The sequence below is a fragment of the Osmerus mordax genome, chromosome 21 (assembly GCF_038355195.1).
Source record: "Osmerus mordax isolate fOsmMor3 chromosome 21, fOsmMor3.pri, whole genome shotgun sequence".
NCBI lineage: Eukaryota > Metazoa > Chordata > Actinopteri > Osmeriformes > Osmeridae > Osmerus > Osmerus mordax.
Window position 1 is genome coordinate 4,376,419 of NC_090070.1, and position 217,436 is coordinate 4,593,854.

The following is a 217,436-nucleotide window of genomic DNA, read 5'->3' on the forward strand; positions in this document are numbered from 1 at the left end:
CAATGCCAAACATTGTAAATGCATTGAAAACGCTATTCAAGACCTGAAAAGCACTCTAAAGCAATAAAGAAATGAAAGTCTCAAAAGCAGAACCTAATGACTAAATCTTGTCAGTCATATGGATTAGGTGATTTACAGTTGATTTGAGTCAGCAGGGCCTGTTTTAGGCTGAAATCTGAGTCAATGTCATGTAATGTGAACTAGTACAATGCCAAACATTGTAAATGCATTGAAAACGCTATTCAGGAGCGAGAAAACACTTTAAAGCAATAAAAGAATGAGTCTCGAAACTCGGAATCTAATGGCTCATTGAGTCAATGTGGCCTGTTTTAGGCTGAAATCTGAGTCAAAGTCATGTAATGTGAACGAGTACAATGCCAAACATTGTAAATGCATTGAAAACGCTATTCAGGAGCTGAAAAGCACTTTAAGGCAATAAAAGAATGAAAGTCTCGAAACTCGGAATATAATGGCTCCTTGAGTCAGTGTGGCCTTTTTTAGGCTGAAATCTAAGTCAAAGTCATGTAATGTGAACAAGTACAATGCCAAACATTGTAAATGCATTGAAAACGCTATTCAGGAGCCGAAAAGCACTTTAAAGCAATAAAAGAATGAAAGTCTCAAAACTCGGAATCTAATTGCTAAATCTTGTCAGTCGTATGGATTAGATGATTTACAGTTGATTTGAGTCAGCAGGGCCTGTTCTAGGCTGAAATCTGAGTCAATGTCATGTAATGTGAACTAGTACAATGCCAAACATTGTAAATGCATTGAAAACGCTATTCAGGAGCTGAAAAGCACTTTAAGGCAATAAAAGAATGAAAGTCTCGAAACTCGGAATCTAATGGCTCCTTGAGTCAGTGTGGCCTTTTTTAGGCTGAAATCTAAGTCAAAGTCATGTAATGTGAACAAGTACAATGCCAAACATTGTAAATGCATTGAAAACGCTATTCAGGAGCCGAAAAGCACTTTAAAGCAATAAAAGAATGAAAGCCTCAAAACTCGGAATCTAATTGCTAAATCTTGTCAGTCGTATGGATTAGCTGATTTACAGTTGATTTGAGTCAGTGTGGCCTGTTTTAGGCAGAAATCTAAGTCAAAGTCATGTAATGTGAACAAGTACAATGCCAAACATTGTAAATGCATTACAAACAATATTCAAGAGCTGAAAAGCACTTTAAAAAGCAATAAAATAATGAAAGTCTCGAAACTCGGAATCTAATGGCTCATTGAGTCAGAGTGACCTGTTTTAGAATGAAATCTAAGTCAAATGTAATGTGAACTAGTACAATGCCAAACATTGTAAATGCATTGAAAACGCTATTCAGGAGCGAAAAAACACTTTAAAGCAATAAAAGAATGAGTCTCAAAACTCGGAATCTAATGGCTCATTGAGTCAATGTGGCCTGTTTTAGGATAAAATCTGAGTCAAAGTCATGTAATGTGAACGAGTACAATGCCAAACATTGTAAATGCATTGAAAACGCTATTCAAGACCTGAAAAGCACTTTAAAGCAATAAAGAAATGAAAGTCACAAAAGCAGAACCTAATGACTAAATCTTGTCAGTCATATGGATTAGGTGATTTACAGTTGATTTCAGTCAGCAGGGCCTGTTTTAGGCTGAAATCTGAGTCAAAGTCATGTAACGTGAACAAGTACAATGCCAAACATTGTAATGCATTGCAAACGCTATTCAGGAGCTGAAAAGCACTTTAAAGCAAAAAAAGAATGAAGGTCTCAAAAGTCAGAATCTAATGGCTCATTGAGGCAGTGTGACCTGTTTTAGAATGAAATCTAAGTCAAATGTAATGTCAACTAGTACAATGCCAAACATTGTAAATGCATTGAACACGCTATTCAGGAGCGAAAAAACACTTTAAAGCAATAAAAGAATGAGTCTCGAAACTCGGAATCTAATGGCTCATTGAGTCAATGTGGCCTGTTTTAGGCTGAAATCTGAGTCAAAGTCATGTAATGTGAACGAGTACAATGCCAAACATTGTAAATGCATTGAAAACGCTATTCAGGAGCTGAAAAGCACTTTAAGGCAATAAAAGAATGATAGTCTCGAAACTCGGAATCTAATGGCTCCTTGAGTCAGTGTGGCCTTTTTTAGGCTGAAATCTAAGTCAAAGTCATGTAATGTGAACAAGTACAATGCCAAACATTGTAAATGCATTGAAAACGCTATTCAGGAGCCGAAAAGCACTTTAAAGCAATAAAAGAATGAAAGTCTCAAAACTCGGAATCTAAATGCTAAATCTTGTCAGTCGTATGGATTAGATGATTTACAGTTGATTTGAGTCAGTGTGGCCTGTTTTAGGCTGAAATTTAAGTCAAAGTCATGTAACGTGAACAAGTACAATGCCAAACATTGTAATACATTGCAAACGCTATTCAGGAGCTGAAAAGCACTTTAAAGCAAAAAAAGAATGAAGGTCTCAAAAGTCAGAATCTAATGGCTCATTGAGGCAGTGTGGCCTGTTTTAGGATGAAATCGAAGTCAAAGTCATGTAATGTGAACTAGTACAATGCCAAACATTGTAAATGCATTGAAAACGCTATTCAGGAGCCGAAAAGCACTTTAAAGCAATAAAAGAATGAAAGCCTCAAAACTCGGAATCTAATTGCTAAATCTTGTCAGTTGTATGGATTAGATGATTTACAGTTGATTTGAGTCAGTGTGGCCTGTTTTAGGCTGAAATTTAAGTCAAAGTCATGTAACTTGAACAAGTACAATGCCAAACATTGTAATACATTGCAAACGCTATTCAGGAGCTGAAAAGCACTTTAAAGCAAAAAAAGAATGAAGGTCTCAAAAGTCAGAATCTAATGGCTCATTGAGGCAGTGTGGCCTGTTTTAGGATAAAATCGAAGTCAAAGTCATGTAATGTGATCTGGTACAATGCCAAACATTGTATATGCATTGAAAACGCTATTCAGGAGCTGAAAAAGCACTTTAAAGCAATAAAAGAATGAAAGTCTCGAAATTCGGAATCTAATGGCTCATTGAGTCAATGTGGCCTTTTTTAGGATGAAATGTAAGTCAAAGTCATGTAATCTGAACTGGTACAATGCCAAACATTGTAAATGCATTGCAAACAATATTCAAGAGCTGAAAAGCACTTTAAAAAGCAATAAAATAATGAAAGTCTCGAAACTCGGAATCTAATGGCTCATTGAGTCAGAGTGACCTGTTTTAGAATGAAATCTAAGTCAAATGTAATGTGAACTAGTACAATGCCAAACATTGTAAATGCATTGAAAACGCTATTCAGGAGCGAAAAAACACTTTAAAGCAATAAAAGAATGAGTCTCAAAACTCGGAATCTAATGGCTCATTGAGTCAATGTGGCCTGTTTTAGGATAAAATCTGAGTCAAAGTCATGTAATGTGAACGAGTACAATGCCAAACATTGTAAATGCATTGAAAACGCTATTCAAGACCTGAAAAGCACTTTAAAGCAATAAAGAAATGAAAGTCTCAAAAGCAGAACCTAATGACTAAATCTTGTCAGTCATATGGATTAGGAGATTTACAGTTGATTTCAGTCAGCAGGGCCTGTTTTAGGCTGAAATCTGAGTCAAAGTCATGTAACGTGAACAAGTACAATGCCAAACATTGTAATGCATTGCAAACGCTATTCAGGAGCTGAAAAGCACTTTAAAGCAAAAAAAGAATGAAGGTCTCAAAAGTCAGAATCTAATGGCTCATTGAGGCAGTGTGACCTGTTTTAGAATGAAATCTAAGTCAAATGTAATGTCAACTAGTACAATGCCAAACATTGTAAATGCATTGAACACGCTATTCAGGAGCGAAAAAACACTTTAAAGCAATAAAAGAATGAGTCTCGAAACTCGGAATCTAATGGCTCATTGAGTCAATGTGGCCTGTTTTAGGCTGAAATCTGAGTCAAAGTCATGTAATGTGAACGAGTACAATGCCAAACATTGTAAATGCATTGAAAACGCTATTCAGGAGCTGAAAAGCACTTTAAGGCAATAAAAGAATGATAGTCTCGAAACTCGGAATCTAATGGCTCCTTGAGTCAGTGTGGCCTTTTTTAGGCTGAAATCTAAGTCAAAGTCATGTAATGTGAACAAGTACAATGCCAAACATTGTAAATGCATTGAAAACGCTATTCAGGAGCCGAAAAGCACTTTAAAGCAATAAAAGAATGAAAGTCTCAAAACTCGGAATCTAAATGCTAAATCTTGTCAGTCGTATGGATTAGATGATTTACAGTTGATTTGAGTCAGTGTGGCCTGTTTTAGGCTGAAATTTAAGTCAAAGTCATGTAACGTGAACAAGTACAATGCCAAACATTGTAATACATTGCAAACGCTATTCAGGAGCTGAAAAGCACTTTAAAGCAAAAAAAGAATGAAGGTCTCAAAAGTCAGAATCTAATGGCTCATTGAGGCAGTGTGGCCTGTTTTAGGATGAAATCGAAGTCAAAGTCATGTAATGTGAACTAGTACAATGCCAAACATTGTAAATGCATTGAAAACGCTATTCAGGAGCCGAAAAGCACTTTAAAGCAATAAAAGAATGAAAGCCTCAAAACTCGGAATCTAATTGCTAAATCTTGTCAGTTGTATGGATTAGATGATTTACAGTTGATTTGAGTCAGTGTGGCCTGTTTTAGGCTGAAATTTAAGTCAAAGTCATGTAACTTGAACAAGTACAATGCCAAACATTGTAATACATTGCAAACGCTATTCAGGAGCTGAAAAGCACTTTAAAGCAAAAAAAGAATGAAGGTCTCAAAAGTCAGAATCTAATGGCTCATTGAGGCAGTGTGGCCTGTTTTAGGATGAAATCGAAGTCAAAGTCATGTAATGTGATCTGGTACAATGCCAAACATTGTATATGCATTGAAAACGCTATTCAGGAGCTGAAAAAGCACTTTAAAGCAATAAAAGAATGAAAGTCTCGAAATTCGGAATCTAATGGCTCATTGAGTCAATGTGGCCTTTTTTAGGATGAAATGTAAGTCAAAGTCATGTAATCTGAACTGGTACAATGCCAAACATTGTAAATGCATTGCAAACGCTATTCAGGAGTTGAAAAGCACTTTAAAGCAATAAAATATCGATTTTCTCAAAACTCAGAATCTAATGGCTCATTGAGTCAGTGTGGCCTGTTTTAGGATGAAATCTAAGTCAAAGTCATGTAATGTGAACTGGTACAATGCCAAACATTTTAAATGCATTACAAACAATATTCAAGAGCTGAAAAGCACTTTAAAGCAATAAAATAATGAAGGTCTCGAAACTCGGAATGTAATGGCTCATTGAGTCAGTGTGACCTGTTTTAGAATGAAATCTAAGTCAAATGTAATGTGAACTAGTACAATGCCAAACATTGTAAATGCATTGAAAACGCTATTCAGGAGCCGAAAAGCACATTAAAGCAATAAAAGAATGAAAGTTTCAAAACTCGGAATCTAATTGCTAAATCTTGTCAGTCGTATGGATTAGATGATTTACAGTTGATTTGAGTCAGTGTGGCCTGTTTTAGGCTGAAATTTAAGTCAAAGTCATGTAACGTGAACAAGTACAATGCCAAACATTGTAAATGCATTGAAAACGCTATTCAGGAGCGAAAAAACACTTTAAAGCAATAAAAGAATGAGTCTCGAAACTCGGAATCTAATTGCTAAATCTTGTCAGTCGTATGGATTAGATGATTTACAGTTGATTTGAGTCAGTGTGGCCTGTTTTAGGCTGAAATTTAAGTCAAAGTCATGTAACGTGAACAAGTACAATGCCAAACATTGTAATACATTGCAAACGCTATTCAGGAGCTGAAAAGCACTTTAAAGCAAAAAAAGAATGAAGGTCTCAAAAGTCAGAATCTAATGGCTCATTGAGGCAGTGTGGCCTGTTTTAGGATGAAATCGAAGTCAAAGTTATGTAATGTGAACTAGTACAATGCCAAACGTTGTAAATGCATTGAAAACGCTATTCAAGACCTGAAAAGCACTTTAAAGCAATAAAGAAATGAAAGTCTCAAAAGCAGAACCTAATGACTAAATCTTGTCAGTCATATGGATTAGGTGATTTACAGTTGATTTGAGTCAGCAGGGCCTGTTTTAGGCTGAAATCTGAGTCAATGTCATGTAATGTGAACTAGTACAATGCCAAACATTGTAAATGCATTGAAAACGCTATTCAGGAGCGAGAAAACACTTTAAAGCAATAAAAGAATGAGTCTCGAAACTCGGAATCTAATGGCTCCTTGAGTCAGTGTGGCCTTTTTTAGGCTGAAATCTAAGTCAAAGTCATGTAATGTGAACTAGTACAATGCCAAACATTGTAAATGCATTGAAAACGCTATTCAAGACCTGAAAAGCACTTTAAAGCAATAAAGAAATGAAAGTCTCAAAAGCAGAACCTAATGACTAAATCTTGTCAGTCATATGGATTAGGTGATTTACAGTTGATTTGAGTCAGCAGGGCCTGTTTTAGGCTGAAATCTGAGTCAATGTCATGTAATGTGAACTAGTAAAATGCCAAACATTGTAAATGCATTGAAAACGCTATTCAGGAGCGAGAAAACACTTTAAAGCAATAAAAGAATGAGTCTTGAAACTCGGAATCTAATGGCTCATTGAGTCAATGTGGCCTGTTTTAGGCTGAAATCTGAGTCAAAGTCATGTAATGTGAACGAGTACAATGCCAAACATTGTAAATGCATTGAAAACGCTATTCAGGAGCTGAAAAGTACTTTAAGGCAATAAAAGAATGAAAGTCTCGAAACTCGGAATCTAATGGCTCATTGAGGCAGTGTGGCCTGTTTTAGGATGAAGTCTAAGTCAAAGTCATGTAATGTGAACTGGTACAATGCCAAACATTGTAAATGCATTACAAACAATATTCAAGAGCTGAAAAGCACTAAGCAATAAAGAGATGAAAGTCTCAAAAAACAAAACTTAATGACTAAATCTTGTCAGTCGTATGGAGTAGATGATCTAAAGTTGATTTGAGTCAGCGTGGCCTGTTTTAGGCTGAAATTTAAGTCAAAGTCATGTAATGTGAACAAGTACAATGCCAAACATTGTAAATGTATTGAAAACGCTATTCATGAGCTGAAAAGCACTTTAAAGCAATAAAAGAATGAAAGTCTCAAAACTTGAAATCTAATGGCTAAATCTTGTCAGTCATAGAGTACATGATTTACAGTTGATTTGAGTCAGTGTGGCCTGTTTTAGGCTGAAATTTAAGTCAAAGTCATGTAATGTGAACTAGTACAATGCCAAACATTGTAAATGCATTGAAAACGCTATTCAAGACCTGAAAAGCACTTTAAAGCAATTAAAGAATGAAAGTCTCAAAACTCGGAATCTAATGGCTAAATCTTGTCGTCGTATGGATTAGATGATTTACAGTTGATTTGAGTCAGTGTGGCCTGTTTTAGGCTGACATTTAAGTCAAAGTCATGTAGTGTGAACATGTACAATGCCAAACATTCTAAATGCATTGAAAACGCTATTCAGGAGCTGAAAAGCATTTTAAAGCAATAAAAGAATGGAAGTCTCGAAACTCGGAATCTAATGGCTCATTGAGTCAGTGTGGCCTGTTGTAGGCTAAAATCTAAGTCAAAGTCATGTAATGTGAACTGGTACAATGCCAAACATTGTAAATGCATTACAAACAGTATTCAAGAGCTGAAAAGCACTTTTAAGCAATAAAGAGATGAAAGTCTCAAAAACAGAACTTGACTAAAACTTGTCAGTAGTATGGACTCGATGATTTACAGTTGATTTGAGTCAGTGTGACCTGTTTTAGGCTGAAATCTAAGTCAAAGTCATGTAATGTTAACATGTACAATGCCAAACATTGTAAATGCATTGAAAACGCTAATCAGGAGCTGAAAAGCACTTTAAAGCCATAAAGAAATAAAAGTCTCAAAAACAGAACTTAATGACTAAATCTTGTCAGTCATATGGATTAGGTGATTTACAGTTGATTTGAGTCAGCGGGGCCTGTTGTAGGCTGAAATTCAAGTCAAAGTCATGTAATGTGAACAAGTACAATGCCAAACATTGTAAATGCATTGAAAACGCTATTCAGGAGCTGAAAAGCATTTTAAAGCAATAAAAGAATGAAAGTCTCAAAACTCAGAATCTAATGGCTCATTGAGTCAGTGTGGCCTGTTTTAGGCTGAAATTTAAGTCAAAGTCATGTAATGTGAACAAGTACAATGCCAAACATTGTAAATGTATTGAAAACGCTATTCATGAGCTGAAAAGCACTTTAAAGCAATAAAAGAATGAAAGTCTCAAAACTTTAAATCTAATGGCTAAATCTTGTCAGTCATAGAGTACATGATTTACAGTTGATTTGAGTCAGTGTGGCCTGTTTTAGGCTGAAATTTAAGTCAAAGTCATGTAATGTGAACTAGTACAATGCCAAACATTGTAAATGCATTGAAAACGCTATTCAAGACCTGAAAAGCACTTTAAAGCAATTAAAGAATGAAAGTCTCAAAACTCGGAATCTAATGGCTAAATCTTGTCGTCGTATGGATTAGATGATTTACAGTTGATTTGAGTCAGTGTGGCCTGTTTTAGGCTGACATTTAAGTCAAAGTCATGTAGTGTGAACATGTACAATGCCAAACATTCTAAATGCATTGAAAACGCTATTCAGGAGCTGAAAAGCATTTTAAAGCAATAAAAGAATGGAAGTCTCGAAACTCGGAATCTAATGGCTCATTGAGTCAGTGTGGCCTGTTGTAGGCTAAAATCTAAGTCAAAGTCATGTAATGTGAACTGGTACAATGCCAAACATTGTAAATGCATTACAAACAGTATTCAAGAGCTGAAAAGCACTTTTAAGCAATAAAGAGATGAAAGTCTCAAAAACAGAACTTGACTAAAACTTGTCAGTAGTATGGACTCGATGATTTACAGTTGATTTGAGTCAGTGTGACCTGTTTTAGGCTGAAATCTAAGTCAAAGTCATGTAATGTTAACATGTACAATGCCAAACATTGTAAATGCATTGAAAACGCTAATCAGGAGCTGAAAAGCACTTTAAAGCCATAAAGAAATAAAAGTCTCAAAAACAGAACTTAATGACTAAATCTTGTCAGTCATATGGATTAGGTGATTTACAGTTGATTTGAGTCAGCGGGGCCTGTTGTAGGCTGAAATTCAAGTCAAAGTCATGTAATGTGAACAAGTACAATGCCAAACATTGTAAATGCATTGAAAACGCTATTCAGGAGCTGAAAAGCATTTTAAAGCAATAAAAGAATGAAAGTCTCAAAACTCAGAATCTAATGGCTCATTGAGTCAGTGTGGCCTGTTTGAGGATGAAATCTAAGTCAAAGTCATGTAATGTGAACAAGTACAATGCCAAACATTGTAATACATTTCAAACGCTATTCAGGAGCTGAAAAGCACTTTAAAGCAATAAAAGAATGAAGGTCTCAAAACTCAGAATCTAATTGCTCATTGAGGCAGTGTGGCCTGTTTTAGGATGAAATCGAAGTCAAAGTCATGTAATGTGAACTAGTACAATGCCAATGCATTGAAAACGCTATTCAGGAGCTGAAAAGCACTTTAAAGCAATAAAGAAATGAAAGTCTCAAAAACAGAACCTAATGACTAAATCTTGTCATTAGTATGGACTCGATGATTTACAGTTCATTTGAAAAGCACTTTAAAGCAATAAAAGAATGAAAGTCTCAAAACTCGGAATCTAATGGCTCATTGAGTCAATGTGGCCTGATTTAGGATGAAATCTGAGTCAAAGTCATGTAATGTGAACTGGTACAATGCCAAACATTGTAAATGCATTGAAAACGCTATTCAAGATCTGAAAAGCACTTTAAAGCAATAAAAGAATGAAAGTCTCAAAACTCGGAATCTAATGGCTAAATCTTGTCAGTCATATGGATTAGGTTATTTACAGTTGATTTGAGTCAGCGTGGCCTGTTTTAGGATGAAATCTAAGTCAAAGTCATATAATGTGAACTAGTACAATGCCAAACATTGTAAATGCATTGCAAACGCTATTCAGGAGTTGAAAAGCACTTTAAAGCAATAAAAGAATGAAAGACTCAAAACTCGGAATCTAATGGCTAAATCTTGTCAGTCATATAGAGTACATGATTTACAGTTGATTTGAGTCAGTGTGGCCTGTTTTAGGCTGAAATTTAAGTCAAAGTCATGTAACGTGAACAAGTACAATGACAAACATTGTAATACATTGCAAACGCTATTCAGGAGCTGAAAAGCACTTTAAAGCAATAAAAGAATGAGAGTCTCAAAACTCGGAATCTAATGGCTCATTGAGTCAATCGGGCCTGTTTTAGGCTGAAATCTGAGTCAATGTCATGTAATGTGAACTAGTACAATGCCAAACATTGTAAATGCATTGAAAACGCTATTCAAGACCTGAAAAGCACTTTAAAGCAATAAAAGAATGAAAGTCTCAAAACTCAGAATCTAATGGCTAAATCTTGTCGTCGTATGGATTAGGTGATTTACAGTTGATTTGAGTCAGCGTGGCCTGTTTTAGGCTGACATTTAAGTCAAAGTCATGTAGTGTGAACATGTACAATGCCAAACATTCTAAATGCATTGAAAACGCTATTCAGGAGCTGAAAAGCATTTTAAAGCAATAAAAGAATGGAAGTCTCGAAACTCGGAATCTAATGGCTCATTGAGTCAGTGTGGCCTGTTGTAGGCTAAAATCTAAGTCAAAGTCATGTAATGTGAACTGGTACAATGCCAAACATTGTAAATGCATTACAAACAGTATTCAAGAGCTGAAAAGCACTTTTAAGCAATAAAGAGATGAAAGTCTCAAAAACAGAACTTGACTAAAACTTGTCAGTAGTATGGACTCGATGATTTACAGTTGATTTGAGTCAGTGTGACCTGTTTTAGGCTGAAATCTAAGTCAAAGTCATGTAATGTTAACATGTACAATGCCAAACATTGTAAATGCATTGAAAACGCTAATCAGGAGCTGAAAAGCATTTTAAAGCAATAAAAGAATAGAAGTCTCGAAACTCGGAATCTAATGGCTCATTGAGTCAGTGTTGCCTGTTTTAGGCTAAAATCTAAGTCAAAGTCATGTAATATGAACTGTTACAATGCCAAACATTGTAAATGCATTACAAACAATATTCAAGAGCTGAAAAGCACTTTTAAGCAATAAAGAGATGAAAGTCTCAAAAACAGAACTTGACTAAAACTTGTTTTAGGCTGAAATTTAAGTCAAAGTCATGTAATGTGAACAAGTACAATGCCAAACATTGTAAATGCATTGAAAACGCTATTCAGGAGCTGAAAAACATTTTAAAGCAATAAAAGAATGAAAGTCTTAAAACTCGGAATCTAATGGCTCATTGAGGCAGTGTGGCCTGTTTTAGGATGAAATCGAAGTCAAAGTCATGTAATGTGAACTAGTACAATGCCAAACATTGTAAATGCATTGAATACGCTATTCAGGAGCTGAAAAGCACTTTAAAGCAATAAAGAAATGAAAGTCTCAAAAGCAGAACCTAATGACTAAATCTTGTCAGTCATATGGATTAGGTGATTTACAGTTGATTTGAGTCAGCCGGGCCTGTTTTAGGCTGAAATTTAAGTCAAAGTCATGTACTGTGAACAAGTACAATGCCAAACATTGTAAATGCATTGAAAACGCTATTCAGGAGCTGAAAAGCACTTTAAAGCAATAAAAGAATGAAAGTCTCAAAAACAGAACCTAATGACTAAATCTTGTCAGTCGTATGGATTAACTGATTTACAGTTGATTTGAGTCAGCGGGGCCTGTTTTAGGCTGAAAACAAGTACAATGCCAAACATTTGTATATGCAATGAAAATGCTATTCTGTAGCTGAAAAGCACTTTAAAGCAGTAAAAGAATGGACGTCTCAAAACTCAGGATCTAATGGCTCATTGGGTCAGTGTGGCCTGTTTTAGGCTGAAATCTAAGTCAAAGTCGTGTAATGTGAACTGGTACAATGCCAAACATTGTAAATGCATTACAAACAATATTCAAGAGCTGAAAAGCACTTTTAAGCAATAGAGAGATGAAAGTCTCAAAAACAGAACCTAATGACTAAATCTTGTCAGTAGTATGGACTCGATGATTTACGGTTGATTTGGGTCAGCGTGGCCTGTTTTAGGCTGAAATCTAAGTCAAAGTCATGTAATGTGAACTGGTACAATGCCAAACATTGTAAATGCATTGCAAACGCTATTCAGGAGCTGAAAAGCACTTTAAAGCAATAAAAGAATGAAAGTCAGGACCAACACTGATTTGATCATGGAAAACATTCATTACACAATTGATCTGTTGCTCTTGTATTTTCCTTTCTGCATACATTTGACATGATCTGCGTTTTACATCTGCTTGAAAAAGTTTGTCTGCATGGTATTTGCTCTTGGAATAGTCACGCACGGACTTCTGAAACTCAGGATTGGTCGCATATTTTACCTTAGAGTATTCCTTCACAGTTTTCTGAAAAAGTTTGTTAGTTTCATATTTTTCTTTGCTTGTTTCTCTTTTATAACTCCTGTAGTTTTCATCAAAATTATATTTAAACCTTTCAGTCTCAACCTTCATTTGCTTGTAGGTCTTGTCAGTATGATATTTTGTAGTGGCAGCTTCCTTCTTAATTTTTCAAATTGTCATATCCGTCTTGTACTGTTCTCTCTGTTTATCAGCTTTGGACATTTTATAGTTCTTTGTGCTCTCATTGACCTTAAATCTTTTCCGTAAATGCATTGAGGTGTTCTGTTGTTTCTCGACATCACATATTTCTGCACAAACACTAACATTACCTCTACCCTTCACACATGTGACAACTTCATAATGGCATTCATTGCAGTGGTTCAAGTAAATTGCATTGGAACTTTGAACAAATGTTGCAATGTCACCAGGGATATAATAACTGGGATATGCATTCCATCTGTCAACATTAAAAGTCATGATGGTTGTCTGTAAAAGGTCAACTGCAGCAAAGATTTCCATTTCTGTAGCCCAAGACCCTGAGTAATACATACGTGATGTTGACCAGTATTGCTCTATTGATAGGTGTTCATCTCTCAAGTACATGTCAAACCTTGTACTGTTTTGCTTTAGGTGTTCAACTACAGAACGTCGCATTTTCAAATGCTTATTTTCATTACCACATACAGCGTATGCCAATGATCTGAAAAAGCAGTTGCCATCTGCTTGAATAGTTTTGGTCTGACAGGGACATCCCATGGGCCCAAAGTCAATAGTTTCATTGAATATCTCTGTGTTGTCATTGGGTGCATTCAAGTGTTTACACAATGCAATCTTATCTGTTGTTGTAAGAGGTTTAAAACATAAACCTGTATTTTTACTGTCAACAATTATTACATCTATTGTCCCTTCTTGTGTTCCAGTAGATGCATTTTTCTGGTTCTCATTGCACCACATTCTGGCTTCTCCAAAACACACTGAAGTTTGACTTTTTTGCTGTAACTTTGGTACATTTATCACTGCTTTACCTTTATCACCATGGGATTGTTGTTTACCTTGGAACAGTCCATTACACTCATCATCACTTAACCTCCGTCAATGCTGACAATGCTTCATCAAGAGACATGGAAACATCTTGCAATGCCTGATCATACATGTCAATTCCAACATAACCGCTGTAGGATTCCCCATATCTTATTGAAAAGTTTTTGTTACAGAACGTTTGCGTTGTGGGCAATTCAGCAACAGCAATGTAACCTCGACCAGTTGGATCATTGATCTTTCCAAGGCATCTCATGTTGGTATACAGCTGATCTCCATGCAACAGTACACCATCCAGATCATGTGCTGTCCATGTCAACACATTCTTTAACTCACTCATCATTATTGCAGTTAAACTATTCAGTGCGCATTGCCTGTTTCTGTTGTAACCAAAGCGCCTGTCACCTTAATGAAAGGAGCCTCTTATGAAATTTATCTGAGGAAAGTCAACAGAGTCTGTTACATAGACAGATTTATTAAGATCATTGTCAAAGGTTTTGCCAACAGAATTGCCAGAGTTCAGACCAGAGTTCATGCCAGAGTTAAATCCAAGTTTAAATCCAAGTTTTAATCCAGAGTCCATCTTTTTTTTCAGAGGAGAAACAACCTCGTCAGTCATGTCAATTAACACCTTTTGTTTAAGGGGATGTTTAACCCCATCACAGGGAGCCTTTTTATGGCGAGGAGGCATAACCTCAGGGTCTGTCAAGTCAAGAGAGGTTTTACCAGTCTTACCACAGTGCTCAGCCATCTTCTTCTTGGCTGCCTGGGATCTTCTGCTGGGTCGTGGCATCTGCAACACACAAAGAAAGAGCATCAGTACTGTTAAGTCTAACATACCACTAAACTACTATTAAACTATTTCATATATGCATACAGGATATTTATGTACAGGGATGCAAACAGGTAAGGGGTAAAAAAAAAGGTGAGAACATTGCATGGATTCTGGATGGGGCATGCTCTGCCAGGAGAACATTTTGATTGGCTTTACATGCTCATATCTAGTTACTTCTAACAACCCTACATAAAAGGATTCAATAGATGTGGGAGCTGAATACATCAACATGACAAAAACTAAAAGATGAGATGGAATTGTAAGTTGGAAATCATCTTAAAGTAGCTTCTTTATTAACAATGGAAACTAAAGATCACACTTAGCAAGACATTATACGGAGACTGATAACTGCTAACGTATCCACCCTTTTAAAAAATAACACTTTTAGACTAACCTTGTGTCTAGTTAGTTAAGTTCCCCAGCTAGCCTGACGTTGCAACATAAAAAGTAACTGTATACCCGAACTGCCTCCTGTATAGGCTACCAAATTGCAAAGTCCTTTTTCATATGGAAAAATATATGAATACCTTATGTAAATTATGGCTGTCTTGTGCGTAGTCACTTTACCGTAATACATTTTAGATTTTAGCTATTAGCCTAGCCTACCGTGCTCAACAGTTAACTAGTAGCCTAACTAAACTAGCTAGTTAACTTTCATATGGCCTAACATTGATCGTCTTAAATATGCACATTTCACCGTCAGTTGATTTATCATATCATCAATTTTTCTACAGATAAATAACTAATTATATAGCCATGTTGATTCTATTTTGTTGATAACAATGCGTGACCTATCAAAATCTGAAGGTTTTAGGATTGAATGCAAAATGATGTACGCTAGGTGTGCACCTACTGCAACTTCCTAAAGACATTGACTAAAGACAACAAATATCCTCTACAAACCCCAACACATTCTGAACGCAGAGCAAATATTTTGCAAGCCATTTAGTTCGCTAGCTTACACTTTTAGAGTGACTGACTTAACTACCCAAGCCAACAGCTACCTCCAACACACAAATCTAAATTAACACTACCTCAGCAATCCATCCATCCATCATCTTCCGCTTGTCCGGGGGTCGGGTCGCGGGGGCAGCAACCTAAGCAGGGAGGCCCAGACTTTCCTCTCCCCGGCCACTTCCACCACCTCGGGGGGGACCCCGAGGTGTTCCCAGGCCAGCCGAGAGACATAGTCCCTCCAGCATGTCCTGGGTCTTCCCCGGGGCCTCTTCCCAGTGGGACGTGCCCAGAACACCTCACCAGGGAGGCGTCCAGGAGGCATCCTTATCAGATGCCCGAGCCACCTCAACTGGCCCCTCTCGACGCGGAGGAGCAGCGGTTCTACTCTGAGCCCCTCCCGGATGACCAAGCTTCTCACCCTATCTCTAAGAGAGAGCCCGGACACCCTGCGGAGAAAACTCATTTCGGCCGCTTGCTGCTCTGCTTTGCTGCTCATTTACAACTGAAAATACGAGTGAAGTGTAGAATGAAATAGATGTCTTCTCATTTCCCCTGCAAGAGGCAGCCTCATAGTTGAATCAAAAAGAATAAATTTGGCAGACCGGTGTAGAAATGTACCTAATCTCTATGACTTAAACATCCTTTTAAGTTTTTCCCTTCTCGTGATATTTTCAGGCATTTAGCCTACTCATATTGCATTAATTCATTAACCCCTTCAGACCTGAATTTTTTCTGCTGGGCAAAAAAAATTGTTCCTAGTTGCTTCTTACTCCTTTATAGCATAGAAATAAAGGGGAAAAAAAACTTCTTTGAAAACTCATGTTTTTATTGGTATTTTTTCATGTCCATTACAATGGACGCCAGGACTAAATGAGCGTAAAACGCCATGAAAACTTAGTTTTACATAGGCCATGTTTTTAACATATGAATCATGTAACAGTGGAACCTGCAAACACAATTAAGTTGATTATTATCTTATTATCTTATCTTATTGTTATACTTTTAATATTGTAAGCTAATAACAGATCACACAACTATTAAACAAATGGAAAATAACAAAAATACATCTCGCGGATTTTCCCATATATTCTCTCATTTGCGATGAGCAGCCTTAAAGCAGTTTCGGTGTGGCACAAAGCAAAGGTGGATGTTGCATTTGTCACAGAATACACGTGTTTTTCCTGTGCAGTATGGCCTCTTGCACCTGGTGGCCTCTGTCTTCTCATCATAATTTGGCATGTGGTCAACCATATCATACTGCACTTCAGGTAGAGGTCTTGCATCTTGAACTCGTGGTCTGTGGGCATGTGGTTGTGGCTCTGGAGACATACTGGGCCTTCCACGTTTTGCTGCCACTGGTTTATGGACACTCACCAGACACCGGGCCACATTCATCTTGAAATGGAGGAGATCCAGGGTGTCTTTTGTCTGGAGATTGGCCCTCTTGGCATCCAGCCTGTACTCCAGCCAACTGTTGACCACAGCCAGATCAAAAGCGTGTGTGATCATTCTCAGGGTCCACTTTCTTGACCGAATTTCTGTGCGGTACAGACTGACAAGTTGATCAAGCAGGTCAACACCGCCCATCGCTTCATTGTACAACTTGACCACCTCTGGACGGGACACCTTCAAAAATCTTTTCTGCTTTTTATCCCACCGCTGCACCTCATCCATCCTGCCAACACCAACAAAGTTGGAGGCCATGACAACTGATCTGCTGTCAAACCATTTGACCAGTGCGACCTTACCATCACGGCTTACAGCTGCATCGCAGCTTCCTCGTGGCATTTTTGTCATCACTTTGTCGGACTGTAGAGGAGGGTTGGCAAAGCGACAGATCCTTGCTGTAATCTGTTCATGGACATCTTCCTCTCTGTTCACAGTAATCTCTTCCTGATCCTCTCTCACTACACTTTCTTCTATCTGAACCTCAGCTTCCACCTCAAGTTCTTCAAGCATGCATGGAACCTCTTCACTGTCACTTTTCTCTCTCCCTCGTCCTATCCAATAACAAAACAATTCGATTTATAACTATTTTTCCATAGTCTCACTCATATTTTATGCAATTTACATATTATATAAGGCATACAACTTTGTACTATACTCTCAACATCTACACTTACCCTCTATCTCATTCCTGCTCTTATCTTCCTCATTTCCTGAATCCAAGCAGTCAAGATCAGATAACTCTCCATTTACAAGGTGATCTAGGAAGTCTGCGACTTTATACTCTAAAAGCACATGTGTGATAAAATGGGTTATATACCTAATATAAATATATATATATACAATATAAATCAATTGTGAAGTCATAGTTTAGCTATGAAATGCTTATAGCTATTTTTTTCTTTGCATGTAGACACTGACTAAATGTGTGCTGGCTAATATCTCTTGACTCCCGATGTCCATTGGGATGGACATTAAACTTTTAAAAAATCCTGTAACTTAATTAAATGGAATATTGTCAAAATAACTTGAAATATTAACACTTGAAATGGTTAAAATTATGCTGAGAGAAAATGTATTAGGCTAGCATGAACATTAATTAACATTTTTAATGAAATATAGGCACTTACTCCTCCCTCTCTCGAGCTTCAGAGCCATGCTTGTCTTGTCTGATGTCTGAAGCGCTCTCAGATCAAGTCAAAGGTCATTGCACCATTGTGATTGGATAATAAGGAACCAATGAATGATAAGCATCATTCAAATAATGAAATCACAGACTTTCTATTGGTTTAGACCCAGAAATATGCAATGTCCATTCCAATGGACGCCAGGTCTGAAGGGGTTAATAAGGAACCCCCTTTGAAGATGATTCTATGACGTTACCCGGCAGTAGAAGATGGAATCGCGATTCAAACAGTATCATCTGCTAACTGAAAATATGCCCCCCAAAAAGTAAATGAGCTTGACATTTATTTAATGGAAAATCTCTCATTCATAAAAAGCTCACTGGTAGCGATCAGTCAGTAACAACGCAAACTGCGATATAGCCCTGTGTGGAGAAGCTGCCCCGGTAAATTGTACCACTAGACTACTGCTGTGTTGGTCTTGGTAGCGATTGCGTTGGTTGAATTCGATGTAACGTTCCGTCGTACGGTTTAGGCTGAAATTAATTATTTTCATGAACAGATTGACAAAGTTTAGGCTGTGGCAATGAAGTTCAGGTTAGTAGTCAGATAGTTTCACCTATTGAAAGACTTTTGATTTAAGTAAGGGGAGTGCCGAACATGTTCTGTCGCCGTTTGACTTCCTAAACAGCTGTGTAGTTATGTTTTTGTAGTGTGTCTCGCGTAGGCTACAAGCGTTGCAGTGAGCAACACTGGTTTGAAACCACAGGTAATGATAATTTCACCAACAAATCGTTTACTTGTAATGTAATGTCATAATAAATCCTACAACGAAAATTTATTTGTGAGGAATGTTTATTTTAACGATGAAAACAGATGCATCATAGATAGGGTTGCCACCTCCAATGTGGTCAAATAAGGGACACCTTGGCAGTGGCCAATGTCGGGGGGAAATATTTAAGCGGGGATTGTCCCCCAGGAGATTTTGGGTGTTAAATGCTTAATTTCCTGCATTCTGGTGATTGTTTTCTTAACCAAATTGTGGTTTTTATGCATCAACTTAAATTCCTCTGCCACTCTAAACATAAAATGAATGCAGAGATGCATCTATTATATTTAAGATGCCCTAAATGGAAAATGTTGTTTTCTTACATTTATGTGCCTTAAAATGTTTGATCTTGACTACATTTACATTTAGCAGACACTCTTATCCAGAGCGACTTACAGTAAGTACAGGGACATTCTCCCCGAGTAAGTAGGGTGAAGTGCTTTGCCTAAGGACACAACGTCAATTTGCACGGTCTGGAATCGAACCAACGACCTTCTGATTAATAGCCCAACGCCCTAACCGCTCAGCCATCTGACCCCCAGTTTAGTTATGACTAAACATCACTAAACTGGCATCTGTGCAGTTTGAAGAGTTTTCTTTCACAATCCTATACTGAATCCTATACTGGAAGTCTACTCTTGAACAAAATATGAATCACAGTAAAGTATTTTTTTGATTTTTTTGTGGGGGCTTTAAGGATTAAAACATCAGATCCTGGACATGTGCAATATGTTTGGTCTGTCAAAATTAACTATTTAGTTTGGAAGAAGCAAGAAACCATTTATAAACTCAGAAATAGCAAATGACCTGGTAGACCACCAAAGACCACTATGATGGATATTTAATTTATTAGTGAAATTAAATTAACAATACAATTAGTTGTGAAGATAAATGCATTAAGTTCAGAATATTTGTTGCTGTCAAGCCGATCAGAACAACTGTTAAAAGAGCAGGGCTCCTTTAAGAGATCAAATCAAATCAAATTTATTTGTATAGCCCTTTTTACACGCAAGCATGTCACAGAGATCGAGGCAGTTATTAGAATACCAAGTCATTACAATCATCATCAACCGTGCTACACGTGGGACTTCTTATTTTGGTTTACCGTATTCAAATGTGTCCGTTTAGTTAAATGTTTGCATGCATCCAATCAGTAAGTTAAATGTTATGTATTAAGTGTTCTTAGTAGCTATATGCCACATTGAGTTTTAAAAATACTGTGTTGCATACTGTTTGGAATTAATGGTTAGCTAGTTATCTAATTCATCATACTGGGTTTGTAACTGCACTGGACGTTTACAGGTTGCGTTAAATATGGCTTGATATAATAATGCCAAGTTGTAATCGTGCAAGTATGTTTCGTTTTTTGTACAGAAACACAAGAATTTTGTACATTACATATCCGTATATAAGTATTGTAGCGTGCGGGGGAAACAGACAGAACTCAGGACAAAAGAGGCAGGTATCACATTGTCAGTTTGATAGCTCAAGAGCCCAGATATATTTCCTCGTGCGGACACGACAGCTACCCCGGGGTTGAGATGTCCGCCAAAACAAATAACCAGGTTGGTGAGACCCGTTCAGAACCAAACCCAACTGTCTGCCTACTCTTAAGGTTCAAAAGCCCGCATAGTTTAACCCTCCCCTCCCTTTCCTATCCCTTGGTCCCGCCCCTTTCAATCTTTCCACCTATTCCCAAACCAGGCTAGACATCTCCCCCAATTAACCAATAACACTCGAACTTGTGTAAATCATTCCCGTTCTACCCCCAGCATTACTGTATCATTATGTTGGTGTAAATACTAGTTCTAACCATAACCTACCCTATCCCCCACCCTCTCTACCTTTTTTTCCACGTGTACTTGTTGTTGCTCCTTGCTGCCTGAAGCAATGCCTTGTCCTTTAAAACCACTGTGTGGAATTCGTTGCAGGACAGGTCGAAGTTCACTGAGACGAGTAGCTCACACTTCATGAGATCCACCGAGCACCGGTTCCGTGCGTCACTCCACTTGCTGTTCATCTTGGAGAATATTCTCTCCACAAACCCTGTGGAGGCTGGTATGCTCAGAACATATGAGACTATGTTGAGCATATTTGGGAGATCAGCTGCCTGAAATCCAGCCATCCATTTGCCTACCAAACATTTATTGTTCCATTGATCCCCCTCAAGGAACTTTTCCACAACGATGTTCAGTGTGGTGCACTCATCATAGAGGTCGTCCATGTTCACTCTGGCCATGAGGTGAAGCTTCTCACAGATCTTCTCCAGGTCATTGAAGGTGAGCTTGCCATGGAGAGAGAGGGGTAGAAGACAGTGAAGCCAATTGCTGTCAGAGAAGTCAAACCATTTCTCGATGTAGCTGAGGGCAGTGTTGATGAATGCAGTGAACTCCTCCCTTGCCTTGCCTGCATCAACTGGAGAGAGACGTTGCAGCTTTGTTTTTGTGAGGTAACTGTAGAACTGGTCATCCCGCCTCTGCCTTAGTTTGGCATTGAATTAATGCATGATTGGATACAGCTTTACACATGTAGTGGCACTGGTCTCAAGCTTCTTGACAACCTCTTCAAAGAGAGAGAGAATGTTGTTGCAGAAGAGGAGATATACCTCCACAACATCGCCATCATTCTCCTGTACTCCGGACTCAGTGGTGAGCTTCAACAAAGTCCTGATTTGTTTGGGGCACTCATCTCCAAGGCTTATGAAGAAGGACTTCAATGCCGACCAGCTTTGCAGGAGTCGTGAGATGGCAGGGTTGAGGGACAGCCATCTGGTAGTGACATGCCGCAGGACTTCTCTGAACTCAAGGTCACAGAACTCACAAAACTCCTTTAAAGCCTCTCTTCTTTTTGCAGATATGGAGAAGAAGCTGTAAACTTTAAGAACCACATTTTCTACATCTACACTTAGGTTGTCAAGAGCATGCTTGAGCGTATTGTGGACAATGTGTGCATGGCAGTTACCCTGAAGTAAGTGGTTATTTTGTTGTTTCAACATTGTATAGACAGAGTTGTGGACCCCAAAGTTCACATTTGCGTTGTATGCGCTGAAAGCAGAAACTTGCTCTATTTTCAAGCCAACAGCTTCCAACGAGTCCAGCAGACACCCCACAATCCCCACTGCTGATTCATCTGGATTTTCGACAAAGTCGATCATCTTATTCACCACACCACATTCTGGTGTGAAGAATTGGACTGCCACTGGGAACATCTTTCTGTTGCCTTTGTTGGAGGCATCTGTCTGGATGGAGAAAGGTAGAGGTGTTTCATCCTTCTTCAACATCCTGACTACGTCTTCCACTGCCTTTGATGCCAGCACATCCTTTACTAATGACTCTGCCTTGGTTCTCCCACAGGAGATTTTTTTGGCAACCTTTGAGTCTGGCAAAATCTTTGAGGTGAGCTTCTGTGCACAATCGCTACTATTGTAGCTCAGGTTGTGCTTTACAGTGTGGTAAACCTGAGTCAGCTGTGCAGCTGTTACCTGGGAGGAAGGAAGTATGAAAGAAACAATTAAATATAAAATATATATTTTTTAATAATTGTTTGTACTTATATATGATCATATTTAGGCACAGACTGGAAATTAGGCCATCCTATACCTTAAAATCCTCAAAGTTGACAGTATTAAAAAGTGAATGTACAAGAAAATGTATGCTCATAATATTCAGAGATGTATGGCTATTGCTGTCACAATATAGGCTTTATTCTAAGACTTAAGTATACAGCCAGTTTTAATAAATAGCTAATAATAACTATTTGTGACTCCTCTCTCTGTCTGCTAGAATTAGAATTGTGGGTAGAGGTGAGGAGGGTGTTACTGTGATCTGGCTCTGTGTGTCCCATACACTTTAAGAGAGTGCTGGTCACAGACATCTGGGAGGCCCTTCTCCACACAACATGTTTTTAGTTGTTATGTTGCCGTACTTTCTTCAGTTGTGATTTAATAAAAAAAAATTGTCAAGTGTTGACTCACCATCCTTCAAATATGAACAACTTTAGGTCGAGCCAGGTGCCCTCTGCTAGCTAGGCCAGTATACTAAAGTAATCTTGTCATTTGTATGCTAGCTTTACAAATTAAATAGAATTTAACTAATGTTATTACATGATGACTAACTAATGTATCTAATAACAGTACACACATTTGCCCACAACTTACCGTATCTATCTCTGGGGAAGTCTGAGGTATCATAAATTGAGCGATTCCACTCTGCATCCTCTGTCCTTGCGCTGCCCTGACATGATAGTCCCCTTCTGAGTGCTGTTTCAGGTCTGACAGGCCACCATGGGCGACAGAAAATATCCTGTGGCAAACTTTATAGTTTTGCTGGTTTAAAATTTAGCAAAAATCAGGAAAAATTATTTTAGGAAAAAGCTAGTAGTATGAGCCAGGTTTGAGAATCGAACAAAAATTATTGGGGGAGATAGTTTTGTAAATGTTGACTGAAGTTAATAGAATAAAAACGACCGGAAGAGCCGGAAGTCTAACAAGAAATGCAATACCACCTACATCCACCGGGGCCGTTGCTTCAAGCCGAGGGGCGAGGGGTGGGGGCTTGATATCAAGACTAGATGGCCGAGTCTAGAACGTCCGCACATGGCGGCCATCTTGCTACAGTCAACTCGCTCACCCATAACATTGTGTTGATGTTACATGTACTTTTTAAATGATCATAACTTGCTCAATTTTCAACCGATTTTGAAACGGTTTGGTTTGTTATCAACGTCAGAGATATCGTTATGCCACTGCATACTAACGAATAATTATGTTATAAAAAAATAAATAGAATAGAAGTGAGTGCATTTACATAACATCACATTTACATAACAAGAGCGACTTACAGTAAGTACAGGGACATTCCCCCGAGGCAAGTAGGGTGAAGTGCCTTGCCCAAGGACACAACGTCCTTTGGCACGTCAGGGAATCAAACTGGCAACCTTCAGATTACTAGCCCGATTCCCTAACCGCTCAGTCACCTGACTCCACCTGAGCAGTAAGTTATTTCCTAACTGCTTTTAGATCAAATGAATAGAAATTGGCGAAAAAGGTTTGTGGGTAGTAATAGCCACTTTCGATACTTTAGAGGCAAAAGCAATTAGGAAATAACACTTAATACTTATGAAATAAAATAGCTTTACAAAATGTCAAGACCCTGGTATTGACCTTCCGAGCAGTGAACGGGACTGCACCCGTCTACATCAAGTCTCTCCTGCAGCCTTACACCCCCACCCGCCACCTACGGTCTTCTTCAGACAACCGCCTGGTGGTCCCACCGCTCAAGACCGCCCGGTCCCAACACAAGCTCTTCTCCTGTCTGGCCCCCCAGTGGTGGAATCAACTCCCCACCTCCATCAGAGACACTGACTGTCTCTCCACCTTCAAGAAAAGGCTCAAGACGCACTTGTTCCGGGAGTACAACGGTACTTAGGAACGGTTCGCTTGACCCGATGTTAGTTTCCTCAAGGATCACAATGACTCTTGCTTAGAGACTTGTTGCTCTTGTGGTTAGTGGTAACTGATTTAAATTTTTGGTTCTCGCTGTGATATATTGTTTTATTACTGTTGCTTGGTTTTTCCCACAGGTACACTTGCACTTATAGCTGTTCATGTTGTTTGGTTGTGACTTGTTTAACTACATGCTCTTATGGTTCTTCCCTTTGGCACTTACTTTGGTTGTTCACAATGTGTGCTTCATGTTTTGGCTACTCGCGATGTTTTTTGGCTATCTTGTTGTTATGATCAGTGACCTATGCACTTTGTAAAGCTCTCTCTTGGAAGTCGCTTTGGATAAAAGCGTCTGCTAAATGAATAAATGTAAATGTAAATGTAAATGTAAAATGTTATCATTGTATTAATGTATTCCTATTATTTTGTGTTCTTAACCAAATAACTGTCTTTAATGCTCTTATCCAGAGCGACTTACAGTAAGTACAGGGACATTCCCCAGAGGCAAGTAGGGTGAAGTGCCTAAATCCAGTGTTCAACTTGGGTCAGCGTTGATAAATGTCAGTTTAAGGAGAGGTAGCCACAGGGCTGATACAATCTGCCAAAATGAAATGTCCAACAGACACCAAGTTTATTATCCCACATTTTGAACTCAGTCATACATTTGTCCTCTTTGGTTCTACAGATCATGATAATTCTCTTACTGGCATTATATTTTATATCATGTTCCACTCCAGAACATACAGTAAGTGGCTGTTGGAGACAAGAATGACATGGACTGAAGACCACAAGATCATCTGCATACATAGTATGGTTCACAGGAATACTACCAATCATGCACCCAGTTTTACAGACTTTCAATTGCTTGGACAGACCTTTTGTATATATGGATTCAAAAGAACTGGGGACAATATTCCCCTTGCCTGGCACCATTACCAACCTCAAATGGGGCTGAGACTTATTTTTCTTGTACTTTTGACAAAATGCTGGCTAGAACTACAGGCCTGTAGTTATCTAGGCTGCCAACTTAACCAGCTTTGTCCTCACTAACTGGTACTAACAGAACAGACATAATTGAATCTGATAACAATCAGACAGCCATACAGCCAGTAAAACATTACTCATAACCTTAACATATCTCAATGATCATAACATTCAGATCTTAACCGTACTTGTTTAGCTGTAAGAATGTGTTGCCTCTCAAGTGGATGTTAAAATGCAAGAAAAAATCTACCAACCACAATGAGTGGCATGCTTACATTTTGTTGTAGTGTTGTTTACCAGTAATGCAAGATGTGATTTCAAACTGCAATAGACAGCCAGAACTTCCTAAAGTAAGGTGTATTTTAGAAATAATAGCCCAACTCTATGGTCTCCATTTATTTTATAATTATCTCCTTACTTTGTTGTTGTTACATTGTAATTATTAAAGTACAAACCCCATAAGCACTGGTCATCCTTCACCATGTTCAAGTGGGAGATTATGGACCAACTCATTGGACAGCTTTCTCCACAACCACATTCACATTTATGATGATGACATTTCCAATTTGATCTCTAGGTGGTGCCATAATCACAGTCATGAGGATTCCGGTCACTTCCACAGAGATACTGTGCGTCCAGTTTGCCAAGTCCTCCACACACTTACATTATAATCCACATTATCCACATTGACATACATACATAGCAACTAAACAGTATAGGCCATTGACAAAATAATACATTTAAAAATGTTATCTGGATTATCCTGTCATAAACAAATAGCCATTTATTAAATCAGTTCTTTAGTCTCAGAGCTGACTGAAGAGAGCTTACAAACAGTTACAAGCTTGGCCACTGATTAATAAAAAATAAAAAATAAATCATAACATGTCACCTTAAGATGCCAGAACAGATTCAATGCACAGTTTCTACAGGTTTCTGGAACTCTCCTGGAGGAATGAAATGTAATTCATCCAAAAGATATTCCCTCATTTGGTGTTTTGATGATAGTGGAAAGCGCTGTCTAACACATAGGTCCAAAATCTCCCATAGGTGTTCAATTGAGTTTAGATCTTTTGGCTGCAAATGCATGTGATTAAAAACTCATCAAACCTTTCTGGCACTGTCATTTTAGAAGACACCACTCCCATCGGGATTGAACTGTTTTATGACAGGATAAAGATACTCCCCCTCTGATCAACTTTATACTGGATTTGCATCAATTTATGATTGCATTGACTTTTCTAAGGGGACAAGGATGACTCAGATGATCATGTCACTTTTGTCTGACATCTCTGTACACCAGCACCTACAGTGTTTTGCACTTCTGAATTCTCGAATGTACATTCATCTTTGCAATAAGGGGTTTATTCACAACAACCTAACCGTAATATTCCTCTCCGTGCATTTGTTGATGGACTGTTCTTGCTCACACAGTCACATCCTGCACTGACACTCTCAGTCACCTGGTAAAGAGTTACTTTTCTGTTTATGCTCGCACAGATCTGCAAACATCACGGTCATCTAATGTGCACCTTTAACCACAATTGACCACAATTTTTCAGTCACTTCCTCAGATATTTTCCCAGTTACCATCTTGATCTAAAATTGAGGTCAACTGGGCATGCTCAACATTTTGTTACACGCAATAGAACATTATATTGAATTGAACTGTACCAGGAAGCATCTGTATTTGTTATGTTTTTCCACTCATTTCTTCAGGGTTTTCCTTTCATCTGTCACCCATCTGTATTTACACACCAAAAGGAGAGAGCCTTACTGCAAAAGTGTTTAGGAGTAGACTGTTACAGGCTGTTCCACAACCCAGTTTTATATTTATCACATGTTCAATCATGTAAATTGCATATTAAACTGTATAATGCACACTGTACAGTCAAGTATTACTAACCCATCAAACTACTCATGTAATTTAAATGTAACAAGGACCGGGTAAAGACAAATATAATCAACTATTCCTTCCTGGAAACTGTTGTCTTCTCAAGAAACAAGGTTTGTTTATGCCAAATGTGCAAAATCAATAGCGATGTTATTGAATAAAGACTTGAAAAGATCATTTTCATTTTACTGATGATTTGTTCAGGCAGGTAGTTTGTTTTGACTGTTTTCCAATCAGGCTGACCCTCATTGTTACTGTCAATCAAAGCAACTGAATCTCACCCTTGCGTGACTGAGTGCTGGGGGGGTTTGAGAACATACATCCCAAGAGGCCTCTGTCATCGCCATGCCTGAGGTATCATGCTGGGTCTTGGAGCCCCTGACCCAGTGTGTATTTGTGTGTGTGACAATTATGAGATGACAATATGTTATACAATGTCTTACACAGTACAGGCCCTTGTTTGGTCCAATATGACCTCATTAATCTTCTTTCACATGAAAACTTGCATGGCAAATGATCAGGAACATATGGAAAGACAGACAACTGGAATTGACTTACGATAATTTTTTCTCATGTACAGATGTAAGTTGATTGAACAAAAATGAAAAATAATGTTCTTGAGAGAAAAAAGCACATGGTCAATCAAAATGATCAATATCAACAGAAAGCATTGTGGATAATACTATAGTAGATAGAAAGAGAGAGCGAAGGCTAAAAAGACAGCAGAACATTCATCACTTAATCAGGGCCAGACAAAGTAATTTCTCTAATTACTGCGGTACTAAGAAAACACAAGGAAATAAGAGGGAATTGGCCGTCACCCGCCGATTACCCAGCGAGGGGGTTGTGTGTAATTTGGGGAGGATGGGGATGAGGTGTGTGTCTAAGTTGTGCGGGATCCATCACTGGCCCTGATAATACACCCATGTACCAACCCACCCACACATACGCACATGCATGTGTGGGTGGGTTGGTACATGGGTGTATTATCAGGGTATATTATCAGGTATTATCAACATGCATGTATGCATCCACACACATAGATGCACACACACATGTATGCACACACACATAGATGCGCACACACCTACCCCACCCCTAAACAACAACCCTGTGTTTCAACCGGCTTGACAGCAGATGGTGCAGCCCATGCCCGACACCCTCCTCTCCTCTCTTTTGTGCTCCTCACCATGCCACGCTCAGGGGTCCGACAACAAATCATCCCTCCCTTCATCCCTCCCTCCTTTGGTTCTCCTCTCCCTTGCTCTCTCCCGACAGCCATTGTGAAAAGAGGGAGACGCACAGGGACTCCTAAGAGGGGGGTGCAGTCAGGTGTTCTAATGTGCTTGTCACGGAGACCCTGCCGAAATCCGTTTAATCACCCCGGCGGTGTGTTGTTGCCACCATGCATCCTCCCACTTTCTATTCTACTGACACACATTCAACTTTGTCCACCAACAGTAACCTTGGTTAGTTAAAATAGATCTATGCATACTGATTTGTGAATGCACTTTTCGTCATTTCACATTATACTGTACATCAGTATTGTCCAAATATATTTTCAATTAGTGAACATTTATATAAATCTCAGATCCCAGATTTCCAGTAGGAAACTTCTTGATAAATTTACATTTACATTTAGTCATTTAGCAGACGCTCTTATCCAGAGCGACTTACAGTAAGTACAGGGACATTCCCCCGAGGCAAGTAGGGTGAAGTGCCTTGCCCAAGGACACAACGTCAGTTTGCATGACCGGGAATCGAACTGGCAACCTTCGGATTACTAGCCCGATTCCCTCACCGCTCAGCCACCTGACTCCCATAAATGTAAGTATATAAAATATATTTGTCATAATGAACAAACTAACCTAATACTGCATGTTTACCATACGGCATCTTTCCTAACAGAACCTTTTTCACAATACTTTTTTGTGCAAACACTCAAGGCTCTTAATCAGTGATCTTCAACCCTGGTCCTCAGGGCCCACTGTCCTGTATGTTTTAGACGTTTCTCTGCTCCAACACACCTGATTCAATCAAATGGTCGCTATCAAGCTTTGCAGAAGCCTTATTATGATCAATCATTTGAATCAGGTGCGTTGAAGCAGGGAAACATACAGGACAGTAGGCTCTGTGGACCAGGGTTGAAGACCACTGTTCTAAATAGAGGATGCAAATTCTGCATCTAGTTACCAGTGTTATGTAACAGCTAGGGGAGCTGGAGTGTCCCTGCAGTCATTTCCATATGACCCCGGGCTGGATCCCTCGAGACCGGAACACGTGCCCTCCTGCTGGATGACCTCGAGGGTCCTGCGGACCAGGGGCAGAAAGCACCGTCGTCGTTGGGGAAGGAGGGCGCGAAGGGGGTCAGTTGGAAAAGTGTAATTACATTAACATGTTATTAGCATACAGGAACTGGCCATTTACCTACTATTGAGCAAGCAAAACCTGCTATAAGTCATTTCATACCAGCCATATAAGGCCTGCAAAGGGAAAGCCTCTGCAATGGAAAGGTGTTCAGAACACAAAAGCCTTTAAATTTATTAGAAGTGTTTTGTACAACGTCCAGTTGTGAGTAGAGAAGAGATGGCAAGGATTTCAAAATATTTGACTCAAATATTTATCCGTTGTCTTATGACTAGCCTAGTGCATGTTCTTTTGTTACAGTGTTTCTTTTTGATATGCTAACCATTGCCCTTGCCTTAGCTCTACCCTTACCATTAACCGACTAACTGTTTGTAGCCCTAAGTAGCTCCAACCCATGATACTATGTAAGAGTTAATGCTTTGTTTTAGTACATCAACTACTTTTTTGAAATATTTATTGATATGCATTGATATACCAATTGGAATGATGAGTTCATTAAATGTGTTTTGGGGAACACCCCTCTCCCCCTCCCCACACACACACAAACACACACTGTCAGCAGTTCTTCCCCCCCTATATATAATAGTCAGCGTTTTTTATTTAATTTTTTATTAACATGATCTGTAAATTGGCTCTTGACACACTAAAGGTGGGACAACTTTGTAGCATCTTAAATACATTTTTGGGATTTCTTAAACATTTCCTTTTATAGCAAAAAAAAAGAAAAGAAAAAAAGGGCAAAAATCCATTCTCGTCTGGTAACGTGCATCCAGTAACGGGGGGAGAGGTGAATGAAAACATGAACACTCAGACAATAGGTGAAAAGAAAGAGAGATATAGAGAAAGGGTGGAAACAAGGTAGGTATCATGTATTCTTCAAGTGATTATGTTGTATCATTCTTCTCCAACTCCCCCATTTTTCACAGAACACTTAGTTGTGTACAGTTGGGTGTACAAGGACACACAAACACACACACAAACAAACATTACTGAGGAATATTTGTTACGTTTGTAGATTACTTTGTAGACTAGGAGAACTAGTGGATAACCATACTGGTCACTGTCCCTCCATTTTCCTCCAAATTACCTCTCAGAGTTGAAGTCGAATGAACTGTTAATGTGTAAACTAAACCTTTAGATGGCTGAGATCATAATATCTGTCCCAGGATCAGTACATTGGGACAGCTTAAGCTGCAAAGAATAGGGGGAAGATTGAGGCAGCCTCCCTCAGGCACTGGACACACTCCGTTGGAGGAGACAGCTGGGGGAGGAGCTAAGGGATCCTCCCACCTCTCTCCCACACCCACTGCCAAGCTGTTGGAGAGGAGCATCAACAGGACGGGGGCTTGAAGCACTCCTTTTTTCTCCTTCCCCTGTCTCGCTATCTTGTCCTTTCAATCCCTCCCTCTATGTATCTCTCAACTATCCCCCTGTCTTTCCCTGTCATCCTTCGAATTTGTGTCGTCGTGGACCACTGGAGAAAGTCACCTGTTCTGGTTTTGGTCACATCATCCCACTGTGCTACATGGAAGAGGTACCCCCTATTTCTTTCCTCCTCCATTCCCCTCTCTGTAGTTATTCTCTGGTGTAGTTAGAATTAAACTTCCTGTGCCTGACGTTTGTATGCAATTTGTAATTAAACTTGGTGAAAACAGGTGAGATTACACAATGTGGCAAAAAACATAGGCCTACTCAAGATCCCAAAAGCTAGTGAAGGCATGAATACAATGGTGATGTTTATATCCTGTTCTGTATCAATATGTTTATTTTCATAGATATTTAATCAAATCTTTGATTAAAATGTTTTCACATTTTAACTACAACATACTGGCATTTTCTTTTGCCTAGTTAGTCCTCCAGTTAGTCAAACTAGCTGAAAACAAACACAAGAAAACACAATTGGAGTCAATGGAAGTTTTTGAATCACCTACAGAATACAGCTACAGTTTACAGACTATTTAAGTCCACTATCAACTTTAAATCTGTCTGTCTTATACTATTGCAGTGATGCATCGGCTGTCAAAATGGTGTGAATATCCACTGGAGCTACCTTTTCTGCCATCATGGTAATTAATAAACATTTAGAAGTAGAAGAAGTAGCTTAAAAGACAATAATGGGGTATTTAATTGTCACTCAAAGGACATTGACACTATAGAGCAACACTGTGTAGTAAATATACAATATGAAAAAAATTGCAAAAATATGTCCAACTAATTATATCAGTGGATGAAAGCAATGTTGTTGTTCTGATGTGAGATTATAAATACAATGTGATGCAGTATATGCATGAAATATCTCACGTATAATTAGTATTTTACATGTCAAGCAGTGTGTGTCTGATCTAAATATTTTATTTGTAGTGTTTAGTGGTTAACTGATGCACATTATTTTATTGATTGTTTTATTGAGCTTTTGTGGCCACCATTCTGAAATGTTTGCTGGGTCTTACAAAATACCTCAAATTATTGACAAAAACTGATTTATTAAGGAAGACAACGATAAGACAAAGGGTTGAAGGGCTAAACTCAAAAGTCAAAATTCTAAATACATGGTAAAATGCTAAATAAACCATGGACGAGAAACATGGCCAACAGTGCACAATATAGGTGCCAAGATGGACACCCTCTCTGTTAAGAAAATAACCCTTTACATTGCTGTTGGTTTGTTTGCATCTCAATATGAAATAAATGGTTTTGCTATTTTGTAGGAAACATAATTAAACCATACATTTTTGATAAACAACTTAGAACAATTTGTGGTTGGAAATTGTGCTGTGCAAAGCAGTAGAGGTATTAAAGTAATACCTCAATGAGCTTTGTAAAACTGAAAATGCGAAGTGCACAAATGCAGATAGCTCTTGCTATTGTATCGGGGAATGATGGCTAAAAGACATCGTAGCGCTGGCCGCCATGGCCTCCCTGTAACATAGGTTCCCTCTGTTGCTCACCAGCAGACTGGCAAACTGACACCTGGCCATTGAGATGGTGGATTACACTGTGCAATGTTGGGAGCTTGATGTCGTACTTGTCACAACGTTGCCATAACTCCACACAGATCACAAGATTCCACGGTGAAGGCAAACAGTGGGTTTATGTCCAATACCTGTAATGTTCATGTCGGAAACAATGGCAAAAGTTTGGTTTTGTTACAATTTATGGACTTGCAGTCTAGCAAAGTTATTTTAGTTTAATTCGGTCTTATCTTGCCATGAAGACAGAGAGCCCAAACATTGCTTCATTGTTTTGATGTTCTCAGTTGGGCATGGTAGTGGATGGTCCATATGGAGCCCCATAACCTGAAGTGTGAACATATTCTTCTGTTTTACACCATGTGTTATAGTAACAAAACCAAATAGTTGCCCATGCTAGTGAGAGGGATTGGCCTTAGTGTACATCCTTGCTGTACCCCACATGACTGGCACTGCCTTTCAAAGCCATGCACAAGCTATGGACCATGATAGTACAGTCATTCAGTACTATAACTATGAACCTAAATCTATTAGTATTGGAGCTTAACATTGTTTTGAAAACATTGCAGTTGTTTCTCCACCCGTGTTTGCTTAAAATTTGTGTTTGTGTGTGGGCATGAGAGAAAAATACTATGTTTAAGTGTAGGTGGATGCGTGTGTGTTGAGGACAGAATTTGCGTTTCACTTTCACCAAACTTGTTAAACAATGTGGCACACTTCCCCACTCAATTAAAGGGGAGCACAAACCGTAGACAAATTGTATCTTCAAGCCTCCCATTCTTTTCAGTTGCTAACATTGAACGGTTAATAGTATCATGAATAGTGTGTGTGTTTGTGTGTGTGTGTGTGTGTGTGTGTGTCTGTGTGTGTGTGTGGTCAACAGAAGGCTTCTAAGGCCAGGCCTGTGGTCATCTTTCAGTTTTACTCCCTTTTATGCCAAAGGTCACAAAGGGTCACAGAAAGCCAGAGGCTAATTAGTTTAAGCCAGGAGAGGGCAGGATCACTCAAAATGGTATTGAAGAAAGGATTCCTCGATCAATCACTCCTCATCATGCTAAGCAATTTTGGTACCCCCTATTAAAATGAATGTGAGGGGAGCATGTTACCATTACTGATAGTACATCATAAAAGAGTTCACCATTGTGAAATATAGTCTCACTTGAAAGTATCACTATATATAAAAAAAAAAACATTACAGAAATACCTTTTTAATAACATACCCCCAAATAATGCTACACCTTATAGAATTATCGTACTTTTTAACATCACACTTTGTAAGAACCTGTGGCACTGAATGTAATCGTGTGATAGAAATTCTTGACTACTAGAATTATGTCTCTGAAAGTTCCTTTGATTTCACCATGAAAACTATTTAATTATAAATGCAGAAATATCTGTGTGTCTGTCCAATATCTGTCCATGTGTCTGTCTGTCTGTCTGGCTTGATTATCTTGAGATCTCGGCACTGTATGAGTGAGTGAAATTCGGCAGGTGTATTGCTCAGAACCCAAGGACCTGCAGAGTTGAGTGTGAAGTTGTTTGGATGAGTCGTTCCAGAGAAATACACATACACACATTGGTTGCCATGTTGGGCTGCACTAAGCAATGTATTACTTCCCACGGCCCGATACACTCCGAGACCCACCCTGTTGGCCAGATTGCAAAAGAATTTCTAAGAAACAGACAGTAAATTTGAAGGTACCCAATACCTAGTCTATTTTCTCCAATGTGACATAATAGTGCAAAAAGGGAGTGCAGCAGACAATGATGGACATGATTTATGTAATCAAGCAGTGAAAACTGAAAAACATAATCATAAAACTCAAAACTGCACTACATTTACTTTTAGCAGACACTCTTATCCAGAGCGACTTACAGTAAGTACAGGGACATTCCCCCAAGGCAAGTAGGGTGAAGTGCCTTGCCCAAGGACACAACGTCAATTTGCATGGCCAGGAATCGAACCGGCAACCTTCCGATTAATAGCCCGATTCCCTAAACGCTCGGCCATCTGACTGTCAACATTTATCGTTCCTAAACAGAACTTCTGAAAATGCAGTGGCCAAACTATGATGAAGTATGGTGTATTGCAGTCGTGTTGTGTAATATAGGGCCCCTGGGAAGTTGTCAGGTGCCCATGTGGGGACTACAAGTCGGTGGGGTTGTCTATGTGAGCTCAGCGCATGATATACCCAAAACAAACATTCAGACTTCAAAAGTGTGAGCTGTGGGAAGGTCACCGGCTGTAGTGGTGTCAACGATAAGATGATCCCACCCTTACCAAGTAAAACAACAGCAGTTAATCAGTGACCAACCTAGTGCCTACTAGGTATATGTATATGTATATACATATATATATGTACCATGTATGTTTCAGTTACAGCACCTACCTCATTTGACATTATCAGGGATGTTGTATACAATTTTTTCACAGTCTTACACAAATTCGTTATTTGACTCCACTCTTTGGTATTGTAATGTTCATTTGGGGGGAATTTGAAAGAGTTTCGGTAGGATAGGTGAGAGTTCTGCTAGCAAAGAGAAGGGTGTGTGATCCAAAATGTTGGCCTACAGCAGAACATTGATATATGCATCGTGCTGCCTGCTTTGGTCAAGCACCAAACATACACATGGGGTTTGGCAGAGTGCAACGTAAACGTGTTGTGAGTGAGCTGCGGTTCCATTCGCCTGAACTGGCTATTGGTCGTATGGACCTTTTACCCCTTAGCACCAACACACCACATTCTTCCAAACCCAGTCATGGGAAAAGAGCAAATGAACGCACACACACACACGCGCACACACACATGCACACACACCTTTTTCTCGTCAGTTATACTGTTCAACCAGACTGAAACCAATAATAAAATGTTTTATGTGTGTTGATCAATTGCTGTGTGCACACTACCTGTGTGTACATGCGCGCGCATGTGTGTCTGTGTATGATGTTGTGCACATGTGTGCTGCTGTCTGTGCGCATGTCTGATAGATCAATACTGGATTGGATTGGAAAGACATTGGAAGAGGTAGGCCTGGTCTGTTGGTAGTGGTCAGATGCAGAGTTGTGTAGGGTGGGGTTGGTGATTGGGATGGGATGGAACACATGCTCTGTGCGTATACTTCGGGGCAGAGCTTCTGGACACATATAGCATTTGCTTAAGGGCCAGAACAAGCCTGTTGAAGTTAGCCGTATGGAGGCATTAGGGACGTGTGTTTTGTAGAAACAAAGGAAAGGTAAGGAAACTGTGTGTTTAAGAATATTTTGTAGGTGATTTTATATTGGTTTGACGTGGACTTGCATAATGTGAACTAACTCTTAAACCTACAGACTCACGAATGTAGTGTAACGATTTATTTTGGTTGGGGCCAAATACAGATTAGATTTGCTCTTGTGTTCCCATGGAGTTCAGTGTGATGAAATGAGACCTAATGCAGCTTTATCTCTCGTTAACAGTCATTATTTGTGTTTGAGAAGCTATTGACAGGAAAGCTACATGTCTGTACTATACATGGATACTACTGGATTTAATATTTACTTTGCAACAAGAACATGTAATGGTTAATTTGCAGAATTCATATAAATCATGTTTATGAGATCTCCAACACTCTTCTGACTGTTTTGGAGCATGAGCCTCACAAACAAACTCAATTTGTGCTTTTGACAATATTATTAAGTTATGATTCTAAACTTAGAACATCCATTTCCATTGATAAAAAAAGTTAATGAATACATGTGGCATGATGAGGGGTGAAAAAGACAATGTGTCTTACTGTTGAACTGGTGAGCACAATGAGAGAAAAAGAGCGATTAGTCTTAGTAGGCCTCCATGTCATGTCTTAGGGCTTTTGGAGTGCACAGTACCAGAATCAAATCATATTGTCATTTTTTTCTGTCTTCTATAACAAGACAATGGACCACCAGAGGGGGGCCAAGTTCAGTATCCATTGCCAGTCTTACTCGCTCTAATTGAAGCATTGTCTTTCCACGTCTTCCCTTGTTACCAGCCAGAAAAGACTCGGAACCTCAGAGCTGGAACAAATTAAAAATGTCATCTTTGTTCATGTAGACCGTAATTGTTTGTGGACTTGGAGTCCTGAGGTCTTGGGATTTGGCCTTGTAGCTCGTTCGGAGGTTATGGGGTGTTCAGCAGGGGTGTGTATTAGGCCCCCCCTTCAAACACCTCTCCGGTCCAGTTCAGTTCCTCACCCTGCTGATGGCCCCAACCAAACAATACAATCATCACTCCAGGAGGGACGTCTCAGCCTCCATCTCCTCATAATTCGCATGGAAGGGCCATTGTACAGTAGTCCTTTGAGAGTGACCAACCGACACGGTTCATCTTACTTCTATGGGAAAAAGACAAGGTGGCAAAAAAAGAAAAAGAAAATTGCAGCAGCACAAAACCCTGCAAGGGCACAATTCCTTTGCTTGAGAAACAATCACATGCCCTTTCCAATTATAGAAAGTGCCATTAATGTTGAACATTGGAGGTTTTCAGTGTTCGTTGTTCTCACACCATGCGGTGGATTTGATATGTTTTTTGATTTAATGATGGTATATTTAATTTTATAGTGCACTTTTTGGATGCTCAGGACAACGTTTGTTAATGATTAATTGTTTTTGGGGCAAGAAATCTCTGAATGCACTGCGGTAGCTGTCACAGGGAAACACATTTACATTTACATTTTACATTTAGTCATTTAGCAGACGCTCTTATCCAGAGCGACTTACAGTAAGTACATTCCCCCGAGGCAAGTAGGGTGAAGTGCCTTGCCCAAGGACACAACGTCAGTTGGCATGACCGGGAATCGAACTGGCAACCTTCGGATTACTAGTCCGACTCCCTCACCGCTCAGCCACCTGACTCCCTAAACATGACAAAATATTTATGAACACAGCTTTGAGCTTTAGTTTTTATCCATTCTTCAGTAAAACTTCAAGGCTTTCATTTTTTTTGTTTTCTTTAAACCATTTGCGTTAAAAATATTGAACATAATTGAACAGAGGGGTATATTCTTCAACTGAAAACATTAGCCATTGATTTTTTTAATTTGTCACGTTCCTTGTTTTGGAAAGTCAACGTCACTCATGCAGGACAAGCTATGCATATGCTTTATGTTATAATGTTTACTGTTTCGGCTAAAGCATGTGGGGGCAAGTGCAGTTAATGCAAGCTCCATCGTTTTGACAGATGGTCTTCAGCGTGTGGGTCCTGCTATTCTCTGTGGGGCTCATAGCTTACCATGCAAGGTCTGTCAAAAAGACTCAGTCGATTGAGTGAATAAGCAATGCTCTATTACTAGACCGAATTCTTAATAGTCACTCAAATTTTAGTCAGCACGTGAATTTGATATCAGTTCAGTTCACACAGATAGCATTTTGTTGCATGAAGTCAAGATTTCTTTGATCAGTTTGCCTGAGTCGGTTGTCTTACCTTTGTATAAAAGGTGTAATTGTTATTAAAAAAAACTAAAAAACTGACAACAAAATGGACAAAAGAACAACAATATAGGTTAGATTTCAATGTTTACATTTATTTTATTTTTTTTAGATCTGCTTCATCTAATTGAGACACATACAACATAGATGTTTGTGGCACCTTTCCTATACGATCAAGCTGAATGTTTCTGCACATATTTCTCATACTTTTATTCATACTTCTATACATGTACTGTTGTTCATAATTCTGAAAATAGTAAATGTGTTGTATGACAACTGAAATTCTTGTTTTTTGTTTGTTTTTTACTTCCTTATAAGCTTTGCCACAATGCTTACAATCTGTTGTGTTGGTCTGTTCGGTCTGCCAAACACATCCTCTAAAAGTGTGTCTCCCTCTCCTTCCCTCCCCCTCTTCCCCTTTTCCTTGTACCCTCTTATTTTGTCACAGGGGTCTGGAGGTGTCAAAAGGCCAGGGCCATGACTTCTATAAGGTGACGTGATTCAACGACCACTAACGCTCGGACAATAGGACAGGGACCCCCAATCACCATGGTAACGAGTGGACCTTCTGGATGAGGGGTGAGGGGGTGAAATAGGGGAGGGTATCTCTCTAAAAAAACAAGGGGGCACGCGCCAGCTGCTACCGAGGGGTAGATGCTTTTTTTTTTTACCAGCTGGAGGCAGATTTAGCTGACCTTCTCTACAGCCTTGTTATTCGTAGTTTAGGGGTTGAGCGGATTAGAGCTAGTTTTTGTTTATGGAACACTTCTATTGCTGTGCGTGTGTTTGTGCTAGGGAGGGGCAATGTAATGTAATGTTTATACACACACTACGCATGAGGGTCTGTGGATGGCACTGTTGTAGTACTTGTCAACTCATTCAGCTGTCAGGATTCTCTCAATCCTACTAGGTTTGAGGGAGAGGGAGAGAGAGAGAGAGAGAGAGAGAGAGAGAGAGAGAGAGAGAGAGAGAGCAAATTGTTAGAGCAAGTTATAGAGGATGGTTGTCAACAAACTTCACCTTCTCAGAATTGTGTTGGTGCAACCCTGTACAATGTTTTCTGTAATTGATGCAGCCACTCTTGAAGTCTATGATCCAATATAATTGAAATTGTAATGATTGCTTAAGTTTGGTAAACTTTAAGTAGATGAGTAAGTGATGAGGCTAAATGTTAATGAGCCAGCTAGCATGGAATAAAGAAGAGTTTTATGTGTGCTTTATTTTAGACTGTAGACAAACATAAGATCAATCTTACTTCTGTGTTAGTAAGGCGCCTCAACCAGGGTCCTCAGGCTCTAGAGATAGACTGGGTAATCTCTGCAGGCAACTGTGATGTCATAGACTCTCTCACAATAACCTGCAGAGATTCTGCAATCTGTCTTCTCATACGCCTTTTGATCGCACACAAAATACAATTACAGTTAAACCGTTTGTATACATACTTCCTACCTTAGGAATGGTTCAAAATGACATCGGTGTCTAGAAGAGAGGCCTTTTTAGCCCGTATGTTATGCACAGAGGGGTAAATATCTAGTAGTGTTAATAACAAGTAACATATTTCTCCAACCAAGCAAAACTATCCTCAGAAGCATGCTGGTGTCTTGAAAATTGTAATTTGGCAGAAGAGGTGTGCATTTGCCACAGGCATTTCTCAAGACCCCCCCACCCATACCCACCCCAATATGCAAGTATCATAATGTAAGAATGTTTATCTTGGACAATGCCCATCAGTGTATGGCTATGCTTAGGCCTAATCTCAGCTGGCAACTGTGAGCATCTTATTGCTCTCTCTCACGGTGGCAACTGGGGTTATGCTAAACACAGCAGTATTCATCGTCTGCACCAATCTGTATAAAGCTGATGGCAGGATAGTGGGGAGACGGCAAGTATGTTTAAAAGTCAGCGATGATGTTATGTGTATGCTTACATACTTTTACAATACTGAGCTGTGTATCAGGAAACAAAACCCCTGTACTGTTGCTCAACTGAAAATGATTTTCTTTTTATTGTGTGTTGTTTTGTTTGTTGTTAGGTTATCCTTTTATCAGTCAGGTCATTTAGTTTGAATTCTATCTGTGCAAAAATATGCATTATGTGGACAGTATTGTATTCACTAGTATTTTTGAAGCCAATATGAAGACCAGTTTCCAGGATTAAATGCAGACACTTTCTGATGTTGATGATACTGCATCAGGAACTGATTGGATAATGTCGAGGGGCCATCAGTTCTTGATGCATTGCCTTCAGCATTGAAAGACACAGCACAAAATGTATGACAATTCTATAAAGAAATATTTTAATCCTTGAAATGTAAGTACAGTCTTGCAATTTACTTTTTACATTAGACTTCTGAATTTGAAGAGGAGAAAGCTGCAGGAGTAAGACTGCAAGACTAATATGTAGCTTGATATTTTATTGAATATCAGTACGCTTTCTTCACACATGGGGTATATTGCCTGTTAGTTAAACTGTCAATTAGTTATCTAAACATTTTCAGTGTCTGTGATGCCTGTGTTGTTTGTGGCTAATAAAATATTTTAAAAATCTTCTCCATGCTGGCTCTGCTCTGGGTTTAAAGATCTGTGAGACTGGCGCCATCGGTTGGACATTGTGTGAAACAGCGACGTGTAAAGACGGAGACGGAGAGAGAGAAAAAATAGGCAAATACGTTTTCAATCTGCAATCCATCGTCAAACCAGAGGTGTCAAAAGTATTAACATTCATTACTCAAGTAGAAGTATAGATACTATGGTTTACAAATACTTCTGTAGAAGTTGAAGTATCAATTCAAGCTTTTTACTCAAGTAAAAGTATAAAATCAGATGAGAATGGGCAAATTAGAGGCATCTTACTGCAACGGGGCTACAGCCATTGCGATACATCCATTGTAAACATTAGCGCATGGTGCCGCCCCTCCGCTCCTCATTAGCATTTAAATCTACAGACACCAAAACAGCGCGTTCTGAGGAAAGCTCCTTGTGGGACTGCTAGTAGTGGCTGTAATTCTGCACCAAGGCTGAATTTCGGGAATGAGACTTCTGATAGAGTATTAGGGGACCACTAAGGCCTATATAAAAGCATCCAAAAACAGCATGTCATGTCACCTTTAAATCTCAAATGTCTATTTCTTTTTCATTTTAATTAAAGGTGACATGACATGAAAACTTCCCTTTAGGAGGTTATTTAACATTAATATGAGTTCCCCTAGCCTGCCTTTGGTCCCCCAGTGGCTAGAATTTTCGATAGGTGTAAACCAAGCCCTGGGTGTTCTTCTCCGCCTTTGAGAAAATGAAGGCTCAATTGCTCTGTTTGAAAATCTCCTCTTTGTGACATCACAAGGAGGAAGGTTACCTCCCCTCTCTCTGCTTTGCCCGCCCAGAGAATCTGGCCCGCCCATAAGAAACTGAGGTACTACCGTGCAAGTGTTTTTTATCCTCGAGAGACATCATGGCTTGCAAACTAACGAAGCATTACATTTGCTCAGTTTGGATGTACAAAGGAAAACAAAAATCTTTTTACAGTTCCTTCATCCGAGCCTCTGAAGACCCAGTGTCTTAATTTTATTTTCTCTGGAAATGCGCCTACACAACTTCTGTTGTAGGCGCATTTGTTTTGTATGTCTGCGCCAAACACTTCAGCCATGACTGTTTCCTCAACTTGAGCTAATACAAAACTGGCCTTGCTGAAATTAAATTCTGGATCAGTATTAACTCTCCTTAGTCCAGCTACTAACCTCGGACAAGTAAGTTAACTAACGCTATATCAGTTTGTAGCTTTACTGTATTTGGTTACCTAGCTTTCTACCCTTAGAATGTGGCTGTAACATTAGCTCTGCAGCTAACAGCTGAGTTACTGTCGCTAATGGAAAGGTAGATAGCATCAAGTATGTGTGTGAATACACATGCTGTAACGTGAGTGTTGTACACTTCTTTGTTATTTGGATAACCGTTCTGCTGTTGGTGTTATGGCGCGCGCGATATCCGCCTTTCCCCTCATTGAAATGACTGAGTGTGTACCTCTGCAAACCAGGGTTATCAGATGAGAATGGGCAAATTCGAGGCATCTTACAGCAACGGGGCTACAGCCATTGCAATACATCCATTGTAAACATTAGCGCATGGTGCCCGCCCCTCCGCTCCTCATTAGCATTTAAAGCTACAGACACCAAAACAGCGCGTTCTGAGGAAAGCTCCTTGTGGGACTGCTAGTAGTGGCTGTAATTCTGCACCAAGGCTGAATTTCGGGAAAGAGACTTCTGATACAGTATTAGGGGACCACTAAGGCCTATATAAAAGCATCCAAAAAAAGCATGTCATCCTTTAAGTGAAAGATTGAGCACTCTTGAAGAAGAAAATTAAAATGCAAATAGGATGATTGATTACTAATTTCATTTATGAGTCAAATAATGCATACACATTCTTAAAATTAAAAAGCATTTCTGCAAATGCATTTAAATTTGAATTTTGGTCACGATTTGCTTCCATAAATACGACCAGGAGGTCGAAGCTCTGCATCAGACTCACTGTCACAATGCTAGTAGCTTGGCTAGCAACAAATGTACTGCTGCTTGCGCCCTGATCCAAGAACACGTAAGAGCAACCTGGGTTGCTGTCACCGGCAGGTTAATGCTCGATTGTAGGCCTACTGGTAGAAACCAATGGTGTCTCTCTGGACGGGGGATTAAACTCTTTTCAAACACTTGTCCATGTTCGTGCAGCTCCCGCTTCCCTACACAGGTCATCAGCAAGTGAGATTCTGACGAGGGAGCTAACCGGTGTGACTGTTGACTATACGTCACTACCTGTAGCTATTTTTCGCAGTGTAATTATTTTGCTGAATATTGGTATACATGAGTATTTTTGGCAATGCGACTTGGCTATTCAGACTATTTAACATTTCATGTCTATTTATAGCTCAGTTTGAAAATGTATATATATATTTTTTTGACTTTGAAAACGCAAATCAAATGTTCTCCCCGCGTAACCCCTGAACCACTTTGCGTACCCCTGGGAGTACGCGTACCCCAGTTTGGGAACCGATGGTCTAATACATTTCTTTAACGTAGGGCCTTGTCTGTCTGGCAAGCTTTATGTTGTGGTGCCACATGTCGGATAACCAGTAGAGGGGGTCAACACGTTTTATTCTGTGCAACTGTTGAAATTAGTGTTTGTACTTGACATTGCAAAAATCCCTCGGATGTTGAAGTGCTTAGAGCACCACCTCTATCCTTTTTTTCAACGATAGACATTTATGCAGAAGTCACACTATCAAAGATAGTGGATAGCTTTACGTTACTGTAGCTGTTGTCAGGTTACTCCTGAGGATAAACAATTTGCAAGACACTGGCAGCATTTCCGAGGTAAGACTTAATTACGATATTCATTGCGCACAGTGGGCTTCAAACTATAGTGAAAAGCAATAGATTTGATGGATATGCTATTTCCTAGATTTATAGCGCAGCATAAATTCAGTAGGTTAATAAATTGGTAACCTCTCAGCTATTAGGCTAGCCTACTTGATATTGGCGTCATCATTTGCAGACAGTGACAACCTACAAGTGATAAGGATGTGTTATCATTTAACCATTTGTAAAGTAACTTTAACGAGCAACCAAGATGGAATGTGCATGCGCTGTCAGAGAAAATATATTTCTCTGGGATAATTCTGTGTGGCTAAGGGGGGTCAAATCGTGCCAATGAAAATATGGCCTTATGTCATAGACGTTTGTACATGCAAACCTTTTCTCTCCCGATAGCCTAATTATATCCGTCTAAATATGACGTTGCACACCGGATGGAGCTTAATTGAAGTTGTTTTATTGTTCACGAGTCAGCCCAAAATTTACCTATATGATGTGTTAAAGTGTTGTAAAGCTCAATGGACTTCCATGGTCCAACAAATGGTTAAGGTATGTTCATCCTTCCTTGGACTCCATTCTATTCACCTCATATTTGTCCGTTTGTCTTTATCTGAAGGAATAACAAAATGCTGTGGATGTATTTGTGCTTGAGTGTTGTCATCAACATTGCTGTGTCCCAGGAGGTTGAAGAACCTGTCACATACACGGCAAGTGGCTGTCACAACATCTACCATGCACTGGCTTACAATGCCTCTAAATTGAATGAATGAATGAGGATTGAGTGAGTTGTTAAATAATTACTGAAGAAATTGATTGATGAATAAGTAAATGGAGAAGTAAGTGTGATTGATGGGTGGATGTATGGATGAATGGATAGATGAATGGAGAGACTACTAGATGAACAAAAAGGGTATATTATTTTTCTCTAAAGGATAACTGTTTTGCCATCAGAATTAGACAAAAACACTCAAATAAAAGACACCATTCTTTCTTTGACATGACAAACAATAAAAAAAGCAAACAGACTTTACAACTGCTATTCTGAGTTCCAAATGATAACAATTTACACTAATTACAGTATAAAGTATTTGCGAGTGGCAATACTTATACGAAGAGTTTCCACCAATCCAGGATGCACTTATCGGTAGTCGGCAGTTGTAACTTGATGTTGTTGTCGTAGCTGATGATGAGTTATGGAGGTTAATCATATGAGACTGGAGCCTCGAGCCCATGCTGAGGCCGGGCCGGAGCTTGTCTCTCTGGTCTAGCCTCATGAGTCAGATGGTCGGCAAACAGGCGTGCAGACATTCCTCCCTGGATGGCGACAGACTAAACACATTGTTTTGGGGGGATAAGTGAAAACACAGGTGTTCTCCAGGTTGTTAATGGCTTGTCTGTCTGATTTCCTGTTATCCACCAGTCGGGAAACAGAGCCACAGAGCAGAATAACAAATGTGGTGTAAATCACCCACTCAGTAAACTAACATTTTCACAATTCAGTAGGCCAAAGTTATGTTTGGGGACCATTTTTCCTTTTGTTTTACTTCATGATTATAATGACCTGAAGTTGAGGTTTGTGTCTTTATGGTCCTATAGTGACTGCCATGCTTAATCAGTTTCGTACTTAAGGGTCATAGCTGTTTAATTTGTCAATCAGTGAATCAATATAGTGTTCTGCCATTCTGTCACCATAAGAAATGAGTATAATAAATGCCAGATACCTAACAATCTTTTTCTGGCATTAGTGCACCGATGGCTATGAGTTTGATGTTGACCGACAAGAATGCAAAGGTAAGGCCATCCGTTTTTTTATACCTCCAGTGAACATTCTCCTTCCGGCTCACATGGTAGCGTTTTACCATTGCCTTTGCGGAAGACACTGATGACAGACTCTTAACTCTCAGACATCAACGAGTGCGTGACAGTGCCTGACGCCTGCAAAGGTGGCATGAGATGCATCAACCACTTTGGTGGGTACTTCTGCCTGCCCCAGAATGCCCAGATCATCGTCAGCAATGGAGAGGATGAACCTGCGGCTGCGATGGATGATGTGCGCGACCTGCCGTCGCCTCCTGTGGAGGCTCCAGCCTTACCAATTAAGAGGGTCATACCGATTGGTAGCGGAAGCCGAGGGGGCACTGGATACAGTGTTGGAGCCGGCGCTGCTCTCTCTCCACCAGTGCAATGTGCTATGGGCTTCATGGCTGATGAGACCAATTACTGCAGAGGTAAGACTGTGCTGTGAACTATACAATGTAGGCCTATACATTGAATGTGTGAGTGTCGATGTGTGGGATTGTGTTTCTTGCGTGTGACCGAGTTTGTAAAAGTGTGCGTCTGCTCTGCTCTCTTGGTCAAGTTGCAACACGCCGAATCTTGGCAAGGGAGGCAAACAATTGCAGTTACATAAACCATTCAGTTGACATGGGGTGACAGCCAAGCTCAGCTGAGGGACAGAAAAACATGGTAGCCAACAACACATTCCAAAACCATGCTTTTTCCCTTCCCTTCATTATTGTATCACCTATAAGAAGGGCTATCCTATACTTGGGTGTTGTGTTTGGCAACAACAGATAGGCCTAGACTTGCGATACAACACTTAATTCCTTTAAATGTGTCTTTTATAATTTATGAACTGCTCAAACTGGATTGTATGCAAAGTAAGTGTGAGTACACCCAGTAAAGTGCTACAGTCAAACTATGATGGTATAGTAGTATTTAAATCTGTACATGATTACAAACAACGTAGGTTCATGGGAATAGAGCATTCCTCCTGGTGTTGTCTATATCATAACCTAAGAGAGATTCAGAGTTTTTATTCTATAGCACATTCACATAGATACAAGACAGACAGTACTATGCTTAACAAGCATATCAAGAATTAGTTTGTACAGACAGAGCTGAAAACAAGTACAGATGTACAGTGTGCATGTCCTAGTCTGCTACAATAGTTTCTGGTGACATAATAAGCAGAACAAAGTAAACAGGGATGTCTCAAGAGATAAACACCAATTATTAATTTTAGTGGTGTTCAGTGCACAACGTTATTGAGAGGTAACAGACGTTTCGCATAGTAGCCACTTCTTTCTTGAAGAGTCTTGCAAAAAATACTTAATTCAAACCAGTCATTATTTTATATGATATCACATCAGTTGGCAAGCACATCTTGAAAGTATTGGAAATGATTCATCTAACAATGTACTCCTTCCAGCAAGATACCTTAAATAAACCATGCTTTATTTGATTCTTTATTGTGCGTTTACCTTCAACAGCATAGTAATGCCAAAGAAAACTAATGTTGAGCATTACTGATCAAATTAGACTTAACAAAGTTAAAAATATCTCAATTGTTAATAAATGGTACTTTTAAGTTGAAAGTGACTGTTATATTACTTGATGGGTTGTTAGCTAGGTTGTCGAGTCAGTTAAGTGTTAGAACAAGAAAATGTATAAGAATGTGTAACCAATATAGTTAAAACAGATTACTGTATGCTTTTTAACCCCTTCATGTAGCATTTTTCAAACCCCAAGTACTTAGAATACACTCTAAATTTATAGGTTCAGTTTCCAAGACATGGATTAATCCGAGTCCTAAAGTAAGAGATAGAAAGTAAGAGAAACATCTAGGCTTAATCCATGTCTGGGAAACTGGGCCATAGTCTTTAGTAGTTAGGTCTCTGATTTGATCTCAGACTTCAAAGGCTAAGATCTATGTTTACTGTCTTTATTCTTCTTGGTGCTTACTCAGGACAAAGGCAGGCTGGTTTTTCACAAAACTTGTGAAACAGGTCATTTCTCACATCTCCATGTTTACAAATTTGAATGGGGGTCTCACAGTTGTTGTCTTGTGGTTAACCATTCTGACACCAAAGTGGCATAAAATGTTCTTGGTCAGACCACTGTCTCATGAAGGCACCGCTTCATAGGGGAGCTTTTCATCTTTTGTTAGAAACATTTGGGGGCTTTTGGGAGTATGTTCATAGTGTTAGACAGTACAGAGCACAGTTACGATTTTCACTCATTGTGCCTTGTACAGAATAGTATAGGTTTCACTGACAGATTCTGACAGTTCCTAATAGCAACAATTTTCTTAAAATTCTTTGAAGGAAACGTGATGTTGCTTGCCTGACTGCTTGCCTGACACACATTATGCAAGTACTCTTTTTGGATTGTTCAATGGTTTCCATGACATCACACAAATCCAATGCACCCACAGTAATTAAGTAAAAAAAAATCCCCCTTGTGTGATTTTATTTCCCAGGAGGTAACAGAGATGTACTACACCAGTCTTAAACATATGAATTGTATATAAGGAAAATAGTACACTATTATATACAATATACGTATAAGCAGACACAATATATATGAAGGTATTGTGTCTGCTTTGTAGCTGGGATCATAGAAGTGTGCATATTGTGCCTATTGGTTCACCTCTGTCGACATGTATAACAGCAATCTAAAGTGATCTCCTGGAAAAAGCGGAATGGGAAGCCATCGTCATATTTTCCCTCTTGTATGGATAAGTGGATGTCAGCTTTGACCATTAGCTAGTGCTGTACTATTCCTCGCTGCCACCAGCCAAAAGCAGGGTCACCTGGGCTTTGTTAACTGGGAATGATGTGTATCACCGTGTGTGTGTGTATTGTGTGTGTCTCTGTGTATGTAAGAAGTGTGTGTGTGTGTGGGGGGGAATATGTTTACACAGCCTCCAGTATGACATCATTTTCACATCGTGGTTATAGCCCCTGCGTCACAAATGGGTTACATCAGGCAGACCGCTGCTGAGCTCAACTTCTTGCTGCTTTTTTCTGAGCCAAGCTTTGGATGGATTCAGTGTTCTCTCTCTCACACGTGTAACACATCCGAGTCACTGTATACAAAACTGAAAGTGCCACTATTTTTAGCACTTTGTATACAGTATGTTAACCAACCTGGCTACGACTGTAGACCACCCAGGAGAAGGTGCTGCTAAGGAACACTGTCAGTGTTCTGTTCAGTAAATTTGTCTCTGTTGGACCAGAAATATCAAAAAGTGTAGATAAGAATATTATATTCATATTACATTTAGTCATTTAGCAGACGTGAGTGAAATTCGGCAGGTATATTGCTCAGAACCCAAGGATGTGCATAGTTGAGTGTGAAGTTGTTTGGATTAGTCGTTCAAGAGAAATACACATACACACATTGGTTGCCATGTTGGGCTGCACTAAGCAATGGATTACTTCACGCGGCCCGATACACTCCGAGACCCACCCTGTTGGCCAGATCACAAAATCATTTCTAAGAAACAGACAGTGAATTTGAAGGTACCCAATACCTAGTCTATTTTCTCCAATGTGACATAATAGTGCAAAAGGGGAGTGCAGCAGACAATGATGGACATGATTTATGTAATCAAGCACTTTCAGAGAAAAACATAAAACTCACTGCCATTTACATTTAGCTTATCCAGAGCGACTTACAGTAAGTACAGGGACATTCCCCCCGAGGGAAGTAGGGTGAAGTGCCTTGCCCAAGGACACAACACAACAGAACCGGCAACCTTCTGATCACTAGCCCGATTCCCTAACAGCTCAGCCACCTGACTCCCTGATTTTGGTGGTCTGGAGTGTGAAGTCTATTTTGGTGCAACCTATCACAAACATTTTTTACATAAAACTGTTATATATTCTAGATATTAATGTAGAATATTTCTCTTTACATTTCAAGATTGTAATCAAACTATAGTGCAAAATACTATTCCGTTTCAAAGCATTGTAATCCCAAAGACTTTGCGAGTCTTTGCATCCAGCTAATTTGGTTGCTCCCAATGCTTTGCAGATGTCAACGAGTGTGAGGATAGCAATCCATGCCAGCACCAGTGCTACAATATCATGGGCTCCTTTATCTGCCAATGTGAACAAGGCTATGAGTTAGTGTCAGACCAAGTATCATGCCAAGGTAATGAGTGTGGTGTAACTTTACATGTAGAAAATGTTATTATCTGGTTAGAGCATGGGGTCTATCTTAAAGTATAGATGCAGTAGAAATTCGTCACTTGGTACTTTGTTAAACAAATTGGACTTAAATATGTATGATGTGTATATCTCATACAGGCCTTTAAGTTAATTCCCTAAATGTTTGTCTGTGAATAGATATCGATGAGTGTGCTTTCTCCAGCTACATGTGCCAGTGGCAGTGTGTAAACCAGCCTGGAGGGTATGTCTGTGCCTGTCCTGAGGGATACCAACTCCAAGGCACCCGAGTATGCCAAGGTACTGGGCCTGTTGCAACAAGCACAATACCTAAATCTCAACCAAGCCCAACCAACCAATCTTGCAACACCAGCAGTGAATCTCAATGACTCAATGATTTTAATATAAACACCAAACTTTTGGGATTAAGGATGTGAAATTGTTGACATGTTCTCTTCATGGGCAGACATAAATGAGTGTGATACAGGACACAACTGCAGAGAAGATGAGATGTGCTGGAACTACTTTGGAGGCTTCCGGTGCTACCCTAGAAACCCCTGCCATGAACCTTACGTGCAGACAGGAGAAGGGTAAGAATAAAAGAAAAACGTTTTGCAAGACTGCTGTGCTGAAACACTTTTTTTGAGATTGTTTTCAGGTTGAATGTAATAGTCAATTATGGTCTTTCAACATATTAGGATTACGTGAGTAGTGAATAGTTGCACCTACCCCAATTACCCTTTGCAGCCACTCCTATTTGTTTACAAAGAACAATGGATTTTTATGCAAGATCCTGCAGTTGAAGTGTGAGTTGTAGATGAACAATTTCAAAGTTCAAATTCTGTGCAATTCTACACAACTAATGGAAATGTTTATGTAAATTGTATGGTTAGGGTAACAAGTATGGTTAAGGTTAGTAGTACAACTTTAAGGCCCATTGATCAATTAGCTCTATCACCTTTTTGTGCATCCAGGGAAACAAATGTACCCACCATTCTAGATTAGCATTAGCTTGCTCCGGTATGTTTCCAATCTTCACCTGCAAAAAGACAATCCAACCTACCACTACCACATCCACTATGTGGTCAAAAACTATAATGGCTCTATGTATGCAGTCGTTGCAGCTGCCAGTCACCATCCATCTGCCGGGGACTTCCACCATCCATTGTGTACAAATACATGAGCATCACCTCAGAACGCTCCGTACCAGCAGACATCTTCCAGATCCAGGCCACCAGCGTCTACCCCAACATGCACAATACCTTCAGGATCAAGTCTGGCAACGAGGGAGGAGAATTCTTCCTCAGGGTGAGATAATACCACTTACATTTACATTTAGTCATTTAGCAGACACTCTTATCCAGAGCGACTTACAGTAAGTACAGGGACATTCTCCCCAAGGCAAGTAGGGTGAAGTGCCTTGCCCAAGGACACAACGTCATTTGCACAGCCGGGAATCGAACTGGCAACCTTCAGATTACTAGCCCGCTTCCCTAACCGCTCAGCCACCTGACTCCCTTAAATCAAATTATTCAAGTGGTCATGTAGCACATTTCCACAGCTGCAGAACCAAGTGTTACACTTTATTTGTCCATATGCATAACGCATTATACAGCATTTTACATGTACTCTTAATTAATTACAATATTAATAGTTAGGGGCAGGGCTGGACTGGCCATCTGGCATAGCGGGCATTACCCCAGTGGGCCGACGCATTTTTGTGCCGAATCGCCGATATAATTTAAAGGCTTTTTAATTTTATTTTTGGTCGGGCCCATAAAGAACTGACAGCGGCCCATTGGTAAAAAATATTTTGGTCGGGCCGGCCCATAGAGAACTGACGGCGGCCCATTGGTTAATTTTCTTTATTGGCACTGGCCTGATCCAATCAAATCCAGGAATCCCCTTCCCCTGATTCATATTCATATTCGTTCAATGCCTTTGAAAATTCAAAACATTATGTCACTGATTTGCTTCCATACAAATGGCAGCGCGCCCTCTGTTGACATCCTGAATATGTGACTGTCAAGCTCGTGGGAGCAACTTCGGGGTCACAACACAAAAATCTACGCAAAATTGAGAAAGATTTCCACACAATTCCCGATTACCATGTTTAAGCACATCAAAGAAAATCAGATAACGGGTCGTTTTTTTGTTTTCCGTTTTCTATTATCAAAACGGAAAATGGAAAATGGGTCAGGGTTGTTTTCCGTTTTTTGTTTTCCTATTTCTAAATGGTAGTCGGGAAACAGCTCGTTTCCCGATTTTGGTTTTCTTATTCCGTCCAGGTCCGTGTACTTTGCGGCCAATGGATTTTCGTTTTGAAATAAGAAAACCAAAATCGGGAAACAAGCTGTTGCACGGTTTAGGCACAGCCTAACAGCCTAAACCGTGCAACGGAACGTAAATCCCAATAGAAGCAACGCAATCGAGACCAAAACGAACATTTTGACACCGCCGTTTTCTATGTAGTCCAAATATTGACTGATCCTTAGGGATGGGAAAATAATAATAATAAGATATATGTGAGAGAACAATGGTTGTGCTCGCCGAAGGCGTGAGCACAGCCAATAAAATGCTATGTTACTGTACTTGCACTGGCCAGCTTGCAAATACTGAGGATAGCCTACTGTACCGAAGTTAAGTTAGCTAATGTCGTTAGCGATGCTAGCTAACGTTAGTTTGCTAGCTGTATATAACATTTCACTGAGTCTTGCAGCTGTTTGATTGACTGAAATTATTATGAAATGTTATGTTCTACTAGCCATTTGCCTGCTTTTGCAATTCACAGTATTTCCAAGCCCTGATAGTGTAACTGAGAAGACGCAGTAATTCCTATTTCAAGTAATAAGCCCCAGTTCAAGGGTTGAGCATTAAATTAGCTGCACGGTCTGTAGAGATATTTGGACGAAGCTGAATACAGTACATAACAGAAAGTGTTTCATTCTGCAGAAATTGTGTAAATGTTTAATGTAACAAATACATTTTTTATAACACCTCAATTGTTATCATTTGTATAATATTACAGCTCATTGTCGTTGGTCAAAGGCACAATCTTTACCCGGACGTGACTTTTGTGCATGGAAAAGTGAAACGTAAATGTAGGGCTACTTGTCCAAAGGACAAGTGCCTCAAAAATGTAATGTCAGGCCGTGAATGATCACTATCACTAGATATAAAGAAAACATTGACTTTCACTCGGTGCTATTCTGACAGTAAAAAAAAGTTGTATATGTGCACTGCTGTTCGTAAACTAGCTCATTCTCCTCGGACCATCCATTTAATTGGCTTTGACGGCCATCAGGTCTCGGCAATTCCTCATTTGCCCTCTCATGTCTACTTGGTGGATTTACATTACATTTATGCATTTAGCAGACGCTTTTATCCAAAGTGACTTCCAAGAGAGAGCTTTACAAAAGAACATAGGTCACTCATAACAACGAGATAGCCCCAAACATTGCGAGCAGCCAAAACATGAAGCATACATTGTGGAAAACCAAATAAGTGCCAAAGGGAAGAACCATAAGAGCATGCAGTTAAACAAGTTACAATTGAACAACATGAAACTCCCCACAAGAGTGCAAGAGTGTACCTGTAGAAAAAACAAGTCTCTCAATACGAGTCTGAGGGTAAGGCTGGACCAGAGACTTGATGTAGTCAGGTGCAGTCCGGTTCACCGCTCGGAAGGTTAGTACCAGAGTCTTGAATCTGATACGGGCCTTGATGGGAAGCCAGTGGAGGGAGATGAGGAGCGGGGTAACATGGGAGCGTCTGGGCAGTTTGAAGACCAGACGGGCCGCCGCGTTCTGAATCCTCTGGAGAGGGCGGGTTGCGCATGCTGGGAGACCGGCGAGCAGCGAGTTGCAGTAGTCCAACTTTGAGAGGACAAGTGCTTGGACTAGCAGCTGGGTGGAATGCTCAGACAGGTATCTCCTGATCCTGATGGTTCGAAATTATACGGCTGCGGGCCATCATACACATTAGTGGTTTTTGCCACCTCTTCTTCATCCCAGTCAGTCGCCATAGTTCTAGTACTAGGCTGAGGCTTCTCTCCTCCACGACTCCCCAACGTGACGTCATCACCGATTTGCGCTAATATGCTAATGCTAACACCAAAAACGACAAAAGCTGGTCTTTAACACCATTTGGAGACACCATTTGGAGATATTTTAAATGATATACATATCTTGAGTGCTTCATGTACCCATTAATCAACAGTTGTGTTTAACCTGCCATATGGCCTTTAAGAAGTTGAATAAAAATTCAAAGAACAATACTTGGAATGCTGAAGCAGCATTCCAATAAATATATATGAGAGAACAAAGGTTGTGCCCTTGCCGAAGGCAAGCACACCCAATATATAATAATGCCACGAATCTCTGTGTGTGTGTCTGTCTGTGTAACTGAGCATTATGAATTGGTATACAAGATCATGAGTCTTCATGAGGCTTTACAAGTGTCTACAAGTCTCTAAAACTATGCTTCTACTGTATTATTACTGTATTGTAATGCCTTACGAGTACATATATAATGCTGCATAATGCATTATGCATATGTCCTTTAAATAAAGTGTTACCGACTGGGTAAGTTTCAGACAAACATTTCAAAGTGGAAAATAAAGGAACGATTAAATTTTTTAAACAATCATTGAAAAGATGTATTTAGTGGAGCATTTAGTCATTGTACACAAGGAAAGATGCATCCTGAGACTACTAGTATGTCCCTGTATTTGTCTGTACAGTTGCTTTATAACTAACATACTACTTCTCTTACCCTCAACACTCCAGCGCTCCAACAACGTCAGTGCCATGCTAGTGATGACAAAGCCACTGACTGGTCCAAGGGAGCACGTTGTAGATCTGGAGATGGTCACCCAGAACAACGTCCTTAACTACCGCTCCAGTTCTCTATTGCGGCTTACCATCATCGTTGGACCCTATGCTTTCTAAGACATTTTTTGTATTCATTAAGTAGCCTACTGATATCATATCAGCTTACTCTACTGATCAAGATCAAAATAGAAAGGGCTGAATCTCAATAAATTCACCTTATCATTACTAAATGATTAGAGCACAGCTAAATAATTGTAAAGCAATGTTTTGTATTGCTTTTTCTTAGCTTTCTAAAGATATCAATTTTGATAAACCTTTTGATTTACTATTAATTGGCGAATTATCTGTTTGTATTTTCTAACACAACACTTACAGTGTAACCAAACACAGAAACATTTTTCCAGATTTGATTTGTTGGAAAATTCTGGGTCTTTTTGCCCCTTGTGGTTAAAAACGTTTGAAGAATTGTGTGAGGTATGACTACTTTTTGGAGGTACTCTGACGTATCACAGGGTCTGGCTACCATAAGATGTTCTAGCGGGTAACACTTCTAAGATAACGCAAAATACAGGTGACTGTGCAGCAATAATGTGGGAGTTTGAGAATAATACAACCACTAGGGTGGTTTAGTTAGTCTGCTAAGTGCTTTTTGTAGATTTACCAATTATTATATGCATCCTAAAATTTGAATGAATTTTTCAACATTTATTAGAACTGTAGGATTGTAGATGTGTGTTCAGTGTTGTAGATTTAGGCATCTCTAAAAACAATGAAGTGTCAAGTTTTGGCAATATTGTGCTTGGTTCCACAACCCCCCCCCCCCCCACACACACACACACACACACACACACACACATAAATGGTTACCTCTGAGCCAAGAGTGATGATGTGGGTAAATTACAGGTTTAGCCAATCCAATTCTAATCTCCTTTTGGACAAAGGTCTGTAATTAGATTTTGGATGGGTAAATGCTGGGCTGAGACGTGTTAGATGTGTAAGTGCTGGAGCCGTAGTTGAGTCTCTGCAGGCCTAAAGCTCTGGCTTGTATCTAATATAGATATCATACATGTCTGTTCATACTTCCTAACTTCTTGACCCTTGAGGTAACCTATGTGAGCATGTTTTCATTTGAACTGTCCTATGTGTAAATTTGCTTTGATGGATTATCTGAGTTGAAATCGGGTGATATTTGTACTTGAAAATGTGTGTCTTTGGGAATGAACGATTAGATTAGCTTGAAGTGAAAACCAACACACGTGTACAGAAAATACTAGAGTAAGGATTTGATTTAGCACATCACTGACTAACAATAACATTACTAAAATACACTTTATGCTTTCTTTGTTGCTACACACATACATCAATACAGAATAACACAACAAAAATTTTCTTTAAATAGTCCAGTTGGATTTGTTTTCTTGTTTTTGGTTTTTATTTTGAGAATTGTGAAATGCTTCAGATGTTAAGTTTCAAAGTAATAAGAAAATTGAATGTTTTTGAATCCATTCGAGTGTTGCTCAGCAACCTCTGTCCAATGGGAATAAAGCAATCATTCCTCAGACTCAAAATGGTTTTGTTTTCAGGAAATCCTTGGCAGTGCTGTGTGCGAATGTATGCAGGGGAGCTGTTGCTTAACATATTTCTGTGTGCCAGTAAATTACTTCCCTGACTTTCCAGTCAGTGCAACTAACTTTCTTTGGCCATCAATCTGATCTACATTATGCTTGCTAATTGAAAGTAAATTAAACCAAATTGGTGAACAGATGATGCATCATCAGACCATACAGTGCAACCTAAGTACCTTATTCAAGTACTTGCAATACCTTATTGAAATTGGCAATGTCACAATAAAGTAGTAATGATCTATTCTTTTAGCAGGATGTCCAGGAGTAAGCAAGTTTAGGAGTAACTGTGAGCATGTTACATACTCTGAAGGGATTCAAGGTACACACATTAAAATGACAATAGAATAACATGTATCTGGCCAGGCTTTAATGTTAAGTTGAATGTCTTACTTCTGTTCTGAAAAACAAATCAAACAAATGTTATGTCTATCTGTGTAAAAACAGCCCATTCACATATGTGCCTGATGTTTCTTTCAGGCTTTAACCAAATAAAATACATGCATATAGAAAATATGTTGGCCCTGTATACACACATACATCAATACAGAATAACACAACAAAAATTTTCTTTAAATAGTCCAGTTGGATTTGTGGATACTGTGCAACACACAGTATGTAAGAATAAAGTTGACATTTAAAGAAAAAAGATACATTACACTTCCTTGTTTGCTAACATCTTGCATTTCCTATCTGTCCCTACTATACAAAGACAGCAACTCTCTGTCTATTAACATATGTAACAGACGTGGCCGCGCCCCCATCGGAAGAATACTTGGCCGACGTTCGCCCGCACCTGAGATCGAACCCGTCACCTCCAACACCCAAGCGCGACCACTACCAGCTATGCCAACAAAAAAGTTGCAATTTGTTGGTGCGGGTGGCCTCTATACATACCTGAGGAGGGAGTTTGCAATGTAATGTTACAAATGTATAAATGTACATTACATTAGGTTTGTAAAATGAAAAATCAAAATATAAGATAAGATTAAAAAAACTTCACCATAAGATAAACCTGTAAAATAGAGTAAGACTACACCTTGGTTGTTCAAACAGAAACTTAACTTAATAAACAAATAATAAAACTGATCATTATAACAACTTTCAGTTAATTAAACAGGGACAGAAAATGTGTGCAGGAAAGGGAACATGTTGAAATGAGCCTTTCTCTTTTAATATATCGACAGGTTTGTCAAACAGGCTGGGTGTCACACTGCCCCCACTTCTCATATGCTAAAATCTTTTGGCGTTACTGGACAGAGTCTCTGCTTGATGGGTCTCACACTTCATTGTGTAACTTACTGTTGCATTGCTAGTCATATGTTGATAAGTAAGGGTCAAAATGTGGTCTGATTGGTTTATCTTGTGTATAAAAGGAATTGTGAAGCATTGTTCTGTGGATTCTTCATCTCAACTCTAGCTTGTCTTACTCCTTCTCCCTCACCTCTTGCTTTCTCTCTTTGATTTACAATAATCATGGTAGAGTAGATAAGATTTAAAGCGTTCATTTTGTAACAAGTTTGCCTTGTAATTGATTGAATTCATTTGCAATGTTATTAAATATATATTTAATTTTAACCTTACTTTGACCATTCTTGCTCTGATTTAACCCATAGTCAAATAACTGCAATTTCCATTGGTATTGGCATAATTTGGTTAATGTTAATAAACTGTTCAGTTTCCTATCTTCCTTAAAACATAGGGCAATTAGTTTTGTGTCAGAGCCAGGACTCGAACTCGGATCTCCCGTGTGAGGGTCCGACTCACAATTCTTGAGCCCCTGGAGGATGGTGAACCCAAGAGTGAGAAGCACGCAGAACTGGGGATGCTGAATGTTTTTAATCAATTGGAGCAAAAGTCCATAATATAGCAAAAAGTAGGATTCCAAACAAAACCAGTCCCAAAAGGACGTTCCACGAAAATGTTGCATTGCTAGTCATATTCACAACAAAAAAACACAATGATTCTAGGAACTTACATAGGCAATCGGCATCAGAACACCTAAACATCATGCAAGGCAGCTATGAGACAGAGTACTTTAAATACACCTAGCAGAATGAGGCCCAGGTGAACCCAATACCGTAATTACGGCTGAGCAAGCCGGGAATGAGGACCTCATTCCACAAGATACTGACGTGATCCCTGCACACAACGGGAATCCAGTATGCGGTGGACTGTGTACCAACGAGGCGAGGAGGAAGGGGAGGTTTGCCTGCTGGAGAAAAAGGGAAGACAAAACAGGTTTTAAAAGGGAGACATGAAACGTAGGATTTATCTTGAGACCTGGGTAGGTATAAACGGTAAGCAACAGGGTTGACTTTCCTTGCCACTTTGAAAGGCCCAATAAACCGCTGCGTGAGTTTGCAGGACTCCACTCGTAAGGGAAGGTTCTTTGTGGAGAGCCAAACTCTCTGTCCGGGACGCAGGATGGGGGCAGGTCTGCGTCTACGGTTAGCCTGTCATTGGTACTGCTGAGAGACTCTAAGCAGTTTGTGTCGAGCCCTCTTCCAAGTCAGACAACAGCGTCAGATGAACTGCTGAGCGAAGGGAACTCCAACCTCCACTTCTTGGTCAGGGAACAGCGTAGGAGCATACTCAAACTGGCATTCGAAGGGGGACATGCACGTAGCCGATGAGCAGAGAGTGTGGTGGGCATACTCTGCCCACATAATAAAGGATGACCAGGTGATGGATTATTGGCAGCCATGCACCTCAGAGTGGTTTCTAGGTCCTGGTTTAACCTCTCCATTTGGCCATTGGACTCAGGATGGTATCCGGAAGACAGGCTCACAGTCGTCCCCAGAAGTTGACAGAATGCTCGCCAGAATCAAGAGGAAAACTGAGGGCCCCGATCAGAAACAACGTCCTGTGGGATGCCAAAAACTCGAAAAACATGGGTGATGATCAACTCCGCGGTCTCTTTAGCCGTGGGCGATTTGGGCAAGAGAACGAATCTGCCAGCCTTAGAAAATCTGTCAACGATGACCAGAATGGTGGTGTTACCTTGGGATGGCGGGAGTCCAGTAATGAAGTCCATGGAGAGGTGCCAAAACCAGCTCTGGAGGAGTTCAAGGGTGCGAGCGGTGCCTGGATGGCAGGTCAGACGAGAGGAGTGACCCCATTGGAGAACTCTGGAGCGAACGGTTGGCTGGCCCCCCTCCTGGGTCTGGTTCTCGGGTCTGGGCTTGTCTCACTGTATTTTCAAGTTCCCATCTTACGGGGGCCACGATCTTTGAGCTCGGGATTATGGATGTGATGGGATCTTCTCGGTTACTGCTTGCGTGTACTCGGGACAGAGCATCCGGTCTAAGGTTTTTGGAGCCAGGGCGATGGGATAAGATAAACTGAAACCGGTTGAAGAATAGAGACCAGGGTGCCTGACGGGGATTGAGCCGCTTGGTCTGCTGGATGTACTCCAGATTTTGATGGTCGGTGAGCACTTGAAATGGGTGTTCAGCCCCCTCAAGCCAATGTCTCCATTCTTCGAGCGCCAGTTTAACAGCCAGTAACTCACGGTCTACTACATGGTAATTCTTCTCTGTTGGTGTAAGACGGTGTGAAAGGAAGGCACATGGATGAAGTTTGTTGTCCTTCGCCCTCTGGGAAAACACTGCTCCAACACCCACATCTGAAGCATCCACCTCCACCACGAAGTGTCTGTCTGGGTTGGGGAGAGCAAGAATGGGGGCTGTAGTAAAGCGGAGTTTGAGTTAATTGAAGGCTGACTCCGCTTCGGGACTCCAGCAAAAGCCCGCCTTATCCCCTTTAGTGAGAACTGATAGGGGAGCCACCACAGAGCTGAAGTTCAAAACTAACTTGTGGTAAAAGTTGGCGAAGCCAAGAAATCTCTGCACCTCCTTCAGACGCGGGAGTGGGCCAATCCGTGACGGCTTGGACCTTCTGGGGATCCATTTGAATATGGCCGGGCTTAATGCTGAATCCTAGGATCTGTACTTGGGTCGCATGGAATGTACACATCTCGGATTTGACAAAAAGGTGGTTATCGAGAAGGCGTCCAAAAACCTTCTTTACATGCTCAATGTGTTCACTGAGGGATCTTGAGAAAATTAGAATATTGTCCAGATAGACGAATACAAACTGATTGAGCATGTCTCGAAGGACGTCATTTATCAGAGCCTGGAAAACTGCAGGAGCATTGGTGAGGCCGAAGGGCATAACTAGGTACTCATAGTGCCCGGTAAGAGTGTTAAATGCGGTCTTCCACTCGTCACCTTGTCTAATTCGCACAAGATGGTAGGCACTGCGCAAGTCGAGTTTGGTGAAGATGGAGGCTCCCTGCAGTATCTCAAAGGCTGAGGCCATAAGCGGCAATGGGTAACGGTTCCGGATAGTGATTTTGTTGAGGCCTCTGTAGTCTATGCAGGGTCGAAGGCCCCCATCCTTCTTGCCCACAAAGAAAAAAAGAGCCCCAGCAGGAGAAGTGGGCTTCCGAATGATCCCTGCTGCGAGAGCCCCCTCATTGTAACTGTCCATAGCTGCACGCTCAGGAGTAGAAAAGGAGAATATATGGCCTCTGGGGGCACAGGTACCCGGGAACAGTTCGATGACGCAGTCATAAGGGCCATGCGGGGGTAAAGAGGTGGCTCTCTTTTTACTGAAGACTGCCTCGAGTTGATGGTACTGACTGGGGACTTGAGATAGGTCTAGGGGATCCTGAGACTCGAGAATAGGGTCAGGGGGCCTCTGTCCCAAACAGGGGACACGACAAGCAGGACTCCAACTGAGGACAGCGCCAGTGGACCAGTCAATGTGAGGGTTATGGTGAAAAAGCCAGGGATGGCCGAGGATCACAGGGAGCTCTGGAGATTGTATCAGGTGGAAACACAACTCCTCCTGGTGTTGGTGAATAGAGAGGTGAAGGGGAGAGGTAAGGAGGGTTACCTTCCCGGGACCCATGGGTCTTCCATCCAGTGCAGTAACTGTCAGAAGGGTAGCGAGTGAGCTGTTTCAGCAACAGCTTCATAGCAAATCCTGCTTTAGCTACATTGTCCCAGGTTTTCAAAACCGTCCTTGGTGAAATGGTGCGCGCAAATGTGTCGAGGGTCGAACTGCACAGGGATCTTCTACGCTACGGTATAGACAAACATCAGCCATGCCCGTCAAGTCAATGTTAGTCGACTCTAGCTCATCTGATTTTTATTAACGCTGATTTGCAAGTAATGCAAGAACAGCTAGATAGCGAAAACACCTAAACTGTAGGCATGTAAACTAGTTTAGCTTGCTAACGGAAGAGCATAGGTAGAATGTGTGATGATTTAGCCTAGTTTATTGGCAATGGGGCTAACGTTGTTTCATGTTCCTGACTGTTTCAAATAATATTCAAATAAAAATAAATAACAAGTGTTGTTATGTAAATCTACAATTCACGATGCATGTTTGTCCAGATATTTGTCAGGTTATTTTTCAGCAAGATGTCTAGAGCTAGCTAACTGAAGCTGAGTTGAATCACGATATAGTTTGGTTTACTATAAACTGTAACGTTCTACCCACCTAAGTCAATCCAGTTTGCTTCGACAACAGAAGTGGAAACAACTAACGTTATCATTTCAAATGATATCTAGTCAATCTGTTAAAAACAGTGTTGTGTAGACACAATAGATTTATTTGCGCGTTTTTATTTCAAGTCTCCACCTTCGGTGTTTCAGTGAGTGCAGTTGGCCGTGTTGCGTTTTTGCTCCCCAGCTTCACTCGTTGAAAACCAACCAATCAGCGCGCAGCTCATCTAAATATTAATGAGCATACCATAAAAAGAGAAAAGCTAGTGTTTTTTCCCGGGAAAATTTCAGAGGATCTATCAAGGGGCATAGAACAGCACCCGGGCCATTTTCAACCCAACCAATACATACCCTATTCGGAGACCTTAAGGAACAGTGTGAAATACCACAAAGACCCACTCAATCACCCCTTTAAATACACCTAGCAGAACGAGGCCCAGGTGAATCCAATAACGTAATTACGGCTGAGCAAGGAGGGCATGAGGACATCTAGTGGCCAAAACACAAAAAAAACAAGCAATACACTGACAGTTTTGGTTGTTTGGCCAATATTAAACCCCCTACAATGTCATCTGGAATTGTATCTGTATTTCTTTTAACTTCTGGAATACAGTCTATAAATTTACTAAAATTCAAGTAGTCAATCATTTTGGCCACTACATTGCAGTTATGCACTGTAAACTGTCTAGATGTCTACTCATTACAAATTATCATCTATTTTGCCATACTCTTGTAAACTCTATGCTAATTTAATGTAGGCCTAAATGGCATCACCAAATACCATGCCAAAAACACACAAGGATAAACAGCTATCCTTGGCCTGAGTGACAGTCTGACCTTTGAGTAGGCCTATGTTGAAACAGTACAATATGAAGTTGTAGCGTACAATACCTTCCTGTTCGACACACCGGGAACTTTTTTCAGGAACTGTAAGAGAATGTCTTTTTTGTGTTAGATATTTGGTGGAGTTAACACACAGCCAACATTGGAACTGTAGGGCTATGCGTTTAAAGTTAACTTTTAGAGGAGGAACAGAGAATAACATGCACAGTAGTTATCAAATACAAGGAGGAAACTACTGTGGAAATTATGTTGACTTATGGTGACATCTTGTGGCTATTTGTTTTACTGCCCGTGACTGAACACAAGGGTATAATTTCTAATATAATTTATATACAAATTAAAACAAATGATCTTCAAACTCCACAATGCAGATTTGTATTCTAATATATACTCTACTGATTGCATGTTTTCCCTCCATTTAATTGACCTTTAAAAAGCACGAGTCCCAAATATAAAATCGATAGGGTCCAAACTCAATGTTTACAAATACGGCATGCCATTTTTTCTTGACTTTTACTGTTTAATTCTTAGTGCATGAAAGTAACCATCTGATTGAAAATAGCGTCTTCTCTTGCACGTTGCTTGTAGTTAGACTGCTTTGTGGAGTGTCAGTCTTAGTGATAAACAAAAGACTAATTTGAGAAACATGTATTATTCGTAATTTTCAATTGGGATTTAACGGAGTGTGAATTGTACAATATAGTCAAATGTTTAAGAAGTTTTCAACCGAGTTGGGAGGGCAAGTTTGACGGCGCGGCGTAGGGCTTGGAGCAATGACTCACCAAATAAGGAGCGCCATTTCCATAAAAGGAAATGTGTGTCTTTATATGGAGGAAAGTAGTTCCAATGCATGCGCGAACGAACATAGACCTTTTTGGAATTAAGGCGCATTTATATTTATGATAATCAGTCATTGTACTATACAATAAACGATCTACTTAAAACCATAACGCATGCATAGAAGAAGCCCTATCCTATGGTATGTTGGAACAACAAACATTTTTGTGGGGAGCTATATGTTGTAGCGGAGTGACATCAAAGGGTGTCATTCGTCATTTCCTTATGTGGAAAGAAGTGTAGTTTGTAAAATAGGGGGGTTGGACTTGATTGATTAGCAGGCAAAAACACAACCTTACAACTTTGTACAGTAACTGTAATTGATATTTTATAAACAGGCGTTCGGTCATACTGATTGCCCATGGACTTTCATTTGATCTCTCTCCGTATAGCTTCGTGTTTCCATTCTGATGTCACACTGATAGCGCGCGACAGAGAGCAAGATAGGCTTTACTTGTTGCTAAAGTAATCGCTGTATGTCACTCTGTTTCTCAGCTATTTAGCTAGCTTGGTAACGTTAGTCAGCTAGCTACCTTTCTCCAGATTGCAAGGTTCCTGCGCATGTAAGTGTCGCCGTTTATTTACGTATCGACCATTGGGACGATTGATCACTGCGTGCGCGGAGGTTTGAAGGCCTGGAGACAGGTTTGGAATGTTGGGGGGAAACGGGGCAGGAATGGGCACAAGAGCAGGAGGCGCGCAACGAGGCAATGGGACTGGATTGAATACCTCCGGAACAAATACTGGAATCAATTTACCCGAAGGTGGTAGATTCGAAGACAGAGAATACCCAAGCGAAGTGGTTTTCAGTGGTTCTGACCAGGAGTCCGATTCGGGGGATGACGAGGACACTATGGGTTCAGCCGGGGACAGAAGAGGGGTGAAGCGGGAGAGGGCTGAGATGGAGGTCGGCTCATCACCAGCAACGTCGATGGGCTTGCCTGGAGGTTATAGTGGAGTCGCCGGAGGTGCAACAGGGGCAAAGCCAGGCAAGAAGACCCGCGGGCGTGTCAAGATAAAGATGGAATTCATAGACAACAAACTTCGGAGGTACACAACTTTTAGCAAAAGGAAGACTGGTATTATGAAGAAGGTGAGTTAAAGAGTGGTTTACACCACACAGCCCTTGGTTTATCTATGCGCCACGTCCAACTATTCAACATTCAATGACACCATTCAATTAAGGATACCAACACACCTGCCATTGCTTGACAACCGTAGGCACCACCCCATTCGGTTACACCATAACAATACATGCACCGTATCATGCACTGTGTCCAGATTGTAGGCTACCCGTTTTATTAACATAGGAGTATTAAGTATTTTTCAAACGGCCTACATCATTCTAAGAATGAGCTTCCTGCCACACCATCTGCAATACGTGCAATTAAAATACTAATAAGAAACAAAACAAATCAGGTTTTCTAAGGAAAGCCAAACCACTTGAATGTAAAACTGAAGTACATTTTGATGCTGCACTTGTGGCTATAATGTAGGGCCCCATAAAAGAACAGTGAAATGTTTGATAATGCAAATGTATGCAGCCAAAACCACTTGTCAAAAAAGGCAGCCCTACAAAGTCTGGTAAAATGCTATTTGCATTTGGTTGAGTCATTATGTATATAACCTCTTTCATGATAACCCTGTCAGAAAATTGGATACAGGCCTGCGGTTTAGAGGGAGTTCAGTCTGAGATAAAGAAACTATCCAGGTTCAAAAGTGTGGATGGATGCTTTATAACCTTGAGTCGAAACTGACTTCTTATAAGACATTACTAAAGCTCTACCACTGGTCTCATGGAACACCACTTACCTTCTATTCGAGGCAAGGATTGCTTTTATTGTGTGACTTACAGAAGTAAATACATTTCCAGAATGGTTCATACTGGGTCTGTATCAATATCAGTAAGGGAGAGGAGGACTCCTTTTTGGGTAGGAAACCCCCATAAAAAGAGGGAGAGGGAGTGGGCCCCCAAGAAGCCTGGTGCTAGTTTATGACGTGATGGTATTACTGTTCCTTCTACACCGCCAACGTACACCCCCTCCAGCAGAACAGACATGGTGTGTTGGGTGCCTAGGCAACCACAAGGTTCCTTCCTTGTTTTTTTTAAGTATGCCACTATAATAAACCCTAGGTTGGCTACTGTCATAGTAAACATTTGGATCAAATGTCTGCCGTTCTGACACTTACTCAGCCTAATTCAAGACTTTCCAAACCAGTTTCATTGGAATGAATGAGAGGACAGGTCCTTGACACGCACATATTACTATAATAATTCTAGATAAAACAATACCATATATACACAGATATACAGAATACCACATATATACAGAATGTGAGTACAAACATTGTGTCTCCAGGATACATTACTTTGGTAACTGTCTGTTACCATAGTAACACACTAGTTGCTCTTTAGGGCTTGTGAGCTACAGCAACAACTATAAACGAAAATGCATCCATAGGGTTTTATAGATAGGTCATATTCTGTGCTCCTCCTGCAACACAAAATAGGTGTATGTGTTCTAGTGACCACACATCCACCCCAAAGAGGGAATATTATTTTCTCTCTTTAATCTTCTTGTTCATATCATTACCTTCCTTTTTTTAGGACATTCCAGATTTACAATCACTGTTGTCGAATGAAATGACTACATTGAGAAAATAATTGGCCAATGGCTTCTAGCTAAACCGGTCCCCTCCCTCTGACTCTAACCATAATGCCCCTTGGTGGAACGTGCTCATTCCAGCAATGTTGGCGAACACTGCTGTGCTTGGTGGTGAGTTACTCTGGGAAACAACAGCTTGTGCTCATCAAGATCCTGTTAAAAGCTTTCAAAGAATTGCTGCCTATGGATGGGAGCTCTGCCCACTTTCGCTGTAATCAACCCATAAGCCTTTGTAGAAGAGAAGTTCGAATCAGGATCCAGCTCCCTCTCTTCTCCCCCCACACTCAATTTACTTACATCGACAGAAGTCATATTCTTTGCTTACAAGTTGGTCTTTTGAGGAGTAATCTAGCACCCATTGAGCTCCAACCATAAGAAAACACGGGTAGCTTGAGGAAGCATGCGTGAATGATTTTGAAGCGTGTTAACACGGTTTACAAATTGCACTCGACCCGGAGTGAAAACACTAGGGATGCACCTTGTGTATAAAAAAAGAAAGAAGCAAAACCCCACCATGTCTCCTCCCCTGCTGTAGGCGTATGAGCTCTCCACGTTGACGGGCACCCAGGTGCTCCTCCTGGTGGCCAGTGAGACGGGCCACGTGTACACCTTCGCCACGCGCAAGCTGCAGCCCATGATCACCAGTGAGACGGGCAAGGCCCTTATTCAGACCTGCCTCAATTCACCTGACTCGCCGCCGCGCTCTGACCCGTCCACCGACCAGCGCATGAGTGCCACGGGGTTCGAGGAGACCGACCTCACCTACCAGGTGTCGGAGGCCGACGGCTGCACAGAAGTTGCCAAGGTGAGTTGGCCGATGTCGGAGGATGCTTTAGAGGGCCTGGTAGGCCCATCTTCCAAGCAATGCTTAGTTGGTCAACGTTTCATGTAGCAATGCATTGTGGATACTGTGTGCTCAGTAGCTCTGTCCCCTCATGTTGTATTGGGAAAAGGCTTTAGCAATGACGGTAGTGTGTGATGTCTCAAAAGGCAACACTACTGCCAAATACCGGTCCTACACCCTACCACAGGCAACCAAAGTTTCTCAATTTGCTTTGTTGTTTTTCGTGTATGGTAAGGTCCATAGTATGGCCTCAGACACATGCACATTTTTACACAAACACATCGGGAAAGGTTTGACGTACATTGATAAAAATAAGATTTGAGTCTCTGCCCATATATGGTATGGTTTCCTCCAGTGGCTCTCTTGGCAGAGGACTGGTTGCATTCCATATAAGCGGCAGCTGTGTTCTAGAGACCCTTATTTTCACTGAAACATGCCTCACATTTATGAGCAGGGTGTACAGTGATGTCAGCCTAAATCTTTGTTTCTGGGCAATTCGTCTTGGTGGTGCAAAGGAATTATGAGATGTCAGTGACTCCATTTCTTATCTCTCCCCTATTGTTGTGCTAGAGAGATATTCCCAATGAGGAGATATGGCTTGGGCCCCCACTGCGAACGCAGGATGGTTCTCGTCAAGTCACGTCTTTGGTTGCGGGCAGAAACACTGCAGCTGGTCACCCAAGAACAAGGGCAGGCCGAGACATTGTAAATCAGAGCACTGCAGCCAGACAAACACTCCCCAGTCACTGTCAAAACAAGAGAAGTCTGGAAGAGGTAGACTACCCTTCATTTAGAAAGTCAGACATTAAACAGTGTTGGGACGTAGGACCCACAGTACCAGAACGCAATCCTCGTAACCCCGTTTCCCATTGTTTGCTCTTTGAGATAAGCATTTAGATTGGTTGGACCATTATGGGATTCCCTGACAGGATGTGAGCTGTAGGGCCTCTTAGGCGTGTGTTTGTGTTTCTGCTCCTCCCCTGCCTCTGAACGCAACTCATCCACAGCAAATGTTTATCGAGGGAGGTAAAAAAAAAAAAACTTTCAAAGGGGTTACATATTCTTTATAGGAGCTCTTTTTCAGGCATTGGAAAGCTTTTTGGACTATTTTTGCCATTCTCACCAACTGTAGTTTGAAGAATAAGTTGTTTATCAGTCATCTTCATACATTGTACCAGGCCAAATTCATTTAATCATTTGGCATAAACCCAATTAGGTCCAAGTCATCTTGTGCAACCACAAATTCAACTAAAGGCAGTGTTTCCTCTATGTTGATTTTGCTGTGGCGGCCATGCGGTTCACACCGCGAGCGGGTGAACTGTGCCACTGCACGCCACTGAACGTCCTTGAGAACTGTAAGTTGTATAACTTATGTTGTCAGTTAGTCTATAGTTCTTGCAAATTTAAATTAAGTTAACTGGTGATTTTCATTGTTTGTATTCTGCACGTGGCTGTTGATTCGATTGCGATTGCTCAACGCCCTTGCTCACGTTTGTATTTTAGTTGCATTATTATGCTGAAGTGGTAACACTGCATTAAGATAATGTAATTAATAGTGGGTTTATTGTAGGGCTGGGCGATATGGCCTAAAATGTTTATCACGGTATAATTCGTAAGCACTGACGGTATCGGTATATATCACGATATATTAGTTATTCTTAAAATGTCATGACAATGCAATCCGCACTGCAGCGGCTAATCTACCGCACTCGGACGGATTTGCATTGGGTAACTCCGGTGTGTCACATGAGTTTTCCAAATTTTGCTGTGTTTAATTGCCACGGAAGAGCGACTTCTCAGTAGCCTACGCGTTCAACAGTAGCCTGCACGTTCAACAGTAGCCTACGAGTTCAACAGTAGCCTACGTTTATGGGATCGCAAGAAAACTCTGTTAAATATTTGTAGTGAGTTAGCTCTACCTATAAACAATTATTACTTGGCTGAATACTCAATTATGTTGGCTTACAATAAACATTTCACAGTTCTAACCAACTTGGCATTGGATTTGTCAAACGCATTCTGGTAAATTCATTTTCGCGCACATGCACAGCTTTCAGGTGGTGAAAAAGATTGCTAGTGTTTCCACCTTTGGCTAGCACAATTCGACGACACAACTTACAGAGTAGTGTTTGTTATGCTATTAAAATGCGGGAGACTCCCGGACCTTCCGGGAGACTTGGGATGTCTGCCTTAACGCTTGCTTACACTTGCCAACAAAAGCAGTTTACTCATATGAATGTTTGCTTCCTCGGAGTTGCGCTAGCTTGTTTGTTGACTTTCATTGGCTGGGACAAGGCGTGCAACGCATGCTGCATGTTTTTTGTTGTTGTAAAAGATACAAATTTGAACTAGCCCACTAGGCAGTTAGGGTTGGTATAAAACTTATATTTTATACCAAACAGAAACACTTGATATTTAATACTTTTATTAATATATATATTATTGCACAATGCAATACCGGTACGCGTTCATACCGGTATACCGCCCACCCCTAGTTTATTGTTATTATTTGCTACAGAATGCTTAGCCTATATGTCAAGATCAAATTCAGCAGACTACCTTGTGGCCTACCTTAATCGATAGGTTAGGCTACAGACCATTTACAATAAGTTGTTACATCAGTTATTAATTGGCAGCATTTTGTTGTTCGGTCAGACCTGCCCGCACTGCAAAAAAAAGGAAAAGAAACACTGAAAGGTCAACCTATACTAACAGTATAACAACATCAGCGTTATGATAAGCTAGAGTATACATTTGTCAACTTTCTCTGGGGTCTTATTGCCACCTACTCATAGACAAGGTGTAAAAATGCAGACTGTATGTGGCATGTGAGGGGTTAAAGCTCCTCTCCCTCCTCCCTTTCCTTCAGCTGTCTCAGTAAGACCCATTCTGCGCCACCTGGACCACATAGCTTTTCTCGTCACTCTCCACTCACTGAATAGCTCAGCTTAAACTACACTTCAAACCCTTACATTATACACACACAATACTTGTCAGTATTTTTATGGGGATAACATGGCATGATTTAAGCGTAAAATGAAACATTAGATTCTCCCAGAATTACAACTATGCATTGTTTCAAGCTTTGACCACTTTCCCTAGTCGCTGACTCAAGCAAATCCTAGACGTGTCATCTTTGTGGAGCAAGATGTGAGTTTTAAACCTTACAGGCATTTGCCTGGAAGCCTAATAATATATCAAGGGCATGTTGCGGACATCTGCCTCTTTACAATGTAGCTTGTGTGTGGCCACAAATACAGACTATTGTGGTTATTTACAGACATGTACAGTGTAGTAATTGGCTATAATTGACAATGACTGTCATAGAATCTCAAACTATACTATATACTTGTGTGCCTTGTCCTACTGTGCTGTTTGTGCTGAACCAAACTTTGCTGGTGGATGTTGGTCTTGTTCCCATCTCTGTGGGAGAGTCTGGGCACAACTGTCTGGGTCCTGTTCTTGCACCAACACAATATTTATCAAAGAGTTCTAGAAACTTCGGCTTCAAATGCACTGGCAACTCATAGCTCACTGCCCCTGACAAGGGTTGGGTATCATTTACATTTGATCGAATCTGATTCTGATTCTGGTTTTTAAATCTGGTTCTTATTGAATCTTGGTTCCGATTCCCGTAATGTTTTTGGAGAGAAAAAAAAAGAATATAATGTTAGCTAGCTTTGATTCTGATGTGCAAATAGACAGGAGAATATCCATTGATATTTCTTTGAAAAACTAAACATGTCACCCTTTCTGTATTTATTCAACATATGTAGGCCTGTTATCTTATCCTTTAGGCTACTACTATACGAATACAAAAAGCATCCAAAGTTGATATCAAATTATGAGATGGAAATAAATACAAGGGGGAATAGGGGTATAGTAACCTCCAATTTCTGGGAAAATTGTTACGTTTACTTGCGAGACGCTCCATCTGTGTGTAGTGTCCGACCGTGCAGCTATCAACTACCAAATTAATGTGAACGCTGCTGATACAGCTCTGCAGCTTGCTAGCTAACATATTATCGGAACACACTCAGCTAGCTATCTCCTACATTCATCAAGACTCAATAGATTTCAGACATCCTAGAACGTCAAAGCTGGAGTTGCCAGAAGATTGTTTGTGCCTATGGCGACTGCTACGCTCTAATCCTCAACATCCATCCATTCATTTCTATTGGCCATATTTCACCACAAAATATCTCGGCGGCCCCACTCGTTTCATTTTCATTTCAGTTAGGAAGTGAGGAAATTAAGGGTGCTCCGATCGCTCCGTCGCTGATCATTATCTGCCAATAATCATTTTAAATACTCAGATCGGTACTCACTATAAAGGCCGATCAAAAGAGACGATTTTTATTTATTTAAGTTTTTTCTTGCTGTGCACTTTCTTGCCCATGGTCCTTTATCTCCTACCTAAATGCAAAGAAAAATGTGAAACAATATTTTGGCTATGGCCTTTTATGTTGCAGACTTTATAGTCTAAAGTTTATTTATTTATAAAGACTGTTTATTCTGTTTTTGTAATTTATTATTCGGCAGGATAGTTACATTTGTTTATATATATTTACATTTACATTTAGTCATTTAGCAGACGCTCTTATCCAGAGCGACTTACAGTAAGTACAGGGACAAGTAGGGTGAAGTGCCTTTCCCAAGGACACAACGTCATTTTGCACATTTTCGCGGTTATCAATAACCCAGCATAGGCTGCTATGGTTTATGTTGCGTCTCTAAAAAGCGGCTCTAAGAAAGAGAGTGGAATATGTTAAACATGTTTCCTGGTGCGCGAGGTAGATAGGTTCCGGCTCCTCCTGGAGATGCCCTCGTCCTCCTGGGGGACTTCAATGCTCATGTGGGCAATGACAGTGAGACCTGGAGGGGTGTGATTGGGAGGAACGGCCCCCCCGATCTGAACCCGAGCGGTGTTTTGTTGTTGGACTTCTGTGCTAGACACGGCTTGTCCATAACAAGCACCATGTTCAAGCATAAGGGTGTCCATATGTGCACTTGGCACCAGGACACCCGAGGTCTCAGTTCGATGATAGACTTTGTAGTCGTGTCGTCGGATCTGAGGCCGAATGTCTTGGACACTCGGGTGAGGAGAGGGGTGGAGCTGTCAACCGATCACCACCTGGTGGTGAGTTGGCTACGATGGTGGGGGAAGACGCCGGTCAGGCCTGGCAGGCCCAAACGTAATGCGAGGGTCTGCTGGGAACGGCTGGCAGAATCCCCTGTCAGAAGGAGCTTCAACTCCCATCTCAGGGAGAGCTTCGATCATGTCTCGGGGGGGGGGGCGGGGACATTGAGTCCGAATGGGCCATGTTCCGGGCCTCCATTGTTGAGGCGGCTGACCGGAGCTGCGGATGCAAGGTGGTCGGTGCACGTCGCGGCGGTAACTCTCGGACCCGGTGGTGAACGCCGGAGGTGAGGGATGCCGTCAAGCTGAAGAAGGAGGACTATCGGACTTTATTGGCTGGTAGGACTCCAGAGGCAGCTGATGTGTACCGGCAGGCCAAGCGGAATGCGGCTGCGCTGCTGACCTCGATGGGGGACGTCCTGGATCGGTGGAAGGAATACTTTTGAAGACCTCCTTAATTCCACCAACACGCTTTCCGACGTGGAGGCAGAGTCTGGGGACATTGGGTGGGGCCCTTCTATCTCTGGGGCTGAGGTCGCCGAGATGGTTGAAAAGCTCCACGGGGGCAGGTCCCCTGGGGTGGATGAGGTCCGCCCGGAGTTCCTTAAGGCTCTGGATGTTGTAGGGCTATCTTGGTTGACACGACTCTGCAACATCCAGGGCTCAACATTAACATTTTTTGGCACTGGCCCCACCTGGCAAGTGGGTTTGAAACAACTCCAAAAGTTGTAGTTTATCATTGTTACAACAAAACCAAAGACTTCTAAGTTGTGTTATTCTGTTAACATTTTTAACCATTTATTAATCACATCCTGGATATAAAAAGAACAAAAATGAAATCACATTTCAAGTGATAAAAAATAAAAAGGTAATAGTCAGCCAAACAATTGACTTTTAACCTCAAACATGACGTGCTCTCTTCCCTGCTGACAGCCATCTCTGCACAGCTGTCAGGCTGAAACTGAAACCTCTGGTCCCTCAATGCTAATATATAAAAGATTCCATAGCATTTCTTCAGTATTATACTAAGTACCCAAGTCGACACCATTCTTCTGCTGCAGTTCAATAGCCTGGGGGAACGGCTGGCCTGTCTTAATTACGTGATATGCCGTTGTTATAAGTCGTGCAATAACATGATGGGCATCTACATTTAAATTCCTGACCAGCATGGTCAACGGCCTGGAAGATGACTAAATGTAATGTAATGTAAATGTAAGATGGATTGTCAACCATCCGCTTAGCTGTCATGCTGTCTGCTAGCATGGCTGGTCAGGGATTGAAGATCCACTTTTGTCTGCTTTAGACGGGAACATACGACAGACGACACAGTTCATCTTCGTTCCATAAAAAAAGTTGCTTCCGTTTGAATTCGTAGCTCTACTTTGCTGCCATCTTCACTTTATTGTCTCGCGCCAGTTGTTAAAAAATTTATCGAGATTAAAGAATTACAATTTGACAACCACTCGTCACTCACTACTCAACTCTTGATTTGCCAACTGTGTGCCCCACAAGCTGAAGTTATTTATGCATTTAGCAAAACATATAAAGGATGTTAACTTTTACAATGCAAATTTAGTTTTCAATCAATAATTTGAAGTGGCCCGATCGGGCCAGTGAGTTGCTTGTTTAACTGTCCCGACGTTACTTTTTACTGGCCCCGGGCCATCGTTATTGTCGAGCCCTGAACATCGCGTGGACATCAGGGACAGTGCCTCTGGACTGGCAGACCGGGGTGGTGGTTCCCCTCTTTAAAAAGGGGGACCGGAGGGTGTGCTCCAACTTTAGGGGGATCACACTCCTCAGCCTCCCTGGGAAAGTCTATTCAGGGGTTCTGGAGAGGAGGGACCGTCGGATTGTCGAACCTCGGATTCAGGAGGAGCAATGTGGTTTTCGTCCGGGCCGTGGAACTGTGGACCAGCTCTACACCCTCGGCAGGGTCCTGGAGGGTGCATGGGAGTTCGCTCAACCGGTCTACACATGTTTTGTGGATTTGGAAAAGGCGTTTGACCGTGTCCCTCGGGGGCTCATGTGGGAGGTGCTCCGGGAGTACGGGGTACCGGATTTCCTGATCGGGGCTGTCCAGTCCCTGTACGACCGGTGCCAGAGTTTGGTCCGCATTGCCAGCAGTAAGTCGAACTTGTTCCCGTTGAGGGTTGGACTCCGCCAGGGCTGCCCTTTGTCACCGATTCTGTTCATAACTTATATGGACAGAATTTTAAGGCACAGCCAGGGCGTTGAGGGGTTCCGGTTTGGTGACCTCAGGATCGGGTCGCTGCTTTTTGCCGATGATGTGGTCTTGATGGCTTCATCGGGCCGTGACCTTCAGCTCTCACTGGAGCGGTTCGCAACCGAATGTGAAGCGGCTGGGATGGGAATCAGCACCTCCAAATCTGAGGCCATGGTTATCGACCGGAAAAGGGTGGAGTGCAATCTCGGGGTCGGGGAGGAGATCTTGACCCAAGCGGAGGAGTTCCAGTATCTCGGGGTCTTGTTCACGAGTGAGGGAAGAAAGGAGCACGAGATCGACAGGCGGATCGGTGCGGTGTACGCAGTGATGCGGGCTCTGCATCGGACCGTCGTGGTGAAGGAGCTGAGTCGAAAGGCGAAGCTCTCTATTTACCAGACGATCTACGTTCCTACCCTCACCTATGGTCACGAACTGTGGGTAGTGACCGAAAGAACGAGATCACGAATACAAGCGGACAAAATTAGTTTTCTCCGCAGGGTGTCCAGGCTCAGCCTTAGTGATAGGGTGAGAAGCTCGGTCATCCGGGAGGGGCTCAGAGTAGAACCGCTGCTCCTACGCGTCGAGAGGGGCCAGTTGAGGTGGCTCAGGCATCTGATAAGGATGCCTCCTGGGCGCCTCCCTGGTGAGGTGTTCTGGGAACGTCCCACTGGGAAGAGGCCCCGGGGAAGACCCAGGACACGATGGAGGGACTATGTCTCTCGGCTGGCCTGGGAACGCCTCAGGGTCCTCCAGGAAGAGCTGGTGGAAGTGGCCGGGGAGAGGGAAGTCTGGGCCTCCCTGCTTAGGTTGCTGCCCCCGCGACCCGACCCCCGGAAAAGCGGCAGATGATGGATGGATGGATGTTTCCTGCCACTAAATAAACAGTTGTTATTTCAAATATTTTATCATATCTTCATTGTTATACTTAATATACATTGTTGGTTAAGAATAGTTAAATTGACTTTTTTATATATATTTTACATATACTTTGTGTACTTTTTGTGTACTTTTTTATATACATTTTCTTTTATATTTAAATAGTTTTATTCTTAGATTGTTTAGTTCTTAGGAATAGTTAAACTTCTGTACCTTTACTTAATTTAAGATTCGTATATGTTTAGTGTTTGCACCTCCCTGCCACAGTAAGTTCCGTGTTTGTATAGCATACATGGCGAATAAACCGTATTCTGATTCTGATAATGCTACATGATAAATATAAGGCTTCAAATAGACCCCCGATACTGCTTCTAGTGATCGGCCCCAAAAATCCTGATCGGAGCACCCCTAATCGAAATGCGCGCGTCTTATCGAATCTAAGGTTCTTGGAAATTCAGAATGGGTTTTATTCGCCATGAAAGTTTGCACAGACAAGGAATTTGGAACTGGTTCTAAAATGGAACCAGTTGTCGATACCAAACCCTACCCGTGACATTAAAGAATACAAGCCATTGAGGTTAGGATTTCTTGGTCATGTTGGACTACAAGATGTTGAGTCTACACAGTTAGATGACATTGTGCTCTCACACACACATTCATGAACACTGATACCAGAGAATGTCTAATATAGGGAGAACTCTCAGTGACAGTTCTCAGTGACTCTGTGACTGTCACTGTCCTTTCTGTTGTTGTTTCTGTGTTTACGGTAAGCTCTGGTCACTTCCTTTTTTCTCTCGAGGCATCGACAACACAGCTGACAGGTTAGGCTCTCCCTGTCAATACACATGCTCGAAAGAGTTTTGGCTTGCTAATGTTGTTGCTAATGTTACTAATGCTCTAACATTTGTATTCCGCTTCAGATGCCATCAAGTGGGATCTCTGGTCGTAGTCAGTCCTTCACTAACCAATCAGCATTCATTAGCAGAATGCTAGCATGTTATGGGCAACAACAACTCACCCTGTAAGAAATCGAAAGGACATAAGTACTCGTTCATTCAACTTTCGACCTATAATTCATGTTGAACATGCAAAAACTACAATCAAATCGCAGATTTCTCAACAACAATCAGGCGAAAGAGACAAATTTAGCCGTTTAGCTCCATAGTCTCCCATTCAACATGCACTCGCTCGTGATCACCCCCAGTGGAACTCTGGTGGAACTGCAACCAAATTTGGTACAATGGGGCTTAATAGGGAGTGGACAGGCTCTCCTTAAACAGCCTCTGCTGATACCACACAAACCCAACCATTGTAGATTCCTCCACAGACATTGTAGCGCTCGAAATAGGCATGACCTTTAACCTTGTCGAGCACCTGTTTTACTGCAAGAACAGCTGAGATTCCAGGAGCTTTGTGGTGCTGTTTTTTTTGCAACCTCCCACCCAGTCATTCCCAACTCTCCTCTGGGACTAGCAATTTAGATCTTTTTCGCCGTTGCTCATTTAGCATTGTGATAATCAATTGTTGGAGATGAGTCTTGGTCGTGTTAGGGTTTAGGCCGAATCCCAATACTATATGTCTTAGCCCTACCCCTTACCCCTAGCCCTTAGTTTTGCGCGTTCCCGTGAGAGTAAGTGGTGTCCCAATACTCTTTTTGATCGAGGGGTAGGGCTAACACGAAGGGGTATACACCCCTTAAAACCAAGTAAGCTCGGGGGCTAGGGAAACCTAGGGGTATGTGAATACTGCGCTACCTGCAACAATGGCGGACATATCCAGAGAGTCCCATATATGTAATATTTTCGTCTTACATAATTGATTAAGAAATTATGACATCCTAAAACAGAGTATTGGGATTAGGCCTTAGTCAGTGTCCTTTGCTAAGTTTGAGAGAATTTGTTTGCCTCAGGTAAGCCGTGCTTGTGTTGAAGTCAAGCATGCCAGCACTGTGATTTTGTTTTTTGGCAAACTCATCAAGCCATGTGATTGTTTTATTTTGTTTTATGCCAACTAAAGAGGTGATCTATATTGTTTCAGTTGGTCTCTTCCAATGGAATTATGGCCCATTATTATGAATAATCATGGAAGGGAAAAAAAGAATACAAATTCCTGCGCCGGTTTAAGCAACACATGTTTTTACAACTTTCATAATGGAAATGCATCTTGACTGATGGCCAAATCCTGTCAAATTGTCCTTCTCCTCCTCCCATTCCCAGGACATGAAGCCAACCTTCACTGTGGCCAACCTGCCTAGTGGCATCAACGCGCAGCCCCTGCCCGTCTCCTCCTCTGCCCCCTCCTCCTCCTCCAGTGCCGTGGCCATGCACCTGCAGAACAGCAATCCCGCCACCTGCTGGCAGGTCTCAGCCGGCATCAACACCCACAGCACCAGCACCAACGGCACGGTGCTCAAGGGCTCGGCCGCGCCCGCAGGCGTCATGTTGCCCGGAGGTTTTACCCTCATGTCCGGTGAGTGAACCATTTCTCTCTGGGGGGGGGGGTCTCATATCTCGTTTCTGCGCAGGGCTCCGGACTGTGTCCGAAATGACATAATCTGCATCCAATATGCCGTGGTCTGTCTAAACATCCATGTAAAACTAGGGTATGTTAATTATGTATGCAGCTGTGCGTGTGAGGTCGATTTAATACCATGCTGTACCAAAACAAAAATGTGCAGCCAAATCCGGTGCTGGTGCGACCAAATGCAAGAAACCAAGAACATTGGTAGCACCAGTGCTACTAGTGGAAAAGAGTCTGGAGCCCTGCTGTGCCTCTTATACGTTCACCAGAAAAATATTCTAACTTTGCATTGTTTTGTTCATCGATTTGTCAAAAGGATTTCTCAAGTTGGTTTGGGTGAGATTTTCTTTGCTGCAGGGAGAAGTGGATTGACGTCTGTGTTAACTACATGCCGTTTTCTTGGCCCAGACTGTGTTTTGCAGCTTTTTATGACAGTGATGTTCAGATGTTTTGTCTATGTGGCTGTGCCTGTGTAGTTGTGTTTGTGTCGCTGCTGTGGTGGCTGTCTTGTTGGATCTTGTGTGGCTGTTGCTGTGTCTGTTGTGTTGTGGCTGTTGCTGTGCTGTGCTTGTTGTTGTGGCTGTTTAATAGTGTGCCTGTGCCTTGTTGTGTCCATGCTGTTGCACATTCTACAGTGTTTCTTCGTTGTTGGTGGTGTCTGTGGCCATATGTTCCTTTGGCCTTTTGTTTTCTGCTGGGTTTCCAGTTACTTCGCCTTTACTATGAGTGAAGGCTTCAGTGTTTGCCGTTTGATTCCAAGCCACGCTTGCCTTTCATCTCAGAATTCTTCTCCCTTTTATCTCTGTCTCTGCCTTATTCTGGTTTTTTCTCTCTCTCTTCCTTTCTTTCCTAAACACCTGTGTGTAAAGCTGTGTGTGGCTAACTTCACTGCGCGCCCCCTTGCCCCACCCCCCTCCAGGCGCTCAGCTTCCCCCCGGCACGCACACCATCCCCCTCAGTCAGCTGCAGGCCCTCCAGGGGCCCCTGGGGCCGGCCGGCATCGCTACCACGCACGCTCAGCAGGGCCAGCAGGCAACACTCCTCCGCCTCCCCGCAACCGTCTCGCTCACAGGTCAGGGGCTTTACTGTCTAATGGGGGGTGGGGGGGGTGGTGATACCTGCCTCTGTCTTCATCCTGGTCCCTGTTGCATGCAGACGTTCACACACCCCTGTCCCTCCCCACCCCTGCATCTCAGGCTTCCGTCTGGTTGTCATTTTTATAGACTTGGTCATATTTAGCAGGCGCAAAGGAAAAACGAAAGAAAAAAACTGGAATCTAGTTCCAAACAGGAGGCTGGTTCATCACAGCCCAATTTTTTTAATTTGGTATTAGTTGTTCACAGGTCAAAAACATTTTACTCAGGGTTTTAAGGGTGACAAAGACAATGCCATGAAACCAGTGAACCTTTTTGTCCAAGGAAGAAAGGAATGAAGAAAACCATGAGAGAGGAATGGAATGGACATTACATTTACATTTAGTCATTTAGCAGACGCTCTTATCCAGAGCGACTTACAGTAAGTACAGGGACATTCCCCCGAGGCAAGTAGGGTGAAGTGCCTTGCCCAAGGACACAACGTCAGTTGGCATGACCGGGAATCGAACTGGCAACCTTCGGATTACTAGCCCAATTCCCTCACCGCTCAGCCACCTGACTCCCATGGGAGGCCTTGTGCACTAGGAAGGGTATTTCAGGAAAGAGGGTTGGGGGAGTGTGTATAGCAGGTCTGTGTGTATGTATGTTGCTCGTATCTGGTATTACCCCAAGCTAGCAGCTGCTATCACAGGGGAAAGGAGCACTTGGTTCACATGCAGTCCAGCACCCCAAGGTATTTTAGAGCATGAGTAAAAAGTATCTCTCGGTTTCTCTATGTTTGTCAGTGCCCACCTTCATGAACTCATTTTTCCTGTGCTGTAGAGAATATAGACTAAAAACATTGCATGTTACATAGTACTAATTTATCAATTGTATATTCTTCATTCAGACCCAATGGTAGTCTTAACAGGTGGTCGTGTTCATGCCCACCTATGGGCATATGGCTTCATTACGCAGCATTAACAGTGTTAGTATGCAAGAGTGACAGCCAGACTCAGTAAATGCCTTGTATATTATTTGTAAATAATGCCTTGTATATCTTTTCTGCATGTCACCAGTACAGTTTATAATGTTTCTCAGAAACGTCTTTTAAACCTACTCTCAGACTAAAATAACTTGAGATATATTTTGAAAGAAACTACAATCCAAGGCTTAACTTAAACATGTGATCTGGGTGTGTTCATTTGTAATGCTGACCTTGCTGCTGAAGTAAACTGTGTGTGTGTACTCACATGCATGTGTGTGTGTGTATGTATATGTGTGTGTGTGTGTGTGTGTGTGCGTGTATGCATAAACGTGTGTTTGTGCATTAGGAGGAGGGATGCCCCAGCAGCTCCAGGCCATCCATGTACACCCCAGCAGCCAGCAGAGCTCCCTCAGCCACAGCAGCTCTGAGCTCTGTCACACTACTGGCAGCTCCACAGGTAACCCCCTGGAGGACGAGGATAGCACTGCCCATGGCTCTAGTGTCATTATACTTATCAACAGGTCCTGCACCAGCTACTAGTACAGACATACACCTTGTGTACAGACCTGACTGTTGATATCTCTCTGAACTGCTCTAGTCTACAGAATCTAATAGCCACACAGAATTTAATGTGCATGTTCTTTGGTAGTGAGAGCGAGTCAAAACTACTTTTTGGTGATAGTTTAAATTGATTTTAGCCAGCACTATGAAACTAATTTAACATTCCCCAAGGTGCAAGCTCTGCTTCCCAAAAACCACTGTAATTTATTGGCATGCTGTGCTATATTTGTTTCCTCACTCCCTGACGATCCTACTCTGCCCCCACTGTGGTTTGCAACTTTCTTTAATTTTGTCAACAGGGCTTTAGCGTCGATGGTCATAGGGCAACAGTCATCAGAGCAGCAGCACCATCTGCAGGACAAATATAAAACAGCGATGAGAGATCTGCTTTAAAGCTGTGGTCTCTGACAAATGAAAAAGTTGAATTGCTGTCTTGGTTGTCCACGTTTGTAAACGGGTCCTTCAGCTGCAGGCTGAATCAAACATATTTCCCTCCTCCTCCAGTGAGCCTGCCCACCACCATTGTCACATCATCTGTGCCCTCTTCCGTGGCGGGTCACATGATGTACCCCGGTGCCCACACGGTCATGTACGCCACGCCCACCCCCTCCCTCTCCGATGGAGGCCTGACCGTGCTCAACACCTTCTCTCAGGCCTCCCACGCACAATCCCATGACGCCGGTGAGCCAGCCACAGAGCTACAGCAACAGCTGATCGATGAAGGGTGTACAACGAGCGATTTAGGCCATTTGGGTGTATTCTGTAAATTTTATTCAATCTCATACTTGTAATTGTTTGTTGTCTTATATATTTATTCCTGTATTTGATCAAATCCTGGATTTATGGGTCCCAATGAAGGATTATTTTGATAGTACTTTCAGGAGAGGTTACAAATAGCATAATTTAGAAAACGTTCTTTTGTGGAATTCACAAGGAATCTAAAGAAGAAATGCAATACTGAAAACATTCAGTTAATGATCATTAACAAAAAAGTTTGTTTGCTGAGGGAAGTTATCTTCATAAACTTTGACAGAAAACACATTGCATTAGACTGAAGACATTGACTTCCTGTGTCAGGGGATTGAGGTTCGGGTTGTTAAATGTTTTTCAATGAAAATGACACCTTTTGTTGGTTTGCAGGTGCTGTTCCACAGGTGTTCCTCACAATGCCACCAGGGGCAGTGCAGCTACACCCGGTGAGACTGCCCGCTCAGCTTGGCCTCTACCACAACAACACGTAACCCTTGAATTAACATAAATCACTTGGACTTTTCACTTGGAATTACTGTTTGAAGCAGGAATGTTACCTTACATGACACACTAGCTCAGTCAATTTGTTTAATTCCTATCTTCTAAATCCCTAAGTTCCTAAATTTGTGAACTTGCTTACTTAAAATAAAAAAAAGAGTGTGTCAGATTGGTTGGAGGGTTGTTTGTGATAGGTGGTGAGTAGGACTAACCCGTGTCTTTTTATCCATGTTAGATGGTGATTGGCCAGCAGTCGAGCAGCAGCACTAGCAACCTAACAGAGCTTCAAGTGGTCAATTTGGACGCCCACACAAAGGACGATTGACCTGTCCACATATCAATAGACTGCTTTTTACACACACTCACACCAGGGGATCACTGACGCTTTGCCAACCCTATTTATTACTGCCTTTTCACAACAACTATATTGGTTTTATAACAAACACAAAGATGCACACACACTCACATATTTACCATGATGTTGAATTAGGATTGACATTAAGGTACAGTCATTTTCCTTTGTATAGATGTAACATACGTTTTGTGGTGATTTTTCTTTGCAGTCGATTAATTATGTGAGACACGCATACACTGCTGGTGCTGCTGTCACATTTTATTCAAGGATGTGTGTGAGAGTGCATGATAGCTTTTTTTGTACAGGTAAACTGATTGCTTAATTCATTCTAGTTTGCACATGAATGTATTTCTTTTTTTAAGCCCATTGTCTGTTTGGTTTTTTGGTATTATTGCAAATGAATGGTAATTTAATAATGCCAATTACTGAATTCTATGGGTAAATATTTTCTGTTTTACTTTTTATTTTATTTTGATGCTTTGGTGCCAAATGGCTTTGAGACTTCTGTTAAGGGAAACCCATTACCTGAATCTGCGTGTTCTGTCCTGGACTAAAAACCACCATAGATCCAGTCATCTATATATCTGATTAACTGATCTACATGATAGATAGGCCAATAAATGCATACTGTAACATGTATTGAAAGCCTGATTAATGAAAGTTCATAAATATGTCTATAATATAGATGACCAAGACCTACTGTCTACTGTATGTATTTGTACCTGTGGAATTGATTGGAGCTGGCTTCACAAGAGTGAACTAACACTGTCCCAACCATCAAAACTAGGGAAGGGGGTGGGGGTTAGGATGGTAACGTAAAGCAAGGCTTGTTTGCGATGTTATGCGCCCATGACATGCACGACAGGGTACCCAGTCTATTACTTGGGTACTGCCTTCTAGTAGGATAGAAATACTTAACTGAAAGTTGTAAAAGGGTCACCAAATGCACTTGTACAATACATCACTTTGCAATACCCTTTTGATGTTTTTTCCCCCCTGATGAAGTATTACTTTGGGTTCTGCATTTAAGTAAAAGAAATATTGATATGTGTATTGTCTTACCACAATTAGTTAAAAAATATTTCAGGAGAGGATGAATCAGGAGATTCATTAGCATAATTAATAAAACGTTATTTAAGTGGAATTCACAAGGATTCTATGTAGAATAAATGGAATACTGACAACATTCAGTTCAGGATCATTTACAGAAAAGTGTGTTGGGGAAGTTTTAATGACAGACACCATCAATATCCATATCTCACTTTGCTGGACTGCTTGGAACACAGGCATATATACACATGCACATCTCCATGTTTTCAACCACTTTTAAAGCATATAATGAGTTGGGTTGTTTTAAGAGTTTGGAAATCATATTTTATATATCTTATCACTATAACTGTACATAATTTAAATGTGTAATAAATGTACTTTTAGAGAAACAACTTTTCGTTGCGTTTTTAATTAATATTGGGAGGTATAACTTTTGATATGTTTAGAGAATTTAATTTGCATCGACATTTGTAATAAAATGCAGGAAATCGTAGCGTGGAGGTGAAGCCGAGGGAGCTATGCTTCCACCCATAGACATACATATGTCTATGCTTCCACCACCCTCTTTTCAACACGTCATACGTTGGTCCCTTGCTTTCGACGTCACGAGAGCGACACATGCGGCGGTCTTTTTTCGACATCGCATCTCAGAACGTGAACTGGTGAAGTTGTGGTTTGTGGTGGTATTTTGGAAATAAAGTCACTAAAGTCATGGCTGTAGCCCCAGTACCCGGTAGAAAACGACTTCTAAAGGAGGAAGACATGACCAAGATCGAGTTTGAGACCAGCGAGGAGGTCGATGTTACTCCTACATTCGACACAATGGGCCTACGAGAGGACCTTCTCCGGGGGATATACGCTTACGGTTAGTTCGGGGATTTGTCTTGGGTAGAGCAGGCCCGGAGCTTGTAGAATGCCCTGACTATTTAGTTAAATTCAAATCACAGTGATCGTAGCGAAATATTTGGATTATGAATGGTAGCCAATGACCTCGTTCTGCGTTTACAGCAAAAGTCAGCTAGCCTATCAATGTAGCTAACAAGCTCTCTCGCTACATTGTTTTCAAGCTATAAGTATAGCACTAAGCTAAGTAACTGATAGCTAACGTTACTTATATCATTGGCTATAGGCTAGCTAATATTGACCAGACAGGAAACTAACTAGCACGCTAGCTTTTCACTTTAAATAATTTACTTCAATAACTCCTAGGTATTTTTGTTAATTGAAAGTACAACTAGCCAGTTAGCTTTTTAGACACCCAAGTCTGTGGAGGAGGGAAACATTTAGCGATGACTTATCTATATCCTGCTCAAATGAACAAGCAGCACTTGGCTTATTTTAGAAAACACGCATCCATGAAATGAGTGAATAACTATTCCATTATTATTGTTTTTTTTTTTTTAGGTTTTGAGAAACCATCAGCCATTCAACAGAGAGCAATCAAACAGATCATCAAAGGCAGAGATGTCATTGCACAGTAAGGCCTGGCCCAACTACACAACACAACCACATTCATTTATACAGTACTTTGACTGGAAACCATACTGATCAAAATTTGTTTCACACTTGGTCTTGCTAAGGTCTCAGTCCGGTACTGGAAAGACGGCTACCTTTTGTGTTTCCGTGCTGCAGTGTCTCGATATTCAGGTATGTTTGTTGTAATTATTGTAATGAATAAAAAAACGCCCACCTTTTCTCATAAATACGGAACCAATCACAATATGCTAAAATATATATATTTTTAATGTTCTACAGGTGCGTGAAACTCAAGCTTTGATCCTGGCTCCTACCAGAGAATTGGCTGGACAGATACAAAAGGTATGTGGATGTCCTGCTATCTTATCACGAATGTCATCCTGTGCAATGGATTACATCTTCAATAGGACTCCATTTCAACTCTGCAACTTGATGACTCTTTCACCAGGTCCTCCTTGCGCTGGGTGACTACATGAACGTTCAGTGTCATGCCTGCATCGGAGGGACTAACGTGGGTGAAGACATCCGCAAGCTGGACTATGGCCAGCACGTTGTATCTGGGACGCCCGGGAGAGTGTTTGGTGAGTCCAGACTGGCGGTTCCAGTAACTAGACAGCACCACTAACTAGGAGCGGGTTGCACAAAACATGTTTTTTCCTTAATTATGACACTTAAGGGTACATTTCTCCTTAACTAAGGGATTTACTTAAGGGTGTTGCACAGAATCCCTTAAATGGTTTCCTTAGCTAAGTGAAATGTTAAGGGATTTACTACATTGAACGTGATTTTACAGCAGTAAAATTTGACCGTTTCCATGGAGACTGCGTTTGTTCAGTTGTATCGCTAGTGCATCACCTTACAAAAGCTAGAGCTAGCTCTAGCTAGACTTACGGAAATAAAATTGGAAGAAAAGGCAAGAAAACCAAATTGGTCAGAGGAGGAAAATATTGTGCTTCTACAGGAATACAACACATACTAAAAAGTCAATTTGATCCACAAATAACTGCAAACAAAAAACAACGAATGTAGAACGAAATTGCAACAAAAATAAACTCAAGAAGTTTGGTGAAGCGGTCAATTCAAGAAATAGAATACAAATATGATAATTTGACTTATGTCCAAAAAAGAGAGAACCAATTACAGGAGGGAGTCAAATAAAACTGGTGATATCAACTTTACTTGTAGGTCTTGTTGCTACACAGTAACGTTTAAGTGAGAGTTACTTCTAAAGGCCGATTTATACTTCTCCGTTTTTACGGAGACGGACACAGGGAACGCCCTCTCCGACGAGGAATTCCCTCTCCGTGCCCTCTCCGAGCCCCTCGGAGAGCTCTACGTGCACCTCCTGATTTTCCTGACTATCCGTCTGTCCGTCCGTCATTTTACGGATACCCCTTGGCTGTGATTGGTCCGTATTAAGAACCGCTTGCGTCAGGGGCGGGGGCGGGGTTGCCGTGATAAACAGGACGAACAGAATCCTTTGACCACCATTGCTGTAAAGTTTTTACAATTCATATTTCAGCTAAACAGTACATGTAAATCAGCATCTGAATTAAAATGTGACGAGAAATGGGCAGTGTAGTTGCTGAAAATGTGCGTATTTTATTGATGAAACGGCTAATTTGTAAATTTGCTCCGACTTTTCGATAACCTAGCTAGCATCGCAGTGCAGCGCCACCTATTCTTCTGGCAGTGAAGTGTTTTCAGCACCCACAGCCTTCAGAGTACTATAAATTCAACCAATCCGTCCGAGTCCGTCCGTCTGTCTGTAACGGAGTCGGAGAAGTATAATTCGGCCTTAACTGTGTAAATCAAAATGAGATCAACAGTTACTCTGCATTCACCGGCCTGAGTCTAGCTACTTACAGCGGTAGCCGACGCATAAATAGCCTTAATTTATCTCCATAAACTCTGCAATGTTGCGGTAAAGAATAAGTCAGAGGTACCTTTAATTTTCTTCCTTACTTTGTTTGCTAAGGGCTTTCGTGCAACGTTTTAAGGGAATCCTTAAGTAGCCTATAAGACAAAGATAAGGAGAAAATCTTAAATACTTAAAGATGACATGCTGTTTTTGGATGCTTTTATATAGACCTTAGTGGTCCCCTAATACTGTATCAGAAGTCTCTTTCCCGATATTCAGCCTTGGTGCAGAATTACAGCCACTACTAGCAGTCCCACAAGGAGCTTTCCTCAGAACGCGCTGTTTTGGTATCTGTAGCTTTAAATGCTAATGAGGAGCGGAGGGGCGGCACCATGCGCTAATGTTTACAATGGATGTATCGCAATGGCTGTAGCCCCGTTGCTGTAAGATGCCTCAAATTTGCCCATTCTCATCTGATAACCCTGGTTTGCAGAGGTCCACACTCAGTCATTTCAATGAGGGGAAAGGCGGATATCGCGCGCCATAACTCCAACAGCAGAACGGTTATCCAAATAACAAAGAAGTGTACAACTCTCACGTTACAGCATGTGTATTCACACACATACTTGATGCTATCTACCTTTCCATTAGCGATGTTACAGCCACATTCTAAGGTTAGCAAGTTAGGTAACCATATACAGTAAAGCTACAAAATGATATAGCGTTAGTTAACTTACTTGTCCGAGGTTAGTAGCTGGACAAAGGAGAGTTAGTACTGATCCAGAATTTAATTTCAGCAAGGCCAGTTTTGTATTAGCTCAAGTTGAGGAAACAGTCGTGGCTGAAGTGTTTGGCGCAGACATACAAAACAAATGCGCCTACAACAGAAGTTGTGTAGGCGCATTTCCAGAGAAAATAAAATTAAGATACTGGGTCTTCAGAGGCTCGGATGAAGGAACTGTAAAAAGATTTTTGTTTTCCTTTGTACATCCAAACTGAGCAAATGTTATGCTTTGTTCATTTGCAAGCCATGTCTCTCAAGGATAAAAACACTTGAACGGTCGTAGCTCAGTTTCTTATGGGCGGGCCAGATTATCTGGGCGGGCAAAGCAGAGAGAGGAGGTAACCTTCCTCCTTGTGATGAAAGAGATTTTCAAACAGAGCAATTGAGCTTTCATTTTCTGAAAGGCGGAGAAGAACACCCAGGGCTTGGTTTACACCGATCGAAAATTCTAGCCACTGGGGGACCAAAGGCAGGCTAGGGGAACTCGTATTAATGTTAAATAACCTCCTAAAGTGAAGTTTTTATGTCATGTCACCTTTAAGGGAACATTTAAGGAAAAAACTTAAGGTGTTTTGTGCAACCGGCCCCAGGTCTTTTGCTACCTCTATATCAACATAGAAAAGCAAAAAGATGGAACGGCTACTCAAGACAAATATATTCATTTTATTTTGTAGTATCATTGCAGACAAGACCAATGCTTGTGTTTATTTAACATCACTGTTTATTCAGAAAATGCATATAGTTTTTTCTTTAGGGAAGATATTACAAAGATGTAAGTCGCCAGCAAACTTCTTGTCAGTGAGACTCAGTGTTAACTGTTTCCTGTCCCCTTCAGACATGATACGCAGGAGAAGCCTGAGGACACGTGCCATAAAGATGCTGGTTCTGGATGAGGCTGATGAAATGCTCAACAAAGGTACAAGGCAGAAGCTCTCCATTCTCTCCAGGCATTGACAATCCTCATATCCTGAAACTTGAATGACAATGTATCAGCATTTCAAAACTAGCATTGCGAGACATTTGACCTTTCACCAACCCGTCCCAGGTTTCAAAGAACAGATCTACGACGTGTATCGTTACCTGCCCCCTGCCACCCAGGTGTGCCTCATCAGTGCCACGCTTCCCCATGAGATTCTGGAGATGACCAACAAGTTCATGACCGACCCCATCCGCATCCTGGTCAAACGGTGGGTAATGCCGACCGCTGTCGTTCACCCACCAGCTCTCCTTCCTGTCAGGGCATTGGCTTTGAACAACCAATGCCACCAAGACACTACATGACTTTCAATACTTGGAATTCTTAATTAACAAGTTTTGTTTTGTTTAGAGGTACACCCACACCAAATAATTTGTCTTGCTTGTGCAGGGCTCAAAATAAACTTTTTTACTTGGTAGCACTGGTGCTCCCCACTTTTAAAAGGTAGGAGCATCCGCAAAATTTTAGGATCTGCATTGAAGTTAAGAACATAAAGATCAAGTTTAATTGGTTATGTAAAGTTGGATAAACTACTGTGCACTAGGCTAATTGGCGAACGTTTGGTAAAAGAATTAAAACGGGTCGCACCATAACGATTATTTGCACTCGCGCAAATGCTCCAGAGCATCTTTTACGGTTGAACAGATACGTTTCTGGAGAATATGCGACCAAAATGGTCGCTATTTTAATCCTGTTATGGGTGGTTTATTAAGTGCGGTGTTCATTACTTGGTCCTGAAGACTGAACTCTTTTATGGTGTGTGACCCATAGTGATGAGTTGACACTGGAGGGCATCAAGCAGTTCTTTGTGGCCGTGGAGAGAGAGGAGTGGAAGTTTGACACCCTGTGTGACCTCTACGACACCCTCACCATCACTCAGGCTGTCATCTTCTGCAACACCAAGAGGAAGGTCTGAAAAACTCATTTGTCATATTTCAATTCATATATCACTAATGACTATATCACTCATGTAAGACCAATCCTCTGTGAGCACAGTAGTTGGTTCTATTGACACAAATATGGTAATTTGTGTCAATAGTCAATCATTCTAATCTACAGCGTGCCAGTGTTGGCAAAAATAACGTACATTTCTATTTTTTCTCGTGTTGTGTCAAATTGGATGAGCTTGATCTGAATGGATTTGTTGTCCACTCTTCATACGGTAGGTTGATTGGCTCACAGAGAAGATGAGGGAGGCCAACTTCACTGTGTCCTCCATGCATGGAGACATGCCCCAGAAGGAGAGAGAATCCATCATGAAGGAGTTCAGATCTGGGGCAAGGTAACGCACAGCATTGAAAATACACTGCATTTACTGCTAGAGACCCCCTCTGAACCAAACTCTTTGTGAGGATAAAAAATGTCTTGTACACAGGCTTGTTTACAGCCTAGAAGACAACCCAGGTCGAGGCAAGTTTTCTAACGTGTTGCTCTCCTTGTGTGTAGCCGAGTGCTGATCTCCACAGACGTGTGGGCCCGAGGTCTGGACGTTCCCCAGGTGTCTCTCATCATCAACTACGACCTGCCCAACAACAGAGAGTTGTACATCCACAGGTAGGTTCGGCACTCCCTCTCTCAACATTCTTGGAACAGTCATTGAGTGAGTCTCCAAGACAGACAAGTCAGGGCTATTTTTTTCTTCAATATTTAATAAATTAAGCAATTTATTACAAATGTTTTCCAATTCCAGGATTGGCCGATCAGGTCGCTACGGCCGTAAAGGTGTGGCCATCAACTTTGTGAAGAATGATGACATCCGTATCCTCCGTGATATTGAGCAGTATTACTCAACACAGATCGATGAAATGCCAATGAATGGTAAATCAGCAGATTTCTACTTTTTTTCTTAAAACAGTAGCTGTTTTATAAAGTAATGAGCATTCCCCCAAATTCATGTATGGACAATGGTCCATACATGAATTTGGGGGAATGCTCATTGTATACAAAACACAATGTTAATGGTAAAATTTGTACTTGTCTTTCAGTGGCTGATTTGATCTAAGGCGACAACAAACCCATCTACAGCTTTGATTTTGCTTGGACCCCATTTATTTACTGTTTGAATTCCTGTCTCCTGCGTCTTTTTTTAAAAATTAATAGTAATTTTGGAACTTTGAAGTCTCATTGTTATGACTTGTATTTTTGGGGAAATACTTACTGTACTATCAGTTTTGTAAATAAAGAATCTTTGTTGCCATTTCGATTGTTACTTTCCCTATAACATTTTTACGCACTGCAAATCAGTTTTTAATATGCTGCATATAGTCATAAAGTATCAGAAGTCTGATGCCTTTTCATGGTGTCCAAGGTGAAATGAACAGTTAGTTAAAAATATAGCTGCAAGCAGCAATAACGGTGGCCAAGCAGGTAGAATTTAGACATCTTCAGAACAGGGTTCCGAGTAAATGCAGCAAGTTCGGTGTGAATCCACTAAAGATTTGCAGAGATACGACCCAACTTCCTGTTTGCCGGCTTTGCCGCAGATTTTGATTGGCTGTACCGATCAAACTGTTTCGAAAATCTAAAATAATTTTGATAGTTTGTGTGAGGATTGCCATGACTATATACAGCTAGACTACAGGTAGTTAGAGACTGTGTTGTACCTTGCTTCCTTTGCAGTGGCTTACAGTCTCGCTAAACAGAAAACCAGTGACATGGCAGGCTCATTGGCTTTGGCTGGATTTGAACCTCTTATGTTGCCCTTGCCAGGACACCAATTTATCCTAGTGAGCTATTGTCAGTGCTGGAAATTACTGTGTTCAGTTACTGTGTAAAAATATAAGCAGTTTTTGAACTGGCAAGCGGTTGTCAGATTTGGCCCAAATTTAAACAGCTGCAATTCAGTCCTATTTTGACGTCAAGGTGATTGTGGTCTGAAGATAATCTTTACCAAATTTGCTGAATATTGGATATATTTTGTTGGAGGAATAGGGAAAAAACATTTTATAAAACGTAAAATGACGGTTGCATCAATTCTGCTGGTATAACAAGTTAACATGTCAGACACGGGATCACCCCTAGAGGTTAGATGACACAACCTTTTGTGGACCTCTTTGGAACAGGGTACCAAGTTTGATCGGCGATGTTTTGATCTTTGACATTTTTGCTTATTGCAGCGCCACCTAGAGGTGAAATGGCATGATCTATTTTGGACCTCTTTAGAACAGGGTCCCTAGTCCCTATACCAAATTTTGGTGTTAATGCAGTAAAGATGTGCTGAGATATGACCTCACTTCCCTTTTTCCGTATCAGTTGCTGAATTTGGCTGTAACTAACAATCGGTTGGTAAAACTGACAATCCATGGGATAACTTGTGTGAGGCTTGGAGTAACAAAAAAAAATTGTAGGAGTAGTAGCAAAAAAAGTTTTTACTTAAAATTCAAGATGGTGAGGAATCTATATAACTGGGTATGACGTCATGAAGTGCGTTGAACTCGTAATCCAGGGAATCCAACAATACCTCATTTAAGAAAATGAGGCATATGATTCAAAAGTAACGTGTGTAAACACACCTTCAACTTTGATCCATTGGTGGCGCTAGAGGGTTCAAATGGGAGACATGAAACTTGGTGAAATTGATGAGGGGACTGGCCCCAAAGAGTGTGCCAAATTTCACAACTTCTGACCAGGGGCTGCCATAGACTCCCATGGCGGAAGAAGTATAATAATGTATAAGAAGAAGAAGAAAAGGTAAAACACTTAAGGTGGCTTTGCTGCTTGGCCACCAATGACATGACTAACAATTTGGTAACTAACCTCGGAACTGGGGCTATTTTTACAGGTCAACTAAACATGACTTTTGGATTAGGCCATTCCAAGACTGACTGGCATAAATAGGGGTATTTTCTTATTGGTGTGCTTGCTCTCAGTAAGGCACACTACTGTTATCTTTCATATTATAGACACCCTAACTCGTCCATGAAATGTGTCTTGTTCCCGTTGTGGCAGGTTCTGTTGTATGGTTTCGGAAATATTTAAGTTTTTATGGTGGAAAGTGCTGCTAGCAAACTAATACATTCACATCACAAACCGGTGCATGCTACCAATAAAGCCTACAGTAAAAGTCAGTACAGTAGCCTTCATTTAGAATTCAAATGTATCTTTAAAACATCCCACTTTGTTTTATTAGTGGCCCAAGCTATAATGGCCAACTTCTCTGCTGTCTCCTGGGAGATAGTGTAGTGGTAGTCATGAAAGTAATCATATTAGGGCCCTGGTAGCTGTAAGTTGAGGCCTCACTCAACTTACATGGCATCTTCTATCTTCATTGATCTGTTCCAAATAAATAAAAAATATTCTGCAAACTTACAATGTATCTTTTCAAAAAGCACTTTAAAGATGTATTTTCAGCATCTTCATGTTTTATTTGAGAGTATGACAGAAAGCATGAAGGGGAGGTTCTTACATGCAGGGGCCCCCCACACAGATTCAAGCCCAGCTGAGCCAGGCTTTTAGCCAAGGCCACGATTTTGTGGCCTTAGACTACATGGTGCACACGCTTATCTGGTGGGCAACTCGGGCCCCCTCCATTTAGAATTAAAATGTTTAATTTTAACGTTTACATTTTGTGTTGGGGCCTGGTGTGTCTGTATCATGTTATCTGAAGCCTTACCACGGCGTTCAAATCCATGTCCATCTTCACTGATCTGTCCTAAATAAATCTGAAATGATCAGCTACATATTTCTATTTTTATCACACTTTAAAGATGTCTACATCTTCATGGTTTGACAATGTGTTCAGGGTTTTCCTATCAAGTTCGGCTATGTATTTATATCACGTTCGTTACATAATTCTTGAAGAAAAAAAAGGGATCAAAAGCATCTTTCCAACCATTTTGAGCCATGTAGGTAGCAAAATGATCGTTAAATAAAAAGCCTCAAATGTATATTGCATACTCAGTTGTCAGTTGTTTAGTAGCACGAAAATGTAAGTGTACCAAATGTTTGAACAATATGGACATTTGTATGTATGTTTTGTACATTCCCTTTATGCAATATGTGGTAGTCAGTATGTATGTTTGCGTGTACCCCTCTTGCAATACGGAGATAGACAAGTACACAACATATTGCAAGAGGGGTACACATACATATATGTATTTGATATAACTTGAAATAGGTTTCGAGGTGATGTAGTTGAATAAACTTCCCTAGTTGCAGCAGCCACAAGCACTTACTTTTCCCAGAAATTGAACCCTCTAATTTGGAGACAAAACACTTCCGGTATTGTTGGAGATTGTTTTAATCTTGTATTGAAAAATAAATTAACGAAAATAACTTTAAAATGAAACAAAAGACTAAATAAGATTATAAACATTCTTTGCCAGCAGGAGTGGAATTGCAGTGCTCAATGTAGATTACAAATATATATAAAAATGATTTTATTGACATGTACACATCACAAAAGCATTCCTTTACATACAGTAAACTGCACAGTGGCCTACCACAAAACCATTGTTCTTCCAGCTACAAAAAAGGTATAGAAAATTTATTTATATATGTATATTTAATACACATGCCCCATGATGAGTTTTAGAAAACTAAACTGTACAAAACAGCACACATTGGCGGTAATGGTCTGGATGGAATAAAAAAACAAACAAAAAAACAAGATAGTTCTAAGTTCTAAAATTTAAGGGCAATATACACAATGATTCACCTTAAAAGCAGCTGGTTGTGACACATATGCCAAATTCTGAAATGGACCCCCGAGAATCGACATTACCCAATCAGACCCACGTCTGTTTGAGGTCAAGAACGGCAAGTTGCTAAACTATCCTAACCAATAAGAGGGCAAAATTGATGCCATTGCTGAAGCCAGTTCAGAGGTCTCCGATCTACAGGGTAAAGGGTCGATTTCGAACTCAGCAATATTGTGGATGGGGATGCGGTTTAAAGAGTAGTGTTTACTTCTGTGGGTAGGTCTATGTAGTGGTGGAAAATATCAAGAGAACAAAGCGTATAATGCGGCATCTTTAAAAACGCCAACTGATTCTAACATTGATTTCCATTCACTTGAGAAATAGAAGCAAAAAAGCTGGTCAGAGAAAAACATTTGACAGCAAATGGTTATATTTAAATAGTTATATAGAAAAAAGTGGCCTAACCCAGACAAAACACACAAACTACAGCAAAACCGTTCTGAGGACACCTTTCCATAGTCTAACGGGACACACACGCACACGTACCCAATCAGCAGTCCGATCAGGGAGGAAGTAGTTGGGGTCTGCTCACAATGCCTTCCCATCATTGGGCACCACTGTTTAAGAGTGGGCCAAGGGATAAGACCAATTAGACAACATGGGGTAAAGCTGTAAACTTTGGTACTACGAGCGCCACACCATGGCGACTCAGTTAAGTCTTTAACTTTGTGTGATGCGACACCTGCTCGCCCAGGCAATTTCAAGGAGTTGAACACAGTCAGTCTAAGCGATCAGTATGACGACAGACGCACCACCTGTGATTTTTGTGGTTTTAAGTACAACAATATTGACCTCCCCTCCCTCTATTATACAACCCTAAATCCCACCCAAACCATCCCCAGAAAATGGAATGACTATTAAAAAAAAAGATTAAAAAAAACAAAGTGCCAACCTGTATTCTACATTTGCTGTGAACCAAGTGTACAATTATATATATATTTTTTAATCTAGACCAGCATGGCATGGGAACCATGATCTACGGGGGGGAGAGAAATATTTATAATATATTATTATAGTCCTAAAAATTGTAATCTGAAATTGAGCAGAAGGACAGTAGGCGCAGCTAGTTTTTCTTCTTGACATTGTTGTTGGAGGCCAGTCTCGTTCTCTGGGCTGGTATCAAGGCGCCCAGTGTGACTCGACTTCTTGCCACCTCAAAGAGTTTGGAAAACACCTGGAAGGAGGGAGGGGAAGGGGGGTGGCGGCGTTATGTTAGGAGGGAGATTTAAACACTTGTTTACACACACAAAAATGAATAGCCGAGCTACAAGTCATCCTGTGTTTTCCAGATGGCTGGCTCACCTTTCGGGGAGTCCTCTACGCAAGCACAAAAGGGAGAGAGAGAGCGAGAGAGAGAGAGAGAGAGAGAGAGAGAGAGAGAGAGAGAGAGAGAGTGTGGTATAAATTAGAGGTGGAAAAGAGAGGAAATATCACACAGAAGTTGAAAGGGGTTTGGAGTAAATGGGTAAACCTCTATGATCTGAAGAGCAGGTTGGTGAATCACTTATGGTCACAGAGAGGAGGAAACAAATCAAGTGAACTGAAACAAGGTGTGAATGCGAGCAAGTGCTTTGAACAAGAGTCTTCGTAGACTGGGTGAGATGCAGGAGCAGATAATCACCAGTAAAAAAGAAAAGGGCACGCAACATCCCCATTGTGAGAGGAAAGGAAGATAAACCCATCATCTTATTTGGTGACATCAAATGAAAAGCAGATTCTCAAATAGACATGGAAGTGGACACATGCAGATGTCCTTCTCCGAACACACGCCGCATTCCAAACTGACCAGACCCACCTGCTCCCACAAGGTCTCGGCCACCTGGTCGATGACGCTGCCCACCTCGCGGAACTCCCCTGAGTACTTGGCATAGGCCCAGACGCAAAGCGCCGCCAGAGCCATGCCCATCACCAGGTTGCACAGGGTCGCAACCGAGCTGATGCCCACAAAGCCGGTGATGAGTGATGCCACGTACATGGCAAACATGACGGCGAACAGCGTGGCGGGCGTGCGTGCCGCGTAGAAGATGTTCTTGCCGTCGTTGTGCTTGGTGAAGTTGGCATAGGCCTCGTCGAGCATGCCCTCCAGCTGCTCCTGGTAGCGTCGGCAGAACTCCTCGCCACCCATCTTCTTCACCGAACGGAAGTGCCGCACCGACGCCTGCCTAAGGTCGTCGTGGCGACGCTCCAGCTCAGCCGGAGACATGTAAGGCTCGTCTCCGCCGCACACCTGCCGGAGGGTGGAGGTAGGGTTAGTTTTGGGTTCGTGGGGGATACTAGTGTACGCTCAAACACTTAATTACAAAGTCATCTTATAAGCACTTGGACCCTACTCCTTATACATTTGTAAAGGTTTCAAGGGACTGATGGTTCTACTGTCTCCCAAAGCAGTTAAATAACATTGTCAGTCCGAAAACACTTGGCTGAATCTCTTCAGGGAGTTTTGGATGCAGCTGCATTGTCACCTTTATGCTTACCAGAGAACAGTCCAAATTGACATATTCCAGCAACACAGTAGGTACTAAAAACACATTTAAAATCGTCTTTGGTCTAAAGACTATTCTTGATAAAGCTGATGATAAAACTGATGAACCAGTGATTCCAAACACTTGCTGTTTATTGTGACAGTGTATGTTTTTACAGCAAGCAAGTGTATGTTTTTACAGCAAGCAAGTCCACTAATCAGTCAATCTTAGTCCCATACGTAGACTTGTGGTATAATGTTACAGCACTAGGGGGAGCCATTTCTATATGATCCCTCCTATAAGATTGTCAGAGTACAACTTCAAGGTTTGAGGGGTTACACAAGGCTGTCACACTGCCACTTTCACATTCTCCTTGTCAGTTTCACCACCGAATGACCATGAACACAAAATGATTAATTACTTTCTAAATGAACACTGAACAATTGAATCTCTCTAATCGTGGTGAATACATTTTAGGCCAAAAAGTGTTAAATACTTCTTTGCCTGCTTACAAATCCTAAGATAAATAAAAATAAATAAATATCATGGTTTAAAAAATAAAAATATAACAGCAGAAGTAAATTGTACAATTACCTGTTCCATGCCTTTGTTGTAGATGTCCTTTGCTCCAGCTACAGCTGCTAGGTTGTTGGCTTCAGCTGTTGCCTAGTTACGGCAAGAAAATAAAAGCCTTTTCACCCATACATATATATATCTATGTTTTCACCAGGTTGAATAAGTCACAAAGGGTTCTCAGAACAGGATTTAAATTAATGTAATAATACGCCAAATCCTGTTTCATGTTTTAAAACCGAAATGGTAATGGTTGTTTGATTACATATTTCTTGTTCATTACCTGCAACATTGATTTTGGATGAGGCAGCTCCTCACCTTGGTATATTTTCATGTATGCCTAATCCAGAGAAACAATCCAATAGTTAATCGTAAATTTAAAAACAAGCCGTTCAAAAACTGAAAAAAAAAATATATATAGCTGCAAGCAGCAATGAGGTGGCCAAGCAGGTAAAATGAACGAAAAACATTTTAGACATCCTCAGAACAGGGTTCTGAGTAAATGCAGCTTTGAATCCATCAAAGATTTGCTGATACGACCCAACTTCCTGTTTGCCGGCTTTGCCGAAGATTTTGATTGGCTGTACCGGATCAAACCGTTTCGAAAATGTAAAATAATTTTGATAGTTTGAGTGAGGATTGCCATGACTATATACAGCTTGACTACAGGTAGCTAGAGACTGCGTTGTACCTGGCTTCCTTTGCAGTGGCTTACAGTCTCGCTAAACAGAAAACCAGTCACATGGCAGGCTGGTTGGCTGGATTCAAACCTCTTAACGTTGCCCTTGTGAGGACACCAATTTATCCTAGTGAGCTATTGTCAGTGCTGGAAATTACTGTGTTCAGTTACTGTGTAAAAATATAAGCAGTTTTTCAACTGGCAAGCGGTTGTCAGATTTGGCCCAAGTTTAAACAGCTGTAATTCAGTCCTATTTTGACATGTCAAGGTGATTGTGGTCTGAAGATAATCTGTGCCAAATTTGGTGAAATTCTTGATTTTGTTGGAGGAATAGGGTAAAATGGCGGCCGCATCAATTCATCTGGTATCACAAGTTAACATGCGTCAGGGAATCGCCCCATAGCGGTCAGATGACACAACCTTTTGTGGACTCTCTTTGGAAGAGGGTCCTGAGCACCTTTACCAAGTTTGATGTCAATTCAGCAAATATTTCCTGAGATATGATCTCACTTCCTGTTTTGGCGGCTTCATCGCCAACTTTGATCAGCTTTACCGGAAAAACTGTTTTGAAAATCAAAAACCATGTGGAAACGTTTGTGATAATTGGTGCAAATTTTTGCTTATTGCAGCGCCACCTAGAGGTGAAATGGCATGACCTATTGGACCTCTTTAAAACAAGGTCCCTAGTCCTTATATCAAATTTGGTGTCAATGCAGTAAAGAGGTGCTGAGATATGACCTCACTTTTATGGTGGCTTGGTTGACGACTGATTGGCTGTTCCAGTCAAAAGGTTTAGAAAATCAAAAAAACATGTGATGTCTTTGGTGAGGAAAATCATCTGTGCCAAATTTGGTGAAGATTGGAAGATTGAAAAAACGCTTTTCCTTAACATTCAAAATGGCGGAGAATCTATATAACTGGCTATGACTTCATAGCCTGCGTTGGACTCGTCTTGATCCAGGGAATACGACGATACCTCATTTTCGAAAATGAGGCATGTAAAAGTAACGTGTGTAAACACACCTTCAAATTTGACCCATTGGTGGCGCTAGAGGGTTTGAAATGGAGACATGAAACTTGGTGAAATTGATGAGGGGACTGGACTGCACTGCTGTTCGTAGACTAGCTCCAGAGATCGTTGCTGCGTTGCTAAATGATAGCAACTCACCAGGACACTTCAACTCTCCACTCCTTCTCCTCGGACCATCCATTTAATTGGCTTTGACGGCCATCAGGTCTCGGCAATTCCTCATTTGCCCTCATGTCTACTTGGTTCGAAATTATACGGCTGCGGCAGGGCTGGAGTGGGGCCACTTTTCAGCCCGGGAGTTTCAGGCCCAAGACCGGCCCACTTTTTTTTGTATACCAAACAGGGCCGGATGCAGCCTGCTTTGACTGGGGGTGCAGTGAACTTTTCTGGGGGGGTATCATGATTACAGAAAGGGATCGTATTTTTTTATATTGATACCAATTTTGAGCCTGCTTAATAATCCGAGTGTTAATCAGCCAGACGTTGTAAACATTCGGGGCTTAGCCCAAACCAACAATGTATTCTGGGTTTGATCTGATGCTAGAAAAGGAATTCCACACTTTTGGCCATCATTTGAGCGCAAAATAGTTTTTGAGCTTTATTTAAAATAAACATAGCCGTTTTTCAATTGGTAAAACCTTGTCTAGTGATGCCATCACGCCGGCCCTGCTCCCATCCATCCTCCATGACCAGTGGCGGCTGGGACTTTGCAGAGGCCTCCCCGCAAAGTCGGCACTCGAGGCCCCTCCCCTAAATCCACTCAAAATGTATCTCCATCTATTATCTTATACAACTGCCAATAGACTGATTGCTGAATATATGCTAATATGCTAGGTAGACAGCAATGTGAGACACTACCTGCTGCTGCGGTAGTGTTTCGTCTGTGGAGATGCTGATGATAGCTTCCTCTCTGGCTGGTCTAAATAAGTGTGTAATCTTTGGGTATTTTGCATTTTTGTTCAGACAACAGTTTATTGCTGCGCCTTTGAGCACCGCTTGCATATTTTCTTTTACTTAGGCTGAGGCTTCTCTCCTCCACGACTCCCCAACATGACGTCATCATCGTCGATTTGCGCTAATATGCTAATGCTAACACCAAAAACGATAATACTGTACCCATTAATCAACAGTATTGTTTAACCTGCCATATGGCCTTTAAGGGCATTAACTTAGTTAAATAAGCATTGTTTGGAGTTCTATTGTTGTGTTTGTTCTGTTTTGATATGTGTAATGCTATGGTCTATAATTTAGATAAAGTAGATAGTGTTCACCCTGATTGGGAATGTTGTCTAGTTAGATGGCTATCCAAGCTGTCCGTTGCGGCAGTGTGTCTGGGCAAGTAATCAATCGTGAGCATTGGTCCGCTCAACGTTAGCCGGCGCAACTGTAATGTTGTTTGCTTTCAAAGTGCGGTTTATATTCCAGTGCGGCTTATACTCCGATTTACAAACACAAAGTGTTCATTCTGGGGGGGTGCTGCTTGTACACGATGCGGCTTATTTTCAGAAAAATACGGTATTAAAAAGGCAGAGTAATCATGTTGCAAAATCCAATATTATAAATCAAACAGTTGACGACTTACCTTAAAATACTGTACAAGGTCTCGGCAAGTGACTTTCGATCCTCCAATTTCTTTCTCCACCAAGTGATCCGGCGACAACAGAGTTGGCACAAGATTCACAAGTTCCGTCTTGAATTCACCGTCGATATCTATGAAAGGTTTAAAAAACATGTAACAAAAAATTAAAATCACCCGTTGATGTTCAACTTGCAATGGACCTGATCCTACCCCTTAGTCTGCCATCAAAGTGGGGGTTGGTGGCCACCTTCAGACCAGGGTGGGGCAGCAGGAAGCAGCTGATGTTGGAGAAGCAGGAGTGGATGTGCTTCCTCACATTCTGCAGCTCTTCGTGCTGGTTCTGTTTGACCTAGACACACGAGACAAGAACAAAAAGTACCCCCCCACACACACACCATAAAAGTTAGGTCCATGTAAATAAAAAAATAAAAAGTGGAGACTTGGATGCAGGATAACATCAAATGACAATTAAATTAAACACCACAACAAAAAGTATTATCAACTGGCATCAGGGGCTAGTTAGGTTGCCAATTGGCTCAATGAGTCAAGATTTCCTTTTCTACCAGACCCTTAGCACATGCCCGTGTCACATGTCACGGGACAATGACAACTCTTATTCCAAAGTCATTGTGAAGTGACTTAAGCCCTTCTAAAATGTCTTGCTTCAGCCCCTAATGTGAGTGTAACAGGTGTCGCTCGCCAGTAGAGCCTCCCCATCTCCTTTTCTGGGGTGTGAACCATAGACTTATATAATAGTAGACACAGCTACTTTTGTCTTCCAAGATGGCATCCTCATTCATTGCTATGAAAAGTGCTCAGTGGCACAGTGAGGCAAGCGAGAGCGCGAAATGGACCGCGCCATCTTTCCAGTTCCGGCTATTCCGGTCTAGCGTAGAACACTGGCTCGCCTTTTTCCTAGCTCTGAGACTCGTGCACGCTTGCAACTAGCTGTACACGTCATACTTTGCGACAACCAGTCACGAGCATAGGAGTCAGGTGGCTGAGTGGTTAGGGAATCGCAGTGGCAGAATGGGGTACAAGTCCGATAAGAATCAGAGACATGATGCAAACTTTACGGAAATGTATGCTGTCACTGTATAGTATTCCTTTCACTTAGTTTTTAGAAATAGGCTATAGGGCTAAATATAGGGATATTCTTGATTGGAACTCACCACATATGTATTTATTTTTCTTTGTGATTTGAGTGTAGTAGTAGTCATCTTTATTGTCATTCGCTTTCACTTTACAGTAAAAAAAGAACAAAAATGTGTTTTCAATATATTCAAAATATATCATTTCCTATTGTGGTTATCAGTTAAAGTATTAATATCTTGTCTTTGCTCCAGATAGACATGTCAACAATCTGTACTCACGCCTTAACATAGGATGACCAGACATCCTCTTTTACCCGGACATGTCCTCTTTTCGAGACCTAAAAAAAGCATCCGGCAGGGATTCCAAAATTGTCTGGGATTTTGCCTCGTCGGATATTTGTGTTTCTCTGGGTCTTTCACAAACTATTTCGCCCTTACAAGTTTTGGAAAGGGTATCTCCACGTTCCACCGTCTTGCGCGAGCTCTGACTGTAGAGAGAACTGTCATTTTGATCAGATAGTGCGGCATGCAATACACGACCAGCACCCCTGCTCGTTCCCTGTTCGTGCCCTGTTCGTATCCGCGAGCACATTTGCAGGCAACTTTTATTGACGTAAGCATATAGTGCTAGTTTACCCATTTCGGATTGATTTCAAACTTGCAAAAATCAGGAAAAAAAATTATATGAAAAAGCTAGTAGTATGAGCCAGGTTTGAGAATCGAACAAAAATTGGGGGAGACAGTTGTAAATGTGGACTGGAGTTAATAAAAACGTCCGGACGAGCTGGGTGCCTAACCGGAAATGCAATACCACCTACATCCACTGGGGCCATTGCTTCAAGCCGAGGAACTCGACTCACAAATGCAACGATCAGCTCCCATAAACACTGGTTTAACCAGCTATGCCAACGAAAAGCTAGCTTGGGTGGGAGGTATTTATACTGAGAAGTGAGTTTCCCAACACTAAAATGTTACTTTAGCAAAAATAAATAAACTGGTGGAAAAATACATACTTGCAACCTCTTCTCCAAGAACGTCTTCCCTCCTTCTAAGCCATAGGGATGCTCGTAGGGGTAGCTCCAGTCTCTTATAAGAAACATGAGAGTCTGATGGGAGGAAGGACATCATTGTGATTAATGACATTTGGGTCCCAGATAAAGATCTGTAAATCAAAGTAATGCTATTTAACTGAGTGAATATGACCAAGGATACTCATTCTTACTGAAGGATTAGGTAGCACAAAAAAATACCTGAAATGGCTTCTCATAAATTTCTTCCATGGCAAGTCTTCCATACTCGGTGAAGAGCTGGGGAGAGACAGTCACCTTGTCAGCATGGGTTGAAGACATATTATCCACGGAATTAAGGCAAACTACTACTTTGCGGTACTTGGCTTAATCATTTTGTATTCATTTTGGCTTCAAAGTTGCTGATACTTCTGAAGGTCAGGCAGTGCATTATGCATATAACGATGCCCTGGAGGGATCAAAACGACAAACAAAAGTTTAGGTCAATTGAACTGCCAGTTAATTGAATGTTTTTGTCTTTTTTTTATGGAATTTTAATGCCTTTCTAATTGGTTTTGCAACAACAGAAAATTATTAATAACACCATATTTTAAGATTAGATAGAATCCCTGAGGAGAGAGGGCATTGTTACCACAAACAAAATCCTCTTATGAATAAATACATACAATACAACTAAAGGGGTATCCCTATCAAACTTGAACAGCAATCAGCGCTCGAAATGAACTTTATTTTTATATTACAGATAATTTTATTTTTTTAAACACCACCACCATTGGGGCTTTTCACATCTTGCCACTAGGGTATGAAATGTGGTGTTCTGGCTCTCCATTGTTCTTTTCATATTGTCTTTTAAGCGCTTAACATTTTTCGCGCTAGTTTGCTCTCTGTCACATGAAAACGGAACGCAGTGACAAGAAGTGATTGATGGCTAATAATAACCAATCTAAAATCTGCATTAAAAGTTAGGAATGTAAAGATTAATTGGTTATGTAATGTTGGATAAAACGGTGGACCGGTCACTGGATCAGCTCACAGCAGGCACATACTGCGCAGCAGGCTAATTAGCGAGCATTTTAAGAAGTTAAAAAAGGCTGCACCTAGTGCTGTCAAACGATTAAAATATTTAATCGCGATTAATCCCATAGTTTAATGGCATAGTTAACTTGCGATTAATCGCACGTTTTTATCTATTCTAAATGTCCCTTGATTTATTTTTGTCCAATTATTTCTCCTTTGAATACTCTTATCAACATGGAAAAGTGGATCAGATTGACAAGGCCAAAGTGATCTGCGATTGCTTGGTGCAAAAAAAACATTTGCACCAAGCAATCACAGATCACTTTGGCCTTGTCAATGGAACTATTTGGCAACTTTTTCAAAGTAAGCTTTCCATTCAGAATCTTATTGGCATCCCTTTTGCCGTCTCGCGCTCGACATCTACTCAGAACGTAACGTTAGCCTAGTACTCTTTAGCCGGCTCGCAAGCCCAAACAAGTGTGTGCGGCGTGCCTGTTTTGTTTCCGGTCTAGCTAGATCCGGTGTGGTGTTGTAGTTGTAGTTTTTCTAACGTCAGTAGTTGTTGCAACAGCATGTGAAAAAAAACGACAACGTTTGCTAGGCCAAAAAGAACGTTAATCGTGCGAGAAAAAAAAATTGACGCCGTTAAAATGGGTTTGCGTTAACGCCGTTAATAACGCGTTAAAATGACAGCACTAGTTGCACCATTACGATTTTTTGCCTTAGCACAAATGCTCCCAAATATATTTACGGTATAATAATGCCAAAGATATGGATTTCTGTATCAATATAGTGGACACTCAACAATGTACACTGACAACTGTGCAAACATGTCTACAATATGCCTGTGCAAAAATTATGAATAGGCAGCTATAAGTACTTAGCATTTAAACAATGACAACGTCAAGTCACAATAACATTTTGGATAAAGCGGATTATCAGATTACCAAGTGTGGTGGTGTTGGTGGTTCCCTTGAACCAGGATACATATGCATGAATAGTACCTTTCCAGTGAGGTCACTGGTCCAGTGTTGGGAATTGGTCCAAAGTCCAAAACTCACAGACAATGCAATACTGAAGATAAATCTGACACTAACCTGAAGATGTTGGAGGTCATCTTCTTGAACGTTCTGAGACAAGTTGTAAACCTGCAACACAACATCATGAATTAACCCAAATTACAACACAATACAAGATTAAAGCGCATCCGTAGAATGTTGTTGTTTGTACCTGCACAGAGCTGGTCATGGTGCTCAGAGCAAACAGCGTAGCACAATCTTTGATGGTTGACTGGCTATCAAAAGCCCCTTGTGTATCTATTAAGAGAACAGCGACCTGTGGAAAGCAAGCACGTCAACACTGCAACCACATCACCTGTCAGGGCACACCATCAATAATACATCACTGACCGTATGCATCATCTGCTATATCATCAATGGTATTGCTCTCCTTCATGTGCAAAGAGATTCCTTGGTACAAGGTAGAAGCACCCAGAGGAACCCAGCCCAGGTCTTACCTCACTCCCATCAGGCTTCTCCACCACAAACACTTCGCTCCAGGCCAGGATGCCTGTGGTCTCCCTCTCACAGCCCCCCCTCCACGTGAAGCCCGTTAGAGGGTCCTCGTGGCCTCCGATCCAAGAGTGGCTCGACTGAAACAGGGAGAAGAATGCTGCTGATGCGAAGGGTGGGTCATAAACAAAGTACGTGTGCAAAGAAATTAATTAATTAATTAATACATAAAACACTCAGAAGGTCTGTTCTGATATCTGCAATTGATTTAGCTAGTGTTGCTGTTGTTGCTAAATTCAATAAATTCAAGGGGGCGGAGATTCAGCTCCTTCAGGCGACATGTCCCCCCAGTCTCAAGCAGAGAAGGGGGGACATGTTTGGGGGGGGGTAGTTAACAACACATTCTTCTGTGGTGTGATGAACTTAAAACTCATTTTCAATTCCACTTTACAGGATCTTTAAGGTGACGTAAACCGAGTTTGGGGGGTTTCCAAGTTCTCATGTAGTATGGGTGCCATCTTGCTCTTATATGCTAAAGTGCTGTGTTGCCCACAAGGAAGTTTTTACACTATGCTAAACAAGTTCTAAAGCAGTCAAAATACACAAGTGTATTCCACACAAATTTTCTGTGGAGATTTGCCAACAGCCCTTTCATGTACACACTTGTTTCCAACACCGCACCTTGATCACTTAATAGGCATTGTTCCTGTGTCCTGCATAGTCCGCACTACTTTGAGGGTTTTGAATCCCGCTCAGGCCAAGGAAGTCAAGTTCCATCCTCAAATGCTGCTCAGTGCGTACATGTATTCTGGAATCAAGTCCCACACCCATGTATGTCACAAAGCATAAAAGCGTCTGCTGAATGAATACATTATCAATTAATACCTACATACTCATAACCTAGCTGCGAACAAGCGTCCAAGAAACACACAAGTCCCATGAAGATCCACTTCTACGTTGCGAGTCCCGACTCAATCCCCCCAACCCAGGCCCTCGTGTTGGCTAGCATACTTCAGGGGCATTTTGGATGGTTATCCCAAGATAACGCCACTGAGACCTCTCTAGGGGAGACACAAAAGCACCCTTTATGAGGGGGAATAAAAGGCAGTGTGTTCTTGCGAAGGCGGGTCGCAGCCCAAACATTGTGACCAAAGCAAAATCCGCATTAAAAGCAAAGCTCTAATGGATTACAGTCATAGCACAGAAAAGTAATAAAGCAGTTGGCAGTAGAGATGTTTTGTAAAAACAGGTTGGCAGAGGGAAACTCATTAGTTCCTGGTAAAGAAAAGGCATTGGTTAACTTTAAGTGATGCAGGTCTATTAGTTTTACTTTAGGTGAATGGGAAACACAAAAAAAAACCTTCACAGATAATATATTTGGAGAAGAATTCCATAAAACCTGTAAGTAAGTGCACACGGACAATTTGGCTTTGAGGATCTATTCGAACACGACAATCATTATCCCATTATCTCAAAGCATTACATTTACATTTAATCATTTAGCAGACACTCTTATCCAGAGCGACTTACAGTAAGTACAGGGACATTCCCCTGAGGCAAGTAGGGCGAAGTGCCTTGCCCAAGGACACGTCAGTTGGTATGACCGGGAATCGAACTGGCAACCTTCGGATTACTAGCCCGATTCCCTCACCGCTCAGCCAACTGACTCCCGCATTAATTCACATTAGAACTGCTTTAATAAATTGACTAGATCTTCCCAAACTGTATAGAAATCACTGAGAAAATCAAGTTCACCCTAGCCTACGTGTGATGCAAGTGCAATTCCCAAGGTTGCTCCTAGACACCAAAGCATGTTCTTCGCATGTTCACTCATGGGTATTCTAGAAATTGCATAACAGATTATTAAATGCATCATGGGCGGCATCATGCATTGTTGGCTCCCATTTCCAACTCTAAAACTCTAGAATTGTACTGATCACTTCTGCATTTCTAAATCCTACCTGGTTGTGTTGGACTCTCAAAATAGAACACTGACTGTGAACATGTTTTTAACAACAAGTAGATTTAATAAATTGATCTGGCTTTCTTGTATGGATATGAACCCACATTTGCCTCTGGTTTTCTAAGGGAGTCATCTGGTTGTACACGAAGGCTGCCACCCTCCTCCCCTCCCCAAGAATGGCTTCAGTGCGTCTGTGGGTGTGAAGGGTAAGGGAGTAAGCAGGTGTGGTTGCTCACCTTGCTCTGGCTGTACATATAGCGCAGCATGAAGTCCAACAGGAAAGACTTGCCCTTGCGGAAGGCTCCGGCCACTGACACCACCACCACGTTGAGGTCTCGGACGTGCTCCTGCAGCAGGATGCGCTCCAGGGCCACTTCGTCCAGCTCAAAATCGTGGTCATCCTCGTGAGCCACGACAATCTGGACCGGCCTGGCCACAACCGTGTCCTCTCCCTCCAGAAGCAACCCTTCCTCCTCTGCATCCTCTTCCTCCCTCCGAGGTATAATCTTGGAGCCAACATTTTCAATCCTGGGCCCACCTAGCAGATGGAAGGAGAGAAAGGTGTTGGAATGGACAAATAGCCCCTAGAGACGATGGGAAAAGACCACCATGCCTGTTGGCCAATCACCTAACCAGAAGACGTTTACCAGGATTAGCGGATTATTACACCATGTTCAGAGAAAGTCAAATCAAATTTCATTTTGTTTGTGTGGCCTTTTTTACAAGGGCTTCACAAGAAAGTGTATACCACATGGACTGAGGCCTAAATGCAGCAGCCTGGGTTTGAATCCAACCCAGGCTTTCCAGGGTTGTTTTTTTGCCTTTCCTGTCTACATTGAACTGAACTCTCTAATAAAAGCACAAACACATTTTATATATGAAAAACATTTGAAAATAAAATATTTATTTGAAGAAACCTACTAGTAGGAACAATTCTGTAAGCAGTTCCCTCTTCCAGAGACAGTTAATGACACAGAGGTGCAGACCAGAGTCTTGATATATGTGAGCTGCGTGGACCATTGAAGTCACAATATGAGTTGTCAAAAGTTCCCCATGGCCCATATAACAGAACAACCACCAACTGGGAATGATCGTCATCTTATGATTCACATTTTATGATTGTGATATCAGTTTTTAGATTACACTACAGTGAATAGGCTGATCTCTAGGCCACTACGATACAGGAGAAACTGCTTGCTTGGTGCAAACAAATGTCTCAGTTTCCTGTTAAAATGTGGTCAGAACAAAGCTGACAAGTTTGCTGCTTCTGAGTCGGCAAAAGCAACGCTAATGTTGGTTTGAGTGGGTAGAGATGCAATGTGGAAGATGAAAAAATAAATAAAAACTCGCCTTGGCTTAATCTCTCTCACACGCAGACACAAGTCACACAGAGTTGCATGGCACAACATCAAAATCCCTCCCTATCCAAATTCCTTCATAATACAGTCTGCAGGCTTCAGTTCAATGTCCTGCCAAGGACAGCTTGCTCAGGGTTTTTCCTGGGTCAAAATGGGTCTTCGGTGCTCCCAAAAAAAACAAAACAGGTATGTCATTTTGAGAAGTTGACCCACCAGCAGAACTCTGCACACCTCAGTCTCCTCCACCTGTAACAACATCACCTGCTCTCAGGAGGCGGAGACAGAGGGGTCGTGACCTCTACTGAATGTATCTGGGGGGTCCATCATCTGTAACCACAGCAACCAGGTCAGCTGGGCAGAAGATACCAAGGAGATTAAAGGGCTTTGCACTATTTACCCTACAGGTAATCCTAGCAACCGTACAAGCACACTGTCTTTCTCTTTCTTTCACATACACTTTCCCTCTGCTTGCATTGACGGATAATTGAAGCATCAAAGTATTCAGTAGGTCTTACCTCAAATAATGTTGTTATGTTTGCAGACCCGCCACAAAACCATATTATTGCTGCCACAGAAAGCACAACTGCTGTGTTGATACTGATTGTGTGTGCTGCCATAGGTGTGTGTGTGTGTGCAAATATAAGAAAAGTAAGTAAATGACATACCACTTTTTTTTATAATACATCTTCGTTTTTTTTTACCATTTCATAAATAATTGAGGCTATGCTTGAGGAAATCATTTTGCTGCCACTAGATTAAAATAGATTGACAATGGAAAATAGAACAATACTATTAAACATATTCACGGACATGCACTGCACGAGTGATTAATTGCGATGACGGCTCCAATAGAAGTTATAGCGAGCACATAGAACTTTATTTTCTAATCAATGTATTTATTCCCACGTGTTTTGCAATTTCCTTTAATTTTTCTTTGTGCCTACACTATATATATTATCATTCCAGGTTAAGAATACCAATGGAGGCTGCGTTGGAAATCTTTAATCAAACTTTTGTCAGCATTTTGAGTAGAAAGGTTCAGCTGTAGCCTACTTGATACTATTGAGAACATATTCGCTGACATGCATTGCACGCGTGACAAACACAGCTTTATTTTTTAATTGCACTTTTTTTGCCTTAGGCGCTCGGGATTTGTCATAGGCGCTCGGGAAAACGGCTTAGGCGCACGCACAAATTTCGTCTTCGCAGGACAAACCTTGCTTGCTGGGATGACCATAATGAGGGGTGCACAGCCACCCTCATCACATTACAGCTGATGATGACACTGCAGTTACCATCAGACCGCAGGAACCCAAATAGGCATCCCTTAGTTTCCTGAGGGACTAATACTACTGCGAGACTTGGACCCGTTTGATCAAATCAAAGCTTGACAGACATGGAGCAACTGTTCACCTAGCCCACCACTCCAAATGGAGGACAGGCTAGACTGTTGAACCATTTGCAAAAAAGGGCTACATGCTTGGATTTTCTGAGGCAAAACACCAGCTGCAGGATCTAAGCAGTGTTGTAAGGCCTTGTAAGGGCTTAATCGTACCACAGCTATCAAAGGTCTTGGCTTGGTCTTGGTACAACTCCGAGACTCCCCTATAAATAGCCAACCTTGACAGCGCCAAAGTCCGCTGAGACCTCGTCCCAGTCACACCCAGACACCTCGTCCCAACACTGGCCTGGACACAGGAGCCTGAAAACAAGTGCGCAAAGACGCTTATTGTCAGACTCTTACTTTCCGGCCTTAAAACCTTGCTTGAAATGTCCTCCATACACACCAGACATTCAGGGTCAGAATGGACTGAAGACACCGGACAGATGAAGGTCATGGCTTAGTTAGAACATTCTCTCTCACCTCAAAAGCCCTGCAGGTTTATGATCTGGTAGAATGATGAGCTTTTTATGACTGTGGGCATATTCCTATCAGAAGCTAAGAGAAAAATGCCCTAAAAAATTCCCATAGTAGCCTACATCAGTTCTGACAGAGGCACCTAAGAATTTGCAGTGGATGCCAATGTTGCCTGCAACTGATTAATAAGACAACAGGACACACACAGAATAGGAGCTCTCTGGAGTGAGGCCCACTTGCTGCATTATTTAGAATGCCTTGCTTGTCCGTGAAAAGCAAGCGTTATCCCGCTAAACACAGGAGGGCAGTCCAAAACAACTGAACGGTTTGCGCGTGTATGTTCCCTGACGAAAGTCATATTCCTATTCCTACCTATGAAGGGGAGTCAGGTGGCTGAGCGGTTAGGGAAGCGGGCTAGTAATCAGAAGGTTGCCAGTTCGATTCCCGGCCATGCCAAATGACGTTGTGTCCTTGGGCAAGGAACTTCACCCTACTTGCCTCGGGGGGTATGTCCCTGTACTTACTGCAAGTCGCTCTGGATAAGAGCGTCTGCTAAATGACTAAATGTAAATGTAATGTAAACCACCCAACCTCCCCTTTCTCTGAAGAGTCATTGCAACAGCTGTCCAACTCAGGTCTAAGCCAACTAGGTCATAAAGCACTATGTAGAAAGCTAGCAAAGCAGGAAGTACTTGCAGAACATTTCTATCATACTGATGAAATGTTATGGAAGCTTTTATATATTAGCATTGAGGGACCAGAGGTTTCACAGTTTCAGCCTGACAGAGTTGTGCAGAGATGGCAGTCAGCAAGGAAGAGAGCACGTCATGTTTGAGGTTAAAAGTCAATTGTTTTGCTGACTATTACCTTTTAATTTTTTATCACTAGAAATGTGATTTCATTTTTGTTCTTTTTATATCCAGGTTGTGTTTAATACATGTTTAAACATGTTAACAGAATAACATAACTTATAAGTCTTTGGTTTTGTTGTAACAATGATAAATTACAACTTTTGGAGGGGGGGGGGCAACATTTTTTACGTTGAGCCCTAAAAGATTGGGCAAAGAATTTCATTATCGATTCGTTGTGTCACACGATTATTACGCCACTCAATAAGTCGCGGAGATGTTTGAGTATAAAAGAAAAAAAGTTTAGTTGAGCGCAGAGCAGAGCGGAGGTAGAGGAAAGATGATCGGAGAGACGTTGTTGAGTAACGTTGTTCTGAAACACATGGCGGAGGCAGAGAAATCTACAGTGGCCCTGAGTGCAAATCACACCCACTAACATCAGGGCATCCCCAAAATGAAAACACTCCCCCCAAATAGGATGACTAGCTCAACTCCCCCCAATACAAAGACACGCTCCCCCAAATAGGAAACAACATTACATTAACTCAAAAACACATTACATTAACTCAAAAACACATTACACTTTGTCGCTGAATGGATGCAGTAACAAGAGATGAGAAATTGATCGACAGAAGTACAAAATGCAATAGCCTGACAGACTTACGTGAAGGGAAAAACCTGGGGATACAGCTAGGGCTGGAACACACTTTAGTGCTGCAAAAACAGCAACAGCAGTGGCACAATACTTCCCTGGCTGAAATAGATATCCATTCAGATGCCATTAATACTGTGGCAAGATGAGGCAGAGGACATGACCATCTTGATTTCGCAAGAACTGGAAGATAAGTACTGTTGCATGCAGTACAGAATTGGGACACGCATTTGTCACAAGATTTCACCATGAACTTTAACCCCCTTGCTCATACAGTTGTCAACAGTTAGTAGCTCAAAATCTTCATATTCTTGAGAGAAAAAAAATAGTACAACACTTTTCGTTTGAGATACCAAAAAAACGAAAAACAAAACGTGGAGCTGACCAAATACAAGCATACTGTCAGAGGGCTACCACAGCTCTGCTGTTGTTACTTTGTCATGTCTGTAGGCCAGTTCATGTGATCCATGTTCCAATATGCTGAGGGTGTGGGTCAGTATAGCCAGAAAAGCATGCTGGCTTGCAAACAGCCAAATGCATTAGGACATCCTTAAATCTTTGGCATACTGCATTTGCCATTCTAAATATCTATCTGGCGTTGTGTTGTCACAAAAACCGGTAGTCCGATATCAAGTCGGTACTCAAATAAATAAAAAAAATGGTACGATACCAGAATTTCTTAGGTACCGGGTTGCAGTCAGACAATCACAGTGTTGCCCAAAAAATATCTCCAGAAGTTGCTAGTGGCTCTCTGAAAAGTCACTACACACAGCTAGATTTGTCATCTCCATTGAAAAGCAAAACGTCGCTAAATCTAGCGTCAAAGTCTTAAATTGGCAACACTAGACAAGCAGCTAACGCTGCAGGGGTCAGTTAATGCTAAAAGTTGGCGACAAGAAAAGTAGACAGCCACGTATGGAAATACTTTAGGTGTGATGCAGATGACAATCGTCAATCACCAGAAACCAATTAGCAAACATCACTGTTCATGTCCTTTATGGTTTGCAGCATACTACAAATGCGATACCTAACCAGAATTCTTTTTAATAGCCAAGTATATTTACATATACAGGAAATTATCTTGGTGATTGGTGCATAGGACATAAAACACATAACATAACAACAAAATAGCAAAAACAAGAATAAAAGACAAATGATTTACAAGATAGAATATTAAATAATTAATTTGGGCATGTGCAGGGCTAAGATGCAGTGAATTGGAAATGGCAAACCCAGAGTCAGTGTGATGCAGGGGGCTTGTTTGTGAGCACCACTGCCGTGGGGAAAAAACTGTTCAGGTGGCGCAAGGTTTTGGTCTTTATAGCCCGGAACCTTCTGCCAGATGGGAGTCTCTGAAATAGGCGGTGACCGGGATGGGAAGGATCAGTGATGATCTTGCATGCTCTCTTGCTGGTCCTGGAGTGGAACAGGTCTAGGAGAGACGGCAGGTCGCAGCCGATGACCTTCTCGGCTGACCGAATGATCCGCTGCAGTCTGCCTTTGTCCTTTACAGTAGAGGCAGCGAACCAAATGGTAATTGATGAGGTGAGGATTGACTCAATGATGGCTGTGTAGAACTCGACCATCCCTTTCTGCGGCATGTTGAATTTTTTTAGCTCCCGAAGGAAGAACATCCTTTGCTGGGCCTTCTTGATTGTGGAGGTGATGTTCTCCGCCCACCTTGGGTCCTGTGCCATAATTGTTCCCAGGAATCTGAAAGACTCCACAGTGTTAACTGGGGAGTCACACATGATGAGGGGGATGGTCGGGGCTGGGCTCCTCCTAAAGTCTGCTACCATCTCTACTGTTTTACAGGCGTTCAGCTCCAGGTGATTCTGGCTGCAACAGAAAGCCAGGCTGTCAACTTACTTTCTGTAGGCTGCCTCGAGTTTGACAGAGGGGTGGCTGGAGGTGCAGTTGTTGGTGTAGAGGGAGAAGAGTAAAGGAGAGAGCACACAGCCTTGTGGGGCTCCAGTGCTGATGGTCCGGGGCTCCAAGACAAGCTTGCCCAGCCTCACACGCTGCTTCCTCTCTGACAGGAAGTCAGTGATCCACCTCAGGTGGGCTCAGGCACGCTCAGCTGTGTTAGCTTGTCTTGGAGAGCTGGGGCGATGGTGTTGAATGCGGAGCTGAAATCCACAAACAGGATCCTGGCGTAGGTGCCGGGGGAATCAAGGTGCTGGAGGATGACGTGGAATCCCATGTTAATTGCGTCATCAACATGGGACTCCACTTCATCCTCCAGCACCTTGATTCCCCCGGCAGACCTGTTGGCTCTGTAGGCAAACTGCAGTGGGTCGAGGAGGTGGTTGGTGATGGCCTTGAGGTGGGTCAGCACGAGGCGCTCAAAGGTTTTCATCACTACAGAGGTCAGGGCGACTGGTCTATAATCATTAAGGCCTGTGATCCTCTGCTTTTTGTGAACGGGGATGATGGTGGAGGTTTTAAAGCAGGCAGGGACCACGCATTCAGCCAGTGAAGTGTTAAAGATGTCCGTGAACACTGGAGACAGCTGGTCCGCACAGTACCTTACTGTGGAGGGAGAGACAGCATCTGGACCAGCTGCTTTGCGGGGGTTCTGTTTTTTTAAGAGCTTGTTGACATCCCTCTCCTGAATGGAGAGAGGTGTGATGGGGGGGAAGAAGCTCTTAAAAAAAAAAAAAAAAAAATGGGGCAGACAAAAGAGGAGGGCAAAACAAGGATAACATTTTTACAGAGGCAAAACAATTTTTTGGGGAGTTTGAGATATTTACTGCTTGTAGCACAACCAACATTTTAAAATTCCCATGAAGCATGTTGAATCCACTCTTTCAAACTCAAACTCGCTCTGCACGACTACTGACTACTTGGTACTGTGACAACAGTACTCTGGCATACTAAATAGTATGGTAGTCTGGGTATTGGATGCACAAATTTGGCTCCAAATTGTCGTCAGGGGAAGCAGAAACATGCATCTAGCTTGGCTGAGTACTCTAACCAAGTTCGAGAGCAACTGGTTGAATGCCCGAAGACCTTGGCTGAAAATGCACATGAGGTACGTTTGCAGAACCGGCTGCATTGGAGTGCTGTCATTCAAACAATGCTCGCCTTCACCCACAGTTAAACTTGGAACTTTGCGTTAAACACTGATGTGTAAATACACTGCTTTCTAGAGGCGGGATGTCATCACTTTGCTGTAACAATCGAAAATGCATTGAGAGAGATGTAGTTTATGGTCAATGCATGCTGTAAAGCAGCGTAAATTTATTTCAACACCATTTAAAAATCCCATGAGATGCTGTTTTTGGATGCTTTGATATAGGCCTTAGTGGTCCCGTAATACTGTATTTGAAGTCTCTTTCCCGAAATTCAGCCTTGGTGCAGAATCCATAATTAAATATTTTCCCCGACATTGTAAACACATTTCCGATTAGATGTCCCATGTTTTGATGGTACTAGCAGAGACCATATTAGACATTCTCTGGTACTAGCCTATTGTTTATTTCTAATCGATTTCAATGGTCTCTAAACGGGCTTTGGTCGGTCGTCTCCCCGACGTGACGTCATGCAATGCATTGTGGGGGAAAGAAGAATCATTGCAAAAAGTAGTTACTTTTTGGTATTATATTCCGTTTTGTGACACCGAACAACATCAAATACAATGGATAAGTTTAAATGTTTATTACCAACAAGCAAATAGCGCAAATTCGTTGGACAAATAAACCTGCGATATGGCCTTTAAGGAGAGCCTTGCCACTCCCCATTAAGCCCCATTGTACCAAATTTGGCTTCAGTTCCACCAGAGTTCCACTGGGGGTGGAATCGCGAGCGAGTGCATGTTGAATGGGAGTCTATGGAGCTAAACGGCTTTGTCTCTTTAGCCTGATTGTCGTTGAGAAATCTACGATTAGCTTGTAGTTTTTGCATGTTCAACATGGATTATAGGTCGAAAGTTGAATGAACGAGTACTTATGTCCTTTTGATTTCTTACAGAGTGAGTCGTTGTTGCCCATAACACGCTAGCACTCTGCTAATGAATGCTGATTGGTTAGAGAAGGACTGATACGACCGGAGCTCCCGCTTGATGGCAGCAGAAGCGGAATCAGAATGTCAGAGCATTAGCAACAACATTAGCAAGCCAAAACTCTTTCTAGCATGTGTATTGACAGGGAGAGCCTAAGCCGTCAGCTGTGTTGTCGATGCCTTGAGAGAAAAAAGGAAGTGACCAGAGCCAGGGTTTTTCCTGCATAGAGAAAATGTTGGCGCGCGCCAAAGCCGTTTTCCAGAGCGCCAATGACAAATCCCGAGCGCCAAAGGCAAAAAAAAGAGAAAAAATAAAATAAAACCTGTGTTCATCACGCGTGCAATGCATGTCAGCGAATATGTTCTCAATAGTATGTTTCAAGTAGGCTACAGCCGAACCCTCGTTCTGTTTTGATCAATAGTAATCGAGTTGATAAGCGTGTCTTCTTGTCTGATCAATACGCAACTTTGAGGTGCGCGAATGGACAGAGCAGCCAGTAAACTGTCGTTCCGCTGCGAGGGCCAGTCTGACGTGCACGAATACACCTGTACAAATGCAAATGAAATTTCCACTCAAAATGCTGACAAAAGTTTGATTTACGATTTCCAACGCAGCCTCCATTGGTATTCTTAACCTGGAATGATAATATATAGTGCAGTGTTTCCTCTATGGCTACATTTCTGCCGCCACGGTATCAGAAATAAGGCTGTACAACATTTTAGGCAGTCTGAGAGCAGTGATTGTTAGAGTGCTTGTCGGAGAATTGCACGGACACGTGCTTCACACCGCAGTTGAGATTGCGTGTTAAGCCTGTTATTGTATAAGTCTATAGTTCTTGCAAATTTAAATCAAGTTAACTGGTGATTTTCGTTGTTTGTATTCTTCCCCTGCTAGCTAATTTGTCTGTTGATTCGATAGCGATTGCTGCCCATGCTCAGGTTTGTATTTTAGGTGCAGTATTATGCTGAAGTAGTTTTAATTAATAAAAAGTGGGTTTATTGGGAGGTGCAAAACACCTGGGAATAAATACATTGATTAGAAAAAATAAGAAAAAAGAATACATATATATGTATATTTTTTTTACACGCACGCGCACACACACGACACGCACACACGCGCGGTTCTCCAAAAAATATATACATATGTATATTTTTTGGGGAGAACCGAAGACCCATTTTGACCCAGGAAAAACCCTGCAGAGCTTGCCGTAAATAGCTCTGGTCGTATGATGTGTATGACGTCAATTACATTTTCAAAGGCTTTTTAGAACAGAAAGGCGACAATAAAATAATCTAACAGCCAGCATTGTGTATTTCTTTTGCCTCCCCTTTCGAATTTAGAATTAAAATTACTACACAAAAAATTATATCCTGAGAAAAGTGGATTTTGAGGGGTATAGCTCCATAGACCTCCATTCATTCTACACTCGCTCGTTAGCGGCCTAACATGGAGCTGCAACCAGTTCAGAACCCGGAAGTTTCCCGAGAGTGGCAGTTCTCCCTATATTAGACATTCTCTGATGAAGGCCTTAATCTATGGTTTGCAAGCCATGATGTCTCGAGGAAAAACCAATGTCGCGCTCGCACGGTCGTAGCTCGTTTTTCTATTGGTGGGCCAAATTCTCTGTGCAGGAAAAGCAGAGAAATGGGAGGTAACCTTCAAAACCTGGGAGGGATTTTCAAAACCGAGCGTCTGAGCTCTCATTTTCTAAAAGGCGGAGAAGAATACCCAGGACTTGGTTTACACCTATTGAAATTTCTAGCCACTGGGGGACCAAAGGTAGCCTGGTCCTAACCAGACCCTCGTACATTTGATTTGTACAGAAGGTCTGGGATTGCTCCATTGACAAGCGTTAACTTCCTTGAAGGCGGGTACTCTGTTAAAGTTAAAAACTATTGGATCTGCTCAGAGCCACTCTGATCTGCCATAACCAATCGCTAGCGTTCGCCTTAGCCAACTCCTTCACCAATACTGTAACAGAGCTAGCTGCCGTAGCTGGAAAATCAAACTTTTCCAGAACCCCGTGTGGAGGAGGGCCACAACATCATGGCCACCAACAAAACTCAACAAGGATTGTTCTTGCTCCGGCTTTAACTTATGGATATTCGGCAGCGTTGCCACAACATACCGAATAGCTTTGATCGCATCTTTCTCCACCGCCATTACTGAACTACAACTCAAACTAATGCACGACATCAACGTCATTGTTCTCAGCCACTCCCTCTGTTCGCTGATTGGACCTACAAATTTTTTTTTCTTCTGAAAACCGACTAATACACCGAAATCCCAGACCTAGTACAGAAGCAAAATCCAAATTGAGCGGAAGTACGTAGGAGGGCAGAGCCAGGCTAGACCAAAGGCAGGCTAGGGGAACTCATTAATGTTAAATAACCTCCTAAAGTGAAGTTTTCATGTCATGGGACCTTTAAGCTCCCGCAGGCCACATAAAATGATGTGGCGGGCCTTGAGTTTGACACGTGCTTGTAGAATCCTAGGTGTGTGTTACAGTGACATACCTAGCACACCTGGAACACTAGTGTGCTGGATTTACTGATTGGCACTCGACCAATGACCCTGCCATTACATTTAGTCATTTAGGAGACGCTCTTATCCAGAGCGACTTACAGTAAGTACAGGGACATTCCCCCGAGGCAAGTAGGGTGAAGTGCCTTGCCCAAGGACACGTCATTTTACACGGCTGGGAATCGAACCAGCGACCTTCTGATTACTAGCACGATTCTCTAACCGCTCAGCCACCTGACTCCCCAGTTGACAGTACAACTCAATCCTGTTGACAGTCGACAGTACAAGCTTAAAAGCCTCCAGCATTCGCATTAGCTGAGAGGGTTAAAGTGCAAGAATGCTTAGGCCTGTTATACCGGAGGATAAGGAGATTGGTTAATTTGCCGTTTCCAGCCAATAGAGGCTAGAAAGAGGCCAAAGGTCATCATGCAAACATGTTAATGTACCATTTAACTCCGTCTCTGTTTAATCTCACAAAACTGGCCTGGATCGGTCTCCCCAGACCTTGAAAAAAAACAAATGAGGAAAACAGGGAATGACTTCCCCAAGCCATTTGAAACTAAAACAATCCAATTAAGATGTCCAAAGATGTAACTGAGGGTCAATGTTCAAAACATTCCCCACATGATACCGAGTAAAGGAATACTGGGCTCGGTTACACAGCTGTTGGAAGTAAGCAACAACAACAGGGGTGAGGGGGTTAGTGAACATTTGCATTGATTGACTTGATTGACAGCTGACTATGTCAAGAACATTTATTTGAATTTTTGCATTTATGACAAACTATTCCAAGTGAGAAACGCCAAAGGCAGATAAATGCCAACAGTCAAATAACCAAACGTGTTTAGTGATAATATTGTTGATAATAATTCATTTAGGATCCCACAACGGTAGCTAGCGCCAAGTTGTCGCTGAGCAGCGGTGCAGAGGGTTAAGTCATGATGATTGAAGACGTGAGAATTTCAAGAATGCAAAGCATTCTACAATATTGTTGATTAGCTCTAACCGGCACAATGACTAGCTAGCTAGCTGGCAATCCGTCTAAGGCGTTGTGCAAGTTTGAATGTCGACTGGGCTAGCTTTCTGGCTATCCTTCAGCTATGTTGCTACCCAAATCGATTCCTTCATTATCCATGCTCATGAACATTAGCTAAACATAAGAACATTTGTGCTAAGAACATTAAGCTAGCTCAAGCTAAAATTGGCACCAAAAGGACTATCGAACCTGGATGTATTGTTAACTAGCAGCATATGATAATCAGTTATCTAGCTAGCCTAGATGGTTGGGAAGAGAGATTGCAAGCCAATCTGCCTACAATAGCTAGGCTAGCTAGACAGAGACAGAATGGCATTCATCGTTGACCGCTACTTGATAAACGAGCAGGCAGATGCCTTTATTCTAGGTATCATTAACATACAGTAGCTAGGTGATACATCCCCAAAAATTGTTAGTAGCGTTCCTTGTACCAAATGTGAAATATTAGCTAGCTACGTTGCTACAGTATCACTAAACAGGCGGAGTTATCCATCAAACATTCAGAAGAAAAGAATAAGAAAGCATGACGTTAGCTTCCTAGCTTAGTGTGTACAGAAATATTATTTAAATGGTTAGACTACTGCCACCCATAACGTTGGCTTGTGTCTGGTGAGTAACGTTTTAGTGGATTGACATAGTTATCTAGTGATGCCAGAGAGGATATAAATATTAGAGGAAACTCTTCCACACAATCAACATAGTATCACACCCAGTGTGCTAACATATATCATATTTTGACCCTCACTGATGCGAGTCCGAGGGATGAGGCGGGCAGGATAGTCTGCACTTGCATTTCGGTAGCCTGGCTGTACGCTATTGCTCAGCCATTAGTATATAACACATGTTTCTAGCGTCTCCCATCCCATATAACAACCACATTTTGACAACATCATCGTTACTGACCCTCAATAATAAATAATGGGTTACCTTCGTCGAAGATGCTGTTTTTGCAATTTTGCTGAGAGTGATTCCGATGCTTCAACCTGCTCTCCTCCGCCATCTTCTTGACCCGTTCAAAATAATAAAATTCAGCTGACGTCAAAAACCCAGATTCCCGACTTGCCTCTTTATCAAGTTCAAACGACCGTGGGTTTCTGCCGGGTCCTAAATTTGGTTTGCGGATTCAGGGATTACTGAATCGTTCCAAACAATAGGTCTAAAGCATGTTTTGAAAATAATGTTTCCTCAAATTAGGCCAAACACATGTGCTCATAAAAGTCTAACTTGGTCATACATATATAGAATTAGAAGAAATTAGAAGCCTTGTACATTATTAAATACATTTATTTAATATTAAGCTGTATAGGTTATTTGGGAATACTTTCAGTTTGGTTTGCTAGGGTTAGGGTCCTAACGCAATCCTAAATATTGCTTGGCCTGGTGTTAAGGGTTTGATTTCCTCAGTTACTTACAAAGTCCTGTACACCAACAGATAACTTAAACATAAATACATACTCTCAATTCTTAATTTGTGAAGCATAGATGTGGGAACCCCGTCAAGCAAACGTTCATTTGTCACAGCAATTTATGAACCATGAAGGGAACATTTAATATTGACCAGAGAACAGAGGGGTCACTGTCATTTGGAATATCCAGAGAACAGTGAACTGACACAGTAAGTTTGATGTTTTAACCTACCGTACAAATACTTTATCCGTTGTATTCCAATTTCAGCTGGGGATTCTTTTTTTTTTCATTCGCCTTTCAACAACAAAAAATTATTCTCACAAAGTGGTATTTGCCTTCTGTAATGGGCTAATGGGGACACCACAGCTCACCAGAGTTTGTCCAGTGGAATGATCCCACATCCAGCATCCCACCAATAAATAAACAGCATTAAGTCTTATCAATAAACACATTACTCTATCCATGGAGCACATGGCCATTATATATTTCACATGACATGTTTTAGATACCTTTAGCGCCCTCTGGTTGACCTTTGCAGATGTCAGTTCCCAGGCTGGGAAAAAACACATAACACCCTGCTTAGAGAGAATCGGGGTGTTTTCACAGCCCTTTCTGTGCGGAGAATACATAATGGCTGCCGTTTGAACTGGTGCTGACTCAGCTCTCGTGTTTTCCCGCCCTGGCCTGGGGGTTCGGGATGGCCTGCACCGTGTGTGCTATACATGACATGGGCAAGTGTGAGTTTTAGTCAAAGTGAGAAATGTCGCAAAGACATGCCCACCAAATAGACTCTTTCACACACACACAAAAAACACAGACACAAACAAGGCTCCATCAGTGAGGCATTAGACAGCATTAAGAGTTGAACTGAAAGTATACTCACAGGACAGCACAACTACACCTGAGGGATCCTTTGAAAAGGGCAGCACTGGAAATTGGCCATACGTCAACAACAACAAATTGTAAGCTTCATGGAACAATCCATGAATAGAGTTAGACGTTCAAATTGTCCAAGGGGGAGGAGTGCAGTATCGCTTATGAGAATATATATTTATGATGTTGATATTTTAATTCCATTGGTATGTTTTTCGGTGAAAATCATTGTTTGAGTATAAAAATGGGGGGAAATTACGTGGCTCCACTTTCTTGGGTTAGCTACACTTAATGACCTGAAGGCAGGGTGAGTCTTTGATCGGAGTTCATTAAGCAATATGTCCAACCTCGGTGGGGAACTGTTTAGAAAAACCCCGAGTGTAGCTAAAACAAGAAAGTGGAACCACGTAATTTCACCCCAATATTTATTTCAAAATTTGGGGTCCCTTTTCTCAGCTAATTTATCCAGGGCTCTCAAGTCTTTCTTGATGCTTTCTCACACTGTCTATGGAATGCCGTTTGATTCCAAATGAAATAAATAAATAGATAGGTAAATAAATAGATAAATACATAAATAAATAGATATGGCTATGAAATAAACCCTGAAATTAAGAAAGAGATGGCAATAAATATATAAATATAGTATCATATATTAATATATTAATATTAATTAATTATATTAATTATATAGCTGAATCCATTTATCTACATCAATAAATACATTTACTTATTTCAAATGACTTTTTTGTAAATACAACATTTATTTATTTAATGGGACTTTTATTTCCTAACACCACATATATTTCCGAACACCACATTCATTTCTGTGCTGTATTTATTTCCAATCCTACATGCAAGCGATCGACATCAAAGCAGCTGCAAAAGAGCTAAGGCAGATCGGGACACCTAGATTCGAGAGATGATGGAAGACATAAGTAGTGTTAGAGATGGCATGCTGGTCTTAGCAGATCAAATTGATCAGCATGGCTTGTCAGGGGATATCATTTTGGCACACATTGAAGATTTTATAGAGGTACTTGGGCGGATAAACTGCTCTATGTCTCATAGACATTGATAACAAAGTCTTAAATAAATAAATAAAATAATTGTCGTCTTTACAAAAACGTCATTTTGAAATAAGTAAATGTATTTATTTATTGATGTAGGTAAATGGATTCAGCTAAATTATATGATGCTATATTTCTATATTTATTGCCATCTTTTTTTAATTTCAGGGTTTATTTCATAGCCATATTTATTTATGTATTTATCTACCTATCTCTTCATTTATTTAATTTGTAATCAAACGGCATTCCATATCTCTCACGCAACAATTTGCATTTCTCACGCTGAGAAGTTATTTCTCACGCTGAGAAGTTATTTCTCACGCTGAGAAGTAAGGGATAACTTTTCCCGCTATAATTAATGGAGGAGGCGCAGTCATTCGGAGGTAAGTTTTCTAAGGTTTTAGTACCCAAACGTTCACAGATATGTAGTATTACGCCAAACTTTTGATAAAACTTGAGAGCCCTGTTCATACATAATGTATCTTGCTCTAGCGTCAAAATCATTGTTTTAAAGGGGTTTTGTATAATGTCAGATTAGTCTAATGCCCTACCCATGAGTAACACCGTGCTTAAAACAAGATAATCCTAGTGAACACAGTAGTATGATGGACCAGGGGTTCAGTGTTTCAACACATTTCCTACAGGTAAACTATTTCCACGGTCCACTTACTACTGTGTTTGCATAAAAACTAATCTTGAAAGTTCCATGTATAAGACCTTCTGAAACCTTCTTGGAATATAATAGGGCTATTTGATACAAATAAAAATGAAATAAATCCCCCCCAAAAATCCCCAATAAAACATATACCGGGAAACCAAAAGCATACTATTTTAACCTCCTGGAGTTGAAGTAATAAATGACCTAATTACAAAACGAGGGTGGAGATATGCTAGGATGGCTCAAGTAGGTCAGACGAGTGTATTTTGGCAACCGTCATCCATGCTACACACTATCAGCAGTATACAGCAGATGATGGGTTGTCAAAATACAATTATCCAAAGTGACATGGGGTTGCCGTTTTAAAATATCAGAGAAATGTACACATGTGAATCCAATCTTCTTTCAGATGCAGGGTCTTTGAGGAGGCACTCACTTGGGATGTGTGACTCTTCCGCTGCGAAGGGATCTCAACAGCAACAACGGAATGTAAACACCAATGACAAGTCATGTCACAAACATTGTCTGGCTCGTGGCCCACATGTAAATCAACCTGTAGGAGTTTCACCTCCCATGACCCTGGCTGTTGCTAACGATAGGCTTACTTTGGAATCTCTGTTGGAAGGGGTTAGTTCCAGGGAGATAAGGCATAATGTAAATAATTACAAACTATAAATAAATATGTCATAAAGGTTTTTGCCAGCATTTCTAATTTTAGGAATTGTAATGTGAAGCATCTGTGATGATGGTGAATAGATATAAGTGGTAAAAAAATATGGGTCAACTAAGTTCATGGTGTCACAGAAATCAAAAAATGTTGAGCCCCCTGGTCAAGGCAGTGTAGAAATATGGGAATGGAGGGTAAAAGTCTGTCTAGAAACAGAGAAACATAGCATTGTTTTTGTGGATATTTGTCTTCAATATGTATAAAACCTGAATCAAGACTAGTTGAGTTAAGTCACAAGAATACAGATAATTAAAATAATAGCAAATAAAATATTATGTCAAATGTCATTCATTGAAGGCATTTTTTGAGTATATTTCAATTGTGCAGTACTGTACAATAATGTTGCTTGGTAGATTTGAACAAATGCTTCACATCAACTTCCAAATCAATCGGAACAACAAATAACACAATGTAAAGTTGTCCATCACAGAACTTGGCCTTGGTAGGAACCAGGAACCTCTAGATCTACTCTGGATCTCAAGTATCAGCAGGAAGCTCTGTGTCTGACAGCAGCCACATGGGTATGGGTTTTCTTTTAGAGTCAAGGAAGTGTGGAAAATTGTAATAGCAAGTAATAGCAAATTGTGCTATTTGGCTGCTACTTAGTTTTTTCAGTACAGGCATTTCAATATCCTTGAATACCCTTGCATTCTTAGTTTGGTCAGATAATAGTAACTCTATGATAACCATGCAGGATATACCTGTCCCAAGATGTTTTGTAGTAACTTTCTTAGGTGAGAAAGCAAGATCAAGCTAGATCCATCCTCCACATTTTAGAGCATACCAACATGCCTTTCAGGCTGGCTGTTGCCCCAGTGACTGGCCCACTTACGTGATGACAAGATCGTTCACAATGTATGGACAAAAGCATGTGCCATTTAAACAATTCATGGTCACCAACAGACAAAATATCATCGACAGAAAGCTAGACTGATCTTGGAAAGAGACAGAATGAGAACCTGCAAATTATGGTTACCAAGCTAAACCTTACTTACCAAGTTAAACCATACCAGACAGTATGGGACAAAGACTCATGTTGGTTAATAGAGCTAAAGAGTTAAAGAGCATGCATATTCTAACTGACTGACAAAAAGATGTGGGTCTGTTGCTTGGCCCCCTGTGCTTCACTGAACCGAGCCACCATGCTGAGGGAGTTCCGTCTTCCAATGACACAGCTGTGTTTACCCCCACAGACTCCTCAACCAGACCGTCAAGACCAGAGAGGCGTGAGTCGGAGGCCTGGATCATCAAAGTGACGTTGCTCCAAGTGGTGGAGAGCAGCAGATATACGCATGGTTGACATTTATATACCCTATCCTTTAAGCCATAAATGGAGAATTTTTTTCAACCAAAAGCACTGAAGATGTCTGCTCTTCAAAAAATTTGTCTATTCGTTGTGCTATAAACCATCTCCAACAACTGTGTATTACATACTAATACATAGCTGTATATATATTATTTTCTTGCTGTATATATATTAATGTAGATAGATTAGATAGATGGTCTATTGACTGTCAAATGTTTTAATGACTGAACATGCTCACAGTGGACTTTCAGATGTGGTTTGGTCATGTGCCTAGTACAAACATAGGAACACGGACAAGTGGGAACACACAACACACAACCCTCGTAAGAAAATGGCTTGTAACGGAGGTCAGTGTGAGACTTAGCACGCACACTCTTGTTTGATAAGAGTACACTTCTGTTGACATGGTACACTTCTGCTGACAGAGCAAATCTCTGTTGAAAACCTTCTATGTTCTATTCAGTCCTGAACAGTTTCATACTGGCCTGTGGATGAGACTTAAGTGGCACAGCTCACCGTAGACACAAATAGAGATTACGGATGCACTAGGTGAGGCCTTAAATGTTCTGCTCGTTCACAGTGCGTGTTTCAACTGCAAATGAGCTTTTGAATTCTGTTTAAGTGCACCTTAAAAAGTCAAGTTGCTATACATATATATACACAATATACTGTGATCTAAAACACAGGTTTGTCTTTAACAAGCACTGAGTAATCTCTTCTATTGCAGAGTTAGGCACACGCATCTTCATAATGTACCAGTGTTTTCCGAAGTGATATTTCCACCACTTGAAAATACATTTGGCCTGTTTTGGATTTAGCTGACCAAGCTAAAATTAGCAAATGTGGAGGCTGTTTTGTAGATAGTGGCACACCACCACCAGAGGAAAACTATCCAGAAAAAACGCTGGTCGCTCATCACAAGATTCAACTTTGAGAATGCTCTGAAAGTTGCACCACTGGCCACCAGCCATTGACATCATCTTAGGAATGAAAAATGAAATGTAGGTAAGTCACTTTGTCTTTTATCAGTGGAGTAGGGCACAAAAAAGATAGAGGTCTTTATTCGGTTCTTGTCAGGTCAACACAACAAAACAAAAACAACATCAGATCCACTGTAGCGTCCAACGGCGCCGCCTTATGGGGCTTTTTTTGTTCTCTTTTCAGTCTTTCCTCTTGAACACAACCATCAGTTCAACCACTACTCAGAGTAGTCCATGTAAACAAGTTGGGAAAAAACACAAAAAACTATAATCCATTGACATTGTTCAGATGTAGGAACCAAAAAATGATCTTACATCTTTTTTTTTGTTTGCCTTGGCATTCTTGGTTTAACGAAATTCTGTCCTGACTTGCTTCCTATCCCCTTTTATGGTGTCCCCCTCTTTTTTTGATTCTACTTTCCACGTGTTTCTGGCAAACAGCAGGATAGCACGGTGGCCGTTTAGGATGTGTGGCCTCAAAGATGTGAAGAGGTGGAGAAGCAGAGCTTGAGGGTGTATGGATTTGAGCCATCTGAGGGTGATCAAGGTTACATGAAAAGGAAATGGAGCAAAAGAGATGATGAAACCAGTGAGATACAGTGTAAACACCACAGCTTGAACAAATTACATTTCCATGAAACTCAAATGAAAATCCTTTTCCCTCAAGGAATAGCCTACCTATGCACTCAAATGAAATGGAAAAATAGCAATAGAAAAAAGCTATGAGTCAATATTTCAGTCTGGTCTTATCTTTTTTTAATGCTGTATTTGAAGACATTTGTTATTTCACACAGCCTACTTAGCCTATACCCAAATAGGAATAGGCATAAGTAAGGTGTTTGTGCTAATAAAATATATATTTCCCCCCTGAAAATCACAACTTCTACCACCAAGGAGCTTGGTACAAACGTAATATAGAAGGCATTATTATTTGAGAAAACAAACTCGAAACAAAAAACCCTAATTTCCACCCCTCTCAGCAAACAAATACACTGAAAACACACAATAGTTTGTTAGAAAGACTTTTAAAGGCTTTGTCTTTTTGTGCTAAAGAAACACTTTCTCTTTGTAGAAATAGTCGTTTTACAGTAGGGGAATTTTAAAGCAGTGCTGTGTTGAATTTCAATGTTTCTTTCATGGTTACGGCTTTTGTTCACCATCCAAACTTGTTAGGTTAGTCTGATGACATGAATTCTCTACACTTTACACTTTATTTCAACTATCCATCTAATATTATTACTTATCAACACCACAAACAATTTCTTTCTTCAGCAGAGGATTTAAAAATAACTTTATGCAAAGGTAATATAGTGGCATTATTAAAGTGTGAATTTCTGTAGAATGTCCTGCTTTTATACCCTCTTCAGTGACAAAAAGACACAAAAAAACAGACAGAGACAGCAAAATAAGTTAAATTATTAATAAACAATGTGTTTATTCACAGACAATTCTACTTACTTGGTATTCTGATCTGGTGGTGGTTTAGGACTGTTAGAACTTCCACTGCATGCGTCTTGTTGTCAAATTCTAATAATCCTGAGATGGTTTTGGAGCTGGCTGCAAGGAAAGACCAAATCTGTCACACGTTTCTTGAACATAAGGATTTTTTTCACAACAGGACCTCAAAATGTACCAATGACACATTATTACAGGCACAAGCACAATAATACTTTGATTCAATAACATTTGACATAAATAAGATTAAAGTTTGCTCTTACGTTTTGCGTCGAACGCTTTGAATTTGATGAATGCTGGTACATCATGTTCTGTACATAACTGGGGGAGGGGGAGGGATACATACATTGTTTAATCAGTATTGCAGATATATAACAATGGTACTAGATGGCAACATTTATTATAAATGTCAAACAAAAGGGGCAGTGTGGCTTTCTGAATTGGGTTTGTAGAACACGCATACACACCATTCCCCATAATGCCAACTATATTTTTAGTCAACCCTCAACTTATGAAACTGGTTTGGAGAACCACAGAGCCACACCTCAACAGCTCTGGTTCCAAACTCACACACACTCACACAGCCGCCTCACCCTCTGCAGCTGGTCCTGTGTGACGCAGGGTGGGACATTGTAGAAGTGTAGCACGGCAGCAGGGGGCTGGATGATGTTCTTGGACGCCTGGCCGGCACTGCTGAAGCGGTTGTTGCGCGTCATGGCGAAGTCCTTGTAGCTACTGCTGCCATCCTCCAGCTCAAACACCTGGCTGGGGATGACCGCATGCTGCTTGGACACACTGGGGGGAGAGAGGGAGGGATGGAGGGAGAGAAGGAAGGAAGGATGTCAGGGTTGTGACCCTTTGTTGGCCACCAGAGGCCCTCGCTGTGTTTTATTGGTTTTGGTTCTGTTAATCTGTTCTCCTTAGGACATATAGATTTCACCTGTGCCTTGTTTGTTGTTTGTGCTTTTTCAGTGGCACTTGGTTTTTTAGTTCTGTGCTTAGTTTTTCTCACATGCCACAGTGTACATTAGAGTTCCTCGGTTATGCTTTTGCATTCTGCTTTTTGTATATTTTCTACTGCCAATACTTGTCCACACTTGGTTTCCTGACAAAGGAAGGATGGAAGGAAGGAAGGAAGGAGGGATTAAGGAAGGAACGAAGGAAGGAAGGGGGGAGGGATGGGGGGAGAGTGAGAGAGAGCAAAGGAAGGAAGGAAGGAAGGAAGGAAGGAAAGGAAAGAAGGAAGGAAAAAAAGAAAGAAAGAAAGAAAGAAAGAGGGAGAGAAGAAGGACGTAAGGAAGGAAGGGAAAATAACACGGTGGTGGGGATGGATGAATGAGCAGGCTGAGAGTGATAGAAAGGAGATACAAAAAGAGGGAAGGGTGTAGGTATACTTAGGTAGCCTCATTAAACAAATTGTCTCGCGAGGGGAAGATAGAAAGAGAGAAAAAGAGAGACAGAGAGAGTGAAAGAGAGAGGGAGAAAGATGCCCTGTGTAATAGTGAGAGTGTGTGTTCACACTGAGACACTGAGCTAACACCCCTCGGGGCAGGAGATTTAAGAAATGTCCTTCTGGCTTTTTCATTCACACCAAAATAAGACATGGATTACAGCATGGCCCTGAAGATCATGTGTGTATAAAATACTCAAGGACAAAGTTTGGGAGGGGGCATGTGTTATATGTGTGTGTATTCACATGTCTGTGGGATTGTGGGATTGAATGTGTGTACAAGTATTTTAGTGTATTTGCAAGTCTGCGTGTGTGTATGCCTATGCAAGCCTATCACAGCCATAATGAAATGCTGTTTGAAATCCTTGAGGCAGGGTTTTTTCAGTTGTGAACGTACCCCGACTCAACCAAATGCGCGGCTGAAACCAATGAATTATTCTGATGGATGAAGCTTTCTATTTCCAAAGGACAGCGCACTCATCGAGCCTTTGAAAAGCCCAGTCTGGGGAGGCCAGTGGGATTTTACGGTCTTGTTGTCTCATCTGTATTTCTAGCTTCAAAAATCCCTCTCTGTGTAGGGAGGAGTGTGCGTATTTGTGTGTATGTTTGCGTGTGTGTATTTACGTTTGTGTGTGTGTATTTACGTTTGCGTGTGTGTCTATGGAGGCATGTGTATGTATGTTTGCATGTGTGTGTACGTCTGTTTCTTATATACTAGTGTAATAATTGGACCAATACGCTGTTCCTATTGGTCCAGAAGACGTCCTTAAAATTTAATAAATCCGTTTATATACCTCCTGAAAGTTTGCAGAGGTAAATAAACGTTTTTACGGACCTAGCAACAAGCGGTTGCCTTGGAGATGTAGCCATTGACCTTAACAACGTGGCATCTGCTCGGCAACAAAGTAGCCTAAATTGCAAAAAAAATAATAATAATATGGTTTTTGCACAGGTCCGCAAACACCCCGCAATCGCTTCCCGTTTTAAAGAAGTATCTGAAGCAGACAGAAGAGGAATTGATGTTGTTGATATTTTGCCTTGGAGATGTAGTGACGTCACCAGTGCAAGTGCAGCTGATTGCTCTGACAACATGGCGTCTGCTCCAGATTCGACGTGTTTGATTTGTGATCTTCCCACGTATTGTTGTAGTATATAAGAAACCAAATGTTTACTCCTCGACAGGTCAGCAAACGCTTTGTCGTCCTCACAAATCTCGGTTTACAAATGTGTTTGCAGACCTGTCGAGGAGTAAACATTTGCTGTTTGCGTGTGTGTGAAGGCCTGTCTTTGTGAAGGTCTGTGTGTGTGTGTATGGAAGCATGGGGAGCACACGTAAAGTTGCACGGCTCCACTCACCAGACGTTCAGCCTCTTGGTAAACACCTTGATGCTGTTGAGGTGTGTGATGGCTCGGTCCACCGCATACTCATCTCCCATCTCCACCAGCGCCGTGCCGGGCACGCTCTTCATGAACTTAACCTGTGGAGAAGCGTAACCCCCCCAACCAAGGCATCAGTTCAAATCTGTCAAAAAGGAAACACTTCTACTGTGCTTAGGGCCTCGCTCACAGTGGCGTCCCCCGAAATCTTTCATAGGGGTAGGCAGGAGGGCGCCACTGAAAATCTTGGGGTGGCACCAGAGGCGTTGTTAGACATAAAACTCTACTGGGGCACAGGCCCCTATTCATATCCCTTTTTTTTCTTTCAAGCTTGCTGCGCACAATGCACTACTAGGCTACAGAAACTCCCCTTGCTTAACCCACTATACAACAGTTCAGGGACGCAAGTTTGATATCCCTATTTACTGGGGCATGTGCCCCAGTAAATAGGGTCTAACGACGCCCTTGGGTGGCACACCAAAATAAAAAGCCATATCTGAATTTCAGAAATTCTATTATGCTGTTGAGAGTTAAGGAATTGCTTACGGATATACTTTGGTTTCTTATTTTACAATTAATGGTACAAATTATCTGATGTGCATAGACTGATACCGGTACAGTTAATATTTTGAGTAGTAAAATAAAAAATTGAAAATTCCAGACAATATGTGACTTTGGAAAAGGGGGGGGGGGGCAGTGGAGGGTCCAGCGATTGTATCAGGGTGGCCGTGGCCCCCCCCCCCTTGGTGGTGCCACTGCATCCTCAATCAAAGCTTTATAACTATGTCACTTTGGATAAAAGCATCTGCTAAATGAAGAAAATGTAAAATGTAACCCCCATATCTTTATTTAAATAAGGATATAAATAAAGACTTCACATCTCTAGTTTTGTTCTCTGACATGTTCAAACAGCTCCAACAACCGTTCATCCAAAAACAACACAATCAAATTTTGATTTCAATTGGGCGTTTGTAAACAAAGCTTACTGTGATAGATTTTGAAATTCAACGTAATAGTCTCAAAGGTTATTTAATTAATTCCTTGCCACTGACCTTTTCAATGTTCCCATACAAGCAGAAGAGGTTGAAGATGCGCGTGCAGTTCATCTTGGCTGCATGCAGGCCGCTCACCATGGCGACGGAGCTGGAGGCGTGGCTCATGTAAGACGAGGTCTGGGGCAGCGGGTAGGCCACCACTTCGGGCATGTCGTGGGAGCTCCTCTTGTACCTGTTGTTGCTTGGCAAGGGCAGTAGGGGGCAGTGTGATCCTGGGTCAAGACGAGGAGAGCAAGGCAGAGCGTGAGCTAGGGACTTATATACATACATATATATATATATACAGAGAAACACATGAGAAAGAGAGACAGAGTCAGGGAAACAGAGAGAAGAGACAGGGAGAGAGAGAGGGACAGAGAAAGACAGGGACACAGAGAAAGAGAAAGACAGGGAGAGAAAGGCAGGGAGACAGAAAGACAGCAAGGAAAGACTGTAAGACTGAGGGAGACAGCAGAAGAAATAGCGGGGGAGGATTTGACAAAGCAGGGATGTGATGAGAGGGCGGGCGTGAAAAGGTGGAGGAGACTAATAGTGAGAGACACAGAAAGGCAAGTCAAGAGATTGTGGAAAAGAGAAATGGAATGAAAGGGAGGCAAACACAGGTAGGATGCAGATGACAATGCCAACAACTCAAACAAACCCTCAGAAAAAGAGAAACACATTTCCACATGTGTAGGCCAATGTCAAATCACAGGGCTGTTTTCCCTTTCAGTTCTTTTTTTTTGCTATCGCACAACTCTTCACATGCAGGTTTTGCTCATTTTAACAAGACCAGGCGGTGAGCATTACATTGTGCCCTCTCCTCCCCTTGCTACTATCTAATCCACTCGATTTATTCCCCACTGTCTCCCTCCAGACTGTAACCCTCCCACTCTCGCTCCTTCTGTTTTATCCTCTGTCCAACCTCTTCCTCCAGATGCAAGTGTCTCTGGGTGATGGAGTTTAATTACAGCGCTACGCCACCGCCCAGCTGCAAAACGGCATTCATGGCCCGGGGGGTGGGGGTGGGGGGCTGGAGAGGGAGGGAGAGGGATGATGCGTGTGTGTGAGAAAAATTGTGAAAAGGGCAGGCGACAGAAAAGAAAGGCCAGAGAGAAACTGAGACAGAGTGAGAGAACAGGGAATAGGTAGAGAAAAGCGGAGAGATAGAAGCGGACAGAGATGAGAGAAAGACAGAGGGCAAGGTAGAAAGATAGAGAAAAATCTACAACAAAAAAAGAGGAGGTGGTGGGTAGGATGTTAGGGGGCGGGGGGACATAAAAAAGAGGAAAAGATACACTGACCATAGCCGTTGTCATTGTAGGAGGAAGGGTGTTCCCCTAGTATGGCCTGTCGCTGCCTCCCTTTTCCTCGCTCTGCAACACAAAGTACCCAGCACAGCACAATCAGGCAAATGAGAGCTGACTGCTGCTGGTGCCATTGGCACAACTACCTCCATCCATCCATAAACACACGCACACACAACGGCTGCACAATTTTTTTTATTAGCACACACTTGGTGACGTCAGAAAAACTAACACACACACACCCACCTACACACATATGCACACACACAAGAATCATAAAACATACGAGAGACACACAACCCCATTCCAAACAATATTTTCAAGCTATTGATGACACTAATGACATTCAGTTCAAGACTGGGATTTGACTTTGTGCCCCACAAATCACTACAAAAACGCAAATGACTCCCTCAGTTGAGTTGAGTGATTTAGGAGCAAACAGCAAAGGTTTCAAGAAGGCCATGTGAGACTGTTAAAATGTCACGGTTGCAGTTCAATGGCCTGGGGAAGAAACCTTGACCAGACGAGGGGGGTGAGGGGGATTGGAAAAAGGTATATTAATCACTACTTTCAATGTACAGTAATCCGCTTAGGGTGACCGAGAAAAAAGACAATTAACAATGAAAACAAATACATGCTATCCAACTATGATGTAGTCATCCAGAGTGAAGTGATTGCTTTTATGTCAGGCTCCCTAATGTTGCTCTATAGACTATGGTTTCAGAAATGTGGAGGCCACGTTTTGTACACTGTAAAATCTCTTACCACATTGGCATTGCTTATCATCAAATAAACATAATCTAAAATGAAGGAGTTTATCAATATTTTAAAAAGGGGTGGGTGGTGTTGGAGGTGGATTGAAGCACAGTAGGCTATTCATAATGTTCCATTTTGCTGCTTTTCTATCATATTCTAAACTGCAGTAAGATACAAAAGGAAAATTATGCCGTTAGGTCATTCAACATTGGGCTTGAAATAGGGATTTTAGATATGGAACAAGCCTCCTTGTGAATTGTGTGTGTGTGTGTGTATAATGTGTCCATGCGTGCGTCTGTGTGTGTGGCATTAAGCCCGCGAGCACAACGCCTCAAACCGTCGGCGCTACATCATTTCGAAGTCGTCTGACGGAAAGGAACAATGCGGAGAACAAGTGCACCGGTACGCCGACACAAACTGAAGATACACCGTTGAGTTAAAAGAACTCTCCCCCTTTCGCTGGCTACGACAGCGCACGGGGGAGGGAGCTCATGCAGAGCCATGCTAATTGCTACAAAACGAGCAGTTAGGCAGGCTGGAACCGGTGGGCCTTAGTGGGTTGCCATATTTGTACAAAAAAATATATATTGGTGGAGGGAGGAGAGGGGAAGGGATTAAACGCAATGTAACCTTGAAGCTCGAACAGAGCCAGCAGGTTGTGTCTTCATTTTACCTGACAGAGTGGCGGAGGAAGAGAGGAAGGAAGAAAAGGGAGTGCGCGAGAGAAAAGAGGACATGTAAGAGAGATAAAAGATAGAGGGCAAGAGAGAGAATTATGGAGAGAAAGTTGAGAGAGAAAATATAGAACAATAACATGCTTTAACCTGAGCTTTAACAAGCTAACGTCACAACGTCACCCAGGGTTGGGTAGGTTACTTTTTAAATGTAATCCGTTACAGTTACTAGTTACCCATCCACAATTGTAATCAGTAACTTTTGGATTACCCAGACTCAGTAATGTAATCTGATTACTTTCCATTACTTTTAGTAAGTAAGTAAGTAAGACTTTATTTATATAGCACATTTCATACAAGAATTGTAGCTCAAGGTGCTTCACATAAAATCAATAAAAACAATAAGTGATAAACAATTCAAACAAACATAAAAATCCCAATAAGATCTCTGTTCAAGAGAGAAAACAACTTTAAAAGTAGGAAAACCCTTTTGAGATAAAATTACTTAAATGCTTCGGTAAAAAGGTAGGTTTTAAGCTGTCTTTTAAAAATGTCTTAAAAGTGTTTGCTTCCCTAATATTTATGGGTAATTTGTTCCATAGTTTTGGGGCGTAATTGACAAAGGCCAAATCACCAATCTTCTTATGACTGCTTCTGGTGACCTCTAATAGGCCTGCATTTGATGATCGCAGTGTTCTAGCTGGTGTGTAGTTTATAAAGGAGTTAGCAATGTAGCTAGGTCCTTGTCCGTGTAGAGCTTTGTATGTGAGGAAAAGGACCTTAAAGTCAATTCTGAAGGTAACAGGGAGCCAGTGTAAAGTAGCTAGGACAGGACTAATGTGTTCTCTCCTTTTAGTTTTGGTTAATAATCTAGCTGCAGAATTTTGAATGAGCTGTAGTCTTTCAGTGGTTTTCTTGGGAAGACCAGTGAAAAGTGCGTTACAGTAGTCCAGCCGGCTGGATATAAAAGCATGAATTAACTTCTCTGCATCATTTTGGTTTATGAATGGTCGTACCTTTGCTATATTCCTCAGGTGAAAGAAAGCTGTTTTGGTCACTTTATTAACGTGAGAGTTGAAATTCAAATCTGAGTCCAGGATTACACCGAGACTCGTCATCTCTGGTTTAAGACAGGGGGTTAAGCCTCCAATATTCTTAATAAGCATCTCTCTTTTGGATTTGGGGCCACATAGTAGGACTTCGGTTTTGTCTTCATTTAATTTAAGAAAGTTATCATTCATCCATTTGTTTATTGCCAACAGGCAGTTGGTAATGGAATTGATGGCCGTTGCATCGTTGGGTTCAGTGGATATATATAGTTGGGTGTCATCCGCATAGCTATGGAAATCTATGTTATGTTCTCTGATTATGTCGCCGAGTGGTAACATATAAAGAGAAAAAAGTAATGGACCTAAGCAGCTTCCTTGAGCAACCCCGTAGCAGTTCTCATGTTTCTTGGACCTATGGCCACCTAAACTAACATAAAATTTCCTTCCTGTGATATATGATTTCAGCCAGTTCAATACACTATCCATGAACCCAATAAGCTTTTCCAGTCTATTGATTAGGATGTCGTGATCAATTGTATCAAATGCTGCACTGAGATCTAACAGGATAAGGATAGAGACTTTATTTGCATCAGAGTTTAGTCTGAGGTTGCTAATTATTTTGGTGAGAGCAGTTTCAGTACTGTGATATTTCCTGAAACCTGACTGCGAGACTTCCAGGATTTTATTTTCTTCAAGAAAAGAATTTAATTGGACTAAAACTATCTTTTCCAGTACTTTACTAATAAATGGAAGGTTTGATATTGGTCTGTAATTTGCAAGTAGACTGTTATCCAATTTGGGTTTCTTTAATAGGGGCTTTACAACAGCTGTTTTGAAGGCATCTGGGAAGACGCCAGTTCTAAGGGATGTGTTTATAATCTCTAGCACCGGACCTGAGACACTATCAAACACTCGCTTAAAGAATGTTGTGGGTATAGGATCAATATCTGAGGTTGTGGAGTTAGATTCGCTGACAATTTTGGAAAGTTCACTAAGTGTGATACAGGTAAATGTGCTCATGGTTATGTTGCAGAATCTACTGATGTCAGTTTCGACCCCACTATTAATAATACTCGCTCTGATCAAAGTTATTTTGTTCTTGAAGAACAAAGCAAGCTCTTCACATTTAACTGCTGAGGATGGAGGTGGGGCAGGGACAGTGTTTAGCAGCTGGTCAATGGTGGAGAAAAGAACTCTGGAATTTCTGGCATTTTCTGTAATAATGTTGGAGAAATATTCTCTCCTTGCTAGACGGATGGTTTTGTTATAGGTGGCTAGTGTATCTTTGTAGATATTGTAGTGGATAGTGATCTTTGTTTTCCTCCATTTTCTCTCTGCTGCACGGCATTTTCTTTTCGTTTCACTAACATTTTTATTTCTCAGCCATGGGGAGGTTCTGCTTGTGCACTTCTTTTTGGTTTTCAGTGGTGCAACAGAGTCTAACACAGATAATAGTGCATCATTGAGGTTCTCTACCATTTCATTCAGAGAGCAATCATGGTTTGTCGGCTCATATAGAGCAAATTGTTCAGAAAATGTCATCATAGCTGTATCGTCTAAATATCTTCTATGGACTAAGAATTCTTTTTTGTTTTTTGTTAGGATAATTTCCACATAAAAAAGTATATAATGATGGTCTGAGAGGGGTAGATCAGTTATTGAAATATTATTGATATTTAGTCCAGTTGTTATCACTAGATCTAGTGTGTTTCCGTGCCGGTGTGTTGGGTCTGTTATGTGTTGAGTTAGATTGAAACTGTCAAGGAGATTTAAGAGCTCAATAGTTCTTGGGTCTGCTTTTTTATTTACTTGGATATTTAAGTCTCCGTTTAAAACTACTTTGTCATATCTAGTGACACATAGTGATAATAGTTCAGAGAATTCTTGTATGAATATTGGTGAGTGCTTGGGTGGCCGATATATAATAACAAAAAGTATTGATTCGGTTTTGAGCTCTATAGCAAGATATTCATATGATGTGAATTCACCTAGCTCAGTGATTTTGAACAACAGTTTAGAGGAGAAAATAGCTGCGACTCCTCCACCTTTTTTTGATGTCCTTGAAACTTGGTGAAAGCTGTAATCAGGCGGACACGCTTCTATCAAAGTTGCTGTTGCTGTGTCATTGTTTAGCCAGGTTTCTGTTAGACAGATGCAGTCTAAGTTGTTTTCTTTGACCAGATCATTAACTAGGAATGTTTTGTTATTTAGTGATCTAACATTTAGAAGGGCCAGTTTCATCTGTGGGGTATTAACAGATAAAACAGGGGTAGATAAATCTGTTGGAAGAATATGGATAGTTCTGTGACTTCTAACACTAGTTTCAGGTTTGTAACCATGCATTTTACCATGCCATTTTCTGTTTGTGATGATGACCGGTATGTCCAATGAAATAGCATGGTGGCTGTCCTAGCGTAGCTTTTCTTTGGGAAAGTCTTTGTCAGTGAGCTGTTCCATCACAAGGGAATTCATCCGGGGGGTGCAGATCTGTGCAGGGCCCATGTCCTTGCAGGAGGCTGTTTGAATGTTCTGTTCTATTCCATGGGAGGTTGTTTGGGATGCGTCAGTCAGCTTAGACACAACAGGGATAGGGAGAGAAGCTTGATTTGTGGTCAGGAGCACGTGATTGATGTTTGCTGTTAGTAGTCGAGATCCTCTACGGTTTGGGTGGAGTCCGTCAGCTTGAAAACGGTCTGCACAGTTCCAGAACACATTGAAGTTATCGATAAATCTCAGTTTGTGTGTCAGACAGACAGATGCCAACCATGTGTTGAAAGATAGTAGTCGACTGAAGGCTTCTTTTCCTCTGCGAAAGCATGCAATCGATATCTGTTAAGTGTGTTTAGTAGCTGGGTGAAATGTTTTTTAAGTATCTCAGTGCCAGTTTTCTTGTGTAGGATATCAAACGAGCCAGTGTGGATGATAATCTTAGGGTTGTTTGGTTTATTGTTGAGGATTGTTTGTACCTCTGAGGACAGTTCCTCGACAGATGTGTTGCTAAGACAAATATTTTCTGTCTTTGCCAGTTTAACATGTGCTGTCATGGCATCTCCAATCAAGATAGTGGCCATATGTGGTGTTGTGTTTGCATTTCTAATGTTTGCCTTATCAGTAGCTGCGGGGCCAGTTCTTATCTTATTTGGGTTAGCAATGATAGGACCTTGTGCTAGACCAAGGTTAGACACTGCGTTAGTGCTAGCAGTAGATTCTATAGTGCTAGCAGTGTTAGCTCCTCTAAGTGTTGATGGGCTGTGGGTAGTCTTAGCATACCTTGCATCTTGATAATCCTGTGATATTGTTGTCTGATTAGGCTTGATAGGGGGTCGAACAGCGCCCCGAGTGGTCCGAGAGGGGCTTGGAGTGAAATGGGGGACTCCCGGTCGCAGCAGACGATGATGTGTTGGATTTGCATGTGTGTAGTGGTGTCATGGTGTGTCGGCGATCTGGGCCCTTCATGTTTGTTAGCTGCGTGGCTAGCACTCCTGTGCCTCTTCGCCTTGGATTCCACACACAAGGCAGAGAAAGTTCCCAGTGGTTCGAAACTGTTACTGAGTGTGACAGGAGGAGAGGTGATGCGGGAAGAGTTTCTGCCTCGCTTTTTTTGCTGTTTATCCTTGGTGACAGTCCCATCTCTGATGAAGGTAGAAGCGGCGCTAGGCCTCTTTGGTTTAGCGCCGAGAGAAGGCCATGACTCATCCGGTCCAACGGCCGGTGGAGAGAAAGCTGGTTCCAAGGGTGGCTCATTGGCAGGTAGCTTAGCCTCCGGGCTAGGTAGCATGGAATCTATGAAGTCTTCAGTCTCTCTGATATCTAAGAGGGTTCTGACTCTTAGCTCCAGTTCGACTATCCTCTGAGTAAGTTGTTTGCCGTAATTACAAGCCATAGTTCTACAAGGAACAAGCTTTAGTTTGCTTGCCTGTGGTCAGTCTTGGAGGGCAGCCCAAAATACTTCTGTTCTCCTTGGGCTTCAGTCCTCTCCTTTTGAATTACTTTCAAAACCTAGTTTATAACCAGTTTAAGTTTGTTTACATAACCTGGAATAAGCTGTTAAAAAGCTGAATAAACTGTTGAAGCAGGACATACTGTAGCACTCCAAAATAAATAGAAAGGTCACCCCAATTTATGTCAATAAGGGCATGATGGCCAGTGGTAGTGTACCAAAAGAAAAAAAGGATATAGAGGGTCCAATAATGGCAGTTGACATGTTTCCAACATGATAGGCACTAAAAACACCTTCTCAGCGCGTTCGAAAATGTTGAGGTGACGTCACTGTAAGAATTTCTGGTCACTTAGGGAGGTTGACTTAGGAATTACCGAATGTGCTGAGGTGTTTTTAGTGGCTGGCGTGACGGAAACATGACCAGCACGACAATTTTGAGCAGTTTAGGAGTCTGAGGCCTGTTCCATAAAGGCCGCTAAAAAAGCTGGACTTAAAGTCCCAAACCAGACTTGAATTAGTTTAATTAGTCAAAATAAAATGATAGGCTATAGCCACAAGATTCTTGTTGTGGCTTTCTACACTTGCCGTCTTGCACACAAACACGGTGCTCAATAAGTCTCAAACTAAGACTTCAATATCTATGTTCTGTAGAGCACTTATCCGCCCAAGTACCTCTACAAAATCTACAATGTGTGCCAAAATAATATCTCCTGACAAGCCATGCTGATCAATTTGATCTATAAGGCCAGCATGCGATCTCTGACACGACTAATGTCTTCCATCATCTACCGAATCTAGGTGTCCCTATCTGCCTTCGATCTTCTGCAGCTGCGTTGGTCTGAAGATAACCACGCCCCTCTAGTTTGCATGTGAGACTGGAAATAAATACAGCACAGAAATAAATGTGGTGCTCGGAAATATGTGGCATTAGGAAATAAAAGTCCCGTGAAATAAATACATTTTTCAAAAACTTCATTTTGAAATAAATAAATGTATTTATTTATTGATGTAGGTAAATGGATTCAGCTATATAATTACAGTATATGATGCTATATTTATATATTTATTGCCATCTTTTTAAATTTCAGGGTTTATTTCATAGCCATATTTATTTATGTATGTATTTATCTATTTATTTACCTATTTAATTTAGACTAACTCGGTGTTCCATAGTATCCACGGTGTTGCAGCAAAATAAATCTTTTGTCACCCGTCACCAAGTCAGGGGGCGGGTTAAAGCCTCTGATTGGTGGTTCAACTTGAATCGACTGCTTTTGACTAATTCATTCATAGGCAGCACCTATGAATGAAATATTGCATGCTACAGTGTCGAAATGTTGGCGGTAGCTGAAGAGAAGGAGGCAACTTCCAATTCACTTTTTTTACATCACTTTTTTTACATGTTGAGAGCTTCGCTGAAATTATAGCAATGATATTGGCCCTGACTGACACAGACATTAATGAAAATGTGTTCACGATCCTCGGCGAGATGGTACAGCAACACTCAGTGTTGTATCAACACTGTGTAATTCTTTTTGCATTTGGCCTGCTACATTGGTCTTCTTCAACAACTGTCAATAAAGAAAACCCCACATACAACGGTCAAGCCACTTTGCAGATCTTCCACCTGGATTTGAGCAATCCTCAATGCCGTCAAAGTCAAACAGACCTTCATATCCAGTGCGAGGTGGAAAGCAATCGATTGGAAAGCAGCCCTGGCTTGCGGGTGATAAGACTCTGTTTACCCTCCATTTGTGGGGGGAGAGAATGGGAATTTGGGCTGCCTTGTCAATCACACTGTTTGAACACTGTTTAATCAAGGTGAAGCCTCATGCGGTTTTATGCTTGGTTAAGACCCCCACACTCCCCATTCATATGAATATCATTATAGCCACATAGTTTATTTATTTATTTCTGTGATTAAAGCGCCTCGGACTGCTTCGAAAAGCTCCTGTTGTCCATTCAAAATGGTCGAACTGCAAACCATTCGGAAAACCGTTGCAATGCAGCCACCTGGAGGAAAATTGGTATTGGATCTTGGGTCTTTCAACATAGTCTTTTCACAGCACTTAAAAGGTAGCCTTGATATCAGGAGATCAAAAGGACCAATTGTAAGGATGCGATTGGATGTGTGCATGTTCGTTCATTGGTGCACTCAGAGGGACTTCCTTAGACATGTCTAAAGGAATTCATGTTTTTTTAACAGTTTGTCTGACTGAATAAAAAAAAAATATATATAATAGTTTTCACATGACGGTGCTGTATGTCTAGTATAGTATTGAGGTCCAAAGACCAGGAGAACTGAGTGCTGAAAAAACAAAGTTACTGACATCAAAATCAGCTTGCACATGGACAAAGTATTTTAAAGGTGACATGACATGAAAACTTCACTTTAGGAGGTTATTTAACATTAATATAAGTTCCTCTAGCCTGCCTTTGGTCCCCCAGTGGCTAGAATTTTCGATAGGTGTAAACCAAGCCCCGGGTGTTCTTCTCCGCCTTTGAGAAAATGAAGGCTCAAATGCTCTGTTTGAAAATCTCCTCTTTGTGACGTCACAAGGAGGAAGGTTACCTCTGCTTTGCCCGCCCAGAGAATCTGACCCGCCCATAAGAAACTGAGCTACGACCGTGCAAGTATTTTTATCCTCGAGAGACATCATGGCTTGCAAACGAACGAAACATTACATTTGCTCAGTTTGGGTGTACAAAGGAAAACAAAAATCTTTTTACAGTTCCTTCATCCGAGCCTCTGAAGACCCAGTATCTTAATTTTATTTTCTCAGGAAATGAGCCTGCACAACTTCTGTTGTAGGCGCATTTGTTTTGTATGTCTGCGCCAAACACTTCAGCCACGACTGTTTCTTCAATTTGAGCTAATACAAAACTGGCCTTGCTGAAATTAAATTCTGGATCAGTACTAACTCTCCTTCGTCCAGCTACTAACCTCGGACAAGTAAGTTAACTAACGCTATATCATTTTGTAGCTTTACTGTATATGGTTACCTAGCTTGCTACCCTTAGAATGTAGCTGTAACATCGCTAATGGAAAGGTAGATAGCATCAAGTATGTGTGTGAATACACATGCTGTAACGTGAGTGTTGTACACTTCTTTGTTATTTGGATAACCGTTCTGCTGTTGGTGTTATGGCGCGCACGATATCCGCCTTTCCCCTCATTGAAATGAGTGTGTACCTCTGCAAACCAGGGTTATCAGATGAGAATGGGCAAATACGAGGCATCTTACAGCAACGGGGCTACAGCCATTGCGATACATCCATTAGGTGCGTTCGACATGACCTGACTTCATGCAGCGCTGCAGCCGGCTGCAGGCGGCTGACTTGAAACAGTGAATTCTGGTTAGACTTTTTGTCCGACTTGAGACGGCGCCGAGGCTAGGTCACTGTGGCGTAGCCATCAAAGTACCGTGAGATCGATTCGAGAACTGCCGGCTGTGTAGCCGAGCGCATTTTATCAAGAGCAACTGCACGGGTTCAAATGACGACACAGCTATTTCATGATTGGACAGACTCACACACGACAACTTTGTTTTGTAATTATTCTGACACCTTCAGTTTCGCCAACGCTCAAATCCAGACCAAACAGTTTAATTGAATTAAAAATGTGTTGAAGAAAGGGTTTTAGTCCGCCTCTTCACTAACGGAAAGACTAAGTTTAATTATAAATAAAGTAAGCAAACAGCGCTTGATCGGCCATGACTGACGTCAACGCAGCAAACCACGAGAAGCTGGAATGTCCGACTTTACAGAGCCGTTTTCAACTCCTCCCTGACTGCAAGCGGCTACTCTCGCCGGTCGTTTCATGCAGCTGCAGTCCATGTCGAACGCACCTATTGTAAACATTAGCGCATGGTGCCGCCCCTCCGCTTCTCATTAGCATTTAAAGCTACAGACACCAAAACAGCGCGTTCTGAGGAAAGCTCCTTGTGGGACTGCTAGTAGTGGCTGTAATTCTGCACCAAGGCTAAATTTCGGGAAAGAGACTTCTGATACAGTATTAGGGGACCACTAAGGCCTATATAAAAGCATCCAAAAACAGCATGTCATGTCACCTTTAAATGAAGACTAAAACGCTAAGGCATTGTCTGAAGAGGAAGGTTAAGGTCAGGTTGAATTTGTATATGTTAGGCTACTCGAGAGCCCTTCTTAAGAAACAATTGTCCTTCACACCGTTGCTGGTGAAGTTCCCTCAATATATAGTGAATGACAGACAATGTAAAGAGAATGTTCAGAGACAATTGTCGAATTACAGCGTTGTCAAGCACAGGAAGTGGTAAACTAAATAGAAGGTAATGTGTGAGTATGAATAGAAACCACAAAATACACTGTCTATATATATATCCACTCTCCGCCAATTAATGTACAGTAATATAATTTTTAATGAATGACACCCCAAGTGTTTATTTGTAACGTTTCATTTAAAGAGCAAAAAAAAAAAAAAGGAAAGATGGAAAGGTAGATGTGAATTGAACTTAACAGACAGTCTGCTAAATTGTGATTCATTGCAGCTCTTTAAGCAACGTGTAAAACCACGGTGGCGTAACTCATTACTTGTCACAGCCCATTTCAACTGATAATGTAGAAGTGTGAAGGTTGGAGGAGTTTAGAAATGGTTTTGACTGTGATTCAACAATGACAACCAAACCAGGGTATGAGGGGGTCGGCTGGGTTTTTCTTTCCATACTAGTTCCTGATAATAAATAAAATAAAATAAAACTTAGGCTAGGATTTGAAAATATATTCAAAATAGCACATTATGTAGAAATACACACTAAAATGTACTCATATTGAGTTGAATTTCTGAAAATGAGCGTTTTGTATATGGCTTTATCCACACACTATTCTTATGACACTCCCTGAGAGGGTTATCTCATTAACAATTTTGATGGAATCCTTGCATTCTGACACTGGTAAGAGAGGGAGAAGTCCTACCTCGTCTGACAAGAAAGGGTTTGGTGTAGTCCCAGCTATCGTTGTCGTTACGTATGACGTTGAGTCGCGTGGGCTGCGTGGGGAGGAGAGAGAGCAGAGCAACAGTGCATGTGTGTTAGGGGTCCACAGGGAAGGAACCTGGTGGAGTGTGTGTGTGTGTGTGTGTGTGTAAGAGCACGTCTTGTGTGTGTGTGTATGAGCAGCGTGTGTATGGGTGTGTATGTTTACCCGAGCGTATTCAATCTTGAGGGTGCAGCAGCCGGCGTATATGTCGGCTCCGTTGAGAGCAGCTTTGGCCTTCTGGGCATTTTGAACCGTTTCAAACGTTGCGACACCATTAAGGAAGAGCAAGCGGGGGATTCTCAATGGAATTCAAATACGCTGAACAAAGTAGGGCAAGCATGTTGTCACAATGACAAAGTAAATATCAAGGGAGAAATAGGACAGCGCAGGGCACCACAAAGGCACACAACTATAACCTGTTTACAGTGACTGAGCTGATTAGCTTGTGGCTACGCAAAATAATCGCAGGGAGATTAAAATGCTATGCAAATAAGGTAATACAATACAACTATGACATCTATGAAGCATAAGAATTACAAAATTGCATCTCTAGTAGACTAAATGAAGTAATAGTCTAACGAATACTACTTAAAGTGCCCTATTCATTTCATGGTAGGGAGCTGGAATACAACCCCAATTCCAGAAAAATTGGGACATAAAAAACTGAATACAATGATTTACAAATCTTATAAACCCATTATGTTATTCACAATAGAACACATAAAACATGTCAAATGTTTAAACTGATGAAATGTACAATAAAAAAAAAAGGTCATTTTGAAATTAATGGCAGCAACGTGTCTCAAAAAAGTTGGGAGAAGGCCATGTTCACCACTGTGTAGCATCCCCTCTTCTTTTAACAACAGTCTGTATCTGTCTGGGAACTAAGGAAACCAGTTGCTGTAGTTGTGGGACAGGACTGTTGTCCCTTTTGTGTCTGATACAGGATTCTTGCTGCTCAACAATCCTGTGTCTTCTTTGTCATATTTTTCGTTTCATGATCCACCAAATGGTTTTAACTGGTGAAAGGTCTGGACTGCAGGCAGGCCAGTTCAGCACCCGGACTCTTCTATTACGAAGTCATGCAATTGTAACAGATGCAGGATGTGGTTTAACATTGTCTTCCTAAAATATGCAAGGCCTTCCCTGAAAAAGATGATGCCTGGATGCAAGCAAATGCAATGTTGCTCTAAAACCTGTATATTCCTTTCAGCATTGATGTTGCCTTTCAAGATGTGTAAGCTGACCACTAGGCACTAATGCACCCCCATACAATCAGAAAAGCAGGTTTTTGAACAGAGTTCCGATAACAAGCCGGTTGGTCCCTCTCCTCTTTAGTCTGGAGTACGCAGCGTCCAAGGTTTCCAAAAATAATTTTAAATTTCAATTTGTCTGACCACAGAACAGTTTTCCCACTTTGGCAGTCCATTTTAAATTAGCTTTAGCCCAGAGAAAATGGCAGTGTTTCTGGATCATGTTCACATGTGGCTTCTTCTTTGCATGATAGAGCTTTAACCTGCATTTGAGGATGGCACAGCAAACTGTGTTCACAGACAATGAGTTCTGGAGGGTGTTTCTGAGCACATGCAATGATTTCCATTACAGAATCATGCCTGTTTTTTATGCAGTGCCGTCTGAGTGCCTGAAGATCACAGCCATGCAGAATTTATTTTCCCCCTTGTCCCTTACACACTGAGATTTCTCCAGATTCTCTGAATAATTGTATTATATTATGTACTGTAAATGATGATATATTCAAAGTCTTCACAATTTTACGATGGGGAACATTATTCTGAAATGGTTCCATAATATGTAGATGCAGGTTTTCGCAGATTGGTGAACCTCTGCTCATTGTTACTTCTGAGAGACTCTGCCTCTCTAAGTTTTTTTTATACCCAATCATGTTACTGACCTGTTGCAATTAATCTAGTTAGTTGCAAAATGTTCCTCCAGCTGTTTTTTTTGTAACACATACTTTTTCCAGCCTTTTATTGCCCTGTCCCAACTGTTTTGAGACGTGTTGCTGCCATCAAATTCAAATTCCTTATTTTTTCCTTAAAATTGTACATTTCATCAGTTTAAACATTTGACATGTTTTTATATTTTTTACTGTGAATAACGTAATGGGTTTATGAGATTTGTAAATCATTGTACTCTGTTTTTTATTTTACACTTTTTGGAATTGGGGTTGTAGATTCCTGAAGCTATTGTAGGCTTACACACAAACAAATGTTGTGAGTGAGCTCATATTTACAAACAATAAAGAAGTTCAATAATTAATCATTGCTGTCATTTTGTTGTCATTATGATATATTTAGATTGCATGCAACTAGCTCATTCTGCTCCATTGTAGACTATCTTGGTAAAATGATTTAGTACAGCCACAAGCAGGTTTTCCTCCTTAATATTTTGCCCCTAAATAGTTTGTTTTCTTTCTTCAAGATGTTATTGGCATTTTACTGCTAATTAGATAGGGACAGTTAGAGATTGACAGGAGAGGCAGGGATAGAGAGTCGACAGGAAATGGCCCAGGCCGGTATCGAATCCAGGACCCTGCAGTAATGTCTCAGTCCATGTGGTACGCGCTGTATTGGGTGAGTCATCCTATATTCTGCAGTATGTTACTGTATGCTCATCCTATGTCAGAATGAATCTAGAATTGCATGTTGTCCTAATGATACAGTATGCCAAGAGAGAGAGAAAAAAAGAGAGAAAGTTAATTGGTAAAAAATTATGGAGAAGCTAATCCTGGTTGCTTTGAAGCTTTAAGATTTACACTGTGTATAAGGTCAGATAAATAATGAACCCGATAAGCACTATACCTGAAAGTGTTTTGTGGACATTGTCTTGCATACATGAGAACCAGGAGTAGATGAAACCACCATTGTTCTCATAATTGGCCATATTTACAGATGTATGCAGCACGGTCTCCCTTGGTAACCTAGATTGCCATGGTGAACACATCCGAAGGGCACAAACTATGGGATTCAAGCATCCTTTTATTTCGTTTACCCCCCCTCCTCGCATCTTATTGGACGATTCTGGCACTTGGGGGTTGAAATCGTCCCATTAGTGAGATGAACAGTGTGTGTTTGGGGGTGTACAACCGTAGTGTTGATAATTAGCTGCCTCTGGGCTGAAGTGAAACATCTAAAAAGATCCAGTCAATAAAGACTGCTCTAACTCTCTTTGCTAAACGTCTATAAAACATGAAAAAATGATCCATCGTCGAACATTATTTTAATGTCGGAAGACTGTGGAACGCAAAGACTTTACATGAGATCGCACACTATATGGTGTGCTCACTAACTTGCCTTGTCTGAACTAGAACACGGTATCTACAGTACTATGTGTACATTAGTTGCTACAGCTAATCTGATCAAATGCATATTTTCAACTCAGGTACATCCCAACATTACAGAACTATTAAGAGTCACATATACACTTCTTACAATGAGTCAGACACAGGGTGAACTGTTTAGCTGTTCAAACACACAACCGAGAATTGTCATTGGGTTTAGTGTGTACTAAATCATCTGTAAGTGTGACACAGTGTTCAGATTCAGGTACCGTAAAGGACTGAGCACCTCCTCCAGGGGCCGGGAGAGATGAGCGAGTTGGCACTGGCGTTGTCAGGTGTGTTTACCCCTTCAAGAGCGTCCTCCGAATCATCGGCCCATTTTGTCAGTGTCACGCGCCCGCCCCCCGAAAGTGTGTGTGTTGCCGAGGCACATCCATATTTGATGAGGGAGCTCTGAGAATGAGAGGGCCGGAGTGTGTTGCTACTCCTGATCCAGCTCTCTTGAGGGCCGGGTCGAGTGGGAGTGAGGAACTCTAACCCATCTCCTCTCAACAGCCTTGTACTGCCTGAGAGAGAATGTGTTATTATTGTGAGTATGTGTGTGTGTGCGTGTGGACTGACACCCTGCCCCTCGAACTCACCGGTGACAAATACCACATGCTGACATATTTAGGCTGTACTCATACACAAGAATATACACAAAGACAGACATCTCCTCGTTCACACACATACTTTCATACAAAGACGAGCAGACCAACACAAAGAAGCACAGACACTTAAAATTATGTGCCTGTATACCTTTGACGCACACACAAACAAACAAACACATACACACATCAGAACACCCCCACAAACACACACTTCCCCTCCCTGATGCAACCCAGCTTGACTCCAGTAAAGGATATTCCACCATGGCCTGGATTCCGTTGCGTTTGAAAATGACGATGCGTAGCACGTTGCCTATGGGATTGCAGACTGTGTACAGAACGTCCTGGAAGACACACACACACACACAAACATGCACACAAAGTGAGTGACAGCTGTACAAGCACAATGAAAAGTATGCCATGCTTAAAGGACAACAACATCAGAGAGGATTTTGTCGCAAAAACAAGCATGACGGAATGATAAGTTGCACAAAAAACTTAAAAGTGCATTTTTAAATTTTGCAACAAGAGGGCTCGCTCCAATTGAAATACGCTTAAAAACCCATTCTTCTGTGAACATTGCTCATTTGAGGAAAGGTTGCTTCACATTCATCATGAGAACCACTGAGCGTAACACTCCATGAAATAATCAGCTGCTATATTTTCTCCTCTACACATTTCCCTACTTTGTAAGTACTCCGAATGCAAACCAGGAAGACAAATTCAACTTACAGTAGTGATTGGGTAGAGTGGGTTCTGAATTGACAGGAGCAGGACTTTGTTGCCACTGTTGGGGTCGTCTGAGTTGGTAGGCCTGGTGATTCTCTTGCTGGTGGAGTAGTTGAAAAAGGCCTGCTGGCCAGCAATGTAGACAGCCTCGTTAGCACCACACGCTACGCACTTGTCAGCACTTTCCATACCCTCAAACTCAACCAGGGCCTGGCGTTTGAAGGGCATCATCATCACATAGCTGCCGGAAAGAAAGGTGGAAATCAAGACAGCGAAAGCCAATAAAGAGTGAACACAAAGAGTGGACTGGCTGGCCTACTGTGCCATTGTAATATCAAAGCTCCAAACTGTGTTTGATTTCAAAGCAACAGAAATCCCACCCAATTTCTTCATGCCAGTATCCTTATACTGCAAAATGGCAATGGACAAACTGTCTGAAGATGCATATCTATCATGCTCTGACTTTCTGGCTCCAGAATCTCCACCCAGCACACATCAAACCTTAGTCAGACATATTTCATCACTGTTCAGTAACTGATTGTAACTGAAAATATCTAGTATTTTTGATGCAGGCCTACAGTACATCTTCATTTTTATGTTTCGGTACAGTTTAACACTATATGCACATGACCACATACGCATAGAATAATAAAATCTCCTTTGACCTTGATATTTAGTATGCAGAGTTGGGCGTGCTCTATGTACAGTTTCCATGCCTCCATATCAGTTACATTGAATTTCAGCCCTGCAACTGAAGCATTGGATAAATTATACTAAACAAGCCTGCGTCAAATTGTATACTACAATATCTATTCACTGTGGAATTACAGCCTTCATTTTGCAACATACATTTGGAAGAGCAGAAAAAAAAAATCTGTATTCAGATTCAATCTGCGGCTTTCAACACAGCAAACAGAGAGCATTCACACACAGCGAGCAACTATCTGCACACTGAATACCCCAGCCGGTATCTCACAGTGGCCCATTTCCAATTTCAGATCCCTGATTCCCTCATTGAATTGCCTAATGTTTTTCTTATAGACTGAAAGCAGGGGTGGTAAATTAAAAGTGTTTGCTTGTATGAGAATTAGTTTCACCCAACCGAACTCCAAACCCCATCGATTTAGGGGGAAAGATTAGAGAAAGCAGAATGCAATATAATATTTCTGTACTCTAGTCTCTGGCAAGATGCCTGCGCTTCATCAACTGTATTTGTTTAACAGTGAAGTACAGCGTACCATCTAATTGCTGGAAAGTAATTAGATGGTACAAGACTTTATTTGAACATACAATCTGATGTCTACAATGCCTGGTGTTGGCATAAACAATAGACTTGAAAATCTCTTATACTTTGTTCAAATGTAGTTTGTAAAACATTCAATAACTCTGTAACTCATTGCCCAGTGCAATCCTTTCTGTATGGTTAACAAAATAGTATGCATTTCATTAACTCTCTCACTTACTCACTGGTAACACTCTCCTAATCTGCTTGAGTTGAACTGACAGCTCACGTACAGTGTGTCAAACTATGTCACCCCCCAGCGCACTCAAAAGGACCTTCATCGATATTGCACCAGGCCTAAAAATACACTCGCCTGATCTCCATTTCTGACTACAGCAACGGGAAACGACTGGTATTTAAGCACCACACTGTCAAGTCCCCCTGCAATCAAACTGCCATTCTATCCTCAAAGCCGTGACCTCTGAGTTATGGAAATATCAGGTGACGTTGGACAAACGAGGGAGGGAGATGTCGTTGGATATTTGTGCGCATATTGTTTTTGCACATTCCATTTGTATTCTCTAACATAGGCCTATTCAATAAATGAAGAATACGTTTAAAGGTGCTAAAGGCAGGGTGTGTAATGTTGTTGAGAAGCACTTTTTGTCATATTTGCTGAAATAAACTACAAATCCTGATAGCAACCAAAATATCAAAAGGTTTGACAGTGAAATTTAATAAATCTGATATCTGTGGGCGTCACAGGACTGTAATAAACACAACCAATCATTTAATTTGGACTGAACAAAGTGAATGGACGGCATGCAATGATTGAGTGGGCTACTTGTCTGTCTACCTACCTCCCAGCAGTAGACAGGCAGCACATTCATGTGTTTTGGAGGAGCGGCTTTTAAAGGGGGGGGGGGTATATCCTTTCAAACTTAAGCCAAAAGTACGGTTTAAATGGTAAAATAGTTAAGTTTGCAAAATGTACATACCCTACCTTGACCAGTTTACCCTTTGGTAAATGGGTAGTGTGATGTTAAAAGCAATACATTTAGTGAGCGGACATGGGCTGAAAATAAAATGCATCGCTTTAAGTGAAGTTCCTCTCTACATGACATACAGGCTACTGATTTAAAAGCCCTTAATGGTCGTTGATGGCCAAGGGTTTTTTTTCAATAAGTATTTGGGACATTTATAGCACTGACATGGATTCCCAACATTCTCAGAAGATAAATAAACATTCGCTGATGGGAGACAAAAATACTCCAGAAATATTTGTAATTCTAGTAGACCAAACACTCGTATCCCATTTTATAGTCCAAACATTGATCAAACCCATAAAAGGGTGATGAGACTGCGTAGAATAAAATGTCTTATCAGTACATTGAGTTTTTGGTTACAGTTTGTATCTGGTTTACTAAAGCAGAAATTAGAAAATAAGGGTTAGGGTAAGTGAATGTAAAGTCATGGAGTAGTTCTCATATTCTATCTTTAATGTTCAAATGTGTATACCTCATGTGAGTATGTTGGTATAAACAGTGCGAAAATTCCATAAGACACACACAATATAGACCCTTCAAAAACACTCAAACATACAGATATACAAAGATTCACAGCAGAGGCTTTTTCTATGTTTGATTTTTGACTCTGAATATCAAAAAAAGAGGCAAAACATTGTTACCAGATGTTGCCGAATTTCTCCAGAGCCTCCACCAGGTCCGCCTCCACAACAGACTCACAGAGGCCCCGGACGTGGACCACTGAAGAGGGGGCAATCCTGTGGGCATCCTCCCCATTGTCCTAGAGGACAGAGGGCATTTAAGTCATTGCAGTCATAGGACAAACGCAAATAATAAATACATAAAAATTAACAGACCGTGCACTGTGCCCGTGATGCAGTCGGTGATTAACATGTCAGTGAAACAACTACACAACACAACTACGGCTTCCTTGAACTATAGATAGTGCATTGTGCCCGTGATGGCACACACACACACAGATTCCTAGAATTAAAGATAGGGCACAGTGTCCGCGATGATGTCAGTGTGACACATAGATTTCTGAAATTATAGATAGATAGTGCAGTGCCTGTGATGCCGTTGGTGATGACAGTCCTTCTCAGTGGTTTTGGTACCTATATTTCTCAGATCACAATTTAAATGCTCTGTCATCTCTCAAGTACTTGTTCAACCTCCACATCTATTCTAGTCAAATTGCCAATGCTGTGGTAGTCTACATTCATGCAAATGATTTTGTAACCTTCATTTGTCTGCTGTTTCGTACTTTATAAATCGCTTATGTTATGTTGATCACACTGTACTATATTGGTTCTCTGTTAAATTGTCTTACCACCACAAACATTTACACATTTAGTTCATAACACAAGTCATTACATGCACAATGTTTGAGCCAGTTGTGCAGGCAGTTTTGACATCAGTAAACACATTAATCAACGTAACAAAATTCACAGATCTACACTGAAAGTATATCCACTTTATCTTGTCGTTCTTTTAGCTAGCCAGCCCCTTTGAAAGCAGCTGAATATCGGTTGTAAAAGTGAATTTGCTTCTAAATAACGAAACAGAATTATGAAATAGATTATATGCTAAATAGAATGAGAAAAAAGCACACACAGATTCCTGGCATTATTAGAGAGATATGTCATAGTGGACAAAATCATCAAACTTATTTTGAGATGCAAGCCACACATAAATGCCAGGGGTTTGAGCATTGGTAGTCTGTTGATAAGCCAAAAGTTAAACTACTACATTTAGTGGTTTGGTGCCTTTGTAACAATGTTTTTGCAACCTAAAATCAATATAATTGTAAGTGACGTACTGCTAAGAGAGCAGATTGCAAAATCGTAGCTCTTCGCACCACATCGCAGTGACTTCACACTGCTGTCACAGTTTTGTCAAGGTGAAAAAAGGATGCTAATAGTTAAAAGCCATAAGGGACGCTGATAGAAAAGGAGGAAAAAGGAAGCACTAAATAATAAGTGTAAATAATAAGTGTGTGAGAGTTTTCAAGTAGCAGCACATTTACAAGCCCTTGTTGACCAGTTTTCAACACTTATATCAGCAAAAAAAACTTATATTGTGCTTTGCTTGGTATCATTGTTCCCATATCAAGTGCGGCATATATTTCAGTGCGGGTTATAATCCGATTTACAAACACAAAGCTCCCATTCTGGTGGAGTGCGGGTTATAGAAAATGTGACTTGTTTTTCAAAAATACGGTAAATGTTGTAAATGGGAACTTCAATTGAAATTATATTGCAAAAAAGTATTGCAAATAGTGATTACATGTACATTTGCACAACCAGTGCACAACCAATTCAAATAAATAAAGCAATGTCAGAAGATTTGATGAATTCATCTTTCCACATTTTCAGTAAAAATATTTCCTCAATATGTTTGCTTGAGGAGGGTAGACTACACGCATTGTTAATTTGGCTATTCTCAAAGACTGACCCCCCTACATTTAGGATTTATTTGTCCTCCCCAGGGGAGTAGTTAAAGTAAATTGTATACTTAATATAAGCTATATAATGATATAAACCATTTATTTAAAAACAGAATTTGAGGTGGGATATTCCATCATAAATTGTTATTTTTATTTTAACCCTTGTGCTGCCTTCGTGTCACATGACCCAAAGGTTCATAACGAACCATTGTTGTGTTTACCCAATTTTACCCAATACAAAAACAAATAAAAATAATTTTCTTTTAACCTTCGCAATGTGGGGGGTCTGAGACAGCCCAACGGTTAAAATAAAATGCTTCACTTTGTTTTTGTATGCGGTAAAGTTGTCGCAATACGACGGTGGGTCACAATGACTGATGGGTCTGATGGGTCAGAATGACCCGAAGAGAACACAAGGGTTAGGCTCTTCAAGAACAAAACAAAGGTGCGTTACTATGTTGACTTGAGTTCCAATCAAGCCTTCAGTTCCTTTAACTCATACTTGGTGTTCGACTGCCTCATTCCCTCAAAGCCTGGCTAGGGACTTTCAGCAAGCAATTACTTTTTTTACTTTTTTTCAGCAGCGTTGCTTGAGGCCCCCGTACCCCCCTGATCAGTCCATTACAAGAGCTGTCTGTAGTGACTAAACCTTTCTTCTGTCTTTCCCCTATCAATCCTTTCTGCCTCCCCCCCTTCTCCTCCCTCTCTGGTCAGAAAACAATGCCAGTCTACATTGCTCCACTTCTGACACAGAGACAAATTGAATCCCTGCTGACAGGAACTGTGCTTGAAACGAGATGGTTTTTTTTTCCTTTCGTTTTTTACAATCAACCGCATTCTTTCTCTTGCCCCCCCCATCCCCCCATCCCCCCACCCCCCATTCTGTGAAGAAATAATATTTATGGAATTACGGATTGAAATAAAGTGTTGTACTAAATAAAAACAATTTTGGGAGAAGAGCTTTTGTTAGACAAATTTAATTCAGTGTTGAACATATTTATGAAGTGAGACCTTTTCAATCAAATATCTTCCTCAGGAAGAGGGAGAGCGAAAACAGAAAAAAACATCATAATGTTGCTTGCCAGAATGACAGGAAGTGAAACATGTATCTATGGTGTAAATCTCTGACAGGCACAGAAGCAGAAAGCACAACATGAATAAAGAAAGAACTTGGGTGCTTCTTTGTAGGGATAAAATTACCAGGGTTTCAGAGGCACTCCTTGAATCCCAAAGTTGCTTTCCACTAAATATCTGAGCTGTCTCCATTTGATGCCTGGCCTAGAACAATGTCTAACATTCTCTGACCACACAGAACTTTCATATCCTTGGCTTTCCATTCTCTACATCTATAATTCTAACTTGCCATTTTCTTTCCACTTCCTCTCACTGGACTGTCGTTTTCCTTTGTTATAATTCTCTAACACTCTCTAACGCTCCATCCTTTTCATTTGTCTCACTTTCTCTTATGTATCTCTCTTTTTATCCCTTCTTAAATATGTCAACTGCAATTTGAAGAAATATCTACTCTTCCAGGACATGGTGTTCCTATGTGGGGCATTGTGTGGGAGTCCCTTCTTCAAAGCGTTATTAAGGCCAGGTCTCAGCCTTAAAAACGGCACCAGTCAACTCCACCCTTGACAGCAATGCACCAAAGCCAGCTTGAGGGAAATAGCGGCCATCAGCCCTCACAAAGCGAATTTTTGCCATTGAAACTTTAACGGTGCGTTCACACTGGAGCGACGCGAATCGCTTGCCATCGCTTGCCTTCCCAAAGTGCACCACACTCAAGGGCGTGTCAGACAGATTAATGCAGAGTTGTAGCTCTCTAAAGTCACTGTTGTAGTTCATATAACGTCATGGCAAAGTGTGCAGACTTGGGTTTACGTACTCGCAATATCGATCAAAATACAACTTGTAGCCCATAAAAAAAAACAAAAATGTGCAATAGACATACACGTTGACATGTGTAAAAACATTTAATTATATTACTCAAAGTCTCTGCTAATCTGGTGATACGACTAGGGAGTCCCAGCCGGGCTAGCTAGCTCGTTACCACAGAACGAAGTTACGTAATGTGACGAGACTGAATTTGAAAGTACAAAAAAACACCAGGAGCACCGACAACGTTGGCAACCCTTGCGCCAGGCCTCATTCTTTTTATTAATGTCTCTGTACAAATACAGAGACGTATCGTACAGGACTGGATATGCAGCCACACAGGAGATTAGTTTCTCCTCCATATTGAAACTGAAAGCTAGAAATGTTTACCATGGTTGCTACGTTACGAGAAACAAGAAAACACTCAGATTGGCCATCGCTAGCGAAAATCGCTCCTCATTTGCATAAAGTTGAGAGAGTTGAGAAAGTGTCAACTTGCAGTGCCCCACCTGTTGTCAACAGAAAGAACTGCAACTAAATTATGTTATTTTTTATTTCTCGAAGATTCCGTATAATTTCTTATCTACGAATATAGCATCTTGCTAAATTGCATATCATTCATTCGTGTTAGGATTTTATTTCATGTTCATTGGTCCCTGCCTTGCTGCTTCAGACTGCGTTCTGCCGATTCGAGTTCGCAGTAGTGATGGGAAGTTCGGATCATTTTACTGATTTGGTTCTTTGAATCTCATTCAGTAAAATGAAAGAATCTTTTTTCGAGTCGTTCGTTCATTTCAACGGGGGGGGGGGGGGTCATTTATTATCACACTAGCATTTAATTATCACGGCAAACAATTACACTGCACTAAACAGTAAATGTAAAGTGAAAATCACAAAACCAGTCAGTATGATGACTTGAGCGAATATCATTCACGTCTTACTAAAACAGCGGCCACACGAAAGGGAATGAGGAAACTGTTTCCTCTACTAAAAAATACAATGCGCTCACGTGAAAAAAAGGATCCAAAGACTCGTAGAAAGACCGAGTCGGGAAATGAACGAATCGTTTGTTTCCTCTAGCTACCAGTACAGAGCCTATGCAGGTCACGTGAAAAATGATCCAAAGACTCGTAGAAAAACCGAGTCGGGAAATGAACAAATCGTTTGTTTCCTCTAGCTACCAGTAGAGCCTATGCAGGTCACGTGAAAAGTGATCCAAAGACTCGTACCCGAAGACCGAGTCGGGAAATGAACAAATCATTTCTGTTTACTTGGACGAGCCTATGCAACAGTCCCGATGCGAGGCCACGAGAAAATGAACGAATCACTCTTTGAGAGGACTCGTTACTCACAAGTCCTTGTAAGGATTCGTTCAAAATCAACGAATCGTTCACGAACGACACATCACTAGTTCGCAGTAGTAGGCTAATCGTGAAGGTGGGGCTCTGGTGGGGCTAGCTCCTCTCTCACAATGCAATGTACATTGGATGTGAGAAAGTATTAATACGCATGCTCAGAATGTAATGTAATGTGGATCACACAAATGTAATGCCAAGTGGGGCTGAGAGCCGGTAGCCCCATAGATATCTATATCTATGGGTAGCCCCACTACAGCATCATTTTGTATTTCAGACATGATTGGCTGTCTGTCTGGCACCAACATTAGTCGACAAGAAGAGCGAGGAGGGTAGATTGCCTTAGCTAGCTTGTTAGCTTCACAAACGCCAGATAACTTGAGAAAATGAATAAAGTAGATTTCATACTTGAGCACCGGTTATATACACTTATATATACCGTATTAACCCTTAATTTGGAGGAGAAAGGTAAAGCGACTTGGTGGTGCCCATCAGCCACGATATTCTCACCGCTCAAACTGCTGATAAAAGTAACCGCAGGTTTAACGTGAGGTGGTTTTTGAAGAAAAAGTGGCTAACAGTTAGCATACAAAAGAAGGCACCTTTCTCTTCAAGTGAGCTCTCAGCCTTGGTGAGTGAAAGCATATTCTCATCAAAATCATCCTGCCTTTGTGGTGCTGGTCCGTGCTTTGGACATATTTTTGACGAGTGTCAGTGTGTCCATGCTTATATATTAAGGTTGTTGTCATAGAATGGATCTGTATCCCTAAAAAGTAGTATGGCCCTGTAGGCACATTGGTTCTGAGCTTGGTTGCATTTATAATTTAGGTTTGTAAATATGACAGTGGTAATTTTACATGTGTGTGAGAGAGAAGGAGAGCAATTACACAAGAAGGTCTCTCTCCAGTTTGTGTACTACTACACCTGGTAGAAGCAAGCCACTCTGTCGTTAAGTGTTTTGTGGAGCCACGCTGTTTGTTGATGTGTTAAATAAACACATCAGTAGCAAGAGGGAGTTTTGTAGCTTTACTGGTATGTATCCTATATTTTGAAATGGTTTTTGCCCCACCAATTTTTTACGTATAAAAACGCCACTGGTAATGAAGGCAGAAAGGGAGCATGTGTCTCATACCCTGGTTTGATGACCCCTCCCCATTAATCCAGCCCATGATCCAGTGTGGTGGAGACTATAAAAAACATCTGAATTCTCTGACTGGAGTTGCACACACACACACACACACAGGAAATCCTACTACAAGGCCCTAGAGCAAGTCAAGCTGAGTTTAGTGAGGGTTTGGAACTTCTATGTGCAGTTCCCATGTGTGAGTGTGAGAATGTGTGCACCCTCTCTCTCTCTGCGTCCTCTAGCCCCAGTACCAGATGACACCCAACCATTGATCTAAATGCAACCACTGTTTGATGCTTTGCAACAGTCGCCTTGGGTATTTGCAGGTACTGTTTGATCTGAAACCTAGCTACATCAAAGACGTCACACCCAGCCACCGAAATGGCCAGGAAAGAAACCTTCCTCCTCCTGCTACAGCAACTGTTTGAACTGCTACTGTTTGACTAGCAAAGCTTTACCTTTAGCAAATGTACAATGGTGCACAGACAGCCCCGTGAGGTCTCTTAGGTCGCTTCCAGATTGTTTTAGACTGAGGAAAGCTGTAGTTTCAAATGTGTTGTTTGTGGGAAGTTCTGAGGACACAGTACGAGGTCCTGTTCCATGATGAGGGGAATTGAGAGTTGTGCCTCAACAGACAGCTTTCTCATACCCTTGCTCAATTTGAATTGAGCTTTTTTTTGCGTCAACTGTTTACATTATTTCAGATTTTTTGACTTGTACTTGAACACCATGAATGTTAGGTTGAATAGATTCACTTTTCAGTTTCTAAACTGCATCACGTTATAGCCACCGTAGCACAGGCCAAGCTCTATTCCCTACAGGTTTAAAGTAGAACATCAAGTTGACAGGGTAATGTTAGTTTTGAACCACAACCCTACTTAGTTTCTTAAAAAAAAAAATTTAAATGAAAATAACACACACAAACACCTCAAACAGGAGCAAGGAACTACGAGCACTTGCAGTTTTGCTCGACACAGAGCACAACCTTATTTCCGGCAGCTGAGCTGAAGGCTTTGCGAGGCCGCACCAAGTCACATTACATTACAATTACACAAGCCTCTGCAATAAGACAGAGGTTTGTTGCTTGGAGCTGGCGGATGGAAAATGGCTGGTGGGGAAGAACAGATTAAAAAGGATTTGCTGCCAGGTATTATTGGGTGTGCTCAAGCCTTCGGCGAGAGCACAACCTTTGTTCTCTCACATATATATTATTATTATTATTATTATTTTTATTTCTTTTTGCCCCCCTAAAACTCAGTAAATACTTGGCCTACATAGACAACGTAGGTGTCAAAAGTTTCGTCTTGGTAGCGATTGAGTTGCTTCTATTGGAATTTACGTTCCGTTGCATGGTTTAAGCTTAAATTAGGTTTTTGTGGCGAAAAGTGAAGCTAACGGTGGCTAATTTGCTAGCCACAGTCACTGACGTTACTAACGTCACTGCGTCACTAACGTCACGAAAACACGCGTGACTACCTTTGCCAGAACATTCGTTTAGCATCTGTTAACTTGGGGGATAGCTAGGCTAACTATAGCTTTACTGCAAGGCAGCTGCAGAAACGCCACAAGAAAAGAGGCCAGGGTGATAACTATTTACTCATTTTACTTTGTGATATGACACACAATTGTGATGTGTAATGTACAATATAAGCTGATATTATTAAGGAAGTACATCTACTTTCGGAAACAGTAGTCCACTATTTCACTGACATATTAGCATCATGACATTAGCCTGTTTTGCCCGGGCAACACATACTACAGTGGTCTATGATGTATCTGTTTTCAATCGTTAAAATAAACATTCCTCACATATACATTTTCGTTGTAGGATTTATTCTGACATTAGTAAACGATTTGTTGGTGAAATTACCATTACCTGTGGTTTCAAACCAGTGTAGCTCACTGCAACGCTGTAGCCTACTGTACCCGAGACACTAGTGTGAGTAGCTAACAACAACTCCTCAGCTGTTTAAGTCAAACGGCAACAGAACATGTTCGGCACTCCCCTTACTCAAAAGTCTTTCAGTAGGGAAACTATCTGACTACTAACCTGAACTTCATTGCCACAGCCTAAACTTTGTCAATCTGTTCATGAAAATAATTAATTTCAGCCTAAACCGTACAACGGAACGTTTAATCGAATTCAACCAACGCAATCGCTATCAAGACGAACACAGCAGTAGTCTAGTACTGTACTGTAGTAGTAGAATTTACCGGGGCAGCTTCTCCACACAGGGCTATATCGCATTTTGAGTTGTTACTGACAATGATCGCTACCAGTGAGCTTTTTATGAATGAGCTATTTTCCACTAAATAAATGTCAAGCTTATTTACGTTTTTGGGGGCATATTTTCAGTTAGCAGATGGTACTGTTTGAATCGCGATTCTATCTTCTGCCGGTAAAGTCGTAGAATAATCTTCAAAGGGGGTTCTTTATTAATGAATGAATGCAATATGAGTAGGCTAAATGCCTGAAAATATCACGAGAAGGGACAACTTAAAAGGACGTTTAAGTCATAGAGATTAGGTCCATTTGTACACCGTTCTGCCAAATGTATTCGTTTTGATTCAGCCTGTCAGCTGCCTCTTGCAGGGGAAATGAGAAGACATCATATTTCATTCTACACTTCACTCGTATTTTGAGTTGTAAATGAGCAGCAAAAAAAAGATGCTTTTAAATCTATGTAATCTTTATAAATAATAAGTAGGCCCGATGCATTTTTATATAAAATATACAGACCCCTGTGCAACCGACGCAAGCAAGCACACCCTACAATTTCCCCAGAAATTGTATCCTCTCTAGTTTCCATGTAAAACAGTTCTTTTAATCAGATGTATTTGTGCTGGGCTGAAGCAAAAGTTTACATCGAAAATAATTATACAAAATAGATAGCTGACAAGGTACTACACAATATCTTTAACAACCATGCAAAACCTCTCACATCACACAGCACACCAACTCCTCTGCCCTTGTTGGGTGTGCTCAAGCCTTCGGCGAGAGCACAACCTTTGTTCTCTCACATATATATTATTTTTATTTCTTTTTGCCCCCCTAAAACTCAGTCAATATTTGGCCTACATAGACAACGTAGGTGTCAAAAGTTTCGTCTTGGTAGCGATTGAGTTGCTTCTATTGGAATTTACGTTCCGTTGCATGGTTTAAGCTTAAATTAAGTTTTTGTGGCGAAAAGTGAAGCTAACGGTGGCTAATTTGCTAGCCACAGTCACTGACGTTACTAACGTCACTGCGTCACTAACGTCACGAAAACACACGTGACTACCTTTGCCAGAACATTCGTTTAGCATCTGTTAACTTGGGGGATAGCTAGGCTAACTATAGCTTTACTGCAAGGCAGCTGCAGAAACGCCACAAGAAAAGAGGCCAGGGTGATAACTATTTACTCATTTTACTTTGTGATATGACACACAATTGTGATGTGTAATGTACAATATAAGCTGATATTATTAAGGAAGTACATCTACTTTCGGAAACAGTAGTCTACTATTTCACTGAAGTATTAGCATTATGACATTAGCCTGTGTTGCCCGGGCAACACATACTACAGTGGTCTATAATGTAGCGTTATCTGTTTTCAATCGTTAAAATAAACATTCCTCACATATACATTTTCGTTGTAGGATTTATTCTGACATTAGAAAACGATTTGTTGGTGAAATTACCATTACCTGTGGTTTCAAACCAGTGTAGCTCACTGCAACGCTGTAGCTTACGCGAGACACACTACTGTACAAAAACATCTACACTAAACAGCTGTTTAGGAAGTCAAACGGCGACAGAACATGTTCGGTACTCCCCTTACTTAAATCAAAAGTCTATCTAACTACTAACCTGAACTTCATTGCCACAGCCTAAACGTTGTCAATCTGTTCATGAAAATAATTAATTTCAGCTTAAACCGTACAACGGAACGTTAAATCCAATTCAACCAACGCAATCGCTACCAAGACGAACACAGCAGTAGTCTAGTACTGTACCGTAGTAGTACAATTTACCGGGGCAGCTTCTCCACACAGGGCTATATCGCATTTTGCGTTGTTACTGACAATGATCGCTACCACTGAGCTTTTTATGAATGAGCGATTTTCCACTAAATAAATATCAAGCTTATTTACGTTTTGGGGGGCATATTTTCAGTTAGCAGATGGTACTGTTTGAATCGCGATTCCATCTTCTACTGCCGGGTAACGTCGTAGAATAATCTTCAAAGGGGGTTCTTTATTAATGAATGAATGCAATGAGTAGGCTAAATGCCTGAAAATATCATGAGAAGGGAAAAACTTAAAATGACGTTTAAGTCATAGAGATTAGGTAAATTTTTACACCGGTCTGCCCAATTTATTCGTTTTGTTTCAACAATGAGGCTGCCTCTTGCAGGGGAAATGAGAAGACATCTATTTCATTCTACACTTCACTCGTATTTTCAGTTGTAAATGAGCAGCAAAAAAAAAATGCTTTTAAATCTATGTCATCTTTATAAATAATAAGTATGCATTTTTATATAAAATATACAGAAATATCAGTTGTAAAAATGTCATTCAAAAACGGACCCCTGTGCAACCGACGCAAGCAAGCACACCCTACAATTTCCCCAGAAATTGTACCCTCTCTAGTTTTATTACAGAGAGCTCTGACCTACAGGCATTTATCAGGAACTGACATCACCCACTTTAAGATGTTGCAAAGAACCCCCCCAAAAGCCACCACCTCACACGGCATCGCCCCATATGACCACATATACACTTACTGTATATGTTCAATAGGATTTTCCTACTAAAAGATTGATTTAGTCAATCCCAGTCAATCTACCCTTCCCCCCCCCCCCCCCCCCCCCAAAACTGTGCACTTTCATTACAGGTGCAGGCATTTGGAGGGGGGGGGGGGAGTTAAATTTAGACTCCTGCTGACACTCAAGGAGCAGCTTAGGTCAAGTACTGCTCTTGTCTGAGACGGCACTCTGTTAAGTGTGGTGACAGCAGGTCACAGACAGAGGTTGACAGAATGTATGAGCGTGCAGAAAAGAGACAGAGACGGAGTGGTTGTGAGTGTGTAATCATATGTGGATCGGTAAACAAAATGTCAAGTGGCTGTCTGGACCATCAGGCCTGTCACCGGTGGTGCCCTACATTGGTTGGCCGACACGATAGCGCGTACAAATCAGCAAAACAAATTGAGCGAAATGCATTGCACGCCGATCGCCTCGAGCTCATCTCTGACTGTGCTCGTCACATCTCCCTGCCTGCGGACACATGGCCTCGAGCTGTCCGCTGATGGACACCATGTTCTGCTAAGTCACCAGGCGGACCAGCAGCCTCACTTCCTCGTTTAAGTGAATGTGTCGCCGTCCCCCGCAAGGCTGTCATATTTTCAAGTCAAGGTTTGCTATCTTGCAAAGCCAGGTCGCGGGTATCGTCGTGAAGTTGGGAGAAAGCGTAAGAAGAGTTTTACAGTGGGTCAACTCCCCCCCCCCTCTCCCCCCACTGATACCAAAGAGAGTTGATGCATTGATCACAGTGGTAGCTTTCCCTGCGTGAAGTAAGAGAGGTTGGGGGGGGCGTCAGCGTTGGCAACAGGGGAGGGAAAAGCATGTTTCCGCTGAGCACGGAACATTCCCCTCTCTTTTCAGGGTCGAGCCCCTGGGGTTGTCTCCACCCCCATCAGTTAGAAAAGAGAGGATGTGACAAGGAGCCCCGACAGCGAGGCTTACACTCGGGTCGGGAGACAAGGGCGCTCAAGGACAGTGCACTCCGCGGGCTACCCTTATTTTTTGGTGAGTCTCCATGGTGACTGAACCTTAGCTTTTTGGGGGGGTGGCTGAGTGTGGGGTTATGGGGGCTGACAGGCAGGAACATGTCCCTTTCCTTCCTGCTATATTCAACGAAGAGGGTGTAATGAGGGTTCTTTTCACATACGCATTCATTCGACATCCCATCATCTGACGGCTTGTTGCAAAGATGCGTTTGTCTCCCTGAAGTAGTGCAAAGTGTCATTAAGGCGTTCCTCTTTCATTTTTGCCCACTTCTCCAGGTGCTCTCATTAAACCTGGTCTTTCCTGTTAAAACATTTCCAAGATCAAACGTTGGCATAATTGATCTTGTCCACAGGCCAAGCTCTGGCAAATAAGTACATTTCACTCAATCTTTGCTAATAGCTCATTCTCTAGTTCTCTTTGTAACACCCAACATTGCAGCATTCAGACAGACACCGGGGCCAGTTGCAGACTTCCCTTAAGATGAAGACATAGGCCAAAGCATATTTGCCACAAGGATCACACTTTTTGAGTTGAGTGAACACAAAATCATTATGCGTTACAGATTAAGCAGCCATGCAATATTACAGTTACTGGAAGAAATCAAAGATTACATCAAATCTCCGACTCAGCGTTCACATTCCATTCCAGCAGTTGTTAAACTCCTCGCTACATTACAAATATTGGCATCAGGATCATTTCAAACAGTCATCGCTGTTTTGACTTTGGTGGCTGATCCATGATAGAAAGGGAGAAGGAGGCCCATTCAATTGCGCGTTTAAATGCTCATAATGTACGGTATAGTGGGTGGAGAAAGGCGCTGATTACCCGATGACCTGCAGGTTTTGTAAATATGACTTAAACTGAAGTATCATAGCGTGCGCAATCTGAGGCCCTGAGAGTAATGACAAGAACATGAAGTTTTAGGGGATCCCATTCATAGTGCTGTCATGTCAAAACTAGATGCCGCCACTCTCTCTTGCCACAACATCTTTCCTATATTCCGTCCTATTGGCGAGATATTAGAAGCTACGATCTGGACCTGAGTCCAACAATCTGATGTTGTTCTCATACCTATTTGTTCCCAGAAATATGGAGTGGTGTATACAAGCATCCTGCACACTAATGGCCAGTAAATAGGACACAGATACCACAAATCTATAATCAAGAAGCATTTACAACTAAGAATCTCAGACTTGGAATAATCAGTCAGAGATTCACCCCTTATCGTGTGTCACTGACATTGAAACAATAAGCTCCCGACCAGGAAGAAAAAAGAAGGGAGTGTTCCCTGTATAAGCATGCAAGCAGCAAATTAAACACTTACATCACTGTTTTTTCTGCTGCCACTCGCGGTACGCTAACCCTAACCCTAAACTTGTAAGTTTATCACTGTTTACTCCTTTCCGTCTTGAACAATCCTGCTAAATTTTTTATAGTGTTTCCTTGCCTCATGTCGTGCAACAAACCCACTCACCCTTCCCTCCTCTCACTGATATCTACCCTGTGTCACATTTGTTCAGCCGCGGTGCTCAGATGAGGCTGCAAAAGAAAGCAAGGTCTCTAGTATCTTGCTCATATCGCTCTGGTACTGTATCCCTTTTCTGCATTGTTGCCACGTTTTGCTTCTCCACAAACAAGGTGGCCCTGTTCTGTATTATGGGATTATATCATTATTGACTTCTTCAATAAATAGAATGTTGCAAAAACATTCAATGAAACGAGTGAATGAAACAAGTAAAATGATAATGCTGTGGGTTCTTAAGCGTTTGTCTGCATTTGATGGTCTTTTGCAGTGGGCAAGAGGTGGTTACTGTATACTGTATATTTAAAGGTAATTCAGTTGTAGACAGATTAAACAGTCAAATAAGACTTCCCAAAGGTAAATTATCCTTTATAGACACTTTAAATTAGGCATGATTGTGTGTGGATTAGGGATGGGCATTCGATTAAATTGTCTTAATCGATCGTCGGGAGAATTAACGATCGATTATCGATTAATCATTAATATTTTTATATTAAAATTCACTATTTATAGGCTATATTAAAATGCAGTGAATACTGCGTGTTTCCTCATTGAGATCTTTATTACAACATGAACAACTCTTTCTGTACTCCTAAGCAGCGGAGCCGACAGCTAGAAGCCGGTGTTCAAACACAACTGACCTCGTTTTTTTGTTTTTTTTTTACTCACTTCGCGGCCTAATCCACATAGGGACAAGCCGGGGGCGGAAGGTCGCGCGGCATTGACTATCGCCATTAGCTATATGTTAGCTATATGTAACGTTAGCTAGCTAGTAGCAACGTTAGCTAGCAACATACATTTTAGTCACAAAATAACCATTGGCACTGCAACTAACATACACACAAAACATTTCAAATGCTTCTTACTTACATTTCCGCTGTCAAAACATTGTCTGCTGAAAGTCTCTTCTTTGCCCAGGAAAAATTCCTTTGACTTGCCCGGATGCTGAGAATGTCTCGTTTGGAGATGTCTGTCCAATTTGTTTCTTTTTAAGCTCTCTTTACTGAGCACCTCCCCACATAAAACACACTGAGGTCTCTCCTCTGCATTTCGAATGGCTTTGGTGAAGCCAACGTTTATAAACTCTTCTTTTCAGGTCCTTATAGAACCACAGAAGTCACTCTCAATGTTACCTCAGCCCAGACTCGTAAACGTTGACCAGGATCGTGAGAAGAAAGGGGGAGGGGTAAACCGCCTCGCACGCAGCATGTGCTGACTAGACTAGTGTAGCAAAAAGAACGCTCATCTTCTATTTTAATTTAGAAAATTATTTCACATATCATGGAATTGTTATGCATTTTTTCTTTGTCATTTGGCGACCCAATACAAAAGTGTATGCAACCCATTTTGGGTCGCGACCCTAACTTTGGGAAACCGCCTATAACACAATGAAGTCGCTCGTTAATTTTCCGGTCGCGGCATTAACATTCAAATGAAAAGTAACATTTTCAGTAGCCGAACCCGTTTCATATAGACCTAGACTCTAGTCTCATCCCGGTCTCATTTACCTGACGTGATTCGCTTACGTGCCATAGCAAAATGGCTGAGGGTGGCCCTGAGAAAGTCCTTAATAACTCTCCAAGCGTTTTAAACGGTGATATATGGAAGCATTTTGGATTTTACCAACAGGCTGGGAAGCACGAGCTAGATAAGTAGCATGCCATATGCAAAGCCTGTCACACCAAGATAAAAAATGTTGGGAACACTACCAATTTAAGAAATCACATCGGCCGCTTCCATCCTGACTTGCTAGCAACAACGGAAAATGTGTACCCTGGGACAGAGACTCTGAGGATTAATGAGGCTCTGTGTTCAATACCACCCAACTCCGAGCGAGGAAAGAGAATAACCCAGTCTATGGGAGTATTCATAGCAAAACGTTTACAACCTTATTCCATCGTGGAAAATGAGGGATTTCAGTATCTGGTGAGGATGCTTGAGCCGCGGTACAAGATCCCATCACGTACCACCTTTTCGGAACAAGTGGTGCCTGGTATTTACAACGACACCAAAGCCCAGATGATCGCTTACATGAGCAAGGCAACACGAATTGCCATAACATGTCATTCTTGGACTTCGGTGGCAACCGAATCATTCGTTACCGTGACAGCACATTATATAAATGAGGACTGACAGATGGTGTCCTATGTACTGCAGACAAGAGCCCTCTACGAATCCCACACAGCGCATCTGGCGGAGCTGTTGTCCAAAGTTTAGCAAGAATGGCAGATTACGGACAAAGATGTAGTGCTCGTGTCAGACAATGCTTCAAACATGGTGGTCGCAGCACAAGTTGGGAACTTTCCGCAAGTAAGATGATACCCTCAATCTCGCATCCCAGCCGGCTCTCTAAGTGACCTCGCTCGCCAGGCTTCTGGGGAGAATCCGACGTATCACAACATTCTTCCATCACAGCTCTTACAGCGAGCCACAACAGGGCCGGATCCAGGGGGGGGCCCCAAGCTCCTTCTGACTTCAGCCAAAATGGTTACATGTTGAAGCTATGAAAAAGTCTGTTAATGCTTTCAGTAATATGCTTTTTTTTCAACCAATCTTTTTAAAAGATTCCCCAGTGATTGTCTGGTTGATAATGGGCAACGTAGGTTAGAGCTCCGCATCCACGTTTACCGATAAAAGTGAAATCAACCTCGAATCTCTTGCCAGTCACTCACTTGTTCTCGAAGTTATTGTATATCGGTCTTTTGACGAATAGTAAAGTGTAGCATTGGTGTTTAATGTTAGACCCTGGAATTTCATACTTTCTGTTTCAATTGTAATCTTTATTTGTTTTCATAGAAGATACACAGGTTAAAGACATTAACAGTAGTCTTTTAGCTTCGTTAGCCATCGATTGTTCTTTGCGTGCGTGTTTGTACCTACAAAGAAAAACCTTTTATCATGCATCGATTTCTGATCCCCAAACCATCTACTACAGCCCCTGCGACAAGGGATATTAAACTCATACTCCAGAGCAGGAAGAGCGTGCTGGTCCTAGTGGAAGCACTTTCCTGTCTCTCGGTACCAACATTACCGCTGCTGTGTGTGAAGGCGAGCATGGTTTGAATGACAGCAATCCAATGCAGCCTGTTCTGCAAACGTACCCCATGCGCACTTTCAGCCAAGGTCCTAGGTATCGCTCTCAAACTTGGTTAGCGAACTCAGCCAAGCTACATGCATGTTTCTGCTTCCCCTGTCACAATTTGGAGCCAGAAATGATAAAGACATCACCTTCATAGACAAGGTTTTTACCAATTGGAAAACGGCGGCGGTTTATTTTACATAGAGCTCAAAAAACTATTTTGCGCTCAAATGAATGCCCCAAAACTGCGCGCGCTCGCACTGTGGAGGATCCTATCTAGTGATGGGCATTCCGGCTCTTTTTCGTGAGCCGGCTCGTATGGCTCAGCTCACTAAAAAGAGCCGGCTCTTTTGGCTCCCGAACGGCTCTTTAAAAAATACATGTTTTAACTATGATAGGTGTGAAAACAATTTGAATTAAATTATGAAATGAAATCATACTCGACCGTAACCACATATCTTAAAAAATGCATTGATTTGTCATGGCTCTCCTCCGAGTTTTGACTACTCTCTGACTGTGTGAGTTGGCTCGGCCCTCCCTCATGCAGGATTGACAGGAACAGAATGTGAGGATGATCGTGTGCGCCTTAAAGCCTACAAGTATTTTTTTGTTGTTCTTTGAATTAGTCAATTATTTTAAATACAATTAAAATTCATTATTTCATAATCATTTAGTTTTTATAGGCTGTATTAATCTATTAAAAATAGAGTCGGCTCTTCAGATATGCGAGCCAGCTCCCGACGTTCACCTTCAAGAGCCGGCTCTTAGAGCCGGATCGTTCGCGAACGACCCATCACTAATCCTATCCAGCATCACATCAAACCCAGGATATGTCATGGGTTTGGATTAAGCCCCGAATGTGTATAACGTCAGGCTCTGTGCCTGATAAACACTCGGATCGTTAAGCAGACTCAAAAATGATAACATAATGGTTATATAAAAAATTATACGACCCCCTTCCGTAATCATGATGCCCCCCCAAAAATGTTCACTGCCCCCCCAGTCAAAGCAGGCTGCATCCGGCCCTGAGCCACAAACTGAAGGAAAATCAGAAATGCCTGGGCTTGAAAAAGCAAAAGTTCCGAATGATGTTGTGACACGGTGGAACAGATTCCTAGAGCAGCAACCTGCGATTTGTGCCACCTTGCTATCTCCAGACATACGTAAGGGAGAGGCAGATCTCTTCACCCTAAATGAAACCGACGTGTCAAACGCCGAGGACACTGTCAGGTCCTTAAAAGCAATGAAGGATGCAACTACTTTAATGTCTGAAGAGGCCAATCCAACAGTGTCTTTGGTCGCCCCTGTCATGACACAACTCCTTCAAAACATGACTGAAACCCATGACTCACCCATGGTTCGTGAAATAAAAAACGCTGTCAGGACCGACCTCATGAAGAGGTACAAAAGTGTGGCAGAGAAGAAAATGCTTCATACAGCTTCAGCACTGGATCCCCGCTTTAAGGGGTTGTCTTTCCTGACAGAGGAGGAGAGATGTGATGTGTACAATGGATTGACTGAGGAGGCAGCATCCTTGGAGGTAATTTCATCATGTTTATTAAATGTATAAAATAATAATTTAATATCATAAGAACAGTAAAAGTCTTAACATTGATTAAAAACCATAAACACGTGTGAGCTGTTGTAGAGGTAATTTCAAAATGTGTATTAACTTAATAAAATAGTCATTTAAATTAATATCATAAGAACAGTGAATGTGAGTGCACTGACTGAATACACTATCTGCTAAGTTAATGCATTTTTTTCTATTTCTTTCACTATCCAACAAAGACTGAGCGTCTTCTTCTGCCAAGAGAAGACACGCCAATAGAAGGCTGCACCCCCCCTGCTCCCCCAAAAAAGGCCTCATCGCTGCTTGTGAGTTTGCTGGGACAGTCTTTCAGTGATACTGAGGGTACAGCAGCACCAAAGACCCCCTATGCCATGGCTGAGGAGGAAATGAACAAATACCTCAAAGCATCACCCCTGCCTCTGACTGAGGACCCCTTGAACTGGTGGCAGGTACAAAAGGTCATATTTCTCCTCCTCGCTCAGCTGGCAAAGCGATACTTGTGTATCCCTGCCACAAGTGTATCTGCAGAGCGTGTTTTTTCCACTGCAGGAGATGTGGTCACTGCAAAAAGATCCGCTCTCAAATCAGAGCACGTAGATCAACTGGTTTTCTTGCACAAAAAGTTTCTTATTTATTTTGATTTTATACCTATTTACTTTTACAATTTTATGTAGGCCTAACAACATTTCTGTTTACATATTCTGTTATATATTGCACATTCATGAAGTGCCATGTGCTCAGTGCTGTAGTTTTATGTATCCAGTTTATTTAGTATTAGAGCACTGCAGAAAGTTTTGTTTTTGAAGCTTGAAAATCTATGAAGTGTGTGTGTCTGCTGTCTGCTGTGTTCAGAATTTGTTATTAAAACGATTGTTTATATCTTACTACTTGTATTTTTGGATGAAAACATGAAGTAATATAGAAAACTGTATTATATTGAACTGTACAGCATCTTAATGCATTCTGTCAAGTCAAATATCCGATATGGTTTTTATAGAACAATGTATTTGACACATCGTGATGCATCGGGGACTTGAATCGCTGACATGATAATCGTAATCAAATCGAATCGGGAGATCAGTGCCAAAGTCATTTTTTACGTCAAAATTGTCCCACGGTACACTTCGAAAATAATGTAATCGACGAAATTCTTAATGATCAATTAATCGATCGTCGATTAATTATGCCCATCCCTAGTGTGGATGTTCAACCATAGGCTGTTCTTGCATTCCACATTCATTGCTGAGCAGTGAGGTCAACCATATATCTACATTCATGTGATGAATGAAGATATATTTCTCGTTTTATAAGCGTGGCCCAGTCCCTTTCAACTGCTCAACCCTCAATGCAGACTCTCTGCAGTGTGGAAATCACAATATCCTGTACAATGCATCACATACAGATGCCTTCAAAGCTGGCTGTCAGACAAAATACTGCGGTACATTAACCAACGTCAGCTTCCATTTAAGGACACTGCAATTTTCAAACATTGTGATAGCCATGGCTTGAAAACACGTGTAAGAAAAATAGCTTTTTAAAATTCCCCTAGCCCTAAGTGTGTTGTCATCTTCATGAATTGAATGGATGCCTACTTTTCTCATTAATCATTTGAAAGGGAATTCAGCTTGAGGACCAACAAGGCCAACTCTCCATGTAGGATTAGTGAAGGAACGCACGCGAGTGCATATGCACAATGTAGATGTCCAATGGCAATCAAAAAATATCCGTAAAAAATAAAAGTGCCTTTGAGACTTCACAATTTCCAAATAAATCTGAGATTTTCCATTAACTTCATGTGTTGTATTAAGGAGACCTTACGCTGTTAGAAATGCATATTGGTCAAGCTCCAGCACTTTTTATAAATTAACTGCAATACGAGCAAAGCATAATACGAGAAAAAACATAAAATGTCCAAAAATTCAAAGGATGGACAGTGACAGGGTGGACATTTTTGGCGAAAGTTAGCATTTAATGAACACATGGTGTACCTGTAGTTAGCAAAGTGATTCACTGTTGAAGCTGACTGTGCACTGTTTAAAATAGATATTTTGAATTTATGAACAGTTTTTATATTAATTAATATTTCTCAATGACAGGGTGGACATGTTAAGCTTAACACCACTTAACTACAAACACAATATGATGAAAATTAGGAAATGTAAGTGTAGATACTTATTGGGTGTGCAGCAGATGTTTTAACCTCCACTTGAGAAAGACCAAATTGGGGAGTACCGTATTTTTCGTAAAATAAGCTGCATTTTCTATAAGATGCACCCCACCAGAATGGGAGCTTCGTGTTTGTAAATCGGAGTACATAGTCAGGTTCACTATATATTTTTAAGGGATTTTGGGGGGGATTTGCTAAACTATACATTTTTGGAAAGGTTATTGTATAAGGCAGGGGTGGGGAACGTCCGGAAATCATTTGGTCCGGCCCGCCATGGCACTGCAGGAACCATATTATTAGGTGCATTATTTGTTGGCAGCAGCACTATTTTAATATGTGGAAGTGGAGGTGCGCAGCTTTGCTACCAATGTACCAAAATATTTCGCTCGCACGCTCTGCGCGCTCGCATTAAGTGTGGAGTTCCTTTCTAGCAAATCAAACCCAGAATACGTTGTTGGTTTGGGCTAAGCCCCGAATGTTTACAACGTATGGCTCCGCGCCTGATTAACACTCAGATCGATAAACAGTCTCAAAAATGGTAGCGATATAAAAAATAATACGATCCCTTTCCGTAATCATGATACCCCCAAGAAATGTTCGATGCACGCACTCTTAGTCAAAGCAGGCTGCATCCGTGCCAGCTAACATCACAAACCTCACCAAAGAGAAGCAGGTCCAGCCATCACATTAGGACTGAGTTAATTAAATGTTTGACCAAATATAGCAGACACATTTTTAAGTTGATAATTCTGTACGGCCCCCGAATGATTTTATAAATATCCAAATGGCCCTTGGCAGAAAAAAAGTTCCCCACCACTGGTATAAGGAGTTAGAAAATCAATGTTTGCATTTGCCCAGATGTCTATGTGGTGGCCATATTGATTTTTTTTAAATGGCCGCCGTAAAACTTTTATTTACATTTACATTTAGCAGACACTCTTATCCAAAGCGACTTACAGTAAGTACAGGGACATTCCCCCGAGGCAAGTAGGGTGAAGTGCCTTAACCAAGGACACGTCATTTGCACAGCCAGGAGTCGAACCGGCAACCCTCTGATTAATAGCCCGATTCCCTAACCGCTCAGCCATCTGACCCCCCAATTTGTAATATCTCGGCTTCTGAATAAGATGGAATGTTGATTTTAACTACTAAACCCACATTTTCAGGGTCAGGGAATCCAATTGTGCAAGTTACAAAGCTAAAAGACTTTACCACATTAACCCATAGATGCATAAGTGGGTCAAAATGACCCGGTGTGGTTGTTTTCTTGCAATATCATTGTAATGAAAAGTTGTTCGCATTTAATATCCCATGTTCTTCAAAAGCCATGTTTATTTTTATCATCCCATTGAAATACATCCACAATATGGGTAACAAAACTACACATCACAAGCAGTTGGTCAGATAACTCAGAGTTCCTTTTATTGAAGAGTTTAAAATTAGCTAATGTAAAATGTTCTGGAACTATCGACATGCACATTTAGGCCACAGTATGATTAAGCAACCTTTTTAATTAGACAGTTTCTATACATCATCATAATCATCATCGCTTTCATACATCGCGGCTTGGGAATCGTCATCGTTCTGGCACTGGCTGCTGCACTGGCACATATCAGTACAGGCTAAGTCTTTAGCTCTGCAGGAGCACCTCCCAGAAGAGCAGTCAGATTTACATCTGCATTGAACCAACTCAAGGATGGCCTTTGGGGCTGGGAGGACCTCTGTGATCACTGGTTTGAGCATGCCATCCGATTGTTTGACGTATCCGTTTTGCAGAGGATCCAGCCGTGGATCCTGCAGAGCAATGGCTGCCTGTGACCATACTCTTGTTTGGACATGGACTCTCAAGATGTGCTGCTTCAGAGCTCCAAGTGTTGGAGGGAGCTTGTCACTTTCTGCCCTATGTTTGCAGAAGAGATTCCATCGCAGTTGAGGGATTGCCTTGATGTTGATCCCCTTGGGTGAGTAAGCAGCACATATGAAGGATTCCAGGTCTGACAGCATTCCTTCTGTCACATCTGCTTCATCCAAAAGCATCTGCAGAGCTTTGACAATATCTTCATCTGCTTTGAGGTAGACCTGAAGCCAGGTTGCCTTGCCTATGCGGGAGAACCTTCCTGTGTTGTCAGCCCCAGTGAATGCATGGAAGGCTGGCAAAGCCTTTGCTCTTTCTTTACCTAGAGCTCGCCACAGTGGTTCAATCTGCACAACACCAGAGGCCATAGAAATGGACGTGTTCTTCAACATGAGATCATAGATTGCTGTGACTAGCACTAAAACATCTGTATCTGGTGAGAAAAACACCAACTGTGCATCATGTGGGTTTCGCTGTGAAGCCAGCACAGCCTGGTGGATCAGCAGTGAGTCTGCTTCTTCGTGGTTGCAACAAAGACCTTGTTGACCTTGTCAACAAAGACCTTGTCTTTGTTGCTCCTAGTGAGTCCAGAAGCAGATGTGATGATCAGCTTGGAGGATCCCTTGTTGTACTCCAGAGTTTTGGCAACAAGATATTCAGTCAGATCACTCTTAGTCTTGTCATGGGAGAGGAACCTGCTCATTGGGATGTGTTTGATGTTGGTGTCATCTCTGACTTGATACTGAATAGAAGCTTTTCCTTGTCTTCGTTTATCTCTAGTCGCACTCTTCACAGAATCTGCCCTAACACGAGGATGATTTCATCATAATCTCGTGATAGTTGCATCCGTCTGTCATTGAAGCAGCCACTCAGATCCTTGACTGTCAATACAGTCGCTGTTTTTGCTCAGCTTCTGCACAAGCACCATACCTTCCACCAGTGCTATCTTCCGACTTGGCTGATCAGTAGATGTGAGGTCTGTGAGTCCTGTACATTGCATCTTGGTGAGTAGAACTTCCATTTTGAGGCGGCTGATGGTCTGCATGGGGCATGTCTTCTTTTGTCAGCTTCTCAAGTAGATAGATTAACTTGGACTTGTCATGGCATGGCAGAATTGTTCCATCAGGAGCGAACAGTGCCCTTTTTGTCAGAGTGAATTCATAGTTTCCTTTGGCCTCTTTCTGGTTGATGTCTCGGTTTGACCTGGCAAGTACCATCAGCCTTGCAAAAAGGTCCTTGGTCTCCTTCAGATCCACAGTATTATCTATGAGTTTCACTGTAATTTTCTTGTTCCCAGACAGGAACATATTGTTGTTGGCATACAGACACATTGAGACATACACACACATTGAGACACCAACACTGTGTTGGTGTCTGTCTCAATGTGTGTGTATGCCAGTTCACCTTATTTGCATGTGAACCATGTATGGCACAAAATGCATTTTTCTAGTAAAGCACAATGTTTAAGGGGGGGGGGGCTCACACAAAGAGCAGCCTAGGGGCCCTTGACCACCTAGTATGTCCAGACAGTTGCCGTAGGCATGATGCTGACGTAAGCATTACGTTATGTCAGTGAGGGCGATGTCAAGAATAGCAGTGGGAAAATACAAGTTGTGAATAGAGACTGCGTCCGTGTCTTATTGTCCACACAACCATATCAAATTATATCTAAAACGAACCTACATAGAGCTCGGTAACACTACCGAAGTTGAATTAGTGATGCTAGCGTTAGTTTGCTAGCTGTATATAAAATTGTATTGGGTCTTGGGTCTGTTTGATTTGATTTGATTTACTGAAATAATTATGAAATGTTATGTTCTACTAGCCATTTGCAAGTCACTGTATTTACAAGCCCTGATAGTGTAACTGACACAGTAGAAATAATTCCTCTTTCAAGTAATAAGCCCCTGTTCCAGTGTTGAGAAATAAATTAGCTGCACGGTCTGTAGAGATCTTGGGACAAAGCCACTTTTTTGTTCTAAAACCGGGCTATACGCCGCTTCGAAATAAAAGCTGTACAACCACAAGAAAACTGTAAAATCGGGGTAGGCCCTACAAGCCGCGGTTTTATTTCTGAAAAATACGGTAGGCTACATCAGGGAAATGAACGAATCGTTCGTTTCCTCGAGCTACCAGTACAGAGCCTATGCAGGTCACGTGAAAAATGATCCAAAGACTCGTAGAAAGACCGAGTCGGGAAATGAACGAATCGTTCGTTCCTCTAGCTACCACTACAGAGCCTATGCAGGTCACGTGAAAAATGATCCAAAGACTCGTAGAATTAAATGCATTTTAATTTTCAAATTTTACATTTCAAATTGAATTTTGGTATCTATTTCCTGGGGCATGTTTTGAAAATTAAATCTCAAATGTCTATTTCTTTTTCATTTTAATTAAGTGAAAGATTGAGCACTCTTGAAGAAGAAAATTAAAATGCAAATAGGATGATTGATTACTAATTTCATTTATGAGTCAAATAATGCAGCCACATTCTTAAAATGCAAATGCATTTCTGGAAATGCATTTGCATTTTGGTAACGATTTGCTTCCATAGCCGAGTAGTTATTACGCCTGTGATTGAATTGACATTTGCCGGGATATTAGCCTGTTGATGTTCTTCCTGCCCCTCATCTTCACTTTCCAAATTGTTTTTAACGGGTCGCCGGCACTCGTTTTATACTTCAAAAGAAGAAGACAAATTTCCTAAACCTTCACGTCCTTTGAGTTATTTTGGTGTTTTGTGCGCACAAAGCAATCCTCGAGACAATAATGTCTTTTTGCATACAAAATTGATAGAGCTTGGCGCATTGCAATCAAGACGTTTGGTTTAACTCCTTTAAGGTGGCAGTAGTGGCCACAATACCTATTTTGGGAATAAAATCGCACACGCACACACATGTACCTCAGTGACTTGCTGTGTCTTCGCATTCAAATTTTATTAGAAGAAAAATATACTATGTACAGACGGAAATTTGTCAAAACACTTTTATGGGAAGGTCTGTCTGAAATACTGCGGAATATTCATTCTCAGGTTTTTCAGAAGAGTGGTTTTAATCACTCAAGAGCATAATCACCCAAACAGATGACAAAACGATTTAATCCTCTCACCGTCTGAAATTGTCAGTGTGAAAATTAACACCTTGACGCATCTGGGTGAAATCATGTTTATAGATAGCCTACTCCAAATGTTATTCAAGATCATTAAAGAAACCAAACAATACTCACATTGTTTCTAAAAGGTTAAGGTGCTTCAATTTCTATTAAGGCACTTTTAGCTTTCTTCCATCCAATGTCAATTTTCATTACCATCAGTCAATGCTTTTTAGAAAAGGGCTGTCAAAACAACACCTCATTACTTCTATAGAGATTTCCATTAAAACATTTCATCATTCATCGTGCTGTTACCACTGTTAACTTTTTATATGGATGGTCGCTACAACAGAAAGTAAGTCTAGCAAAGGTTTGAGAGTGATAACTAGCACTCCACCATAAGGTCTTGCTGCGGCTTACCTAATCGAGGTTTCTTGAAAAGGCCTTAACCCTTGTGTTATCTTCGGGTCATTCTGACCCATCAGTCATTGTGACCCACCGTCGTATTGCGACAACTTTACCGCATACAAAAACGAAGTGAAGCATTTTCTTTTAACCGTTGGGCTGTCTCAGAGTAGAACCGCTGCTCCTCCGCGTCGAGAGGGGCCAGTTGAGGTGGCTTGGGCATCTGATAAGGATGCCTCCTGGACGCCTCCCTGGTGAGGTGTTCTGGGCACGTCCCACTGGGAAGAGGCCCCGGGGAAGACCCAGGACACGCTGGAGGGATTATGTCTCTCGGCTGGCCTGGGAATGCCTCGGGGTCCCCCAGGAAGAGCTGGTGGAAGTGGCCGGGGAGAGGGAAGTCTGGGCCTCCCTACTTAGGTTGCTGATGGATGGATTTTTATTAGTTTTTGTATTGGGTAAAATTGGGTAAACACAACGATGGTTCATTATGAACCTTTGGGTCATGTGACCTGAAGGCAGCACAAGGGTTAAGTACTTTCATCAAACAGACAAGCAAGGCTAGACCTCTGTTTAGGCTCACCATTTTCACAGTGTTGTAGACCTTTTGGGTGCATCTTCCAAAGGAATATACTACTTAGCCTACAACTAGAATACAACTGGTGAAGACTCTGTAAAGCTCTGTACAGCCTTCATTAGGCACATATTAAAGACAAAAGAAGCATATAGAATGTAACTGTCAATTAGACAAACCTCTTATTTGTCAATATGCAAATTTCAATTAGTTTGATCTTGAGTGAAGTAGTCTTGGTGGCATAAATTCAGTGCTGAGGGCAGAAACTAGTTATGATGCGTCTTTAAAAACATTTTAATGATTACCAGTAGCATATGTAAATGTATTACATTTTGTTGGTGTTATGTGTGTTTGTACTGTATGTTTGCGTTAATCATTAGAGCACATTGTAAATTTATATAAGATTGCATATGTTGCTGTCCACTTGGATCTTCAAAGGGAATACACATATTTTCCATGTAAACAAGCCAAGGTCTTGCTTTTTGGAAACGTTAACTTAAAAAAAGTTACGACCAAAAAAACTGCATGTTTAAATCTGCAGCTAAAACAAACTATGCAATCTGTTCTTCTTCCCTGTTTGAAGTAAATACATCAATTTGTTGGCTCTGGCATGTATAACGTTTTATTGATGAAACGCACAGTGCAGTATGTAAATATAGCCTCCTCAGATGTAAATTAGTCATGAGGTTTTCTGGCTTTGAACGCGTTCTCAGAACAGGTAAGAGAGCATTTATATCTCTGTGTGACATTTACCGCCATCAGGAACATTCAAATGAGTGTAAAGGCCATGTTGAAAACCTTAGACCGTAGACTGGTTAATCCACCTGTTGGTAGCTTTGTAGCTGGTGGTCGGGCCTAAACCAGTCTACAGCACTAAGCCTTATTTCCATATTTGGAATGGATGGGAAAAAATCCAGAAAAAATAAGAAATCTTTTTTTTAAAGTCAAGATCAGCATATGTTATATGATTACGTAAGATTTCAAATAATTAAAGTCGCGGAACAGGAAGGAATGGCCCTCCGTCAAGATCTCAGATGTCGGAGCAAGTTGGAGTAGAATTAACACCCTGCAGCGCTACGGCGGCTAAGTAGGGCATCCTGGGAGCCCTGCCTGCCACCGCCGCCTGCCTCCCGTCTTCTGAAGAACTGCCGTCGGGGGGGGGGGGGGGGGGGGAGCAGCCTTTCAAGCTTTGCTCGACTCCCTCTGAAGGTGGCGAGATCACAGTGGTGTAGTTAAAGCCCCCTCACCCACACCCCTCTTTCTCGACCCAATGCTATCTTTAACTTTGCCACACACCTCCCTGCACCCCTATCCCTCCTCCTCCTCCTCTTCTTCTTCTCAGCTGCAGGCTCAACATCAAACTTTTATGCACAGACGGGTCAACGGAGCTCATATGAAGACTGCTGCCTGGCGTTGCTCAGTTGGGGATGTACACAGAAGCTATCTAGAGTCTGGCAGGGCCTTGAAGTGTGATTTAAGAAAGTCTACCAGTCTGTTGACCTTTATATACATTTGGAGATTCATTAAATATTGTAACAGACATCCCACAATGTAAATGCCAAAACATTTGCATGTGCTGAGGGAACTAGACTTCCTTGGTTCTTTGTTCTGTACATTAAGGACTATATTTTTTATTAGATTATTTAATGGGTTGTCATTCACAAGGAAGGCATCAGAATCAGAATAAACTTTAAAGAATCAGAATAACTTTGAATCATTCCATAGAATGGTTGCACCTGGTTGTTACACACGTCTCTGACACTTCTCTGACTACCGGCCCATCAGCCCGGGTCTCCTCAGGGCTGCGTCCTTTCCCCACTGCTCTTCTCCCTGTTTTGTAACTTTCCATCACCATTTGGTGATGCGTATCATCAGCAGCGCGGATGATACGCTGCAGTCTGGTCTTGTCCTTGGCAGCAGCGCTGCCACTGCCCATCCGCGCTGCTGAGAAGGTGATTGGCTGCAATCTGCCTACCCTCGAGGACCTGCACACCTCAAGTCAGCGAGGAAGATTGTGGCCGACTCCTCCCACCCTGGACACTCTGACACACTGTTTCAGCTACTCCCCTCCGGCAGAAGGCTGTGGTCCATCCGGACCAAAACTTCAAGCCACAAGAACAGTTTCTTTCCATCCGCTACTGGCCTATTCAACAAGGCCAAGGACTCCCACTGACATTATTATATTATTATATATTATACTGACAACTATTATCTATTATTAGTCCATCTGACACCTGTTGCACCACGCACAAGCCACCTTATTTGCACTATTTCCCATTCATATTCATATTCTTATTTTTGTATATATTTAATTTATATTTTGTAATTTACATTTTAAATAATTTTTTTGATTTTTAGTTCCTAGGATTAGTTAGACTACTGTACTTTTACACTTTTGATTGAAGATCCGTATAAGTTTATTGTTTGCATCTTCCGGCCACAGTAAATTCCGTGGTTGTGTAAACCCACATGGTGAATAAAACAAAATTCTGATTGCTACATTTTTCAGAGCTATTTCCTAAAACGTCTGGCTTGCTCAACCGTTTATTCAAGCTTTAGTAGGACATGGACATGGCTATGACACTGTAGCAGTGGAGAAAGTGAGAGATTATCTTAGCAATAGAGATGGTTCAAGGTCTACTAATATCACAGTGAATTTGGAGTTGGTCAACAAAGCTTGTAGCCTAAGTGCCTATTTCTTTCTATCCATCTCCCTGAATCACCTAGTGTCACGGCCACAGCCGTGCCCCCCTGTTTTTGGTTTTGCCCTGTCCTAGTGTTTCCCTGTCATTGTCTTCACCTGTGTCTCGTTCTCGTTAGCGTCATTGTGTCCACCTGTGTGTCGTTTGGTTCTGTGTATTTAGGTTTCTGTTTTGTGTCCAGTCTTTGTCTTGTCATTACCATACCTGTCTATGTGAGTACCCTATCCGTGTCCCTGGCTTTTTTCAGAATAAACCCTTTGTTTTCAGTATGGCTGTGTACTCCCTTGCATTTGGGTCCTACCCCTCCTCACATCCTGACACCTAGGGATTCTTATCTTTACAAAAAGAAAATTGCACAGAATTTTCCTGGTGGTAATGCAGTACAGTGGGAGCTTTAAACGTTGTCATATTGACTCAATGTCAATGTTTATCTTGAACACACAAGTATTATATTGTGTTTTGGTACATTTGAGACTTGGTGCATCTCTGAGGTTTGGCTAGTTGGTTTTTGAGGCAAAATAGTTTTTTTGACAGTGGTCAATGTTGAGGCTTTCACTAGGAACACAGTCACTCAATGAAAAACAAGAAGAAAAATGACTGCAGCAGAAAAACAGACAGGTTTCAGACAGCAAGAAGGAGAGAGCGAGAGACGAGGAGAGATAGTGAAAGAAGAGTGATATAAGAGAGGGATGGGGAAGGTGGAGACATTATTTATGTTCGGGGCCCTGACTGTGTGTAATTTATAAGCTCCTCAGTGACTCCTGATAAAATCAACACAGTGGAAATCTGCCCAAGAGCTTGTCAGCAGGAGAAAGAAAGAATAAGAAAGAAAGATGGAATAACGGAGGATGAAAACATAGGGAGGAGACAATAATGAAACACTACTCAGATTTGCTTCAAACACCACCAAGGGAGGCTTCAGGGCCTCAAAATACAAGCTCAATGAGGGCACAAACAACGACAATAGTAGAAAGATAGCATCAGCTGAAGGCTTCCTTTGCGGCATGGAAGTAACACAACCTAAGAAAATTAACAACAACAAAAAAGCCACAGCAACTTAAGACCTCTTCAGCATCCGTTAGGTAGTAGTATTTCCTGCGAGGTCAGCAGATGGCTTGTCTGACGTGTGCGTGAGGAGGAAATGAAGAGAGTGCCTTTGACATGGGGGCCTGTCTCACACTGAATCTGTCTGGTGCTGGTAAAATGCCAGTCTGTACACTGACCTTCAGCAAGTATTTCAAAGTCTAGAAGCATGTAAAGATTTTTTTCACCAGGTTCTTGGTTAGACACATATACTTCAGATTCTACAGCTTACTTTGATGAGATATGATCAATACCTCAGTGTTCAACGTGTGATGGGACTACGAGCATGTTTTGAGTTTGTTCATCTTCTCAGAATCTTGATTTAAGAGAGGTTTGTGGATTATTATCTGAGTCATATATACAGTATTGTGCAAAAGTCTTAGGTACAAGAAAAGTTTAAAAAAGAAGAAATAATTAAATGAAAAGACTAAGAAAAATTGTAAATAAATTGCACTTTTATACTGCCGCAGAAATACAGAAGACTAAAAATATGATATAAGACAACATTTGTGTAAAGAATTCTGCACTGTACATACATACATACTTTTGCTCTCAAAGACAATCCCAGCTTCTCAAACAAGACAAGAGAGGTTGGCACCCTCGGATCCACACTACGTCTCATTTCTCAGACGCATACATTAGCAATTCAAAATCAATAGCTCATTTCTTACTGCGGTTGCCGTGTTATCTCCAAGCGAACGGCTGGGCTCTCTGCAGCCTTTGGCACCATCAAGGGACCTCCACATCTAGTGACTCACTCTCCACCCTATCTGCCTCGGATCTTGGAGTAGGCCTACATTCCAAGCCGGGCACAGATGTTTATCAGCGTTGTAACGGGGCAGCACGATGCCGACCAGGCATTACCAGGTGACGTGGCGGGACTAACGCTCTTTTTCATGCAAACCCCTTCCCTCCCCCAGCCATTCCCGGCCTCCCCGAACGATCTCACTGTATCAAACATACCCACCCACTGCGGGGGGACAGTGTGGTTCGATGTTATTATTTTGCCAGGATCCTGACACCTAGGTTTGTTCTACATGCTTGCTTAAGGTGCTGAAGACCCCTTCCGAGAGGACAAGTCTGTGGAGATACTGTTTTAGAGAGAACTGCAAAACCTAAACAACAATGATAATTTCCTCTTCCTCTTGGCAATAAAAAGGTATGAGTGTACAACTGAAGGCCGGTACACTGGGGGTATTATAAGTCTGTGCTAAAGGTTGTTAACCGGTTGGATGTGGGTGATTAATTCAAATATGGCCCAGGGTGTCCAAGTCATTTCTCCTCATTTTCACTCAGTTATCAAGGTGAGGCACAAGGGATCAGGGTTGCTCCAAAGCAATATCCATGCAGGCTTGACAACATCAAACGGTTTTGCCCGTAGGTCAGCGTTGAAGCTGCAATGCAACAATGCACAGCAATATACGTGTGTGGCTGTTCACAATAGTTGTTAAGAGCATTTGAGCAATGTTTTTTCCCATCGCGCCTCTAAGGACGACAAACTTAATCCAAGTTGTTGCATGGATGGTGTTGAGACAGATAAGCAGGCGGTACACTACCGAGTTCCTTTGCCACTCTGTATTCAAAAAATTACATTTTTCTGGCAGCTCTCTGCGGGAATGCACCTGATGCAAACCATTGTGCGCGCTATGCGATTTGGAATCCTGAACAGGCACAACCGTATTTCTCATTTCTGGACTCTACTGGAGATCTACACATAGAAGGGTTTCTGAATCTACTCTCAGCATGTTGAAAAACAACACGGTGTGTTCATGCTTTGTAAATGGCAGTGCAAACAGCCATAAATATTTATGAACAACACGCGCTATGGGATCATTCATATTCGTTACCATGGATTGGGGACATTAGAGTAGCCTATTTTTTCCCTTTCATTTATAATTGTGAAGAAGAAAAAGGCAAGAGTCCGCTAGAGCCATTTTAAAACATTACAAACGTTCAAATACGTATTTTAAGGACTTCACCATGCACACGGAGTCTAAATTTAGACACCGTTCTTCAAGGGAGAGTCACTAAAGTCAAACGATGAATAATAGTCGTATGGGCAGCATAGATTCAGACAAAATAGATTTCAAGCCGCCAGACAGTCGGGGACACTAATGTGAAATCTAATTATGGATAACGAAGTTAAATAGCATGCTTTAGTCTGTTTCGAACTCAAAGTCTTGTGTTTTGGGAAACACTACGCACTGTAGCCTATACAAAACGGAGGAAACATAGGCCTACACTTTTTTTGTGTAGAACAATATGGCAAATTGACAAGGCTTTCAACCGTTTCTTTAATTACGAAATGGCAGTTTAATTTGTCAAAGCAATGATGAAGAAGGGACGATTCTGATGCAAGACGTAGTGCGTTGCATTAAAGTTATCGCTGTTCACTTTTAAAGCCCATAGCTCAAATTGGCCAAAAAATTATAGAATCATCTTATTATAATTTAACATGTTTGCATTTACAACAAACAACATCCATTGGGGGGCTAGATTCATGTGTGTAATTAAGGTACATTGGCGTAAACCACACGCATTTGTCAATCTTGTGTGAAGTGTTACGCACTTCAGTGATTTGATTGTAGGCTAATTGATGCAAACATATCAAAATTACGGTAATGGACTCTATCAGCCCCCCCCCCCCCCCCCCCCCAAAAAAAAAAAAACTACCCACCTTTCTTCCAGATACATAATTGGATGCTGACCACCGGGCCCGGTTTTCCCCGCCAGACCCGATTGCATCCTCTTCGTCTCCTAGCAGCCCGGCGGATGCTGAATCCGAGTCTTCCCCTTCCTCCAAATCATCTCCTTCCTCAACATCTATCGTCTTGAGACGCTTGGGTGCCCTCTCGTATTCCCCTTCTTCATATTCCTCAATGAGAGACATCGTCGATCGGTTTCAGTTCAAGACGTTAAATAAAAGGCTGCGCTGCAAAATGTAATCATCAAAATGCTCGGAGAAAGTTGCATGTGGTCTCCGAGAGGATGTCGAACCAGCTAACTAGAATACTGAAAGCTGTGCGCATTGACGGTATAATGTCACCCACCAATACGCCCCCTTGTGCGCGCACCTTTTCGCTCTTTTGTTCACATTGCATCTTTAAAAGCCAAGGCGCACGTCAGGATTTTTTTATTGGACAATCTTTTGCTCATCTTTTCGATACAGTTGTTGATTGGCTATAGATACGCATGAAAAGCGCTAAACAAGGTTACTGCACATCTGTGATTCAACTGATAAGATATGTTGTTTGACATATTGATAGGTTTACTTTTACAAAGTATCTGTAAGATATATTAAAGCCAACAGGAGGGTTTAAAAGCTAGACTACAAAAAAGCTAGATTTGGTCATGAGCAGCTTGCCACAGGAGTCTGATGTAATGATAGGCTTCTGTTTAACTGCATTTTTACAACACGCATTGCTGTATACACACACACACGCATGCTGTAGGCTATACACACACGCAACCTAAATAAAGTAGGCTAAACTACACGGATGATATAATCTCGAGCAGCACATTCAGGTTACAGCACTGCAACTTCCTGAAAATTAAAGTTTGTTTAGGTCTGATTTCATCTAAAAAATAACGAAGCTATCTTTGAGCTTTTTAGCTGTCTCCAAAACATCGTTTTGGATCTAGTAAAAAATCTCTTCAGGTCAGGAATTGAGAGATTCGGTGTATTTCTTTTCAGATAGCTTGTTCTGTTATCCTACTGTCTTATTTTCAATAGTGTGCAGTATTATGCTTAAATGGCCAATAGCGTATACTGTACCGTACCTGTAATTGCATGTCTAAATGTATATGCAAATCAACAAAGTACGTACCCTGATAATTGTTACTTGGATTTCATGTTCATGCTGTGCCTAGTGGAAACTGGAAAAGTCAATTTCCATGGCCATTTAAAATGCCAAAGGCTAAAAGAAAAGAACGTGATGTGTCAGAATAAAAGTTCAAACTCCTCGCTAACAACACATGCCACAATAAAATGGTTCAATTTGCAGTGCACATTCTGAGAAAAACGAAATCTTTGAATGGTAAGTGATTCACTTGTTCTCATACTGTTCATTGCATTTCAATTTGGCATTCTTTATTTTGTCTATTCCTGCAAATGTGTTGTCCGTGCCGTTTTTCTAGGTGCAAAGAGTTGTACCTAAAAGTTACAATCAAAGAACATAGATTTTTTTACATTATGAAAATAATTGTTTTAAAACACAAGTTGGCCTTCAGCTGTGTAAAGTTCTGTGACAAATAATAATAATTGTAAAAAAAATTGACAAGGAAAGATTCAGATACCAGTTGATTTTTGATTCATACAACCGTATTTGCTGACTCCTTACAAGTCTGTCTCCATTCACAGGATCCATGTTTGCCTTACATGGATCTGAAATGTCTTCCACATCCTTTAGTGATCTACAGGGATGACTTCAAAATCTGGTTTAATATTTCAAAATGTGAACCCTGCAATACGGCAGCTTTCTCCCAGAATGAGAACTGTCAGAGAAAGCGGAGCTCTGAAAGAAAGGGAGCTGTGAGATCCTGCTTGTGTAGCGAAGGTCGGCCGTATATCTCTGAGATGAAAAGACGAGGAAGGATGGATTTAATAATCTGAAGGTTAGAGACTGCTCATCTGACAACTCCCTTCTCATAATGGGCCCGGGAAGAAATGTGTCTGAATGGCCCCCAAACATGCTTACTACAAGGCCTTTGTTTCAATGTAGACTTTTTCATCCATGGCTGACAAGAGGTCACTTTTGTTCAAAGGCAGGTCTGCCTTCTTCCCTAGCATCACAAGAATTGTTTTATTCAACTTAACAGACTATGCATTCCTGCTCCCTCAACAGAGATACTGTACAAACAGCAACTTATGCCATCATGTCTAGTCATGTCCATTCTTTTTCACCAACCTACACAACCATTCTGAATTCAAAGTAAATGGCAGGAGGTGAATTGCAAATACGTGGTTTTAAGTTGCCCTTTGTATACATTTTTCTGAAATTTTATCAGTTTGTACCAATATGGGTTGCCTTTTGTGTAACATATTATAGGATTTAACATAAGCTTGTCTTGAATGTCTGTATTGGAATGTTTCAGATGGCATTCAGCTGAGATTCAAGCTGCTGATTTTGAATGATACTATAAAGCTCAAAGGTTTGCTTTGCTTGATTGAACATAAGTTTCCCTGACAAAAGTGTAACTGATTTGTTGAAAGTTTAATGTATATATATTTTAGAAATCTTCTCAACATATTTCACCATCTTTCATAGTTCAGCAAAGTACTGTGCACTATATGGAAAGTTTGGGTCTGATTATTAAAACAAAACTGCAAAAGTTAAAGCTTTATTCCAGCCAAATTATTCACAATTGCTACCAGCTTCTGATTTAAGATGACAAAACAATCACATTTTTCTAATCCAATCAAATCTAACATTCCACTCACTTTTTCACTTAAGATATCTATCTCTCTCTTTCACATACACCTCATCATTTATACATTTTTCAAGAAAGAAAAAATGTGTTTCTACGCTAACTGCTGTGAGCTGGAAAATATTTTGTAGCAGCGCAAAGTTCAGGACACATGTTCCATTGTGAGCATCTAATCATAGAGCATGACTGACATAATCAAATAAGAAGAGATGGAAGCCAATGACGTGACAACGTCTGTAAGATGTCTCATCATCGTGTGTTGGAATTGTCAACACCTTTTTTTCAAGACTCATGGTTTTGTCAAGAAAGCCGAAATACTGTGTGGTTTGAGTGTAAAGTAGATCTAGTTCAGGTTTATTAAGATAACTACAGTATTGTTGTGTATATTACATTTACTCATTCGTGCATTTAGCTAATTTCATCCAAAGCTCATACAAATAGTGTATCTAGGATGTACAGGAGATAATCAAGGACCAAAAGTGCATAGTTCTAACAATATTTGGTTGCAAATAAGCACGAGGGGTTCATGTCAAACTGCACTGCCATGAAAAATGCAAGTGAAATCAATTCAAAATCTTAGAATCACTGAAAAAAAATTAAGAAAGGCCCATTCAGAGAGAGAGTGAAAGAGCAAGAAAGAGAAAGAGAGAAGTTTAATTGAAATTACTTTAAGTAATGGTGAAAGCTTGTGAACAGTTCAGGTAAACATAATTTCTACGTTTTTACTAGCGTTTCTGGCAATTTTATAGCTTATGGTTTTCTTGATTTGGGGATGTTTGTTTACTGTTGTTTTTTAGGCTCTCCAGATTCAAGATCTCATTTGATGCAGGAATATAATAGAAATGGTATGTTATTGTCAAAGTTATAGACACAGATTTTTGATAATGATTTTGCATTAGTGACAGATGGAGTATTTCTTCTGTTTTTGCATTGTACTGATACACAGAACAATACAAATCTTACTGCCATTTGCTTTGCAAGGTTCCTTACAAGTTGCAAGGAAATTGCCAGACAGTTTCTGGGATGGAACAGACTTAGTCTTGCTTGCTGAAATTTTGAAGTGCAACCTCTGTGGGCATTTAATTTCTGTGATAGGTAATATGAGATGGCCGGTTAGAGTCACCTTCTGAACCTCTGACGTCCAAACCTTTTAATGGGAAATGGTATACCCAAATGACTCAGGAATTTTGAACTGAATGGATTTCCTACATTCAGTGTTTTCATTCAATTCAATTAAATCATATTTGCACCTGAAGGTCTTTACACAGGAATGCAAGCCCATATTTTGCCTGTCCGGTAAAGTCCCCATTGTGAAGATGGATTTTGGACACCCCACTTAATGACAATCACAAGATGAGACAATGAATATGGAGAAGCTCTAGATACCAGGCCGAAGAACCTTTGGGAGTCGATTATGACAGAAGGAGAAGGCATTGGTGCGTGATATTACATCTTTTGGGATGTCCATCTTCCAAAGAAATGCTCATCTCACCCACCTTTGGGGTGATTATTATACACAGCCCCGTTGTGGAAATAGAATAAAGAAAAACCTTGCTGTTTCCCTTCCTATTTCTGCTGTACTGTACCTCAACTCTAGATCACGTCAACCAACTGGTTCACTTTAATTCGCTCCCTATACCATTGGGGAAAAAAAGTTTTTTCTGGTAACAGGTTACCTAATCATGTCTCCATACTTCAGGTTACATTCTCAACAGAACAATGTTCTTGTAAATGTACTAGGTCACACACACATCCTGGTATGAATGAAGAGCTCTTGAACTTGTTGACTGTACATGAATATATGACCCAGGCCATTGTGAATTAATCATCAAGGTTTGACAAATTAAAACCCAAATTACAAAAAAAGCTCTTCATGCAAAAACATTCTATGTTAATCCCTCAGCATTTTAAGGGTTATCTGAATAGAATTGCACCATGGAAAACAGTTTTTTTTTTTTTTTTTCGAACATACTTGCTCTGCCTCATGATAAAAAGGGTTGCTAATGGCAATTACAGACTACAGAATGTGAAAACAAACTAGCCACAAATCAGCCAGCAATCATTTACGGTCCAAAAAGCTTGCTATGCTTGGCTGGGATTTTTTGACAGCCTCAAGTAATCAATAGATGCCTAAAGGGGCCAGGCCTGAATATGAATCAACGTCCGTACATTCCCAAGCGGCATACCATAAAAGATAATGTACACCCGGAGAGCTGGCTGCCTAAGTGGCCACTGTATCTTCTCAATTCCTCACATTATTCCTATGCATTTTAATATTCATAAACCATACCCCGTTCCTTCTGTAAGTGCCTAAATGTATATTTACAGCCTTTTGGCACTGTATCACAGCTGGCTTTGTTCTTCAGTGGTCGGGTAAATAAGTCTCCTGTTGGTTGATCCAGACAGAGAGGATGCATGGACGCCCCCGGTGAGGCAAGGGATTATGGGAGCTGCGGTGTTGTGAAGTGTGTTCTGGATTTTTTTAATAGCTCTTCCTTTTCCCTTTGGCTGTAGCACCTCGGTGGCTTTAACTGATGGCCCTGAGTGGTCTTCCGCCCAGCAGGGAGCAACAGCTATTGTGGGAGGGACACCAGGGAGGGAGGACCGCTGGATATTTGCCCATACGCACACAGGCACAGATTGCAAACGTGCACATTTACACATATAGTAGACAATAGTCTTGTCACAGTCTCACATTCCGTATACAATATAGACTTATCACAGGCTCCAAGCTGATACATTTCACAAGTCCTCATAAACATGAACCGAGAGCACATAAGAAAACTAATCTTGGATCCATAGGGAGTCAGATAGCTGAGCGGTTAGGGAGTCGGGCTAGTAATCTGAAGGTTGCCAGTTCGATTCCCAGCCGTGCCAAATGACGTTATGTCCTTGGGCAAGGCACTTCACCCTACTTGCCTCGGGGGAATGTCCCTGTACTTACTGTAAGTTGCTCTGGATAAGAGCGTCTGCTAAATGACTAAATGTAAATGTAAATCCATAAATCCCTAATCCAAACAACTGTAGGAAAACTTGCATGCATGCACACGCACGCACACCACACATTGGGGTTGTCGGCTTAGGAGACTTGCACCTAGTTCCTTAGTAATCAGAGTACTGCGCTGTAGCACACTGCATACATCACACCCAAATGAGCTACCCAATTACGTGCAAGAGGGACAAAAAAAAAGCCTGCCGCCTCATTTACATGTACAGCTGGGCTAGTGGGCTCAAACAGATTTTCCATGTATCTTTGTACGCAACAGTGGCTCAGCCTTGAATCCTAAAGCAAGAGAGAAAGTTCAACTCTGAGTCCATCTATTTGTCGCTCTCATCGTCTGTTCTCTACGGCGTCTCCCTCTACTCTCTTTTTCCATGGGCCACCGCATTGCAGTTCACTAGCTGTCCTTTTTTCCCTGTATACATTTTCCCCCCATTTGATACACTGCATAATTGGAGGATGGTGAGGTAGAAAAGAGGAAGAGAAAGAGATGGAGGTAGCAGGAGACAAAGTGGGGGCAAGGGAGGAGACAGCTGCAGGTATTGATCAGGCTGCATTTGTCATAAAGGGTGTTAATGGCAGAGCTCGCGAGAGTGGAGGTGTGGAGTTACGCCCGTCGGAGCAGAAACACATCAAGCAGCGTCCGCTAAATGATGCCATATGCCAGGCTCTCTGATGCTCTCCCCTGAGGTAGCATGGGCCTAACCCTCGCCTCCTCAAGTTGGCTTGAGGAGGCGAGGGCCTGGGCCTGAATCGAGGGCCTGGGCATTGTCTGGGCCTGAATCAATCTGGCCCAGACAATGCAGGGATTTGGATATCGATAAGCAACATGTCAATATTGAAGTTTACAACCTCTCACATGTGACTGATTGAGCCATGTGTGGTTTGGTAAGCAAAACCTGGGATACAGCTACAAATAAAGTATCATTTAATGGCGAGGTTTGAACTTTTTCCTGGTTGAAATAAAAGAAGTAAATGAAAGATTCTTTCAATTTCGCAAAGGAAAAAATATTTGTTTTGTAAAGATCTGTTCACTTCATAATCACAGAAACCTTACTGCTTCAACTTCTTAAAGTAACTAATTCAAAGTCTAGGCTAAATGTTCAGAGAAAAGAGTTCTAATCTAAACACATTCTCTAATGAAAACACTATAATGCAGAGAATAGCAAAACAATGGTGAGCAGAATATGTTCAAATGAAAAGCAGAAGTGAAATTAGTGCTTGGTGGTTTTTCAAGTGCGTACTGAGAGACATTTCCCTGTATTATCTCTGACTGACGGGTTGCAGTTCTCACCCCAATTAGCCTTTCTGTTGGTCAAGCTTAGCACGACAGGGGTGGCAAGATTGGAATTGAAAATGTCTTAGGGACCTACAGACTCTTTTGTGGTCGTTTTAACGTCCATCTCTTCTCATGAAGGTAAATCTGAATTTACTTACAGCCGACGGATGTGTCTATCCAAACATTTAAAAACGACAACCTCACTTTGTACATTAAAAAAGAACCTTTCTCCAGTGCTCTGTTGTATCGCAGACATCCAACCTTGTATTCTTTTGCAGCTATGCTTGTTTGTATGTCTTGCGGGAAGCTTAAACATTAAAGTTATAGGCTCCACCTCATGACCTTGTGTTGTTGGACTAACAGACTTGGTGACTCGACAGTATCGCACCTCGACTCGCAAGTATGACTTGACATGCGTACCTTTGAGCAACTTCAAAAGGCCCCTTTCAACTCTGGAAATGAAGAATACTGTTTTGGACGTTCGTTCACCGGTAACAGTATCACATTCTTTGCCATGTTTTTGCATTATGCAACAGCTCCCTCCATCTGGCATCTCCCCTGGTGCGTTAGTCCCTAAATTGAGACAGTCTGAGTCACTGAGGGAGGGTGCATGATGCCCCTGGCAGCCACACCTTCCTCAATAGATTTTTTGTTTTAGTTTCTTGTGGCCCTTGTCAAGCCCGTTCTGCCCCACAGTTTGGGAAAAAAGTGGCAGCATTATCATCCGTGAGGGGATGAGGGCGAACTGAAGGGTCCACGTCCACTTCTGTGAGATCCGCTAAAGTGGTGGGAATCCTTCCTCCCACCGGCAAGACATCCCGACGGCCTTTTTGAGACGCCTGTTTGGATGATAACCAAAAAAAAGCGTTGGCAACCTCGTGGAGAGTGGCGTCGTGGGAGGCGGAGATAGGGAGCAGCCAAATTGCTCTGCCCAGAGGAAGCAGAAGCTGCCCTGGAACATGGTTGGAGAGAAGACGAATGAGCTCTCCGTCTCCAGCTCCCCAGCTGAGACCGGAGGGGTGTCATTACAAAGCCATTTAGACGAATGAACCTGCAATCATTTCCCATTTCCAGGAGCTTTATAATTCAATTACACGTATTTATTGATTACCCCATGACATTTAGCGCTACTCTGAGAGAGGGGGACCCTGAGCCATATTTACAATCAGGAGTTTAGAGACCCCCTATGAATCTTCTGTAAAACCACGTTAATGACAGACATTTAAGGAGATGATTAAGGGAAATACATAATTTAGTCATTTAGCAGACGCTCTTATCCAAAGCGACTTACAGTAAGTACAGGGACATTCCCCCGAGGCAAGTAGGGTGAAGTGCCTTGTCCAAGGACACAACGTAATTTGGCACGGCCGGGAATCGAACTGGCAACCTTCAGATCACTAGCCTGATTCCCTAACTGCTCAGACACCTGACATAATGCTGAATTGCACTACAGTGGATCTGTAAACTGCCTCCAGAGCCACATGCTTTAAAGTTAAACATTTTAATATTCTTCTACCATTTAGCAGGGATCTCAAATGAGATGAACTGCTTGACTGCATGGACTACCTATGAAAGACTGGGGCTGTGAGAGATGAGTTTTAGTGGGAGTCAGAGAGCTTGTGTGCCGTTTTTCTTGAGGGCGAGTGGGTGGCTGGGGATGTGCATCGATTCTGCTCTCATCCCTGTGGAGGGATGCTCAGCGAGAGTGGAGGCCGTTGAAGGAGGAGGTGAAAGAGAGGTTGGAGGACGGTGAAGGGTGGCCTGTGGGGGTGGAGAGAAGTGGGAGAAGAGAGCCAAAAGGACACACCCTGCACCCCCTGAATGATCTCCGAATATCAGGCTCAGTCCTTTCAAAATTCAAGAGAAACACGTTCAATCTTATCAGCTCCAAAAATCCATGTTTACGCCCATTGATAGACAGCCAATAAATAGTCAATTATCTGGATGATTTTTTATTAATACACCAGTAGCTTTTACATTGAGCCTTTCAACAGCCTTTCCGTTTAAGAGAAATGACAAAGTGACTAACCCACTCAACAATATTCATTGAGTCTTTCTTCTGTTATCACTTCCAGGCCAAAGCTTATGGTCAAAGGAGCTAAGACATACGAGTATTAAAGATTTATAGTGCAATAAATACACCACCACTGGCCACTATCCACTGCCTTGAACAACACATACAACAGCACAGCGGAGCAGCATCAATGGGAATGGATTTGTGGGGTGGAAGACTTTAAATGTCATTGCTGAATACATTTGAATAATGTATTAATTATTACCAAAAGCACCTTGAACCCCTGTTGTTATGGCCAACCAAGGTGGTCTGCATTAGACAGAAGCAACAGTTTTGGACACAGTGGGATAACAGGAATTTGATGAAGCCTTCATTCAAACACAGCTCTGGCGAAAAAGCTCCATATCATATTGTGCCTCAAGCTGTTTGTGTGGGTTTGTAAGGGCTTGATCACCTGCACTTGTGGTGGTTGGCTGGATTGTATTGGTTCTACTTAAATAAATCCTGTGAAGTCCAACTGTGTTTGAATGGCCAAAGTTGAGAGACTAGCCTATGACAAACAATGTTTGTCTATTATCCATTTGAAATTGTGTATGTTTGCATTATATGGGCCACTCTACATACACCTCAACATCCTACCTGAAAAATGTGTAACTTCATAAACTGTCTTTTACCTTCAGGACAAAATCTTTAATTAAGTCAATTAGTTGTCTATCCATCTTTAGCTTCCTGGGGACTATATAGTAGCTCCAGGAGAACCTTTGTTTGAGGTTCAACTCGCTTATCGATTAAAGTTAGAGCCGGTAATCCACCCCCTGATGGAACGTGGGCAGACTGCAGGAGAACAATGTAGAATGCGTCTATCAGTTAGCATTACCCCTTAGATGACTCACTCAAGTCCCAACTCTTGTGGAAAACCTAGTCAATTGTTTTTCATGACTCACCGCATACTTTTGAATGTTTCTGTGGTTGTTGTACAACCACAGAAACAGCAATAGTAGAGCCTTGTTCAAAACCCTCTATCTGAAATTCCCATGAATGTCTTCTCCTTGTACGATTGCTAGAAAACAGAAACAAGATTATAAAAATTCTGCAGGCAACTCCAGGACTTCCACAGATATCAGACATATTACAAGGATCAAAGATTAAATGAAGGAATCAAAAGTTACAAGTTAAGTGTACAATCACCAGAAAGGCCACTTCTCTTTTGCCATCAGTGTTTCTCTTTTTCGTCCATAGAAGCAACCAGTCAAAAGATGGAGTTCTAGGACAAAAATAGCTCAATTGCTTTGAAGAGAATGTATACAAGTTGTTCTAAAAGTGGTACAATACCACACAAACACAGACATACACATGGATTGTACCAATTAATTACTCAAATCTAGTGTCACACGGAAAAGGTTTGTCTCTAACTTCCTCCAAGACATCGTGCAACCTCCACCCCCCCCCTGCAGACCAGAACTTCTGCCAGAAGGTCAAGTGCATTAGGTAGTTGACATTTCGCCTTTGGCTAATGAGGTTATTAAAAGATAGGAGCGAGTCTCTTTGGATTATGATCAAACATCTGAAAAAGGAGGGGCAAAGGGGGTAAGGGGTGTCTGCTGAACAGCTGCAAACCTTCTTGGTCAAATGTCTTCTTGATTAAATGGTCCCCAGTCTTCGCTTGCCAACAGCTGTTCTAGCAAACTGGTGAGTCCGATCCCCCTCCACACACACAGCCAAACACACTCCAAAAAAGATTTCATTTTGCGATCAAATAAAAAAAAGGAGCTTTACGACCAACAATAGACCAAGCGTGAAGAAGTGGAGGCTGGAACGGGGAGGGGCTCATCAACAGACGGCATACAGACAGGCAATCATGTTTTATGACCATCTCTTCCCATTTTCCTCTCATTTGTTTAATCTCGTTGACCTTGTACAGGTAGCAAATGTGACAGAACTAAGAATAAATGCTTCATTGCAAAAACATGTTTGGCCAAAAAAAAGAAAACCCATAGCTGGAATGTAAGACTATTTATAATTATGAACATAAAATGTTTGAAGAGCAACATTGCCATCTATTGACCAACTAGTCACCATGAACAACATGCAAGACTAAAATCTTTATTTACTTTACATTGAAAATGTATTGAGACTGTGCTTGGTTTATATATAATCTCACCAAGGTAAATATATGCATTGCTAACAAAACACACAACAGATAAATGGCATTCAAAACTGGCTTCACATGCTACGAACTGGTAAAATATGCATTGAGGAAAATTCTAAAGGAAATGTATTTCAAATCATACAACACAATGTTATGACAACTCTGTAAATGACTTGTTTATAGAAAACTATCTTGAACAGAAAAAAAGTGCAGAAACGTAGTCATCTTTCTTCTCTTTGTGCTTTCATTCATACAGGGACTCCTGGAGGTGGAGTGACTGAAATAGATGGTGTGAAGAGGGAACTCACCTTTGCTTTTCAGGTGAAGCTATAGACTGTGAATGGCTGGGATTTAAATAAAATATTTACTTAAAAACTCTGCTACAAGTTTTAAAAGGTGGAAGTTCAGTTCGCAGCATGCAAATCCCTCAGGACCCAGCTTCATGATTTCTTCATACGTTTCCAAAATTCATTAGAACTTAAATAGGCTTGGATTTAAAATGTCGAAATACTGCATAATTGATAACTGCCAGTAGAAAAATATTTGGGGGCAAAAAAATATTCCTCTGAAGGAACTACATTTTACATTTAGTCAACTAGCATTTTAAGTGTGTATGAAGTTTAAGTAGGTAAGCAGTGTATTTTCCTTTCCTCTTGCTCTATATCCTTGCATCAAGCATTATAGATTAATTAGGGGTAGTACCGCATACTGTCTCTACAAGACAAACACAACAAACACTTTGCTGGGGCACAGCAGAATGGGAGTCCCATTTCAAAACCATTGGGAACATTCAAGCACATTAAGTAGCTGCTTATTTGCACTGTGAATGCCAAACTGCAGACGTTTCAAAGGTGAGGTAAGGAACATAGAAACAAACTATCATATTTCCACTCACCTTCTTCGAGAGGACCCAGACCTGGACCTGCCCTCAGAGCCCGACCTGAAGGAACATAGTCTTTGTAGTAATTTCAAAGTGAACGACATAATGCATGTACTGTTTGCACAAAATGTTATTTACATTAACAATGTTGATGTAAATGTTTAAAACAATTGGAGTAAAAAAACATTTTAAAAGAAAACGTAACTCATGTTTATGTTATATTTACATTTAATCATTTAGCAGACGCTCTTATCCAGAGCGACTTACAGTAAGTACAGGGACATTCCCCCGAGGCAAGTAGGGTGAAGTGCCTTGCCCAAGGACACAATGTCATTTCGCACGGCCAGGAATCAAACCAGCAACCTTCTGATTACTAGCCCGATTCCCTAACCGCTCAGCCACCTGACTCCATTACTATATGATGATGAAGTGCTAATTCCCCCCCCAAAAAAATTAAGAAGCTTAAAGTTTCTAGTGGTTTAAATGCTCCCCTGATTAAAACATAGAACATTCAACAGTTTATGGCTTTGAGAGGAAGGTACTTAATAGATTGAATTAATTGAGAATCATGATGCAATATAATTGTAAAGCCATGAATCAAAACAGATTTTAAATTGTGAGACTGGTAAAGCTTTGCTTCCAATCCTTACAGTTGTTTGTTACAGTTAAGACCCATTAATGAATGTATAATTAATGAGTTTTGTTATATTGGCATATGAATAAGTATAGTTTATTATCAGAGAGTATCATCATTCAGCAATGAAATCCTTTTTACAGCTTCATCCCTATGCTCATTGTAATTGAACAATTTACCAGCTTACATGCAGGAAAAATCATTATCTTTTTAAACAGTTTATGGAAGTTTACTTATATAGCCTATGCCTCGATTCACATCCCAAGCACAGGCACAACAAGATTCTCCCCTGCTTCTATCATGGGATAGTGACATAACGGTTGACCTCGTTTCGGACCTTGATCGAGATCTGAAAAAAAGAAACAATAATACTACTTATATATATATATATCTATATGTGTGTATATATATAAAAAACTTTTGTTATACCTCACTGAAGTACATTAACAATTACAAATGATGTACTAAATACACTATTTAAACTGTAGACACGTATACATAGTGTGACGCCACGAGAGGCTACACAGCCCTCAGCGGGACAGCTCAAAATAGTGCGAGGACACCGGGGTCGACAAAAACAAGGGGTTTATTAAAGATCCTCAGAATTAACAAAAAACTTCAAAATCTTACATAGGATTCCAAAAAACGTAAACGGCGCCTCTTCTAGGCGCAGGACTCCTTCTCTTCACCAAACCCCACTCTGCCCACCTTACTGTGGCTCTCCGTCTTTAACCCAACCCTTTAGGTCATCAGGGTCTGATCAGTTTCAGGTGTGCGGGAATGCCCCGTTTTTAGGGAGGGATGGAGCTCCCGGCTCCCCCAGCAGAGGGAGTCACAGCTGCTCAGGGCTGCAGCCACCTCCGGGGAATGTAGCACCCCTCCAGGACCCAGCCTCTCGTGACGTCACAATAGATTGTTGACTATATAGACACAGGTATTTTTTTATGCTTGATTTACCCTCCTGCGATACCTTGAACATGAGTGGCGGCCAAGAGAAAGATCTTAACCTGCACCATGAATTAATCCCAGCCGTCAGCAGCGTGCTTTACATTCTGAACGGTTGAAACAGTGCCTTTATTCTATTCTCAACGTTGACAATTACAACGTTGCCATCCGTTGAATGAGCACTTCATGATAGTCAAATTAATCCCAGTCTAATAGCTCGACATAAATCGTCATGGAGTTTTTAATATATACTGTTGTACATGAACATGAACACCAACGTACCCCTACGGCACCTTACCTCCTGCCCCTCCTCCGGCTGCGAGAGCGTGAGTACCTTCTCCCGCGTGACATAGAGTGGGACCTGGACCTGAACAACCATGAAAATGGGGGTTGGGGGTGGGTAACAAGGAAGAGAGAAGGAAAGTTCAGAGTGTGCTCAAATGAATGTCACACAACACGTACACTTCCTCAAATCTGCCTCTGTTTCTGACCCTGCCACTGACAACAGTCAGCCCTGTTCTCACTGGCTCTAATCAACTATGGAGAAAGACGGGGGATGGTCGCTACATTAGAGTTAGCATTACGCATGTTATAGTAGTAGGAATCCGTACAGGCCTACAGACAAAGCTGCTGATGAAGCTATCGTACACTACATTTGAGAAATGTGAGAAATGTAAAATAAACCGAATTGTTAAAGCTGTACCACATTTCTGATGAATATTTCTTGAACAAAGGGGTTAAAAGAGTCAGAGAGACAGAAGGAACAACATCAAGAAAAAAACAATTATCAGGACGACTGATGAATTGTTAAAATCTTTACCACAATTTGAAACTGATTTTGTATTTATTTTTAAACAATGACAAAAGCTGAAGAAAAAACTAAAAGTGTTCTGCTCACGGCACCAACTGGGCTTACCTGCTGTGCCTGCGTCGACTGTAGCGATGGCAGTCGTAGGCATAGTGCCCTTTCTCACCACACTAGTAGCACTTGTCGCTTGGGTCAAAGGGCTGGTGAGTGGGTGGCTGGTCATAGCGGGAGCGACGCGACATTCCAGTGGACAATCCAACGCGTACTCTAGATCCACACATTTCCCTGGACAGACATTGCACTACATCCTCATATAGGGCCCTATCTTGCACCCAGTGCAATAGACTTTTCGTTTTTTTGATCGGAAATACGCAATCGTCGTGGAAATCTTCTTCCTCACCACCGACTATAATGCTTAGTAGTCTATATTAGTGATGGGAAGTTTGGATGATTTTACTGACTCGGTTCTTTGAACCCTTGTTCAGTAAAATGAACAAATCTTTTTTCGAGTCATTCGTTCATTTCAACGGGCGGAGGGGGGGGGGGGGGGGGGGATGGGAGTTTTTTGGGGGGTATTTCACACTGTTCCTTAAGGTCTCCGAATAGGGTATGTAACATTGGTTGGGCTGAAAATGGCCCGGGTGCTGTTCTATGCCCCCTGATACTTCCAGTGAATTTGTCCCGGGAAAAAACGCAAGGTTTTCTCCTTTTATGGTATGCTCATGAATATATAGATCAGCTGCGCGCTGATTGGTTGGTCTACAACGAGTAAAGCTGCGGAGCAAAGATGCAACACGGCCAACACTCACTGAAACATCGAAGGTGGAGACTTGAAATAAAAACGTACAAATAAATCTATTGTGTCTACACAACACTGTTTTCAACAGATTGACTAGATATCATTTGAAATGGTTACGTTAGTTGTTTCCACTTCTGTTGTCGAAGCAAACAGGATCGACTTAGGTGGGTAACGTTAGCACTACAGCTTAGCAAACAAACTATCGTGATTCAACTCAGCTTCAATTAGCTCTAGCTATCTTGCTGAAAAATAGATCTGGACAAACATGCATCTTGAATTGTAGATTTACATGACAACACAGGTTATTTATTTGAATGAAACGGTCGGAAAAGGTCGGAACAGCAACAACTTCATAGCAAATCCTGCTTTACATTGTCCCAGGTTTTCAAAACTGTCCTTGGTGAAATGGTTCAAGCAAATGTGTAAGCTAATGGAGGGCCGAACTGCACAGGGATCTTCTCATAGACAAACATCACAGCCCGTCGAGTGTTTGGTTCCTTGGGAAGACTCTGAAAAGTGTCAGCATTCCCTATACAGGCTGGAACACTGCATCTATGACCATAGTCCATTTTCAATATCCTTGAAAAACATTCTTCTTTGTAATTCCGTGGAAGTACACAGAGCAGCGTGCAGCAAATTTGGGGGCGTGACAAAGGTACAGACAAGAGCCAAAAAAGGTTTTTCCAAACCGACCGTTTTACAGCAAAAGTTATTGTGATATTTGCATAGGAAAGAGGTGTCAATGGACTTTGAGGTTCACTGTATGTCCATTTTACCCACTGAACTGTCGTTATTCAACTTTGACAAGGTTAATTTGCTTCTGCAATCAATGACCCCTTTAAAATAATGCATCATGACAGTTTGTATGATTTGAAATGGGAATTTCATTTAATTATCGAGGCAAATTACACTGCACTGAACTGTAAGTAAAATACAAAAAAGTTAAAATAACAAAACCTGTAATTATTACTTTTGAACGAATATCATTCACATCTTACTAAACCTAGTCACGCGAAAGTGAACGAGGTAAACAAATCCTTCCTGGTGAGGCCAGGGTCTTCTTCCTGCGAAGCTGCGTTACATTTTTATTTATTTATTGTATGGCTGTGTTACATTTCTTTCATGTCAATGATTACAAAGATTTTCATGAGAGATCTCTATGTACCATATTTCTTCGAATAAACGCTGCACCAAAAATGAACGTTATTTAATAAACGCCGCAGCATTTATTCGAGGAAATACGGTATATGTTAACTTGATTTGTAACAATTGTGCCAATTTCCTCCCACGCCAGTTTAACTGAAGCTAATTTGGGTGGGTTTCATCTCCCATCCCCATACAGTGTCACTTCTCTATCTTTTACGGCCCTGACGAGAACGTCGGTCTCCTCGGCTGTGAACGGCTCCTGGCAAATCCGCCATTATAATAGCAATCCGCCATGGAACAAGCGCGCCTGCTCTTATAGGGAATGTGAGATGACGCTCTGAGTGGTTTACTGCATATTACGCCTAAACCACACCTATGAGTAATGTAGCTACCTCAGACCAACCCATTTTAGATTTGCGTCGGGCGCAAGAGTCATTTATCCCGCCGTTATAATAGCAACAGTGCCGGAGTCCCGCCAACAAAGTTACTTGCGTTTCTCGTTTGATACTTGCGTTTCAGATTGTTAAAGATCCTGTAAATTCCATGTTTTGCTTCTAAGTACATTATATACTGTGAAATGAGTTCCTGAAAGCATGTGCAAAGCGCTAAGACTTTGTCACACTGAAATGTGGAGTTAAACCGAAGAACAGTTTATCTTCTGTTTTCAGATCAGGTTTTAATGGGCGGAGCCAAAAAATGCCCTATCTACGTCATTTCGCCCTATCTACGCCAGATCACTGAATGGCTCCTCCTGCTGTACTGTTATTGTAGCCTACATCAGCTAGCTTCAGGATGTCTCCAACCACCCACAACTGCATCTTCCGTGGATGCAAGAAATCCAGCTGCGCTGCAACGCCATTTAAGTTCCCTATTGATAATGAAAGGAAAAATAGGTGGATAGATTTTGTGAAGAGCCACGCTCATGGAAAGCTTTGGATAAACTCCAACAGCCGCCTCTGCACTGACCATTTCACGGCGGACAGTTTTAACATGGACCAGAGACAGACTGGGTTCACCAACACACGGCTTCTCTTGCAGAGCGGAGCCGTACCGAGCATCGCCCCTCCGGCCGTGCATCCTCCGGTCGCACCTGGACCATCCACCGCCGCCAGCAGTTCATCACTCAGTTCTGTGTGCTTGTTATAATTATACTAGATAACTTTTCCAGAGGTATCTCTGCTATGAGTTAGTGCAAACCGCTAAATTGATATTAGGCTACTCGGTGTAGAATGATGGTATTTTGGTGATATGGTAGCTAATGTGTTAGAAGTAGCCTAGTTGGAGAGCTCACTGTCTGCTGTCTCTGGTGTCCATTTTTACTGTTACAGCTCAGGTGAACATTTCATTTATATGCATCTGTATTTTTCACTCATTGAACAAATAAATTCTAATTCTATACGGTTTTGTTCGGCTTGACTTAGCGTCCATTATCTGGGTCGGAGGTAGGCACTAGGGAGCGAGGGGCGGACCTTCAGCTCCTTCAGGCGACACGCCCCCCCCAGTCTCAAGCAGAGAAGACTGATGATTTTTTCCCGATTTCAAAGCCTAATTTAACATACTTGTCGGTGTTATTTTTTCATTCGAATTTGGATGGGTAGTTAATAACACATTATTCTGTGGTGTGGCGAACTTAAAACTCGTTTCCAGGTCCACTTTACAGGATCTTTAAAATAGGGCCCATAGAGTCCATGGCACAGTGATGCTTCCAGCTCAAAATGCAAACATCTATGCGCACTTGTCACTCTTCTCAGGATTCCGTAGTGTCCGAACGCCCGCTCCAGTTCTCCTTTGCCTGCACCAGTGCCAAGGTTCCCTACATTTACTTTGGTTTCTGCAAAGAAGAGATGATCGGTTTCACTGTTTGTGAATGATGTTGGAGGCCTTTGAACACAACTTTAAACTGGCACCTCACCAAGTAACTGAGCTAACTGAACATGAAGAGAATACATCAAATGCTGTCTCTGCTAAATATCAATGTGTATAAAATGTGTAGTCTACATAGACACATTGATATTTCACAGTAGGCTACTGTTTCTGACACACTGTGTGCGTGCGCTCCAAGTGTCGGTCCCTGCACGCATGTGTTGTGCTGTTAGACCAGTGGTTCTCAACCCAGGGCCCTGTTCCATAAAGCGAGTTTACCGAATAAGCCAGGCTTATGTCAGTTGGTCGGACTCATTTCCAGCTCATTCGGTTCCATAAAGCCAGCTCAACTTAGTTCAAACTCAATGGCAATTTATGCTGCGAAACGAACCTTGTCCGGGGCAGGCTAACTGTCAGGTTTAGCGCGTAGGCTACATTTATAGAAAATCAACTAAAAATTTTATACATTTAACAATGATGAACAATGATACTTATATGATCCTGGTAGTTTGTGATATCAAATGTTTAGGCTGATGCTACATATATCTCAATCTAAATTATCCCAGTATAATTATCATAGCTACATAATAGTTATCCATACATTTATATATCCTTCATTTTCCCAACACAAAAACCATGTTAAAAAGTTACTGGATAATGCATTGGTTAATATCATTTATTTAAAACAATGTCAAAAGAGTGCATCTAAATGTGTTTATCATTTACATTTAGTCATTTAGCAGACGCTCTTATCCAGAGCGACTTACAGTAAGTACAGGGACATTCCCCCGAGGCAAGTAGGGTGAAGTGCCTTGCCCAAGGACACAACGTCAGTTGGCATGACCGGGAATCGAACTGGCAACCTTCGGATTACTAGCCCGATTCCCTAACCGCTCAGCCACCTGACTCCCTCAATGACGTAAAGGTCTATAAAAAAAGGACCTCGACCTACGTAGCCTATCGTCAGAGCCCCTACGGAGAGCCTGTCCACTCCCTATTAAGCCCCATTGTACCGAAATTGGTTGCAGTTCCACCAGAGTTCCAATGGGGCTGATTGCGGGCGAATGCAAAATGAATGGAAGTCTATGGAGCTAGACGGCTACATTTGTCTCTTTCGCCTGATTGTCGTTGAGAAATATAAGATTTTATTGTAGTTTTTACAAGTTCAACATGGATTATAGGTTGAAAGTTGAATGAACGAGTACTTATATCCTTTCGATTTCTTACAGGGTGAGTCGTTGTTGCATATAATACACTAGAATTTTGCTAATGAATGCTGATTGGTTAGTGAAGGACTGACTACGACCAGAGATCCCGCTTGATGGCATCCGAAGCGGAACCAGAATGTCAGAGCATTATGACATAAGCTACATTAGCAAACCAAAATTCTTTCTAGCACGTGTATTGACTGGGAGAGCCCAAAGAGTATAGAAGTTCTTTGGAGAGCCTGACCTGTCAGCTGTGTTGTTGATGCCTCGAGAGAAAAAAGGAAGTGACAGAGCTTGCCATAAAGCAGTATCTCTGGGCGTACAATGACGTCATTGACATTTTTAAAGGCTTTTTAGAACAAAAAGGCGAATAAAAAGAAATCTAACACCCAGCAGTGTGTATTTGTGTTGCCTCCCCTTAACATTCAAATTACTAGACACAAAATTATATCCTGAGAAAAGTGGATTTTGAGGGGTTACACCTCCATGGACCTCAATTCATTCTGGACTCGCCCGTTAGTGCCCTCATATCCACTTTTTCCAACATGTTCAACAAGTTTCCAGAGAGTGGCAGTTCTCCCCATATTAGACATTCTTTGCTATCGTTCATGTCAATCATGGCGTTTCATTTTATTATGATTAAGTGGTGGATGAGCTGTCATAGTACGCGGCTTAAAGAAAACATTATATCGGGTTAGGGTTGTGAGCCGTGATCGTGAATATTGCTTTTTGCCGTGGTGGATCGATATGATCCATGTTCTATCTCTCGGGCTGCTTATAAGTCAGATGAGTCAGGGAGTCAGGTGGCTGAGCTGTTAGGAGATCGGGCTAGTAATATGAAGGTTGCCAGTTCGATTCCCGGCCGTGCCGGGACGTTGTGTCCTTGGGCAAGGCACTTCACCCTTCTTGCCTCGGGGGAATGTCTCTGTACTTACTGTAAGTCCCTCTGGATAAGAGCGTCTGCTAAATGACTAAATGTAAATTTTATAAATAGGGTACACCCGCAATTATCTTGACTTCTTGAACCTGACTTGAGCTGGCCTTTATGGAACCGCTTTAGCCCGACTGACTTGTTAAAGGGGTCATAGAATGCAAAACCGAGTTTACCTTGTCATAGTTGAATAATGACAGTTCAGTGGGTAAAATGGACATAGAGTGAATCTCAAAGTCCATTGATACCTCTTTCCTATCTAAATCTAGAGCGAATAGTGTCTTACTGAGTGTACTTCGTGACTGCCATCTGACTGTAAGTAACCAGAGTTTGTTTCATTCATTTGTGTTTAGCTAAAACTTTGTCTCAAGGACAGAAGGTAAGGGTATAGCAGCTAAATTGGTCAATAGGTAGCTAGCTAGAGATCGAGTTTCAGGGTACTTGCCGCCGAGTGAGACCCTGGCTTTGTTTACATAATTAGGGCCATTGTCAGCTGCGCATTTAGCATATTTAGGCTGTTAGCACTGCAGGGGCAGCCTCGTCTGGCAGCCTCGGTGCACGAAGACTCGGTCGAACAAAGACCACCGAGGATGGCCGAGGAGACGGATCACCTCTTCTGATAAGTATCACCCTATTTGTATTTAAACCTACCTAGAACATATTCATAGCTAGCATGTGTTTCTTCAGCATTCCCGTTCATTACACCACTCGTGGACGTATAGATATGTCACAAAGTATATACGGTCCACTTCTAATCTTAGCTACCTATCCAGATATTCTCCACCTGCCCTCTTTCTTTCTATTGTGCTCTGCCTGTCAGAACTGCCAGTCTGCTATTCACAGCAGACTGGCAGTTCCAGCAGACTTCATCCCGGCGTTTGCATCCCATGCTTTTCGTCACACCCTTGCGCTGACAGAGACATGGATCCGCCCAGAGAACACTACAACTCCAGCAGCTCTCTCCGTCAACCACTCGTTCTCTCACTCACCCCGCTCAACCGGGCGAGGTGGTGGGACAGGTTTGCTCCTTTCCCCACATATTAAATACACATCCACCCCACTCTGTTACTGCCAAATCATTTGAACACCATTATGCGATGCTAACTGATCCTATCAAAGCATTTTTAGTTGTCCTCTACCGCCCACCAGGGCCGCTAGCCGACTTTGTGGAGGAGCTGGACATGCTCCTCAGCGTCCTCCCGGATGATGGAACACCGCTGATACTCCTTGGGGACTTCAACATCCACCTCGAAGGAACGCAGGCCGTCGACTTCAAGTCTCTTCTGACTTCCTTCGACTTGAAGCTGCTGAACACACCGGAGATCCACAAGGCAGGAAAACAGCTCGACCTCATCCTGACACGTAATTGTATCACTGACTTAACCTCTGTAACCCCACTACACATTTCTGTCTCTCTCCCACCAACTCCTACTACCTCCCCTCCCCTCGTAACTTTCCACCGCAACCTCCGCTCCGTATCCCCCTCCCATTTCTCCTCCATTGTAACATCTTCCCTCCCTCCCATTGACGAGTTTATGTGCCACCCCACTGACACTGCCACCAACACCCTGTTATCCACACTAACTGCATCACTCGACACTCTCTGTCCCCTGTCAACCAGGCCTGCGCGATCTTCTCCCTCCTGCCCGTGGCTCACAGATGTGATTCGTGAAGAACGGTCCATCCTTCGGGCAGCTGAGAGGAGATGGCGCAAGTCCAAAGACGGTCTGGACCTCGATAAGTATCACTCCCTCCTCAAATCCTTCTCTGCCCGCATAACTGATCCTAAAACCCACTACTTCCGGAACAAAATTAACTCTGCCTCAAACCCTCACAAAATTTTCTCCACCTTCTCCACCCTTCTTAACCCACCTCCCCCACCCTCCCCCTCCACCCTGACAGCAGATGACTTTGCCTCCTTATTTGAGAAAAAAGTTGCTGACATTAGCAGTCGGTTCCCTGAACCCACCTTTCCTACCCACTCACCCTCTATGACTGACCCAACTAAATGTCTAAACGCTTTCTCTCCCCTGTCCGAGGCAGAGATCTCTGACCTCATTCTCTCTCATCGCCCCACCTCCTGTCCCCTTGATCCAGTCCCCTCCCCTCTCTTTCAAACCATCTCTCCCTCCATCATACCTTTTCTTCTCCATGTCCTTAACTCTTCTCTTACTTCCGGCACTTTCCCCTCTGCCTTCAAACAGGCCAGAGGTAGCCCTCTACTCAAAAAACCCTCCAGTAACCCAGCTGTCCTCCAGAACTACAGACTGGTATCACTACTACTAAACAATTGAACGCGCTGTATCTAACCAACTGTCAAACTTCCTCTCTCAGAACAACCTGCTTGACCCCAACCAATCGGGCTTCAAGACTGGCCACTCCACAGAAACTGCTCTCCTGTCAGTCACCACGGCCCTCCAGTCTGCCAGAGCGGCTTTGAGGTCATCCGGCATCATTCTGCTGGACCTTTCTGCAGCGTTTGATACGGTTAACCATCAAATCCTGCTGGCCAGACTTTCTCAGATGGGCATCACTGGCACTGCACTTCAGTGGATCTCATCCTACCTGTCGGGAAGATCCTACCAGGTCTCCTGGGGAGGCAAAGTGTCAGGCCAGTGTCCTTGGACCCCTCCTCTTCTCCCTCTACACCACCTCGCTTGGACCAATCATCACCTCCCATGGCTTCTCCTACCACTGCTATGCTGACGACACGCAGCTGTACCTGTCGTTCCCCCCGACTGATCCGGGGATCTCAGCTAGGATCGAGGCCTGCCTCACAGACATCTCCGGCTGGATGACCGAGCACCACCTCCAGCTGAACCTCGCCAAAACAGAACTCCTCATCATCCCGGCCAAACCCTCCATCTCCCACGATCTCTCAATCACCCTGTGATCGGCGACGGTGACCCCTTCATCCTCTGCCAGGAACCTCGGGGTGACCATGGATGACGAGCTCTCCCTCACGGCCCACATTGCTCCGGTCTCCCGGTCGTGTAGATTCACCCTCTACAACATCCGGAAGATCAGGAGATACCTATCTGAGCATTCCACCCAGCTGCTAGTCCAAGCACCTGTCCTCTCAAAGTTGGACTACTGCAACTCGCTGCTCGCCGGTCTCCCAGCATGCGCAACCCGCCCTCTCCAGAGGATTCAGAAAGCGGTGGCCCGTCTGGTCTTCAATCTACCCAGACGCTCCCATGTTACCCCGCTCCTCATCTCCCTCCACTGGCTTCCCATCACGGCCCGTATCAGATTCAAGACTCTGACCTTCCGAGCGGTGAACGGGACTGCACCCGACTACATCAAGTCTCTCCTCCAGCCTTACACCCCCCCCCACCATCTGACAACCGTCTGGTGCTCCCACCGCTCAAGAGCGCCCGGTCCCAATACAAGCTCTTCTCCTGTCTGGCACCCAATGGTGGAATCAACTCCCCACCTCCGTCAGGGACACTGACTGTCTCCCCACCTTCAAGAAAAGGCTCAAGACGCACTTGTTCCGGGAGTACAACGGCACTTAGGAATGCTTGGCTGGACCTGATGTTAGTTTCCTCCAGGATCACAATGACTCGTATTGAGAGACTTGTTGCTCTTGTTGGTTTGTTGTAACGGTTTCAAATTCTTGTACTCGCTGTGAAATATTTTACTGTGGAATGTTTTTTCTACAGGGACACTCTTGCACTCTTGTGGGGAGTTTCATGTTGTTCAATTGTAACTTGTTTAACTGAATTCTCTTATGGTTCTTCCCTTTGGCACTTATTTGGTTTTCCACAATGTATGCTTCATGGTAACATGGTATCTTGTACATTTGTATTTTTTGTAATATTTGTATTTTTGTATTTTTATATTGTAATTTACAGCAACTTATATTTTATTGTATATTTAATTCTATTCTAATCCCACTTAGTACTGCTAGTTTATGTACCCTTAGTATAGTTAGTCCACATATTAAAATTTTAGGTATATGTTTATTGTATGCACCTTCCTGCCAAAGCAAATTCCTTGTCTGTGCAAACTTTCATGGCGAATAAATCCCTTTCTGATGTTTTGGCTGCTCGCAATGTTTGGGGCTATCTCGTTGTTATGATCAGTGACCTATGCTCTTTTGTAAAGCTCTCTCTTGGAAGTCGCTTTGGATAAAAGCGTCTGCTAAATGCATAAATGTAATGTAAATGTCAATTTACAAATCTGTCTTGGTTTCAGTTATTGAAGAACACCCTGCAGGGATGGTGGCGTTATCCCACCACACAGTGCACACGTAAGTGTAACACACTGAACATGTTTGTTGTCATTATTGTGAATCCATGTAAATGTATTAAAATGTTATCAAATTATGATATATTTAATCACGTCTTTCTGAACCAAAAATATTATAGTTATAAATAATTGAATTGGCTGGTGCGCCAAAATATAAACCAGAAGAAAAAGTAATTTAATACTCACATCTTGTTTATGCAGCCTTCGAAAGAATCCTACTAGAGGCTATCCGGGAGATGGACATTCGGATAGGCCATCTAACGTCCTTGGTGGAGAGCCTGGTGCAGGGTGGACACAGAGGTCAGCCACAGCAAGAGGATGACTGCCTCCAAATTCCCCTCATGGACACAGAGGCCCTTGACAGATTTGAGGAGCATTTCCAAAGCTCAGAAAATAAGAAGAAGATGGTAAGATTGTAGATTTGTATATTCTTCAATAAATAATACATTTTTACAAATTGTTTCAGTAGCTAATATTATAGCTACTTTGTGTTTAAGGGCATATCACTACTCTGTACTGTTTTTAATGCTTTTGCTTTGTTTGGAACATTTTTCTCAGATCAATGTACTGTCCCGAGTGGAGGGCAGACCATCTCAAAGACTGTCTGGAGAATCGCCCAAAAAGTGTTTGCCAATGGCTTGGCCAAACAGCTGAACTGGTGTGGCCGAGGAGACAAGAGGGGCCTGAAAGCCTCAAGGTGTGCGGCAGTAATTATTGGTAAGTACATAAGAATGTAGGCTATGTCTATGTGTCTTATTATGTTTCTGCGTGATTTCCTTTGCCGCCATTACACACTTTCCCAGAACCTACATTTATCTTCCTAAACACATGACCTGTTATCGAGCCTTAGAGCAAACCCAGCTACACAGCAGCTCTATGACTTATCTTTGCTGGCTACCTAAATTAGGTATGTGGGTAAATCATTGGGTTAAAGGCCGAATTATACTACTCCGACTCCGTTACGGACAGACGGATGGACGGAGTCGGACGGATTGGTTGAATTTATAGTACTCCGAGGGCTGTGGGTGCTGAAAACAATTCACCGCCAGAAGAGTAGGTGGCGCACCGGTTTTTTGTAAGTCGTCGTCGAGTGTTTATTTACCTAGGTTATCGAGAAGTCGCAGCAAATAAAAAATTAGCTGTTTCATCAATAAAATAAGCACATTTTCAGCAACTACACTGCCCATTTCTCGTCCCATTTTAATTCAGATGCTGATTTACATGTACTGTTTAGCTGAAATATGAATTGTGAAAAGTTACAGCAATGGCGGTCAAAGGATTCGGTTCGTGTTGTTGGTCACGGCAACCCCGCCCCTGACGCAAGCGGTTCTTAATACGGACCAATCACAGCCAAGGGGTATCCGTAAAATGACGGACGGACAGATGGATAGTCAGGAAAATCAGGAGGTGCACGTAGAGCTCTCCGAGGGGCTCGGAGAGGGCTCGGAGAGGGAGTTCCATGTCGGAGAGGGCGTTCCCTGTGACCGTGTCCGTGAAAACGGAGTAGTATCATATAATTCGGCCTAATAAATCGGCCTTAAGGCCGCAATATGCTTCTGCGTCTCCGTTTACGGATGGGCGCACGGATACGGACGGATAGACTGCGTTTATGGTTCTCCGTAGGCTGTGGGTGCTGAAAACAATTCACCGCCAGAAGAGTAGGTGGCGCAACGGTTTTTTGTAAATCGTCGTGGAGTGTTTATTTACCTAGGTTATCGAGAAGTCGGAGCAAATTTACAAATTAGCCGTTTCATCAATAAAATACGCACATTTTCAGCAACTACACTGCCATTTCTCGTCACATTTTAATTCAGATGCTGATTTACATGTACTGTTTAGCTGAAATATGAATTGTGAAAACTTACAGCAATGGCGGTCAAAGTATTCTGTTCGTCCTGTTTATCCCGGCAACCCCGCCCCTGCCCCTGACGCAAGCGATTCTTAATACTGACCAATCACAGCCAAGGGGGTCTCCTAGCTCTCCGTCGCTCACGACGGATAGTTAGAAAATTCAGGAGGTGCACGTCGAGCTCTCCGGGGCTCTCCGAGGGCTGACGGAGAGCTCGTAGAGGGCGTTCCTCGGAGAAGAGGGCGTTCCCATGTGTCCGTTTTTCGAAAAACCCAGAAGCATATATAAAGTCTAGCATCTAGCTATAATTAGCTGAACTATGCACATATAGCTAACCATGTGGTTTGCTATATGCGCATAGTTCAGCTAATATACAAACGATACTATTGGGAAATAATTAAGGATACATAGGCTAAATAAGAATACTTTAAACGTCAGAGGATTTACCATTAACCTACCTGGAAAGCTCTTGATCCGTTTGCGCGTCTGCTGCTGGCTGTCCACCAGAGGAAATGTTATTGCTGTTCTTAATTTTTGACGCCCTCTGAATTATAACCAGAGTAGCCTAGATGGAAACGTGCTTTGTTATAACTACCAAATAATCCCGTTTCTCTCCTCTATCATTTGCATGGGCTGCCATGAGAAACCCAATGGTGCATGCCACTGAGGCCGAGACTGAGAAGTATCTCCAGGATTTCTTAAGATTGGCATCCGGACGGAAATAACCTAATCCTACAATTTATTTAATAAACATTTGATATATCATTTATTGTACATGCTGTCTTATTTACCGCTCACTACAGGCTAATTATACATCTGGAATACATCGGCTAAACGTTGTTTAAAGATGTAATACAGACGTCTCAGAGACGCTTATCCTATGTGCAAACGCTACCCAGTCTCATCCCAACTCGTCAAATATAGACGCTTGGGGACGCCTTTTTCGTAGTTTTCTGACGTCTAGGGACACACATTGACTTCCACGTTAATATGTTCGGCTTTTCCCGTAGAAAATTGTGAAATATGGCGTCGTATTTTGACGCATTAGGTCTCCCATAGATTTTGATGAGCGGCTTTCGGATTTTTACGAAACGTCACCAAAATAAGTCGGGTGATTTCGTAAAAATCCGGCCGATGTGCTTTCAATATGATTTTTTTGTTATATCCAAGACATAAACGTTATAAATGACTTAAAACTTATTTAAGGACATAAAAGTTATTTATAAAATGTACTGATAAAAAATAAACCGATCTAAAAACGTAGGCTATATGCATAAAACAAAAATAAAAAAATCTGGCGGGGGAGGAATATCATTTTATTACCGGAGGAACCCTAATAATGTGTTAGTATTCTTATTCTTATATTTCTCCGCTAAATGGCCCAATAGCTCAAAAAGTCCATGACCCGATTTTTTCAAATTTGGCCCAATGATACACCAGGTCACTCCCAGACCGCTAATGGCCCATGTACGCCCATAGGTGGCGCTATAAGCCACGCCCAAAGTCTACGTGATTTCTCCAGCGCCCCATTATTCAAAAATGCCTGAGAATTTGTATACATGCCTTATTTCTCATGGGGAACAAAAAAGCCTCAAGAACCCATGAGGTCCGCCATGATAGATTTTGCTGTACTGTCCAAATTTGGTACAACCTTCAAAACCCTTCTCCTCATGAACAATAGATCCAATCGTCTTGAAAATTGTTACAGATTTGTAGAATACAAGTCTTTCTATAGGGTGAAATTGAATAAGGAATGCAATACAAAATGGCTGAAAGAAGTGTATTTATGTAAATGCATACATTGCCACAATACCTTTGTGTTAATAAATCAAATATAATTTTGACTGATGGTTTTTCAAACCTTTGTGCCTCCAAGATGACATAATTCTGAAATACCATACGCAATTTTATGCAATTTTACCATGAAATGTCAACCATTTCTTAACCCTTGTCCCAAAGCAGACCAAAGCTAATACTCTGCCCTTTCTATTCACATATTCTCAACAGTTGGTGTGTAGCAGAGAGGATAGAGAGACTGACTTGTAATCTCATGTTCATGAGTTCAAATCCACATTCAGCCTATTGTTGTTGGCCAAACATGTAGTTTTGTTCTCTTGTGGTCCAACTCTTGACCTTCTACAATGTACATCAGGGCTCTTCAATAGGCGGCCCGCGGGCCGAATCCGGCCCCCGAGCAGCTTTGGACTGGCCCCCGGAGTGTGCTCCGGTAACCTCATTCAGTTCGTGACTATGACAACAACAAAAAAATCACTCAGGGCCTGACTTACCATTGGGCTTGACTGGGCTCCAGCCAATGGGCCCCGTCCTGTAGGGGGCCACGCCCGTTTACGTGCAGCGGAGGACTGAGCTATTAGCTAGAAAGCTAAGTTTTGCTAGCAAGATTCATAGACAAGAACATTGTGTACGGTTGACAAACCGTAAATATAATTTGACAATGTTTGACAAGAAAACTAGCTAGCAAACAAGCCATGTCATTGTCCCCAAATCAATATCAAGGTTTTCACGAACAAGGTATCGGCCATATACTAGCTAGTAGCCTACTAGGCTACAGTACGGCCGCAGCATGTGTAGCGGGTTGAATAGCAAATGGATGTGAGATGATCGCATCAAAGTTGACATATTCTCCAAACAGTCATTATAATTTGACAGTATGTTTAACAACAAGACTAGCCAGCAATCTAGCCATGTCATTGTCCCCAAATCAAATCAAGATTTTTATGTGTTGGCCGCAGTCTGAAGTGGAGCTAGGTTGACTAGCGAGGTGAATCGAATGGGACGTGAGATGAGCGGTTACGTGACACTGACTGACACAGTCAATTCAGAAAAGTAACATTTTCCAAATAGGTTCAAAGAAATATTGAAGTCACTCATTGTTGTAATTACATGTTAGCTTGGTAAATTTTCTCAAAATTGTAAAGGGAGGTTTTGACTGCGTGACTGCGTCCCTGATGTTATTGTTACTTATTTCAGACACTTTGTACAGGCTCATACCAAGGAAAGATGTTCTTTGCTCATCCAATGTAGCCAGCTCAATAATTTAGAACGGTGAACAGTTTTGCTGGAACTACTTGGCAGATTGGCTGCAGCCAATCAGAATCGAGTATTCACCCAGACCATGGTATAATAACTTACAAAAAAAAATTGTCATTGGGGAACATTTAGTCATTGAATCGTTAATTCAGGAGATTCGTTCAAAAATGCTGATTCATCCATGAAACAAGTGAAGTATTTGAGTAGTTGAATCATGCATTCAAACCAAGTTTTTTTTTTAATAATTCAGATTAATTAAACATTTTAAATAGATTTGAGCAATTAACATAAATTATGTTATTTTGTTTAGTTGTTTGTTCAGAATCGTGATCTCTATTTTATTCTCAATTTATCCAGAATCGTGCAGTTCTAAATACATATAGCTTGTGTATGTATCATTTTGTTCTATTTAAAGTCATGTATAGTTGGTAGGGCCCGAAAATGACCCAAGCCCAGGGGCACCACCGCCCTTAGTTTTCCATTTTTGTTAGTTAATTGCATTTTCTCCAATTGTCTGTTAATATGGCTTGGTTATTGCTCACCTGGTTTGATTTTTGAATCCTTGGGCCTATACGGCCTCTTGGGCCTATGTTGTTATATGCACTTACAAAATAGAATATATTGACTCCTTCAGTATGTTGTTGTAATTTCTTTATTTGTTACCGTGATTACTCATATCCTCCGGCCCCTGACTTTGCCTCAGTTTCAAGAACCGGCCCCAGCTTCAAACTAATTGAAGAGCCCTGATGTACATTATAGTAATATTTTGCGGAGGAACCCGCATTGCTTGCAGCTATATTTTTTATCATAATTTTAAGCGCATGGAAGCAAGCATGTCAAATGCACTGACAGCAAAACCTATAAATTATCCAACATTATTGTAATTTTATTATTACACACAAGTCGCTGAAAAGTTTGACGCTCAAGATCTGGCTGGAACTACTTCTTGTCAACCAAACCTCCGCTCTCTCTTTCTGAAAAGGTAAGCTATTATCGATGAGGTAAACATATATTTAAGATATTATCCTATACAGTTTTTAAAAATTGCACATACCTCTTTTAAAAATTTTGTAAAACCTTCTTCACTATTCAAGCCATCAAAACAATCGTTTCAACTGCTTTCAGCAAACACACACATTTTGTTCAGGAAATGTACCTTTCTAGTTTATATTGGCGATGCAAAGCACCGGGCAATGTATAAACAATTCAGGTATTTTATTTGAAAAAGTCTGCATATTCAGGCAGGAAAGTGTTAAACAGTGTCAAAAATTGATGCAGTGAGAAACAGTTCTGTCGGTGCATGACGTCACAATTGAATTGGACTTGAACATTCTGAACCATTGAAACCCATAATTTTTTTTTAGCACTAGCAACTTTAATACCTTAAAAAGTTATAAATGAGAAAAGTAATAGCACACTAGAGCAGTTCAGACTTTATCAAATGAAGTTTGAACGGTGTTTCTAGCTTAAACGGTGTGAAAGGAGTAGGCGACGGAAAAAAGTGGGAGGAAAAATCAAACAAATTGTAAGTATGCAGAATAACAATAGTGTTTTTGCTTGCAGCAAACACACTAATTAATTGACTTTGTAAACTGCAAAAATAGGCTAATACACTGTGCTAGCTAGCTAGCTAGTATAATGTTATGTCATGCAAGGTCATGAACCGGTGCACATTCATTGGACTCAGACCAATGTTTATCTTTGCTGGCGTGGTCCTTTTTACATCTCATAGCTTGCTAGGTATGACATTTATTGTATTGTATTTTTTATCTTTTCTTACTTGCAGCTGAAGTCAAGCATTTTCTGGAAACGATATCCTTATTACCTCACCATATCCTTGCCTTACAGTAGCCTATTTCATAATTTATCAGGACATACCTGTGTATACCTGTGTCCACCTATCTCTGTCTACCTGTATTACGCCCTCCACAGGCTCTGCCTGCCTTTTTGTTTCTGTCTTTCTGTTTGTCTGTGTTTGTGTGCATCTCCAGGCTCCAGTTATCCAGTCCATCCTACCTGCACAAGATCCACACCTGCGGTCCATTTTCCCAATAACTTGCGGTGACATACCCTGGTTTGCCCTCCACTCACCGCCAGATCGTTGTTTTTACAACCTGGTAGCTACGTTCCCGGCCTCCTTGTACTTCCGAGTCTATTATCTACTATTTGTATTCAAAGTGTTCTAATATTGCACTTTCTTGTGTCCCAAAGAAACATCCCACTCGCCATCTGCCCATTTGTCTGTCTACTCTTTCAACTCAATGATGAGGGAGTCAGGTGGCTGAGCGGTTAGGGAAGCAGGCTAGTAATCAGAAGGTTGCCAGTTCGATTCCCGGCTGTGCAAAATTACGTTGTGTCCTTGGGCAAGGCATTTCACCCTACTTGCCTCAGGGGGAATGTCCCTGTACTTACTGTAAGTCGCTCTGGATAAGAGCGTCTGCTAAATGTAAATGTAAATGAGTGATTTGCAGTTGATGGAATTGGAGGATGAGCTCAGGAGTGCAGATACATTTATTGAACATCTCAAGACAGAAGAGGTAAAGTAGCTTCTTTTTTGTCTATAGTAAACAGTATTCCTTCTTACCAGTCCATATAAGATACATGGAGGCGTATTTAAAAGACATGAATCAGAAGGGTTACACTACTTTAACTGCTTTTTCTGTCAGTAGTCCGAAGGCATTTCCCATATTGGTAAACCTTTCTTAAACCATGTTTTAATTCTAGACAGAGAAGAACAGACAGAAAACTAGGACTGCATCACCAAAGCCTGTTCATTGGAAGAAGAGGGACCACAATGGGGACATTGTTCACCAGCGCCCACGAGCCCTTAGAAAGCAGTCAACATCAAGACCAGACAAAGGAGGACATGTTTCTTCTTCACAGCCATTAGACCATGGCCAACACCTAGACCCTGGTGATTAATCTTTTGTGCCAAATGCTGTATTTCAACAGTGTGTTACAACAGGCAAACCATCATGGATGGATTTTTTCAAATACATCCCGCCAACAGAATCTGTGACACTCCATGATGGAAAATACATCATTTGTGAACAAGGTTGGCGTTTCTTTTTCAATTGATTGACAATTTTCTTAACAGATCATTCTTATCTGAAATTGAAATGTGTTATTTAAGTCATTACTCACAACCCAAACATTCTTAATTGTATACCTTCTGGTTCTTTGCCTTGCAGATTGTGTTCTGCCAACAGCTCTACCTCAAAGGATATGCTCCTGTGACACCGCTGATGCAGCAGTCTCTGTTGGTAGATCCATCATACTGGTTTGCATAAATGGTAGGATCTTGTTAAACTGTTGAATTTTTTTATATAACACATTACTTTGGTTTCATGTTATTGATTTGCCTTTCATGTGCTCTCAGGCCGTTATGATCTTCACGTTCCGGTGCTAACATGCAAACATTGCAACCAGAAATGGGCTCCAGAAGTCAGTGACTTTGTAAAGAGTGGTTACTGGCCCGCTACCATGCAGGCACAGACACTGTTCCACCAAGATCTCTTCCATTCCTTTGAGGCTATGAAGACAGCAGCTCCAGGAATGTCCAGACAAGCCTTTACAGCAATGTTGGACCAGAGAACAAAGCAATATGGAAGAGTAAGTAAAAAGCAGTTCATGGTCCACAAGTGGCTGTAGTAGGTAGTACATATTTCAGATAATAGACTGAAGACCTTACCACACAAAATAGTAATTTGCATCCTTATGGATTTGAAAAGTTGCATACAAAACACAAAACATACAAAGGCAAAGATGTAGTTTATCGTTCTTGAAAGCTGTATTATATTCTTTCCTTTAGACTGGCAAAGTGAATGCAGATGCATTTCAGAGAAGTTTTCTGCAATTTGTGTACTGCAACTATGAAGAGAACCAACTTCTTGGAAAGGAGCCATTGGCCTGTCCAGCCTGTAGCCCTGAAATGGTGGGTGTTTCTGTGGATGGCAACAGAAAGTTGTACAGGTTCCAGAAAACAAACCAGTGAGTTCTGTGCACACATTATAAACAGCCAATGTAGTTAATATACAGTATGTCCAGCTGTTAATGTCACTGTTAATGTCAATGTTTTTTTTGATAAGTGCTACATATATAAAAGGTCCTATTACAAAGGTAGTCCATAATACATTGTCTTAAAGGAGTGAAGAGCCAGGGTTTTTCGATGGAGTGTTTTTAGCCCGAGACTTACACTGAGTGTAAGTTTTACATTATTCTGAACAACATTTATTGGGATTAT

The 217,436-nt window shown here is 41.5% G+C and overlaps 6 protein-coding genes across 8 annotated transcripts; 3 read left to right on the plus strand and 3 right to left on the minus strand.

Moving 5' to 3' along the window:
- Positions 1–43,056: 43,056 nt before the first annotated feature.
- si:ch73-173h19.3 (uncharacterized protein LOC563864 homolog) lies at positions 43,057–55,589 on the plus strand. The gene is made up of 9 exons (XM_067259784.1): positions 43,057–43,173; positions 43,790–43,880; positions 44,919–44,964; positions 45,078–45,401; positions 48,994–49,113; positions 49,308–49,427; positions 49,594–49,717; positions 50,243–50,435; positions 53,915–55,589. The coding sequence occupies exons 2-9, from the start codon at positions 43,800–43,802 to the stop codon at positions 54,074–54,076; spliced, it is 1,170 nt and encodes a 389-aa protein (XP_067115885.1). The 5' UTR covers positions 43,057–43,173; positions 43,790–43,799; the 3' UTR covers positions 54,077–55,589.
- A 7,433-nt stretch (positions 55,590–63,022) lies between these two features.
- On the plus strand, positions 63,023–81,971 carry srfa (serum response factor a). Of its 2 annotated transcripts, XM_067259415.1 has the most exons (8): positions 63,023–63,870; positions 65,979–66,248; positions 76,747–76,999; positions 77,970–78,122; positions 79,458–79,568; positions 80,177–80,353; positions 80,813–80,868; positions 81,156–81,971. In XM_067259415.1, the coding sequence occupies exons 1-8, from the start codon at positions 63,430–63,432 to the stop codon at positions 81,243–81,245; spliced, it is 1,551 nt and encodes a 516-aa protein (XP_067115516.1). In that variant the 5' UTR covers positions 63,023–63,429; the 3' UTR covers positions 81,246–81,971. The 2 variants fall into 2 exon arrangements, with proteins under 2 accessions (XP_067115516.1, XP_067115517.1); XM_067259416.1 differs by lacking the exon at positions 77,970–78,122.
- Positions 81,972–82,918: 947 nt separating this feature from the next.
- On the plus strand, positions 82,919–89,619 carry eif4a3 (eukaryotic translation initiation factor 4A3). Its single transcript, XM_067259380.1, has 12 exons — positions 82,919–83,190; positions 83,730–83,802; positions 83,906–83,972; positions 84,081–84,143; positions 84,250–84,382; positions 87,282–87,362; positions 87,492–87,633; positions 88,194–88,332; positions 88,589–88,704; positions 88,869–88,976; positions 89,113–89,240; positions 89,408–89,619. Exons 1-12 carry the CDS (start codon positions 83,037–83,039, stop codon positions 89,422–89,424), a joined length of 1,221 nt encoding a protein of 406 aa, XP_067115481.1. The 5' UTR covers positions 82,919–83,036; the 3' UTR covers positions 89,425–89,619.
- A 3,032-nt stretch (positions 89,620–92,651) lies between these two features.
- LOC136965250 (atlastin-2-like) lies at positions 92,652–119,335 on the minus strand. Of its 2 annotated transcripts, XM_067259324.1 has the most exons (14): positions 119,263–119,335; positions 106,294–106,595; positions 104,100–104,234; positions 103,814–103,918; positions 103,681–103,731; positions 101,789–101,845; positions 101,552–101,644; positions 99,655–99,793; positions 99,448–99,575; positions 96,440–96,496; positions 96,178–96,249; positions 94,917–95,348; positions 94,424–94,438; positions 92,652–94,295 (listed from the first exon to the last, which is right to left on the minus strand). In XM_067259324.1, the coding sequence occupies exons 1-14, from the start codon at positions 119,333–119,335 to the stop codon at positions 94,185–94,187; spliced, it is 1,770 nt and encodes a 589-aa protein (XP_067115425.1). In that variant the 3' UTR covers positions 92,652–94,184. The 2 variants fall into 2 exon arrangements, with proteins under 2 accessions (XP_067115425.1, XP_067115426.1); XM_067259325.1 differs by lacking the exon at positions 94,424–94,438.
- Positions 119,336–124,580: 5,245 nt separating this feature from the next.
- LOC136965135 (heterogeneous nuclear ribonucleoprotein L-like) lies at positions 124,581–183,941 on the minus strand. Its single transcript, XM_067259149.1, has 13 exons — positions 183,633–183,941; positions 150,995–151,113; positions 148,089–148,326; positions 147,615–147,700; positions 143,574–143,670; positions 143,346–143,418; positions 131,974–132,045; positions 130,688–130,902; positions 129,615–129,736; positions 127,402–127,603; positions 127,072–127,129; positions 126,812–126,910; positions 124,581–125,885 (listed from the first exon to the last, which is right to left on the minus strand). Exons 1-13 carry the CDS (start codon positions 183,843–183,845, stop codon positions 125,830–125,832), a joined length of 1,650 nt encoding a protein of 549 aa, XP_067115250.1. The 5' UTR covers positions 183,846–183,941; the 3' UTR covers positions 124,581–125,829.
- An 11,974-nt stretch (positions 183,942–195,915) lies between these two features.
- On the minus strand, positions 195,916–203,727 carry LOC136965601 (serine/arginine-rich splicing factor 7-like). The gene is given in 5 exon segments (XM_067259785.1): positions 195,916–196,688; positions 197,567–197,651; positions 198,201–198,377; positions 201,733–201,868; positions 203,622–203,727. Coding segments are annotated over 4 exon segments (492 nt in total). The 3' UTR covers positions 195,916–196,688; positions 197,567–197,578.
- Between the last annotated feature and the right edge of the window lie 13,709 nt (positions 203,728–217,436).

Bases quoted from the DNA above. Each gene is read 5' to 3' on its own strand.
- si:ch73-173h19.3 (XM_067259784.1), top strand. From the start codon at position 43,800: ATGCTGTGGATGTATTTGTGCTTGAGTGTTGTCATCAACATTGCTGTG. The intron at 43,881-44,918 runs GCAAGTGGCTGT...TTCTGGCATTAG, and splicing joins AAGAACCTGTCACATACACG to TGCACCGATGGCTATGAGTT. The intron at 44,965-45,077 runs GTAAGGCCATCC...CTTAACTCTCAG, and splicing joins TGACCGACAAGAATGCAAAG to ACATCAACGAGTGCGTGACA.
- srfa (XM_067259415.1), top strand. From the start codon at position 63,430: ATGTTGGGGGGAAACGGGGCAGGAATGGGCACAAGAGCAGGAGGCGCG. The intron at 63,871-65,978 runs GTGAGTTAAAGA...CCCCTGCTGTAG, and splicing joins AGACTGGTATTATGAAGAAG to GCGTATGAGCTCTCCACGTT. The intron at 79,569-80,176 runs GTAACCCCCTGG...CTCCTCCTCCAG, and splicing joins CACTACTGGCAGCTCCACAG to TGAGCCTGCCCACCACCATT.
- eif4a3 (XM_067259380.1), top strand. From the start codon at position 83,037: ATGGCTGTAGCCCCAGTACCCGGTAGAAAACGACTTCTAAAGGAGGAA. The intron at 83,803-83,905 runs GTAAGGCCTGGC...GGTCTTGCTAAG, and splicing joins GGCAGAGATGTCATTGCACA to GTCTCAGTCCGGTACTGGAA. The intron at 84,144-84,249 runs GTATGTGGATGT...CTCTTTCACCAG, and splicing joins TGGCTGGACAGATACAAAAG to GTCCTCCTTGCGCTGGGTGA.
- LOC136965250 (XM_067259324.1), bottom strand. From the start codon at position 119,335: ATGGCGGAGGAGAGCAGGTTGAAGCATCGGAATCACTCTCAGCAAAAT. The intron at 103,919-104,099 runs GTAAGACCTGGG...TGCTTTCCACAG, and splicing joins AGAAGCCTGATGGGAGTGAG to GTCGCTGTTCTCTTAATAGA. The intron at 99,794-101,551 runs GTATGTATTTTT...TCGTGTGTCTAG, and splicing joins TCTTGGAGAAGAGGTTGCAA to GTCAAACAGAACCAGCACGA.
- LOC136965135 (XM_067259149.1), bottom strand. From the start codon at position 183,845: ATGTCTCTCATTGAGGAATATGAAGAAGGGGAATACGAGAGGGCACCC. The intron at 132,046-143,345 runs GTAGGACTTCTC...TTTGTGTTGCAG, and splicing joins ACCCTTTCTTGTCAGACGAG to AGCGAGGAAAAGGGAGGCAG. The intron at 130,903-131,973 runs GTCAGTGTATCT...GTCTTGACCCAG, and splicing joins CTACAATGACAACGGCTATG to GATCACACTGCCCCCTACTG.